The sequence below is a fragment of the Erythrolamprus reginae genome, chromosome 12, assembly GCF_031021105.1.
Source record: "Erythrolamprus reginae isolate rEryReg1 chromosome 12, rEryReg1.hap1, whole genome shotgun sequence".
Classification (NCBI taxonomy): domain Eukaryota; kingdom Metazoa; phylum Chordata; class Lepidosauria; order Squamata; family Dipsadidae; genus Erythrolamprus; species Erythrolamprus reginae.
This window is the reverse complement of record NC_091961.1, coordinates 19,471,132-19,759,489: the sequence shown is the minus strand read 5'-3', so window position 1 is coordinate 19,759,489 and position 288,358 is coordinate 19,471,132. Positions and strand designations below refer to the sequence as shown.

Here is a 288,358-nt window from a genome sequence, read left to right as displayed (position 1 = left end):
AGATTTAAATAGAAATACAACACATTGTAGCATGGTTTATGATTCTCGTTTATTTTTGATTTCTCAAATTCTCATTTATCTTTGAGCCATATTTTGAGCTAAGGGAGGACAAATTAAGATTCCTACTCTCTTTTGGGATGTCTGTCCTCCTTTTCAACCACACCTGGACTGGAAAAAAAGTAGGACATACTTTTGAATAAAGAATTACCTACTATTAAAAGTCCTAGCTGTGATGGTACTACTGATAATGTTTGCTCAGGGTTGAATTCTGGGGGTCAAATGTTTCATTACCAATGCACTGATGATGTTATCTACCATAGTTTAATATTGAAAGGCTTGCAAGAAAGCCACAAAGCTGAGAGAGCACCAAAAATTCCACTGTACTTGTTGTGGTTAGCTCTGGCCCAGCTCCTACTCCAAGGACTGTGGATGTGGGGGAGACATCCACATGCTGCAGGCCTGTTTTGCCCCTGGTGGAATCTGCTGATGAAGGCTCCTTTGACCAAGAAGACATGAGTGACAGGGAGGAGGAGAGTGTGGCAGACAGCTCAGAAGGAGATCAATTATCTAGCTCCTCCTTGGATTCAGAACAAGAGTTAATGATACAGCCACGCATGCGGAGAGCGATGCATAGGCAACAACAACTGAGAGATTATTATCAAAGAAAATGAGGCCACCTGTGGTTGGGTGGGGCTGTGGTAATTAGTGAGGCTGCTATAAAGAGCAGCCTGTGGGTTTGGCCATTGTGGAGGATTATCTGATCGTTGTGTTTCGTGACTGCTTTACTGACTTTGACCTTTTGTGTGCTGATTTTCCCCCGCTTTGAAACTAAACTAGAGCAAAGTGTGTTTCACTTTGTGAAAGAAGAAGGACTGTGAATTGCCTCATAGCTGCAGGCTAAGTATCACAGAACTGATAAGGGACTTGTACAAATTACCAGTTTGTTTGGAGACGAGTGCTCTTTGCTATACCAAAAGAGGGCTTAGTTTAAGTGACTTTTCATTATAAAGAACATTGTTTTGAATTTTCAAACGTGTGTGTGTCTGAAATTTGTACCTGTGAATTTTTGGGAGAAGTCTACCAGAGAGCCCGACAGAACAGTACTAGTTCTTATCTGACCTGTCTGATCTTGAAAATCTAAACAGGTTAGCACTTTGAAGTAAACCAGGAAGCCCGAGCCAACAAAGCTAGATAGAGCTGAAAAATACATCCCATAAGATGGCAATTATAATCCATGGAAAAAATGTACACGTAGGCACCAGATATTGAGTTAGATTAGAAGACTTTATCTCTGCAAAGAAGGGTAGGTGAGATTTTTAATTATCTGGAAGTCATAGCATCCAGCCTGTATAGTTAGTGTTGAGAGGTGCTGGAAGTTGTAGTTTAGCTCCATGAGAAGATCCAGAAGTGTTCCATCTTTGTATAAAGCCACAAAAGCAACAGAATTATGCCTGCAGAATAAGGCTGCTGAACGACACTGAACTTTCAAGAGGAGAACCCTTTTTCATAACAGATGTTGTGGGTCAAGAAAAAGAGAAGAGTGTTGGGAAGATAAACAAAGATTCCAAACATAAAATGACATCTAGTCTTCTGGGAAATTTGGGATAGTCCAGCAAACTTTTCTATGGATGTATATTAACTATGCATTGATTTATTTCCTGTTTTTTGAGCATTGGGCTGAAGAGCTACAATATGTACAAATAAACAGTGGCAAAAGGACACTGTTAGTTTTGTTGGAAGATGAAAACTGTGCTCTTTTATTACAGTCTCTTGGGCTTCCTTCAACCTAATATGACCTTGAGGTTTTTTCACTAAACAGAAAATACAGGGCAGGGGGAAATCTAGCTGTGAAAGAAGCTAGATATTAAGCAGTGAAGAATTTAGGAAACGTCCAAAACTGAATTGAGAGAGCATCTGTTTAAGATCAAATAGAAAAACACACTCCCTGGGGAGGATTATCAACAGAGTTTACAACACCCACTGAAAGAAAGACAAATCTCTCCTTTTTTTTTCTTTTTTGGTCGGGCTTCAAGCCACAGAAATGAAAGAGCCTTTATTTATAGAAACCAATTTTAATATGATTATTCTTGAAAACATTGTCAAGACAAAAATGTGGAGGGAAGAATAGCACTTGGAAGAGTTAGAATCATAACCTTTGCAACCTGTGAGCTGTTGACAATCAGGTTTTCAGAAAGGCTATAAAAACTCCTAATTTCAGAATCATGACTTGCTGGCTGAATAACCAAGAAGTAAACATCACAGCATGGACCTCTTTTTTGGGTGAAAAGTCTCTCTGTAAATTGGATGATTGGAGGTTCATACCGATGGGCATTGAGGGGCAGTTTGTTGTAGTGGTGAAAACATCAATCACTAGGTACAAATTCATGGTAAACCACTTCAAACTCAATTGCAGAAAATACGACTGCAACTACAGTGTTCCCTCAATTTTCGCGGGGGATGCGTTCCGAGACTGCCCGCGAAAGTCGAATTTCCGCGAAGTAGAGATGCGGAAGTAAATACACTATTTTTGGCTATGAACAGTATCACAAGCCTTCCCTTAACACTTTAAACCCCTAATGTGCAATTTCTCATGGAGTTAGATGTTCTCCATCACAAGGGGTTTTCAAAAGAAGGTTGAACCACCATTTGTCTGGGATGGTCTGACAATTATTACCCTGGACAGAGAGTTGGATTAGAAGACTTCCATGACAAAATGATAATTTTCATTTTTCAAATTTCTCTCTCTTTAGTCCGCTTTTCTGTCTCTGCTTCCTGGTCTACAAAAGCTTTATGGAACTCATAAAGTCCTACATGGCACTGGACGAGAGTATCTCCGGAAGCGCCTGCTACCACACGAATCCCAGCGGCCGATAAGGTCCTACAGATTTGGCCTTCTCCGGGTCCCGTCAACAAAACAATGTCATTTGGCGGGCCCCAGGGGAAGAGCCTTCTCTGTGGTGGCCCGAGCCCTCTGGGATCAACTACCCCCGGAAATCAGAACTGCTCTCACCCTCCTTGTCTTTCGTAAATTACTCAAGACCCACCTATATCGCCAGGCATGGGGGAACTGAGACTCCTCCCTAAGCTTTTATATTTTATGATTGGTATGTATGTGTTGTTTGGTTTTAAATGAGGGGTTTTATATGGGTTTCTTTTTAATATTAGATTTGTTCTTTGACATTGTTTTTACTATTGTTGTGAGCCGCCCCGAGTCTTCGGAGAGGGGCAGCATACAAATTTAATAAATAAATTAATAATAATAATAATAATAATAATAATAATAATAATAATAATAATAATATTGCATTTAATTCAGGAGTGAAATTCAATTTTTTTCCCTACCAATTCTGTGGGCGTGGCTTGGTGGGTGTGGCAGGGGGAGGATACAGCAAAATGCCCATTCCCTCCCCACTCCTGGGGACAACCAGAGGTGGTATTTGCCTGTTCTCTGAACTATTCAAAATTTCAGGGGTGCTGAATTTCACCCCTGATTTAACTAGAAAGTAGGAAACCAGGATAAGTCCCATTAGAAAGGACATTTGAAGACATAACGTTTTCATCCCCTTTGGCAGCCATGCTGATAACACAAGAAGCCAAACCATAAGAATTTCAGAGAAAGCATCTTCTTTGGAGCAAGTAGATTTAGAACATTTTGGTTTCATCACTTGAATGAGATTCATTTAATTTTTCTTTTAAATTAGGCACAATTCTTTTGCCTCAGCTGTTTGCTTTTCAGAATTTGGCTTGAAAGTATGAGGTGTAGTCTTGAATATCTGGAAGGAAATCTAATTGGGGAAAAACTGCTGTGGAATGGATCCAAACACTGATACAATGGTACCTCTTCTTAAGAACTTAATTCGTTCCGTGACCAGATTCTTAAGTAGAAAAGTTTGTAAGTAGAAGCCATTTTTCCCATAGGAACCAATGTAAAAGCAAATAATGCATGCAAACCCATTAGAAAAGAAATAAAAGCTCGGAATTTGGGTGGGAGGAGGAACAAGAAGAAGAGGAGGACAGTTGCTGCCGAAGGAAAAAGATAAGGTGATGGGAATAAAAAAAAATCCAAAACTTTAAGGCTTAAAAAAAAAAAAGACGGACTCTGAGACGGCGAGGAGGAGCATGTGCCTCCCATACACCCAGCACGAGGCTTCCTCCCACACACTGCACCAGAGAGAGAAACCCAGGGGGGCGAGAAGCGGGAACCTCCTGCTCCTTTGACTGAAAGGCTGCTGCTGCTGCTACCTGCTTCCTCTTCCTTCCCATGCTGAAGGGCTCCCCTTTCCTCTTGCTCGCTCACTTTGGTGCCTTTCCTTCACTGTGGTGACTCCTTGGGTTGGCTGAAGCTGAGTTGATTCAGCCGGGGTGAAGCACCCCCTTTTGCCTTTCTGCATCCAGATGCTCCAGGAGGCAACCTGATGCCAGGTGTATTGGAGGCAGCATGAGGGAGTCACCACAGTGAAGTAGTTTATTCCCTCTCCAAGTGCCCAGAGAAAGGAAAATGCTTCGTTCGCTCTGGACTGTCAAAGCCTCCTTAAGCACCACCGAAAGGCTCCTCTGGCAGCCCAGAAAAGCCTGAGATGACCGGGATTAAAGCGGAGATAATTAATAATAATAATAATTTATTATATTTGTATGCCGCCCCTCTCCAAAGACTCAGGGTGGCTCACAACAATAATAAAAACAATATTATAGTAGAACAAATCTAATATTAAAAAACATATAAAACCCTATCATATTTTTAAAAAACCAAACAACACATTCATACCAAACATAAAAACAAATTATTATTATTATTATTATTATTATTATTATTATTATTATTATTTGGATTTGTATGCCGCCCCTCTCTGGAGACTTGGGGCAGCTAACAGCAATAATAAGACAGCATATAATAATAATCCAATACTAAAAACAATTAAAAACCCATTAAAATAAAAACCATACAGACATACCATGCATAAAATATAAAAGAGTCTGGGGGAAAGGTGTCTCAACTCCCCCATGCCTGGCGGTATAAGTGAGTCTTGAGTAGTTTACGAAAGACATGGAGGGTGGGGGCAGTTCTAATCTCCGGGGGGAGTTGATTCCAGAGGGCCGGGGCCGCCACAGAGAAGGCTCTTCCCCTGGGCCAGGGGAAACTAGCCGGATCTTCGTGCCACTCTCAAATTTCCTGGGAAATTTTTCCGGGCTCGGGTTCTTAAGTAGAAAATGGTTCTTGAGAAGAGGCAAAAAAATATTGAACACCCGGTTCTTATCTAGAAAGGTTCACTAGAGCAGTGTTTTTCAACCAGTGTGCCGTGGCACACTAGTGTGCCGTGAGACATGGTCAGGTGTGCCGCGAAGCTCAGAGAGAGAAAGAAAGCAAAAGAGAGAGAAAGAAAGAGAGAAAGAAAGAAAGAGAGAGAGAAAGAAAACAAGAGAGAGAAAGAAAGCAAGAGAAAGAGAGAGAGAGAGAGAAAGCAAGAGAGAGAAAAAGAAAACGAGAGAAAAAGAAAGCAAGAAAGAGAGAGAGAGAAAGAGAACAAGAGAGAGAAAGAAAGCAACGGAGAGAGCAAGAGAGAGAGAGAGAGAGAGAGAGAGAAAGAGGGAGGGAAGGTGGGAGAGAGAAAGACATAGAGTGAGGGAGAAAGAGAGCAAAAAAGAGAGGAAGGAAGGAAGGAAGAGAGAAAGAAAGAGGGATGGAGAGAGAGAGAAAAGAAGGGAGAGAAAGAGGGAGGGAGAAATTGAGCGAAAGGGAGGAAGAGAGAGAAAAAACTTTTGTCCAAACTTTTTTTAGCCGCCCCCCCCCCGCCAACTCAATGTGCCCCAGGGTTTTGTAAATGTAAAAAATGTGCCATGGCTCAAAAAAGGTTGAAAATCACTGCACTAGAGGCATTCTTAGGTAGAGGTACCACTGTATCGGCTAGTCTAATCTCTTATAACCTTGGCTGATGCAGTAACTGTTCTTAGCAACCTCTCTCTTTATTGCGAACTGCTTGTCCTCGAAAAGTCAACACTTTGTCTTTAAACATCCTCACCACTGCAACACGCCATGCTGTTCAGCCTTACATAAATTCAACAAAACTTGACAAGTATTGTAATCAACATGACAGTAATTGCCCCGATGTTTAGAGTGGCTACAGGCCAACTACTTTTTCTTCCAAATAGAACTAGGACTAGAAAACTGTCTCAGCCATGTGCTACAACTGAACAACCGGCGTCTTTGCTCCGAAGGAACCACAGTTTTAATTGGGTCTTGATCTAGGAGCGGCTGATGAAATTGGATGCAAATAGATCACATCAAAATCAGAAGAAAATGAACTTGCAAAGGTGGAGGCTAAATTAATGGTAGACTGCAACAGTGGAGAATATATGCAACTTAGGGTTGCATTGTGGGATTCTTAGCACCCCACACGACCGATAAGGTCCCACAGAGTTGGCCTTCTCTGGGTCCCGTCGACCAAACAATGTCGTTTGGCGGGCCCCAGGGGGAGAGCCTTCTCTGTGGTGGCCCCAGCCCTCTGGAACCAACTCCCCCTGGAGATTAGAACTGCCCCCCCTGTCTTTCGTAAACTACTCAAGACTCATTTATACCGCCAGGCATGGGGGAGTTGAGATAGCTCTTCCCCCTAGGCCATTACAAGTTATGCATGGTATGTCTGTGTGTATGTTTGGTTTTATAATAAGGGTTTTTAGTTGTTTTTTATTATTGGATTGTACACGTTGTGTTTATTATTGTTGTTAGCCGCCCTGAGTCTGCGAAGAGGGGCGGCATACAAATCCAATAAATTATTATTATTATTATCCTCTGAGCTACTGTACTTTTTTCTTGCAGATATTTGATTATTGGGACAGATAACTACTGATAATCAATGCATGGGCTTCCCAAAGTATGCCCATGTTACACCAATACTCCGCAGTCTGCATTGGTTGCTGACCAATTTCCGATCACAATTCAAAGTGTTGGTTTTTACCTATAAAGCCCTTCATGGCATCGGAACAGAATATCTCTGGGACTGCCTTCTGCCGCACGAATCCCAGCAACCGGTTAGGTCCCACAGAGTTGGCCTTCTCTGGGTCCCGTCGACTAAACAATATTGTCTTGCGGGTCCCAGGGGAAGAGCCTTCTCTGTGGCGGCCCCAACCCTCTGGAACCAGCTCCCCCCTGAGATTAGAACTGCCCCCACCCTCCTTGCCTTTCGTAAACTCCTTAAAACCCACTTCTGCCATCAGGCATGGGGAAACTGAAATACTTCCCCAGGCCTATATTGTTTATGTATGGTGTGTTGTGTGCATGTTTTTAAATTATGGGTTTTTAGTTTAAATTATTAGATTTGTATTACATATTGTTTTGCTACTATTGTTGTGAGCCACCCCGAGTCTATAGAGAGGGGCGGCATACAAATTTAATTAATTAACAATAATAATCATAATAATAATAATAATAATAATAATAATAATAATAATGGCAAAGTTTACTCCCGCATTCACTGATGATGTTACCTAGTTTGGTGATGAAATGTCTGCAGGAAGAGAAGCAGGTCCTGAGAACTTAATAGATTGGGTTTATCTGAGTAGAAGCCATAAGAGAACATTAACCCTTTCCTTTGCTATTGGTTTCCTGATTTTAACATAGCCTTACCCTGCAAAACACTATATCTTCCTCCCTAATAGAACTAACAGGTTTTGATAAGGTTGCTCTGGATCAGCTAAACAGTGTAGGATGACAACTCATATCCTCCCAGCTTCATTATTTACTTGCCAGTAATCCAGTTCAAATTCATCTGTGGAGTCCTTGGTGCAGGGGTAAAATGCTCCTGGTTTGCTTGTGCCTGTTGGATGTCGGAGAGCTGATCACGAAGGCAGAGAGAGGCTCGGCCCACATACCTGGCAACAGCCATTTGGGTTCTTTTACCCTTTGCGCATGTGTTGGTTAACCATTCAAAGTGTTGGTTATGATCTATAAAGCCCTTCATGGCACCGGACCAGATTATCTCAGGGACCGCCTTCTGCTGCATGAATCCCAGCGACCAGTTAGGTCCCACAGAGTGGGTCTTCTCCGGTTCCCACCAACTAAACAATGTCGCTTGGCGAGACCCAGGGGAAGAGCCTTCTCTGTGGCGTCCCCAGCCCTCTTGAACCAACTCCCCCCAGAGATTAGAATTGCCCCCACCCTCCCCGCCTTTCGTAAGCTTCTTAAAACCCACCTCTGCCGTCAGGGATGGGGGAACTGAGATGTTCTTTCCCCCTAGGCCTTTACAATTTTATGCATCGTATATCTGTATGTACGTTTGGTTTTTATAATAATGGGTTTTTAACTGGTTTTGGTATTGGATTATTATTATATGCTGTTTTGTTACTGTTATTAGCCGCCCCAAGTCTGCGGAGAGGGGCGGCATACAAATCCAATAAATGAATGAATGAATGAATGAATGTGCAAAGTGTTCTGTGCATGCACAGAGGGTAAAAGAACCCAAATGGCAGCCTCTGGGTGGGTGAGCCTCGCATTGCCTTTGTGACTGTTCTGGTTGGCTCTGGACCAGCTCCTGCTCTGAGGACTGTGGGGGTTGGTTTGGGAGAATCCTCACATTATCAGAGACCGGTTTTACTGCCAACAGCTTTGGACAGTGAAGATTCTGTGTCAAGGGAAGATTCTGGGAGTGAAACAGGATTGGATGATGAGGTAGTTACAGGCAGCCCATTTTGCTAATGACCCCATTAGTGAATCATCATTAGATTCGGAGGAAGAGGGATTCATAGATGCTCGTAGGCGCGGGTTCATGACGAGAAGGGAAAAACTGCGCAAGTATTATGGAAGACAATGGAGAACACCTGTGGCTGGGGCAATTAGGCTAATGGGGCTCCTGATAAATTGCCAGCGTCGCTGAGAGCGTGTGTGGGAGATTATCCATTTGGTGAGAGACGAGTGCTGTTTGATTTTGGACTGCTCAAGGATTTACAAAGACTTTTTTGGACTATTTCACAGTTAAGTACTGTTTGTGGACTCTTGAAGGGGGGTGGCTGTGATGTCTTCACAGTTGCCTTTATCTGATCTGCTTTTGTTTTTGCTTTTCACAGCATTCCAGGCTTGTGGTTTGTGGGAGAGCACTTTGGCTGATTAAAGTGCGTGTGCACAATATTTTTCTTTTGATAAACCGACTCTTTGTTTACCTTACAACAGCGTGTGTGTTTGAATTTATACTTCAGACTTAATTGGGGCTTGTAACATGAAGCCCGACATAACAGTGATGGCTCTCCAACTGCAAGCATGAGTGAACCGGGAGCATTTTGCCCCTGCCTTGGTGCTGCCTGATTATGTTGCCTAGTTTGGTAATAAAACATCTGCAAGAAAAGCACCAAGCTCAGAGTGCCCCATGGACTTCACAATTGATGTAATTCATGATCACAAGAGTGAAAGAGCGGCTTTCGATGGAATTGGCAGAGAATTTCATGATAATAGATCTAGTAAGTTCTTTTTTTCCGGCATCTTGCTAGAAATTATTTCTTATGCCTATCAGTTTCTGGGGAAGCATTAAAATATAGCGCTCAAAAAAATAAAGGGAACACTCAAATAACACGGTTATGTCTTTGGAAATCCTTGAGCAGTCCAAAATCAAACAACACTTGCCTCTCACCAAATGGATAATCTTCCACACACGCTCTCAGCGACGCTGGCAAATTATTATTATTATTATTATTATTATTATTATTATTATTATTATTATTATTATTATTATTATTATTATACACGGTAGGAAAAGCAAGTAGGATGCTTGGCTGCATAGCTAGAGGTATAACAAGCAGGAAGAGGGAGATTGTGATCCCCTTATATAGAGGGCTGGTGAGACCACATTTGGAATACTGTGTTCAGTTCTGGAGACCTCACCTACAAAAAGATATTGACAAAATTGAATGGGTCCAAAGATGGGCTACAAGAGTGATGGAAGGTCTTAAGCATAAAACGTATCAGGAAAGACTTAATGAACTCAATCTGTATAGTCTGGAGGACAGAAGGAAAAGGGGGGACATGATCGAAACATTTAAATATGTTAAAGGGTTAAATAAGGTTCAGGAGGGAAGTGTTTTTAATAGGAAAGTGAACACAAGAACAAGGGGACACAATCTGAAGTTAGTTGGGGGAAAGATCAAAAGCAACGTGAGAAAATATTATTTTACTGAAAGAGTAGTAGATCCTTGGAACAAACTTCCAGCAGACGTGGTTGGTAAATCCACAGTAACTGAATTTAAACATGCCTGGGATAAACATATATCCATTGTAAGATAAAATACAGGAAATAGTATAAGGGCAGACTAGATGGACCATGAGGTCTTTTTCTGCCGTCAGACTTCTGTTTCTATGTTTCTATGTAACACATCCTAGATCTCAATGAATGAAATATTCTCATTGAATACTTTGTTCTGTACAAAGCTGAATGTGCACAACAGCATGTGAGATTGCTTGTCAATCAGTGTTGCTTCCTAAGTGGACAGTTTGATTTCACAGAAGTTTGATTTACTTGGAGTTATATTGTGTTGTTTAAGTGTTCCCTTTATTTTATTTTTTGAGCAGTGTATATTGCTTTCTTCATGCTAAGGCTTTCCTATAAACACAGGATTGACACTTTGGAAATCAGAATGTTGAAGAAACTGGATCCTAATTTAATTCCACAGGTCTCTTCTAAAAAATATAACAGCAATCTCTCCTCTGTTTCAGTGTAACCTAAAGTTTTGGATAACTAACGGCATGGGTACGTTCCAAAACATGATGGTCAGTTATTTGTGTGTATTTTTTTTTAAAAAAAAACTTTTTAAAGCCCTTGCTAATGAGTGCATGCATACACACAACACATTAAGACAAGCCAAGGACAAGTTGCAAGAGAGAGTGGGAGAATTCTAAGGTTGCATAGCAACATCCAATTGGTTCCATTATTTTATGGAAGCACGTTTTTTTTAATGTAGGCAGGCAGCTCAGATGGGAGAAAGAAAACACACAGCTGAGCCACGCTAATTCACACCCTCTCACTTTGCTCACACTCAGACAGAATTCCCCTCTTTCCTTAAAGTCTTGCACAATCTTAATGAGATTTTGGAGCGCTGAGGCATGCCATCTGATCCATACCTCATTTAAGTTAGGGAAAATGAATTAGTTAAATCTATCCACAGATTGGCTGTGAACTTTTGGTTTTTGTTTGATTATTATATTTATATCTCACTTTTCTCGAGATGACAAGTCTTCAAGACATTTAAGTGATTAATTATATATGCTATATATGAACTTGGGAGTTGCAAGAAATCATGTCATACATTCAACAGTGCAACTGGCAACAAATAAATAGTGAAAGTCCTCAAGGTGAAGCAAAATTTACTTCTCTTATCATAAAATAATGTGCAGTATTATCCTCTTGATAAGCTTATTAAACTGGCAGAATTCGGAAAGGATGGCTGAGTTGACACAGTATGAGAAGCCTGCTTAATAAGACATATTCCACTATCTTGGGATGAAGTCTTCAGATGAACTTTATGTGCCATCTGAATCCAGGATGGCCTCTATTTTACTTGTGCAGAAACTAAAATTTGAATCCAAAGCTTGTCCTTAGTTCTTGTAAACCAGAAACGGCTATTACTGCTTTGGATGATATCTTGAGCCTTGGATGAACCTGATTTAACTAGATGAGATGAGAAAGTGAGCCTGTAGATACAATGTAAGCTAGTATAAAAGGAAAGATATCACCTTGTTGACCAGGGTCCATATCAGGGGTGAAATCCAACAGGTTCTGACAGGTTTTGGAGAACCAGTAGTGGAAATTTTGAGTAGTTCGGAAAACTGACAAACACCACTTCTGACTGGCTCCAGAGTGGGATGGGAATGGAGATTTTGCAGTATCCTTCCCTTGCTACGCCCACCAAGCCCACCAAGCCACGCCTACAGAACTGGTAGTTTTTTAAAAAAATATTATTATTATTATTATTATTATTATTATTATTATTATTATTATAATTATATTTATTTTTTTAAAATTGGATTTGTATGCCGCCCCTCTCCGCAGACTAGGGCCGACTAACAACAATGATAAAAAACATGTAACAATCCAATTTAATAAAACAATTAAAAACCCTTATTATAAAAACCAAACATACACACAAACATAACTTGTAATGGCCTAGGGGGAGGAATATCCTAACTCCCCCATGCCTGGTGACAAAGGTGGGTCTTGAGTAATTTGCGAAAGACAAGGAGGGTGGGGGCCGTTCTAATCTCTGGGGGGAGTTGATTCCAGAGAGCCGGGGCCACCATAGAGAAGGCTCTTCCCCTGGGGCCTGCCAAACAACATTATTTGGTCGACGGGACCCGGAGAAGGCCAACTCTGTGGGACCTTATCGGCCGCTGGGATTCGTGCGGTAGAAGGCGGTTCCGGATGTATTCTGGCCCAATGCCATGTAGGGCTTTAAAGGTCATTACCAACACTTTGAATTGTGACCAGAAACCAATCGGCAGCCAGTGCAGGCCGCGGAGTGTTGCAGAAACGTGGGCGAATCTAGGAAGCCCCACGATGGCTCTTGTGGCCGCATTCTGCACGATCTGAAGTTTCCGAACACTTTTCAAAGGTAGCCCCATGTAGAGAGCGTTGCAGTAATCGAACCTCGAGGTGATGAGGGCATGAGTGACTGTGAGCAATGACTCCCTGTCCAAATAGGGCCACAACTGGTGTACCAGGCAAACCTGGGCAAACGCCCCCCTCGCCACAGCCGAAAGATGATGTTCCAATGTCGGCTGTGGATCGAGGAGGACGGCCAAGTTTCTGACCCTCTCTGAGGGGGTCAATAGTTCTCCCCCCAGGGTAATGGATGGACAGATGGAATTGTCCTTGGGAGGCAAAACCCACAGCCACTCCGTCTTGTCTGGGTTGAGTTTGAATTTGTTGACACCCATCCAGGCCCCAACAGCCTCCAGGCACCGGCACATCACTTCCACTGCTTCGTTGACTGGTTTCACCACTGGTCCATCTAGTCAAAGTTATGGTTTCCCCAGTAGTAATAGATGGTTGTGTGAGAATTGGACCATAAGGAAGGCTGAGCACCAAAGAATTAATGCATGCAAATTATGGTGCTGGGGAAGACTTTTGAGAGTCCCTTGGACTGCAAGGAGACCAAATCAATCAATCAATCCTAAAAAAAATCGACCCTGACTCTTCTTTGAAAGGGCAGATACCGAAGGTGAAATATTTTGTCATCGAATTAGAAGAGAGGACTCAATTGGAAAAGACCCTCGTGTTGGGGAAGACTGAAGACAAAAGGAGAAAGGGACAGCAAAGGTGGCTTAGATACTGCCAATCACACAATGAACATTAATTTGGGCCAATTCTGGGAGACAATGGAGGATGTGTGGGAGGGAGAACTGACAGATGCCTCACCGTCCATCATGAAGGGCCAGATTGACCAACATCTGCAGATCCCTTTTCACCCATGTTTGTAACATACCATGTTGCAACCAAGCTGCTTAATTGTGTGCATTCACACCACATCTCTGTTAAGGTCTAAGACCAATAAATACATAACGAATGAGGTTTGGTAGGGAATAAACCAGCCATAAATGGGTCTCAATGCACTAATAAAAGTGACCTGCTTGAGATAGCCCTAAAATGTTGGGTGTGGGTTTTGCCCCACTGCCTTGTTTCTATGGCAAAGAGCTCTTGATGCTAGACTGCCTGTCTCTTTAAGTATTTACGGGTGTTAGTTGGAAGCAAGGGGAGTTGCTGTAAAATAAGCTAGAGAGAGAGAGGGAGAAAGAGAGAGAGAAATTAAAAAGCAGAAGAATCAGAGCTGCCTGGTTAGACTTGAGAAAGCTGTCCTGAGTGCTACAGGCAGGAAGCCCTAGTCAACTTAAGCGCCTGCCCAAGAGTAGATCCAAAGGCAACCAGGGGAGAAAATAAAGCAAGCTTTTCTTTCTTCGAAGTGGAGCAGAAAGCGGATCACAGACTTCCCAGCACCTATCAATCTCCCAGGATGGATTGCTGTAATGTATGTACAAATTATATTATACTTTTAAAAAAAGAAGAAAAATCTCTACCACCAAATTTTGCACTGATAAAGATGATAAAGTTGATGAAGGGGACAAAATTAAATTAAAGTCGAGGGACAAAAGCCAGGATTTTCCAGGGCTGCTGTTGTCATTGACAAAAGATGAATGGAAACAGTCTTTGGATTTCCAGCAAAATTGTAGGGGGTGTTAAGGGCTGAATCTCTTTTCTTAACATTGCTAAAAAGGAGACTTTCTCCACCTTGGTTGAGGGTCTAGGATGCCCCTTTGTGTAGAGAGTGGGAGCCATAGGTGTTCTTTTATTGCATTTACTTGAGTTTGCTGACATTTTGGAGAATGAATGAAAGATGTGTATCCATGAAAAAGTAGGTGATAGATAGATAGATAGATAGATAGACAGACAGACAGACAGACAGACAGACAGACAGACAGACAGAGATTGTTTTTAGAACTGTTGGATTCAACCAGCTTTTTTTTTCATTTCTAGTATTTCTAAATTAATGTAGGTTGACTGTTTTGCTTTAAACTGTTGCAGCCCCTTCCTCGACCCTCTTGGCATCTCGAGAGTCGGCGTCTCTGCCTGGCACAAACATTTCTAATTACTGGAGCGCTAAACATGAAATAAAGACAGGGCCAGCAGAACTCTTAGTTTATGTGTGGGAGTTGTTGCTGATTGCTGTTCCTGTGCTATAGAGGGAGGGTGGGGAGAGAGAGCGAGAAACAGGAGGAAAAAGCAGCAACGTTCTTTTGCAAAGGGGCGTTGAGATGGGAGCGTATCCTAGCCCCTGTTAATTAGAGGATTAAGAATCCTTTTACAAAAGGGGAAAGAAATTAAAACATTTTATATTAGATGAGTGGGATATATTCTTTTAGAATAGAATAGAATTTTATTGGCCAAATGTGATTGGACACACAAGGAATTTGTCTTGGTGCATATGCTCTCAGCGTACATAAAAGAAAAATATACATTTGTCAAGAATCATGTGGTGCAACACTTAATGATTGTCATAGGGATCAAATAAGCAATGAAGAAGCAATATTAATAAAAATCTTAGGATATAAGCAACAAGTTACAGTCATACAGTCAAATGGGTGATAGGAATGATGAGAAAAACTAGTAGAATAGAAGTGCAGATTTAGTAGAAAGTCTGACAGTGTTGAGGGAATTATTTGTTTAGTAGAGTGATGGTGTTCGGAAAAAAACCTGTTCTTGTGTCTAGTTGTCTTGGTGTGCAGTGCTCTGTAGCGACGTTTTGAGGGTAGGAGTTGAAACAGTTTGTGTCCAGGATGTGAGGGGTCAGTAAATATTTTCCCCGCCCTCTTTTTGAGAAAAGAAGGACTGGGGGGAAAGGGACATGATAGCAGTATTCAATATTTGAGGGGCTGCCACAAAGAAGGGGTGCGTGTGTCAACTTATTTCCCCAAAGCACCAGAAGGCAAGGCAAGAATCAATGGGTGAAAATTAATTAAAGAGAGGGAAGCAACCTAGAAATATGGAGAAACTTCCTAACAGTGAGCCCAACTTACCAGTGGAACAACTTGCTTTCAGGAGTTGTAGAGGTATCATCACTGATGTTTTCTTTTTTAAAGACTGGACAGCCACCTATCTGAAATGGTATAGGATCTGCTGCTTGAGCAGAGGGTTGGACTAGAAGACCTCAAAGTTCCCTTCCATCTCTGATTGATTGAATGATTGACTTTTCTTTTCTTTTTTTGTAAATTATTATATTGATTGTCAAAAGAAAGACACACATAACAAACACCACATGTAACATTTAGTGGAGCTACAGTTGCTCCGCTCAAAATAGAAGTCATCATTGTAATAAGAGAAAAAAAAAGAATATTAAGATCATTTTGTTATACTACATCATCTATATGGTATGCATAACTGTCAATTTTGATATAATGAATATAGACATAAGTAAAAATTTATAAACATCTATGTAAAAATTTTCAAGAGACAATAGAGAAAGAAAAGGAAAAAAAATGATATTTATGTTATATATAATATATATTGTAAATAGTCACTAACTATTACGGTTTATCTACCAACTTCAGATATTCAAAATAATACCTTTATTTCTTTTTCTTTATTTCCCACCAAATATAAACCTTCTGCCAGACATCATAAAATTCTGATTCTTCTTAATTGTTTAACTTTTCAATGTGTGGGTTTGCATTTTGGAAGACCTCCAGATCAGGTGCAAATGATTGGCCCTTTCCAGATGTTTCATCCTTCACCTCTCTTCCTTCCCAGTTGGGAGAGGAAGAAATAAGCTCATCCCTTTTGGTGAAGTAGAAGGCTAAAGGGATGCTAACTATTCTTGAGATGCCAACCATGCCCGTTTCCCACTTCTCCAGATCATCTTTGCTTTGAAGAATGTTGGGTTAAAGTTTCACACATCCGAATTGCCAGGCCAGATCCGATTTGGCGCTCATTCAAATCTCTGCTTAACTAGACAGATTCCTTTCAGCCATCATATAGATATAAATTCATGCATGTAAGTGCTAGCTTACTGTGTAAAACATCCGGCAGCTGCTGTCATAAGTTTTAAATAGTGGATCAAGTACAGTACTCTGGGATACGGAGGCTTCAGTATTGCAGTTTCCTAGGGTATCTTTAACAAGGAGGGAACAAATATTTTAAAAGCAACATGCAATAAATGGCTAGGATGTAACCAGAAACCAACATCCTAGCATTGAGCACACATGAAGAAACTGAACAGTAGGATTCTACTTGTGCAAAGATCCTTGGCATGCCCTACCTACTTAAACATAGAAACATAGAAGATTGACAGCAGAAAAAGACCTCATGTCCATCTAGTCTGCCCTTATACTATTTCCTGTATTTTATCTTACAATGGATATATGTTTGTCCCAGGCATGTTTAAATTCAGTTACTGTGGATTTGCCAACCACGTCTGCTGGAGGTTTGTTCCAAGCATCTACTACTCTTTCAGTAAAATAATATTTTCTCACCTGCTTCTGATCTTTCCCCCAACTAATCTCAGATTGTGCCCCCTTGTTCTTGTGTTCACTTTCCTATTAAAAACACTTCTCTCCTGGACCTTATTTAACCCTTTAACATATTTAAATGTTTCGATCATGTCCCCCCTTTCCCTTCTGTCCTCCAGACTATACAGATTGAGTTCATTAAGTCTTTCCTGATATGTTTTATGCTTAAGACTTTCCACCATTCTTGTAGCCTGTCTTTGGACCCGTTCAATTTTATCAACTTTCCCTGTTGCAATTGTGATGGTTTCTTTTATGCCCCAATCTTCACTAAGATGGCTTCTGAAATTGTCAACCTAATCTACAAAGCACCTGAAGGCAGGATAAGAAGCAATCTTGTGGCCCCTCTCCGAGGGGGGTCAATAATTCCCCCCCCCCGGGTAATGGATGGACAGATGGAATTGTCCTTGGGAGGCAAAACCCACAGCCACTACATCTTATCAGGGCTGAGTTTGAGTCTGTTGACACCCAGTCTGCATTAGTTGCTGATCAGTTTCCGGTCACAATTCAAAGTGTTGGTCATCACCTATAAAGCCCTTCATGGCACCGGACCAGGGTATCTATGAGACTGCCTTCTGCCGCATGAATCCCAGCGACCGGTTAGGTCCCACAGAGTTGGTCTCCTCCAGGTCCCATCAACTAAACAATGTTGTTTGGCGGGACCCAGAGGAAGAGCCTTCTCTGTGGTGGCCCCGACCCTCTGGAATCAGCTCCCTCCAGAGATTAGAACTGCCCCCACCCTCCTTGCCTTTCGTAAACCCACCTCTGTCATCAGGTGTAGGGGAACTGAAACATCTCCCCCTGCCTATGTAGTTCTTTGTGTATGATATGATTGTATGTATGTTTATATATATATATATATATATATGGGTTTCTTGTTTTTTAGACTTTTTAAATGTATTATTGTTATTTTAGATTCTAACTATTAGATTTGTCATCATTTGTTTTTATCATTGCTGTAAGCCGCCCCGAGTCTAAGGAGAGGGGCGGCATACAAATCTGATAAATAATAATAATAATCAATGGAGGCTAATCAAGGAGAGGAGGAACCTACAAGTAAGGAAGAATTTCCTTACAGTGAGAACAATTAAACAGTGGAATGACTTGCCTCCAGAAATTGTAGGTGCGATGCAATCCTGGAGATGTTTAAGAAGAGATTGGAGAGCCATTTGTTTGAGCATGGGGTTGGATAAGAAGACCTCCAAGGTCCCTTCCAACTCTGTTTTTTCTGTTCTGTGCAATGTTAGGGGATTGGAGGCTACAACTTATAGTGAATAATTGCTAGAATTGGGTATGTTGAGCTTAATGAAAAGAAGGATTTGGAGTGACATGATAGCAGTGTTTCAGCATCTCAGGTGAGGGGGTAATCTGGATGGAAAATAATCAAGGTGAGAACCAACTTAAAACTAAGAAGGAATTTCTTGACAGTTAGCAATTAATTAGTGGAACAATTTGCAAAGTTGTGAGTGGAAGTTTTCAAAAAGAAATTGGACAACCATTGGTTTGAGCAGGGGGCTGGACGAGATCTCCAATGTCTCTTTTAACTTTGTTATCTATCCTATCCCCATTCCCATTCCCACTTATTCTATTCCCTACTTCACACACAGAATACTTAGAGAATTTTATCACTGGTGGTTCCTTCCTCGTATTGCTCCAGTGATTTTCCAGCACTACTTCTGTCCTTTCCCTGTTGGTCTGTGGCCATAAACAAATAAACGTTCATTCAGGAAGAATAATTGGGCATCTCTGTACCACTGGCCTTTGCTCAAGAGCATCCAAGAGAGAGAGAACAGGGAAACATGCAAAGGTTGTTTGCTCCTTGGAGATGATAGTGGAACAAGCAGCAGTTGGAAGGAAGGACAATGAGCTAAACTAGAAAGTTGAAAAATGAACCCATTGCAAGAAGGCAAAGAGAAACCATTTTGATATTACTTGAATATGTTCTTGAAGATCAAGGAGTCAAATGCCAGTTAAGCCATTATTTTTAACAGGAGTTCTCTGTGCTCATATTAGAAGAAATATGCCAAAGCACAGAGGATACCTAGAAGTTATACAGCTGCTTAAAAGTATGGGAAACTTCACGTTTCAAAAAGAAAAGAGAAATATTTGCAAGTCCTCCCATTCTAATTAGTACCAGTTAGCGTATTTCTAATGGAATGCCATGAATCCGTACTCATCAATTAAAATCCTAGTCATTAAGAGAAAGCTCACCTCTCTACTAATGTCTTGACCCAGAAATTCTTCCAAGTCCCTGAAGTTATCAGAAAGCAGAAGTTAGCTTTCTAAGCCTGATGAAGCTGCACATCTGTTTCAGCTGCAAGAAGTTTGGAAGTATTTCAGCTGGAAGATGGCAGAGCTCCTGTCATCATTCATTCATTCATTCATTCATTCATTCATTCATTCATTCATTCATTCATTCATTCATTCATTCATTCAATTTTTATGCCGACCTTCTCCTTAGACTCAGGGCGGCTTACAACATGTTAGCAATAGCACTTTTTTTAGCAGAGCTAGGCTATTGCCCCCACAATCCGGGTCCTCATTTTACCCACCTCGGAAGGATGGAAGGCTGAGTCAACCTTGAGCCGGTGATGAGATTTGAACCGCTGACCTTCAGATCTACAAGTCAGCTTCAGTGGCCTGCAGTACAGCACTCTACCTGCTGCGCCACCCCGGCTCATATTATATTCAGATTAAACTGGCGCACATGTTTGCGGAGTTCAGAACTCAGTGCGGTCTTGATGTACCTTTAGGCCTTTGTAAAGTTGGAATGGCATTCAAGAGTGAAAGTTGGTTAGGGATGTCTAGGTCTTGAACTACCCTACCTTCCCTAGCTTCCTATCAGGAGCACAAGCGCAAAGCCTATCCCAGCCCTTCTTGTCAGCTGCTGCCAGCTCTTGGTGAGTTAAAAATAAACTTGATAAGTGAAAGACCTGATATGCTAAAGACCTGATCAATCAGAGAGAAGAGGGAAAAGGGTTAAGAAACCCTACTTTCTAATGTGGACATGCCCTCTTCTGTTTTCACGACACCCGTATTTCTTTCTGCAACCAGTTATTGGAACAGAATGAATAAGGTGAGCTGTCCATCTTCATTTAATTATTAATTATTTATTAATTGGACTTTCATGCCGCCCCTCTCCGAGGACTCGGGGCGGCTTACAACTAGTGATGGGCGAACCCAACGGTGTTCGGGTTTGGCAAGTTTGGATGAACTTTACACAAAATTCAGCTGAACCCGAACTGAAACCCGAACCCGAACGGGGAATCCCACCAAGAGATTCCAGGGGCGGAGCTTTGACGTCACATATACCGGCAGGTTGCTAAGGACGCCAAGGTGATCACTTCCTGGATTTCATGGAATCCAGGAAGTGATCACCTTGGCGTCCTTAGCAACCTGCTGGTGACGTCAATGCTCTGCCCCCGGAATCTCTTTGTGGGAGGGATTCCCCAGCTCCTTCAAAGGAAGGTCTTCACATAAAAATAAACATTGTTATTTTTACGAAAAAGGACGCTGCAGCGGCACTGCAAGCAAAGGGCGGTCCTTTCAGTTCGCCCATCACTACTTACAATATATAATAAAACAACGTAAAACAAAGCCGCCCCGAGTCTACGGAGAGGGGCGGCATACAAATCTAATAAATAAATAAATAAATAAATAAATAAATAAATAAATAAATAAATAAATAAATAAATAAATAAATAAATAAATAAATAAATAAATAAATAAATAAATAATAAATAAATAAATAAATAAATAAATAAATAAATAAATAAATAAATAAATAAATAAATAAATAAACAAACAAACAAACAAACAAACAAACAAACAAACAAATATCTTAAATCTAAATAAAATCTAAAAAATCTAAAAAAACCCAAAACTATAAAAAACAGTCATTCCCAGCTTTCTATCAACAGATTCATCAGCCAGCGGGCAAGAATCTAATGTCCCCAAGCCTGGTGGCATAAATGAGTCTTAAGACTCTTGTGGAAGGCAAGGAGGGTAGGGTGCAGTATGAATTTCCAGGGGGAGCTGATTCCAGAGGATTGGGGCCCCCACAGAGAAGGCTCTTCCCCTAGGCCCCACCAGCTCTGGAGAAGGCCAGCTCTGTGGGACCTGACCTCTGGGACCACTGTGTGGCAGAAGGCGGTCCCAGAGGTACTCTGGCTCGATGCCCCCAGAACATATTCAGACTCGATGGAACCAAAATTTTTGGCTTCCTATTTCCATGTGTGGTGTAAGTTGAGAGATTGTATAAGGATTCTGATAGATATGTAACTGTCCATTTCTCCCTTGAAACTCCTAGAAACCCCACCACAAATGGTTTTTTCCAGGGGTGGGCTACTGCCTGGACGGGGGGGGGGGATGCAGTGGGTTAGCGAAAATGGAGCTCCACCCCAGAGCACCCAATTTGCACTGAAAGATGTTGAAAGAAAATATAAAAGCCACACCCACAGTGTGGTAGTAAAAATTTTGGTAGCCCTTCACTGGTTGTTTCCCAAGCCAAAGACCTGCCATACGAAGCCCTCAACCAGCTGAAGCTGGTGTCCTGCTTTTCAGAGCTCAGCACTGGTTCTTCCAAAGGGAAGGAGATGTGTGTTGGTTGGAGAATGTTCCCATTAGCAGCGGCTGACAGCTATTTTCCCTTTTGAATAATGTGTGCCATTCCCAAGCAATGCATTCCCAGCAAACCACAGTGGGTGAAAGTTAATAGTGGGTGAAACTTAATATTAACCGCTCCAAACTTGACTGTAAAAAATATGAGTTCAGTAACCGAGTTGTCGAAGCGTGGAACTCATTACCGGACTCCATAGTGTCATCCCCAAACCCCCAACACTTTACCCTTATCCACAGTTGACCTATCCAGACTCCTAAGAGGTCAGTAAGGGGCGAGTACAAGTGCACTAGAGTGCCTTCCATCCCCTGTCCTATTGCTCTCCTATATCTCCTATACCTTTCTTCTATTCCTATATCTCTTCTTCTATTCTTTCATTGATATGTTCTATTACTATACCTTCTTTTCTATTCTTTCTTAGATATATTTTACTATGAGTATCTCCTCTATAACCTTCATTATGTATTTTACTATGTGTATATAGATATATACCCACTAAAACCCTCATTGTGTATTGGACTAAATAAACAAACAAACAAACAAACAAATAAATAAATAAAAGTGACGTTTGGATTATTGGAAGAGTCGTTCTGTTTGCTTGCTAGTAGTGATGAAAGGTGAGAAGTCCTAGGCCCTAAGGTTTGTTGCTAAAAGCCTTTCCCCCCAAGGTAGATGCCATTCACAGCAGAAGTGAGAAAGCAAAGTTGCAATCCCAGTTTACCTGAAGTTCAAAAAATCAGCATTTTTGGTTCAAAGTGCAAGACAAATCCAATACATACATGCTTTCATACATACAGACATAAATTTGGGAAATGTTGGGGAGTTCTAGGCAGACTGAAGTGACTTGGAGAGACAGGCTGAGTTGACATAAAAGTTTTTATTTATTTATTTATTTTGTCCAATACACAATGAGGGTTTTAGTGGGTATATATCTATATACACATAGTAAAATACATGATGAAGGTTATAGAGGAGATACTCATAGTAAAATATATCTAAGAAATAATAGAAAAGAAGATATAGGAATAGAATGTATCAATGAAAGAATAGAAGAAGAGATATAGGAATAGAAGAAAGGTATAGGAGATATAGGAGTTGCTTTGTTTCACCTGAACCTTAGTAGAACTAGGAGTGGGTTCCAACTTACCTAGCTGCTAGTTTGATTCTTCACATGCCACATACCCTGTTTCCCCGATAGTAAGACACCCCCGATTGTAAGACGTATCGGGGGTTTCAGGGGGGTCGGCTAATATAAGCCGTACCCCGAAAGTAAGACATATGTCTTACTTTCGGGGAAACATGGGGGTATTGCCGGGGGGGGGGAGTCCGATGACGTCGCTTCCAAGCTCCCCGCGCGCCCCTTGCCTTCGCCTCGCCGCGGCGCCACCGCCTCTTCCCTGGCTTGGCAAAGCGAAGGACGGCGCTGGTCCGAAGCGAGCCGAGCGGGCGGCGGCTTGCAGCGAAGGTGCTCGTCCCAGCAACCGAGACCTGCCGAGGCTCGGCTGTAAGCGGACAGCGAGGCCGACCAGCTCCGAGGTGAGCGGCCGGAGCTGCGCCCTCCTTCACCCGCCTCCTTTCCGGCAGGCAGGTGGGGCTGCCCAACTGCGCAGAGCGGCTCCTCCCCTCCAGACACACGCTTCCCCGACACGCGTCTGTGGCTCCATGCGTGCACGCCGCTTGGAGCCCTGAGGTTGAACTTGGAAAAGGGCTCACGAGGCTCCTGTCCCGCGGCTGCCCTTCTGGACTCTGGGGAGATGCCTTCGGGAACGCGACCCTTTCAATTTTTTTCCAATGTAAGACATACCCCGAAAGTAAGACGTAGTGGGGCTTTTGGGGGTAAAAAGAAAGTAAGACACTGTCTTACTTTCGGGGAAACACGGTAGACACGCCTCTTGGAAGCACGCATGCACAATGTTGAAATATCCTCCCCCCAAAAATTCCCCCCTAAAGGGCAGAAAACAAGATGGCAACACATGCGCAGTGCCAGAAACTCGGCTTCTGAGCATGAACAAAAGAAAAATCTCAGAATATTTTTAAAAATCCAAAAAGGATGGGGGGTGGAGATAGCAGTGTCCATGGAGCAGCACTGACTCAACCGGTCAGTGACATCACCAGTGGGTTGCTATCGGTTCGGGCAGTGAAGGGCTGCAAAACCTTTTACTAGTACACTGTGGGCGTGGTTTATTTTGTGGGTGTGGCTTGCCAGCCATGAGACCAGATGGGAGTGGCTTGATAATCATGTGACTGGGGGTGGCTTAAAGGTCATGTGACTGGCTTAAAGGTGGCCAACTTGATGTCACTCACGTCAAGGGTTGGGGTTAGGGTGCCTGGCCTCTCCTTGCCTCAAAGAGATACAATTTCCCTATCTATTTACTATTACTGCACATCCAAAATATACGATTTAATTCTATGTATTTATGCCATATATGTACATACATATTACACACAGGCACTCAAATATATTGTTGTTGTTGTTGTTGTTGTTGTTGTTATTATTATTATTATTATTATTATTATTATTATTATTATCATTATTAGTTGTGATTGGCTCTGCCCCAGCTCCTGCCCCAAGGAATGTGGAGGTGGATGCAGGGGAAACATCAACATGTCATAGGCCTGTTTTATTGCCGACAGAGTCAGGTAGTGCAGTTTCCTTGGGCAAAGAAGAAGGTGGGGATGACTTGGAAGAGGGGGGCTTGGCACACACCCCAGAAAGCCAATCTCCATTATCTTCGGTTGATTCGGATGAGGAAGTGTTAGACCCACGCATGCGCAGAATTATGCATCGAAGAGACCAATTGAAGAAATATTACAGGAGATAAGAGAGGCCACCTGTGTTTGGGTGGGGCTCCAGTAATTAGAGCTGCTGATATAAATAGCAGCGTGCTGGCTTTGCCGTTGTGGAAGATTATCTGATCGTTGTTTCTTCAGGACTGTGCCTTGTTGTTTCTAGACTTTGTTTGTTGATTTTTCACGACTTTGAAACCAAAGCAGAGCAAAGTGTGGGGGTCTCACTTCGTGGAAGAAGGAGGGCTGTGACGTTCCTTCACAGCTGCTAGCTAAGTACTTAAGGACTGATTAAGGGGATTGTACAGACTACCAGGTTGTTTGGGGACGAGTGCTCTTTGCAATACAAAAAGGGTGCTTTGTTTCTTGAATTTTTGTGATAAAGAACATTGTTTTTGAACTTTCAAGTTTGTGTGTGTGTGTCTGAAATTTGTACCCTTGAATTTTCAGGAGACTCATACCATAGAGCCCGGCAGAACAATTATTATTATTATTATTATTATTATTATTATTATTATTATTATTATTATTATACACAGGTAAACAAAAATATAAATTATCTACTATATAAACTGTATGTGTATGTACACTCACACACAAGCACAGTTCTTCTAAAATTATACACATTCAACCTCATTTACTGTGATAGGAAAAATGTAGCCAGAGGCCAGAAGGGAAAAAAAGAAAAAAATTCAAAATGTTTCTACTGGTTCTGCGTACCTGACCATACCTGTAGGAGCCATCACTGGCTTTGGGTGAACCGGTCCAAATCAGAACGAACCCACCCATGTGTATAACAAGTGAAAATCTTCACTGAGACACAATTGATATCAGTAAATCCTGATTACAGGAGTTAAATTGCTTAGGAACAGTCTACTCTTAAGCAAGTCATCCTATCTAAAGTGGCTTTTTACACAACCTGGTGCTTCCTTGCCTCAATTTCCCAACATTGTCCACAGTAATGGCCACATTCCCATGGACTCAATATTTCCAGAGGCAGAATCTTTCAGTTAACAACAGTAACAGAATTGGAAGGGATCTTGGAGGTCATCCAGTCCAACCCCCTGCTCATGCAGGAGACCTATGCTAGGGATTCGAACCGCCGAACTGCCAACCTTTCTGATCGACAAGCTCATTGTCTTAGCCACTGAGCCATTTAGTCAGGTATGCCTAGAACTGTCCAGGATCTTGTTCTATCCCCTTCCTTCCTCAGAAACATGGCAGATTGTAATGTGATAGAGACCGATGAAAATATGTTACCTAGGGAATGGTCAGATAAGAGAAAACATAGCACATAGCATTATTATTATTATTATTGTTGTTGTTGTTGTTGTTGTTGTTGTTGTTGTTATTATTATTATTATTATTATTAATTAGATTTGTATGCCGCCCCTCTCTGAGGACTCAGAGCAGCTCACAACAACATTACACAATGTACAAATCTAATGTTAAAAGAACAATTTAAATCCCTTATTATAAATAAAACAAACACACAACCTAACAGACCATACATAAAAAAACCATAGAAGGGACCAGGTGTGGGTACTGGTACCTGGTGACATCACTGGCCCTGGGTGGTCTGTACTGTCCCTGGGCGCCACAATTTCCCCCCAATTTTTTTTTGCATATTTTTCAATTGGGAGGGGGGATTTCTTTTCTTTTTAGGGGAAGGTTTGATAGGGAAGGTTTGCCTATTTGCCGATGACTCTAAAGTGTGCAATAGGGTTGATATTCCTGGAGGCGTCTGTAACATGGTAAATGATTTAGCTTTACTAGATAAATGGTCAAAGCAATGGAAACTGCAGTTTAATGTTTCTAAATGTAAAATAATGCACTTGGGGAAAAGGAATCTTCAATCTGAGTATTGTATTCGCAGTTCTGTGTTAGCAAAAACTTCAGAAGAAAAGGATTTAGGGGTAGTGATTTCTGACAGTCTCAAAATGGGTGAACAGTGCAGTCAGGCGGTAGGGAAAGCAAGTAGGATGCTTGGCTGCATAGCTAGAGATATAACAAGCAGGAAGAGTGAGATTATGATTCTGCTATATAGACTGCTGGTGAGACCACATTTGGAATACTGTGTTCAGTTCTGGAGACCTCACCTACAAAAAGATATTGACAAAATTGAACGGGTCCAAAGACGGGCTACAAGAATGGTGGAAGGTCTTAAGCATAAAACGTATCAGGAAAGACTTAATGAACTCAATCTGTATATTCTGTTGGACAGAAGGAAAAGGGGGTACATAATTGAAACATTTAAATATGTTAAAGGGTTAAATAAGGTCCAGGAGGGAAGTGTTTTTAATAGGAAAGTGAACACAAGAACAAGGTTGGGGGAAAGATCAAAAGTACCATGAGAAAATATTATTTTACTGAAAGAGTAGTAGATACTTGGAACAAACTTCCAGCAGACGTGGTAGATAAATCCACAGTAGCTGAATTTAAACATGCCTGGGATAAACATAGATCCATCCTAAGATAAAATACAGAAAATAGTATAAGGGCAGACTGGATGGACCATGAGGTCTTTTTCTGCCGTCAGACTTCTATGTTTCTTCTTCTGAGCATGTGCAGAAGCCGAATTTTCAGCACTGTGCATGCGCCTCCTTTTGTTTGGGGCAGGGTTTTTTTTTTTAAAAAATTAATATTTGTTTTCCTTCTGAGCATGCACAGAAGCCGAGTTCCGGCCAGCATTTGCATTTTGGCTGTGTGTGTGTGTGGGGGGGGGGGGGTTGCCACATGGTGCAGGAGGAAGCAAACTGGTAGTGAGATAAATCACAATCCACCCTTGGAATGGACCCTGTGGGAGCAGGACAATTGGGACTCGCAAGATTCTGTTACTGTACAATAGCTTTAAAATAAAATAGAATTAGCTTATCTGATGAGTGTTTCCTGACTGGCCCACCTGGTAAGGCTGACACCAAGGAAGAACCACTTTACAACTTGCCCAAGGACTTTCAAATATCTAGAACTAGCACTGCATAGGTGCCACCATAGAGAAAGATTGCCAACCAGTGAGATTTGTAAGGGGGAAAAAATCAACCAAGTGAAGCTTGAGTAAAAAATGGCCTTTAGCTGTTCTGTCGGGCTCTCTGGTAGAATCCTCCCGAAAATTCAAAGGTACAAATTTCAGACACACACATGTTGGAAAATTCAAAACAATGTTCTTTATAACAGAAATTCAAATAAACTAAGCACTCTTTTTGTATAGCAAAGAGCACTCGTCTCCAAACAAACTGGTAATTTGTACAAGTCCCTTATCAGTTCTGTGATACTTACCTTGCAACTGTGAGGTAATTCACAGTCCTTCTTCTTTCACAAAGTGAAACACACTTTGCTCTGGTTTAGTTTCAAAGCGGGGAAAAATCAGCACACAAAAGGCCAAAGTCAGTAAAGCAGTCACGAAACACAACGATCAGATAATCCTCCACAATGGCCAAACCCACACGCTGCTCTTTACAACATCCCCACCCAACCACAGGTGGCCTCATTTTCTTTGATAATAATCTCTCAGTTGTTGCTTCCTATGCATCGCTCTCCACATGCGTGGCTGTATCATTAACTCTTGTTCTGAATCCAAGGAGGAGACAGATAATTGATCTCCTTCTGAGCTGTCTGCTACACTCTCCTCCTCCCTGTCACTCATGTCTTCTTGGTCAGAGGAGCCTTCATCAGCAGATTCCACTGAGGGCCAAACAGGCCTGCGGCATGTGGATGTCTCCCCCACATCCACAGTCCTTGGGGAAGGAGCTGGGACAGAGCTAACCACAACATTAGCTAACAACAGTTGAAACTTGGGGCTTGTTGAAAGCTTTGCTACCAAGTGAGAATGGAGTAAAAGTACCTACAGAGGACTGAGGCAGCTGAGCCAAGGAAAAGGCAACAAGAAACTAGAGACGGCCTTCCTTTAGCTCCATTGAGGGGTGAAGCCCTGTCTGTTATCATCAAATAGACTGACACATTTGCAGATCCCATCTCGGGTATCTACATCTTAATTATTCAATAGTTAGGCAGAAAAAAAATGGGTCACTGATGCTGGTACTCATTATATCTCCTTAAAAGCCTGGAAGGTTTATGTGACACCTAAAAACTGAGCAGGGACACTGTGGCATCAATTTTCAAAGCCAAAGACCCATTTCTGAAAATTAGTGGGGCCTTATACTTAGTTGAATAATCTGGGTGTCTCTTTCAAAACCCATATTCTCCTCTATGACTTTTAAAATATTATCCCTTTTCGTCTTTGGCCTTTGGTTTTTTTCTATTTCCTATCTGGTAGATGGCTGCACTTTCTTTTTTGGCAAGCATATACAATATTTAGAATACATATTCTAATATACCAAAGTTAGGCAAAATTATGGATAACATATGTACATAGGGAAAAGCAGTATAGCAAAATGTGGAAGGGAGGGAGGGAAGAAAGGGAGGAAGAAAAAAAGGAAAGAAAGAAAGAAAGAAAGAAGGAACGAAGGAAGGAAAGGAAGAAAGAAAGAAGGAAGGAAGGAAGGAAGGAAAGAAAGAACGAAAGAAAGAAAAAGAAAGAGAAAGAGGGAGGGAAATTATACAAAATAGGATATAATGGTTGAAATATAAGCAGAATATGCAAAACACGCATATTTAAAAGTTTTAAAACAACACAGAACGTTAAGACAAATATCAGATTAGAAATTGGTACAATTAATCAAAGCCAACAGTGACAAATTACACAAGCACAAAAGTTCTACTAGGGATGAAGAACAGGGTATGTGAACTGAGAATCTTCCTCTTAAATACGGGTACTTAGCCCCACAAATGTAATTAACTAGTGGAAGGAAAACAATTTATCAGGCAACTCCCTTTTTGGCTTGCTGGTCAGAAAAGTCTGGAGGTTTTTATTTGAATTGCAACTTCCTTAAAAACAAAAGAGTTTTTCCAAGAAGGAAGAAAAAGGCCAGTTGGTTAGTTTTCATGGTTATTGTGAATTTGGGAGACCTGAAGGAAATGATCTTGGATAAAGAGCAGAGAAAAGTTTAAGCATGATGATTGCCCGGAGAAAGTTGACTTTTATTTGGAAGCTTTGAGTAGCAAATACACAGAGAAGGCTGACCGTTTGCAAGTACAGATCCCTGTTGAACTGTATTCATCACTATATTCCTCACCCATGATACTTCTCACAGCAAAGCATTAATTCAAATGAGTTCCCATTGCTTCCTTTATAAATCCATCCTTTTTCTATAAGCTATAAGTGGGATATGTTGCCTGTTCAGACATTATACTAATTTAGAGCTAAACCAAGGTTGCTTTAAAAAGAGAATAAATTATTGCTTACAAATCCTGATTGCTAAGCCTCGATATGCACATAGTGAGTTTTGATTTAGAATGCTGGGTGGACGAAACCTCTAGTTAAATATGTATTTGTGATGGTATATAGAATGTGAAAGAATCTTGTGGGATGGGGAGAAGACATGCTGCCTAGGAAATGATCCAATAAAAGTGAGAAAAATCCAACAGCTGCTTAACAGTTATCACAGGGCTGTCAAACTCCCAACCCACGAGCTGGATGCATTAGGAGTAGTGTTGGGCAAACCGAACTTGCATAGTTCAGGTCCGTGCAGAACTTTGCGGTGTTCAGCATACCGAACCTGAACCTGGACTTTTTAAAAAGTCCATGTTCAGGTTCGGCGTTTGCTTGAACACCGCGGTGGGCGGGAGTTGGAGGTGGGGAGGGCTCTGACTCAGCAAAGCTGGCTGAGGAACTCTGGGAGTTGAAGTCCACAAAGTCTTAAAGTGGCCAAGGTTGACTGGCTGAGGATAAAGATGCTCGAAGATGCCGGCTGGGATCCTGTAGTGCTGGGGGGAGAGGTGTCTGGCTCCATCAAGCGGGTGATGGCCGGGAGGGGGAGGCGGGGAGGGCTCTGGCCGGCCAGTCGTCCCTTCAGCGCACAAGATGGCCACGACTCCCCCACCATCGCCGTTGCTCCCTCCAGGTGACCCCAGCAGTGAAATGATAAGTTAAAGTTTAAGAATTTGGGTGGTAAAACTATAATAAGGTATTATACAATTTATATAAGGCAATTAAATTATTGTTTGTAATCACAGAATGCTAAAATTACTGATCTCACATATATAGAACCACTTTAATAGTAAAAGCCATGGAAAAGTCATAATTATTTTTATATCTAAAGAAAATACAGTGATGTAAAGTGTATGGAAAAATAATACATAATGAGTGATTATGGTTTCCAAACCGAAAAGAGTTTAAGGATAGTGACTATCTATGTTGTTAAAGTGATTAAAAATAAGCTAATGAAAATTAAGACAAAAACAAAGTTCAATTGACAATAAGATATTGCTATAAAGACAATAAGACACTACTAAATGAACAACTGCAACAATCATAGTTATATAATAAGGCCCGTCGGCGACTTACCCAGACGACGGTCTTTGCGGCGTGGCCGGGGGAAGGAGGCCGCCATTGTGGGGCGGAGCCTGTGGCCCCACGTCAGCACCGGGGGCCGCAGTGACGTCTGCGGGGTGCGCTGGGCACCGATTGGCTACCAGGCGTGAGGGAGGCAGCCCTATATAAGGGGTTGCCTCGTGGTGCCATTCCTCTTCGCCCGGCTTCGTTGGACACCCGCCCACCCTCCCTCTGTTACAGGGTGCATATGATGGGTTGCCCCTCGGGGGGCCGAGTAGGAATTTTTGGCAGTCACAGTAAATTGGCTAAACTGTGATTGTTTTTTCGCCTACTCCACTCTGTGCGTGGGAGTGTGGTTAGGGGGTGGACTCACCAACTAGTGCCCCCCCAAGGTCACGGGGGGGGGGGGAAGGCCGATAGGGGGCGGAAATGGGCGTAAGCAGCAACTGTGTGATCTCCTTTAGGGGCACCTCTAGTGAGGTGAGGGGCGATCTCCTTCTCGGATTACAGGGCTCGACCGGCTTGGGTTCAGGGAGGGGGTCGCTCCTGGGGCTCGCTGGCTGGGGCTTACCAGAGACCAGTGGTGAGCCATCCCACACGCCATGGGGGCGTGGCAAGGGGCAGGGGGCAGGTGTAAGTTTACCAATCCCCTGCACCCAGGCAAGGAGCTTTCGCCCGAGAGTTGCTCAGATGAGGTTGTTGAAAGTTAACTCCTCCCCTATTTGATTTATGCACCCCTGCAGGTCATGTGGTTTAATTGGTTAAGTAGTTAATTTAGATTTTGGTTTAATAAAGTGACCCCATTATACCCATACCTTTGTGTCCGGCTGTTACTCCGCCTGCGCCGCAATATAATAATAGAGTTGGAAGGGACTTTGGAGGTCTTCTAGTGCAACCTCCTGCTCAGACAGGAAACCCTACACTTCTCCAGACATAAAGACATTAATTTAACTTTTATTGGTTGAACCCTGAGACTTTAATTCCTGTCTCATTTCCTTTGCATATTTGTTGTGTGATCCCTTCAACAACCAAATGGACTCATTTTTCCCAACATAAAGGGAAACATTCATTGATTCATTTATTAATCATATTTGTAGGCAACCCACTCAGAAAAACTCTGAGTAGCAGACAAAAAAAGATAGGATTTTTTTTTCTTTTAAGTCAAGTCTCTCCAAAGGATTTCTGAATTTATCTCAAGGAATTGTGGCATTACTCTTGATAATAAAAGAGCATGGTTCACGTGAGGAAGGGGAAATAATCCAAATAAACCAGAATATTGTAAAAAGTTGCATGTGGAAATGTAGACATGTCTTCATGATTGTTTCTGCGATCAATTTTCCAGAATATTTGCAACTTCGATGAATTTAAGATTGGAGGTTAGAAACCGAATGTGAAACTTGACTAATTCCTGTCTATGGAGATTCTTAACCAACTGGACGATGCTTCTCCAAAAGGCATTTGGACTTCCTGGGGTTTTTTCCATTGAAAATGTTGCGCATCAGATCCTATAACCTTCTTCAGTTGTTCAGTCCTGTAGCTCCTTGGCTGAGAACCAAAATGTATTCAAGGGAGGAAAAAAAACAGGAAAGTCCAGACGCCTTTTGGAAAAGTACCTTTGGGCTGACTAATTTATGCAGGATCTTCTATTAGGTTCAGTTTAAAGATCATATACTTTATAAATTAATGATGTGTTGCATGAAGACATTTTTGTACCATGTGGCTTATTGTCTGTCCTAGATTAGCTACTGATCAGCAAGTAGAACCTTCAGCCCTAGCATTTATTTATTTATTTATTTATTTATTTATTTATTTATTTATTTATTTATTTATTTATTTATTTATTTATCTATCTATCTATTTAGATATTTATCTATTTATCTATTTATCTATTTATTTACTTACTTACTTGCTTGCTTGCTTGCTTGCTTGCTTGCTTGCTTGCTTGCTTGCTTGCTTGCTTATTTATTTATTTATTTATTTATTTATTTATTTATTTATTTATTTTTTTTTTTTAGTCCAATACACAATGAGGGTTTTAGTGGGTATATATCTATATACACATAGTAAAATACATGATGAAGGTTATAGAGGAGATACTCATAGTAAAATATGTCTAAGAAATAATAGAAAAGAAGATATAGTAATAGAATATATCAATGAAAGAATAGAAGAAGAGATATAGGAATAGAAGAAAGGTATAGGAGATATAGGAAAGCAATAGGACAGGGGACGGTGCACTTGTACTCGCCAACATCAGGAAAGCTTAGACTACTTACAAAATCTTGAATAAAATATAGAAACATAGAAACATAGAAGACTGACGGCAGAAAAAGACCTCATGGTCCATCTAGTCTGCCCTTATACTATTTCCTGTATTTTATCTTACAATTGATATATGTTTATCCCAGGCATTTTTAAATTCAGTTACTGTGGATTTACCAACCACGTCTGCTGGAAGTTTGTTCCAAGGATCTACTACTCTTTCAGTGAAATAATATTTTCTCACATTGCTTTTGATCTTTCCCCCAACTAACTTCAGATTGTGTCCCCTTGTTCTTGTGTTCACTTTCCTATTAAAAACACTTCCCTCCTGAACCTTATTTAACCCTTTGACATATTTAAATGTTTCGATCATGTCCCCCCTTTTCCTTCCGCCTCCAGACTATACAGATTGAGTTCATTAAGTCTTTCCTGATACGTTTTATGCTTAAGACCTTCCACTATTTTTGTAGCCCGTCTTTGGACCCGTTCAATTTTGTGAATCTCTTTTTGTAGGTGAGGTCTCCAGAACTGAACACAGTATTCCAAATGTGGTCTCACCAGCCCTCTATATAGTGGGATCACAATCTCCCTCTTCCTGCTTGTTATACCTCTAGCTATGCAGCCAAGCATCCTACTTGCTTTTCCTGCTGCCCAACCACACTGGTAACTTTTATATCTGCCCTCTTCCTTCTCTATCAAAAGAAAGGGGGGTTATCCATTAAATTGTATAAGCTGCTCTCAGCTTTAAGAAATCACAAAGTTTTGCCCACACAGGAGGTTAAAAAAAGGGAACTGCAAATAACAGGGAGTTTACCCACCCCAAGATGGACTTATATAACCATTCCCCAGCTGTGCAATGTTAATGTGCGGAACATACACACACACACACACACACACACACACACACACACACACATGGAAAATGCAATGCAGTGCAACCAGTGTGGCATTTTTCAACGTCTAAACACAACACATATCAAAATAGCTTGCAGGGGAGGAATGTAAGCATTCCAGAGTTCCTTTAATGTATAGTGAAATATATTTTAGAAGGCGAGCACATTTTTCATGTGGCTAGAAAGAGACATTTAAGCTTTGCCGGTCATTTGTAAAAGTCTAGTAATGTCACAAAGATCTTTTTTCCAAACTACAGTGCTAGAGAGAGAGTTAAATATGGTTTACAGTATTCCTGTTAACCTCATGCCATGTTCCAAAGGCCAGTCTCTTCAAAAGGAGTCAGCACACTGTAAAAAAAGATGTTGAGACTCTAGAAAAAGTGCAGAGAAGAGCAACCAGGATAATTAGGGAACTGGAAGCTAAAACATTGGATGATTGGTTACAGGAACTGAGCATGGCTATCTAGTGAAGAGGAGGACCAGGGGAGACAGGATAGCAGTGTCATAATATTTGAGGGGTTGCCACAGAGAGGAGGAAGCGGTCAAGCTGTTTTCCAAAGAACCTGAAGGCCAGAAAAGTAATAATGGATGGAAACTGAACTGAAATTCAATCTGGAAATGAAGATAAATTTTCTGACAGTGAGAGCAATCAACAGATGGAACAGAAGTCATGGGACCTTCATCACTGGAAGCTTTCAAGAAGAGATTGGATGGCCATCTGTCAGAAATGGTGTAGGGCAGTGATGGTGAACCTATGGCACGGGTGCCATAGATGGCACATGGAGCCATATCTGCTGGCATGCAAGCTGTTGCCGTAAGTCAGCTCTGACATTCATGTGTGTGCCGACCAACTGATTTTTGGCTCACACAGAGGCTTTGGGAGGGCATTTTTGGCTTCCAGAGAGCCTCCGGGGGGAGGCATTTTTACCCTCCCTTGGCTCCAGAGAAGCCTTTGGAGCCAAGGGAGGACGAAACATGAGCCTACTGGACCCATCAGAAGTTGAAAAACAGGCCATTTCCTGCCTCCAGAGGGCCTCCGGAGCTGGGAAATGCTGTTTTTGCCCTCCCCAGGCGTTGAATTATGGGTGTGGGCATTCACGCATTCATGATAGCACAAGCACATTTTTTCAGCAGGGGGTTCACCATCACTGGGGGTTGGACTAGATGACCTACAAGTTCCCTTTCAACTCTGTTAATCTGTTAGAGAGTCTACCAAGTTAAAAAAAGGGGGGAAATCAAATGTAGAAAGCAGAGAAAGTGGGGATTTGCCTTCCATGTTCTCTAAGAGAGGGAAGGAGGGATGGAGGGAAGGAGAGTTGTAGCTTGATGATATTGCTATACATTCTTAATATATACAGTATATCTCACAGCTGGCCCCATTACTTCCAAATTATTCCAAGTTATTTTGCATTTAGGTTGATGGTTCAATTATTGTGCAAACTGGGGGTTAGTAACCAAGGATGGATGACTGAGGGGATTTGACAATTAAACGATGGTTTTGTTGTAGCCATCAGGAAGGACAGGAGCTTAGGAACCTATTCAACAAATGAGTTGGAGTCTTTCCAAACCCAGAAAAGCTGTCCTGTGGCATAGAAAGAACTAAGCACAAGTCTACCTACCGCCATCTAAAGAACTCAGTCCCCATAAGATTTAGTTATGTAACTGCCCTATTTGAGTTCAGAACATGTGTTTGAATGACACACTCGTCAACACTCGGGGAAACAACACCTCTCCTCAGCTAAATTGAGCAGCAAGAGAGGTAGAACAGCAAAATCCCTTTTGAAAGTGGCAAAGACAGAAACCCGCCCTGGGGCACTTGTATCTGACACGTGTAGTACATTTTTGTAGGAATCCTTCCTTGCACCCTTTGAATAAAATCCTAATTAATGTAGAGAAGAATTACTGATGATTTCATTGATACAGACACAGCATTTTCTTGAAAAGAATACATAAAAGATAGATAAGTGTTGTGGTTAGCTCTGCCCCAGCTCCTGCCCCAAGGACTGTGGATGTGGGGGAGACATCCACATGCTGTAGGCCAGTTTTGCCCCCGGTGGAATCTGATGATGAAGGCTCCTCTGGCCAAGAAGACATGAGTGACAGGGAGGAGGAGAGTGTGGCAGACAGCTCAGAAGGAGATCAATTATCTAGGTCCTCCTTGGATTCAGAACAAGAGTTAATGATACAGCCACGCATGCGGAGAGCGATGCAGAGGCAACAACAACTGAGAGATTATTATCAAAGAAAATGAGGCCACCTGTGGTTGGGTGGGGCTGTGGTAATTAGTGAGGCTGCTATAAATAGCAGCCTGTGGGTTTGGCCATTGTGGAGGATTATCTGATCGCTGTGTTTCATGCCTGCTTTGCTGACTTTGACCTTTTGTGTGCTGATTTTTCCCGGCTTTGAAACTAAGCCAGAGCAAAGTGTGTTTCACTTTGTGAAAGAAGAAGGACTGTGAATTGCCTCACAGCTGCAAGCTAAGTATCACAGAACTGATAAGGGACTTGTACAAATTACCAATTTGTTTGGAGACAAGTGCTCTTTGCTATACAAAAAGAGTGCTTCGTTTATTTGCATTTTTCGGTATAAAGAACATTGTTTTGAATTTTCAAACATGTGTGTGTCTGAAATTGTATCTGGGCATTTTTGGGAGGATTCTACCAGAGAGTTCGACAGAACAGATAAGGTAGGGTTGAAATGTCAGGATCTTCTTCTGCATACTGATGAGCTCCAAATCTGTTGGCGGTGTCCATTTTGCTCTCCAAATTCATGGAGACCTAACCCTAACCCTAAGTGGATTTTACCCCCATTGGGATTTTCCTAAGAATTTTACCAGGAAGTGTAGGCAAGGCAGGATCAAAAAGTCAGCACCCTCCTAAGCATACCAACGTACCATGAATCTGTTGGTGAAGTTCATTCTGCTCTCTGAATCCCCAATGGGATTTCCAAATCTACAGTGTTTTTCAGACTACAAGATGCACTTTCCTGCACCCCAAAACTGGGTGGAAATGTCTGGACTTCTTATACAGCAAATATTTATTTATTTATTTATTGTTAGAGTTGAAAGGGACCATGAAGGCCATCAAGTTCAACCCCCTGCCCAAGCAGAAACCCTATAGCACACCAGTCAAGTGGCAGTTCAATCTTCTCTTAAAAATGTCCAGTGTTTTGGAGTTCACAACGTCCGCTGGTAGGTTGTTCTATTGGTTGATCGCTCTGACCGTCAGGAAGTTCCTCCTTATCTCCATGTTGAATCTTTCCTTGGTCAGTTTCCAGCTATTGTTCCTCGTCCGGCCCTCTGGTGCCCTGGAGAATAAAGTGATCCCCTCCTCTCTGTGACATCCCCTCGTATACTTGTAGACTGCTATCATGTCTGCTCTGGTCCTACTTTTCTCTAGGCTATGCATGCCCAGTTCCCTAAGTCTCTCTTCGTTAGTCTTGGTTTCCAGTCCCTTAATCATCTTGGTTGCTCTTTTTTGCACCTTCTCCAGAGTTTCAATGTCTCTTTTGAAGTGTGGTGACCAGAACTGAATACAGCACTCCAGGTGTGGTCGGACCAGCGCGTAGTAGAGTGGTATTAAGACTTCCCTGGTCTTGGAGTGTATTCCCCTGTTGATTGTGGTGGGGAGGGGTGTTGGTGCAGTGTCAATCAGTGGTTCTAAGCAGCGGGGATCACCATTGCCACCTATTGCAGTCACCGCTACCCATTCATGGCGTTTGGTGGCAAACAGGCCATGGCAAATGGGCCACGGCGGTTAATAGGCCATGGTGGTGAACAGGCCATGGCGACAAAAGGCCAGGACGAATGGGCTGTGGTGGCAGTGAATGGGCCATGACAAATCGGCTGCATTAAACAGCTGGTGGCAAATGGCCGTGGTGAAGGCGCCACAGCAAAGGGGCCACAGTGGTGGCAAATGGCCAGCAGAGGCAGGGGTTTTTTTCCTTGTTTTCCTCCTCTAAAGCTAATGTATGTCTTATAGTCTGGAGCATATTATAGTCTGAAAAATACCGTATTTTCCCAGGAAATGTAGAAAAGATGAAATAAAAAGTCAGTGCCATCCTAAGCATATGGACATACTCCAAATACGTTGGCGATATCCATTTTGCTCTCCAAATTCAAACCTAACCCTAAATGGATTTTTCCCATGGCTTTTCTCAAGTAACATTGATAAAGCCATACCAAAAAGTCATTACCATCCTAAACATACACACCCCCATGGAATTGTAGGTAAGGTAAGCTCGTTAACTCAATGCCTTTTTAAACATACCCATGGGTTCCAAATCCATTGCAAAATCAATTTTGCTCTTTGAATTAATAGACTTAACCCTAACCCTAAGTGGACTTGTCCCCTATGTATTTCCCCAGGAAATGTAGGTAAGCCAGGACCCAAAAGTCATTGTCCTTTTAAGAATACCTATGCACAATGTATCTGTTGCTCATATCCATTTCCTCTCTAAATTCATGGAGATCTAACCCTAAGTAGATTTGCTCCTGATGAGATTTCTCAGCTCCTAGTCAGCCATCTCAAGACCAATGAACAATATAGAGCAGTGATGGTGAACCTATGGCACGGTAACAGGCGGAGCCATATCTACTGGCATGTGAGCAGCTCCAATGTGCATGCGTGTGCTGGCCAGCTGATTTTTTTTGCTTGCACAGAAGCTCTGGGGGGCATTTTTGGCATCTAGAGAGCCTCCAGGTGGATGGGGAAAGGCATTTTTACCCTCTCCTGGCTCCAGGGAAGCCTTTAGGCCTGAGGAGGGTGAAACATGAGCCTACCGGGCCTACCAGAAGTTGGGAAACAGGTTGTTTCCAGCCTCCAGAGGGCCTCCATGGGGCGTGGGAAGCTGTTTTTGCCCTCCCCAGGCATTGAATTGTGGGTGTGGGTATTTGTGTATGCCTGATAGCCTGTGTGGACACTCTTTTGGCACCCGAGGAAAAACAGCTTCGCCATCATTGATATAGAGCTTCTCAATTTTTCCTGCCACTGTCTATCCCAAAGCAGTTCTGTAAAAAAAAAATCTCCTCTGTAACCCCATGACAGGGGTCTTCAAACTTGGGCAACGTGAAGACTTGTGGACTTCAACTCCCAGAATTCTCCAGCCAGCTATGCTGGCTGGAGAATTCTGGGAGTTGAAGTCCACAAGTCTTCAAGTTGCCCAAATTTGGGGATCCCTGTCCCATGAGATAGGTATGGTAACCATTCCTCCACCATCCCCTTTTGGCCTTTCCTGGTTATGTTTTTTTTTAAACATAGCAATTGGTCTTCCTTCATGGCGTTGCCCAGAACCACACCTGTGGAGGTAAGTTGGCACAAAGAGCAGGCAGAATTTCACTGGGGCTGCTTTTGTCTTCTCATCAGGAAGGAGCTTGCACCAAACTGGATGAAGACATCTTGGATATTCCATTAGATGATCCAGATGCCAATGCCGCCGCTGCCAAGATTCAGGCCAGTTTCCGTGGCCACATGACCAGGAAGAAGATTAAAGGGGGTGAAATTGAACGCAAAAGCAAGGATCCCGGGTGTACAAGCAGCACTCGGACTGGAGACCTGCGCAATGGAGATTAAAGCAGCCTGGTAAGGATTTTCCTCATCTCTTCCTGATAACATATAATTTCAATCTATTGGGAGATGGATTTTCCTAAGTAACTACAGTAGTACCTTGGTTCTCGAATGCCCTGGTTTTAGTACATTTTGGATACCGAACAAAATTTTCGGCAAAAATTTGCTTCGGTATCTGAACAAAAATTCGGATACCGAACAGCCACAGAAAATTTTGTTTGTTATCCGAAATGTTACTGCCCGTTTAACAGCCTCCCAGTCTCTATAGTCTAAGCTCTCCAAGCTGCAGGAAGGGTGGGGGCGGCTGCAATACCGGCAGCTTCGGGGGGCTCCTTTCCTCAGTGCTTCGTCTTGTGCACCAACTTTATCCTTCCCGGCGGCAGCAGTGGTGACAGCAGCGGCTTCCCTTCGAGGAGCAGCAGCGCCGGGAACGTCACGTAATGAAGGAAAGCCGGTGGAGCCATCTCAGCAGTTGCCGCCGCTCCACCAGCTTCCCTTCATTACGTGATGTTCCCGGCGCTGCTGCTCCTCGAAGGGAAGCCGCTGCTGTCGCCACTGCTGCTGCCACTGCTGCCGCCTGGAAGGAGAAAGTTGGTGCCCCCCGAAGCTGCTGGTATTGCAGCTGCCCCCACCCTTCCTGCAGCTTGGAGAGGTTAGACTATAGAGCTCCTCAGATTTTTATCCCATAGGAAATAAAGAAAATAGATTTAATTGGTTCCCAGCGAGTCAACAGGGGCTGGGAATCAATTAAATCCATTTCCATTATTTCCTCTGGGATAAATTAATTCGGTACTCGACCAAATCGGTTCTCGACCACACTTCTGGAACGAATTGTGATCGAGAACCGAGGTACCACTGTACTATATCCTACTCAGTGGTGCATGTCCGCGCATGATTTCACTACCTGCCCAGGTGCAGTAGCAGAATTGCTCTGGACTCCGCTAGCACTCAGAGCCACGGGAGCGAGCACAGGTCACTGTTCCACCTTAGCAGCCCACCTCTGGCTGGTTCCATTATGACTGTAAGTTGAGGACTGCCTGTGTTCAGTTGGGGGCAAAAAGTTCTGCTGGTTTATTGGAAAGGTTTCTGGGAGAGCAAATTCTTGCCTCTTTCCCCCCTGCTCTCGACTGAGGTGGCCAATGCAATTTGTGCCTTCAGCTGTTCTTTGTCTGCTGGTTTTAAATTCACAATACCTCACAAGCTGTGACAATGATGGATTAATGATAAGGCTGCCTGCATCTCTCTGGGAGAAATTGATGCCTTTGAAAGCAGTCAAATAATAAGAAGGTCTACTATTTTTAAAAAGCAAAACAGACTTCTAATCTTTGAGGGCATGTGGCAGCAGGGGGTTCCTCCCGGTTTAGACCAGTTTGCCCGAACTGGAAGTGACCCGCTGGTGATGTCACAATGGCATCAGCCAGGGCCGCCATCAAGAATTTTGGGGCCCCATACAGCCTAAGTGTCTGGGGCCCCCCTCCCTTCTTCCTTCTTTCCTTCCTTCCTTCCCTTTTTCTTTCTTTTTTCTCTTTTTGTTTTTCTTTTCCTTCCTTCCTTCCTTCCTTCCTCTTCCCTCTCTCTCTCTCTCTTTTTTCTTTCTTTCTCTTTCTTCCTTTTTTCTTTCTTTCCTTTTTTCTCTTCTTTTTCTTTTCCTCCTTCCTTCCTTCCTTCCCTTTTAAATTTTCAAACTGTCTTCTCCATATTCCTGGCTGAGGAATTCTGAAAGCTGCAGTCAACTGTCTTCAGCCATTGTCCAGCCCTGCGCTACGGACCCCTCCCTCCACCCACTGAAGAGGCTGGGGGCTTCTTTCCAAAGCCAGTGGCAGTGAGGCCAGAACCCCCTTCCCTGGGGATGGGAGCGGGGGGGGGGCTGGTCTCCCTCGACAAGACCTTCAGCAACACATCAGCCCTCTTAGCCCCGCCAAAGAAATGGGGGTTAAGGAAGACCCCCACCCCTCACCTTGCCCCAAACACTGGCACTCTGCATAACCCATGCGGGGGCTTTGGCTTCCCCTCTGCAGAACAGAAGCTGGGGACCTCTCCCTCCACATACACCGGATTCCTATGGCCCATCCGAGGGCTGTCAAAATAGGTGTGCCCCCCCTCCACCTGCTTTTCTCTCTCTCTTTCTCTTTTTATCTCTCTCTCTCCTTTTCTCTTTCTTTTTCTCTTTTTCTCTCCCTTTCTCTCTCTTTTTCTCTCTTTCTCTCCCTCTCTTTCTCTTTTTGTCTCCCTTTCTCTCTCTCTTTCTCTTTATATCTCTTTCTCTCTTTTTTCTCTCTCCCAACCTCTCTCTTTCTCTCTTTCTATCTCTTTCTCTCCCTCCCTCTCTCTTTCATGTTCTCTATCTCTTTCTCTCCCTCTCTCCCCTTCTCTCTTTCTTTCTCTTTCTCTCTCTTTCTCTCCCTCCCCCTCTTTCTTTCTCTTCCTCTTTTTATCTCTCTTTCTCTCTCTCTTTTCTCTTTTTATCTCCCTTTCTCTCTCTTTCTATCTCTTTCTCTCCCTCCCTCTCTCTTTTTCTTTTTATCTCTCTCTTTCTCTCTCTCCCCCCCCTCCCTCTTCCTTTCTTTCTATCCCTTTCTCTCTCTCTCTCTTTCGCCCCCCCTCTTTCTGAAGTGGGGAGGGCCGGGTTGGCACCAACGGAGCTCGAGACGGGTGCAAAAGCAAACTACTCTGCTGGCCCGAGCCCGGATCGGAAGGAAGGAAGGAAGGAAGGAAGGAATTGTAAAAGGGGCAATCAAGAGAGGAATGGGTGAATGAATGGACGGAGGGTGGGAAGGAAGGAAGGAAAGATGGAAGGGACAGGAACAGAGGAAGGGTGCAAAGAAAGCAAGGAAAGGTGTGAAAGGGGAGAGTAAGAGAGGAAGGAGTGAAAGAAGGGAGGGAGGGAGGAAAGAAGGGAGGAAGGAGGAGGAAAGCAAGAAATGGAGGGAGGGAAGGAAAGAAAGAAAGAAAGAAAGAAAGGGGGAAGGGACAGGAACAGAGGAAGGAAGCAAGGAAACTTATGAAAGGGGAGATTAAGAGAGGAAGGACTGAAGGGAGGGAGGGAGGGAAGAAGGTAGGAAGGAGAAAGAAAAGAAGAAATAGAGGAAGGGAAGGTAAAAGAGAGAAAGAAAAAGAGCAAGAAAGAAAGCAAGAAAGAGAAAGAAAGAAGGAAAGAGAATGAAAGAGAAATAAAAAGAGAGAGGGGGAATGAAAGAAATGGAAGGAGGGAAGGAAGGAGAGAAAAAAAGAGAAAGAAAGAAAGCAAGAGAAAGAAAAAAGAATGAAAGAGCAAGAGAGAAAGAGAGAAAGAAAGAAGGAAAGAAGGAAAGAAAGAAAGAAGGAAAGAAAGAAAGAAAGAAGGAAAGAAAGAAAGAAGGAAGGAAAGAAAGAAAGAAGGAAGGAAAGAAAGAAGGAAAGAAAGAAGGAAAGAAAGAAAGAAAGAAGGAAAGAAAGAAGGAAGGAAGGAAGGAAAGAAAGAAGGAAGGAAAGAAAGAAAGAAAGAAAGAAAGAAAGAAAAAGAGAAACGAAAGAAAGAAAGAAAGAAAGAAAGAAAGGCAACTCCAAAGAAAGGCTCACTGAGTGGATGCATGAAAAGAGGGACCGGGATCTCCACTTGCCTCCCCCTCACGCCTCGCCCTTCCCACCTGGCCTCCCACGCGCGCTTACCTGCTCCCAGCGCCAGCAGCAGGAAGGCGAGAGAGTAAGCCGGCACACGCCAAAAAGAAGCCATTGGCTCCGGGCGGCGGGTGGTGTTCACGCCCCCCCAAACCTCCGGCCCAGCACCTTCGGAAACCGAAAGGCGTGGCTCTCTTGCCCTCGCAATCCTCGGGGGAACACAAGGCCGTCGGAGAAGCCGGCCGGGCTCAGCCCTCTCCCCATTTTTCAATTTGGCCGGGCCCCTGACGCCAGTCCCAGTAGTACCGGCCTATCGGCGGCCCTGGCATCAGCAACCCAGTTTGGTTGGTGCTGGTCCATGTGTGCTGCCATCATTTTTAAAAAATCAACTTTTTAAAATTATTATTATTTATTAGATTTATATGCCGCCCCTCTCCGTAGACTGCTGAGTTTCCAGCACTGCGCATATGGTTGCCATCTTGTTTTCAGCACTTTTGGGGGAGGGGGTTCTTTTTATTTTTTGGCACTGCGCATGCACGCACCCATGCGTGGGAGGAAATGAACCAGTAGCGAGGTAAGATAGAACCCACCCTTGGCCTGTGGGGCTAGTGCAGGGGTATTTAAAAAAACCCGTCATTTAAAAAACATACAACACAAGCATACCATACATATTAAGTAAGTAATGCAGTTGCTGAATATTCTATTTTTCTAGGACAATGGGGCTGAATGACAAAATCAGGAGAATTATAGAATTACCGTTTGTTGTTGGTTTCATTATAATGACAAATGGAATGGTCAGGTGTCTCACCAGAACAGTTCGTAAGACAGGTGAGACACAACAGACGTATCACCTGTCCTTTGGGGGCCTGCAGGCAACTTTATACTAACCAAGGAGAGAAGCAACCTAGAACTAAGCAGAAGTTTCCTAACAGTTAGAACATTTAATCGGTGGAACGTCTTGCCTCTAGAAGTTGTAGATGCTTTAACCCTGGAGGTTTTAAAGAAGAGACTGGATAGCCATTTGTCTGAAATGGTAAAGGGTCTCCTACTTGAGAGGAGGTTAGACTAGAAGACTTTAAAGTCCCTTCTAACTCTGTAATTCCATTATTGTCAATGCATGAAGAAAAGATTAAGGGCTTATATCAAGGCACTAGAAGACTGCTTTCATCAGTTTTGTCCCTATGTTGAAAGGTTCCAACCTTCTCAAACAGAGGTGGGTTTCAGCAGGTTCTGACAACTTCTGGAGAATCAATAACAGAAATTTTGAGTAGTTCAGAGAACCGTTAAATACCACCTCCGACTACCCCCCCCCCCAGCTGATTGGGGGGAAATGGGGATTTTGCAGTAACCTTCCCCTGGAGTGGGGTGGGAATGGAGATTTTTACAGTATTCTTCCCCTGCCATTCCCACCCAGCCATGCCCACCAAGCCATGTCTAAAGAACCAGTAGTAAAAAAAAATTGAATCCCAACACTGTTCTCAAAGGCATTGTCAAAACTGCACAGATAAAAGAGGCCTCCAGATGTGGACAATATGGAGCTTTAGCTAGTATGGATGAGGAAGAGAAGGGGACATTGGAAAGGAAAGAGGTATACAAACCGACATACAATATTGCCTTAGGATGTAATAAATATAAACATTCCTTGACTTGGAGGCTATTTTGTCCCAAAACATTAATGGGACAATTCTCATATTCCAAACAAATGTTCAGTCATCAATACACAATAATGAAAGGTTGGGTTTTTGTAAATTAGTGTGATCTCAGCTACTTAGGTCATTAAGCATGGTTTTAAAGGAATCCTACACCATGTGTAAATCAAGCTGTATGTTTTTGTATAGATGGGAATGATGCCTGTCCAGTTTGAAATTTTTGGCTCTCTCAGAACTAATTCTGGAATCAGATGGCCATACTTTTTTTGCATTTTTTTCAAATTTTATCTGAAATGGTACACATTAGAAAGGCAGCACAGAGGAAAGTATAGGTTGTATTGGAAAATAAGAGCATCTCTGAAAAGAACTAATATATTGTATCAAGCACCAGCCTAGAAACCAGGAGACAGTGAGTTCTAGTCTTATTTTGGCCACCAAACCAGGTGGGTGACCTTGGACCAGTCATTCTCTTTCAGCCCTAGGAAAGAGGCAATGGCAAACCTTTTCCAAAATAGAATAGAATAGGATTCTTTATTGGCCAAGTGTGATTAGACGCACAAGGAATTTGTCTTGGTGCATATGCTCTCAGTGTACATAAAAGAAAATATAGATTTGTCAAGAATCATGTGGTACAACACTTAATTATTGTCATGGGGTCAAATAAGTAATGAAGAAACAATCAATATTAATACAAATCTTAGAATACAAGCAACAAGTTACAGTCCTAAGTGGGAGGAAATAGGTGATAGAAAATGATGAGAAAAAACTAGTAGAAATAGAAGTGCAGACTTAGTAAATAGTTTGACAGTGTTGAGACAATTATTTGTTTAGCAGAGCGATGGCATTCAGGGGAAAAACTGTTCTCGTGTCTAGTTGTCTTGGTGTGCAGTGCTCTGTAGCAACATTTTGAGGATAAGAGTTGAAACAGTTTATGTCTGGGATCCGAGGGGTCAGTAAATATTTTCACAGCCCTCTTTTCAACTCGCACAGTATACAGGTCCTCAGGGGAAGGCAAGTTGGCAGCAATTATTTTTTCTGCAGTTCTGATGATCCTCTGAAGTCTGTGTCGGTCTTGTTGGGTTGCAGAACCAAACCAGACAGTTATAGAGGTGCAGATGGCAGACTCAACGATTCCTCTGTAGAACTGTAAAAAACTTGCCTATTAGCAATAGCACTTAGACGTATATACCGCTTCATCAGGGTTGGGTTCCTCTTGGTTTGGCCTGAACTGGTAGTGATCCGCTGGTGACATTACTTAACTGAATTATCTTTTGCTGGTCTGTGCATGCTGCCATCTTTTTTTGTTGCTGTTGTTCAGCTGCTTGAAAAAGGGTCCTGCAGCCTGCGCCCAGGTTAATACTAACCTTTATTTCTTTGCCCGAAGCACAACTGATCAACTCCTCAGCTGTGTTTCAGGATGATTTCAGCTATTGAACATGCACAGAAGCCAAATTGCAGAAGGGGACACATGCGCATGTGATGCAAACTGGTGGGGAAGGTAAATAGAACCCACACCTGCACTTCACAGTTCTTTACAACCCTCTCTAAGTGGTTTACAGAGCCAGCATATTGCCCCCAACAAACTGGATCCTCATTTTATCCATCTTGGAAGGATAGAAAGCTGACTCAATCTTGAGCATGGGGAGACTGACAAACTGCAGCTAGCAGTCGGCAGAAGTAGCCTGCAGTACTGATTCTAACCACTGCACCACCTCGACTCATGCTTCCCTTCCTTGGCAACCCCACTCCACCAAAAACCTTATCCATTATTCTCTGTGTTGAAATGATTACAAATTTGCATGCTATCTAGTGATGGGCGAACCCAACGGTGCTCGGGTTTGGCAAGTTCGGACGAACTTTACGCAAAATTCGGCCGAACCCAAACCGAACTTGAACCTGAATGGGGAATCCCTCCCATGAAGAGATTCCGGGGGCAGAGCTTTGACGTCACCGGCAGGTTGCTAAGGACGCCAAGGTGATCACTTCCTGGATTCCATGGAATCCAGGAAGTGATTACCTTGGCGTCCTTAGCAACCTGCCGGTGATATCAAAGCTCCGAACGCCAAACACGACCCCGAACTTTGCCCGAAGTTTGAAAAAAATTCGTGTTCGTGTTCGGCATACTGAACACTGCAAAATTCGGTATGGACCCAAATTGTGCGGGTTAGGTTCGCCCATCACTAATCCTATCCCATCTTCAGAGAAAATGGGCTAAAATGGATTTGGTTTTTCTTTTTGTTTGAGGAAGAAAATGTTTTGCTTCTCCTTCAAGAAACTTCATCCATTTTTTAATTATTATTTTTTATTTCTTTATAATACAAAATGCAAAAATGCAAAAGAAAATAGTAGGAGAGATAGGGAAGGGAAAAGGAAAAGTTTAGGAAACAGGAGAAAAAGTAAGAAAAGCCATTGACATCCAACTCCCTTTGGTATAGTAGAATAAGATAATAAACCTCCACTTTTTAATTTTATCTCATAGTATAAACTAGATGTTTCTCTATCAACAAGCCTATCTAATCAGTAAAACCCAAAATCAAAGTTTTATTTTTGTCCACCTTGAGCACAAAGTCCAGAAATGGTTTCCAAACAGAAACAAAAGTAATTGTGTTTATTTCTTTAATCAAAACAGTTAAGCTTCATCAGTTCTGATGGCGGAGAGAAAAAGAAGGATAGATTTTCTTCCTCCTCCTTCTCAAAGTAAATAACAGTCCAGTTGCCTTTTGAAACAATTACGGCTGAGAGTCTTCACAGACATCAAGCAAAGTAAAAGATTGCACAATAATCATTTAAAAATACCCTTGGGTTGCTTCAATTATGGAAGGAAAAATACATCCAAGTCACATGGTTTTGTCCCCCCTGTTTTATAAAATATGCCAGTTCATAGAAACATAGAAACATAGAAGACTGACGGCAGAAAAAGACCTCATGGTCCATCTAGTCTGCCCTTATACTATTTTCTGTATTTTATCTTAGGATGGATATATGTTTATCCCAGGCATGTTTAAATTCAGTTACTGTGGATTTATCTACCACGTCTGCTGGAAGTTTGTTCCAAGGATCTACTACTCTTTCAGTAAAATAATATTTTCTCATGTTGCTTTTGATCTTTCCCACAAGTAACTTCAGATTGTGTCCCCTTGTTCTTATGTTCACTTTCCTATTAAAAACACTTCCCTCCTGGACCTTATTTAACCCTTTAACATATTTAAATGTTTCAATCATGTCCCCCCTTTCCCTTCTGTCCTCCAGACTATACAAATTGAGTTCATGAAGTCTTTCCTTCCATATATCAATGGCTTACACATTCGCTATAGGTTTTAAGCTTCTTATAAAACCATTGTACTCCAAATTACAGGTGCCATTTTGCAGGGGTGGAGAAACATTTGAAGAAAACAAACCCCTTGGTCGGTAGACCAATTAAGATCTTATTCAATGGAAAGGGGCAAAAAAGCAACTGCCCCTGTGCCCCTGCCCTCTTTGAAAAAATCTGGAGAGAAATTTGCTAATAAGATGCTATATACTGTACATGCTGAAAAATCCAAGTAAAGATAGATTGAAAGTATCTGGTGTGGGTTGTTGATAGGTGGAAATGCATTTATGAGAGGGAAGCGAAGAAACTATTGATATGGGCACATTTTTCAACTTGGGGGCAAGAAATGCTTTGTAGAGGTGATGGAGTGGGCAAAATTCCCCCACCCCTTTCCCCCAGTTACCAAGGATTCCAAAGGATGGAAAAGTTGAAATTATGGGTTGACACTTAGAGCTGTTTGAGTTTTGGTAGCTGGGCTGGTGGTAGTTATATTTTGCAGCTTATTGCAAACTTTCTGACTCGTCTGTCTGTCTGTCTGTCTGTCTGTCTGTCTGTCTGTCTCTCTCTCTCTCTCTCTCTATCTATCTATCTATCTACTCTATCTATCTATCTATCTATCTATCTAATCTATCTATCTATCTATCTATCTATCTATCTATCTATCTAATCTATCTATCTATCTATCTAATCTATCTATCTATCTATCTATCTAATCTATCTATCTATCTATCTATCTATCTATCTATCTATCTATCTATCTATCTATCTAATCTATCTATCTATCTATCTATCTATCTATCTATCTATCTATCTATCTATCTATCTATCTATCTATCTATCTATCTATCTATCTATCATCTATCTAATCTATCTATCTATCTAATCTATCTATCTATCTATCTATCTATCTATCTATCTATCTATCTATCTATCTATCTATCTAATCTATCTATCTATCTATCTATCATCTATCATCTATCTATCTATCTATCTATCTAATCTATCTATCTATCTATCTATCTATCTATCTATCTATCTATCTATCTATCTATCTATCTAATCTATCTATCTATCTATCTATCTATCTATCTATCTATCTATCTAATCTATCTATCTATCTATCTATCTATCTATCTATCTATCTATCTATCTATCTATCTATCTATCTATCTATATCTATCTATCTATCTATCTACCTACCCACCCACCCACCCACCCACCCACCCACCCACCCACCCACCCATCTATCTATCTATCTATCTATCTATCTATCTATCTATCTATCTATCTAGTCTCTTTCTCTCTGCTCTCTCTCATCTTCATCTCTCTCTCTCTCTCACACACACACACACGCACGCACAGTGTTGCTCCTTGCTCTATGATCTTTTTGCAGATTATCAAATAAATCACTAGTCTGGAAACTCTCTCTGTCCTAGTTTTCATGTGGAAGACAAATCCTACACACTGGTAGTTAACATGGAAACCAATAGTAACTCCCCAAGAGAGACGAAGGGACTGGATTACAATTTGAATTCTTCCATAGCAACACCAGCTCAAATTCTTCTCATCAGCAGAGTCTATTTTTAAAGGCTGGCAAGAATAAAGTACATAAAGGAGTAAATCAACATTATAGGTAGAGCAAGAAACTCCAAACACAGCAAAAAAATATGCTTCCATTATTCTAAAGGAACTACATTTTAAAGAGCATGTTTGTTGTGTAAAAAAGTCAAAAAAAATTCCCTCTTTCCTCTCCATTCTTTTTTCTTTTTGTGGTCTGTTCAATTTTAAATTCAGAAGAAAGGATTTCATTTACTTGAATTTATTTTCCCATAACAAGCTAACCCACCTCCAAGCAGGGACAGTAGGGTTTACTTTAGTGCAATGCATGAATTCAGTCCCAATTGCTCAATTATTGTGATGACCCGAGGTGTGACATGAAGACAACACATCCAAAGAACCGGTATGAGTCCCTTTATTGGCACCAACTTTGCCCCCAATGTCCCATTTACTTTCCAGCCTGGAGAAAAGCTCTCCCACAAACCCGCAGCAGTTTCCAACTGCAGATACTGTAGTCCAAACACTGGAAGCAGAATGACTGCAATCAATCACTCCAGCAGGGCAACATACTGACAGCAATAATTCCAGCAGGGCAAGATAAAGACACAGAAACACAACAATAATTCAGGAATGTCAGGCATTCAGGCCACAATGCTCAACACCAGATGAATTCATCATTTGTTCCTGACAAACGTCCCTCTCAGGTGCCTCTCCTTTAAACTCCATCCCCAGGTGTGCCTAGTGAAGGGAATCAGGGTCCTTTCTTTCCTTGTAAGAGACACAACCCATGTTGTTCTTTTCTGCATTCTTCCCTGTGCGCCCTAGGATGAGGAGTGAGTGAAGCTTGGTCTTCATCTGAACCCCTTCTCCCTTGTTCTACCTGTCCCCTATTCTGCCCAACCTGACTTTACCCTTCTCAAGTTTCCTCCACAGCCAATGGAGCCACTGTCCTGCTTCCATCAGCTGTTCATCTTCCTCAAATTCAGACTCCAATGGGGAGAAGGGGGACATTTATTTATTCGTTTTTTATGCCGCCCTTCTTCTTAGACTCAGGGCGGCTTACAACATGTTAGAAATAGCACTTTTTAAAAACAGAGCTAGGCTATTGCCCCCACAATCCGGGTCCTCATTTTACCCACCTCGGAAGGATGGAAGGCTGAGTCAACCTTGAGCCGGTGATGAGATTTGAACCACTGACCTCAGATCTACAGTCAGCTTCAGTGGCCTGCAGTACAGCACTCTACCTGCTGCGCCACCCTGGCTCATAACATTGCCCTGTATGAGTTGCTATTTTCAGCCTAATGTTTTACATAAAGTAGACAGCTGGCATCACAGGAGCGAGACGTATGGATCAATTACTATCTGGGGATAGTAAGAGTTTTTAATGCTAGCGGGGAGAGTAGGCAAGAATAGATCAGCAATAAAACATTTAAACATTTGGAAGGGAAACCAAAACCAAAACCAGCAAGACCAAAACATCCAATTTAATTTTATCCCATCTGGGAGGTTTTAAACTTTGGATAATTTCTGCAATAACTTATGTGTTTCATTATTAATATTTTAACAAATATTTAATAGCACAACTGTGAAGAAAGATAAAAAAAGAAATAAAGAACAATTTATATACTGGGCATTTGAACAAAAATTTTCAAAATGACAGTAGGTTAATACAGGGTGCATTCCAAAAGTAATGCAATTATTTTTTTAAGCAATTTATTGAACAGATTTACACAAACACTTACAATTCTTCAAAGTACTGTCCTTGGGCCTCTACACATTTTTTTCCAGCGATTCTGCCATGACCGGTTCGTGCCCTGGAAGGCATCTTCGGGAACCTCTCACAAGATCTTTGTCACAGTTGATTGGATCTCTTCTATGGACGAAAACGGGTTCCTTTCAGGGCTGGGAACAAAAAGAAGTCTGCTGGGGCAACGTCAGGACTGTAGGGATGGGGTGGGGCAGCGTTGGCACCTGGTGTTTGGCCAGGAACTCGTGGACTCTTAGCGTGTTGTGGCAAGGCATGTGTTTTGTCCATAGAAGAGATCCAAGCAGCCGCGATGAAGACCTTGCAAGATGTCCCCAAAGACATCTTCCAGGACGCGTACTGGTCATGGCAGAGTTGCTGGAAAAAATGTGTAGAAGCCCAAGGACAGTACTTTGAAGAATTTTAAGTGTTTGTGCAAATGTGTTCCATTTTTTTAAAAAGTTGCATTACTTTTGGAACGCACCCTGTACTTCCTATAAAATAACCATAACTATAAGCTATTGGAATTAAATCAATGATCAATCATTGGCAGAAGTAACTAATATGTAAGATTTATCAGACTAAACAATTAAAATGTCTATCATGTTTCAGAGATTCCCTCCTTAGTATTAGTGGTGGGATTCAAAAACTTTTACTACAGTTCTGTAGGAGTGGCTTGATTTTGTAGGTGTGGGAGGGGAAGGATACTGTAAAATCTCCGTTCCCACCCCACTCCAGGCTAAAGTTATCACTGCTGTGTGTGTTTTCTCACCCTCTGCACATGCGCAGAAGACTTTGTGCATGCATAGAGTGTTAAAAACAAGAAAATGGTGATGTCTGGGTGGGTGGGTGGAGCCTCGTGCTCTTGCCACTACCAGTTCTCATCACCACTAGCGGCAGCTGCTACCGGTTTGCCCGAATCAGGTCGAATTGGTAGCGCTTCACCCCTGAACTTAACCCACCTCACAGGATTGTTACTGAGGGGAAAATAGGAGGAGTAAGATGGGCGGAAGACGCAGCAGGTAGAGTGCAGCACTGCAGGCCACTGAAGTTGACTGTAGATCTGTAGATCAGCGGTTCAAATCTCATTACCAGTTCAATGTTGACTCAGCCTTCCATCCTTCTGAGGTGGTTAAATGAGGACCCGTATTGTGGGGGCAATATGCTGGCTCTGTTCAAAAGTGCAGTTACTAACATGTTGTAAGCTGCCCTGAGTCTAAGGAGAAGGGCGTCATAAAAATCTAATAAACAAATAAGTAAATAAGTAAATAAGTAAATAAGTAAATAAGTAAATAAGTAAATAAGTAAATAAGTAAATAAGTAAATAAGTAAATAAGTAAATAAGTAAATAAGTAAATAAGTAAATAAGTAAATAAGTAAATAAGTAAATAAGTAAATAAGTAAATAAGTAAATAAGTAAATAAGTAAATAAATATTCACCACCTTGAGTTATTTTTAAAAATAATATAAATAATATACATTTAAATATAAAAAATAAATATCTCTTCAATCATTACTGAAGCTGAGAAGCTTACAGTCCTATAACTCAAATAATTAATTGATATTAACACGAGCACATTAAAGAGTCAAATATTTTTGCGCCAAGGAACTCTAAATGCTAATATAATTAGCACTTATACACAGGAGGCCTCTCCTTTCATTTATCTCTCTCTCAGATTTTGATTGCTTTCATAAGTGCCAGTAACATTTGGGAAAGTTGGCTCTCCAGATGTTTGCTGTTCCAGAGGAAAGGGGGCAGCCATCGAGACTCTGGATAGGGCTGGGATTAAGGGAACAGTTTCGTGGTTTTTTTCTATGAGATAACTATTTTATGGCTTACTCTATAGTTTTCATGTCTTTCCCAAAGAAAAAAGACAAGAAACTATGCAATTTGTTTTCAACAATCACATTCAAAGAGCCTATTGCTATTTCTGGTCTGGATGATCACTGGGAATAACAAGAAGGTACCTCTAATTTTCTGAGTATACTTATTGATCACGTGAACTTTTACAAGTCCAGGTGTCCCAACCTTCTTGGAAGGTGTTGGAAAACGTTTACAAAATCAAAGATTCTCCTGGGTTGGGACAATGTGGAGGAAATGTATTTTGGATATAGAGCACCCTGATGATGCTTCTCTACTCAAACAGTTTAAGGTACAGGAGAACTTAATAGTTTTCTCCTGCTGTACTGAGATGGGGTTTATGTCCAGGTTTAGCTTGTTTAATGCAAAGGCTGTTTGTCTTGTCTGGAATTGTTTCTCTATATTTTCCATCAGAATCTGTTCTCTGCTTGAGTTTTGTTTGCTACGTGACAGGCAAAACACTTGGTATATGCACAAACACATTCTTCCATCTTCCCTATCAACCTTGATGTCCAGGGATGCAAAAGGAGAAAAACATAATTCAGAATGTAAAATTTTACAAATAACACTTGCTTGTTGTGGTTAGCTCTGGCCCAGCTCCTGCCCCAAGGACTGTGGATGTGGGGGAGACATCCACATGCTGCAGGCCTGTTTTGCCCCCTGGTGGAATCTGCTGATGAAGGCTCCTTTGACCAAGAAGACATGAGTGACAGGGAGGAGGAGAGTGTGGCAGACAGCTCAGAAGGAGATCAATTATCTAGCTCCTTCTTGGATTCAGAACAAGAGTTAATGATACAGCCACGCATGCGGAGAGCGATGCATAGGCAACAACAACTGAGAGATTATTATCAAAGAAAATGAGGCCACCTGTGGTTGGGTGGGGCTGTGGTAATTAGAGAGGCTGCTATAAATAGCAGCCTGTGGGTTTGGCCATTGTGGAGGATTATCTGATCGTTGTGTTTCGTGACTGCTTTACTGACTTTGACCTTTTGTGTGCTGATTTTCCCCCGCTTTGAAACTAAACCAGAGCAAAGTGGGTTTCACTTTGTGAAAGAAGAAGGACTATGAATTGCCTCACAGCTGCAGAACCTTATTTTTCCTGAGTGAACACAGGCATGGCCTTTTCGCAAATAGATTACTTTTGATGACTTTCCTGTTGAATGGGAAAAATTGGAAAAGCCATTTCCTGTTCTAGCTCAAAGCACAAACCTCTGTTGGATTATTTTTTATTTCACCCTTTATTCATATTCCCAGGACAATTCCCTCCATCCCCAATAAACAAATAAATAAACCCAAATAAAATAATTAAATTGTTAGTGATATCATAGTAAATGTAGAAAAATGATGTTTAAAATGCTATCTCAATGTTTTGGGACATCTTTTCCCATTCATCCATTTAAAAACATGCTTGTTCATTGATCAGTGATTTGGGTGCACCCAAATGTGGCAGTTGGGTGCACCCAAAGTGTACATAAAAGGATACAATTGTCAAGAATCATGAGGCACAACACGTAATGATTGTCATAGGGTACAAACAATTTTAATATAAATCGTAAGGATGGAAGCAGCGGTGGGCTATGAGCCGGAACGCTAATTGCTTGCTGCCGCAGCTTGTAAGTACTTGCGGGGCCAGGGCGATTTTGCTTCTCCACCTGTGGAGGTAGCAAAATCGTGCACGGAACTGCAGGTGCACCCATGTTGCAGTGAGGTTTTTTTGCTTCCATGCATGCCAAAACAGGTGGAGAAGCAAAATCGCGCTGGCCCCGCAAGCACTTATGAGCCGCCGCGGCGAGCACAATTTAGCGTTCTGGCTCGTAGCCACCACTGGATACAAGCAATAAGCTACAGTCATACAGTCATTAGTGGAAGGAGATGGGTGGTAGGAATGATGAGAAGATTAATATCCTAAGTGCAGACTTAGTAAATAGTTTGACAGTGTTGAGGGAATTATTTGTTTAGCAGAGTGATGGCATTCGGGGAAAAACCTGTTCTTGTATCTAGTTGTTCTGGTATGCAGTGCTCTATAGTGTCGCTTGGAGGGTAGGAGTTAAAATCAGGATGCGAGGGGTCTGTAATTATTTTCATAGGTCCTCAATGGAAGGTAGGCTGGCAGTAATTGTTTTTTTTCCTTCAGCTCTGATTATCCTCTGAAGTCTTTGTCTGTCTTGTTGGGTTGCAGAACCAAATCAGACAGTTATAGAGGTGCAGAATGCAGATAACTAACTAACTAACTTCAGTAGTTTAACAGATGGACCGTTTGAGATGCAGTCATTGGTATATAGAGAGAAGAGAAGTGATGAGAGCACACAGCCTTGGGGGACCCCTGTGCTAATTGTACAGGTATCTGATGTGATTTTGCCTAGCTTCACCTGCTGCTTCCTGTCTTTCTTGAGTCCCATCAGATCATCATGCATCCCTGAAAACATGACCAATGACCTTGCATTAAAGCTGCCAGGGCTTCCTGGGGTATTTGGCAAGCCAAAAAAAAGCAAGGTCTTGAAAACAAGGCAGAGCAGAGCAGTAGCCATCTGCTAGATGGTGACAAGAGCCAAACATCCTTCAAGCCTACACTTCCTCTGCAAATGTTACATCCCAAACCAGCTTCCACATCCTTCTTCCCTCCCCTCCCTTCCCCGAGTCAAACGGAGACACCCAGTTCTTCAGCGGATGCTTCCTGCAATCTCCATCTTTTCCCCCTGCCCTTCTCCAAAACTAACTGTTCTTTTCAAACGACATGAACACCAAACCCTCATCGGGAGCATTTGGTACAGTCAGTCCAAGCTTGGAGAGACAAATGGTTCTTGGCCAGAAGACAGAGTCCTTCTTGAGTGCCCAGATTGCTATCCAAGTTGTTGTTGTTGTTATCTCAAATACCAGATTCTAGTAATCTGTTTTTCTCTCCTTCTACAGGGACTAGAGAAGAAGTGGAAGGAACCGTGGCATCCAGACAGGTTCCTGCTGGTCCCCTTGAATTCACCCTCTGCTTCCAGAAGAACCATCCTCTTGTCTGAGCACAGGACAGACACAATCTTTTCTTTTGGACTGATTTTGCTTTCAGAACCTTTGCCACTGCCCTTTCTCTTAAGAACACCCTGCCTTTCCTTCCTGTACAGATCCCAGGATTCCTATTGGTGCCCACCTATGTCCGTCAAAATATCCACACGCCCCAAAGAGAGAGACTATATGGTGCAATATATAAAAGCTACACCTTTACTTCTTGGTTGAATCCATTGCCCCTTAGGATCTCTTGGTCTTTCATACCTGCTCTTCATTTCTTGGCTATTTCCCATCCGCCCAACAGTCCCCGTGAGGCAGTGGGCCTTTATGGCAGAGTCCCGGATTCTAATCAAGAGGGGCAGTGGAGAAAGGTTTTTTTAAATAGATGTGATTGTGGGCTTTTAGGTTTATTTTCATGACTGGTCAATAGAACTTGAGACAGATGATAAGGTAGTTTAGAAGCATTGTTGCCTTGGCTAATGGGCCCGAAGACAGACATAATTCTATTCTAGGCCACAAAGCAAGATTTCCAATTTCACTAAATTATAGATTATTTTTTACCAAAGTGTAATAGCAGAGAGAAAAATAGATTGGCAATATTATAGGCACTAGCCAAGATGGCACTTTTCTCCCCTTTTCTTCTATACATCCTGGGAGAGATCATAACTGACATTCTGCCATCCCATCCCTTAATTTGCAAATAAATATACATCCATCCCTCTTCGCCCCATTTAAAACATTATGTCTGCCTTCACCATTGATGGTAGTGAGTTTTGCAAATGCCACTGAACCCTTCAGATTAAGCCTGTTTCTCAGAAATCTCTTTCCCTGCTGCCTTCATCTGTCTGAATGAAAGAAAGAGAAAAAGCAAATTGTGGTCCACCTCCAGCCAGAAGAAGAATGCCGTTCCTTGTGTAGTGCAGACTTGTGTTCTCTCAACCTCCCACTTGCATGTTGCATGCTAGTTTATTCCATTGTACTCAACACTTCTATGCCTCCTTTTAGAGATGTTGTGCAGATGATCCATACAGTCATTGTAGAAATATTCCCTTTCATCGGTGATTTGAAACGGAGATATTATTAATCCTTTGGGTTCCTTTGGTTGTTTTCCTAGTGCCGTGACTTCTTTTCTCAAACCAACAGTAGCTGTAAAATGGTCACTGCTTCCCAGAATCTTTGAGCCAGGGGAACATGATGACCTCTCTACTCGCTCACTTTTACTATTTGCAATTGGTCCTCAGGCTCCCGATTTTCATGGATCCGAATGAACAATTGGTGGCTAAGATCTTTCCCCCCAGTGCAAACCACTTCTGACAGCTCTAGGTTGGAGAGATGCTCTTTATAGTCAAACATTTTGCCTGCCTGTTTTGCTGATAATATGTTCAGTCTCCCCCACAATCGCTCAAAGCCTCCAGGATCTTGTTTTGATAATTGCACCGCAGCTTCAAATGATCCGTTTGGGCTTTGTAGATGAGAGGGCTCTACTCTAGCAACCCAAAGAACAGCCCAGGTTCCCTTGGCTAGCAGCTGAAGAAAGAGAGACCACCTCAACTTTTTCTTCAGTGTCTCCAAGAGTGCATGCGCATCCATGTTACCCCTAGGTATAGACAGTCACTTTGTTGCCAGTGGTGGTGGAACTGGAAATGGAGAAAGAGTAAGGTAGAAGCATCCATGCCAACATTCTCTTTTGGGATCTCCACACCATAAGGAAGAATGGCAAACTCCATTTAGTCAAGTCACTATAAGACGCAACTAAGGCCATGTAGAAAATGGCCTTTTCTCATTTGGCTTCACTGGACTCACACCTCTCCTCTCCTCTCCCTTGTGAACACTCTCCTGCTTGTCTTCCCTTTTTCCCTTAGATCTTCTCTCTCACCCACCGACAGTGTGGCAGAATCTGCTGCCCTTGCCTTTTTTTAGTATTTCTCTCTCTCTCTCTCTTTCTCTTTTTGCACGTGATGTCTTCTACTAAGATGGAATGTCAATAAAGAATGTTGTTATGTAAAACAAGAGTACTGAGGTCTTTAGTAACAAGTACTGTATATATTTTTAATTAAACTCTTCCAGGCAGATGTAAAAGGGTGAAGCTAGGTAGACATCCCATTTGAGGTGGGAAGAAAAAATGGGGACATTACAGCAAAAATCAGAATCCAGCAAAGTTCAACCTCTAGAGTTTTTATTTTTGTGGAATTCATGGCAATTCCTGCTTTAGTAGAAGTTGGAACAAGAGATTCGGCAGCTACTTGTACCAACTTTTAGCTAAAAACTGGGCTTTTAATCTCCCATTGAACATTTAAGAATTTTTCATCTTCATTTCCTAGAAATACCTCTGAAGACATCATTGATGTCTAATTCCCCAAGAAGCCTCTTTTAATTGCATATATATTTTCCCCATGGCAACCAAGAAGCATAAGGGGCTCTAAGACAATTTAAGATGTGAGATGCAGAAAAACATGGACCTAGAATACACAATGGGAGATACCTTTTCTGTTCCCCCTATTAAGACTCTTTTATTAGGGTCACGATACAGGTGAAACTCGAAAAATTATAATACCGTGCAAAAGTTCTTTTTTTCTGAAATGCAACTTAAGGGATGAAAGTAATATATGAGAGAGACCCATTACATGCAAAGCATGATAGTTCAAGCTGTGATTTGTCATAATTGTGATGATTATGGGGTACAGCTCATGAAAACCCAAATCCACCAGCTCAGAAAATTAGAATATTTTGAAACGTGCACTATTCCAGGCTCAAAGTGTCCCACTCTATTCAGCTAATTAAACCATAACACCTGCAAAGGTTCCTGAGCCTTTAAATGATCTCTCCATCTGGTTCAGCAGGCATCACAAACATGGGAAAGACTGCTGACCTGACAGTAACCTGGTCCTAAGCCATGTAGGGCTTTATAGGTCATCACCTACATTTTAAATTACGTCCGGACGGAAGACCAACTGGCAATCAATGCAGTTTGCGGAGTGATGGCGAGATGTGCGTATGCCTAGGAAGGCCTGCTATTGCTCGCATGACTGCGTTCTTTAAAGAGTTCTTTAAAGGTAGCCCCTTAAAAAGAGTCCAGTTGGAGCCAGAGACACAGATCAAAGCAAACTCTCTAGAAATGAAAGTTAAAACAGTAACTTCCATTCTGTTGGGAGCAGAAAAATCTACAGTACTTCTTCTGTTGAACCACATTCTTATGAGACAGAGACTTTTTACACACAGTCTAGCTAAGAAATAACAAATAAAGTTGAAATGAGGTTTTTTTTTCTCAGACAGATGGTTACATTTTCTTGACCTAACTTGTCCAAGGGCACATGCCAGAAGCCAACAGTACCAAGCAAGCATCAGAAACAAATAAAACTTAACCTGCAGGAAAGTGACTTAACAGATACCAATTCAACAAAAGGATTAAGAGTGGTAGATAAAGGCCATGCAACACAGATGGGATGAGTTTCTCAGATGAACCCTAGTTTCACTGCAGTAAAAAAAAAAGCTGGCCTTTTAAGGGGAAAAATAGAATTGCAAATTCAGACTACGAAGTTCTTTAGTTGGGATTTGGTTGTACTGACTGATTCAGGTCTAGAGGAGACATCTTCCAGGAGATGGCTTTCTGATTTACTGTCCCTTCTCTCCTTGGGGTCGAAGATTCCAGGAGCAGTGGCATCCTCCCTAGAGAGAAAGAAAAAGAAAGAGACATACAGATGGAAGGAGGAAGGCAGGGAGGAAGAAAGGAAGGGAGGGAGGGAGGGAGGGAGGAAAAAAGGAAGGAAGGAAGGAAGGAAAAAAGATTAAATTAGTTGACATCCACTACTTAAGTTTTAATCTTTTAAGAAGCTCTGATTTTCAACCATTTAAAGAGATATGGTTAGTTTTAAATATTGGTAGGCTTCCAAATCTTTGTGATCCATAGTTCATCTGAAGCTATAGAGTATTCTCCATACTTCCTACTGATCTGCTGATATCAATGTTCTTCACAGGTGCTACCACCACATCTTGCCTGAAGAAACAGGCATATATACATATATACTGTATATATTCAGAGGCGAGTCCAAACTTTATTGTTGCCTAAAGAAAGCATAAGCGTGATTTTTCATCCCATGTACCAAAGATAAACTTACCACTCATCATAATCATCAAATACAGTATTAGGAAGATGTATGATCCCAACTCTGGTTTCCCTCATTCAGATTTATCTAAAGTTCAGCTGATTTTAGATTTTCAAGACCTAATTGTTGTTGTTTTTTCCCTTTTAACTAGTTAGCTCCACCCATTGAAGGCTAGCACAAGATAGTCACCCAGGAAAGCAGACATGGCAGGATAGAATGATCTGAGTAACAGTACATGAACAGATGGGAGGTTATTTTTCATGCCTGCCTCTTCTCACAAATTGAAGGAATTGCCAAATGATGGGTTTCCATAGCGTCTAAATTAAACCTATCATGCAAGAGCTTCATCCTTTCTCCCCTCCCTCTTTGCAGACTTACTGGAGGGGGGATAATGGAGGAAGTGATAAGAATAGACAGGTGAATTTCTGGCAGTTTTTGCAAAAAAGCCTCAAGTGAAACAGGTTTTATTTATTGTCTTATCAAAACATCATTTGATTCTCCCTAGGCAACTCAAAGTGCCTAAGTGGGCATCTGTCAAATTAGGAAGTTGAAGAAATAATAATAATAATAATTTATTGGATTGTATGCCGCCCCTCTCCGTAGACTCGGGGCGGCTAACAACAATGACAAAAATAACATGTAACAATCCAATAATAAAAACAACTAAAAACCCTTATTATAAAACCAAACATACACACAAACATACCATGCATAACTTGTAATGGCCTAGGGGGAAGGAATATCTCTACTCTCCCATGCCTGGCAGTATAAATGAGTCTTGAGTAGTTTACGAAAGACAGGGAGGGTGGGGCCAGTTCTAATCTCCGGGGGAAGGCTCTTCCCCTGGGGCCCGCCAAACGACATTGTTTAGTCGACGGGACCTGGAGAAGGCCAACTCTGTGGGACCTTATCGGTTGCTGGGATTCGTGCAGTAGCAGGCGGTTCCGGAGGTAATCTGGTCCAATGCCATGTAGGGCTTTAAAGGTCATGACCAACACTTTGAATTGTGACCAGAAACTGATCGGCAGCCAATGCAAGCCACGGAGTGTTGAGGAAACGTGGGCGAATCTTGGAAGCCCCACGATGGCTCTCGCGGCTGCGTTCTGCACAATCTGAAGTTTCCAAACACTTTTCAAAGGTAGCCCCATGTAGAGAGTGTTGCAGTAATCAAACCTCGAGGAAACCTTTTGTAGCCACAACAAGCAAATCCACTTCCAAACTATTCCTAACGAAAGGTCCATGGGCATTCCATGGAGTCACCAAGAGTTGAAGGGGGCTCAAAAGTCATATTGTGTTTAAGATTAATTATGCAACCACTAATAGGCTAAATACCACTAAGAGATGTATGTCAGATCCAGAACTACCTACTGTCAGCTCCACGGCTCATTTATTGAAAATCCCAATCAAAATGCTTAATAAAAAAGCTTTTAGAGGTGTGAAGAACTAAGGTGAAAGGGATAACTAATTGCCTTGCTTACAGGCAGTTAATCAATTTTGCTTTCCTGTAGGAATCAACAAACGAAGTGGCTGCATTTAAAAATTGCAAAAGAAAGACTTCCTTTCAATCATTTCGCTGATGAATTCCATTAAAAGGTACCAAAGCTGGTCTTGAATTAAAGCTTGAACTTTTTGGTGGAATAAGAAGAAAGAAAAATCTATTCTTTTGTCTTTTGGAACTCACATATTTCAACTCAGTGACCACATTTTCCCAGCAGCCCTGGGGATTCTGTGGATCGAAAGTAGAGCATGCATAATAAAAACTGATAAATAGAAAGGCGCAAAGCCAAGATGACTTGGACAGCAATTCTCACCTTATTTCATTTCCGCTGTACTCAGACTGAGGCTTCTTCTTAGCCATCTTGTTTCTCCTGTAGCGCAAGACGTAGAGGACAATGGCTCCAAGCAGGAATAGGGCTAAGATGGCTCCAATAAGGGCACCTGCCACTGCCCCAGCTTTTGAAATTCCTACTTATACAAACACAGGAGACAAATCATCTGTTAAGGTTAGATTCTGAAGCTCCAACTATGAAATGAAAAGGTCTTAGGTTGTAGAATATGCAAAAAAGTTGGAGTTTTACAATGCTTTTTAAAATGCAGTTGCATAAAAGTGGAAATTCAAAGATTAAATAACTTTCCATAACCCATATTCTATTTCCTATGAGGAAGAGACGGGCGAGGAAAGGAGGAAGTTTTATTGGCATGCTGAAAGCTTCTTACATGGAGATGCCCAAAAAACAATAGCTGAATAAACAAATAAAGATATTTCAATGCATCAAAAGCAACTGTTTTTGCTCTGATGTGGTTTGGAGTTAAGCTACCATTTTTAAAGAAATCCATGGAATAAGCAATATTGGATACTCCTATCTTATTTCAGTCCATCTAATGTTTTGTTGTATTCATGCAGTGATGGTGAACCTTTTTTCCCTAGGTTGCCAAAAGAACATGGGTGTGCGCTATCGTGCAAATGTGATTGCCCACACCCATAATTCAATGCCTGGGGAGGGTGAACACAGCTCCCCCTGCCCGCCCTAGAGACTGGAAATGTCTTCTTTCCCAACTTCTGGTGAGCCCAGTAGGCTCATGTTTCACCCTCCCAAGTCTCCAAAGGCTTCCCTGGAGCCTGGGGAGCCGCATCCCTCCCAGAGGCTCTCTGGAAGCCAAAAACGACCTCCCAGAGCCTCTGTGTGAGCTAAAAATCAGCTGGCTGGCACACACATGCATGTTGGAGCTGATCTAGGGCAACAGCTTGCGTGCCAGCAGATATGGCTCTGCGTGCCACCTGTGGCACCCATGACATAGGTTTGCCATCACTGTATTCATGTGTTATTGTTGTTATTGTTGTTGTCCTTCTTCTTCTTCTTCTTCTTCTTCTTCTTCTTCTTCTTCTTCTTCTTCTTCTTCTTCTTCTTCTTCTTCTCCTCCTTCTCCTTCTCCTTCTCCTCCTCCTCCTCCTCCTCCTCTCCACTTCTCCTCCTCCTCAGTTTTACATGGCAATTTCAACCTCCACTATTGATTTTTAAATTCCCTGAAGGCTCATAAATGTGATCATAGACCTCAATCATGCAGAGAAATCTGAATTTTTAAATGTTCTCACATAGTAAGTTTTGTCTGTGTCTATTTTGGGGGCTGTTCTCTATTTTTCCCACTTCTACTAGAACTCTCTTTCTTATATACTCCCCACCATATGATAGCAGCATAGATGCTTAAAATATTGCTTCACACCATATGGCGTTTCCAAACTGCTTTGCTTTTATAAACCATTCATCTCCAATGATGTATTTGGAACATGAGCAAAATAAAGAGTTCACTTTCTCAACCTCTCTTAGCTTTCCCCCTGCCATATTCTAACAGAAATGAAATTCATTTTTATTAAGAAAATGTACACCTCGCTTTTCTGCTAATGTTCAAGGTAGTTTCCAAGAATCACACAGCATGCAATTTTAAAAACATGCCAGGGAACAGAATAACAGTCAGAAGAGATGGCATAGCATTTAGCATTTAGACTTATATACCGCTTCACAATGCTTTAGAGCCCTCTCTAAGTGGTTTACAGAGAGTAAGCATATTGCCCCAAACTATCTGAATCTTCATACACGAATTAATATAAGGGCAGACTAGATGGCCCACGAGGTCTTTATCTGCCATCAGTCTTCTATGTTTCAATGTTTCTATCTTGCCTGCATGCACATATGGTCCATTTTTTTGGGGGAAAACAGGATGCACAGAGGGGTTGGAAGGCTTGCAGAATGCTCCTGGGGATGGGGAGAACAAAAACTTCTTGTTCTTACTTACCACTTTGAAATCTTGGTGCGTCTTATAGTCTGAAAAATAGGGTACTTGCAGATAAATGAATAAATACAGTGGTACCTCTACTTAAGAACTTAATTTGTTCCGTGACCAGGTTCTTAAGTAGAGATGTTCTTAAGTAGAAGCCATTTTTCCCATAGGAATCAATGTAAAAGCAAAAAATGTGTGCAAACCCACTAGGAAAGAAATAAAAGCTCAGAATTTGGGTGGGAGGAGGAGGAGGAAGAAGAGGAGGAGGAGGAGAGTCACTACAGAAGGAAGAAGGTGAAGTGAGGGGAATAAAAAAACCTCCCAAACTTTAAGGCTTAAAAAAAAGAGGGACTCTGAGGCAGTGAGGAGAAGCACGCGCCTCCCATACACCTGGTGCAAGGCTGCCTCCCATACACTGTGCCAGAGAGAAAAATAGCAGGAAACTGGCCGGGCCTTTGTGCCACTCTCAAATTTCCTGGGAAATTTTTCCAGGCTCGGGTTTTAAAGTAGAAAATGATTCTTGAGAAGAGCCAAAAAAATCTTGAGCGCCTGGTTCTTATCTAGAAAGCTTCTTAAGTAGAGGTACCACTGTATCTCCAAACCATGATTTAAGTCAAGACTGAAGAGGTTAAAATCCATTTGGTGTGTTTAAGGGGTGTGTGTGTGTGTCTATGTGAATCAGGCGGGGGTTGCTGCTCTTGCTGCTCCTCGCACACCATGAGCGCAGCTCTGTATCTTCGGAGCGTGCGCATGCGCGTCCAAGGGAGATTTTACTTCTGCACATGTGCAGGAAATGAAATCTCGCGAGGGGATGTGCGCCCACACGGGATTTCGGTGTTTTTTTGCTTCTGTCCATGCGCATACGTGGAAGCAAAAAACCCCCGCTGAAATCTCGCACATATGCGCATCCCTCACGAGATGTTGCTTCCTGCACATGCGCTGCTCAATTTTCACTACTGGTTATGATGGTGTCAACCATACTGGTAGGAACCCACTGCTGGTGTGAATACATTCTAAACCAGTGTTTCCCAACCTTGGCAACTTGAAGATATCTGGACTTCAACTCCCAGAAGTCCCCAGCCAGCGAATGCTGGCTGGGGACTTCTGGGAGTTAAAGTCCAGATATCTTCAAGTTGCCAAGGTTGGGAAACACTGTTCTAAACCTTGAGATACTAGCAGAAGGCAGGTTTGCATTGAATGTGTGTGTGTGTCTGTGTCTCTCTATGTGTGAACATGTGCAGACATGTGTCTTCATCCTTTCCCTATGCTCGTTCCCAATTTAAGCTACCTCCCACCAGAGTTGTCATTACTCTACAAGCTTGAAATCGTGTTGTCAGGAGCCAAGGTGAAAGCCTTCTTTTCTCTCCCGGAGAAGAAAAGCTATAATTATAGGCTTCTAATTTAACTTTATTCCCCCATATCATTCGAGAGTTTTTAATCCCTTGAGATTCTCCCAAGTCCTAAAACACACCTTTGAAAAAACATACTGCAACACAGACCTCTGCTCGAAACGACTGCTGGGTCTTCCTAGCTTTGCTTTCTCCTTCACCTCTCCCTCCCTCTCTCCCTGCTCCGAGTTGCAGCCTTCCACACCCCTGGCACTTAGCACTGCTTCTAATTCCTCCTCCCAGTTTCTGTTCAGCGAAGAAGCGAAGCCTGCAAAGGGGGGGGGGGCTGTCCATGGAAATGAGAGCTAATTAATGAAAGGAACTGACCTGAGTGGGAGGCGAGTGAGAAGGAAAAAAAGGGGGATGTGAGTTGTTCAGGCAGAATCGGAAGATTGAAATAGTTCGCCAATTACTTAACGGAGATCAAGGAACGGAACTTGGATGGACAATAATTTAATTCCAGAATATTTTTGGCACTCGAAAAGATCCAAATCAATAATAGTTCTTCTCTTTCTCTTCCTCCCTCTCTCCCTCTACTCCACCTCCTCTCCTCCTCCTTCTCCTCCTCCTCTCTCTCCTTCTCCCTCTCCTTCCTCTTCCCCTTCCCTCTCCTTCTCCCTCTCCTCCACCTCCTCTCCTCCACCTCTCCTCCTCCTCCTTCCTCTTCCCCTTCCCTTTCCCTTCTCCTTTCTCTCTCTCTTCCTATCTTTCCTTTTCCTTCCTCTTCCCCTTCACAGTGCTTTACAGCCCTCTCTAAGCAGTTTACAGGGAGTAAGCATATTGCCCCCAACTATCTGTGTCCTCATTATACTGTCCTTGGAAGGATGGAAGGCTAAATCAACCAACCAACCAACCAACCAACCAATCAATCAATCAATCAATCAATCAATCAATCATAAGAATAATGTCCCTGTCTTATTACCCTTTCTATTACTACGTTCTACTTATGTTATGTTAATATGTACTATAATACTATACTTGTTTGACTATACTTGTTTGACAAACGAACAAACAAATAAATAAATAAATAAATAAATCCCCTAAAAAAATTAGAGAAAGTGCTGAAGAGAGCAACCAAGATGCTAAGAGGACTGGAGACTATAACATACGAAGAGAGGTTGCAGGAACTGGGCATGGTCAGTTTGGCAAAGAGAAGGACCAGGGGAGACATGATAATAGTGTTCCAATACTTGAGGGGCTGCCACACAGAAGAAGGGGTCAGACTGTTTTCCAAGGCACCAGAAGGCCAGACAAGGGACAATGGAGGGAAACTGACCAAGGAGAGATTCAACCTGGCAATAAAGGAGAAACTTTCTGAAAGTGAGAGCAACCAACCAATGGAACATCTTGCCTGTGGAAGTTGTGAGGGCTCCAACACTTGAGACTTTCAAGAGGGGATTGGACAACCATTTGTCTAAAATGGTGTAGGGACTCCTGCTTCAGCAGGGGGTTGGACTAGATGACCTACAAGATCCCTTCCAACTCTAGTAATCTAATCTAATCTCATCCTCTCATCTAAATAAAATCTTATTCTTGCTGGGTTCTCTCCTCTTGGAATATTTAAACATGTCGCCATCTTTTTCCCAGCCTTTTCCAGCAACCTGCCTGGCTTCGGTGCATGAAAAGTTTCACCTTTTATCTCTTTTGCTAGAAGGTCTAAATGAGGGTGAGAAAAACTGGGGCAGGAGGGAGAGGCTCAGGTCAGATGGTGCCCTGGAGTCAGTGAAGGACTACCAAACTTTTTACTGCCACACTGTGGGCGAGGCTTATGCAGGACGCCCTGCATTTTCTTTCAACATCTTTCAGTGCAAATTGGATGCTCTGGGGTGGAGCTCCATTTTCACTACCCCACTGTGTTTCCCCCCACCCCGTCTGGGCGGCAGCCCACCCCTGCCTGGAGTATTCCAAAAACCATGGGTGCTGCCATAAAACCCCACTCTGATCTCTTTCCCACCTGACTTCATTTGATTTTTCAAGGTTCTTTCCCCTGAAAATAACAACAACAACAACAACCTAGGATGAAGCAAGGACAATTTCCAGTTTTTTAGCATTCATAAGGATGTCTCTGGACCCACTCGAATTTCTCAAGAAGATCCTTAGAAAATCAAAACAGTGAATAATGGTCGCTCAGCAGGCGATTGGCACCCTGTCCATCTGCCCAGAAAGTCTGAGCAAAAAAGCATTTAAAGAGTGCGTCACTAGATGGCAATATAAACACATAGAGATTTGGCTGGGACAATGGAAATCTCTGTGCAGACTGAGTAATCTACTCAAGGTTTAATGGATAGGATCCAAGAATGGGAAGTGGCAATCTTTAACAGATTAATAGAATTGAAAGGGACCTTATAGATCAGTGATGGCAAACCTTTTTTCCCTCGGGTGCCGAAAGAGTGTAGACGAAATGCCCATGCCCATAGTTCAATGACTGGGGAGGGCGAAAACAGCTTTCCCCCACACCCAGAGGCCCTCTGAAGGCTGGAAACAATCTGTTTTCCAACTGCTAGTGGGTCCAGTAGGCTTATGTTTCACCCTCCCCAGGCTACAAAGCAGGGGTGGGCAGCAGGCAGGATGGGGTGGAACGCAGTTCCACCAGCGGAAATGAAGATATGTGCGCAGCTCCAGGTAATTGGTGGCTGTCACTTCCTGGGTTATTGGTCTCGGCTCGGCTCTCCTATTTTTCCCTGCTGCTGCGTCTGCGCTCCTTGCTTTTTTCCTTTTTCCTCCTTCCTGGCCTTGGATGAGCTTCCCTCTCTCTTGCCTGGCTCCCCTCCAGCCTCGTGTGGCCATCTCTCGTCTGAGGTGAAAGCAGAAGGCGTGGGGTGGAAGCGGTGCTGCCAGCCCTTATGCTTCTGGCAGCTCCCGTTCGCCTAGCTACCCAGCCTGAGGTGGGGGGCAACCCAGGTAGGAGAGCGCGGGAAACGCGAAGCAAATTGTCACCCTAGAGAGTGACACTGTTGAGGTTGTAAGTCGAGGACTTAACAGTTCACTTGAATGACGATGATTGTTCAAGCCACTCCCACCTGGTCATATGGCTGGCAAGCCACTCCTACCCAGTCACATGGCCACCAAGCCACGCCCATAAAATAAGCCACACCCACAGTGTGGCAGTAAAAACATTGGCTGCCCATTACTGCGGCTATCTCATATTTAGCTCTCACAGTTACTGCTATTCACCTAGTTTGTATGTGTAGTTTTTCTTATCTAAGTGTAGAACTTTACTTTTCTCTACATTGAATTTCATTTTGTTAACTAAGTCCCAGTGTTCCAATCTGTCAAGATCCATCTGAATAGCTAACACCCTAGAAGAAAGACTCAAGATCCATCTGGATCTTGAGTCTTTCTTCTAGGGTGTTAGTTATTCCTGCCAGCTTAGTATCATCTGCAAAATTGGTAAGTTCCCCTTCTATTCCCTCATCCTTATGAAGATATTGAAGAGTACTGGGCCTAAAACGGAAGCTTGTGGTAGCCCATTGCTTACTTTCCTTCATGTAGAGAAGGATTATTCATTTCTAAATCTATCAGGCCCAAGACTCAGTGAAACACATTTGGATCGATACTTTAAGAAGCTTAAAAATCTAATAGACAGAATGGCATCAATATCCGAAATCTAGGGGGGCAAATCCAAATCTTTTATGACAAGCTGATGTCAGCTATTTATTTGTTACTTCCATTCACACAATTTTCCTAACCTAGTTCCTAAATTAACCCTTTTGTAATATTCAGTGGACCATTCACAAAACACACCTGGTAAGCCACAGAAACAAAGCCAAAGTTAAAACTATTCAGACTTAATAAGATACGCAAATGCCTGCTGTTAAATTTCCAAACGCTCTGGTTAAAAGTCTTGCGTGAAAAGATCCTTACCGTTATCAAGTCGTCCTAAAGATTAAGAAAAAGAGTTCCTTGCTGTGCTGACAAGACCTCACCTGTCACGTGGAGGGAGATTTGACAACTCTGGTGTCCAAACTCATTGGTGGCAGTGCAGCGGTAGGTACCAGACAGCTGAAGTGTGAGGTTGGTCAACATGAGAGTTCCCTTTTGTTGGTCTGGGGAATAAGAAAATAGAATAAGAAAATAATTTCCAATTGAATACCTGTAGCTCAGGATTGAATTATGGAGTCTTTGGTGCTCTTGAACTTATTTATTTATTTATTTATTTATCCATCCATTCATTCATTCATTCATTCATTCATTCATTTATTTATTTATTAGATTTGTATGCCGCCCCTTTCCGTAGACTTGGGGCGGCTCATAACACAATAAAAACAGTTTATAACAAATCTAATAATTTACAATATAAAATATTTTAAAAACCCATTATTAAACAGACATACACACAAGCATACCATGCATAAATTGTATAGGCCTGGGGGAGATATCTCAGTTCCCCCATGCCTGACGACAAAGGTGGGTTTTAAGGAGTTTGCGAAAGGCGAGGACGGTAGGGGCAGTTCTAATCTCTGGGGAGAGCTGGTTCCAGAGAGTTGGGGCTGCCACAGAGAAGGCTCTTCCCCTGGGGCCCGCCAACCAACATTGTTTAGTTGATGGGACCCGGAGAAAGCCCACTCTGTGGGACCTAATTGGTCGCTGGGATTCGTGCGGCAGAAGGCGGTCTCGGAGATATTCTGGTCCGATGCCATGAAGGGCAAGAACTTGGTGTTCTTGAGCTTAGTTGTTTGCTTGGGACGTTTCATTACCTGACTAGGTAACATCATCAGTGCTAGTGAGTGTGGGGTGTGCTGTCTGTTCAGTAGTTTGCCCCATGAGAAGTGAATGGAGTGCCAAGCTGCGAAGAATTCCCTAGTGTTCTTGGGTTCTTTGGATTAGTTTAGGAAAGTCAGGTTTCTACGTTGGAAAAAAGAGCCAAGGTGGCATAGTGGGTATAGTGCAGTACTGCAGGCCACTAAAGCTGACTATTAGATCTGCAGGTCAGCAGTTCAAATCTCATCACCAGCTCAAGGCCGACTCAGCCTTCCATCCTTCCGAGGTGGGTAAAATGAGGACCCGGATTATGGGGGCAATACGCTGGCTCTGTTAAAAAGTGCTATTGCTAACATGTTGTAAGCCGGCCTGAGTCCAAGGAGAAGAGCAGCATTTAAAAAAAAAATCAATCAATCAATCAATCAATCAATCAATCAATAAAACAAACTATGGTTGAGTCTGTCCATGTGTTATGAGTATTATAAGTTTTCATTGGAGTTATTTGGTCTTTTGGTTTATTTAAGATGTTTACCTAAGATGTACTTAACCAAAGACCTAGGAGCCCTAGAAGGAGAAAAACACACACACCATGCGGACTGTAACATTAGGTAAGACAGATGGGCAAAAGAATAGCAGAGCACTTCCATGAACACCCACTTTGAGTTAGAAGACATGATAAAAATAAGGAGGGAAAGTTGTTATTCCAATCCAGCCTTCGTTGAGAATATCTTTCAATATCTTGAGTAGACCAATTTGAAAATATAACTTTAAGAACATCTTTATGTTGGAATAACAGACCCAGAGACCACTACATTCTGAAAGAATTATTGTTCCTTAATTGACTTTTCTTTTGCGGAATAATTTCCCCCTAAATTACAGTATGGGGAAGATCACTGTTAATAGAGTTATTATGGGGCATAGTATTCCATAAAGTTCTTCCATAATTGAACATATCTACCTCCTTGTCTTCTACTTGTTTTGATCAAACACCTGGAACTTTCAAATCCATTTCCTTTAAAGGGTTATCCCCAGCCACGTGGTCTCCAGATGTGTGGAGCTACGTAGTAACTGAGATCTACTCAGAAGAGTATTTATACTCATAGAGCAGGTCCATCCACCTCCTGTTTGCAATTACACCAATGTTTACAATCATCCACCCACCCAGCCACCCTACTTTCTGCTACGGCATGACCTTTATCAAGGAAGACTGCCCTTCACCTACTTTGCACCATGTTGGAAGTCGGAAGTGGCTGTTTGGAATCCAGCAGAGTCCAGGAATAAATTGGAGTAGGCACACCTTCAGAAGAATTGCAGGAAAAGGTGACATCTGATCCAATAGGTGAAGAGGTGGAGCCTTTACAGACCGGTGTGGATGGTGGCACTGATGAGAAAGGATGGATTCAATACCAGGAACCCAAGGAAGTCAAAGTATGTGGCTGGTATAGAACTTTTGCCTCCAAGACTGAGAAGCTTCACTCAGACATCTCTTTAATTCTGGCACCCTCTAGAACAGGGATGGCAAACCTTTTGGGCATCGAGTGCTGAAAAGGTCACATGGAAATGTTGCGTGTACATGCACTCAGTGGGGCCGTGCTCCAGAAAAGCCAAACTTATAGTGTGCATGCACACCTTACCATCAGCTGGCCAGCACGCACGGGCACGCTGATTTTCATGTATGCGCCAGAAATCTGGAAGACAAACAGGCAAGGTTGCGCATGTTGGATGATATGGCTTTGCGTGTCACTTTGAGCATGAGTGCCATAGATTTGCCATCACGGCTCTAGAACATGGGCGTCAAACTCAAGGCCTTTGGGCTGTATCCGGCTCATGGGATGCATGGGCCCGCCCTGGAAACAGCAAAGGACTGGCCCTTGGTGCCTCTGCCAGTGAAAACGGGGCTCATAAACAGGGGTGGACAGCAGGCAGGACTTTTCCTTTTTTCACTGATGGATACACAATTAGAAAAGATTGATGGAAGATTATTTCAATATAGAATTGGCATGGCAAGATTATTATATGTAGGAAGATAGAAAGATATGACACTACCCATCAGGGAGGAATGGTGGGTGAAATTGACAGAACTTGCTGAAATCGCCAAACTGATTTCTTTAATTCAAAGAAGGGTATTATTCGCATTCATCGATGACTAGAAAGTCTTTATAGACTTTCACATTAAAAAGAAAACAGTTTGTGATTTGTACTTTTAATGGTTTTAAATAATAGATTATAGAAATATGGGAAATATGATGCAATCTCAGAGACAGAGGGATTTTTGAAATTATATAGATAGGTAGGTAGGTAGGTAGGTAGGTAGGTAGATAGATAGATGGATGGATAGATAGATAGATAGACAGATAGTAGATAGGTAGATAGATAGATAGATAGATAGAGAGAGAGAGAGAGAGAGAGAGATAGATAGATAGATAGATAGATAGATAGATAGATAGATAGATAGATTTCAAATATGTGTGTAACATGTTTTTGCTGAAAATTAAGAGAGGCTAGGATAGATCTGGCCCCATCAGTAGCCATACCCTCACTGGGATTTGAACTAGCAACCTTTGCCTTGTAAGGCAGAGAATTAACCTCTAGGCTACAGTATGCAATCCCTTCAGCTTTGCGTATATGTGTGTGTGTGTGTGTGTGTATGTATATCTATGTTTGTCTTTTTTCCTTCTCTTTTCTTTCTTTTTTGGTTTCACATTTACTATTTTTTCTTTGAATCTATTTCTTATTGCATCTGTAAACTCTTTAAATTAAAAACAACTTCTTAAAAATAGAACTACTGCCTACCATCAACCTTTGATCAGCAGGCTTGTTCAGTCTTGCTTGATCTGGTGGCCTTGTCTGAGCCATGGCTGACATCTCTCTCCTCAGTTGCTATGGATATTCAACGTTCCCTAATAAGCTGACTTCCACATCTATTAGAAGACCATAGTCATCATAGCCCCTAACAAACAAAACCATAGAGAATTGTGTGTTCCAGAACTTTCCAGGCCTGTTGGACTCTAATTGCCATCCCCCTCAGCTGGCATGTGAGGATGTCTATGTCCCAGAATTGAATGCATTTGTTAAAAAAACTTTTGACAGGTGCATTTATTTATGACATTCAGGATAAAACATTTTGGGTAATGATCACGACAATTTTACCTGCTTGCAGCTCAGGCCCATGAGCCCTAATTTACTTATTTATTTTATTTATTCATTTGTCCAATACACAATACATATGGAAGAGAATAGACATGAAGTAATATATATAAAGATAATATGTAAAAATGGAGGAGAAGATATATGAAAGGAAGAAAATATATATGATATATGAGATAAAGGAAAGACAATTGGACAGGGGACGAAAGGCACACTAGTGCACTTATGTACGCCCCTTATTGACCTCTTAGGAACCTGGAGAGGTCAATCGTGGATAGTCTAAGGGAGAAATGTTGGGGGTTAGGGGTTGACACTATTGAGTCCGGTAATGAGTTCCACGCTTCGACAACTCGATTGTTAAAGTCATATTTTTTACAGTCAAGTTTGGAGCGGTTACTATTAAGTTTGAATCTGTTGCGTGCTCTTGTGTTGTTGCGGTTGAAGGTGAAGTAGTCATTGACCTGTAATCTTGGTCCATTTCATGCAATGAATAAAAAAGCTACAGTTGTGTGTCTGCCAACCAACCCAATATTTTTTTAAAATGGGACTTACTTAAAACGACGAGCTTCACAAGCCCAACACCAGTGCCATAGAAATCTGGTGGGTTATTCACTTCGCAGATGTAAGTGCCAGCATCCGATGCACGGATGTTATTCAACCGGATGGAAGCATCTCCCACCGTGGGAGGTTCATGAAGGAGGCTTAGCCGGTCAGCCTGCTCACTTGGCTTGTAGAGCATATTATTTGCAAAATACAGAATCTGTAATGAGATGGAAGGTTTGCCTTTGTATCAGGATTACCTATTCCAAGACTCGGTAGAGGTAGTCCTGGACTTACAACAGTTCATTTAGTGACTGTTCAAAGCTGCAACGGCCCAGAAAAAAGTGACTGTTGACTGTTTTTCTTTTTTTTCAAAACCCCCCCCCTTTATTTAGTTTCCACATATAAAAATAGAGAGAAATGCAAAATAATTTAAACAAACAGAACATACAAAGAAAAAAAAGAGAGAAAGAAAGAAAGAAAGAAAGAAAGAAAGAAAAAAGAAAAACAATTATTATTATTATTATTATTATTATTATTATTATTATATAATCTAATATATTATTATTATTATTATTATTATTATTAATAATAATAATAATAATAATAATAATAATAATAATAATAATAAATAAAAATATATTAGATTTGTATGCTGCCCCTCTCCGAGGACTCGGAGTGGCATAACATAAAACATATTCAGTTTCAGTGGTGTTCTATATATGCACATAGATAGTTTGACTGTTTTTCACTGTTATGGCCTTTCCAGCATACTCACAATCCTGAAAATTCAGCAATTCGTATTTATGACTGTCACTGTGTCCCAAGGTCAAGGGACCACCTTTTGCAAACTTCTATAAGCAAACTCAACATAGAAGCCAGATTCACTTAACAACCAGGTTATTAACTTAGCAACTGCAATGATTCATTTAAGGAAGGTCATAAAATGGGGCAGAATTCATATAACAAATGTCTCACTTAACAACAGAAATTTGGGGCTCGATTATGGTTGTAAGTTGAGGAATATCTGTAATTTGAAAGACTCTCTGCATTCCTTAAAATACTGTGTATATGTATACTATGCCAACACCAATTGTTCTCTTTTCATACAATTTCTTCCACTGCAGAAGAGGATGAAAGAGTATTTGTACCTTATCTGTAAAATGTCCTGAGTATTTTTTTAAAATGTATGATGTATCAGAACAGATTTCATAATTGCAGATCTGGGGCAGTTGTTTTATTCCATTTCCCCCCATCACTCTGAAGCCATCCTAGTTATCCATATTTCCCAACCTGAAAAATTCCCAGAACATTCAAGGTAGACTTGGGGGAATTTTAGATTAATTTTTTTGTTTTTGGCAGGAGGCTTCTATAAGATAAAAATGGGAGTAATCTACTTTCCCGCATTGGCAGTTTTTTCCTCTTGAATTTCCATGGCATAATTTTGTTCCATTTTCCAAAAAAACAGGGAAGGGTTATGGGTGGGAACAAGAGTGTTTCCACTCCCATCCCTTCCTTTTTTAAAATTCCCAAATCCCACTGCTGAAATTTTATCATTTTGCCACCTAATTTTGGCAGCCCAATCTGGAGATGCCTTGGAAGCTCCAAAGAAGGCAATAGAGCTGATGATGAAGTGGCTGAGGGGTAGCCCACTCCATCTTTAGCATGTTCTCACCCTAGTTTACTATGGAAAGAAACTCATGATCTTCAAGAAATCTAGAACATTTAAACTAATTAATTGATTGGGAGTAAGGACCAGGGATGGGCCATGCCTTGGAACACTGGGAATGCCCTTCCGGTGGTGGAAACATAGCATGTAGCCTCGCTCCATTACCGCCAGGCATGGACGCGCTGCGAACGTGCAACTGGTGTGATTCCGGTTAAAAATACTGGGGGTTTTGCGCATGGCCTACTTTCTGCTTTCCTGTGCCACAGGCATCCCTTGGCGCAGTGATGGCACCTGAGCAAGTCATGTCCTTTGGGAGCAGCAGCACTGTGCTACCGAAGGCCACAACTCACTCAGGGCCCCATTGCCACAGCGAGAAATGCCTGTGGCACAGGAGAAAATAGAAGAGGCTGCGTGGCTGGAGCCCAGGCCCGGTGCATTGGCCCATGTTCTTGGCAGGAGAGCATTCAAAGTAAGGTCCGGCAGCCGGGTGGCGGCGTGGTGGAGTGGGCAGACCACTTGTGGTGGAGCCGCTACGAGCAGAGCGGGCAAGAAGCTGGAGCTGCCGCTCGTGGCGAAGCCACCACAAGCGGTGAGGGGAAGCAGGTGAGCAGATGGGAGTGTGAACGGGAACGTGCGAGTGGATGGAGCTGCGACTCGTGGCAGAGCCGCCACAAGCGGCAAGGCAAAGCAGGTGAGTGGATGGGAAGAGGCGAAGGGATGAGCTGCTCATGTCAGAGATGCTGTGAGCAGCGCAGTGGGGCAAGCAGTGGCTGTCATCTAACTTGCCGGTTTCTGGGCAACCCTGGAAATCTCGTGCGCGTGCTTCCTCGCCGGAGATTTGGCTTCTGCGCATAGGCATGCACACACTCACGAGCTCCCAGCCTGTTTTAGTAGCAGTATTGCAAATAAACTCTGCCCACTGTCAGGAGTTCAATCCTGACCAGCTCAAGGTTGACTCAGCCTTCCATCCTTCCAAGGTCAGTAAAATGAGGACCCAAATTATTGGGAGACAATAGGCTGACTCTGTAAATTGCCCAGAGAGGACTGTAAAGCATTATGGAATGGTATAGTAAGTCTAAGTGCTATTGCTATTTCTGCTTCTCTGTTTTGCACCTTTTCTTATCTCCAATTATTTGGAGGCCACATGGAATCTTCTTCTTGCTAACCTTCCCTATATACTTTCTTCACCCTCTGATTTCTGTGCAAGTTGCCCTTGCTCTCTTTCACCTGTGTTCCAGCATCAGGGGCTTTTGAACCGCCGGCGAACCTCCATTCCAAAACAAAGTTTTTGCCAACAGATGTTTTATAGCGACAAGGAATGTCCACATGTGAACCCTTCTGCTGCATCACAGGATCGAGTGGCACAGTCACCTCCACACACACCACACAATCTGTGAGGGGAATGGAAAAGAAATGTTTAGAATATCAAACAATAGGTTGGAAGGGATCTTGGGAGTCTCCAACCTAGGCAACTTTAAGACTTTTGGACTTCAACTCCCAGAATTCCCAAGCTGGCTAAGGGATTCTGGGAGTTGAAGTCCACAAGTCTTAAAGTTGCCTAGGTTGGAGACTCCTGTTCTATTCCAACCCTTTGCTCAAACAGGAGATCTTACACCATTGTAGACAAATGGCTGTCCGGTCTCTTTTTAGAAACCTCCACTGATGAATCACCCATAACTTCTGGAAGCAATTTAATTAATTACATTTATAAGTCACCCAACTCCTTACAGACTTGGGTGACATACAATAATAATAAGAATGTAATACTACAATCTGGCTAAATAGTGTTGATTTAACACTATTGTATGTTTGGTTGGTTGGATTGTTGTGGGGGATTTTATTGTTTTTATTATTTTAATGTTTTAGTATTAGTTTTGACTTTTATTATTATTATTATTATTATTATTATTATTATTATTATTATTATTATTATTATTATTTATTAGATTTGTATGCCGCTCCGAGTCTTTGGAGAAGGGCAGCATACAAATCTAAATAATAATAATAATAATAATAATAATAATAATAATTTATTATTATTATTATTAATTAGATTTGTATGCCGACCCTCTCCGCAGACTCCGCAGACTAATAATAATAATAATAATAATAATAATAATAATAATAATCATAATCATAATCATAATCATAATCATAATCATAATCATAATCATAATCATAATCATAATCATAATCATAATCATAATCATAATCATAATCATAATCATAATCATAATCATAATCATAATCATAATCATAATCATAATCATAATCATAATCATAATGTATTATATTGCTGTAAGCCGCCCTGCGTCCTATGGGATTGGGAGGCATAGAAGTCAAATAAATTTAATTTAATGCAATTAATAATATAACAATAGCAACATAGCCATTCCATTGATGGAATGGAATGTTCTCATTGACAGGAAATTTCTTCTTAGTTCTAGGTTAGATCTCTCTTTAACAAGCTTCCCCAATTCCTGCCCTGCTCTCAGGAGCTTTGGAGAATAAATGGACCCCCTTTTCTCTGTGACAGCTGCTCAAGACTGCCCTCATGTCACCCCTTAGTCCAGTGAACGGCGAATCTTTTTTCCATCGGGTGCCAAAAAAGTGTGCATGTGTGAGTGCCCACACCCATAATGCCCGGGGAGGGCAAAAACAGCTTCCCTCTTCTACGGAGGCCCTCTGGAGGCCAGAAACCACCTGTTTCCCTTCTTCTAGTGGGCTCATGTTTCGCCCTCCCCAGGCTCCAAAAAACTTCCCTGGAGCCGGGGGAGGTTAAAAAAAAAAACCTCCATCAACCCCCCAGAGGCTCTCTGGAAACAAAAATGCCCTCCCGGAGCTTCTGTGCAAGCCAAAAATCAGCTGGCTGGCACACACAAGCACGTTGGAGCTGAGCTAGGGCAATGGCTTCGGTGCCAGCAGAAATGGCTCCAAGTGCCACCTATGGCCCCCGTGCCATAGGTTCGCCATCACTGCCCTAGTCCTTCTTTTTGTTTAGACCATACATATGCTTGTGTGAGCCTTGAATTAGTGGCTCTTTTTTCCCTTAATGTACCAGTTTCAGGAAGTACTCTGTGGAGATTGCTAATGGCTTGGTCTTATACCCCTGCAATTTCCTTTCTTAACATTCCCACTGCAATTAATAGCAGAGTTCTGGTTCTGAGCCATTCTGATAACAACATTTCCTTTTGGGGAATCAAATGGACCCAATTCAACATTTTGCTTTAATTTGATTTTTAAATCAATTTGTAGAAAACCATCTAACCCACCAGGATTTGTACCTACCCCCAAAATAATTGAAATCATCAAATCTATTCAGGGACATTCAGTTTAATTCAACACTGTTATTCTTTTTTCTGACTCAGATCCAGGATTTTGATAAACCACCACATGAATGTGGCTGTAAAATCAAGTCAGGCCATGTGGTGACCCACTTAGTGACCATAATAGAAGCATAGAAACATAGAAGATAGACGGCAGAAAAAGACTTCATGGTCCATCTAGTCTGCCCTTATACTATTTCCTGTATTTTATCTTAGGATGGATTTATGTTTATCCCAGGCATGTTTAAATTCAGTTACTGTGGATTTACCAACCACGTCTGCTGGGACTTTGTTCCAAGCATCTACTAATCTTTCAGTAAAATAATATTTTCTCACATTGCTTCTGATCTTTCCCCAATTCACCTCAGATTGTGTCGCCTTGTTCTTGTGTTCACTTTCCTATTAAAAACACTTCCCTCCTGAACGTTATTTAACTCTTTAACATATTTAAATGTTTCGATGACGTCTCCCCTTTCCCTTCTGTCCTCCAGACTATACAGTGTTCTGTCTGGGTTCCCCCAGACCTCAACACCAACTGGAAAAAACAGCCAGACACTCTGGTAAAAGCCAAAAGTATTTTATAACTGGAAAAAATAAGCACAGAGGAAAACCTGTTCTTCCCAACAGACAGGATATAATACGGTACAGCAGGGTCCTGATGTCCAGTCAATACAGCAAGCTTCTTGCTGCCCCCCCCCCAAGGTTTCAATAGTCAAAGGCACAAACCAGGATTCCAAGACGCCAAAGTTCACAGTCAGGTCCCACGACTCTCAAAGATAAAACTCCACAAGCCAGGAAGGGTGGGTCTGCCTTTTAGCCTTTCCCAAGAGCACCACACCCAAACCCAGCTGTTGCCACTTTAATGCTGAAAGTATTTAGCCAATTGATTCCATCTCTGAGTAGCTCTTCGTTGTCGCAGATCAATTATGGCTTGTGCACTTTCCTCTAAGGAATCCAGGCTGCTTGCTGGGGAGAGCTCCCCCTGGTGGGACTCTGGCTGTCCTCCCTCTTCTTCAGCCTGGGATTCCTCCTCCTCGTCTGTCTGCACCTCCTGTTCCTCAGCCTCTCCCTCTGAGCTGGAAACCGACAGAAGGTCAGCCGTTCCCGGAGGGGCCTCAGACGGAACCACAACAATACAGATTGAGTTCATTAAGTATTTCCTGATAAGTTTAATGCTTAAGACCTTCCACCATTGGAATTCCACCTTCCACCATAATAGCTTATGATAGAAATTCCAGGCTCAATTGTGGTCATTAAGTGAGGACTGCCAGTATCAAGTATTTGTCTGCAACTACAATTAATATCAATCAAAGTAGAATGATGGTTGCTTTCCTATTTCATTGCAATGTTTGATGCACTTTATAAGTCAGCAAATAAGGGTTTTAATTCCAGGTGAAAAACATAAATATCAGGCTATGTTTGCCTGCAAAAGTGAAGAAAAACCCTTTCAGCTTCTATTACTGGGCCTTATCAAGTGGTACATGAAGATTGTACAGCCAACTTCACAAGGGGAAAATTATTGTGTGTGTGTGGTTCTAGGAAATAAACGATATTATCTTTTCACGTTGAATTGCACATAAAATAAAGCACATTATAACATAATTACGGTACGTTTAAAGCAGAATTAAAATAAACTCTAATTGTAAATCTAAGGTACTTACTAGAAGACCAAATGAAGAGCAGGAAGCAGGAAAGTCGACATTTCCAAAAGACCACGTGGGGGTCCATTTTCAGGAAAAATAACAGGCGATGACTTTTCCTAGGAGAACTGAAACTCAACTGAGGCCAGGTGGAACTGTTCTTTATCTTGTAGGTAAGTAAGAGCAAACAATTATGGCCAGGCTGAATCACGCTGCAATACAAAACTTGTGATACAAAAGGCTAACCCAGTGTGCCTTCTCAGACCTTGCACTCACTGCTGATCAGAACTGCTTTTCATAATTAGCGTTTTTTTCTCTCATTCCTTCCTTATTCAGTCTCGATATTCAAAACTCAACTGCATGTAATGTTGGTTTTTGTCCTGGGGTTTTTCCAATGCTGGATGATAAGGTGTTTGCTGCTTTTTTCCTCCCTTGTATGTCAAATTTTGAAGTACGCTTTTGCTGTTGCAACCCTTATCGCTTCTCAGCTTGCCAACAAACCAGGGAAGAGGGAAAGGAGTGACTGGACACTCCTTCTTCAGACATCAAGAAGAAAGCCATAAGAACCAAGGACACTTCAGCAGGTGTTTGCCAGAGCCAAAAGACTTTCTCATAACAATTCGATGAGATTCAACTGGACAGTGTGACCTGGTCTAATAGGGGAGGGAAAATCTATACTTTGATTATGTGGGGTCGCATGGAAAATAGCCAAATCTGGTTTTGCTCTCATCTATGCCAAAATGATGTACTCAATAGAGTTTTGCATTAAGAGATTAGATTGTCTCGGCCATGCTTGCTTTGGTTGGGTTCATCAGTCAGAACATTGACGTTGTATTTGCATTTATGCATTTAACGTCCTATATGGCTAAGTTATCTCAGTGGTGCAGTGGTTAGAGCACAATACTGCAAGCTACTTCTGCTGCTCACCGGCTGCCAGAGGTTTGGCAGGTTGAATCTCAATAGACTCAAGGTTGACCCAGTCTTCAATCCTTCCAAGGTCAGTAAAATGAGGACCCATATTGTTGCGGACAATATGCTTACTCTCTGTAAACCATTTAGAGAGTGCTGTAAAGTATATAAGTCAAAATGCTATTGCTATCTGCAAGACAGTCTTTCCCTAAAGAACATCTACCTGTCCTATATGGCCTGATAGGATGGGCATACACGTCTAGCTCCTTCTGCTAAATATTGCCATCGGCTGGGGGCTAAGAAGCATGCTCTTTCTGTGGCCTCTTCTGTGGCAGCCCCTGCCCTATGGAACATTCAGCCAACCTCCACCCTTTTAACCTTCCATGGGGCTTTGAAGATCTGACTCCCCTCCACCCCAAGAACCTGGAGACTAGATATTTGCACATTAGGACTTTGATTGGCACCATGTTGTTTTATGTGTTTGAATTTAATAGTTCTAATATATTTTTATATTTAATTTTTTAATTGAGATCCACCCAGAGTTTGTTATAAAACGTCCAGCTAAATCTGTATAAAGTGCAGTAAAAAAACAACAACAGCAACCTCATGCTGTATTGAATTATCATCCATTTCCATGGATCTGAAAATATTTATTTATTTATTTGTTTGTTTGTTTGTTTATTTATTGGATTTGTATGCCGCCCCTCTCCGCAGAATCAGGGTGGCTAACAACAACAATTAAAAAAAATGTAAATCCAATACTAAAACAACTAAAAAACCCTTATTGTAAAACTAATCATACATACAAGCAAACATACCATGCATAAATTGTAAAGGTCTAGGGGGAAAGAGTATCTCAGTTCCGCCATGCCTGACGGCAGAGGTGGGTTTTAAGGAGCTTACAAAAGGCGAGGAGGGTGGGGGCAATTCTAATCTCTGGGGGGAGTTGGTTCTAGAGGGCCGGGGCCACCACAGAGAAGGCTCTTCCCCTGGGCCCTGCCAAATGACATTGTTTAGTTGACGGGATCCGGAGAAGGCCCACTCTGTGGGACTTAACTGGTCGCTGGGATTCGTACAGCAGAAGGCGGTCCCTGAGATAATCTGGTCCGGTGCCATGAAGGGCTTTATAGGTCATAACCAACACTTTGAATTGTGACCGGAAACTGATCGGCAACCAATGCTGACTGCGGAGTGTTGGTGTTATATGGGCATTTTTGGGAAAGCCCATGATTGCTCTTGCAGCTGCATTCTGAAGTTTCCGAACACTTTTCAAAGGCAGCCCCATGTAGTATTCGAGTCTCGAGGTGATGGGGGCATGAGTGACTGTGAGCAGTGACTCCCGGTCCAAATAGGGCCGCAACCTGGTGCACCAGTTGCGTCTTTGTATACTGATTGATTTCAGAAGGGCCTCAGGCTGATATCGCTGGGCTTTAAATACAGTCGTGTGTTTATACATGTATGCCAACATATTGAAAACACAGAGTCAATGACATGGTTTCCTTCTAGAAAAGAAATACAAATAATTACTCTAGGAAATCATTAACAGGTACTGGATGAAAGAAACACCAGGAAAACAATTTTCCAGATAAGTTCATTAGAAAACTGCAACCACCTTTGTCAAATAACTTTAGCCCATCTATTATCCTGCATTAAATGAGTGCCTTAAGTTAGCTGTACTGAATTTTATAATGCATGGAATCCACCAATAGCAAATTTTGTTTTGAGAATGCAGCTTTTCCCCCTCTCATTTAACAGAATAACAAGAGTTGGAAGTTCCTGTATTGTTTTTAGTCCCAATTGTAAAAATAAAAAAATTGAGAGACCTGGAGTTTTAGTTCAGGAAAGTTTGGATAAGTGCATTTCAATGCCTTCCACGCACACATTGACAAGTTCCATGCAAACTGCCTTATTGTTAAGATATTCATAAACTGGGAGAGCCAATGGTAACAAGGTCAACCAATGGATGTAGGTGTAGCAACTAAGTCAGCCAATAGGAGTTAACCACTTCTGAGTCTGCGCAGAGAATCAAAATTGAAAACTTAAGCTTAAGGCTGGATGGGCTCTACTCTCTTGTCCACTCTATGCTTTCGGAACTAGAAGCTGCTTGTGTTTTACTTTTAACTGTTGAGACTAATGGTATTGTAAATATATATATATTCGACACAAAAATATGTAACCCTTCCCTGGTGCAGAGCTGAAGGGATTAGATACTGTAGCCTAGAGGTTAATTCTCTGCCTTGCAAGGCAAAGGTTGCAGGTTCAAATCCCAGTGAAGGTATGGCTAGCTGATGAGGCCAAATTAAGGCTGAAATAGATCTATCCTAGTCTCCCTTAATTTTCAAATTCAGCAAAAAAACACGTGACACATACAGATAGAATTGTCGGTTATCAATAAAATTAACTGCCTTGGAAATGGCCCTGAGTTGGGTCGAGAGGCAAAAATAGGAGCTGTGATGTTCCTTCAATACACCAGGATGATTGGACACAAAAATATGTAACCCTTCCCTGGTGCAGTGCTGAAGGGATTGGATACTGTAGCCTAGAGGTTAATTCTCTGCCTTACAAGGCAAAGGTTGCAGGTTCAAGTCCCAGTGAGAGTATGGCTAGCTGATGAGGCCAAAATAAGGCCGAAATAGATCTATCCTAGTCTCCCTTAATTTTCAAAAAACACATGACATTATACATACGTATGTATGTATGTATGTATGTATGTATGTATGTATGTCTCAAATGTTTTTAGCTTGGAGCATGGGGCTTGGATTTACTTAATGATTTAATTATGTAGTTCTTATTTGAGGTTTAGGCTTCCTTTCTCAGGTGACTGATTAAATTACTATTACCAATCATGAACCATTCACTGATTTATTGATAAATAGTAAGGATATATATTAATTTTATTAATTATATTTGATTGACAATGGGATTTAATTAATTAGTCTTCTATTTACAATGGGAGGATCAATTTAGTAATTTATGTACTGCTAATCATGAACTTTCCTGATCTATCCCCAAATTATTCCTGCATATATATATATAGAAGTAATTCATTTATCACTCATGCACTTTAATTCATGGTTTATTATTCAATTAAATTAGGAATAATAAATAATTGCGGGAATACTTAACCCTTCCAGTTAACACCATTATTTAATATGCTATTGGATGAGGCCTCCCTTCATAGGGACAGAGGCCTACATCTTATGTGGCTCATGACCATTGTATCAGTTACAGATTGCAGGTAACATGAGTCATGCAATAATGATGTATATTAATTCTGGGCGTGTAACAGGCTGGGTGGAGGGAGTAACCAATTTCATGGCTTGGTTGAAGCCCATGTATTCAACCGACTGAAGCATCAATCCTTGCTTTAATCTGGTGTGATTTAATTATTATTTACAAACTGATTTCTATTCTCTTTCATACAGTTTTAATTTTCATTAGGCCTCTTTATCTTGGGGCCAAAGGTATACAGCTTCTTTATAGGACCAACTGTAACCCATCTGACTAATTAATCAATATTTGTATATTTGTATATCTATATACACATAGTAAAATACATGATGAAGGTTATAGAGGAGATACTCATAGTAAAATATATCTAAGAAAGAATAGAAAAGAAGGAATAGTAATAGAACATATCAATGAAAGAATAGAAGAAGAGATATAGGAATAGAAGAAAGGTATAGGAGATATAGGAGAGCAATAAGACAGGGGACGGAAGGCACTCTAGTGCACTTGTACTCGCCCCTTACTGACCTCTTAGGAATCTGAATAGGTCAACCATAGATAATCTAAGGGTAAAGTGTTGGGGGTTTGGGCACTATGGAGTCCGGTAATGAGTTCCACGCTTCGACAACTCGGTTACTGAAGTCATATTTTTTACAGTCAAGTTTGGAGCGGTTAATATTAAGTTTAAATCTGTTGTGTGGTCTTGTGTTGTTGTGGTTGAAGCTGAAGTAGTCGCCGACAGGCAGGACATTGCAGCATATGATCTTGTGGGCAATACTTAGATCTTGTTTAAGGCGTCTTAGTTCTAAACTTTCTAGGCCCAGGATTGAAAGTCTAGTCTCATAGGGTATACTATTTCGAGTGGAGGAGTGAAGGGCTCTTCTGGTGAAGTATCTTTGGACATTTTCAAGGGTGTTAATGTCTGAGATGCGATATGGGTTCCAAACAGATGAGCAATATTCGAGGATGGGTCTGGCAAAAGTTTTGTAAGCTCTGGAAAGTTGTGTGAGATTGCCAGAGCAGAAGCTACGTAGGATTAGGTTTACAACTCTTGAAGCCTTCTTGGCTATATTGTTGCAGTGTATTTGTATTTGTGGTATACGTGTATACGTATATATAAGTGCAAGCAGGTATGTGCATACACTTGCATACTGGTATGGGTACATAAGTGCATATAGCATAGAATCAACGGTTGGAAGCGGTGTTGATTACCCATTCTGGCCTATATGTTATATTTGAAGTTCTGCAGTTGGCTTTATAGCCACCTGCCAGATGAATGAGATATGCCTTGATTAAAGAATCTAGCTAAATCAATCATCTCTGTGTCTTTCTGGTTTTGATTTTTGCAACAAACTTTAATACTTACTACAGTTGGCTTTAGTTGATATAAAAACAAATACTTTTAATGATTGTTTATGAAAAATAATACATTTCAAAACTGTACATAAAAATACTTCAGTGTATCCCTACCTTCCCACACAACAGAAGGATCTTATTGCCATTGAAAAATAAAAATAGCTAGCATGAAAATGGTTAGAAGACTCCAGTCCAGATTCACAGACCTGTTAATACCTAGAAGTATAAATTATTTACTCCGTCTACATTTATAAAAAAAAAGAAGAGAAAAGGAAATATAGGAATTTGTCCATTGAATAAACATAATTGCACAATATATATTAAGATGCAAAAGGTGTCCTTTAAGCAGTCCGTTTAAGAGGCCTGGTAGAAAGTTCTTCTATAATATTACAAGACATGTTCTCAAGAGTTATGGAAGATGTAGTGTTTTGAAAGACCTGAGGCAGTATTTGGCCTTCACCACAAGACAGAACTACTAGAGCTGTGTTTTTGCACTGACATGTTGACGATTCTGAGAGTTGAAGTCCACACGTTTTAAAGTTGTGAAGTTTAAAAAACAAACAAACCCCAAACCCTAATGCAGAATGAGTTAGAGTTCCTATGTGGTTTTACTAAGGAACAGTAGGACACAAATCAGAAAAAAGAGCATATTTTCCAGAATCAACCCTGCAGGTGTGAGGGTCCTAACCTTGTCATTAAACCATTTATTTGAAGACACTTAAAAAAAAAAATCTAATAGGTTTGGGAACCAAAATATTTTTTTACCCTGACTCATTTCAGCAGGGATGTCCAACCTTGGTTACTTTAATGACGGGTTGGAGAATTCTGGGACCTGAAGTCCGCAAGTCTTATAGTTGCCAAGGTTGGATGCCTCTGATTTAGAGCAACTGGCTGTTTTGGTGAGGGAGGCCTCCCGAGAATGCAAGATAGAGTTGCAGAGAAAACCACAGCTCTATCTTAGACCAGGGGTGTCAAATTCAAGGCCTGGGGGTTGCATCCAGACATGAGGTACTTAAAATTGGCCCATGGGGCCACTCTGGAAACAGCAATGCTTTTGCCAGCAAAAACGGGCTCCCAAGCTCTGCTTTCACTGGCAGAGGGTTGCAAGAAGCTGTGGCAACCGAAAACGGAGCTTAGGAGCCTGTTTTTTGATGGCAGAGTGCTCAGGCCACCACAGGCACTCCTGACATGAGTGACATTGAGCTGGCCATGCCCACCCCAACGTGGACCTCAATGAAATAGAGTTTGTCACTCCTGCTGTCCTAGACCAACCACCATCCTAAACCAAAGCGGTTGCAAATCAATGTTGCATTGCTGGTAATAAAGCTGCATGGATGACTGCAAGTAGTCCTTGATTTGCAACTTTTGGGGGGCAACTATTTAAAGTTACAATGGCCTTGAAAAGTGTGCCTTGCAACTGACGTTCACAACCATTGAAGAATCCCTGTGGTCAGGTGATCAAAATTGGGGTGCTTGGCAAACCGCATGTACAGGGGATGGACAAAAAAATGGAAACACATTGCAGCTCTTCTGTGGAATCCAGATTTGTGAAGCTCCCTTCGAACAGTTTTTGTGGAAACTGGGTTCTGTACGTGTCTATTGAGCTCTGCAGTGATTTTAGGAGCTGCAGTCTTGCGATCCGCTCTAACAATTCGCTTTAGTGGTCTCTCTCAGACCACTTCGACTTTCGACCAGACCTGTGCTTGGCTGAGGACATTTTCCCTTCTCTTTCAAAAGCCTGACTTTTGAGACATGACCTTTTGAAATGCCAAACATTCGGGCACTTTCTGTGACACTAGCGCCTGCCATTCGAGCACCAACAATTTGGCCTCTTTGAAAATCTCAGAGGTCTGCCATTTCTAGAAGGTTATAACCAATTTCCTTAAATTTCTGTTAAAAAAAAAAGGTAGTTTAAAAAAACATATCAAATAACAGAATTTAAAAAACCCATTAAAATATGTCAAGTTCTAATTGATTTGAGCATGTTCAAACATTATGATGCCAAAAAGTTGTTTCCATTTTTTTGTCAACCCCCTGTATCTATGACAGCTGCCAAATCGCAGGGCCATGTGATCTGCATTTGTGACTTTCCCAGGTGCCTTCCAACAAATAAATCAATGGGGAAAACCAGATTCTCTCAATGATTGCAGGATGTATTTAATAATCAAGTGACTCACCTAAACAACCATGGCATAAAAGTCATTAAATTGGGTGAGGTTCACTTAGCAAATCCCCAGTTAGCAACAGATGTTCCAATCCCAACTGTGGTTATAAATCAAGGATTACCTGTACACAACTTGCCTTGCCTTCTAGCCTTCCTTAGGTGTGGGAGCATTTCCTGAAAATCATAGTCTACATCTGTATTTCTGTGGATTATATCCTACATGAACTGAAAGAGGGCCACTACTTCAAAAAGTGGTCTTGTAGGGATGGTACAAAACAAAAGAAAACCACCCACCCACCCCAAATATTCAGCAGAAGAGTGGTGGGAAAGAAAGTCCTAGTCTAGAACCTCTACAGATCTGTGTGTCACCAGCTTCATAAGGACTATGCCACCTGACAGTGCTGAAGTATACGATTAGCTTGGATTAATATGAAATGTTGCCTTAGGAAAGCATATTATGGTCCTATAAAAATGAATATCTGTTGCAATGCTATTGTTTAGCTTTATATCTTGAAAGTCGTGTCCACCTTTCAGTTGCAAAACTACCAAGTGCAAAAACTTGATCACCCACCAAATTATTATGTGTTTCATATATTCCATTAAACCTAGGACAATAGGACAGTAGAACAGGGACAGTAGGCATAGTGATGTACTTATGCACGCCCCTTACAGACCTCTTAGAAACAGGGAGAGGTCAACTGTAGACAATCTAAGGTTAAAGATTTTGGAGTTTGGGGAAGAAACCTATTCCAGAAACCACTTCCAAGTATCTTCAGGTGAACACCAATACAGTGGTACCTCATCTTACGAACGCCTCTTCTAACGAACCTTTCAAGATACGAACCCGGTGTTTAAGATTTTTTTGCCTCTTCTTCCGAACTATTTTCACCTTATGAACCCAAGCCGCTGCTGCTGGGATGAAGGGGTTTCTTCCCCCCCTTTTTTTGAAGAAAGAAAAGGGAGGGGTGGCTTGGAGGGGGAAAGACTTTGCATTAACAAAAGTAGGAGAACAGCGTGCTTGCACAGGCACTGAAAGGGTGCCTTTTGAAGAAAGAAAAGGGAGGGGCGCCCCCCTTGCCTTTCTTCCTTCCCACTCACCCTTTAGCCTAGCCTTGCTTCTTCCACCCACCCCCTTTAGCTGCTCCTCCCTGCCCTCTGTTCGCCTCCCTTCTAAAGTTTGGGATTTTCCTGAAGGATTTGCACGCATTATTTGCTTTTACATTGATTCCTATGGGAAACATTGTTTCGTCTTACAAACTTTTCACCTTACGAACCTCCTCCTGGAACCAATTAAGTTCGTATCATGAGGTACCACTGTACTTTGATTTCTTTTTGTATTTATGATTCAGCTTTGGCAACTTCATGGCACTTGGGTCCCCAAATAGTTCCATCCTGAGCTAAATTCATCTTGTCCATAAGGCTGCCAAATTAAATAATCAAAGATACTATTTAAGGAAAAATGAATATTACACAGCTACATGTATCCATTGTACAAGATCACCTCTTGAATAGGGCTGCATTTATTGCGTACCAAAATTATTTCAGGCAGCATAGACGCTATCTAATTTAGTGCCCAACAAGTGCAGGTGAATCTCCAAAGTCTTGGATGAGCCCTCATAAATGGCAAACTTTAAAGTTGCCATTTTAAGGATTATTACAGAAATCTGGAATAATTGCATTAATTCATTCCTCACACCATTGATATTTCAGAAATTCGATCAAAATGGCATTTTCTTCAAATGTAATATATGGTGGTTTCTTTATGCATTTGGATGCTTGGGTCTTCAAAACATTGTGCACTTTTAAGATATTGTGGAGGTCTAAAATCAGGTGTCTTCAAGAGGCCAGCTTATGACTTAATTACCTTTGAACTGGCTTCAAGGATGGCTTGTATGCCATCAACCCAACCAACAGTGAGACTGAACTGTCCTTTAGGGGTTTTTTTTCTGGGGAGATGGATGAAAGAGACAGGAATGACAAGAAAGGAGATAACACCTCTATCTTGGCTGCAACTCTACCTATTGCTGGAAAACATTGTCTACCTGGAGGGGATGAAAGGTGGCAGCTGAAATTCTATCACATTTTTTAAACTTTATGCAGATTTCTCTAATGTGTAGACTTTTGACCCGGAGGCAGGCAGGTTTCAATTATCTTTACCTTCCCTTCCTAAGTGTGTGAAGGGTTTCCCATTGTGTGAGCTACTTCTCGAAAAGTATTGGGGAAGGTAAGAATGACTCACTTTGCTTACAGACTTCATAGAAACATAGAAGACTGACGGCAGAAAAAGACCTCATGATCCATCTAGTCTGCCCTTATACTATTTTCTGTATTTTAGCTTAGGATGGATATATGTTTATCCCAGGCATGTTTAAATTCAGTTACTGTGGATTTACCAACCACGTCTGCTGGAAGTTTGTTCCAAGGATCTACTGCTCTTTCAGTGAAATAATATTTTCTCATGTTGCTTTTGATCTTTCCCCCAACTAACTTCAGATTGTGTCCCCTTGTTCTTGTGTTCACTTTACTATTAAAAACACTTCCCTCCTGAACCTTATTTAACCCTTTAACATATTTAAATGTTTCGATCATGTCCCCCCTTTTCCTTCTGTCCTCCAGACTCTACAGATTGAGTTCATTAAGTCTTTCCTGATAACTTTTATGCTTAAGACCATTCTTGTAGCTCTCCTTTAGACCTCCTTCTCTTATGCTAAGCCAAGATAGTAAACCACAGCTTGCTTCTCTTCCTCAACATTAAGTCATGTTAGAGGATATTTTGATCCAGTTAAACCTAGTCTCTGTTAGGTAGACTCCCAGAGGAGATGGAATGGGAGCGGTGCACCAAGAAGAATAAGACCGGGCAGGTAAACAGAAGCTCTTCTGGTTACCAAAAATGATAAGAAAAAAAAGAGTCATTTTCAGAAGTCCCGATAAGGTCTCACTTATGGCAAAGTCTTGACATTTGGTCACTTGAAGAACAAATCCATACCCCCCCACACACAGACCCTGGACTGCTGAGGACAGGCTGGGGAAGCAGCGCAATGCGCACCCATCTCTCGACAGTGCTTGCGATGAGTCAAACCGATAGCCACATGGAGAGCTGTGGAATTGCAGCGCATTTACACCAAAGACCCTGCCTGGCTTTGGGCAGGCACCATGACAGGCACGGCTCCCATGCGATTCAGAGAGGAGGCCGTTAAGCCTTGAGCAGTGGGGGCAGGGGGCTCCGGTTGGTGGGGGGCCTGTGGCTGAGCCCTGTTTGTCCGGTGGAGGTTATTCCTGTGAATGGGCACGTTGGCATGATGGGCCTGGACCCCGTTGATCACAGGTGGGAAATAGAGGGGCAGCGATTGGCTGGAAAGGCTGGGCGTCGGGGTGAGGGTCCCATTTCTGGGGTCGGAGAAAGGGCCCTTGAAGCCCACCATGCTTCCTGCAGCAGTGGTGATGGAGGCCGTGTCCGAGGGGGGCCGGATGGGGTAGGATTTGTGATCCCGGATTGTGTTCATGGATGACAGTGTTCCATTTTTGGAGAGTCCGTCAGTGCAGGAATTTTTCACCCAGGAGAGCGTCTTGGGAGCTACAGCATCTTCCCTGCGGTGGAAGAATAAATGGAAGGAAAAATAGGGATCAATGAAGTTATTGTCCAATATTCCATTTCCATACTGATCTATGATTTTAATAATGATAACAATAACAACAACAGAGGTCTTCTAATCCCACCCTCTGCTCAGGCAGGAAACCCTACACTACTTCAGACAAATGGTTATCCAACACCTTCTTAAAAACTTCCAGGGTTGGAGTATTCACAACTTCTGGAGGCAAGCTGTTCCACTGATTAATTGTTCTAACTGTCAGGAAATTTCTCCTTAGTTCTAGGCTACTTCTCTCCTTGTTTAGTTTCCACCCATTGCTTCTTGTTCTACCCTTGGGCGCTTGGCGCTTGACTCCCTCTTCTTTGTGGCAACACCAGAGATATTGGAATACTCCTATCATGTCCTTCTTTTCATTAAACTAGACATACCCAGTTCCCGCAACCATTCTTCATATGTTTTAGTCTCCAGTCCCCTAATCATCTTTGTTCTTCTTCTCTGTACTCTTTCTAAAGTCTCAATATTTGAAGTCTTTTCAAAATCTTCAAAATTCAAATTTTTAAACTCTGTTTTCCATCAAATAGAATATCTACTTTACCTGTTTACTAAAAACCTAATTCAATCATCCATGATAGGGCCTCCTCAGAGAAAAGGACCCAAACAACCACTGTAGATTAACCTTTCCACCGTTGTATTCTGGTCTTGCCAACACAAACTGTTTTCTAGTTGAAATTAATCAGAAAGAACCAACAGTTGGGAATATTTGTAGCTCAGGTTGAACACTGAGGTCCTTTGTGCTCTATGAGCTTGGCTGTTTTCTTGCAGACATTTCATCACCCAAGTGGGTACCATTATCAGTGGTAGCACAGCACTGATGTTATCCAGCTGGCCAATGAAACATGTGGAAGAGAACAACTTGCATTGCTTAGTCCAGTGTTTCCCAACCTTGGCAACTTGAAGATATTTGGACTTAAACTCCCAGAATTCCCCAGCCAGCGAATGCTGGGAGTTAAAGTCCAAATATCTTCAAGTTGCCAAGGTTGGGAAACACTGGCTTAGTCGACGGGGCCCAGAGGAGGCCAACTCTGTGTGCTCTTAATAATAATAATAATAATAATAATAATAATAATAATAATAATAATAATAATAATAATAATAATTTATTAGATTTGTATGCCGCCCCTCTCCGAAGAGGTATGTGGCAAGAGACAGTCCCGTAAACAGCCTGGCCCCAGGCAATGTAGGGCTTTATAGGTAATAACCAATACCTTGAATTGTTCCCAGAGACTAATGGGAAGCTTGTGGAGCATAGATGTTATATGCATGTACCGAGATACACCCATGACAGCTTGCGTGGCTGCATTCAGGACAATTTGGAATTTCTGAACAGTCTTCAAGGATAGCCCCATGTAAAGCGCATTGTAATAATCAAGACAGGAGGTGATGAGGGCCTGAGTGACTGTGCGTAGAGCCTCCTGGTCCAAATAGGGCCGCAACTGGCAAATCAGGAGAACCTGGGCAAAGACTTACAAAGAGAGACTGAGGGAACTGGGCATTGATAGCCTAGAGAAAAGGAGGGCCAGAGCGGACATGATAGCAGTCTACAAGTATACGAGGGGATGTCACAGAGAGGAGGGGATCACTTTATTCTCCAGGGCACCAGAGGGCCCGACGAGGAACAATGGCTGGAAGCTGACCAAGGAGAGATTCAACATGGAGATAAGGAGGAACTTCCTGATGGTCAGAGCGATCAACCAATGGAACAACCTACCAGCGGACGTTGTGAACTCCAACACTCTGGACATTTTTAAGAGAAGATTGAACTGCCACTTGACTGGTGTGCTATAGGGTTCCTGCTTGGGCAAGGGGGTTGAACTTGATGGCCTTCATGGTCCCTTTCAACTCTAACAATAAATAAATAAATAAAGATCCCACTGGCCACAGCCGAAAGGTGGTGATCAAGGCTCAGCTGTGAATGCAAGAGGACACCCAAGTTGCAAACCCTATTTGAGGGGGTCAATGTTCCCCGCCCCCAGAACAATGGATGGACAGATCAAATAGTCCTTAGGAGGAAATGCCCACAGCCACTCGGTCATGTCTGGGTTGACCTTGAGCCTGTTACTTACTTGATTTCATTGGCTATCTCCTCTTGGGCTTCCTTCTTTTTCCTTCGGTAGATAAACATCTGAAGTGTAAAAAATATGATCAGGCCAAGTCCAAGGAGGGTTCCCACGACTGCACCAGCCACCACTGCGGTATTGAACGCTGCAGAAAAGGAGCCACAACAATGAAGATGCTTTGGGTTTCTTTTCATTGAGGTGAGAAAAAGATTTCACCCACCTATCTCAGCCTTTCCCCATCTCCTGCCTCTCTCGACATTTGGGTCTACTTAATCGTAATAAAAATCCCTTTAACCTTTCCACACCAAACACAACTGGTTTGGGATCCAACCTCTGTGTGAACATTTAGGGTGATTTATATATCATTCATATCAATCTTACTTCCCAAAAGGCTACACAGGACTATTCTTCCCATGGTTATCATGAACAACTGAGAAATAACATATTTTTGTGCCTATAAGACACAGTGTATAAGATGCACCAAGATTTCAAAGAGGAAAGTAAGAAAAAAATATTTGTCTTTCCTGGCTTCAGGAACACTCTGTAAGTTCCCAAAGCCTCTGCACATCCTATTTTTTGCGAAAAATGGGGACATTTTTGCCTTCCTTCTGCCCCCAGGAGACCTCTGCAGGCTTCCCAAACCCTGCAAAGATTGAGTGGGCAGAGGGTTTGGGAGGCCTGCAGAGAGCTCCTGGGGGCTGGGGAAATGCAGAAACGCCCTCGTTTTTGTGAAAAACAACCAATTTTTCACCCGCATTTTTGCAAAAATGGGTGTTCTTGCTTCTCCCAGCTCCCCAGAGTACACTGTAGGCTTCCCAAACCCCCTGTATACCCCATTTTTGTGAAAAATGGTCCCATTATTTGCCAAAATGGGATGCAGGGGTGGGGTTTTGGGAGGCCAAAAATGGCTGTACAGTGATCCCTCGAGTTTCGCGATCTCGTTCTTCGCGAAATGCTATATCGTGATTTTTCCACCCGATGACGTCACTCTCTTCCTTCCTTTCTCATCTTTCTTTCTCTCTCTCTTTCTCTCTCTTGCTTCTTCCTCTCTCACACTCTCTTCCTCCCTCTCTCATCTCTTTCTTTCCTTCTCTCTCTTTCTCTATCTCTCCCCCTCTTGCTGGCGGGCGGCGGGCGGCGGGCGGGCGGGCGCATCAGCGAGGAGCCGGGGTTTCCCCTTTGCGTGGGCGGCAGGGAAACCCTGATCTTCGTCTGCTCGCTGCTGCTGCAGGCAGGCAGGCGGCGGACAAGCAGCGGGCGGACAAGCGAGGCGGCGGACAAGCGGCGGGCGGACAAGCGGCGGGCAGGCAAGCGGCAGACAAGCGGCAGGCGGACAAGCGGCGGGCGGACAAGCGGCGGGCGGACAAGCGGCGGGCGCGGCAGCAGCGAGGAGCCAAAGATCAGGGTTTCCCCTTTGCGTGGGCGGCGGGGAAACCCGGATCTTTGGCTCCTCGCTGCTGCGGCGCTGCCGAGCAGATCAGCTGCTGGGCGGCGGAAGGAACCTTCCCTGGGTCTTCCCAGGTGCGGAAGTAAAAACACCATCTGCGCATGCGCGGCCATGGAAAAAAGGGCGCGCATGCGCAGATGGTGTTTTTACTTCCGCACCACTATATTGCGAAAAATCGAGTATCGCGAGGGGTCTTGGAACGTAACCCTCGCGATACTCGAGGGATCACTGTATTCAGTGTATAAGATCCACCAACATTTCCACCCTCTTTTTGTGGGGGAAAAGGTACATCTTATACTCCAAAAAATATAGTAGATTAGACTGGGAAATACTGATGGCTCAAATCATTTCAGGAACAAATGATGGGTCTCCTTGGTTTCCCCCTGTCCTAAATACTCTCTGTGGACCAACACCAACAATTCTTAGCAATACTGGCTGGGAAATTCTGGCAGTGGAAGCCCATATTTCTTTTGGAGAAACCTGGAGAGCAGGCAGGTTGAGGAAGGATGCCCAGATCATTACTTGGCTGCTGATGCATGAAGAGATGAATGGGACGAGGGACGTTTCTACTGGGAATATGGAACAGTCATCACTAGCTAGGTGGACACCTTCAATACAGTAGCCAAGGAAACACCAATTTTCCTCCAATTTGATACCAAAGCTGTTTATTTCAAATGGAAATGGGAGATTGTTTTTAAGGGTTCAACTGATTGCAATGGTGATATTTTATTTAGTTTGTCCTCTTAAGCAGGGGTGGGTTCTCCTTACCTTCCCCACTGGTTCGCATCGCAACGGAAGTGCACATCACTTCCAAGAAATGACCCTTTGTGCATGTGCAGAAACCTTTGCACAGAGGGGCCTTTTTGCAATCTGCCGTGGCTGGAGGACTCATTTGGGAGCATGGACCACTGGTCATTGCTGCTCGTTCAGCAAGCGGCACCAAATTTTCACTACTGGCTCTAAGGAACTGGTCCAAACTGGCAGCAACCCACCACTGCTCCTAAGAGTCCCCATCAGTATTGGGTTCCTACCAGGACTGTTGGGGGGGGGGTCACCCAGAGCTGTATGTGCAGCCACTCCAGTAGCAGAAGTAAGTAGGAAACCCTGCCTGGTTCCCATGTAAATGGAGGCAGAGTAGAGGGAGACCGAGGGTTGTCGAGAAGAGACTCACGTGGATGTACTTCCAGACTGAGTGTGCAGTTGGAATGGCCAGATATGCTGGAGGCGTTGCAGAGATACACCCCAGACATGTCGATAGTAAGATTGGTGAGCGTCAGCATCCCCTTCTTGGTATCTGGGGAAAAAAATGCCAAGAAAGCTTCAAACCGACAGAACTGAAGATGACCCATAAAAACATAAGAAGAGCCATGCTGAATCAGGCCAAAGCCCATTGAGTCCAGCATTCTGTGTCACACAGTGGCCCACCAATTGTCCATGGGGATCTTGAGCAGAAAGAGAAGGCAAGACCCTCCCTTTCCCCTGACCCCCAACAAATGGTACTCAAGGGAACCCTGCCTGCCTCAACCAACATAGAGGCGGCACATGGACATCTGTTTCAATAACCACCGATACACTTGGCATCCATGAATCTGTCTAATCCTGCCTTGAAGCTATCAAGGCTGTCAGCTGTCATGACCTCTTCTGGAAGTGAATTCCATTGAAGTGACCCCATTAATTTTCTCTCAATGACAGGGCTCAGCACCTGGCAATAGCACTAATGCTTAGACCAGGGGTCTCCAAACTTGGCAACTTTAAGACTTGTGAACTTCAACTTCCAGAATTCCAAAGGTGGCTAAGGGATTCTGGGAGTTGAAGTCCACAAGTCTTATAGTTGCTAAGGTTGGGGACTCCTGTTCTATCTTACACCATTGAAGACAAACGGTTGTCCAGTTTCTTCTTAAAAACCTGCAATGATGGACCATCCATAACATTTGGAAGCCAAGTTTGAAGACTCCTGACTTAGACCTACACACCACAGTGCTGCTTTAAAAGAACTACATATTTACAAATCAAGAATTCACTAATTGCATAAATGTATTTAAGAACAGGTTGCTTAAATACATGAGTCAATGGAAATAGTTGACCAATAGAATCCTTTTCTTTTTCCTTCCTTTTTCTTTCTTTATCTTTATCTTTTTTCTTTCCTTTTCCCCCTTTTCTTTTTTTTCTTCTCTCTCTTTTCTTTCTTTTCCCCCTTATCGTGCATAAATACAGTTTAGGCTTATGTGATAAGACAACTGTGTAACTAAATAAGAACAAACCAGTACTTAATATATATAAAATATATAAAGAAGAAAGAATGGTAAACTGCTGAAATGTAAGCCTAGAAACCTCAACCAATGTCAAACATGTTTAATTATATTTATTTTAATTGTTCAATAAAGTTTCTTTTAAAGCCTTCTCTAAATGGTTTTACAGAGTCAGCATATTGCCCCCAACAATCTGGATCCTCATTTTTACCCACCTCCGAAGTCCTGAAGGCAGGTGAGCCTGGTGAGATTGGAATTGCCAAATTGCAGGTAGCCAGCAGCCAATCAGCAGACGTCCCCTGGAGTACTGCACTCTTAACCACTGAGCCACCTTGGCTCTCAGTCATGTTTTCCCATTTCCCAGGGTGTAGAACAGTGTTTCTCAACTTTGCCAACCTAAAGACATGTGGACTTCAACTCCCAGAGTCCCATGCTGGCTGGGGAACGCTGGGAGTTGAAGTCCACACCTCTTCAGGTTGCCAAGCTTGAGAACCCCTGATAGAATTTGAGTTTAAAATTGCAGGGGTCCCCCAAGTTGACAACTTTAAGACGTGTGGACATCAACTCCCAGAATTCTCCAGCCAGCTATGCTGGCTGGAGAATTCTGGGAGTTGAAGTCCACACGTCTTAAAGTTGCCAAGTTTGAAGACCACTGGTTTAAAGTGTCACTACAAAAGCTTGCTTCTTCCCCTGGAGCTCATTCAGAAGTTTTTAGCAAATGGTAATTCTAAAGGTGAATGAAGAAGAATATGAAATATTCAGAGCGTGATCAAACCTACAATTCTGGATTAAATTCAATGGACATTGAATTGGATCAAAATGCCGTTCTCAACTGTTGTGGTTAGCTCTGGCCCAGCTCTTGCCCCAAGGACTGTGGATGTGGGGGAGACATCCACATGCTGCAGGCCTGTTGTGCTCCCAGTGGAATCTGCTGATGAAGGCTCCTCTGACCAAGAAGACATGAGTGACAGGGAGGAGGAGAGTGGGGCAGACAGCTCAGAAGGAGATCAATTATCTAGCTCCTCCTTGGATTCAGAACAAGAGTTAATGATACAGCCACGCATGAGGAGAGCGATGCATAGGCAACAACAACTGAGAGATTATTATCAAAGAAAATGAGGCCACCTGTGGTTGGGTGGGGCTGTGGTAATTAGTGAGGCTGCTATAAAGAGCAGCCTGTGGGTTTGGCCATTGTGGAGGATTACCTGATCATTGTATTTCGTGACTGCTTTACAGACTTTGACCTTTTGTGTGCTGATTTTTCCCCGCTTTGAAACTAAACCAGAGCAAAGTGTGTTTCACTTTGTGAAAGAAGAAGGACTGTGAATTGCCTCACAGCTGCAAGCTAAGTATCACAGAACTGATAAGGGACTTGTACAAATTACCAGTTTGTTTGGAGACAAGTGCTCTTTGCTATACCAAAAGAGGGCTTAGCTTAAGTGAATTTTCATTATAAAGAACATTATTTTGAATTTTCAAACGTGTGTGTGTCTGAAATTTGTACCTGTGAATTTTTGGGAGGAGTCTACCAGAGAGCTCAACAGAACATCAACTAATTTCAAAGTGCTAAAGTGTTTTGGAAAGCAAAGCCAAAAGATACATGAAGGTGTCTCCCCTCATACCCTAAACCACAGCCATGTCCAACCTGCCCTGGACTACAAACGGCCAGAGTAAAACTCTTACCTTGTGTGGGCGCAAAGAAAAACTGGGAACTGGGTTCGGTTCGCTGCCAACGGTAAACTGGGACTGGTTTTCCAAAAGCAGATTTGCAGGACATGGTAACGTTACCTCCAACCTGTGCACTGCCTTGAATCTGACACTTTGGTGGGGAGGGTGGAACTGCAAAGCAATGAGATCTCTTTTTTTAATTAAAGAAATACAAAAACCTTTCAATGCTTTAAAAGATAGTAAATGGCACCATCTACTGGCTATAAAAAACATTGGTGTCGCACTTAGAAACAGAGAAACGTAGAAGACTGACGGCAGAAAAAGACCTCATGGTCCATCTAGTCTGCCCTTATACTATTTCCTGTATTTTATCTTAGGATGGATCTATGTTTATCCCAGGCATGTTTAAATTCAGTTACTGTAGATTTACCAACCACATCTGCTGGAAGTTTGTTCCAAGCATCTACTACTCTTTCAGTCAAATATTTTCTCACGTTGCTTCTGATCTTTCCCCCAACTAACTTCAGATTGTGTCCCCTTGTTCTTGTGTTCACTTTCCTATTAAAAACACTTTCCTCCTGAAGCTTATTTAACCCTTTAACATATTTAAATGTTTCAATCATGTCCCCCCTTTCCCTTCTGTTCTCTAGAGCAGTGTTTCCCAACCTTGACAACTTGAAGATATCTGGACTTCAACTCCCAGAATTCCCCAGCCAGCGAACGCTGGCTGGGGGATTCTGGGAGTTGAAGTCCAGATATCTTCAAGTTGTCAAGGTTGGGAAACACTGCTCTAGACCAGCGTTTCCCAACCGGTGTGCCGCGGCACACTAGTGTGCCCCAAGACACGGCCAGGTGTGCCGCGAAGGCTAGGGAAGCTCCAGCTGGGCGGGGCGCTGCCGGTGCCGGACCGCTGGTGCCTCGGACCTGGAGCTCCCACTCGCAGCTGTCCCCCGGCTACTGCCCGATGCAGCTGTTTCCGGCGCTCTCCTGCTGGGCCCCAAAGAAGGAAGGCAGGAAAAAGGAGAGCTTCATTATTCGCGCCTCCTTTTTTCCCACCTTCCTTCTTTGGGGCCCAGCAGGAAAGCGCTGGAAACAGCGGCATCTGGCAGTAGCCGGGGGACAGCTGCGAGCACCGTTCCCCGTAAGCTGCCCCCTCTCCTCCGCCGCCGCCTTCTGCCTTGGGGCGCGATTCGCCCCCTCTCCTCCTCCTCCTCCGCCGCCGCCTCCTGTCTTGGGGCACGATCTGCCCCCTCTCCTCCGCCGCCACTTCCTGCCTTGGGGCGAGCAATCCAGGAGTCCGGGACTGTGTGGCTTTGCGCCATGAGGAGAAAATGGCCGACTTTTCCCTGCTGTCCGAGCCGTTTTCTCTTCATGGCGCAAAGCCACACAGTCCCGGACTCCCGGATCGCTCGCTTCTCCGGTCAGCAAAGCCATCTGCCCAGGAAAGCGCCGCGCATTGAAAAAGTGTGATGCTTTTCCGGGCAGCCGGCTTGCTGGCTGGAGAAGCGAGCGATCCGGGAGTCCAGGACTGTGGCTTTGCACCATGAAGAGAAAACGGCAGCAGGGAAAAGTCAGCCGGGCTAATGGGAGGCGGCGCGTGGCTGGGCGCTGGGGACGTCTGGGAGGGCGAGGGGGCTGATGGCTGCTGCCTCTTAGCTGCAGAGCCGGCGGGCGGAGGCGAAGACAACGGCCGCCGGCTCTCTCCCTCCACTCTCTCTCCGGCTCTCTGTCTTTCTTTTTCTCTCTGTTGCCGGCGTGGTGAACAAGAGAGAAAGAGAGAGAGGGAAAAAGGAGGGGAGAGAGAATGAGAGAAAGAAAGCAAGAGAGAGGGAAAGAAAGCAAGAGAGAGAGAGAAAGAGAGGGGGGAAGGAGGGAGAGGGAAAGACATAGAGGGAGGGAAGGAGGGAGAGAGAAAGAGAGCAAAAAAGAGAGGAAGAAAGAAAGAAAGAAAGAAAGAAAGAAAGAGGGATGGAGAGAGAGAAAGAAGGGAAGGAAGGAAGAGAGAGAAAGAGGGAGGGAGAAATAGAGTGAAATGGAGGAAGAGATATTTTTTTTGTCCAAATTTTTGGAAATTGTGTTCTGGGCAAGTGATGGAGAACCAGCCACTAGCCAGAAGGAGGTGTGTGCATGTGCTAGCACACCCATTCCCTCCCCCCATGCATGTGCACCACCCATCATTGCCCCTGCGCATGCGCACAATCCCCATTCCTGCACATATACACAGGCCTCGCTGACACTTGGGACAGTGAAAAAAATGGGCAAACCAGATGTTCAGAAAAAAGGACTTCCAATTGGCCTATTGTGCTGTTTTTGACACTCCAGTTTCAGAGAAGCTTCCTGAAGCCCCAGAATGTGAAAACCAGCACAGCGGGTAAACCAGAAGTCCATTTCCCCAAACTTCCGGTTTGCCCATTGGGCAGTTTTTCATACTCCGGGGCTTCAGGAAAGCTTTCCTGAAGCCTCTGGAGGGCGAAACAGCCTTCCTCACGAATCCCAGCGACCAGTTAGGTCCCACAGAGTGGGTCTTCTCCGGGTCCCATCAACTAAACAATGTCGTTTGGCGGGACCCAAGGGAAGAGTCTTCTCTGTGGTGGCCCCGGCCCTTTGGAACCAGCTGTATGTATGTTTGGTTTTATAATAAGGTTTTTTTTAGTTGTTTAGTATTGAATTGTTACATGCTGTTTTTTATCACTGTTGTTAGCCGCCCCGAGTCTGTGGAGAGGGGTGGCATACAAATCCAATAAATAAAATAAATAATAAAATAAAATAAAATAAAATAAAATAAAATAAAATAAAATAAAATAAAATAAAATAAAATAAAATAAAATAAAATAAAATAAAATAAAATAAAATAAAATAAAATAAAATAAAATAAAATAAAATAAAATAAAATAAAATAAAATAAAATAAAATAAAATAAAATAAAATAAAATAAAATAAAATAAAATAAAATAAAATAATAAAATAAATAAAATAAAATAAATAAAATATAAAATAAAATAATAAAATAAAATAAAATAAAATAAAATAAAATAAATAAAATAAAATAAAATAAAATAAAATAAAATAAAATAAAATAAAATAATAAAATAAAATAAAATAAAATAAATAAAATAATAAAATAAAATAAAATAAAATAAAATAATAAAATAAAATAAAATAAAATAAATAAAATAAAATAAATTAAAATAAAATAAAATAAAATAAAATAAAATAAAATAATAAAATAAAATAAAATAAAATAAATAAAATATAAAATAATAAAATAAAATAAAATAAAATAAATAAAATAAAATAATAAAATAAAATAAAATAAAATAAAATAAAATAAAATAATAAAATAAAATAAAATAAAATAAAATAAAATAAAATAATAAAATAAAATAAAATAAAATAAAATAAAATAAATAAAATAATAAAATAAAATAAAATAAAATAAAATAAAATAAAATAAAATAAAATAATAAAATAAAATAAAATAAAATAAAATAAAATAAAATAAAATAATAAAATAATAAAATAATAAAATAATAAAATAATAAAATAAAATAAAATAAATAAAAAATAAAATAAAATAAAATAAAATAAAATAAAATAAAATAAAATAAAATAAAATAAAATAAAATAAAATAAAATAAAATAAAATAAAATAAAATAAAAATCCACTGGAAAGTTCACCATCCATGCTGGAACTGACATAGGGCCATGCCTCACGTACCCTCTGATATGGCTCCGTGTGCCACCCGTGTAATGTGTGCCATTGGTTCGCCATCATGGTTCTAGGCAACCTAAAATCACATCTCCCCACCTCACCTCTGCAAAGCAGAAGAAAATCGAAGTTGATTTACCTAGAACGGTGAGGTTGACAAGTCCAATGTTTCTTCCATTCACCGTACTGTCATCCGGAACATTCACTGTGCACATATATTGGCCGGAATCCATTTCTTTGGTATTATTAATGACCAGGGAGACATTGTGAAAAGGCATACGGAATAAAAACCCCAGTCGCTGCTTGAGATCGGGGTCTTCCACTTTGGTTGTCTCATACATAAAGGCCAGGATCTGAAACACAGATCAAACGAGTCAGTGCTTTGGATGAAACATCAGCTTGCTGCTATGAAACACAGCATGCAAATATGAAAAGTTGTCTGAATGCACCTATGAACAGGGGCAGGTCCCAGTTACATTTTGCTATTGGTGGGCACCTGTGCTTCTCAACTGTGCTTTGGATGAAGAATAAAGGTTGGCATTAACACGAGGGTGGGTGGTGTTGTGGTTGGCTCTGGCCCAGCTCCTGCCCCAGGGAATGTGGAGGTGGATGCAGAGGAAACTTCAACATGTCACAGGCCTGTGCTATTGCCAACAGAGTCAGTTCAGAGTTTAGTTTACTCGGACGAAGAAGAAGGTGGGAGTGACTCGGCAGAGGGGGGCTTGGCACACAGCCCAGGCAGTCAATCTCCCTTATCTTCCATTGATTCGGATGAAGACGTTTTGGACCCACGCAAGCACAGAATTATGCATAGAAGAGACCAAGTAAGGACATATTACAGGAAATAAGAGCGGCCACCTGTGGTTGGGTGGGGCTCCAGTAATTAGGGCTGCTGCTATAAATAGCAGCATGTGGGTTTGACCATTGTGGAAGAGTATCTGATCGCAGTTCATCAGGAATCCTGTGTTGCTGGTTTCTGGACTTGGTTGAATTTTCACGCCTTTGAAAACAAAGCAGAGCAACGTGTGTGTGTGTGTGTGTCTCACTTCGTTGGAAGAAGAAGGAGTGTGAAGTTTCTCCACAGCTGCTAGCTAAGTACTTAATGACTGCTTGGGGTTAATTGTACAGACTACCCAGTTGTTTTGGGATGAGTGCTCTTTGCAATACAAAAAGAGTGCTTAGTTTATTTTGAATTTTGTGATAAAGAACATTGTGTTGAATTTTCAAACGTGTGTGTGTCTGAAATTTGTACCCTTGAATTTTCGGGAGGCTCCTACCAGAGGGCCTGGCAGAACAGGCGGGAGAGCTTTTTTTGAAAGCACAGGATGTGGAAAAGCCATCTAAACTTGGAAAAAAATCACTGGGCTCCTACCAATGTTTCCTAGCCATATTTCACCATCACTCCACAGACTGCATTGGCTGCCGATTAGTTTCCAGACACAATTCAAAGTGTTGGTCATGACCTACAAAGCCCTACATGGCATAGAAACATAGAAACACAGAAGATTGACGGCAGAAAAAGACCTCATGGTCTATCTAGTCTGCCCTTATACTATTTCCTGTATTTTTTTCTTAAAATAGATATATGTTTATCCGAGGCATATTTAAATTCAGTTACTGTGGATTTACCAACCACGTTTGCTGGACGTTTGTTCCAAGGATCTACTATTCTTTCAGTAAAATAATATTTTACTCATGTTGCTTCTAACTACCTAACCTCAGATTGTGTCCCCTTGTTCTTGTGTTCACTTTCCTATTAAAAACACTTCCCTCTTGGACCTTATTTAACGCTTTAACACATTTAAATGTTTCGATCATGTCCCCCCTTCTCCTTCTGTCCTCCAGACTATACAGATTGAGTTTATTAAGTCTTTCCTGATAAGTTTTATGCTTAAAACTTTCCACCATTTTTGAGGCCCGTCTTTGGACCCGTTCAATTTGATCAATATCTTTTTATAGGTGAGGTCTCCAGATCAGAACACAGTACTCCAAATGTGGTCTCACCAGCGCTCTATATAGCGGCATCACAATCTCCCTATTCCTGCTTGTTATACCTCTAGCTATGCAGCCAAGCATTCTGGTTTTGATTTTACAACAGACTCTAATAAAAACTCACTTTCTATGCATGCACAGAGGCAAAAAAACAAAATGACGCCACCTATGACGCACTGACAGAGCAGGTTTGGGGGAATGGCAGTCCTGGGTCACTGCCGGTTCTAGTGACCCAGGCCTCCAAGTTACTACCGGTTCCATAGAATGGGTCCGAACCAGGAAGAACCCACCTCTGCTGGGGATGTTGTGTGAAGCCAGCCCAGGCTCGGCTTTTGGGTGCAACATCTTGCTGCAGCACCTGCCAGTGAAAATGGAGCTGCACCATCACCTCCCAGCTCAGTTTTCAGCCGGGAGAGTCTCTTACAGCCTTCTGCAAATTTATTTATTTATTCATTCATTCATTCATTCATTCATTCATTCATTCATTCATTCATTCATTCATTCGATTTCATTTCATTTCATTTCATTTGTATGCTGCCCCTCTTCATAGACTCGGGGCAGCTCACAACACAATAAAACAGTTCATGACAAATCTAATAAGTTACAATTTAAAATATTTTAAAAAACCCATTATTAAGCAGACATACATACAAACATACCATACATGAATTGTATAGGCCCGGGGGAGATATCTCAGTTCCCCCATTCCTGACGACAAAGGTGGGTTTTGAGGAGTTTACGAAAGGCAAGGAGGGTAGGGGCAGTTCTAATCTCTGGGGGGAGCTGGTTCCAAAGAGTCGGGGCCGCCACAGAGAAGGCTCTTCCCCTGGGGCCCGCCAACCGACATTGTTTAGTAGACGGGACCCGGAGAAGGCCCACTCTGTGGGACCTAATCAGTCGCTGGGATTTGTGCAGCAGAAGGTGGTCTCGGAGATGAAAACGGAGCTACATGCCCCCCCCCCCGGCTCCCTTTTCAGCCAGAATGCCCTCCTGCAGCTCTCTGCCAGTGAAGACGGAGCCTGGGAGGGTTGCAAACAGCCCTCCGGAGCTCCATTTTTGCTGGCAGAGGCACCGCAGGCTGCTCTTTCACTGTCAGTTTCCATGGAAGTGCCATGTACCAGATCTAAGCACCCTGTGTGCCAGAGCCCTGAACCAGAGCCACCCTAGGAAAACCTGCCTTCGATGCTCTAGCAGAGCTTGGTTGCTATAGTAACAAAAGATGCTTCTTTCCGCTTCGTCACCAGTAGGATTCCTTTCTTCATCTGAAAAACCAACAATTACAAAGATCTGACTGAGGGGACTGCGGATCCTTGACAGGAATTTGCAGCCAGATCCTAAACCTGTTGCCAAGAAATGTTAAATTCCAACCTGGGAATAAGCCAACTTTTTTTTTTCTTTTTAAAAGAGTGGAAAGGTTTTGCCAATAGCTCAGAAAGTTCTTCCCCTTGTCTATTTCAATCAATTGAGACCTGCTTATTGCAAAATCTTTACTCCAGGGACAGGCAATAGAATTCTACAAACATTTTGAACAGCAATGGCTAATGAAATTGTTGTAGAACCTCTGCTGCACGTTTGCCCCCTTTGCAGAAGGAAACTAACGGGTGTTAATCAAAAGCTGAAATGAGGTGCATGTGTGAAAAGCCAGAGGTTTCCCAAGATTCTTAAAATACCCTTTCTAATTGCTTGGGTTAATTTGGAGGTGGAGAAAAAACATGGCTTGATAGACTGAATTAGCCCCGTGCATATACTTCTGTCCTTCCAGAAAGCAGGGGGGGAATGGTTTACATTTGTAAGTGGAGGAGAATGCAGAGTCGGCAGATGCCAGTGAAGATCACACAACATGCCAAAACATGTTGTCTGGCAGGGCCAAGGGGAAGAGCCTTCTCTGTGGCGGCCCCAGTCCTCTGGAATCAGCTCCCTCCAGAGATTCGAACCACCCCCACCCTCCTTGCCTTTCGCAAGAGCCTTAAGATCCATCTATGTCGCCAGGCATGGGGCAACTAGTACATGCCCCCCCCTTCTGACCATTATGTGTGGATATGATTGTGATATAGTGATTGGTTTTTAAGATGATGGGTTTTTAGTTATAGTTTTAATTATTAGATTTGTACTTATATTGTTTATATTGTTGTTGTGAGCCATCCCGGGTCTCCGAAGAGGGGGTGGCAGACAAGTCTAATAAATTAAATAAATAATAATAAATAATAATAAATAATAAATAATAATAAATAATAAATAATAAATAATAAATAATAAATAATAAATAATAAATAATAAATAATAAATAATAAATAATAAATAATAAATAATAAATAATAAATAATAAATAATAAATAATAAATAATAAATAATAAATAATAAATAATAAATAATAAATAATAAATAATAAATAATAAATAAATAATAAATAAATAATAAATAAATAATAATAAATAATAAATAATAAATAATAAATAATAAATAATAAATAATAAATAATAAATAATGAATAATGAATAATAAATAATGAATAATGAATAATGAATAATGAATAATGAATAATGAATAATGAATAATGAATAATGAATAATGAATAATGAATAATGAATAATAAATAATAAATAATAAATAATAAATAATAAATAATAAATAATAAATAATAATAAATAATAAATAATAAATAATAAATAATAAATAATAAATAATAAATAATAAATAATAAATAATAAATAATAAATAATAAATAATAAATAATAAATAATAAATAATAAATAATAAATAATAAATAATAAATAATAAATAATAAATAATAAATAATAAATAATAAATAATAAATAATAAATAATAAATAATAAATAATAAATAATAAATAATAAATAATAAATAATAAATAATAAATAATAAATAATAAATAATAAATAATAAATAATAAATAATAAATAATAAATAATAAATAATAAATAATAAATAAATGTTACAGGTAGAATTGCTCAGGTCCTCAAGTCTCTAAATAGGAAAACTTCAAAACAATAGTAGTACCAGGGATGGGCTACTGCCCAGATGGGGGGGAACACAGTGGGGTAGCAAAAATGGAGCTCCACCCCAGAGCAAACAATTTGCACTGAAAGATGTTGAAAGAAAATGCAGGGTGCCCGCAGTGTGGTAGTGAAAATTTTGGTAGCCCTTCACTGTGTAGTACCCAATTTATTGTCCATTCACTGCCCCCACCTTTCAGGACAATTGAATGCTATATCAAATTCCAAGCAATCTCCTGCACAGTATTTCTGATGAGCGGCCTTCAACTCCCAGAATTCCAGCAATGCTATCAGGGGAATTCTGGAAGTCTACACATCTTGAAGTTGAGAGAAAAACATGCTGTAGCACAGGGGTCTGTAACCTCGGCAACTTTAAGACTTGTGGACTTTAAGACCCCTGTTTTAGCATATTCCTGAGCCTCTCCATATTTATTTATTTATTTATTTATTCATTCATTCATTCATTCATTCATTCATTCATTCATTTATTTATTTATTGTTAGAGTTGAAAGGGACCATGAAGGCCATCAAGTTCAACCCCCTGCCCAAGCAGGAACCCTATAGCACACCAGTCAAGTGGCAGTTCAATCTTCTCTTTAAAATGTCCAGAGTGTTGGAGTTCACAACGTCCGCTGGTGGGTGGTTCCATTGGTTGATCGCTCTGACCGTCAGGAAGTTCCTCCTTATCTCCATGTTGAATCTCTCCTTGGTCAGCTTCCAGCCGTTGTTCCTCGTCCAGCCCTCTGGTGCCCTGGAGAATAAAGTGATCCCCTCCTCTCTGTGACATCCCCTCGTATACTTGTAGACTGCTATCATGTCCGCTCTGGCCCTCCCTCAGTCTCTCTTCGTAAGTCTTGGTTTCCAGTCCCTTAATCATCTTGGTTGCTCTTTTCTGCACCTTCTCCAGAGTTTCAATGTCTCTTTTGAACTGTGGTGACCAGAACTGAACACAACTGAAGTGTGGTCGGACCAGGGCGTAGTAGAGTGGTATTAAGACTTCTCTGGTCTTGGAGTGTATTCCCCTGTTGATGCAGCTTAGGATTGTGTTGGCTTTTTTAGCTGCTGCTGCACATTGTTGGCTCATGTTTAGTTGATTATCCACCATGACTCCAAGGTCTCTTTCGCAGTGGCGGGAATTGAAGTCCACATGTCTTAAAAGTTGCCCCCCGTTAAAGAACTCCACTCCAACATCTTCCTGAAGAAGCAATCTGGTTTCTGAAGAGGCTTGGTTCTCTACCCCAGTGTTTCCCAGCCTTGGCAACTTGAAGGTATTTGGACTTCAACTCCCAGAATTCCCCAGCCAGCATTCGCTGGCTGGGGAATTCTGGGAGTTGAAGTCCAAATATCTTCAAGTTGCCAAGGTTGGGAAACACTGCTCTAGCCTGTCTCTCAGCCCTCTTTTCCGCCTTCCTATCTCTTTCAAAGAGACACAAAGGTGTCAGTGCTACTTAGCACCTCTTCCGCCTGCATTTCTCATTCCCCGCACAAAGCAGTGATAAGTCTAGCACATCAAACAGATGACGCTCGGTAGGCATAGCAACGGCACCAAACAGTTCAAGATTACAGCACGATACAAGAAACCTCTGCCTAGTACGCACAAGTGCATATGAACATCACATATGGTGGGCAAGACATCTGTAGCCTCCCTAACCTCTTTTCTATGCTCCCTGGAGACTCTTAGCTTAAGCAGCCCAAACCTCCTGGCAAAAATTGTGAATTTTGTCTGTGTGATTTCTCCTTTCTGTAATTTGGGGTAAAATACACATAATCCTCAACTTACAACTATTCGCTTAGTGACTGTTCAAAGTTTACAACAACACTGGAAAAAAGAGACTTACAACTGTTTTTCACACTTACGACTGTTTGCAGCCTCTCCATAGTCGCGCGGTCAAAATCCAGGCACCTGGTCGCAGTGTCGTGTGATCACCTTTTACAACCTTCTGACAACAAAGTCAAAGGGGGGGGGGCAGATTCATTTAGCAACGGTGATTTGCTTAATGACAGGAGTAATAAAATGGGGCAAAATCCACTCTGAACAACTTTGAACAACCTAGCAATGAAAATTTTGGTTGTAAGCCAAGGACTGCCTGTATGCAGTATTCCTTTATCTCACATAATAATAATAATAATTAATAATAATTTATTAGATTTGTATGCCGCCCCTCTCCGAAGACTCGGGGCGGTTCACAACAATGATAAAAACAATATTATAATGGCACAAATCTAATATTAAAAAACTAAAAACCCTATCATAATTAAAAACCAAACAGCACATACATACCAAACATAAATTATAATAAGCCTGGGGGAAAGATTTCTCAAATCCCCCATACCTGGCAGTATAGGTGGGTCTTAAGTAGTTTATGGAAGACAAGGAGGGTGGGAGCAGTTCTAATCTCCGGGGGGAATTGATTCCAGAGGGTCGAGGCTGCCACAGAGAAGGCTCTTCCCCTGGGGCCCGCCAGACAACATTGTTTAGTCGACGGGAGCCGGAGAAGGCCAACTCTGTGGGATCTTTTTAGCCACTGGGATTCGTACGGTAACAGCCGGTTCCGGAGGTACTCTGGTCCAATGCCATGTAGGGCTTTAAAGGTCATGACCAACACTTTGAATTGTGACCAGAGACTGATTGGCAGCCAATGCATAAATAAAATTGAATGCATTTATTTTGCCCCTTAAATTGACAGGCTGACCGCTCTAGGCAGGCTGACATTTGCGGTGGGGCCGGAACCACTTGGCCACCGCTGCCAAAGGCAGGGATGGGGATGGTCGTGCAAGAATGCAATGGACCAAAGGGCGGGGCAGCGAGTCCCTATATAAAAGGGGATGGCTCACCATCCCCCATCCTCTTTGGAATTGATTGTCGGCCCTGGGCGGTATGGGGCGGAAAATGGGGCTAACAGCAACTGTGTGATCTCTTTTGGGCACCTTTTGGAAGGTGATGGGCTGCCCCTCTCCAGAAACTCAAGGTTGACCAGGCCAGGATGATGGAGGGGGGGGGGCCCTTTGGGGCTCACCTACTGCAAGCCTACAGGAGACAAGCTGGAGGTGAGCCTTCCTACATGCTTTCAGCCGGACATCAGGCCAAGGAAATATTTAAACAAAGAGTTTTAGATGTTAATGCACAAACTGATATTGAGGCACTTTCTAAGTGCAGGTCACTGAAATGGTTAGCCAAGAACAAAACAGCCTTTCAACTAGAAAAATACCTGACAATGGGCCTGACCCAATACCATAGAACAGCCCTCACTAGAGCAAGATTTGAGCAGTTAGATTCTATGGTCAAATATGGACGATTCCACCAAGTACCATATTTTGAGAGAACATGCATTTGCGGTGCACCAGAAATTGCACATGTGCCACTCAATTGTAAACTATATTCCTCAGTAAGACCTCAGTATTTACAGCCCCTACTTGACAAAATCATACACTGGGACTGTAATAAACAATTATCATATTTTCTTCAGGGTACAAATAAATATGTAGTTTCTAGAACCGCTAAGTTTATAGTCAGGGCTGTTCAGATGAGAATACGTTTTATAGAACATATTGGGGTGGCATGCAAAGGAGATGAACTCACTTAAGAATATTTTATATCAGTATCTTAGATTTGTTTAATATAATCCTTTGCACGAGTTATATTCTCATGTTTTACTACTCAATTTTAGCATATTATACTGCATTTTAACTTATTTATTCAAATTCCCTCTATTTTAGCCAATTTTGTTGTATTTTAACCAGTCACAGTTTTATGACGACCGATGTGGTCCTTTTTCTCGCTTTGATATGATCGATTGACTAATCAAATAAAGTTGATATTGAATACATGCCTTGGGCGTGGCAGAGAGCAAGGGAAGGTCAAGTTCAAGGGCAAGGGCAACCTTCCCTTGCTCAGCAATGGAGCTTCGCCCATAGTTGCCCAAGAATGTTTGGAATGGAAGTCCCACCCCTTTTGGTTTCCTCTGCAGGTCCAGGTTTGAATTAATAAAGTGACCCATAAATCCCAGCTCTGTGGTCCATGTGTTTATTCCGCATCCATCGCAAAACGAGCCTTCTCTCTTGCCCACCAAATGCCCAGACTTTGCCAAAGCAGGGCTACCATCCCTTCCATGCCCCTGACCGCCCTCCTATTCCCCCAAAATATTCTTAAGATGATTGCACAACTCCCACTTGCAATGGAGAGGCTTTTAATTTCTGAATCTGTTGGCAGCAGGCTTCCATTTTAAGTCAACTCACCTAGCTGTATAACATCGGAAAGGGGTGGTGGTGGATAATGCTCACTTTCTCTGCCTTCATCAGTCTTTGGGGTCCAAATGTGTTACAGGCTGCAAAGTGCTCTGAGAAGCACTCAAGGGTCACAGGCAAGCCAAGCACGCAAAAATGGGGATACTCTCCTATCCCGAAAAAGCCCACCCAGATTTCAGGGGAAACATATTCATTCTCAAGCAATGAGCTTCAAATCATAGTGGCACTGAGTTCCTTAATTCATCCTCCCCACATACAGACCATAAACAGAAAATGTTGGTTTCTGAAGTGTCCCCAGCTGCCTAAGTCTATATCCTTCTAAAAAGAAGACATATAAATTAGGAGAAGATGCTTGAGCATGCTTTTTAGCTCTCATACATACTGTATATATATTTTAAGATACTTTAAGCTTCTTGGGGTTTTTTTTTATGTTGATTTTGTTTGATGCAAAGTCTGGAAGGTTGACAGAATTGGGATGCATCCCAACTGGGGATAAAAAGTAGGGGGGGAAAAGAAATTTAAAAAAATTAAACAATCTTAACATTAGATTGAGTGAAATGGTCACTGAATAACTCTAAGGAATTCAGTGAACCAAACCTAAATGTGAGGAAGTCTTAAGCAGACAGACATTTTTCTATATATGTGGCCTGTACTGACATCTCTGATAATTCTGTTTTATTTATCTTGGCATGGCATTAATCAATGATTGAAGAAGAGATATGTTTATGGCCATCTACTTTTACATTAAAAAAAAACAGCCCGTCTTAAAGAGTTTCCTTCAATTTTACATGTGTCCATCTCAAGTTTGTTATGTGATCCAGTTCTGACGTTGTTTGACTCAAAAGAGTTTTTGACACAGGAGGACAAGTTGGGCTAAGACAACTAGGCTACAAAAAAGACCAAATACTGGTGAGGGGTCCTCCATTTATGACCACAATTAAGACCAAAATTTCTGTTGCTAAGTGAAACATTATTAAGTATGTCTGTCGCATTTTACGACCTTTCTTGCCTCAGTTGTTAGATAAATTTATTTATTTATTTATTTATTTATTTGTTTGTTTGTTTGTTTGTTTGTTTGTTTGTTTGATTGATTGATTGATATGCCCCAAGTCTCTCCGGAGACTCGGGGCAGCTAACAGCAATAATATAACAGCATATAATAATAATCCAATACTAAAAACAATTAAAAACCCATTATTATAAAAAACCAAACAGACATACAGACATACCATGCATAAAATTGTAAAGGCCTAGGGGGAAAGAGTATCTCAATTCCCCCATGCCTAGCAGCAGAGGTGGGTTTTAAGTAGGTTACGAAAGGCAAGGAGGGTGGGGGCAATTCTAATCTCCGGGGGGAGTTGGTTCGAGAGGGCCGGGGCTGCCACAGAGAAGGCTCTTCCCCTGGGTCCCGCCAAGCAGCATTGTTTAGTTGATGGGACCTGGAGAAGACCCACTCTGTGGGACCTAACCGGTCGCTGGGATTCGTGCAGCAGAAGGTGGTCCCTGAGATAATCTGGTCCGGTGCCATGAAGGACTTTATAGGTCATAACCAACACTTTGAATTGTGACCGGAAACTGATCGGCAGTTGTTCAATGAGTCCAACTGTTGTTAAGTGAATCTGGGTTTCCCATTGACTTGGCTTGTCAGCAGGTTACAAAAGGGGATCACATAAATCATAAATGTGAGACAGTTGCTAAGAATCTGGATTTTGATCCCATGACCATGGGGATGCTGCAAGAGTCGTAAGTGTAAAAACCTTTCGTAAGTCGCTTTTTTCAGGGCTGTTGTAACTTTGAACGGTCACTAAACAAACTGCTGTAAATTGAGGACTACATGTAACTACTAGAAAGCAGCAAAGAGATACAGAAATCCAGGGGGGCTCGTAGCTGGGACAGAACAAACCTCATCATAGAATTCATTCCTATGACCATTAGCAATGGGAGACCGTATGGAAAGGAGGAGGTCATTTAAATGCTTATTCTGGATTATTATATATAACTCAAGAAATCTACAGATGTCTCTTTTGATCAGATGGAGCCTTCAAGTCTGGGATCTCCAAACTTGGCAACTTTAAGATTTGTGGACTTCAACTCCCAGAATTCCTCAGCCAGATGAGGAATTCTGGGAGTTGAAGTCCACAAGTCTTAAAGTTGCCAAGGTTGGAGACCTCTGCTTCAACTCACTCCCTTTACTTCTTATCTGTGGTGTTGGGCCATTGATCAGTTGACTGCGTTGCTAAACTCCGCTCAAGGTTCAAACTTCCACTTTTAAAAGCCTATCGGTTGCCAGTTTCTAGAAACAAGAGCAGACATTAGATTTTTTTCCCCCAGTCTTGGCAAAGTGAGACAATACCTGAAAACGCTCCCCGGGCCTTTCCCTGTGCCAAGTGACAAAGGGTACGCTGACACTGGTGGACGTATACCAGACGGGAAGTATAGCCTGCTGTCCTTGGATCACAGTCACTGACGTTTGTCCAACTTCCACTTCCAAGACAGCAGAAGACAATCCTGCAAGGACAAAAGAAATACAAGCATTGGTTACAGGCTTATAACCATTCGTTTAGCAACTATTTCGAAGTTATAATAGCCCTGAAAAAGGTGACTTTAAGACCATTTTTCACACAACCATTGCAGCATCTCTAGGGTCATTTATTGACATTTGGATGCTTGACAACTGGTTCAAGTTTAGGATGGTTGCATTGTCCCAGGGTCACATGATCACCTTTTGTGAACTTCTGGCAAGCAAAGTCAATGGAAAAACCAGATTCCCTTAACAATGGTAACACTAATTTAACAACTGCAGTCAGTATTGGGTTGCTACCAGAAAGGGTGGGGAGACGCCATCCCAGTAGCAACAATGAAGCTGCGCGTGCAGCTCCAGCTGACGGTGGGCAGGCGTGCACGTTGGAGTGAGATTCACTTTCTGTGCATGTGCCGTGTTCTGCCGGTGAATCTCAACCGCCCGTAATTACAGGGTAATTAGTCCAGGAAGACACACACCACACAATAAAAGGAAAACCCAAAAGTTTTTATAAACAGAAAAACAGAAACAGCTCCCTTTTTAAATGTCAAAGGGATTTTCTGGTACACACAAGGCACAGGTTAAATGCAGTCCAATTGCTCACCCAATAACTGGGAAACTGAGTCCAATTCTAAAGTCCAGAGAGTCCACACACACAATCCTGAACAGCAAAAACCACGATCTTGACGAAACAATGAATCAGATAAACTGCCATGAGGCTAAAACACCAGGCTGCACTTTTATCTGTAGCACTAATTACAGCAGCCCCACCCAACCACAGGTGGCCTCATTTTCTCTTGTAATAATTCTTCAGTTGTTGTCTCCTATGCATCACTCTACGCATGCGTGGATGTGTCATTAATTCTTGTTCAGAATCCAGGGATGATGCAGATGATTGATCTCCTCCTCGGCTGTCTGCCAAACTCCCCTCTTCCCTGTCACTCACGCTTCCTTGGTCAGAGGAGACTTTGTCGGCAGATTCTACTGGGAGCAAAACAGGCCTGCGGCATGTGGATGTCTCCCCCACATCCACCTCCACATTCCTTGGGGCAGGAGCTGGGCCAGAGCTAACCACAACATGTCGGAAGCTAAATCTCATATGAAGATGCACAATCCTGAGTGAGATTTTGGCAATTTTTGGCATTTTTTTGCTTTTGCGCTTGCGTGCAATAAAGAAAATGCAAATAATTTTTCTGGATCTTTTTGGTTTTCCTCAGTGTTATTTATAGAATGATATCTCTTTCTTGGAGTCTATTCCAGACTTGACCATCTCAGGATCTTACCATTTCCATATATTAAGCACTAGGGCAGTGATGGCGAACTTTTTTCCCCTCGGGTACTGAAAGAGTGTGTGCGTTTGCTATCATGCATGTGCGAGTGCCCAAATTCATAATTCAATGCCTGGGGATGGCAAAAACAGCTTCCCCCACCCCTTGAAGGCCCTCTGGAGACCGGAAATGGCCTGTTTCCCAAATTCTGGTGAGCCCAGTAGGCTTGTGTTTCACCCTTCCCAGACTTCAAAGGCTTCCCTGGAGCCAGGGGAGGGTAAAAATGGCACCCTATTCCTCTGGAGGCTCTCTGGAAGCCAAGAACACCCTTCCAGAGCCTCTGTGCAAGCCAAAAATCAGTTGGCTGGCACACATGTGCACTTTGGAGCTGAGCTAGAAGAATGGCTCGTGTGCCAGCAGATATGGCTCCATGTGCCACCTGTGGCACCTGTGCCATAGGTTCAGAATCATTGCACTTGGGCTTAGAGGAGTCATTGCGAGATGCTGGCTACTAATTTCAAATGACATCGAACATTAAGGTGAAAGATGGAGTCTGAATTGTGAAAGTAAGCCAGTGAGAGGGAGATGAGTCTAAGAATATTTCTTCAGAATATTTAACAACAACAACAATTTTAAAAAAAAACTCCACTCCAGGAACCACACGAGGATAGGTTTTACCTCACAATCTGGTTGCTAAGGATTTTGACACTAGCTGCACCGTGTTGCTTTATTTGAAGTGACCTCTGAACTTCCAATCATTATTTCCATCAATTCTCCCAGCTCCCTCAGCCAGAGATTTTTCCCTTTGAAGAGGTGGAGACTTTTAGTATTATATCCAGCATTTTTCCCTCCGTGGAATTTTTCCTCTTTCTGACGGAAATGCACTAAATCTGGATCATTCTCTACACCTCTGATTTATTAGCTAGGTTTTGTGGGAACCCATTCCCAAAAGCAACGGTTAAAAACAATTAACCAATGAATGGTTGCCATCTTCCAATGCCCACCAGGAGAGTCTGGCTTTTTTAAAAATAAAAAAATTAACTTAATCACACTTGAAAAAGCTGCTAGCCTCCCTCATTAGTATTTCTATTTTGGGAACACAGGTTGTTTTTTTAAAAGAAATGTATGCTAGAAGAGGGCAATTTCTCTCTTAATTCAGAGCACTGAAAACTTGAATTGTAAAAGCATTTTAGATCACCGTTTTCTATGGTACAAATATCTGATACCCATCCCATCCCCATGGCAGGTTATTCTGAACAGGTAATCTTGGACTTTTAACCACAACTGAGCTTAGAGTTTTTGTGGCTTAAGTGAGACAGTTGTTTAGGGGGTGCTGTGATGGTCGTAAGGGTGAAAAATGATCAGAAGTCATTTTTTTCAGTGCTAGTGCAAGTTCGAACCATCACTAAATATATGGTCATTAAGTCGAGGACTATCTGTAGAAAGGGGGAAAGGGAAAAAAAGGACAGGTTAAAATCCAAAATTTTAAGTACAGTATTAGATCTGCTCGTGGTCCTTCACATTGTGGATTCGCACTTCCTATGAAAAAGCTTCCAAATCAATCACAATATATAGAGTGCTGGTGAGACCACATTTGGAATACAGTACTGTGTTCAGTTCTGGAGACCTCACCTACAAAAAGATATTGTCAAAATTGAACGGGTCCAAAGACGGGCTACAAGAATGGTGGAAGGTCTTAAGCATAAAACGTATCAGGAAAGACTTCATGAACTCAATCTGTATAGTCTGGAGGACAGAAGGAAAAGGGGGGACATGATCGAAACATTTAAATATGTCAAAGGGTTAAATAAGGTCCAAGAGGGAAGTGTTTTTAATAGGAAAGTGAACACAAGAACAAGGGGACACAATCTGAAGTTAGTTGGGGGAAAGATCAAAAGCAACATAAGAAAATATTATTTTACTGAAAGAGTAGTAGATCCTTGGAACAAACTTCCAGCAGACGTGGTAGATAAATCCACAGTAACTGAATTTAAACATGCCTGGGATAAACATATATCCATCCTAAGATAAAATACAGAAAATAGTATAAGGGCAGACTAGATGGACCATGAGATCTTTTTCTGCCATCAGACTTCTATGTTTCTATGTTTCTACAATAGAATGTTATGAATTAGGATTAGAATCAGTCAGGGAAGGGTCAAGAAGGAGAAAGAAGAAGTAGAAAAGGAAGGGAGGAGACAAGGAGAGGAGGAAAGTAGGAAGTGGGAGAGAAGGTGAAAGAAGGTAGAAGGAGGAGAGGGAGATAGAGGGAGGGGAGTGTAAAGAAATGAGGAAAAACAGACTGATTAAAATAGGTGCAAACATAGGATATTTATTCATGATATATTAGATAAAAATGTATAATTATGTATATTTTGATATATCTTATGATATATGCATAGATGTGTATATAGAAACTGTAGAGAAAAAATAAATAAAGATGTCTTTGTTGCAGCTGAACCAGCTCACCAGTTTTGAGAATGAAGACCACAAGGAGATGGAGCAACACAGGTTTATTTCTACATGCATTTTCAGAGTATTCATATGACAAAGTCTGAACCCCGGGTTGTGACCAAGGTAAGATTCTTACACCTTACATGACGCGCAGATGACCAAGGTGTGTTATCCATCTGCCAATAACAACTTAGGGATGATATTATGTCCTTATATAGAAAAAGGAGAAGTTAACAGATCACATAAATGGAAAAATATGGGTTCAATCAGGCCACTTGTAACTGTACCTTACACCATCTGGTACTTTCTGTCTTGTGACACTGTTCCTTGTGTGTTTTAGTAAGCAAAAGGGGGTTCTGGAGGTTAGTGAGGGGTAAAAGGGGGAAAGGTCTTTGAAATGTTGAAATAATGACATATGTGAAATAATGATTAATGTGCATCTTCCTAATTTTTAGATTCCTCTTTTTCGGTTCCTTAAAAATATATGCATGCAGAAACACAAAAGGATTACATGCTTCTGGAGTGGCATAGATTTCCAGGTATGGGATGTAGGATTGGCCCACTGAATTGAGGAGATAAAGGAAGGTCTTAAGCATAAAACCTATCAGGAAAGAATGAACTCAATCTGTATAGTCTGGAGGACAGAAGGGAAAGGGGGGACATGATCAAAACATTTAAATATGTTAAAGGGTTAAATAAGGTTCAGGAGTGTTTTTAATAGGAAAGTGAACAGTGAACTGACCCCTCGCATCCTGGACACGAACTGTTTCAACTCCCACCCTCAAATCATCGCTACAGAGCACTGCACACCAAGACAACTAGACACAAGGACAGGTTTTTCCCGAACGCCATCACTCTACTAAACAAATAATTCCCTTTTTACTAAATCCGCACTTCTATTTCTACTAGTTTTTTCTCATCCTTCCTATCATCCTTTTCCTCCCACTTAGGACTGTATGACTGTAACTTGTTGCTTGTATCCTAAGATTTTTATTAATATTGATTGTTTCTTCATTGCTTATTTGACCCCTATGACAATCATTAAGTGTTGTACCACATGATTCTTGACAAATGTATCTTTTTCTTTTATGTACGCTGAGAGCATGTGCACTAAGATAAATTCCTTCTGTGTCCAATCATACTTGGCCAATAAAATTCCATTCCATTCTATTCTATTCTATTCTAACACAAAAACAAGGGGGCACAATCTGAGGTTAGTTGAGGGAAAGATTAGAAGTAACGTGAGAAAATATTATTTTACTGAAAGAGTAGTAGTAGATGCTTGGAGCAAACTTCCAGCAGACATGGTTGGTAAATCCACAGTAACTGAATTTAAACATGCCTGGGATAAACATATGTCCATCCTAAAATGAAATCCAGGAAATAGTATAAGGGTAGACTAGATGGACCATGAGGTCTTTTTCTGCCGTCAATCTTCTATGTCTCTATGTTTCTAAAGCCTGAGAGGATCTTGTTATCCTTTGTTTGATGATGAAATGCCTGATGGTTTTCAACCTCTCTGGTTCATCAGGGAATGCCATAGGGAGGATGATCGGAAATTATTTTACATTGCTATAGAAACCAGTATTCAAAATAATGAAGCTACCTAGATTCCATTTAAATATACACTGTATTAAAACACACACACATACACACACCTCCAGATGACAATATTTATATATCAGTGGAATGGTTAACATTATGTGTCTATAAAGATTCTCAATTATCCAGATCATGGTTGTCTCGATGGTGCTTTCCCAAAAGGAAACTGGACTTTTTGTTTTTGTTTATATGTTTCACTTTTCAGCCAAGAAGCTTCTTCAGTTCTTCAGTGGATTGAGAAGTGAAATGGTTTATTTCCCCTTTGGAAAAAAAGAAACTGAAGAAGCCCCCGACCTAAAAGAAATTCCAAAGGGCCTTGGGACTGGACGACAGAGAGGAAAATGGGGGAATTGGATACAAATTAGCTTTACTCGCCTTCCGGCTAAGAAGGGTTTGGATCTCCTTCTTTGAAGTTCCTTAATTATTGAGCATCTCTGCCCCAAACAGCATTTCAGAGGAAAGCTAACAGCTCTTGAAAAGTGATGGGGTTGATTCCGACTGGTCCAAGGAGGATGCCTCAGCTGCAGGGCAAGAACATCAAATGGAATCAGACGCTCTGAAAATGCTCTGAATTTTCCTGACACCGTAACACCCAAGATGCCAAAATTGCCCGCGAGGTCCAGAGAATCATCATACCCCCTTAAGACTTTGCCTGTGACTTGCTGCTTGCCCAAATACTAGGACGGCAACCCTGATTAGCATCAGAAATGTAGCCTGTTCAGTGAGAAGCATCACATTCAAGCACAAAGGACCAGAAACTGATTTCTGAATGGATCTTAATGCGCCGGCTTCCTCGGAATTTCTTCCCAAAGGATGGGCCATTTATTTGCATCGTGGCTTTGCATCACCGCTAAATGAAACAGGATGAAATTTCTTTGCAAACAGGATAGAAGGTATTTAAATACTTTTTTTCCCCTACAAAAACGCAGATGCACGCACACATATGCACCCACACTTTTGTGTGGTTATATGTTGCTAACAGCCAAATTGTATTTTTTTTTTTTGCCCCCTTCAGGCTCCTTAAAGGATGCACCACCTGCCATTCAGGAGGAAGAGATTTCCTGTCTTCCAAGGCCTGACTTCAAGATGCCGGAAGCTAGAACGCTGGTGATAATGGAGTCCAGCCCCCAGCGCCTCCCGGTTACAGGAACTGCTCTTTGGCAACAGGTCCCGTCATTTCCACCAAAGGCTTTGGGGAAACAAAGCCTAGGAAACCGCCTGGGATAAAAACAGGAAGCTGCCCCTTCTGCCTCGCCCGATAAGGTGCCAGGATTTTTCCCAGGGGCCTCCCTCTTTGCTATCGGTTCTCCGCAGTTGCAATCACAGAGTTTTCGTTGGCCATGGAAGTTACTTTAACCCTCTACAGAGTTAGTCGTCTCTCTGGATGGAGACTACTAATTCTCCAGGGCCAACATAGCAATAGATTAGATTAGATTAGATTAGATTAGATTTATTGGATTTATATGCCTCCCCTCTCCGTAGACTCGGGGCGGCTCACAACAATGGTAAAAGAAACAATACATAGTAACAAATCTAATATTTAGCAATCTAAATTACAGTTTTAGGTTAAAAAATCCAAAAGAAACCCCAATATATATTAAAAAACAAGCACACAATCGAATCATACCCAGAAACTACACGGGCAAGGGGGAGATGTTTCAATTCTCCCATGCCTGACGGCAGAGGTGGGTTTTAAGGAGTTTCCGAAAGGCAAGGAGGGTGGGAGCAATCCTAATCTCTGGGGGGAGCTGGTTCCAGAGGGTTGGAGCCACCACAGAGAAACAATGTCCCGCCATACAACATTGTTTAGTCGACTTAGCACTTAGACTCAGAGATGGGCCGCTACCAGAACAGACAGGTGCTATGCTCTGGTAGCAATTTTCAGGATGCGCAGGCAGCTGCACATCCTTGCATACCCCCATGTCAGATTTGGCTTCTGCGCATGTACATCAAGCAATATCTTGTGTAAAGATGCTCACATGAGTGAGTTTTTGGCCATTTTTGCCAATTTATTGCTTCTGTGCATGTATGGAAGCAAAAATACCGGCAAAATTTGCCAAAATCCCGCTCATGTGAGATTTTGGTTGTTGCGCAAGCGCAGAACCCAAATCTTGTGCCGATGGGTGCATGCACACCTCCCGGATGCACACACGCGCGCGACAGTCTCAATGCACACTGGTTGCGCCGAAGACGGCAGTCCTTAGCTGCTTAGACTTATATACCATTTCACAGTTCTTTCTAAGAGGTTTACAAAGTCAGCATATTTACTCCCAACAATTGGGTCCTTGTTTTACCCATCTCAGAAGGATTGAAGGGTGAGTCAACCTTGAGCCTGGTGAGTCTTGAACTGCAAAATTGCAGGCAGCCAGCAGTCAATAGCCTGCAGTACTGCACTCTAACCACTGCACCACCGTGGCTCATCCTGAGTGCTTCGGTGCCAGAGGTCAAGGGACAAGAGCAAACACTAGCCCAAAGAGCAATCTGCTATTCCTATTTGGTTCTCTCTGAAATTGATGGTGTTTATTTGTGCAGTATTTTTTCCAGGCAACACAAGTGGGTAGGTAGGAGGGTTCCTTCCTTCCTTCCTTCCTTCCTTCCTTCCTTCCTTCCTTCCTTCCTTCCTTCCTTCCTTCCTTCCTTCCTTCCTTCCTTCCTTCCTTCCTTCTTTCCTTCCTTCCTTCTTTCCTTCCTTCCTTCTTTCCTTCCTTCCTTCCTTCCGTCTCTCCTCCCTCACTCCATCTCTGAATTTTAAAATCTTATTTTAGCATAAATAAAGATCTCCTACTTGTTTCCTTGGAGATAGGGCCTAACATAAAGGCCATCTGTCAATGTGATGTGCCTAGCAAGCAACAGAAAGCAAGCATTGCTCCTAGCAAATCTGATGTCATAAGCCAGAAGGCAACTCTCAGGGAATACTAACAGGTCAGAATTTGTTGGAGGAGTTCCAAGGATGGAGACCTGAGTAGGAGAGTCCTTTCAGATCAGCAGAGTAAAAGCTACCTGGATCTACCTGGACTATTTAGTGGCAATGCAGGAGGAGGACCAGCAGAAAGGAAGAATGTTATTCTGAAGAGAGAGCAACAGGTCATGCCTGAAAGCAGCAGGAAGAGAGTTACTAATATTAAAATCATTCCCTCCACTCCCCCACTCCCCCAACATAACAATCCCTAGTTTGAGATGGGGTCCTTGCATTTTTTTCTTTTAAGGGCAAGATGCAACTGGAAGCAAAGGAAGAAACCTGTGGTTCTGGAACAGCCATGGCCACACTCATTTCATACCCTACACCAGTGTTTCCCAACCTTGCCAACTTGAAGATATCTGGACTTCAACTCCCAGAATTCCCCAGCCAGCGAATGCTGGCTGGGGAATTCTGGGAGTTGAAGTCCAAATATCTTCAGGTTGCCAATTTGGGAAACACTGCCCTACATGGAGTCTTCTTGGCTAACCACAGTTGGAAAGAGAAAAATGGGTGAGAAAAATAAATAAACAGACAGACTCTGGAAAGAGAAGAGTGACAAAGATGATTGGTGTGCTGGAGGCTAAACTCAACTGAAGGAAATATGACTTTAGTAACCGAGTAGTTGATGCATGGAACTCAATGCCAGACTCTGTAGTATCATCATAGCACCTACAAAGAGAATCTAGTTATCTACAGGGGTCCCCAACCTTTCAGACCTCAGGGACCCCAAATTCTTAATTTACATTCTGTGGACCACTAATATAATCTGTTGGATGGGCATGACTAAGTGCTTATGTGACTGAGTGGGCGTGGCTGACTCGATGTCACTCACGCTGATGGACGCCTCGCTGGCCTCTACTCACCCCTCCCCTTCCAGACATTTCTCACTTCCCCGCATGGACTCCTTAGGGCCCCAACAGGAAGCAATTGTTGGAGCTAAGCAGCCACCATGAGAAAGAATTGGCAAAACAGCTGGCTCAGTTCAAATTGGATCTGACCGAGAAGCAGGGCCCCTGATTAAGTGCAATATTAAAAATTATTATTATTATTATTATTATTATTATTATTATTATTATTATTAATTGGATTTGTATGCCGCCCCTCTCCGCAGACTCCGGGCGGCTAACAACAGCAGTAAAACAGTATAACAAAATCCAATACTAAAAAGCAGTTAAAAACCCATTATATAAAAACCAATCATACATACAAACATACCATACATAAAATTGTAAAGGCCTAGGGGGAAAGTGTATCTTAGTTCCCCTATGCCTGGCGACAGAGGTGGGTTTTAAGCAGCTTACGAAAGGCAAGGAGGGTGGGGGCAATTCTAATCTCTGGGGGGAGTTGGTTCCAGAGGGTCGGGGCCGCCACAGAGAAGGCTCTTCCTCTGGGTCCCGCCAAGCGACATTGTTTGGTTGACGGGACCTGGAGAAGACCCACTCTGTGGGACCTAACTGGTCGCTGGGATTCGTGGAGCAGAAGGCGGTCCCTGAGATAGTCTGGTCCGGTGCCATGAAGGGCTTTATAGGTCATAACCAACACTTTGAATTGTCACCGGAAACTGATCGGCAACCAATGCAGACTGCAAATAATTTTTCTGCAGACCACCAAAATTTTCTCGTGGACCCCCAGTGGTCTATAGAACCCAAAATGGTAACCATTGATCTACACTTCTGGTGTAAATAAAACTGTATTGCTCAATACAAGTAAACGTTCAATAGAGAGAGAGAGAAAAATAGCGAATTTTTGTATTATTTATCTTCGGAGAAAGGAACAATCCATTAAAAGCACAGGCATTCAAAATCAACAAGCCAGGCTCATTAATAACATTTCACAAATATGTTTATCTGGCATGGTTTCCACCCACTGCACTGGCCTCCTCGGCACCTCCACAGCACTGACTGCTTGAGTTGGAGCTTTTTCTCTTTTTTCTTTTAAAGATCTTCTGTTAGCTGACACGTTTAGCTTTTAATAAGACATGTGCTTAGTATCACAGAGGAGATGGTATCCTGGTAAAACATCTGACACAAACTGTCTTAAAATCAGTGGGGCAAAAGAATCAGAACGAGGCCACAAGAGGAATTATACTTTGAAGTGGATGTAGGGCAGATCTTCCAGAAACTGAGTTTTATTGATTGATAGATAAATAGATAGGTAGGTAGGTAGGTAGGTAGGTAGATAGATAGATAGATAGATAGATAGATAGATAGATAGATAAGATAAGATAGATAGATAAGATAAGATAGATAGATAGATAGATGATAGATAGATAGACAGACAAATAGATAGATAGATAGATAGATAGATAGATAGATAGATAGATAGATAGATAGATGATTGATAGATAGATAGATAGTTAGATATAGATAGATAGATAGTTAGATATAGATAGATAGTTAGATATAGATAGATAGATAGATAGATAGAGATATATAGTTAGATATAGACAGATACATAGATAGATAGATAGATAGATAGATAGATAGATATAGATAGATAGATAGATATAGATAAGATGAGATAGATAAGATAGTTAGATAGAGATAGAGATAGAGATAGAGAGAGAGAGAGAGAGAGAGAGAGAGAGAGAGAGAGAGAGAGAGATGACTTTTATGCTGCTCCTCTCTGAGGACTCGGGGCAGCTTACAACATATAACGGAACAATATATAAATCCAATTAATTTAAATTTATAATCTAAAAAAACCAGAAAACCATAAAAAGACAGTCATTCCTATTCGGTCAACTTACTTTCAACACATTCATTGGCCAGGGGGCTAGAGTCTAGTGACCCCAAACCTGGTGGCATAGATGAGTCTTAAGACTCTTGCGGAAGGCAAGGAGGGTGGGGGCAGTACGAATCTCTGGGGGGAGCTGATTCCAGAGGGCTGGGGCCTCCACAGAGAAGGCTCTTCCCCTGGGCCCCACCAAGTGACATTGTCTCGTTGATGGGACCTGGAGAAGGCCAACTCCATGGGACCTAATCGGTCGCTGGGACTCATGCAGCAGAAGGCGGTCCTGTAAATCAGTGTTTCCCAACCTTGGCCACTTGAAGATATTTGGACTTCAACTCCCAGAATTCCCCAGCCAGCGAATGCTGGGAAACACTGCTGTAAGTATTCTGACCGAATGCCATGTAGGGCTTTAGAAGTCATAACCAGAAACCAAACGGCAGCCAATGCAGTCTGCGGAATGCTGGAGAGATATGCGCATGTCTGGGCAAACCCATGACTGCTTGCGTGGCTGCGTTCTGCACAATTTGCAGTTTCCGAACACTCTTTGAAGGTAGCCCCATGTAGAGAGCATTGCAATTTTCCATGGAAGAGTCCTGCACACCGGGATTTTATGCAACTAACATAAACGGCCTTCATGCTGGACATTAATTACCTATGTAGGAACCCTTTTGCATTCATGTATCCATCTGAATGAGTGTTCCAAAGATACTTTTTCCAAAGGAAACTGGGACAGACTTTCCTTGTTTTTGCTTTATTATTGTTCTAGACAACAAAATGAGGAAGCTTTTAAAAATAAATGCTTGATATGAAAAGCCCTGGTACTTTTATATCTCCTTTTAAATAGCAGAGAATAAGTATACTTCCAGAAAGGCACATTAATTTTATCAGCATCTATACAAGTATAGTCTGAAATATAACAGTGTCCTGTTTTAGTATTAAGATAAGGCAGCTGAGTTAAACCCTGACTTAGTCCTGTTTGGAGTAGATCTATTTAAATAATTGGGAGAAGTTAGTGTGACTACATTTAAGAAAACTTTCTGACATTAATATATTGCCATAATGTACATTTTTCCAATTCTTTGCTATTTCTATGGGTCAGGCACACATGCATAGAAATACCCAGCAAACAGTGTATATTATCTGTACTGTTTGCTGGGAGGCAGAAATTTTCTCCTTGTTTTCCTCCCCCAAAAGTAAGGGGTGTCTTATACTACAGTGTGTTTTCTATTCTGAAAAATACAGTATTTCCTTTTGGCAGATGATCCCAGAATCATGAAAGAGGCCGTTCAGGTGCATCTTGGGTGGGCCATATAGAACTGCTGTTAATCTCCACTTTGATTTCCACTTCTCTCAAACTGCTGAGAGCCTGAGAGTTTTCTTTGCCTGTAGAACAGCTCTGGAACAAATGGAATTTCACATTTCTTCTTATCTGAAGGCAATGGCTCAGCTTATTCAAATGAAACGGTTGCTGGAGTTACAATTTTTGTCCAGTCAACGAAGCAGTGGAAGTGATGTGCCGGTGCCTGGAGGCTGTTGGGGTCTGGATGGGTGTCAACAGACTCAAACTCAACCCAGATAAGACGGAGTGGCTGTGGGTTCTGCCTCCCAAGGACAATCCCATCTGTCCGTCCATCACCCTGGGGGCGGAATTATTGACCCCCTCAGAGAGGGTCCGCAACTTGGGCATCCTCCTCGATCCACAGCTCACATTAGAGAAATATCTTTCAGCTGTGACGAGGGGGGCATTTGCCCAGGTTCACCTGGTGTACCAGTTGCAGCCCTCTCTGGACCGGGACTCACTGCTCACAGTCACTCATGCCCTCATCATCTCGAGGTTCGACTACTATAATGCTCTCTACATGGGGCTACCTTTCGGAAACTTCAGATCGTGCAGAATGCAGCTGCGAGAGCAATCATGGGCTTCCCAAGGTATGCCCATGTTACACCAACACTCCACAGTCTGCATTGGTTGCCGATCAATTTCCGGTCACAATTCAAAGTGTTGGTTATGACCTATAAAGCCCTTCATGGCATCAGACCAGAATATCTCCGGGACCGCCTTCTACCGCACGAATCCCAGCGACCGATTAGGTCCCACAGAGTGGGTCTTCTCCGGGTCCCGTCAACTAAACAATGTCCTGGACCCTCCTTGCCTTTCGTAAAGTTCTTAAGACCCATCTCTGCCGTCAGGCATGGGGGAACTGAGACATCTCCCCCGGGCCTATACAGTTTATACATGGTATGTTTGTGTGTATGCTAGCTTTTAATAATGGGGTTTTTAGTGTTTTTTAAATTATTAGATTTGTTCTTACATTGTCTTTATTATTGTTGTGAGCCGCCCCGAGTCTACGGAGAGGGGCGGCATACAAATCTAATAAATAATAATAATAATAAATAAAATAATAATAATAATAATAATAAATAAAATAATAATAATAATTTTTTACCATCCTTGTCAGGTTTGGCTTCATGGCTACACAAATGTGTGGCAGCAACTTTAAAAACAGCTATTGCAATTGCTACTTTTCCCATCAGCTAGAAATCCAGAGCTTTTCAGATGCATGGACCATCACTGAATAGCCAAGTTGATATTTCATATAGCAGAAATTCATATCAGGAAAATACCGAGGAGATTATATACAGTGGAAAAGAAGAAATTTTTGTGTTAACTACATTACCGACTAACTGCAAGAACAATCCAGCCTATTTACCAGTAAGTGTTGAATTCCCCAGCACTGAGATATAGTATTTACTTTATTGAAGATGGGGAAGAGAGAGGAATTCTCAGTCAAGGGCTGGTCCTGAGATCAATGGTTGGTTCTGAGATCAAGGGTCGTCCAATTAACTAAGATTTAGAATCAGAAAAGAGCTGGGAGGGATCTTGGGGGTCTTCTAATCCAGACCCTTGCTCAAGCAGGAGATCCTATATCACGGGTAGACAAAGTTGGCTCTTCTATGACTTGTGGACTTCAACTCCCAGAATTCCTGAGGGAATCATGCTAGCTTACACTTACACTACACTTACAGACAAGTGACTGTCCTGTCTCTTCTCAAAAACCTCCTGTGATGAAGCACCCACAACTTCTGAAGGCCATACTTTCCCTAAATCTTCATTACACAATAGTTGGGTATGAGTTTAACTTCTTCAAGAATAACTGGACTGCAGATAAGAGGTTGTACCAAAATATAGTGACCTTGATCACCAGTCCTTATCCTACCTTCTGCCACCAACAGGCAGTTAGCCTACTTCCCCGCCCCCTCATTCCTGATCCCGTAAAGGATAGGCATCCCAGTTATCGAAGAATTACCACATGAACCACTATAGTAGGAGAAATATTGTGTAAGGAGAAGTTGTCCAAATCCACATGGATGTTTGAAAGACCATAGTCTGTTACACCAACATGTTGGAGGAGTAATACCTCATTAAAAAACCTTGGCCCAGCTGGCCCATTTGGTAGCACCTATGATGATGATGATGATGATGATGATGATGATGATGATTTATATGCCACCCCTCTCCGAGGACTCAGTGCGGCTTACAATATGTAAAGAATAGTGTATATTGAAATCCAATTAATTAAAGTTAATAATCTAAAAAAACTGAAAAACCAATTAAAATGCACTCATACCCATTCAGTCAGCAAACTCACAATACATTTGTCGGCCAGGGGGATGAAGTTGAATGACCCGAGGCCTGGCGACATAGATGAGTTTCAGACTCTTACAAAAGACGAGGAGGGTGGGGGCAGTACGAATATCTGGAGGGAGCTGATTCCAGAGGGCCGGGGCCCCCATAGAGAAGGCTCTTCCCCTAGGTCCCGCCAAATGACATGAGCCCCTTTCCAGGTTTACAGGAGAAGACTGTTAACAGTTTTGAAGGTGGAAGAGGGTCTATACCCCAACAGAGGTAAAATGGCAAAACCACACTAGATGCTGTTCCAGGAACTCTTTCCAGAGCACGATACCATAGTCTTTCAAGACTGAAGGTTGCCAATGTAATGATCACCAGTAGGGAATGCCCCAAACCAAAGAAAATTAAAACCAATCCTGAAATATGGTAGCGATAGTTTCTAGAGAAACACAGAAACAAAATTGCAAAATAGCTCCAAGATTCTTTAGCTACTCAAATTCCAAACTTGGATATCTTTAGATACGAGCAAGAGGATGTGACAATATTGGTTCTCTTCCAACTGTGAAATTCCATTATTTCTGAACTGCCATAAACTTCACTGGGCCTTGTCCTATTCAATATCTTAGAATGGGTGGAATCTTGAGAATCAGCCATTAGAACCACAACCTGGGGGTGGGAGGCATGGCTGCTCTCCTACCAAAGGAGGTATAACCCGAAAAAGCAAGTGGATGGACCCTGGATCAAAACTGCATTGGTTTTAATTTGCATTTTCCTTGAACTATTATTAAAACCAGTTAAATATTTATATGATTGCATTATACAGTAGTTTAATAAACGTGTTAATTCATAAACGTAAAGGGTGGCGATTTCTGGAGGAATTCTGGGAGCTACAACCAAAACCTTTGAGGGCTTCATGCAAACTAGGCTCAAAGTTGTGCACTCTTGAGCTAGATGAATCATCTCAACTTTCTAGACTTTGTGTTTTCCACACATATTGGGCTATAACTTTTATTTTCCAAGATAACATCCTAATTACTTGCACGTAACTTTTAACTGAGTATCCTAAAATTTAGTCTGGGACCTTCTGTACAGAAAGCATATGACTTCCTGCTGAATCCTGGCTCCTCCTAGCATGTACAAAAGAACAGGGATTAAATAAATGCTAAATCAGACATCAATGCTTAAGACAACAAAAGGGCCACCTTTCCAAATCTTTATTCGTCATTGTGTAACTTTGCATCCTGCAACAATAGTATTCTTACAAAGCAAGATCTCTTAGGGCAATGACCTTTCATGGAGACGTAGATATTTTTAAATTCCTTGTAAGCTGCTTGGATATGCATCCTTCCAACCACCAGATGTTCTATCCGATTTCCTGACCATGTCTTGTAACGTTTGGGCAGGAAGCTCTGTGGAAAAGCGATAAGTTGGCTTCTCAGGAAAGCACCAGATTCCAAGCGCCTCGAGAGGCAAATAAAACAAAGGTGGGGATTAGCCCTACCACAACGGCTCATAGAACTTAGATGTTGAAGCACATACTCAAAACTCACAATGCTTTTCCTCCATTGAACAGCTGTGGTACAATTCATCGCATGGCTACAAGGTAGTAGATTATCTGAGACTGTTGGACACTAAGAATAGCTAACTCCATTTTAAGAATATAAGAACTTAAGAAATCCTGGCTGGAGGAGAAATCCAGTGGGTTAACCACCCCGAGATTTGAGATGGCTGAGGAAATAAGACAGATGGGTGAGAAAGCAAAGGATCCCTATGAAAAACCATGCACAGTATATGAAGTGGATTTATTTTCACCAGCAAGGGAAGGTGTCAGTTCTCCAACTTCATTGTTTTGGTCAACCCTTCTGTCTAAGGATCAATATATCTTTCTAAGGATAATATCTAAGGATATTATTTAAGGATAATAGATCTGTCTAAGGATCAATAGATCTCCTGGAGGAAAATAAGCCTGTTTTTAGGTACTACCCCTTCAGAATATAGGAGCAGTTCTCATTGTCCAATGTTGGTGGTCTATAAATATCATAATCCAGTAACATTCAACATCAGCTATTTTCAGGGAAACTGAGTTCTTACTTTGCCTTCTTCCTGACTTATTTTCTATAAATTGTAGATGTTACATCACAGAGCATTATAACTGCAACTTGAGTTTGTAGTCAAGTCACAGGTTGACCAAGTACACAAGGTCTAACCTTGGCCACTTTAGGACTTGTGGACTTCAACTCCCAAAGCCTCCCAACCAGCATGCCAGCAGGTCTTAAAATGATCAAGGTTGGACACCTTTGAGAACTTCCTTCTCTTTATTCTATCAGTGCCACCAATTTATCCCTACTAGGGCATTCCTACCCTATGAGAAACTTAAAATGTGAGCTTCCCACACAACCTGGGAGGAATTATTCTAGACCCTTGCCTAAGATTACCCAAGAGGCAGGGAGGGGTGGGAGAGATTTGTGAATAAGGATTTGGTTGCTGGGTGGCAATCATCCTACTTCCAAAAACAGAAAATGCTGTGCAAAAATCTAACCTTTAATTTTCTGTTAAGTCTCCCCCCCCCCCTTTGCAATTTTTCTTCTTCTTTATTCTCAGGATGCTTTCAAATGTGAAAACTTCATTGTTGTTGATTGCTGATCAATTAGAAAGATAAATGAATTCAAACTTAGTTTTGGAATGTGCTCGTCCCCTATATTTTTCAGAGTAAAGATTCTGTCACACCACTCAGCAAAATTTGCATTCCACTTCTGTAAATGTGCACACGTGCACACGCATGTGTGCATACGCACACACATTCCAGTGCACATTTTTCTCAGGCACTAGTCCTTCACAAATTAGTTCCCATCAGTTCCGCGTGTCGCCTGTATCCACAGCTGCAGTTTGAGCGCAAGAGGAAAAAATACTCCAAGAGAACTACCCTCTTAAGAAAGTATTTTTGTAAATAAAGAATCAGCACAGGATCAGCAGCCTGGGAAGAGAATCTTCTCCCGTTGAAGAGAATCTTCTCTGGTTGTTGTTCCCAGCTTCTTTTATATTTGTGCATTTCTATTTATCCCTTCGGGAATCGAAGAATAACTGTTTCCAGTTTACTGGCTGGGATTCAAGTCAAATAACGATAGTCCTAGCGATCTGAATCGAAAGCAAGAGAGAGCAATATGCAGAGGAAGGCAGCAGAAGTCATCCAGGGTCTGGCAATAGCCTGTTTTAATAATAGCAACAACAAAAACAACAACAACAACAACAGAGTTGGAAGGGATATTGGAGATCTTCTAATCCAACCCCCTGCTTGTGCAGGAAACCCTAAACCACTTCAGACAGATGGTTTTCCAACATCTTCTTAAAAACTTCCAGTGTTGGAGCATTTACAATCTCTGGAGGCAAAATGTTCCATTGATTTTTGTTCTGTCAAGAAATTTCTTCTTAGTTCTAAGTTGCTTCTCTCCTTGTTTAGTTTCCACCTATTGCTTCTTGTCCTACTCTCAGGTGCTTTGGAGAAGAATTTGACTCCTTCTTCTTTGTGACAACCCCTGAGATACTGGAACACTGCTATCATCCCTCCCCTGGTTCTTCTTTTCATTAAACTAGACATACCTAGTTCCTTCAACCGTTCTTCATATGTTTTAGTTCCGGTCCCCTAATCATCTTTGTTTTCAGAGTGACCAGTCAAGCTGCATTTGTAAATATAGAATCGGCATAGAATCAGCAGCCTGGGAAGAACATATTTTCCTGTTGAAGAGAATCTTGTCTGGTTGTTGTTCCCAGTTTCTTTTATATCCTTCTGTGTCCAATCACACTTGGTCAATAAAATTCTATTCTTTTCTATTCTATTCTATTCTAGTCTATTCTAGTCTAGTCTAGTCTAGTCTAGTCTTCTATTCTGTGGGGGATTTCAAAAATTTTATTACCAGTTCTGTGGGTGTGGCATGGCGGGTGTGGCATGGCGGGCATGGCATAGTGGGTGTGGCAGGGGAAGGATGCTGTAAACTCTCCATTCCCTCCTGATCAGCTGGGACTTGGGAGTCAGAGAATAGACGGGTGTGGGCTCTGAACTACTCAAACTTTCCACTACCAGTTCTCCAGACAACTCCGAAATTCTACTAGATTACTATAAAATATGGGCAAAATTTTATGATTGGCTAAAGAAAAGAGCAACAAAGAAATAAATAAAAATCTACGCAAAGCAACACGTCGAATAAAAGAATTGAAAAATTAATACTATGTGAAAGAAGCAAAATTCTCTGAGCAAACACCTAAAAAGTGGGGAAACTTTCATTTCCCAAATGTTGTATGTATGTCTTTATGTATGTTTTTTCTTTTTTGTATGTTATATTTGAAAAAAACCAAATAAATAAATAATAATAAAAAAATAAATTCTACGACCAGTTCTCCAAAACTGGTCAGATCCTGCTAAAATCCACCTCTGATTCAGAACATATCAAGTTGGAGAGGGGGCACCCAAGTGAGTTCCTGACCTTTGAAAAGAGGTCAGTTGTTTTCATGCTATAGAAGGAAAAACGGAAAGAGCTGGGAACATACTACAAGCTTGCCAGTTTGACCCTGTTTGGCTCCACTGACTGCGTAGAATGGGCTGAATTCTCAAACTGGGCCTAGCACCATATTTGGCAGTAAACCAATGGTGCATAGCCACAGTTATGATAACATCTAGTACTGTAGAGAACCGGCTGGGAAGACTATGCCAGTTAACAGCTAGGATATAAATCCAATAAATAATAATAATAATAATAATAAGAAGAAGAACATTGCCAGAAGTCAGTACCCAAAGTTGGGACATTTGCACAATTAAAAGAGAATGAAGGCAAGAATGGTTTAAAAAGAAAGGACGGCAGAATGATTAAATTCAACATTTCCTCATTCCGTGTATTTTCTGAAGTTTAACAAGCTTGTTAATTTGTTTTGCAAACTGTTATAACTCCAGCTTCAATCTTTAAAGCCATAGATGGTAGTAAATGCTGTTTTTGTCAATGTTTTTCTTCCACAACGTGTGTGTGTGGGGGTGTATGTGTGTGCATGAGTTTAAGATTCCAGCCAAATTCTTTTTTCCATTTCCCTCTAGCGGTGCAAGACGATGGAATCTAATATTTTCCCACAACAAAACTCTGCCAGAAACAATGCTTCAAAAACTGGCCTGGAGGACCAAGGAAAGAGAGGCTCCAGGATCCAGCCTGGAAATGTTTTTGGAACATAGATAATGATTAGAACAGGCCTAGATAATAACAATTTCATATGACTGATTGATTGATTTGCCTCTCCTCTTTGGAACATACCGTATTTTTGGAGTATAAGACACACCTTAGTTTTTGAGGAGGAAATTAGGGAAAAGAATCTGCTTACCAGGTATTCATTTGGCTAAAGTCCTTAGCCAGCACATTATTTTATCCCCTGGTTAGAGCTTTAAAAAAACTTTATTTGGAGAGAGTAACAATGAAAGAGCTTGAATCCCAGCGACCAGTTAGGTCCCACAGAGTTGGCCTTCTCCGGGTCCCATCAACTAAACAATGTCGTTTGGCGGGACCCAGGGGAAGAGCCTTCTCTGTGGCGGCCCCGACCCTTTGGAATCAACTCCCCCCAGATATCAGAGTTGCCCCCACCCTCCTAGCCTTTCGTAAGCTCCTTAAAACCCACCTCTGTCGTCAGGCATGGGGGAATTAACATGTTCCTTCCCCCTAGGCTTACAAAATTTATGTATGGTATGCTAGTGTGTATGATTGGTTTTAACTTGTTTTAAAATTAATTTAAATATTGGATTTGTTTACATTGTATGGCGATTGCTGTGAGCCGCCCCGAGTCTGCGGAGAGGGGCGGCATACAAATCTGATTAATAAATAAATAAATTAATTAATAAGCCAGTAAGAGCTGGGAACATCATTAGCACCTGGAAAGAAACATTCGGAGCAAGTAGAGCAATGGAAAAAAACCCTGCAAAGACTTAGGACTTGGAAACCATTCTTCTTCGCAGAGAGTAACAAAGATAGAGTTTGCAAGCCAGTAACAGTTGAGAACATTGTTAGTACCTGGTTAGGGCTGGAAAGACACATTCAGAGCAATTAAAGCAACAACAACAAAAACCCTACAAAAACAGGGTTTGGAAAACATTCTTTGCAGAGAGTAACGATGAAAGAGCTTGCAAACAGGTAAAAGCTTGGAACATTGTTAGCACCTGGTTAGGGCTGGAAAGAAATGTATTTGGAGCAAGTTAGAGCAATGAAAAAAAAACCTGCAAAAACTTAGGGCTTGGAAACTTTCTTCACAGAAACAAACAATGAAAGAGTCTGCAAGGTAAGAACAGGGCTGAAAAAAACCCCCTGAGTATAAGACACACCCAAATTATCAACCTTTTAGAGATTAAAAAGGTTCGTCTTATACTCTGAAAAATATGGTATATCACCACATAGCTTGACTGACTGTCCACAGAAGTTAAGGGAACGAGTTAGGCCAGTCCCAAGTATTATTACAAGTTGTCTTCGACTTATAACCACAATGGAGCCCAAAATGTATGTTAAGTGAGGCATTTGTGAAATGAGTTTTGCTCCATTTTACAGCCACATGACAGCATCCCAATAAACATCTGAGAAATGAATCAGAGTCCAAACCTTGGCCTTCTTCCAAGTTCCAATTGATTTACAGAGCCATGTGGGATACAAACTGTAGCCAAACCGATACTAACTTTTCCTACAGTTCTCCACCCAGGTAAAGGTTCAGCCCTCATCCCCACACGCACAAGTTCATCACATGGACCACTTCGGTTTGTCTGAAGATCCGTACTTCCGGCTGGTGCTGAACAAAGGATGACCTTGAAATCTGGAAAGAATTTGTTGTGGCTAGTATCTTTCCCCCATGCAACCACCCCTTCCCAATTCTCACAGAACTACTCTAATTGTGACAGGCCAAAGTCTCTCCTCAAATGATGGCTTGGGCTTGACCACCACAGTTGTTAAGTGAATCCCTGAAGTTCATAAGTTAGTAACTGGTTGTTAAGTGAATCTGGCTTCCCCATTGATCTTGCTTGTTAGAAGTTCACAAAAGGGATCATGTCACCCCAGGACGCTGCAACCATCATAAATATGAACCAGTAGTCAAGCGTTTGAGTTGGGGGTCAAATGACAGTGGCTGCAAAGGTCATAACTGCGAGAAACAGTTAGATTTATTTATTAGATTTGTATGCCGCCCCTCTCCGTAGACTCGGGGCGGCTAACAACAATAATAAAACAGCATATGACAAATCTAATATTTAAAATAACTAAAAACCCTTATTAAAAACCAAACATACACACAAACATACCATGCATAAATTGTATAGGCCTGGGGGGAAAGAATATCTCAATTCCCCCATGCCTGACGACAGAGGTGGGTTTTAAGGAGCTTACGAAAGGCGAGGAGAATGGGGGCAATTCTGATCGCTGGGGGGAGCTGGTTCCAGATGGCTGGGGCCGCTACAGAGAAGGCTCTTCCCCTGGGTCCCGCCAGACGACATTGTTTAGTTGACGGGACCCGGAGAAGGCCAACTCTGTGGGACCTAACTGGTCTCTGGGATTCGTGTCCCTTTTTAAAAGTGCCATTATAACGTTGAACAGTCACTAAATGAATTGTTGTCTAGAACAAAGAAGCTGTCATTTCTCTCTCTCGCATAATCACCCTTGCATGAAATTTCTTGGCTTGAAAATTGCTTCTTGCTACAGATTACCTGGCAGTGGATCAGTGAACGGCTACCAAATTTTTTACTACCACACTGTGGGCATGGCTTATACAGGATGCCCTGTATTTTCTTTCAACTTCTTTCGGTGTAAATTGGGTGTTCCGCTACCCCACTGCGTTCCAACCCATCCGGGCAGCAGCCCACCCCTGTAGTGGATGCAACTGGTTAGTTAGATTATCACACCCGCCACGACTCTTTTGCAATCACTCAGAATAAAATTCACCTCTATTTAAATTAATTATAAATTTAAAACCATTATTTTAATTAAATAAATCTTAACAGTTGTAGTGATTAAATTGCTGGCATTACAATTTCTTGGCTTGGTGGCTGAGAGTAAGGCAATATATTTTATCAGTATATTAGCACTCATTATAATAAATTATAATGTAGGGATGAATTAGCACTAATTGCAAAAAGATCTGGATAAAGTAGCAACAATTATCATAATATATTGATTTATTAGTTATAATTAATTAATTGAATATCATTGCCTAATTGTTGATTTTGCTTCTGCTGATCCTAAGAGAGATGATAAGCAATGGTTATAAAGCTATGGTTGTTTCATTCTATCATTTGGACTCCGTTCAGCTGTAGATGTTTGGCTATTCAGTCACACAGTGGCGAGCTGATCTTTGCTGCTGTGAGGATTAGCAACTTGCTTTTTTCCTTTAAAGAACAAGGTAAGTGTGACAGGGATATCACATTCGAATGATGTGCTGAAGATTCTGCCCCTTGAAATTCCTACTGGATTAGTCATGCGGTCAAAAGAACCACCATAAGTTTATAAGACAAAAGTTCAGCCTTTTGCTGAAAATAAACTGCATGAGAGAATCTCATAGATAGTTCTCTGTGTTTGTGCACTGGCATTATGCCAAGGGATGTAGCTGGAGGATTCTCTTTTCTCTTGCACTGGATAATTGTCATAAGAAATAATATCCATTACTATTAGAATTAGAACAGGTGGCAGTCTTGGCTAGCAGGGCCTTTGCTCATGTTTGCCAGTTACGTTCTTTCCTGGATAGAGAGGCTTTCTGCTTGGTTACTCATTGCCTGGGGATTCCCCCCCCTTCTAGACTATTGCAATGTGCTGTGCATGGGGCTCCCCTTGAAAAATATCCAGGATGTAGTTGCACAAGCAACTTTGGGCTCCCCAAGGACAGTGCATGTAACACCTCTGCTGTCCATGCTGCATTGGGTGTCAGTTTGCTTCCAGGTCCAATTCAAGGTGTTGGTTATGACCTTTAAAGCTGTGCATCACATGAGGCCAGGCTACCTACAGAATCGCCTTTGTCAGCCCATCTCACTTGGTCATGCAGGGAGGGTATGTTACGGACCCCGTTAAAGAATTTCACCTGGTGAGATGCAGGAAGAAAGCCCCCTCTGGTGTCACCCCCCCAACTCTCTGGAGTATTTCTACCCTCACCCCCAGGAAAGACCCCAACTCTCCTGACCTTTCGGAAGAGTCTGAAAATCTAGTCTCTGACGACTTGCAGGGGGGAGAGGATCACAGAGCAGCACACAACCTTGGGGCTAGTTAGCCCCTTGAATTTTATTTTGCCTTTGTTTTATCTGCCTTCTGCCAGAATAGCTAGATTGTTTTTATGCTTTAATTGTACACCACCCAAAGTTGACCTGGATGAGCCTTGGTGGTGCAGTGGTTAGAGTGCAGTATTGCAAGCTGCTTCTGCTGACTGCTGGCTGCAGTTCACCAGTTCAAATCTCACCAGGCTCAAGGTTGACTCAACCTTCCATCCTTCAGAGGTAGGTAAAATAAGGACCTAGATTGTTGGGGGCGTATATGCTGATCCTGTAAACCATTTAGAGAGGGCTGTAAAGCACCGTGAATTGGTATATAAGTCTAAGAGCTATTGCTATCTCTGAAGGAGATGGGTGGTCTCCAAATTTTATATATCCATCCATCCATCCATCCATCCATCCATCCATACATACATACATACATACATACATACATACATACATACATACATACATAAGATAGAGAGATATAAATGGATAGATGGACTACAGATACAAATATAAATGGATAGAGAGAGGGAGAGGGGATGGATAGATAATATAGATCCATCCATCCATCCATCCATAAGATAGAGAGATATAAATGGATAGATGGACTACAGATACAGATATAAATGGATAGAGAGAGGGAGAGGGGATGGATAGATAATATAGATGAACCTTTTTGGCACTGAATGCCAAAATGGGAGCACATGTGTGCATGCCAGAAACTGGAAGAGTAACTGCCTGGTGCATATGTGGGTGCCAGGAAGATGATTTTCCGGTTTCCAGTATGCATATGTGTTCTGGCCACCTGGTCTTCTTATTTCCAGCATGTATGCACATGCCAAGACCATCTTCCTGGTGCGCATGCGAGGATCGGGAAGATGATCTTCTGGTTTCCAGTGCACATATGTACACCAGCCACCTGGTCGTCTGGTTTATAGCGTGCATGCGCATGCGAAGACCAGCTGTCTGGTGTGCATACACATGCTTGAAACTGGAAGATCATCTTTCCAGTATGTGCATGGGCACCGGGTGGCTGCTCTTTCGATTTCCAGTGCTTCTGTGCAGGTAAAGACCAGCTGGTCAGTGCGCCAGAACCCAGAAGAGCAGCGGGCAATGGCTCTGTATCTCTGTGTGCCACTTCTGGCAGGCATGCCATAGATTCACCATTAGGGATATAAATGGACAGACAGATAAACATAATGCCAGCCTGTTTTGAGCATTTCCTTCACTCCAGTTTGGATATAAAACATCATAACGTGGATTTCTAATTACTTGGGAACCTAAAGAGAAAATGAATCACCAGCTGCTTGGCAGGGAGATGTTACTAGGAAGAAAGGAACTATTCACTAAGTCTGCACTACTATGACTATTAGTCTTCTCATCATATCACCCATCTCCTCCCACTAATAACTGTATGACCATAACTTGTTGCTTGTATCCTTACAATTTATATTAATGTTGATTATTTCCTGATGGCTTATTATACCCTGTGACAATCATTGTGTTGTGCCTCATGATTCTTGACAAATGTATCTTTTCTTTTATGTACACTGAGAGCATAAAAGTTGATAGCTAATAACTAATAGTACTATTAGTCTTCTCATCGTTTGATCACTCATCTTCTCCCACTTAGGACAGTATTATCCCAGGGACCGCCTTCTGCTGCACGAATCCCAGTGACCAGTTAGGTCCCACAGTGGGTCTTCTCCGGGTCCCGTCAACTAAACAATGTCGCTTGGCGGGACCCAGGGGAAGAGCCTTCTCTGTGGTGGCCCCGGCCCTCTGGAACCAACTCCCCCCAGAGATTAGAATTGCCCTCACCCTCCTTGCCTTTTGTAAGCTGCTTAAAACCCACCTCTGCCGCCAGGCATGGGGGTATTGAGATACTCTTTCCCCCTAGGCCTTTACAATTTTATGCATGGTATGTCTGTATGCATGTTTGGTTTTTATAATAATGGGTTTTTAACTGTTTTTAGTATTGTATTATTATTATATGCTGTTTTATTAATGCTGTTAGCCGCCCCGAGTCTCCGGAGAGGGGCGGCATACAAATCCAATCAATCAATACAAATCCAATCAATCAATTATGAGAATATTTCATACATTTTGAGCATCACTGTTATTTTTGCACTGAAATTTATGTCAGAAAGAATCTGAAATATTTTAAGAGCAAAAAATATTCCTGCTTTCAGGAATCCCTAACTGTTGGAATCAGGAGTTAGCAGATATAAAAACCAGGTACAGGGCTGTATTGTAGCTTTCATAACAGAGTTCTTTTTATAATAATAACACTTATATTTCCATAAACAGGAAATGCCATTTGAGGAATACGCCCCTATTTCTGGCAACTCTTGATGCAGTATTAAAGATGTAAGCACTTTTGCAAAAGGGCAAAGCTGACACTTAATTCAAAGATGTCTTTTCAAATTTCTAAGTGTTTAATCAGCCGTTTCCTGATGCTTACACAGCCAGGAAATTCAAACCTTTTTTTATTATTTAAAAAAAATGTAGGAAAAGGTTAAGGAGGAGAGGACTTAATCAGTACCTCCAAAATCATGGAGCAGGATGGGTGGACAGGGCAGGGGCGCTAAATTAAAACACTTCAAATAATTGCAAAGACAACTCATTTGAGAAGACAGAAGCTGACAGGAGGCCAACCTTACACCCCCCCCCCCCAAAATAAAATAAATCCAGAACTGGAAAGTTAGCCAGGAACACCCTTCTCTAACCTGATGCCCTTCAATGTTGGATTACAACTCTGCCAATCTTCTAGGGCAGTGTTTCCCAACCTTGGCAACTTGAAGATATTTGGACTTCAACTCCCAGAATTCCCCAGCCAGCATTCGCTGGCTGGGGAATTCTGGGAGTTGAAGTCCAAATATCTTCAAGTTGCCAAGGTTGGGAAACACTGTTCTAGGGTACTGTAAAGCTGTAGGGGTTTTTTTTTCACTCCCACATTCTTCCAATTTTTCATCTTACCCCATTTCTTTTATTTTATTTATTTATTTATTTTGTCCAATACACAATGAGGGTTTTAATGGGTATATATCTATATACACATAGTAAAATACATGATGAAGGTTATAGAGGAGATACTCATAGTAAAATATATCTAAGAAATGATAGAAAAGAAGATATAGGAATAGAATATATCAATGAAAGAATAGAAGAAGAGATATAGGAATAGAAGAAAGGTACAGGAGATATAGCACAGCAATAGGACAGGGGACGGAAGGCACTCTAGTGCACTTGTACTCGCCCCTTACTGACCTCTTAGGAATCTGGAGAGGTCAACTGTAGATAATCTAAGGGTAAAGTGTTGGGGGTTTGGGGATGACACTATGGAGTCCGGTAATGAGTTCCACACTTCAACAACTCGGTTACTGAAGTCATATTTTTTACAGTCAAGTTTAGAGCGGTTAATATTAAGTTTAAATCTGTTGTGTGCTCTTGTGTTGTTGTGGTTGAAACTGAAGTAGTCACTGACAGGCAGGACGTTGCAGCATATGATCTTGTGGGCAATACTTAGATCTTGTTTAAGGCGTCTTAGTTCTAAACTTTCTAGGCCCAGGATTGAAAGTCTAGTCTCGTAGGGTATTCTATTTCGAGTGGAGGAGTGAAGGGCTCTTCTGGTGAAGTATCTTTGGACATTTTCAAGGGTGTTAATGTCTGAGATGCGATATGGGTTCCAAACAGATGAGCTGTATTCGAGGATTGGTCTGGCAAAAGTTTTGTAAGCTCTGGTAAGTAGCGTGAGATTGCCAGAGCAGAAGCTACGTAGGATTAGGTTTACAACTCTTGAAGCCTTCTTGGCTATATTATTGCAGTGGGCTTTGGCACTTAAATCTTTTGTTATTAGTATACCAAGGTCTTTAACCGAGTGGGGATTATCTGTGATAATTTGATTATTCAGTTCGTATTTGGAGTTCAGATTCTTCTTCCCAATGTGTGGGACAGAGCATTTGCTAGTTGAGATTCGGAGTTTCTTCCTTGCTCTACTTCCAGCACAAGATAATTTTAAGGGATATTTGCTTCTCTGAATTCTAATTTTCAGTGACCCCCTCTCCTGATTCAGTTCTCTAAGATTCAGTAATTTGCAGGACGCTTTTAGTTCCAGGCAGACTGGTAGCAGCTCCTCTTTCAATCGGCTCTGAGTTTAAGAAGCCCCTGGAAAGAAGCCGAAGAGGGCAAATCTGCACCGTCATCGGAGAAACGGTGCTGAGCCCCAAGGAGCAGGCAACGCATGTTTCAAAAGCATCCTTCACGTCAAGAGCATTAAAGGGTCAGCTAGGGTTCTCAATTCAGTTAAGGTCAGCCATCTGTTGAGCTTTGCCTGCCCAAGGTAAACCGTATAAATAGAGGGCAATTTTGCTTCTGATACTCATCTTGGAGACAGTCCATGTCTCTTTTGAAAGCAAACATACAGTTTTTGAGCTCAGTTCCAGTGAAATTTTAGCTAACATGGATTTCAAGTTTTAGAGATGTTTTTGGCAAAATCTTCTGGGTCTCAGATCCTAATTGGTTCCAGGATGAGGTTATTAAGTTGAAAAGTTTGTAAGACGAAACAATGTTTCCCATAGGAATCAATGGAAAAGCGATTAATGCGTGCAAGCCCAAAATTCACCCCTTTTGCCAGCCAAAGCGCCTGTTTTTGTGCTGATGGGATTCCCCTGAAGCTCCCCTCCATGGGAAATCCCACCTCCGGACTTCTGTGTTTTTGTGATGCTGCAGGGGAATCCCAGCGTTGCAAAAACGAGCGCTTCGCTGGCAACGGAAGTCCGGAGGTGGGGTTTCCCAGCAAAGGGAGCATCAGTAAAATTGCAGCATTGCAAAAACACCGAAGTCCTCGAAACCCCACCTCCAGACCTCTGTGTTTTTGCGATGCTGGGAACATGGAAGTCTGGAGGTGGGGTTTCCCATGAAGGGGAACCTCAGGGGAATCCCAGCAGCGCAAAAACAGGTGCTTCACCAGTAACGGAAGTCTGGAGGCGGGGCATCCCAGTGGCAGTGGTGGGTTTGTAAGGTGAAAATAGTTTGTAAGAAGAGGCAAAAAAATCTTAAACCCTGGGTTTGCATCTTGAAAAGTTTGTATGATGAGGCGTTTGTAAGATGTGGTATTACTGTACTTTGCTCACTTGCAAAGTTGTTTAATAATGCTATGGTAAGATTAGGTGCTTATAGATGCCATGTTGTTATTTATTTATTTATTTATTTATTTATCTATTTATCTATTTGTTTGTTTGTCAAACATGTAGAGGATAGTAGTAGTTTGCATAAACATGAGTAAAAAGTAATGATAAAGAGGACAATAGAACAGGGACAGTAGAAACGGGGAGAGGTCGACTGCAGACAGTCTAAGGTTAAAGTTTTTGGGGTTTGGGGAAGAAACCACAGAGTCAGGTAGTGCATCCCATGCATTGTTCACTCTGAAGTCGTATTTTCTGCAGTCGAGTTTGGAGCACTTTACATTTAGCTTGAATCTATTACGTGCTCGTGTGTTGCTGCGGTTGAAGGTAAAGTAGTCATTAACAGTAAGGACATTTTGGTATATAGTTGTATGAACTACAAGATTGGAGTAGACGTAGTTGTAAATTGTCTAATCCCAGTATTTCAAGTGTGGTGGGATAAGGTATTTTATTGTGATAGGAGGAGTGAAGGACTCTTCTTGTGAAATATTTCTGGACTCTCTCAACTGTATTAATGTCTGAAATGCAATGCAGGTTCCAGACAGCTGAGCTGTATTCCAGAATTGGTCTAACAAATGTATTGTAAACTCTGGTTAGCAGTGTAATATTGCTAGAGAAGAAGTTACTTAAGATTAGATTAACAATTCTTAGTGCCTTTTTGGCAATGTTGTTACAGAGGGCTCTGGCACTTAGGTCATTGGATATGAGTACTCCAAGGTCTTTGAAAGAGTCAGGGTCATGTGCAAGTTCATTTCCTCCAGGTTTGTATTTTGTCTTTGTTCAAAAGGGACAGAGAATAATCAGTTTTATGGCAGAAACTATATTTGCAGCTGTGGTATTGTACAAATGGGGGTGCTTGCTTGTTTCGAGTTTCCCAAAACATTCCTGGTTTGTTTTGGGATCCAACTGAAATATTCAATGGTCCACTTAGGCATAAGGCAAAAAGGAACCAAGCATATCATGGTTATATTAGTCACTGGCAAGTATAGCTTTGTTTGTCCAATAAACATAGTTAAGCCAAACCATGGATAGGATCCCTATGACTTTGCTAGGTTTTGGAATTTCAGAAACTCCCACTTTTCAAGTCCTTTGTCTTTATAACTCAATAGTATTTCTTTGGGGAGACAGGTTCATGTAGTGATTAAAGGCATTAGGCTAACATCAAGAGATCCTGAGTTTTAATCCTGGTTTAGGCGTGACGCCAGCCAGGTTGGTGACTTTGGGCTACCATTTCCAAAACTGTATTGTCAGGAAAAGTGCTTGGATTTGTCTAGGGCTAGGCAGTAACCAGGAATCAAGATGGGAGGAAGGAAGGAAGGAAGGAAGGAAGGAAGGAAGGAAGGAAGGAAAGGAAAGGAAACAGACAAGAAGAAGAAGGGAGAAAGAAGAGGAATCTTAACAGTAGAACTTTGCTCTACTTGGTACATTATTGCACCAAGTCAGTAAAAATTCACCTTACTACAGCTTACCTGTATTACTCTCTTTGTTTATGTTTGGGATGGATGAACCTAGTAAAACACAATGCAACTGGATAGAAATTGTACCCCACCACAGCATCTCCAGCAGCTTCCCTCTTAGCTCCTGCCTGCTGATATGGACAGCTGCTCCCATTGGAGACTTCGTGCTCCTCTCCAGGGAGGAGGCTGTGTTGAGCATTACCTAATAGTTTTAACGTGCCACTTAATTCAGTGTGATTAACGCCAGCCCTCGCTAATGTGTTCTGTGAATAAACAAGCATCCAGAACGAGGCTCCTTCAATGGCTGCACCCGCTAGACTAACACAAGAGGATTTAATCACTCAGCAGCATGAAACGGCTTCTTTCCGCTGCAGCTCCTAAAGCTTGTTTTCACTTAAGGTGGGGTGGGGAGGGAGCAGTCCTTCTGCTCAGCTTCCTCTTGGGAGGTTGTCATTGTAAGACAAGGACGATCAGTATGTGCTAGTTGTCAAGCGCTCACAATTTGATCGTGTGACCATAGATTCACTGCTATGGTGAGAGGATCGATTACCACTTTCTTCAATAGTGCTGTAATTTCAAATGATTGTTGTTGTGGTTCAGCCTGAGGCTGCTCAGGGACCGGCTGTGTCTCTGCTGGCTCCATGCCCAGAGGAGGATGACAGCGAAGAGGAGGGGGCTGAACAGTCGGACGGGGGAGAGGAAAGTCAGGAATGGGACGAAGGAGAACAGCATGAGAGCCCCCGGGGGGGGGGGCTCTCCCCAGCCAGTAGCTTGGAGTCATTAGGTGATGAAGCACAAGCCATCATTGACATGCGACAGAGACGTTCAGATCAAAGAAAGGAGCAATTAAAGAAGTATTATCAGCACTGAATTAGGAACAGCTGGGCTTGGGTGTGGTCCTCCTTAGCAGGGTTTAAAAGGCAGGCAAGCCCTTGAAGCCATGTGGAGTGTTATCAGTTGGAGTTACGGTGTCCTGCTTTGTTCTCGGCGTCTCTGTTCCTGGCTTGTGGCCCAGCAGTTTGGAAGACCTGTGGGAGGTGTAGGTCTGCTATCTACAGCCTCATCTTGGCAGCAAGAATCCTGTATTGCTGCATGGACTTTTGCCTTCATGGATATATTTGAAGATACAGCATTTCCCTGTTTGTAAGGACATTTTCTGTTACCTGTGTTTTTCTTGAATTTTATAAAACTGCCTTTGTCTTTTACCGGTGTGTCTGGCTTCTCTTTTTGGGTTGGTATTGGCTTCCGGAGTGACCCAGACAGAACAGTTGTAAGCCGAGAACTACCTATAAACACCATAATCTTTGGAGAGGGGCGGCATACAAATCTAAGTAATAAATAAAATAAATAAATAAATAAATAAAATCCAAGTCCCCCCCTTTTGTAAGGCTGCGTGTGGCAATGTCCCATGTACCAAAGGGCCAATACTTGTGGCATGATGCTGCGATGCTGCCCTCCACATTCTGACAAAAGACGCCATCTCTACAGGTACCAAGACTTCTCCTAGATCAGGGATGGCAAGTGTAATGTCGGGATGACTGCTAGGGGGCAGCAAAAAAAGGGTTAGAGCGTCCATTCCTATTGGTGGAATGCCTTGGAGACTGTGTTCTATTGGTTAGCTGTCACATGTCTGAGGGTATAAAAGGGTCGTTTTACCTCAGGGTTTTGTGCAGGTTGTTTTCCTTCTTCAATAAAGAGTTGCAGTTCTGAGCTACTGTGGTGGTCTCTGAATACACAACAGTGAACCTATGGCTCCGCGTGCCACAGGTGACACATGGAGCCATATCTGCCAGCACCTGAGTTGTTGCCCTAGCTTTGCTCCAGCCTGCATGTCTTGCATCAGCCAGCTGATTTTTGGCCCACCCGGTGGCTCTAGGAGGGAATTTTTGGCCTCCAGAGGGCTTACAGGGGATGGGGGAGGACATTTTCACTCTCCTCAGAATCTAGGGAAGTGTCTGGAGCCCGGGGAGGGAAAAAATGGGCCTACTGGGCCCACCGGAAGTTAGGAAATGGGTCATTTCCGGCCTCCAGAGTGCCGCGGGGGGCGGGGAAGCCATTTTTACCCTCCCCAGACATTGAATTATGGGTGTGGGCACTCGCACATGTGCAATACCACACATGTGCACGCTTTCGGCACCTGAGGGAAAAAAAGGTTTGCTATCACTGTCCTGGAATACATTCTGTGATTTCCCACCTAGGCTTGCTTTTCTATCTCCAAATTATTATGTTTTGAAACAGAGTAGCACTGATCACAAAATGATTTCAGGGTTGCCCTCTCTTTCATCCCAAATGCTTCTGGCCCATTCCTGTTCAATGCACCTTGTTGAAGAACAATTTGCTTTCTAATTACTCAACTCATATGTTTAGTCTCAGGATATGAAGTATCCGCAATTCATCATACTGGAAGATATTTTTGCCTTTGCGATGCTGCATTGCCCTAATATGGAAGCTTCCAAAAATGGATGCTTCTTTATCTAAGGATGTGCAGAGAAACATATATACCCATCAATGCAACTATGATCACAGCATATGGAGTCATCCTTGGCTGATCTCCAAAAGAGCAGACGTCAGGAGTTTTGCCCTCTGCCTGTACTAAAATAGCTCTTCTCTAAGCAGGAATCTCCTGGAATCTTTTGTGCAAGATTTGTAGAGAAGAAAATGATGCTAGCCACAGATTATTTCCCAATCTAAATTTCCCCATCTAAAACTCAAAGTATCTGAAACGATATTGTGATGAAATTTTCTTCTTGCAAATCAGCAAAATTCTGCACTAAGGCCACAGAGACTGCCATTGTTTGCTTCCTAAATATTTTTCATCTGAGAACTAACTCCCCACCAGCAACCAACACCAAGATGAGCATAGATTTATTATTATTATTATTATTATTATTATTATTATTATTTATTAGATTTGTATGCCGCCCCTCGCCGAAGACTCGGGGCGGCTAACAACAATATAAAAAGACAATGTAAACAAATCTAATATTAAAAACAATCTAAAAAACCCCAATTTAAAAAACCACTCATACATACAAGCATACCATGTATAAATTCTATAAGCCTAGGAGGAAGGGAAATTTCAATTCCCCCATGCCTGACGACAGAGGTGGGTTTTAAGGAGCTTGCGAAAGGCAAGGAGGGTGGGGGCAACTCTGATATCTGGGGTGAGCTGGTTCCAGAGGGTCGGGGTTGCCACAAAGAAGGCTCTTCTCCTGGGTCCTGCCAAATGATATTGCTTAGTCGACAGGACCTGGAGAAGGCCAACTCTGTGGGATGTAACCGGTCGCTGGGATTCGTGCGGCAGAAGGCGGTCCCGGAGATATTCTGGTCCGATGCCATGAAGGGCTTTATAGGTCATAACCAACACTTTGAATTGTGACCGGAAATTGATCGGCAACCAATACTGGGGTGACAACACAATCAAGACATAAACAGTACCCCAACTGAAGAACTGCCAAACCAGCTACAGTATGTCACAGAATAAAGTGACTAGATTTTAACATTGGTAAAGAGGGACACCATTGACTGGGGTAGGGGTTGGGGATGGGAGAGGTTCTTGATTAAAAATTTGGTCCCTATGGAGCAAAAAAAAAATTCTCTTCCTTTTTCTCTCTATCTCTCTTCCTCCCTCCCTCCCTTTCTCTCTATTTCTCTCTCTCTCCCTCCCTCTTTCTCTCTCTTCCACCGGAAGAGAAAGAAAAGGGGAAGTGAGCAAATTAAAAAATGAGAATCATTTTTTTAAAAATTTGCTTGCTTCCCCTTTTCTTTCTCTGATACGGTGCCATGTGCTTCCATCCGCCGTTTTGTACGGCAAGTACAAAAGAATCCCATTCACTGAAAGATTTTGCCCTTGTGGCTCAGGAGAGGTGGAGGCTGAGGGACACATGCTCCTGAGATACAGACATTAGGAAAAAACATATTTTGCCACTAACTGCAAGGTATCCTGGCCATTCAGACACTACCAATCTCCAGTGGCTGCTAAAAGATGAACAGGCCATAATTACAGCACTGGTGGCCAGATTCTGCGCAGCAGCAGTGGGGATTCGTTGCAAATGTGTGCCTTCATCATAGCGAGATATGTACATCTTTTGTATATTTACAATGGGTCAATTTTGGTTGGTCAGCCAAAAGTCATGAATTTTGTAAGTCATTTGTCTCCAGATGTCCAAGAACCTCAACACTTAACATGTCTTTGTTGACTTGGGTGACGACCAACTTTGGATGGTCAACAAACTGCTGTAAGTCAAGGACTACATTTACCACCCAAGAATCTGCTACTAGGATCAAAGAGATACTAAAATGTCTAGATTCTAAGAATCTGAAACGGTTCTTGGCTGTTGTTTTCTGTTTTTTTTTATTTTATTTATCTATTTATCTATTTATCTGTTTATCTATCTATCTATCTATCTATCTATCTATCTATCTATCTATCTATCTATCTATCCATCCATCTATCTATCTATCTATTTATTGGATTTGTATGCCGCCCCTCTCTGCAGACTCGGGGCGGCTAACAACAGTGATAAAAAACAGCATGTAACAATCCAATACTAAACAACTAAAAAAAAACCCCTTATTATAAAACCAAACATACATACAAACATATAATGCATAAGTTGTAAGGCCTAGGGGGAAAGAATATCTCAGTTCCCCCATGCCTGACGGCAGAGGTGGCTTTTAAGAAGCTTACGAAAGGCAAGGAGGGTGGGGGCAATTCTAATTTTTGGGGGGAGTTGGTTCCAGAGGGCCGGGGCCGCCACAGAGAAGGCTCTTCCCCTGGGTCCCGCCAAGCAGCATTGTTTAGTTCACGGGACCCGGAGGAGACCCACTCTGTGGGACCTAACTGGTCGCTGGGATTCGTGCGGCAGAAGGCGGTCCCTGAGATAATCTGGTCCGGTGCCATGGAGGGCTTTATAGGTCATAACCAACACTTTGAATTGTGACCGGAAACAACTGATGATGATGATGATGATGATGATGATGATGATGATGATTATTATTATTATTATTATTATTATTATTATATTGATGATCTTTGACTGTAATAAAGGTCTATTTATTATTTTAAAAATAAAAAAATAAAGAAAAATAAAAGAGGGGGGGAGAAAGGCGGGAAGGGGCGACAGTTGTGGGAGGCTGAGTGAGCGAAGAGCAAAAAGTTGTGAGGCCGGGTGAAGGCGGCCACAGATGACGGGGTGGGTCTTGCTGGTGAGCAGAGCCGAGCTAGGGACAGAATGGGCTGTACAAGTCCAACACTTCGGCCATGCTGCCTGGGCCGAAGGAAACTTCGCTCTGTGCACTGCAACTCAGTTTGCCCTTCTTCACGGCTTCCAAGTTTTTTCCCGGCACAGACGAGTAGAATCTGCCAGGAAAAAACTTGGATGCTCAGCTTCTGCGCTGCCCAGAAGAAGGAAGCTCAGCTTCCATGCTGCCCCAAATCGGCCGATGCGCAGGTCCAGCAACTTCCACCTGGCGGCTTCTTTCAAAAATTGGAACTTTTAAAAAATGCCCTGGGACACAGGACAAATTGCTAAAAAGCATAACTATCCCGGGGAAAACGGGATCTCTGGTCACCTTATCACAGAAGTGAGTACACCCTGTCACATTTTGTAAATATTTGTATATCCATTCATGTGACAACACTGATGAAACGACACTTGGCTACAATGTAAAATAATGAATATACAGCTTGTATCAGGAGTCAACCTTAGCAACTTTATGGACTTCAACTCCCAGAATTTCTCAGCTAGCTTTGCTGGCTGAGGAATTCTGGGAGTTGAAGTCCACAATTCAATTTCAATTCAATTCAATTTATTGGATTTATATGCCGCCTAGGGGGAGAAGAAGTCTTAATTCCCCCATGCCTGGCGGCAGAGGTGGGTTTTGAGTAGCTTACGAAAGGCAAGGAGGGTAGGGGCAGTTCTAATCTCTGGGGGGAGTTGGTTCCAGAGGGCCGGGGCCGCCACAGAGAAGGCTCTTCTCCTGGGTCCCGCCAAGTGGCATTGTTTCGTTGACGGGACCCGGAGAAGACCCACTCTGTGGGACCTAACTGGCCGCTGGGATTCGTGCGGCAGAAGGCGGTCTCGGACAAGTCTTAAATATGTCAAGGTTGGGAACCCCTGGATTGTATAACAGTGTAAATGTGCTGTCCCCCCCAAAATAATGTAACACACAGCCATTAAGGTCTAAACTGCTGGCAACAACAGTTAGTACACCCTTAAGTGTGTGTTGTCACATGAAAAGATGTACTTAAATATTTACAAAATGTGATGGGCTGTACTCACTGTAACAGCGTACAGCCGAACCAAAGTGCCTCCAAGACCACTAGAATACAAACTGAAGACTAAACCCAGGGGTGGGCTACTGCCCAGATGGGGGGGGGGAGAACGCAGGGGGTAGCAAAAATGGATCTCTACCCCAGAGCACCCAATTTGCACTGAAAGATGTTGAAAGAAAATGCAGGACGTCCTGCATAAGTCATACCCACAGTGTGGTAGTAAAAATTTTGATAGCCCTTCACTAACTAAACCCCACTCCTTACTAGCAGTGATGGTTTTACCTAGTTTGGATAATGAACATCTACAAGAAAGCTAACAAGCTCAGAGAACACCAAGGATTTTATTTATTTTATTTATTTATTTTGTCCAATACAAAATGAGGGTTTTAGTGGGTATATATACACTCAAAATATTACACAGGGCAAAACCCGAACTCAGAACAATCTACACACACACACACACACACACACACACACACACACATATATACACATACATACACACACACATAGTAAAATACATGATGAAGGTTATAGAGGAGATTCTCATAGTAAAATATATCTATCAAAGAATAGAAAAGAAGATATAGTAATAGAACATATCAATGAAAGAATAGAAGAAAAGATATAGGAATAGAAGAAAGGTATAGGAGATATAGGAGAGCAATAGGACAGGGGACGGAAGGCACTCTAGTGCACTTGTACTCGCCCCTTACTGACCTCTTAGGAATCTGGATAGGTCAACCGTAGATAATCTAAGGGTAAAGTGTTGGGGGTTTGGGGATGACACTACGGAGTTCCATCCTTCGACAACTCGGTTACTGAAGTCATATTTTTTACAGTCAAGTTTGAAGTGGTTAATATTAAGTTTTAATATTTAATATTAAGTTAATATTTAAGTTAAGTTTCCATGAGGATCCATGATTATGACAACTATTAGAATTGGACCTTGTTAATACTTGAAGACTACAGAACTTCCAGGGCTACGGGACAGATCACTAAGTTGCAGGTGGGTGTGGGGAGGAACTGTTTAAAAGATAATGGCAAGAAATCTACACAAGGGGGCTGAAGGCAGGTAGTTTTTTAAACACTTTTAAATTATGGTATATGTCAGAATATACAAAACTACTGTGTAATATATTCAAGGGTGGCAATAGGGAACAGTAGCATAATTGCGCTGGACTCTGCTAGCACTCAGAGCCTCGGGGCGAGCACATATCACCGTCCCACCTTTGCAGCCCACCTCTCTCTCTCTCTCTCTCTCTCTTTCTCTGTTTATGTATCTGTGTGCATTGGTTTAACCTCCCAGGAGAGGCCTTACACAGAGAATTACCGTTTCAATTTTCAACTGTGATATATTGCAGGTGATTAGGTATTTTCTTTTATTTTGCTAAAGAACCATATTGCCATAACTTACTTCTAAGCCAAAACGTAACTAGGGAACCTTCTCCTCTTATGCAACCTGAAGCAAGCAAACTCTTTTATGTGCCCATCAAGCAGGCCTTTGACCATGCAGACAAAACTTGACAGCATAGCTCCCTACCAGAAAGGACAACAACAACAACAAAAACCCCACAATGCAAACATGAAAGAGGCTTAACCAGCTAAAAATAACAAACGAGATCTCCACCATACCTCTAGATATAAAACACAAGCTGAAAGTGCCATGGGTGCAACCCAGCCACACCCATCTTGCATTACGTTTCCCCCAGCTCCAGTTTAATGAGAAGGTTGCCTGTCCCTTCTAAAATGATGGGTGTGTTTTATTAAGACTTTGTTTTATTAATAATATATTTTATTAAGACATTATTATTTATTAAGACTTAAATCCAAATTCTTTAAATCCTGCAGCTGTGATGGCAAACCTATGCCACGCGCCCTCACTAGCTGCTTTTCTGGCTTTTGGACTGGTCTTCACGGGCACTGGAGTGCCAGAAAATGGCCTGAAAACAGCCAAAAAACAGCTATTTTCTCAGCTGTTTGGGGGCTTTTGGGGGGCTGTTTTCAGGCAATTTTAGCCATTTTCAAGGTTGTTTCTGGGCCTTTTTTGGGGCCATTTCCTGGCAGTTTTTCGGCCTGGAAAGCAGCTTAAAAACAGCCCCAAAAAGGCCTGGAAATGCCCCCAAAACAGCCAAAAAACAGGCATGTGCTTGCCAGCCAGCTGGTCTTTAGGTGTGCGGTGCTCTGGCACAAACACATGCACACACGTTCTGGTTTGGCCAAATCGGTGCTGAAAAGATTCACCATCACTTCCATACAGCCACATTTCTTATCACCCCTCACTTCTCTCCACACTCCCATTAGTGATGGAGGTGGGAGAAGAGAAATCCAGGTAAAAAGAAAACTTAGAAACAATTATGCAAAATGAGAGGACCTTGGTGCTCTCTGGGCTTGCTTGTTTCCTTGCAGACATTTCATTACCAAACTAGGTAACATCATCAGTGCTGTCAGATTATATTCTGGTGACTTGCTTGTCTGTGTGGATGGTGATGGTGTTAGAGATTCTTTGGGCTGTTTACTGAGGCCAAAGAACTATCAGTAAACGGCCCAACCAAAGAATCTGTAAACCCACTCCCACAAATCAGCAGAATATAAGCTGACAGCAAAACAGCACTGATGATGTTAGCTAGTTAGGTTATGAAACGTCTGCAAGAAAGCTCAGAGGGCACCAAGGACCCCTCATGTCAACCCTGAGCTACAAATATTCTCCTTTATTAATTATGCAAAATTTCAAAAATCACAAGAAATTTAATCGGTTGCATTTATTCAGGACTCGGCTCACATCTATGCAAACGTGTGCCATGCCCACAAAGACAAAATTCATGCTCCCTTCCTGATACAAAAGTACAATGGTACCTCTACCTAAGAACGCCTCTACTTATGAACTTTTCTAGATAAGAAACGGGTGTTCAAGATTTTTTTGCCTGTTCTCAAGAACCATTTTTTACTTACAAACTCGAGCCTCTGAAACTGTAACCGGAAAAGGCAGGGAGAAGCCTCCATGGGGCCTCTCTAGGAATCTCCTGGGAGGAAACAGGGCCGGAAAAGACTGGGAGAAGCCTCCGTGGGGCCTCTCTAGGAATCTCCTGGGAGGAAACAGGGCCAGAAAAGGCAGGGAGAAGCCTCCATGAGGCCTCTCTAGGAATCTCCTGGGAGGAAACAGGGCCGGAAAAGACTGGGAGAAGCCTCCATGGGGCCTCTCTAGGAATCTCCTGGGAGGAAACAGGGCCGGAAAAGGCAGGGAGAAGCCTCCATGGGGCCTCTCTAGGAATCTCCTGGGAGGAAACAGGGCTGGAAAAGGCAGGGAGAAGCCTCCGTGGGGCCTCTCTAGGAATCTCCTGGGAGGAAACAGGGTCTCCACCCTCCCTGTGGTTTCTCCAATCGCACACATTATTTGCTTTTACATTGATTTCTATGGGAAAAATTGCTTCTTCTTACAAACCTTTCTACTTAAGAACCTGGTCACGGAACAAATTAAGTTTGTAAGTAGAGATACCACTGTAATTGATTTTTCCAGTCTTCCACATGAAGGAAACTCATATCAGTTTCTAAACTTGAACAAACCATCAAGTTAGGAATAATAAAATAAAATATTGTTTGCCTTTGATGCTGAATCTTTGATACCTGGCATGACATGAATATCTTGTTCTAATGTCAGCTGAGGTTTATGGATCTGGTCTTCAAGGAGGAAGTGAAAATGATTCATACTGAAGCACTTTGTTCAGGGTTGGGTATAATGAAATTTCTTGTCATCTTCATAAGGGAGGGGACGAAATCTGAATCTCCCTTTTCTATTATATTCTGGCGCTTGGGCGTCAAAATTACATGCACTTCCATAAATATCCACCGCCTTAAGATTGTTGTATCTTACAGATTTATTTCCTGTATTTTTATATCATCACAGTCTGCTAATATATGGCAAGGTACTGCTGAAACCAACCATCAGCAACACAATAACAACACAACATCTACATGAAACTGCTGGGTGAGATCATCCAAGCACATGGGGTGAGGTATCATCAATACGCCGATGATACCCAGCTTTACATCTCCACCCCATGCCCAGTCAACGAAGCGGTGGAAGTGATGTGCCAGTGCCTGGAGGCTGTTGGGGCCTGGATGGGTGTCAACAGACTCAGGCTCAACCCGGATAAGATGGAGTGGCTGTGGGTTATGCCTCCCAAGGACAATCCCATCTGTCCGTCCATCACCCTGGGGGGGGGAATCATTGCCCCCCTCAGAGAGGGTCCGCAACTTGGGCGTCCTCCTCGATCCACAGCTCACATTAGAAAACCATCTCTCAGCTGTGGCGAGGGGGGCGTTTGCCCAGGTTCGCCTGGTGCACCAGTTGCGGCCCTATCTGGACCGGGACTCATTGCTCACAGTCACTCATGCCCTCATCACCTCGAGGTTCGACTACTGTAATGCTCTCTACATGGGGCTACCTCTGAAAAGTGTTCGGAAACTTCAGATCGTGCAGAATGCAGCTGCGAGAGCAGTCATGGGCTTACCTAGGTATGCCCATGTTTCACCATCACTCCACAGTCTGCATTGGCTGCTGATCAATTTCCGGTCACAATTCAAAGTGTTGGTTATGACCTTTAAAGCCCTTCATGGCATCAGACCAGAATACCTCCGAGACTGCCTCCTGCCGCACGAATCCCAGCGACCGATTAGGTCCCACAGAGTGGGCCTTCTCCGGGTCCCGTCAACTAAACAGTGTTGGTTGGCGGGCCCCAGGGGAAGAGCCTTCTCTGTGGCGGCACCGGCTCTCTGGAACCAACTCCCCCCCGGAGATTAGAACTGCCCCTACTCTTCCTGCCTTCCGTAAACTCCTTAAAACCCACCTTTGCCGTCAGGCATGGGGGAATTAAGACATCTCCCCCTGGGCATGTTTAAATTGTGTATGGTATGCTTGTGAGTGTGTCTGTTAGTATATGGGGTTTTCTTTTAAATCTTAAATGTTTTAAACTTGCTCGGATTATTTATGATTTGTTTTCTCTGCTGTGAGCCGCCCCGAGTCCTCGGAGAGGGGCGGCATACAAATCTAAATAAAAAATAAATAAAATAAATAAATCAAAAACGTAATATAAAAACTCCAATCCTTACACTTGTCCATTTTATAAAATCATTTTAACCATCATCAATAGTCATAAGACATCCAATATATGGTGTAGACCCAGGTGACAAAATTAGATTTTGAGGAGGCAGCACTAGATTAACAGCATATGCCTATAATAAAGAGTTACATGTATAGAAATGATATTAAAAATGATGATTTTAGAAAAGACAGAAGACAGAAGTTTAAAGATGTATGGGAGTATGTTATCAGTCTGTTGGATATAAGGTGAATCAGGATTGGAATCACTGGGAAAGGTGACGGGAGGGAGAAAGAGGAAGTAGAAAGGGAAGGGGGAAGAGAAGGAGTGGATGAAAGTAGGAAGGGGCAGAAAAGGGGTAAGAAGATAGAGGGAGGAGATGGTGCTAGAGCAGTGTTTCTCAACCTTGGTTGTTTGAAGATGTGTGGACTTCAACTCCCAGAATTCTCCAGCCAGCATTGCTGGCTGGGGAATTCTGGGAATTGAAGTCCACCCATCTTCAAACGGCCAAGGTCGAGAAACACTGTGCTAGAGGGAGAGCAGTGCAAAGAAAAGAAGAAAAATAGACTGGTAAATTGTTCTGCCAGCTTATGACACAAGCCTTCAATTAAAGGTAAAAGTAGCCAAAACAGACACACACACCGGAAAATGCAACAATAGTTTCTTTATCCAAATAAAATAGAAGCAAAACTCCCTTTTTAAATTCAAAGGGATTTCTTGTAAAAACAAAACACACTTGAATGCAGTGAGATAACAAAGACAATAAAACTCCAGTCAATTAACCAGTAACTGTGAAATTCGTCACAGCCACTACTCTTCAGATGTTGTAAAACTCACTATGATTGATGATCAAAGTCCTGAAATCCAAACAGAGTCCTGAGAACAATCCTGAACCACAAGTCAAGGTCCACAAGTATGATCAGATAATCTTCCACACTGCGAGGCCGGCACGCTGCCCATTTATCAGCAGCCCTAATTACTTGAACCCCACCTGACCACAGGTGGACTCTCTTATCGCCTGTAATACTTTTGAAGCTGTTCTCTCCTATGCATAACTCTACGCATGTGTGGGTCTATCATTGTTTCCTCATCAGAGTCTATCGAAGATAATGAGGACTGGCTTCTTCCTGGGCCCCCCTCTTCCATCTCACAGACACTTCCTTCTTCAGATGATAATTCACTGGCCGAATCTGCCACCACCCTCCTCACCTTCCGCAAGAATCCCAAGACTCACTTATGTCGCCAGGCATTGGGCCATTAGATTCTTGTCCCCTGGCCGATGAAAGGACTGAGAGAAAGTGATTGAATGGGAATGACTGATTTTTTAGGGTTTTTAGTTTTAGATTACATATATCTCCTATACCTTTCTTCTATTCCTATATCTCTTCTTCTATTCTTTCATTGATATGTTCTATTCCTATACCTTCTTTTCTATTATTTCTTAGATATGTTTTACTATGAGTATCTCTTCTATAACCTTCATCATGTATTTTACTATGTGTATATAGATATATACCCACTAAAACCCTCATTGTGTATTGGACAAAATAAATAAATAAATAAAATAAAATAAATATTTAATTAATTGGACCCAAAAGGTTATGTACTGTTTTATTATCGGTTGTGAGCTGCCTCGAGTCCTCGGAGAGGGGCGGCATAAAAGTCCAATTAATATATAAAAAATAAATAAATAATACAGAATACAAATAAGCTTCAGCTTATGACAATCAGGACCAGTGTCTCCATTGTAAGTTGGTCTGATCATAAACTGTGACCAGACCTGATTTTATAATCATTTTAACCACGGTTGTTAGATCACGGCATCATCAAGTGAATCTGGCTTCATAACGGCTTGTTAGAAGTGAACTGGGAAGGTCATAAATCATGATTACGTCCATGGCACATTTGCAACAACCATCACAAATGCAGTTGTCAAATGACAGACTTGCGATCATGTAACTGCAGTGGTCCTATCTTCAAGATAACTTCAAACTGTTGTAACGGCAAACATTAATTAAACAAATGGTCATAAGTTGAGAACTACCTATATTTTCAGTTCAGCGTTCCCTAATAGGATTTCAAAAATGTTTCCAAACGCTTCCCCTAACTGCTGGAAATGTAAGAAAGAAATTGGTTCATACTACCATCAGTGGTGGACTTGCCAGAAAGCCAAAGTGTATTGGAACAAAATAGAAAAATGGCTAAAATAAATTACATATCAGGAAATTAGTAAAACTCCAGAATTCTTCTTACTAGGTATTGCAACACTCAAATATAAAAAAGACATACAATACTTGATAACTCATATTTTAGCAGCTACCAGAATTGTTTTTGCGCAAAGATGGAAAGAAGCAGAAGTCCCAAAAGATGATGAGATAATTAGAAAAATTATTGAATGTGCAGAGCTGGACATGATGACAAGGCGGTTGAAGAACCAAGAAGAGTCGGAAATTTATAAAATCTGGGATAGGGTCTATATTTGGTTGAATAGAAGAAATTCTCAATGAATTCAAGGTTATACAAATTTATTATTTTGAAATGTATATAAATAGAGATATGAAGTAGGTATCCTTTTTTTCCCTCTGAAATGATCTAATCAATAAAAGTTTTCCTTTTTTTACCATGGAGATTTCTATTCTTAGCGGAACGATTGTAGCTCCTTTCTTTGTTATGTGTTTTGTTCTGTATGTGTGTTGTGTTTTGTTTTTTAAAATAATAAAATTTATTTTTTTTAAAAAGAGAGAAAATTCTTTCCTGATCACTCACAGTGGCCACTGAGTCTTGTATGAGTTTAGAGGTCAATGAAGGCGAGCATGGTCACTAAGGATGGTATAACTTTGGGTTCTCTAGTGTAATGTGTTTTATAACTGGTGTCCTGTTCATCCATTGTGGGTTTTTAATTCTATTTTATGGGATTTATTTTACTTTTAAGTCCGTAAAATGGTTTTCTTATAAATTGCCTTAATATCCTGGACTCTTATTATGGGGGTCTATAATGCAAGCTAGGAAATGTATACAAGCATAAATAAAATCCCAGCTGCATTGGCCCCCTGTGCAAGGATTGATTACAACCTATCCATATACAACCTTTGGCCTTCTCCGGGTCCCGTCGACTAAACAATGTCATTTGGCAGGACCCAGGGGAAGAGCCTTCTCTGTGGTTCCAACCCTCTGGAACCAACTCCCCCCAGATATCAGAGTTGCTCCCACCCTCCTTGCCTTTCATAAGCTCTTTAAAACCCACCTCTGTCATCAGGCATGGGGGAATTGAGATATTCCCTTCCCCCTAGGCTTATAGAGTTTATGCATGGTATGTCTTAAATTGGAGTTTTTACATTATTTTTAATATTAGATTTGTACATATTGTCTTTTTACTGTTGTTAACCGCCCCGAGTCTACAGAGAGGGGCGGCATACAAATCTAATAGATAGATAGATAGATAGATAGATAGATAGATAGATAGATAGATAGATAGATAGATTAGATAGATTAGATAGATTAGATAGATAGATAGATAGATAGATAGATAGATAGATAGATAGATAGATAGATAGATACTCAAAAAGAGGATAAATCAGCATCTAAAAAACAATAACTTATTGGACCCAAATCAGCATGGCTTTACTGAAGGCAAATCGTGTCGGACTAATCTCATTGAGTTCTTTGACTATGTCACAAAGGTGTTGGATCAAGGTGGTGCCGTGGATATTGCCTATCTGGACTTCAGCAAAGCCTTTGATACGGTTCCACATAAAGAGCTGATAGATAAATTAGTGAAGATTGGACTTAATCCCTGGATAGTTCAGTGGATTTCAAGCTGGCTGAAGCATAGACATCAGAGAGTTATTGTTAATGGCGAGTATTCTGAGCAGAGACAGGTTACAAGCGGTGTGCCACAAGGGTCTGTTCTGGGTCCTATTCTTTTTAATATGTTTGTGAGTGACATAGGGGAAGGTTTGGTAGGGAAGGTTTGCCTATTTGCTGATAACTCTAAAGTGTGCAATTGGGTTGATATTCCTGGAGGGGTCTGTAATATGGTAAATGATTTAGCGTTACTAGATAAATGGTCAAAGCAATGGAAACTGCAGTTTAATGTTTCCAAATGTAAAATAATGCACTTGGGGAAAAGGAATCCTCAATCTGAGTATTGCATTGGCAGTTCTGTGTTAGCAAAAACTTCAGAAGAGAAGGATTTAGGGGTAGTGATTTCTGACAGTCTCAAAATGGGTGAGCAGTGTGGTCGGGCAGTAGGAAAGGCAAGTAGGATGCTTGGCTGCATAGCTAGAGGTATAACAAGCAGGAAGAGGGAGATTGTGATCCCCTTATATAGAGCGCTGGTGAGACCACATTTGGAATACTGTGTTCAGTTCTGGAGACCTCACCTACAAAAAGATATTGACAAAATTGAACGGGTCCAAAGACGGGCTACAAGAATGGTGGAAGGTCTTAAGCATAAAACGTATCAGGAAAGACTTAATGAACTCAATCTGTATAGTCTGGAGGACAGAAGGAAAAGGGGGGGGGGACATGATTGAAACATTTAAATATGTCAAAGGGTTAAATAAGGTCCAGGAGGAAAGTGTTTTTAACAGGAAAGTGAACACAAGAACAAGGGGACACAATCTGAAGTTAGTTGGGGGAAAGATCAAAGGCAACATGAGAAAATATTATTTTACTGAAAGAGTAGTAGATCCTTGGAACAAACTTCCAGCAGACGTGGTTGGGAAATCCACAGTAACTGAATTTAAACATGCCTGGGATAAACATATATCCATTGTAAGATAAAATACAGGAAATAGTAAAAGGGCAGACTAGATGGACCATGAGGTCTTTTTCTGCCGTCAGTCTTCTATGTTTCTATGTTTCTAGATAGATTAGATAGATAGATAGATAGATAGATAGATAGATAGATAGATAGATAGATAGATAGATAGATAGATAGATAGATTAGATAGATAGACGGACAGACAGACAGACAGACAGACAAACAAACAAACAAACAAACAAACAAACCTAGTGTACCACAACAATTCTGCATTTGTCTACAGGAGACTTGGCCATCATCAAAAGCAGTAACTATGGTATTTCAAATCTGATAACTGCTACATATATCTTTACTCCTCATAATATATATTTCTTTTTCCAGTTCCTTTCCCTGGCATTACACATCAGATGTTACATTTTAGATTTTTTTTTAAAAGACAAAATCAAGTGCAAACATCCTGGGCTTAACATTATTCTGTTGTAGATGTTACTCTTACATGGTCATTTTACACAGGCCTTCAAGGAAAATGTCCAAGAAAATTCATCATAGGTTTGGTAGGCATTTTCATGCACATTTTGTGGAAGTAAAGCAATAAATCTCTCCAACTTGTAGCTGGTCCAGTCTCTGCATATTCTTAGGCATAGAGTAGTTGTAATTCCTCTCCAGATATTAAACTTTACTTTGCATTCAGAACAACCCAAATAAAAATAAAAATGAAACAAAGGTAATATTAGTAAGAGAAAAGTTCAGTCAATCAAATCTGGACTTTATTAGGTCCAAAATAACTTCAGGGAACAGCATGAAACAGAGCGCATATTAGCTCCGTTTTATTTTGTTTTGAGATTCTGCCAGAAAATTAAACAGCAACACCAGTTCATTTTTCATCCTGCCCATAAGGATCCTTGCCTTAATTGTCTAATAATTTTAAAAAGAGCTTTCTAAACTAAAATAAAAAGAAAGAAACAAGAACTCAACATACGGCATTACTGAAGGCTTCACAAACACTCTTAAAAGATAAAAATGGTTAGGGTTTGAAACCCAGTAACTTTATTTAGAAGTACAGTGGTACTTACGAACTTAATTTGTTCCGTGACCAGGTTCTTAAGTAGAAAAGTTTGTAAGAAGAAGCAATTTTTCCCATAGGAATCAATGTAAAAGCAAACAATGCGTGCAAACCCATTAGGAAAGAAATAAAAGCTCGGAATTTGGGTGGGAGGAGGAGGAAGAGGAGGAGGAGGACAGTTGCTGTCGAAGGAAGAAGGTGAGGTGAGGGGAATCAAAAAAATCCAAAACTTTAAGGCTTAAAAAAAAAAAGAGGGACTCTGAGGCAGCGAGGAGGAGCACGCGCCTCCCATACATCTGGAATGAGGCTGCCTTCCATACACTGCTCCAGAGAGAAAAAAGCAAGCGGATGAGAGGGAGAGCACCACCAAAAGGCTCCTCTGGCATCCCAAAAAAGCCTGAGATGGCTGGAATTAAACAGGGAATGGTAGGAAACTGGCCGGGCCTTTGTGCTGCTCTCAAATTTCCTGAGAAATTTTTCCGGGCTTGGAAAATCGTTCTTAAGAAGAGGCAAAAAAATCTTGAACACCCGGTTCTTATCTAGAAAAGTTCTTAAGTAGAGGCGTTCTTAAGTAGAAGTACAGTGATCCCCCGCTCGTTGCGAGGGTTCCGTTCCAGGACCCCCCGCAACGAGCGGGTTTTCGCGAAGTAGCGCTGCGGAAGTAAAAACACCATCTGCGCATGTGCAGATGGTGTTTTTAACTTCCGCAGCGCTAGCGAGGAGCCGAAGATTGGGGGCGGCGCAGCTGTTTTAAAATGTCGCCGGTGGCATGGGGGGCTTCCTAGCAGCCCCCCAAACCCGGGTTGGGGGTCCGGGGGGTGCTGGCAAGCCCCCCATGCCGGTGGCGACGTTTTAAAACAGCCGCGCCGCCCCCAATCTTCGGCTCCTCGCTAGCGGGCAGGCAGGCGGCTCCTCGCTAGCGGGCAGGCAGGCGAGAGCTAGCGCCAGCGAACGGCTTGTCCGCGCTCGCTCTCGTCGCTTTGGAGCTGAGTCCTGAAGCGAATTCGCTTCAGGACTCAGCTCCAAAGCGGCGAGAGCTAGCGCCAGCGAACGGCTTGTCCGCGCTCGCTCTCGTCGCTTTGGAGCTGAGTCCTGAAGCGAATTCGCTTCAGGACTCAGCTCCAAAGCGGCGAGAGCTAGCGCTAGCGAACGGCTTGTCCGCGCTCGCTCTCGCAGCTTTCGAGCTGAGTCCTGAAGCGAATTCGCTTCAGGACTCAGCTCCAAAGCGGCGAGAATGAACGGTGTGGGCGGGCGAAGGGTGGGCGGCAGCGAGGAGTTTGCGTGGGCGGTGGGGAAACTCCTTGCTGATGCCCGCTGCTCGCCCTCCCGCCAGCAAGAGGGGGAAGACCCAGGGAAGCCGCCCAGCAGCTGATCTGCCGGGCGCCATCTACGCATGCGTGCCCATAGAAAAAAGGGCACGCATGCGCAGATGGTGTTTTGACTTCCGGGTTGAAAAATCGCGAATTACCCTGTTCGCAATGGTCGGGGACGCAATAACCGGGGGATCACTGTACCACTGTACTCGCAAATGAAAGCAAATAAATGTGTCCCAGGATAATAAGAGCTGGGGTGGCGCAGCAGGTAGAATGTTGTACTGCAGGCCACTGAAGCTGACTGTAGATCTAAAGGTCAGCGGTTCAAATCTCATCACCGGCTCAAGGTTGACTCAGCCTTCCATCCTTCCGAGGTGGGTAAAATGAGGACCCGGATTGTGGGGGCAATAGCCTAGCTCTGTTAAAAAGTGCTATTGCTAACATGTTGTAAGCCGCCCTGAGTCTAAGGAGAAGGGCGGCATAAAAATCGAATGAATGAATGAATGAATGAATGAATGAATGAATGAATGAATGAATAAATAAATAAATAATGCTGTGAAATCAAATTTGGGTTGGTCACAGGGACCAGAAATTTACTCTTCTGAGCTTTTGCATTCATGCTGGAACGAGTCTTCGGAGAGGGGCGGCATACAAATCTAATAAATTGAATTGAATTGAAATTGAATTGAACCCATCTGTATTACTCTTAATCATGTAATACTCCTTCCTCCTCCTCTTTTTCCTATAACAACCACCTTGAATGCAAAAGCATGGTCATCTTTGGCTTAGTTTGCCCCTTCACAATATGAGTGACATGTTTCGCCAGTTTGGTGTTAAAGTTAAGGTGCTGACAGGAAATCATGAGATTGTGAGTTCTAGTCCTGCCTTAGGCATGAAAAACGGCTGGGTGACCTTGAGACAATCAACAAGGAGACTGTGAGTTCTGGCCCAGCCAGCTGGGTGAATTTGGGCCAGTCAAAGCCCAAGCTTTTACAGGGTTACCTTCCCCTGATGCAGACGGCTACTTCGATTTTGAAAACAAAAAGAATAAGCTGAACCCAAATTTATTTTCCTTCCTTTTCCCCAAAGATAAAAGTTTTACGTAAATTGCCCTTTTTTGTTATCGAAGAAACTGGAAGGTAGGAAGGAACTGCTATTAGGAAAGTTTAGCTCAATACAATTAGTTGTGGGCATCTCAGTGGGGAGGATTAGAATATATTTCAGTCAAATTTGGGAGATCCGTTTAATAACCTGGTCTAATGAGATGCTGTTGGTATTTGTCCATTTAATCACCAAGACCCATTAGTGGAATTAAAGGTACTCACCCAGGGATGAATTCAACTGCCTCTGAAATAATCCTGTTTTAGCAATCTAATAATAATTAATAATAATAACAACAGCGTAGGAAGGGACCTTCGAGGTCTTCTAGTCCAACCCCCTGCTTAGGCAGGAAACCTTACACTATTTCTGACAGATGTTTATCCAACATCTGCTTAAAAACTTCCAGTGTTGGAACGCCCATAACTTCTGGAGGCAAGGTGTTCTGACTGTCAGGAAATTTCTCCTTGTTTAGTTTCCACCATTGCTTCTTGTACTACCCTCAGGTGCTTTGGAGAATAGGTTGACTCCTTCTTCTTTGTGGCAACCCCTGAGATATTGGAAGACTGCTATCATGTCTCCCCTGGTTCTTCTTTTCATCAAACTAGCCATGCCCAGTTCCTGCAATTGTTCTTCATATTTTTTATCCTCCAATCCCCTAATCATCTTGGTCGCTCTTCTCTGCACTTTTTCTAGAGTCTCAATATTCTTTTTGCATCGTGGCAACCAAAACTAAATGCAGTATCCCAACCTATCTTAAAAGACATCCAAACTGATGCCAATCTGACCTCCAGAAGAGAGGCTGTTCTAGATCATGAAAATAATTGGTTTCATATTGTAAATCATTGAATCTCACCTCTTAGAGGCTGAGCACACTCACCCATCTCAGGTGAGACCACAAAAAAACTAAACAAACTGGTTTGACTTGGAAAAAATGGCCCCTTAAGTACTTCAGGAGCCAAGCCCATTAGGTTTTTTAAGGTCAAACTCAATACGCTGTATTAAACCAGGAAACTTAGAAGGAGCCAATGCAGGGCTGCAGTGGAGGTTCCACATGGGTGCAGCAATTCTCACCACCTATTATGTGTACACAATGAGCTTACATTGTGATGATCAGCAACAGGTTGATAAAATAGAGTAGAGTGGAGTGGAGCGGAGTGGAGCGGAGTGGAGCGGAGTGGAGCGGAGTGGAGCGGAGTGGAGCGGAGTGGAGCGGAGTGGAGTGGAGTGGAGCGGAGTGGAATGGAACGGAACAGAACAGAACATTTTATTGGGCAAGAATAATTGGACACACAAGGAATTTGTCTTGGTGCATACGCTCTCGGTGTACAGAAAAGATAAATTTGTCAAGAATCCAAAAGTACAACAACACTTAATGATAGTCCAGATACAAATAAGTAATCAAATCATATTAGGAACCAGTCAATATAAATCATAATGATACAAGCAACAAAGTTACAGTCACATAGTCATTTGTGGGAGGAGATGGGTGATGGGAGTGATGAGAAGATTAATAGTAATGCAGACTTAGTAAATAGTTTTAATTATAAATAAAATAAAATAATTATAAATACTTAATACAACTCCAAAGGTATTGGTTCTAGTTCGCTATCCTGTAAATAGCACTTGTATACCGCTTCACAGTACTTTACAGCCCTCTCTCTAAGCCAGGGGTGTGAAACTCAAGGCCTAGGGACTGGATTTGGCCCATGGGGTACTTAGATCTGGTCCATGAGGCTGCCCTAGAAGCAGCAAAGGACTGGCCCACATTGCCTCTGCCAGCAAAAACGGAGCTCAGGAGAGCCACTCACGGCCCTCCCAAGCTCCATTTTTGCTGGCAGAGGTTTGCAGGAAGCTGTTGCAGCTGAAAATGGAGCTCAGGAGCTGTTTTTTGCTAGCAAGGTCCTACCACTGGGACCCCTGACATGAGTGACATAGAGCTGGCCTCGCTCATTCTGCCCCCCCCCAGGTCAAACACAACACTGATGTGGTCCTCAATGAACTTGAGTTTGACACTGCTCTAAGCAATTTACAAAGCCAGCATGTTGCCCCCAATAATTTGGGTCCTCATTTACCATACTAACCTACCCAGGCTTCATGCTCTGAGGAATCTAGAGCATGATACCATGGTCTTTCAAAACTGAAGGATGCCAATGCATTTATCAACCTCAGGAGGATGGAAGGCTGAGTTAACTTTGGGTCAAGACAGGATTGAACTTCTGGCAGTCAGCAGTGTTAGCCTACAATGCTGCATTCTTATCATTGTGCTACAATGGTTCCTAAATGGTATTTATTAAAGGGTGCCTTGCAATAATACATGTCCCAAGGAACTGGGAACAATAAAATCACTACTGTAACTTTCTCAAACTACAGAAAGAGTAAAGGATACCAAGAAAGCTAGTTTGGAGAAGGGGCCAAATCACCAACCTGGTGTACTAATCTTGCCTTAGGCATAAAACCACCTGAATGACTTTGGGCCAGTCATTTTCTCCCAACCTTAGGAAAAAGGAGACAAGGACTAACCACTTCTAAATTTTTAGCCAGGACAATTGCAGCTGTCAGAAGTTGTCAGGAGTCAACACTGACTCAAAAGCACAAAAGCCACCTTCATTTAATCAGAACCTCCTTCAAATGAAATGCAAAACACAGAGACCATCAACATCAGGAAGATGTTGAATTGCACTGAGCTACAACGGTGATCCTTGATTTACAACCATTCATTTAATGACATTGAAGTTATAAGAGTATTAAAAAAGGGACTTATGACCATTTTTCATATTTATGACCATTGCGGTCACCTGAACAAAATTTGGGCGCTTGGCCACTGGCATGTCTTTACGGCAATTACAGTGTCTTAGGACAGGGGTCTCCAACCTTGGCAACTTTAAGACTTGTGGATTTCAATTCCCAGAATTCCTTGGCTGGCTGAGGAATTCTGGGAGTTGAAGTCCACAAGTCTTAAAGTTGCCAAGGTTGGAGACCTCTATTCCAGGGTCATGTGATCATCATTTGCAACTTTTACAGCTGGTATCCTCCAAGCAAAGTCAATGGAGAAAGCAAGGCAAAACTCAACAACTTCCTTGCTTAGCAACCAACATCAACTATCTTGATCCGGCCGTGAGTGATTGAGGGAGAGGCATGGTTTTATTAAGGGCTATTCATGTATTCTTAACTGTCTTTTAATTGTTGTTTTTATTGTAAGCTGCCCAGAGTCCATGGGGTTTTGGGCAGCATATAAATTAAATCAATAAAAAACATAAATACATTTTGGAACCAGTTCTGGTTGTAGAATGAGGATATGAAAGGAGTTTAGGACAATCTTATGCAAAATAAAAACTGCAACCTTCGCTCAGTTCTCAATCAGCGCAGTGTATTCCTCCACTCTAGTTTAAAAGTAAAATTTGGAAAGAAAAAATGTATTTCCTTCAGTTAAAGACTTGTTATTTCTTCACTTGAATTGATGGTGGGGAGGAGCTGTCAGTTCTCTATTATTTTATTTATCCTTATATGTAATAAAAGTGCCCTGGGCTTTTTAGGGCTCTCATTTAGTATATCTTCAAGTTTGTCTCGAGGTTCCCACCAGTTTGCACCAAAAAAAAAAAAAAAAACCAGACTCCTTACACAATTTATTATATTAACTACATGAAATGTTCAAAATGCTTGCCATTTTCTTCTAAACATTTCCTCACTCGCTTGACCTTTAAACATTCCTAAGTGCAGTAAAATGGTCTTTTTTGGGGGGGAAATAACCAATAAAACTGCCTCACGTATCCCAGCGGCTGGTTAGAGCCCATGGAGTTGGCCTTCTCCAGCTCCCGTCAGCCAAGCCTAGAGGAAGGGCCTTCTTTTCTCAACAGCTGATCAGCACCTGTTCACCTAGCTACCCAGCCTGAGGCAGGAAGAGAGCCAGGAATGAGAGTGCGGGAAACGCGAAGCAAATTGTCACTACAAAGAGCGACCCTGGTGAGGTTGCAAGTCGAGGACTTAACAGTTCACTTGAACGAATATGATCGTTCAAGCCACTCCCACCTGGTCACATGGCCAGCAAGCCACTCTTACCCAGTCACATGACCATCAAGCCACACCCACAAAATAAGCCACACCCACAGTGTGGCAGTAAAAATTTTGACTGCCCATTACTGGGTACGTGTGCACATGCTAGCACATGCACATGCACCCTCTTTTGGCACACAAACCCAAAAAAGGTTCACCATCCCTGCTCTATACCAATCCATGCAAATGGCTGTCCAATCTCTTCTTTAAAATCTCCAGTGATGGAGCACCCACAACTTCTGGAGACGAGCCAGACGAAGGCATGAGGATGATGAATGTATATCTGCTGGGTGTAACCCATGTTATGTATCATAAAATTAGAGGGCGGTGAAACCACCCAGGGAGTAAAAACTCACATTCTTCAGAATTGACAATTGGTTACTGTATTTAACTAGAAAAGCTTTAGGAAGTTCCATGCATTTGAGTGTATACAACAGGAAGTCTGAGCTGGCAATGCAAAATCAACACTATGTCTGATGGGTGTCAAAGTTTTCAGCATGGATTGTGATCTGGATGTGTCATTTCATACACATCAGCATCTCCTGATGTTGCCCTGGGTGAACAAGGATACAGCCAGTGTCCATCTATTAGTGTTATAAACCTTTAGCCAAAAAACTTTTCTGAAACTTATGGTTATTGATCAATTGCTCTTTTATTAGAAGGGTTGATAGTTTATATTTCAAAATACTCTTGTTGTGGTCTGCAGGCGGCCTGTGGACTTGGCAATAGAGTCAGACAGTGAGGAGACTGGAAAGAAACATGGACCAGTCCTGGAGTCTGGGGGAAGCTCTGCATCAGAGGCAGAGATGGAGCCAGGGCCATCTAGGAGCTCTATACTGACTCTGGAGCCTCCAGAGCAGTATTAGGTTCCTGGGGAGACGGATGGCATTTCAGTAGGGAAAATAGAGCTGCGCACACAGCTCCATGTCCCTGACATGTGTGTGCATGAGATTTTACTTCTGCACATGCACAGGGAGCCAAATCTCACACAAGAACATGCACGAGATAGTGATTTTGTTTATTTTTGGTGGGTTTTTTGGCGGCAAAGAAATGACCAAAACTCAGCAAACTGTCACACGCATGCACAGAAGCTGAATCTCACGTTGACACAGGTGCACCTACGCTGGTCACTGGGAGCGCACTGGGAAACCACTGCCTGCTCCAGAGGTTGACATCAGCGAGGCAGAGGGACAGGGTGAGCCTGTTCCCAGTGTGGGCATGTACAGAACTGCAAGAAAATTAAGACAAAAGGGGCGACTCAAGAGCAAGGCTTGGAGATGATTGGCCCCTCCCATAAGACATAAAGGAGGAGCAAAGGGACATGAGATTTTAGATTTGATTTAGATTTAATTGGATTTGTATGCTGCCCCTCTCTGAAGACTCGGGGCGGCTCACAGCATATACAGAAAACAGTAACAAACAATCCAATTAATAATTCATTAAAACAATCCTTAAGATTCTGATTTAAAAAGACTATCATAGAAACATAGAAGACTGACTATCATTTACGATTCATTCGACAATCCTACTAAAAACATTCATTGGTCAGAGGGGAAGATCTAAAAACCCCAGGCCTGGCAGCAAAGATGAGTTTTTAAACTCTTACGGAAGGCGAGGAGAGTGGGGGTAGTGCGAATATCCGGGGGGAACTGATTCCAGAGGGCCGGGCCCCCCACAGAGAAGGCTCTTCCCCTAGGTCCCACTAGCCGCCATTGTTTGGTCGACGGGACCCTAAGGAGATCAACTCTGTGGGACCTTACCGGACGCTGGGATTTGTGCAGAAGAAAGTGGTCTCGGAGGTAGTCTGGTCCTATGCCATGCAGGGCTTTATAGGTCATAACCAACACTTTGAATTGTGTCCAGAAACAGATCGGTAGCCAACGCCGTCCATGGAGTGATAACGAGATATGGGCATGTCTTGGAAGGCCCAATACCACTCGCGCAGCTGCATTTTGGACAATCTGAATTTTCCAAACACTCTTCAAAGGTAGCCCCATGTTCAGAGCATTGCAGTAGTTGAGCATTGCAGTGAGCTTGTGCAGGAAGCAACTTTGTTCATTCTGGTTGATTTAAACTCTGAAGCTCCATCTTGACTTTGTTCTCCGTTTGGTCTTGCCAAAATAAATGGCAATTAAGTCTTTGGCAGCATATCAAGGAAGATAAAGGTGGGTGCGTATCAGCCTTACCCTGAAAGATGGTGGCAGACTTCTGTCTGATTAATTACAAACTTTTTGGGATTCATTACCAGCTGTGAATGAATATAAATCACAGCCATTGAAATAAAAAGAGGGCTTTTTGAACTAAGTATGTGATTGGTACTGTCTCAGGAAGCCTTGGTCAGAACAACTGTGTTGATAATTCATCCATGAGAAATAAAAACTAAGAAATGGATCTCTGACTTCTTATTTTGCAATGAGATGCCCACAAAAACTTGATCATCTTATTTTATTCAAAGCATCCTGGAGGAGGCAAAAGAATGTATCATTGTGTAGAAGAATCATATTGTGAACTTACTGTCAGCCAGCGATGAACATCGCTGAAAAGATGACAATATAAATAAAAACACTTCATGATCTGCAACCACCTTGAAACAGAAGTTAGTACAAGCCCAGTATTCTTTTCATGAATTTCACTGAAATGTTGGGAAGAAAAAAAAGTGAAAGTCATCTTCTCCCATCAAACTGAATTAGAATAGATTTTAAAAATGCGGAAGAAAATTTCAGCCCAGCAGGCTCTAGTATTAGCAGGAACAAAAGTAAATGTAGCACACAGCAGATAATGGGTTTCCTACCGCTGGCGATCCAGACAGCAGCAACTAGACTGAAATTGGTTTCTTCGAAGAGCTATGGAAGGACATGGATCAAAATTGGATGCAGTAGCTCTCATGGGGAAAGTTTGCGGGGGAAGTTGGTGTTACTATCATGTAGCAGGAAGCCAGTGGAAGAGAACGAGCAGTGCCAGTGGTCAGTAGATCATTGACTGGCATTGTGGTGAAGGTTAGAAATGAGCGTCCTCATTCTGTTTCCCCCCAAGTGTGAAATGCGCGCTGTAATATGCTACCTGAATGCTTACCGCATGAACGCTGCTGTGATGGGTGTCCAAGGTTTTTCTCACCGATTGCTGAGTTTTGAATTTTTTAGCTGAAGGAAAATGGGTATGGCGCCACTGCATTGATTGATGTTTGTTCTCCGGAGTATGGTGATAAGCCCAAGTTTCGTCTCCGGTCACTATACAGTTGAGAAAAGCCTCACCTTCAATCTTGAAACGATCAAGCAATTCTTGGGCGGCACTGACCCTGCCAATTTTGTGCACTTCAGTAAGCATCTTGGGCACCTATCAGAGCATCAATCAATCCCTAACATTCAAGTAGCATATTAGAGTGCACACTTTGTACTTGGAGGGAAACGGAATGAGGATGCTCATCTCTAACCTGCACCACAAAGCCAATGGATGATCTACTGACCACTGGTACTGCTCGTTCACTTCTGCTGGCTTCCCGCTACACGATAGTCATACCAACTTCCCCCACAAACGTTCCCCACGAGAGCTACGTGCCTTGTAACCTTACTTTCTAGATAACCCTCACAGGCTGGATCTCCTATTGATAAGCTTCTGTACATTATTTCCTCTTAGATTAGATTAGATTAATTGGATTTATATGCCGCCCCTCTCCGCAGACTCGGGGCGGCTCACAACAATGGCAAAAACAGTACAGAGTAACAAATCTAATATTTAACAATCTAATTTACAGTTTTAAGTTAAAAAGTCCATAAAAGCAACCCCAATATATATATAAAAAACAAGCACACAATCAATCATAGATCAAAACTACATGGGCAAGGGGGAGATGTTTCAATTTCCCCATGCCTGACGGCAGAGGTGGGTTTTAAGGAGTTTACAAAAGGCAAGGAGGGTGGGGGCAATCCTAATCTCTGGGGGGAGCTGGTTCCAGAGGGTCAGAGCCACCACAGAGAAGGCTCTTCCCCTGGGTCCCACCAGATGACATTGTTTAGTCGACGGAACCCAGAGAAGGCCAACTCTGTGGGACCTAACCAGTCACTGGGATTCACGCGGCAGAAGGCAGTCCCGGAGATATTCTGGTCCAGTGCCATGAAGAGCTTTATAGGTTATAACCAACACTTTGAATTGTGACCAGAAACTGATCGGCAACCAATGCAGACTGCGGAGTGTTGGAGTAACATGGGCATACTTAGAGAAGCCCATGATTGCTCTCGCAGCTGCATTCTGCACGATCTGGAGTTTCCGAACATTCTTCAAAGGTAGCCCTATGTGGAGAGCATTACAGTAGTCGAGCCTTGAGGTGATGAGGTCTTGAGTGACTGTGAGCAATGACTCCCGATCAAATAGGGTCACAACTGGTGCACCAGGCGAACCTGGGCAAACGCCCCCCTCGCCACAGCCGAAAGATGGTTCTCTAATGTTAGCTGTGGATCGAGGAGGACGCCCAAGCTGCGGACCCTCTCTGAGGGGGTCAATACTTTCCCCCCAGGGTAATGGACGGACAGGTGGAGTTGTGCTTGGGAGGCAAAACCCACAGCCACTCCGTCTTATCTGGGTTCTTCTTCTGTCCTCTGGCATTCTTATCCTCCTTGAAGACAGGAGGTTCTCAGAACCTAGGCAAACTGGTAGGCAGGTCAATGGCTACTAAAACAATACACAGCAAAAATTATAATGATAATACCTGATTCCTTACATCAATTACTGTCTCAGTGGATTCTCCTTTTGTGCCACGTATGTAATTAAAAGCTTGTTATGGCACCATCTTATGTTTATTGCTCTGTTGTCCTGGACACATGCCATGTTTTTAGATAAACCCATCCACAGAAGATTAATTTTTATAGCCAATTAAGGCATTAGCCACCTAACTATTTAAAAGCCATTAAATCTTTACTCTGTGCTAAGGCATGGAAGCTGTCATAAGGCCTACCAGAAGATGGGTAAAGAAACCAGCACAGTGGGAAAGACAAGAGACTGTAAACAACATTCTGTACAAGAGTCAGAGGATCATTGGCACATGATACAAAGGGGGGAAAATCCTGAATTTTAGCAGAATATTATTTTTGGTGAAGATAAGTGGTATTTACTTCTGGTGGGACTGATTCACCTCCCTATCTTATTTTCCAAAATGTAATTATAACGGGAGTATCAAGTCTGAGACAGGAACTAAGAATTTTGAAGAAGGGGAAAAGTTGCGTCTATTCTATCCATTAACATGCAGTAAACAGCATATTTTAAAGGACATACATTAACCCCATCAGACGGTAACAGATTGCTTGCAGACAAATGAAAAGGACCCATTACCCATCCATTACCATGCAGTTCTATGCTTACAGTGCATGTTCACTCAAAAGGCATTTAAAACGAAGTCACTGCAATCAGGAACGATATTGACCTCCGTGATCAAAATCAGCATTTTCCCAGAAATAGCCTAGCGGTGCTTATCTTCAGTTTCTCTCTACAAGAAAGGTGAACGATGCTTTATGAAATACGGTCAGAAGTGACAGTGAGCAAATCTCACAAGAGACTAAAATTTAATCTTACTGAACAAATCAAACCCGTTATTGCATGTAGTTGTTGGGTAGTAGGAGGTGGGGGTGGGGGTGGAATACAAATCCCTGGATTTAGGTCATTGAATCCAGCCTGCAGAGGGAACCAGGATTTGCAAAGCTGTCATCTACAAAGGTGACAGTGCAGTTTAGCCTCCGTGCCAAAGACTCAGCTGGTGGGCCAAAGGACCTTAGGCTTCACCCAAATGATTAGAATCTGGGCTCCAAATATTTCCGATAAAGTTTTTAAACATCTCACACCAACGAAGCTTTCTTTGTATCAGGAACACTTGAGTTTCTAACCAGAGGTAGGCTGCTAAGGTGGAACGGTGACATGTGCTCACCCACGTGGCTCTGAGTGCTAGTGGAGTCCAGCACAATTATTCCACTGCACCTGGGCAGGTAGTGAAATCACATGCGGACACGCAGGTACCTGCCCAGGTGCAGTAGCATAATTGCGCTGGACTCTACTAGCACTCAGAGCCATGGGGACAAGCACAAGTCACTGTTCTACCTTAGCAGCCCATCTCTGTTTTCAACTCTAGAGCAGGGGTCTCCAACCTTGGGAACTTTAAGCCTGGTGGACTTCAACTCCCAGAATTCCCCAGCCAGCTGGAGAGATGCACCCAAGAAGGGGAACAACTTATATGCATGTTCTGATGTCCAGGCCTTGAATACCTGGATGACTTTATCTCTAATTTCGGGAGGCAACTTACTCAACATCTCAATGTCTAAATATGACATAAGAAAAAATGGTCCTCCTTCCATTGAGCCTTAAAAGGAAACCCACCACATGTTACCAGGGACTCTCTCACTGCATAGCCCCAGTTGCATCCAGATGTTTGACTATAAGCATCTCATGTAAATAGAAGTCTCTGTACAGTATTGGCCATTGGTCTCCTGAACAGGTACATGCCGTTGTTTTTCAGTTTTTATCTCATTTAAAGGCAGGGCAAGGATTCAGAATTAAAAGCTGCTTGCCTTTAGTAACTTGCTTGGCACATCCATTTCAGGGGGAACCAGATCCTGGAGAATAGCAGGCGTGCTGTCAATCAAACATGAAGCAAGTGCCTTCCATTTCCAAAGTCACACCTGGTTTCTTTTTTTAGTTTTGGAGGTTCTAAAACAGAAATACAGCACCTTTTCTTTACCAAGACCACACACTGCTTTTAATTGCATTATCACACTCCAGCAAATATACCCCTGAAGAAATGCCAGATTGCATCACATTAACCATCACAGAATTATCCTTCGATAATAATTTATTACCTCGGCCACTAATAAAGCTGCTACCTAGTGTTGTGCCTGACTCTCTGGTAGGAGCCTCCCGAAAATTCAAGGATACAAATTTCAGACACACACACGTTTGAAAATTCAAAACAATGTTCTTTATCACAAAATTCAAAATAAATTGAGCACTCTTTTTGTATTGCAAAGAGCACTCGTCACAAAACAACCAGGTAGTCTGTACAATTTCCCTTAATCAGTCTTTAAGTACTTAGCTAGCAGCTGTGAAGAAACTTCACACCCCTTCTTCTTCCACGAAGTGAAACACCCACACACTTTGCTCTGCGTTGGTTTCAAAGACGTGAAAAATCAACAAACAAAGTCAAGGCACGATTCCTGAAGAAATGTGATCAGATACTCTTCCACAAGGGCCAAACCCACATGCTGCTATTTATAGCAGCAGCCCTGATTACTGGAGCCCCACCCTAACACAGGTGGTCTCTCTTATCTCCTGTAATATGTCCTTACTTGGTCTCTTCTACGCATAATTCTGCGCTTGCGTGGGTCCAAGACGTCTTCATCCGAATCAATGGAAGATAATGGAGATTGACTGCCTGGGCTGGGTGCCAAGCCCCCCTCTTCCAAGTCACTCCCACCTTCTTCTTCGTTCGAGGAAACTAAACTCTGAACTGACTCTGTCGGCAATAACACAGGCCTGTGACATGTTGAAGTTTCACCTGCATCCACCTCCACATTCCTTGGGGCAGGAGCTGGACCAGAGCCAACCACAACACCTAGGATTAGGGGTTTGGGCACAATCTTGGCAAATCAACATAGAAATACAGTGTTACCTCTACCTTAGAACGCCTCTACTTAAGAACTTTTCTAGATAAGAACCGGGTGTTCAAGATTTTTTTTGCCTCTTCTTAAGAACCATTTTCTACTTAAGAACTCAAGTCCGGAAAAATTCCCCAGGAAAGTTGAGAGCGGCACGAAGGCCCCGCCAGTTTCCTGCCATTCCCCCTTTAATCCCGGCCATCTTGGGCTTTTCTGGGCTGCCAGAGGAGCCTTTCAGTGGCGCTTAAGGAGGCTTTGGCAGCCCAAAGTCAATGAAGGGAGGCGCATGCTCCTTCTCGCCACCCCAGAGTCCCTTTTTTTTTTCTTTTAAGCCTTAAAGTTTTGGATTTTTTTTATTCCCCTCACTTCACCTTCTTCCTTTGGCAGTGACTGTCTTCCTCCTCTTCTTCCTCCTCCGCCTCCCACCCAAATTCCGAGCTTTAAATTCTTTCCTAATGGGTTTGCATGCATTATTTGCTTTTACATTGATTCCTATGGGGAAAATTGCTTTTACTTACATTATTTTGTGTTGTGGCTCTGAATTCTGGTGGGCCACCTGTGATCCAGTTTTTCTCTGGCCCCTTTCTTGGCTAATTTCAGAGGAATGCTGAATTCTTGTTGTTGTTGTTGTTGTTGCTTTTCAGGAGTTGACACATTGGAAGCTTTCCCTCCTCCCCCCCGTCTATTTATTGCATCTCATTTTTGTTTAATATTATCTTGTTTTTAAATGCTATGATGCAATTTGGCTGCTTGGGGCTTTTGCCTTGGAAACACTAGATAATCAGGAATGTAGTTAGAAAACCTCATTAAAAAACTAAAGGAGATCTGTGCAGCCCTGTGCCCATCAAGAGGTGAATTCCAATTTACAGAGATTTAATACACCGTGTACATTTGGAATAAGCTCTAATTCCTTCTTTTTCCATCCCAGTTTAAAATGTGGGATAAATCTTCCGAAGGGCACAAAATCTTCAGTCTTCGCTGCATAGGACAAAGGCAGTGGGAAGCATAGAAGTCTGACGGCAGAAAAAGACCTCATGATCCATCTAGTCTGCCCTTACAGTATTTTCTGTATTTTATCTTAGGATAGATATATGTTTATCCCAGGCATGTTTAAATTCAGTTATTGTGGATTTATCTACCACGTCTGCTGGAAGTTTGTTCCAAGGATCTACTACTCTTTCAGTAAAATAATATTTTCTCACGTTGCTTTTGATCTTTCCCCCAACTAACTTCAGATTGTGTCCCCTTGTTCTTGTGTTCACTTTCCTATGAAAAACACTTCCCTCCTGAACCTTATTTAACCCTTTGACATATTTAAATGTTTCAATCATGTCCCCCCCTTTTCCTTCTGTCCTCCAGACTATACACATTGAGTTCATTAAGTCTTTCCTGATACCTTTTATGCTTAAGACCTTCCACCATTCTTGTAGCCCGTCTTTGGACCCGTTCAATTTTGTCAATATCTTTTTGTAGGTGAGGTCTCCAGAACTGAACACAGTATTCCAAATGTGGTCTCACCAGCACTCTATATAGCGGGATCATAATCTCCCTCTTCCTGCTTGTTATACCTCTAGCTATGCAGCCAAGCATCCTACTTGCTTTCCCTACCGCCTGACTGCACTGTTCACCCATTTTGAGACTGCCTGAAATCACTACCCCTAAATCCTTTTCTTCTGAAGTTTTTGCTAACACAGAACTGCCAATACAATACTCGGATCGATGATTCCTTTTCCCCAAGTGCATTATTTTACATTTGGAAACATTAAACTGCAGTTTCCATTGCTTTGACCATTTATCTAGTAAAGCTAATTCATTTACCATATTATAGACCCCTCCAGGAATATCAACCCTATTGCACACTTTAGAGTCATCGGCAAATAGGCAAACCTTCCCTACCAAACCTTCCCCTATGTCACTCACAAACATATTAAAAAGAATAGGACCCAGAACAGACCCTTGTGGCACACCGCTTGTAACCTGTCTCTGCTCAGAATACTCGCCATTAACAATAACTCTCTGATGTCTACGCTTCAGCCAGCTGCAAATCCACTGAACTATCCAGGGATTAAGTCCAATCTTCACTAATTTATCTATCAGCTCTTTATGTGGAACCGTATCAAAGGCTTTGCTGAAGTCCAGGTAGGCAATATCCACAGCACCTTTGATCCAACACCTTTGTGACATAGTCAAAGAAATCAATGAGATTAATCTGACATGATTTGCCTTCATTAAAGCCATGCTGATTTGGGTCCAATAAGTTATTGTTTTTTAGGTACAAAAAGACGGAAAGGGAGAAGTAGAAAGGACACTTTCAAAATCAAAGGCAGCTTTGTCAATTATGCATCATCAACATTCAAGCACATACAAGGTCTCCAAATGCTAATTCAGCACCTGTGCCCTGGAGCAATTGCTATGGGCATCCCTGGGGCAAAAAAACCCCACCTGATCAGTCACAGCTCTTTCTTATCTCCTTGACCTTGAGCTAGGCACTAGAGAGGAATGGAAATAGAGAAATAGAATTGGAACCGGGTGCTATCTTTCATCTGATCTTCCTCCTAGAAAACCTCCTAGAGATTGAGGAATGTCCCCCCTGAGATCCTGGAGGAAAAGGTTGAAAAATGCAAAGCCTCCCATGTTTTGAGGTCAGTTTCAGAGGACTTCCTGTCAATTATTCAGAATTGATTTCTTGATTCGTCCCAGGATAAAAGAATAACAGAGTTGGAAGGGACCTTGGAGGTCTTCTAGTCCAAGCCCCTGTTCAAGCAGGAAACCTCATACCATTTCTGACCAAAGGTTGCCCATTCTCTTCTTAAAGATCTCCAAGGTTGGGGCACCCACAATTTCTGGAGGCAACAATTAATCCACTGATTAGTTGTTCAAGATGTCAGGAAATTTCTCCTTTTCAAACTTCGTTGAAAAGAAGCTTTTCAAACTTCTTATTCCAGTCTATTGCCCTGGGATTTCTTACTGATTACCATCTACTAGGGTTATCTGGAAAGTAAGGTTACAAGGCACGTAGCTCTCATTTATTTTATTTACTTATTTATTTTGTCCAATACACAATGAGAGTTTTAGTGGGTATATATGTATATACACATAATAAAATACATGATGAAAGTTATAGAGGAGATACTCATAGTAAAATATATCTATGAAAGAATAGAAAAGAAGATATAGTAATAAAACATATCAATGAAAGAATAGAAGAAGAGATATAGGGATAAAAGAAAGGAATAGGAGATATAGGAGAGCAATAGGACAGGGGACGGAAGGCACTCTAGTGCACTTGTACTCGCCCCTTACTGACCTCTTAGGAATCTGGATAGGTCAACCGTAGATAATCTAAGGGTAAAGTGTTGGGGGTTTGGGGATGACACTATGGAGTCCGGTAATGAGTTCCACGCTTTGACAACTCGGTTACTGAAGTCATATTTTTTACAGTCAAGTTTGGAGCGCTTAATATTAGGGGGAAAGTTGGTATTACTGTCGTGTAGCGGGAAGCCAACGGAAGAGAATGAGCAGTGCCAGTGGTCAGTAGATCATCTACTGGCATTGTGGTGAAGGTCAGAGATGACCATCTTCATTACGTTTTCCTCCAAGTGCGAAGGGTGCGCTGTAATATGCTACCTGAATGCGAAGGGCATGAATGCGGCTGTGATTCATCACAAAATCGTTTCAGTTTTTGAAGAGGACGTAATGTCAAGACAGAATGTGGCAGAATTGGAATTTCAATATCGAAAGGATGGAAATTCACCATGAAGACAGAAGTGGACGGCCATCTGATGTGACTGCTGATGTGGTGCAGAAAATTGAAGAAACTCTATCTGGTCGCCATTCAACAATTGACGGCCTTCATGAACTTTTGTACTGCACTGCTCATTCACTTCCGCTGGTTTCCTGCTACACAATAGTAATACCAACTTCCCCAGCAAAACATTCCCCATGAGAGCTATGTGCCTTGTAACTTTACTTTCTGGATAACCCTTGTACACACCGACTAGATCCAACCCTGGAATAGAAATGTACTAAATAAACAATTTATCATTTCATACAACCTGGAAGACAGGAGCAATTTAAGGACCCCTCCTGATGATACAGGCCTAGTTCTCACATCAATTGCATGTGTTGGGTCTCCCCTGAACCCTTAAAAAAGCTTATGGGAAATATATGTTGTATTCTACCTCCCACTCCCACTAATGTAAGAAGAAAACAGACCAAGCTAGTAATCAAATGGGATTCTTCACCGTTCTCTCTTCTCCTACACATTCTTTTTATTTTAAAATATATACACTGCCCTTCACACTTTAGTTTAAAGTAAAAAAAATTCTAGTTCTGAAAAAAAAATGAAATTAGTAAATTTAGAAGAAAGGCAGAGAAACATCAGCAGGAATTAAAGCCCCACTGTGTAAGAACATTTTAGACCTTCCTTTTAAAAAAAAAGATAATTAAACAACAGCAGCCACTAGACATTAATCATTTAAACATATGAAAATCTGAAACACAAATCTCAAGAATAGGATTTGGGGCATTTCACGTAATTCCTGAGCATAGGTCTCCAATCAGATGTCCCCTCTCCCCCACCTAAGCTATTAAACGTTTTGGAATTAAAGGATGAAGATGGATTTCATTTGGTGCTCTCAACTCTGTGAAAGTAAGATGCTTATACAATATGAAACCAAGACAAAATTAAAGCGAGAGTCCTGCGGGCTTCCCCCTTGGCTGTGACATCCACTTGATGGATTTCTGCTGGTACATGGACATTAATAAGTTGCAAATTTCACTGGTCAGGGTAAGAAGCCATCCAAGCAGCAAATTATAACTCCCCCCCCTTCCCATCCTTCTAAGCTGATAAATCTGTTATTAGCTCTCCTAGGCCGAAATAGGAATTTCCTATTCTGCTTCAATACAAAGTGGGTGGGTGGGGAGAACAGAAGCAAGAACATTTGTTTGTGAGTAGTGACTATTTATAAAATTAACAGATATGAGTTGGCCTTAAGCAGAACGCTTGTTGAGAAAGTCCCTCGTTATATTTCTCACGACCCCAGGGCAGGAGGAACTTTTAAAACTCAAGAGAATTTTTTGAAAAAAGTGACTTCTCCGTTCATACCCAGAACAAGGCTTTTAACTCTCACTATGCCAAAAGGGAGAACACATTGGCTTTAATAGGATATAAGAAGATGGCTCACAGGGATATTGGGAAGACCTCATTTTCTTGCCTCTTCAGCTAATAGCCAATGTTTCTCTCCAGATGACTCCTGAAGGTCCAAAAACTATACAAGAGTAGAGGAGCACAAAGCAGTCCAGATGGTTATCTACTCCTAAAGTTTTGTTAACATGGACCTTTTTTGTTGTTCATAATGAAGATTTCAGGTCCGTTCTTCTTCATCTCCAGGTTAGCAAAACTTTGGGATCAGCAAAGCATTTAGACAAGATCGCCCTGCATTGTGATCAATCAAAATTGAGCATGTAAAACAAGACAATTCCAAATAAGTCAGTTACCTATCTGATTTCCAGGATGATGTCTGGCAATAGTTGACTTCACTAATCATCACTTTTAGTTTGCTGAGTTAAAGATGATGGGTTCATACATCACACTAAACCAGTGGATCTCAATTATTTTCTGTTATGTTTCCCAAGGAAGAAATAAAAGTTTTGCACACACACACACCCAATTATTATTATCTAATTATTATCTAATTATTATGAATTAGATTTGTATGCCACCACTCTCCGCAGACTTGGGGCAGCTCACAGCAGCAATAAAACAATATACAATAACAAATCTAATATTAAAAGCCTAAAAAACCCATTATTTAAAAAGCATACATACAAACATACCATACATAAAACTACATAGGCCAAGGGGAGATGTCTCAGTTCCCCCATGCCTGACGGCAGAGGTGGGTTTTAAGGAGTTCACGAAAGGCAAGGAGGGTGGGGGCAATCCTAATCTCCGGGGGGAGCTGGTTCCAGAAGGTCAGGGCCACCACAGAGAAGGCTCTTCCCCTGGGTCCTGCCAGCCGACATTGTTTAGTCGACAGGACCCGGAGAAGGCCAACTCTGTAGGACCTAACCAGTCGCTGGGATTCGTGCAGCAGAAGGCGGTCCCAGAGTTATTCTGATCCGGTGCCATGAAGGGCTCTTCTGGGCTCAAAGCAGCGTGCAACTGGAAAAACACTTCCCATCCAGGGGAATCAATCAAGAAGGACCACGCGTGTTTCCCAGGGTCACACACATGCACACACACGCACGGAATTGCTCCGCAGCCCCCCAGGGGGGCACATCCCACTATTTGAGAAGCACTGCACTAAACCATCAACCGCTGACTTCTAGCCAAGTGGGAAAGTGATTTCTATAACAACCAAATCCCATCGTGTCGTTTCCTGAGTACGTGAACTCATCCTCTTGATTAGCGTGGCACAAGATATTACCAGTGCAGCATGCATTAATCAGGACCTAAAAGATTGAAGGGCAAGTGGGAATGCCATCAAATGATTATCAAGGGCTGAGATAGATCCCCACACCGTTCTGAAGCTAATCAGCATCTGATTGCAGAAAAGACGACTTCAGCAGCAGAGTGGTCACTGCCTGGAATGCTCCACCCGACTCCTATTGCTCTCCTATATCTCCTATACCTTTCTTCTATTCCTATATCTCTTCTTCTATTCTTTCATCGATATGTTCTATTACTATACCTTCTTTTCTATTATTCCTTAGATATATTTTACTATGAGTATCTCCTCTATAACCTTCATCATGTATTTTACTATGTGTATATAGATATACAGTGTTTCCTCGATTTTCGCGGGTTCAAACTTCGTGAAAAGTCTATACCACGGTTTTTCAAAAATCTTAATTAAAAAATACTTTGCAGGTTTTTTCCCTATACTGTACCACGGTTTTTCCCACCCGATGACGTCATATGTCCGCCAAACTTTCGTCTGCCTTTAATAAATATTTTTTAAACTAAACTTTAATAAATAAACATGGTGAGTAATCATCTGAATGGTTGCTAAGGGAATGGAAAATTGCAATTTAGGGGTTTAAAGTGTTAAGGGAAGGCTTGTGATACCGTTCAGAGCCAAAAATAGTGTATTTACTTCCGCATCTCTACTTCGCGGAAATTCGACTTTCGCGGACGGTCTCGGAACGCATCCCCCGCGAAAAGCAAGGGAACACTGTATACCCACTAAAACCCTCATTGTGTATTGGACTAACTAACTAACTAAATTAATTAATTAATAAATACCGTGGATCTCACCCCATTCCTAAGAGGTCCATAAAGGGGCTGTGCATAAGCCCAGCAGCGTGCCTACCATGCCTGTATTACTGTCCCCGTTTATCTGTATTTACGTTCTTTGTTCATGATTATGGTCCTATCTAAATACTTGTTATCTTGTACAAGTTTGACAAACAAACAAACAAACAAGATTATTATAGTTTTGGACAGACAGCAGCTATTGGAAACTTTTCCTTCTTCCATTGCAGTGTTACACGATGAAATGGGATGTGGGAAAGAAATGAGGCCAAATGGTCACAAAGAAAGGAGCAGTCGGATAAAAGGCATCTTAGCCCAGAGCCAGAATGTGGATGGGGCAAAAGACACAGAAGAAGGAACTCTCTCCGGGTTTGGGGATTATAAAGGGAATAGGGCAGTGAGGGCAAACCTTTTTTTCCTTGGGTGCCGAAAGTGCGTACACATGCTTTTGTGCGCATGTGAGTGCCCACACCAATAATTCAATGCCCCCCATGCATGCGCACATGATCCCACCTCTCCCCATTTCCTGACTTCTTTTTTTCGCTCTCTCCAGGCTCCAGGTTTTCTTGGAGCCCTGGGAAGGGCAAAAACAGCTCCCCCCACACTCTGGAGGCCCCCCAGGGCCCATTTCCTGACTTCCAGTGGGCCTGGTAGGCCTGTTGTTTGCCCTCCCCAGGCTTCAGAGGCTTCCCTGGAGCCTGGAGAGGGCAAAAATGTCCTCCAGAGGCCTCCTAAAGGCCCTCCTGAGGCCGAAAACACCCTCCCAGAGCCACCACAAGAGCCAAAAATCAGCTGGCCAGCTCACACAATGCATGCTGGAGCTGAGCTAAGTCAACGGCTTGTGTGCTGGCAAATATGGCTCCACTTGCCATAGGTTTGCCATCATTGGGATAAGGGAAGGAAAGTACTTTCAGACTTACAAGATTCCATTAATGTACCTTTACAACAAAGTAGGATTATCTGAGAAAATATTATTTTACTGAAAGAGTAGTAGATGCTTGTAACAAACTTCCAGCAAACGTGGTAGATAAATCCACAGTAACTGAATTTAAACATGCCGGGGATAAACATATATCCATTGTAAGATAAAATACAGGAAATAGTATAAGGGCAGACTAGATGGACCATGAGGTCTTTTTCTGCCATCAGTCTTCTATGTTTCTATATTTCTATCTCATCTGGTTGTTAAAAAAAGATAATATGTGTAGCTCAGGGTTAAAATGATGGGCTTTGGTGTTCTCTGAGCTTGCTTGTTTTCATCATTACCAAAGTAGGTAGCCACATAACTAGTTACCGAATGAAATGTCAGCAAGAAACCAACCAAGCCCAGAGAACCTCAAAGACTTTTTACCTGGTTCTTTTCTCCTTCTGCTCTACTTTGCAAGGCTGCAATCTGCACCTGAGTCTTTTAGAGCCAAAATGTTTTATTCTGAGTTGACACTTCCACAAGCGACAGGTGGAATCTTCCTCATTCCCAGAAAACACTCTGGGTAGAACAGAAGTGACACGAAACTGTTCCATCCAGGCCAGTGGCTAAGGAGACACTTCAAATGTCATTCTAAAAGAAGCCAGTGCAGCATTTCCATGTATTTATTGTGTTAAGACTTTATAGACGTTTTCAATTGTGGTCTGACTCTTCTCTTTATGTCCTTTTATCATTTTTAAGGGACTCTTGTTCCTGCCCTGCCCTCTCCACAGGCATCTGATTAGCATTAATTGTTATTATTATTATTATTATTATTATTATTATTATTATTATTATTATTTATTAGATTTGTATGCTGCCCCTCTCCGTAGACTTGGGGCGACTCACAACAATGATAAAAACAATACAGGGTAACAAATCTAATACCGTGTTTCCCCGATAGTAAGACCCCCCCGATTGTAAGACATATGGGGGGTTTCAGGGGGGTCGGCTTATATAAGCCATACCCCGAAAGTAAGACATATGTCTTACTTTCGGGGAAACACGGTACTAAAAGCGAGGGAGCAGTTCGCAGCGCCCTGGCGGCGGTTCCCTCCGCTTTGACGGCGCTGGTCCGCTCGCTCGTCCCCGCAACCGACCCGTTTCCCCGACACGCATCTGGAGGGGAGGAGCCGCTCTGCGCAGTTGGGCAGCCCCACCTGCCTGCCGGAAAGGAGGCGGGCGAAGGAGGGCGCAGCTCCGCCCGCCCGCTCGCTTCTACAACTTCGGACCAGCGCCGTCCTTCGCCTCGCATTTCCGGGTTGGCGAGCCTGGATTGTTTTTCCTGAGAGCGCTGGTCCCCGCTAAGCCTTCTGCGCCTGACTCTGCGAGGCGAGAGGGAAGAAGGAGAAGCGCTTCTCCTTCTTCCCTCTCGCCTCGCCGAGTGAGGCTTCGGACCAGCGCCGTCCTTCGCCTCGCATTTCCGGGTTGGCGAGCCTGGATTGTTTTTCCTGAGAGCGCTGGTCCCCGCTAAGCCTTCTGCGCCTGACTCTGCGAGGCGAGAGGGAAGAAGGAGAAGCGCTTCTCCTTCTTCCCTCTCGCCTCGCCGAGTGAGGCTTCGGACCAGCGCCGTCCTTCGCCTCGCATTTCCGGGTTGGCGAGCCTGGATTGTTTTTCCTGAGAGCGCTGGTCCCCGCTAAGCCTTCTGCGCCTGACTCTGCGAGGCGAGAGGGAAGAAGGAGAAGCGCTTCTCCTTCTTCCCTCTCGCCTCGCCGAGTGAGGCTTCGGACCAGCGCCGTCCTTCGCCTCGCATTTCCGGGTTGGCGAGCCTGGATTGTTTTTCCTGAGAGCGCTGGTCCCCGCTAAGCCTTCTGCGCCTGACTCTGCGAGGCGAGAGGGAAGAAGGAGAAGCGCTTCTCCTTCTTCCCTCTCGCCTCGCCGAGTGAGGTTTCGGACCAGCGCCGTCCTTCGCCTCGCATTTCCGGGTTGGCGAGCCTGGATTGTTTTTCCTGCGAGCGCTGGTCCCCGCTAAGCCTTCTGCGGGTATCCTGGTCCGATGCCATGAAGGGCTTTATAGGTCATAACCAACACTTTGAATTGTGACTGGAAACTGATCGGCAACCAATGCAGACTGCGGAGTGTTGATGTGACATGGGCATACTTAGGAAAGCCCATGATTGCTCTCGCAGCTGCATTCTGCACGATCTGAAGTTTCCGAACACTCTTCAAAGGTAGCCCCATGTAGACAGCGTTACAGTAGTCAAGCCTCGAGGTGATGAGGGCGTGAGTCACTGTGAGCAGTGACTCCCGGTCCAAGTAGGGCCGCAACTGGTGCACCAGGAGGATCTGGACAAACGCCCCCCTCACCACAGCTGAAAGATGGTTCTCTAATGTGAGCTGTGGATCGAGGAGGGCGCCCAAGTTGCAGACCCTCTCTGAGGGGGTCAATAAGTCCCCCCCCCGGGTAATGGCTCTCCCTGGCTATAATAGCCACTCCTCCCCCACTTCCCTGGGGTCGGGGCTGATGCCATATCCGAAACCCAGCTGGGCAAATTTCAGAGAGAGGAACTCCTCCCTCCAGGCCCATGTTCTTTTAGATACACATGAAATGAGAAAAAGAATAGAACTTTTGGATCAGAAAATTATCATTATACAATTTCGGTTACTTGATTAACCATTATGTCAAGAATTTTGCTTTTACAAAGAAACCTAATACGCAACTGCATTTATCACTTATGAATTATATTTCCTTGATGCTGCTTCTTATTCTTCCTTCTGCCCGCTTAAGAATATTACTGTAGGATCCTGGGTACTCAAGGCAGAAGTGAAAATATGGGCCCACCCGGTCTATTCTCAAGGGAGAAACAGAACATGTTCCCAGCCTAGTGTCTGAGCGTCACAGCATTCATTTCCTTTCAAGCGATCACAAAAGATGGACTTCCTTTTCAGGGAAGCAGTTAGACCAAGTCTCAGAACTCTGACTTGTAATATCCTTGATCACGTAGGACTTGGGGAGTGGGAAAGAGAGAGAAGTAAAGATGTTAGGATGTTATAAGCAGCAAGTAAAGGAAGATGACTTCATTCAAATTACTTAGGAACACTCGTAACAAAAATAGTGTACATATGTTACCATTCTCTTTTTTATTATTATTATTCTTTTTCTCACTTATAGATTTACATGTATATACATTCTGTAAATGTTGTTTTGTTGTTTTGTCTTTTTATGTTTTTTTTAATGTATATAATCAATAAAGTATTTTTCAATTAAAACAAAAAAAAAAACAAATTACTTAGGAACATGCCCAAGGTCCTTCTAGATTTAATATTTATAAGAACAGGGTTCTGGGCAGGGATGGGTTCGAATTTATCTCGCTGGTAGTTCACTTCCTCCCATACTGCATGGGTGCATGAAAAATAAAATAAAAAATCTCCCCCCAAAAAAGACCAAAACAAGTTGGTGACTGCATGCACAGTGCCAGAAACTTGACTTCTGCACATGCTTTGAAGGGGGAAAAAAATCAATTTTTATTTTTATTTAAATTAAATTAAAAAATCCAATTTTTTTTTTTAAAAAGATGGTGGCATCCATGGACCGGCATCGACCGAACCGGTTCTGTGATATCATCGTGACATTGTCACTACCTGTTTGGGCAAACTGGTCTGAAACCGGAAGGTACCCACCATAGTTCCAAGCTGAGCAGTGAGCAATCGTCATCAACTCAGAGTTTTCCAAACCTGCCCAGAAGCTGAGAGGGAAAGAGTGAGAGGGAAGGAGAGAGAGAGGAAGAAAGGAAGAGAGAGAAACAGATAGAAAAAAGAGAGGAAGGAAAAGAAAGAAAAAGAATGGGAGTAAGGAAGAGAGAAAGAAAATCAAAATCTAGTTTGAAACTAGCTCAACTATTTAAGTGGCATTTTGATATTGATAGAGTTGCCCTATTATGAGCTCACTGTTATAGACACACAGTACAGTATTTTATTTTGAAATTCTCTGAGGCAAAACAGGGTGGGTTTTTTATTTGCTTGCTTGCTTGCTTGTTTGTTTGTTTGTTTGTTTGTTTGTTTGTTTATTTATTTATTTATTATTTCTGTGCCGCCCAGTCCCGAAGGGACTGCCGCTCAGACACTATACTTTTCCGCCCACCCCCCCAAAAAATTAGAGGGAACACTGGTACCCACCTCTGGTTCTGGGACTCAAATAACCCCCTGCCCATTAAGTCATCTTTTCTATCCCAGTTATTCTTCTTCAGATCTTAACAGACCTTTTGTCAAGCTACAGGTCTGTTTTTTATCAGTTGAAGCCTTAGATGCAAGTCCACCTCACTTTTCACATGTCTCTTCATCAAAGCATCACTGGCACATTCAGAAAGACAAGTGAGAAAATATTAGCAGCAAACTGGTTAGGATCAGCACTCTAGCAGGTTAGAAATTGTCATTCTGTACAGAGGGGGACTCCATAGGGCCCAAGCTGAATTCTCACACTGGGGACTGAGTTGAAACACTGTGGTTAAACATATTAACTCCCGTGAGGTTAAAAAAACAAACCAAAAGCAGTAGAGCAACTTTGATCTTTTCTAGTCTAAAGTCTTAGAGAGATTATTTGGATATAAACAGTAAAAATGAACTCTCACCTGGGAGCTTGAAAGATTTTTTTTCCATTTCCAATTCAAGACTTTTTTTTTGTAAAAATATGTTTATTGGTTTTTTTTAATGAAGTGCCAGGTGTTAATTAAGGTTTTTCGGATGTAGTGTGATCTGAAATATGTTGGTATTTTATCTATGTCTGTCATCAGAAACTTGTGCCACCCGGATTGAAGGTCATAGCCTTCAAGTGTTAATATTCTAGAATTTTTAAGTATTATCCATTCTTTCAGTAGGTTTACAATTGAGGTATGGTAGTATACCAGAACAAGTTACTTCTCAGACTATCCATGCGAAACCCGAACTATTTCTACTAGGAATCACAAGACAAAATTTTAGTAAAGAAAACAGATACATTATAATCCATATTATTACAGCCGCACGGATTTTATATGCACAATTTTGGAAGCAAGAAAAAAACCCAACTACTCTATCACTCTTGATTAAAATAATGGAATGCGCAGAAATGTCCAAACTAACAATGGAACTGCAAAACAAGGATGAGACAGATTTCTACAAAGCTTGGGATAAATGGTACCTCTGGTTAAAAAAAAGGAATTATCTAAAAATTACTCATCAAGAAAAATATCCAACAAAAACAACTTGAAAAAATAGCAATTTACATCACAAATCATAACATCAAACTGAAACAACAAACTGTAAACATCGATCGACACGAACTCCAACTTTACAAAGAAAATAAACCCCTAAATGAATTATATATATTGGCACTAAAAACTACATTCAAAACATATCGATAAAGCCTTAGGGTAAAACACACCAACTACGAGCTCAAACTACAGGCCGCAAATCATGAAAGACCCAGCTCTAACGCTGGTTTTCGCTTCTCTATCCCCCCCTCCTTCTTCTCCCTATCCTCCTTCCTTCTATATCTACTTCCCTCCCTTCACAACCCCCTTCTCCCACTCCCCAATTACTACATAAGTAGAGTGTAAAAAATGTACAATATGCATATCTCTTTTGTCTTTCTGTATTTGGTTTTTATTGTATATATTTAATAAATTTATTTTCAAAAAAATTTTTTTTATTGGTTATATACATTAAAAACAGGGTACAGAAAAGTAAAGGGAATATATATAATGTACATTCTAGCAATTATAGTTTACTTATATAGCATGTGTGATTGGGGAAGGAGAGGGAAAGAAAGGGGAAAGGATTTAGAAAGAAGGGAAAGAAATACAAGAGGAGGACGAATAGAAGAATAGAGCCAGAAAAGAGGAGTAAGAAGAGTGTGGGGGACCAGCGTTAGAGCTGGGGCTTCTATGTTTTGCGGCCTGTGGTTTAAGCATATAGGTGGTATAGATTTTCCTGAAGTTTTATCCATATGTATTTGACGTAGTTGCTAGTGCCATCATTTATCAGTGATTTATGAGTTTATTTTATTTATTTATTTTATTTATTTATTAGATTTGTATGCCGCCCCTCTCCGTAGACTTGGGGCGGCTCACAACAATAACAATAACAATGTAAAAAACAAATCTAATAATTTAAAAAATACTAAAAAACCCATTATTAAAAGCAAACACACACACAAACATTCCATGTATAAACTGTATAGGCCCGGGGGAAATGTGTCAATTCCCCCATGCCTGACGGCAGAGATAGGTCTTAAGAACTTTACGAAAGGCAAGGAGGGTGGGGGCAGTTCTAATCTCTGGGGGGAGCTGGTTCCAGAGGGTCGGGGCCGCCACAGAGAAGGCTCTTCTCCTGGGTCCCGCTAAACAACATTGTTTCATCGACGGGACCCGGAGAAGGCCAACTCTGTGGGCCCTAACCGGTCGCTGGGATTCATTGTTCATTCAGTTTCTTTGTAGTTCAAAATTTGTGTCGATCGATGTTTACATTTTATCGTTTCAATTTGGTATTATGATTCACATTATTACAGCCGCAAGGATTCTATACGCACAATACTGGAAACAGGAAAAAAAACCCAACCGTTTTATCTCTTTTAATTAAAATAATGGAATGTGCAGAAATGTCCAAGCTAACAATGGAACTGCAAAACAAAGATGAGACAGATTTCTACAAAGCATGGGACAAATGGTACCATGGGTTAAAAAAAAGAAATTACTTAAAAATTATACATCAAGAAAAATGTCCAACTAAAAGAACGTGTAAAACCAGTAATCAACAGACTTTTTAAAAGTGATGATGGATCACTTTACCAGGCTCTGCTGTTCTACAAAAAGCTCACTATCAACAACGAAAAACCAACCAGGGAAGACAGGGAACAGAATTCATCTTGGTTTGAATTCTGTTTCTCCAAGAGCTTCTGACCTTTGTAGGACCCTTCACCAGTGATGGTCTCCTGCAAGTACAGTCAGGTATGCAGAACCGGTAGAAAAAAATTGATTTTTTTTCTTTTTCCCCCTTCTGGGCTCTGGGTATGTTTTTCCTATCGCAGTAAATGAGGTTGAATGTGTATAATTTTAAAAGAGCTGTGCATGCGTTTGTGTGTGTGTACATGCACATACAGTTTATATAGTAGATAATGTATATTTTTGCAATATGTTTGTAATATGTATGTACACATATTTAAGATTTTAAGACTTAATTGGATTTGTACGCCGTCCCTCTCCGAGGACTCTGGGCGGCTCACAGCAATAATGTACATATGGCATATATACATAGAATTAAATAGTATATTTTGGATGTTCAGTAATAGTAAACAGATAGGGAAATTGTATCTCTTTGAGGCGAGGAGAGGCCAGAAACCCTAACCCTAACACAAACCTTTGACGTGAGTGATGTCAAGTTGATCACCTTTAAGCCAATCACATGACCTTTAAACCATCCCGTCACATGATCATCAAGCCGCTCCCACCTGGTCACATGGCCAGCAAGCCACACTCACAAAATAATCCACGCCCACAGTGTGGTACCAAAAATTTTTGCAGCCCATCATGATGCTTTCTCTTCTAAAGCTCCACCGATAGACACAGATCAGGGTCCTCAGCATGTTACCTGTGTCCCTATGAAGACCTCCTTAGGTGACCATCAATTGTCACCATTTTATTTTTAAAATATTGTATTTTTGTTACTAAAAATAATAGTAGGATGCTAGAATGCAAGAGCATCCCTAACATCCCAAATGAGTCCAGAATTCGACAAACTCCAGGGCCATGCAGTGCATCAAATATATCTCTTTCCCTTCTCGCCATTATGCACAAGCTATGAAACCACCATCTCTATGTTATAACGTATGGGTGAAGTTTTATGATTGGATAGAAAATGAATATGTATATAAATTAAGTTAGAATGATTAAAGGGGAAGAAAGTGGAGAATAAAAGGTGGTAGACCCAGGTGACAAAATTAGAGTTTGAGGAGGCAAAATTAGAATACAGTATATATCTAAAATAAAGAAGATGTATGTATAGATATTATATAGAAAGGACACCAATAATTTAAAAATGTATAGACAAATAATAATAATGGAACTTGTGCTGGAACTACCATTTACCAGTGGCAAAGAACTGGTGGGATCATAAGCCAAAAAAAGTGGTTGAAAATGAGCAAGCAAAACTACTGTGGGACTTCCGACTTCAGACTGACCAAATTCTGAAGCATAACACACCAGACATCCTGATTGTGGAGAAAAAGAAAGTATGGATCATCGACATCGCAATCCCAGGAGACAGCAGAATTGAGGAGAAGCAGCTAGAGAAATTAGTGAAATACGAAGATCTAAAAATTGAGCCGCAACGACTCCGGCATAAGCCAGTGAAAGTGGTCCCAGTGGTACTTGGCACGCTGGGCGCAGTGCCAAAGGATCTCAGCGGACATTTGAAAACCATCGGAATTGACAAAATCTCCATCTGTCAATTGCAAAAGGCCGCTTTACTGGGATCCGCACACATAATTTGCTGCTACATCACGCAAGCCTAGGTGCTTGGGAAGCACCCGACTGGTGATGAAATACGAAACCCAGCATAGTGATCTCATTTGCTGAGTTGTATAGACATAATAATAATAATAATAATATTAACAATAATAACAATAATAATAATATTAACAACAACAACAAGAAGAACAATAACAACAATAATAATAATAATAATAATAATAATAATAATAATAATAATAATAATAATTTATTAGATTTGTATGCCGCCCCTCTCCGAGAACTCTGAGAATATGTTATTAGTCTGTTAAATATAAGATGAATTACAATTAAAGTCACTCAGAGAAAGGTCAAGAGGGAGAAAGAGAAATTAGAAAGGGAAGGGAGGAGAGAAGGAGTAGAGTGAAGTAGGAAAGGGGAGAAAGAAGAAAGAGAAAGAAGGTAGGAGGAGGAGATGAGATAGGGGGAGAGGAGTGTAAAGAAATAGGAAAAACAGCCTGCTAAATAGTATAAATAGATGCAAAAATAGGATATTGATTTATGATAGATTGGATAAAAATATATAATTATGTATGTTTTGATATGATATATGCATAGATGTGTACATGGGAATTGTGGAGAAAAAAAATAAAAATAAAAACACCATCTCTTCCCATTCCTTCGCTTTTCTCAGAAAACCAGGATTGGTGGGACAATTAAAAAGTTAGTCCTAAAATCTGACTACAGGAATATCTTGTTTCAGAAGAAATCCTGGTTTCGCAGAAAGTATTCGTGATACTTTTGGCTCCAGGATTTCTGGCATTTAAACAATGTTTGACAGAGATTATCAGTTGTGCCGGAATGAAGAGTTTACAGTCCAAGTTCTAACAGAACAAACAAACAAAGGAGCAGGCAAGAGCCGTGAATTCACAAAGGCAAAAAGCCAAGCCGTTTTCAAAGTGGGTACCCTGGTTTTCACTTTCTAAAATGAGGAATCTTGTAAAGAGTTGAATTCAGGAGTAAGCCGTATCTGTAAGTCAGATACTCTGGACCAGGGGTCTCCAAACTTGGCAACTTTAAGACTTGTAGACATCAACTCCCAGAATTCCTCAGCCAGCAATAAGGGGTCAACTGGATTTTCAGTGGGGGGGTGGGGGTGGGGGTTAGAATAGAATATAATTCTTTATTGGCCAAGTGTAATTGGACACACAAGGAATTTGTCTTGGGTGCAGATGCTCTCAGTGTACATAAAAGAAAAATATAAATTTGTCAAGAATCATGAGGTACAGCACCTCATAGGGTTCAAATAAGCAACGAGGAAACAATATTAATATTGTAGTTAATGCATGGAACTCACTACCTGATTCTGTAGTATCATCACCTAACCCCCCCAAACATTACCTGGACAATAAATTATAAGATGACCACAGCAATGTCTTACAAAGAAAAGCAATTAAAAATGTTTTACCGATGGCACCTCCCCCCAGCAAGACTATCTAAAATGTTTCCTAATTTCCCCCCTAATTGCTGGAAATGCAAAATAAAACCAGGAACGTACTACCAGGCATGGTGGACCTGCATATATGCTAAAAAAAATATTGGACAAATATTAAAAAGCTAATAGACCAAGTCATGTCAATTAACTTACTTCTTAAACCTGAAATATGCCTTTTGGGTATATTTAGGCAGAACCTTACCCAAACACAAAAATATCTTATTTTACAAATTTTTGAGCACAACAAGAATTTCATATGCCCTCTTTTGGAAACAAGAAAAAAACCCGTCAATATTAGTAGTCATTACCAAAATTATGGAGTGTGCGGAGATGTCCAAAATTACAATGGAGATGCAAAATAAAAAAGACTCAGAGTACTATAAAATGTGGGACAACTGTAATTGTAATTGGTACAATTGGTACAAATGGACCAAGCAAAAAATATCTATCTTTTACGTCTTAAAAGTAATAAACCTATCTCATCTTTGACCGTTCTAAATGGAAATAAAACCAACCTACAAAATAATTCCAAAACCGACTAATATGAAACTCAATTTGACAACGATTTTATATCATATCTCTCTTTATTCGTCTTTAAACCAAATAGAAATTTTTACTCACACCAAAAATCTTAAGGATACAAGGATACAAGTTACAGTCATACAGTCATAAGTGGGAGGAAAGGTATTTTCTTATGCTTCCTCCATGCTCTGGATGACTGAGAATCTCCATAGACCAGGGGTCCCAAACTTGGCAACTTGAGGAATTCAGCTGAAGAATTCTGGAAGTTGAAGTCCACAAGTCTTAAAGTTGCCAAGTCTGGGGACCCTTGCTCTGGACTACAGCTCCCATATCCTTCATCGCTTGGTCTTGCTAACTAAAAGTTAGGAAATTGGTAATCCAAGAATATGAATCAAGAGCAAGAGATTTTCAGAAGAATTTTGCCTCATTGTTGAGGACATTTCTTTTCTTATTATTTATTTATTATTTATTTTATTACTTAGATTTGTATGCCGCCCCTCTCCGAAGACTCCTATCCCCCTATCCTCACCAAACTGAAAACTTTGATGCTGGAATATGAGTTAAAAAGAATTCCCGGAAATTTGTGTGTAGTTTGCAACATCCTTTCTATTCAAAGGGCAGAATGAGCGCATCTGGGTGAACAACTATCACCTGTTGGAACGTCTTAAAGCAGCTATGGCTTGTCTGAGTTGTCCCCTCTAGGATGAGGGTTGGAGGTTTTGAAACTGATTAATTGTTACCTGTACATTTTGTTTTAAATTGACCCAAATCTTGCTGGGAAGAAGCACTATTTTTGTTTTTAAGAAAAGGAAAAACAAACCTCTAAAAAACACAACAATAAATTTAGCACCTGCAACTATGAGTATATTTAGCCACCTGTTTACTGAAATAAATAAATGAATGAGATCTCTTTAGATCAGGGCTCTCCAACCTTGGCAACTTTAAGCCTTGGACTTCAACTCTCAGAATCCCCCTTTATACAGATAGCCCTCAACTTATGACTGGTTGCTTACAACTTGATTCTGAAGTTTCAACAGCCATCATAGTCATTTTGGTTGCTTAGCAACTGCCCCATACCAATAGCCATTTGCAGCATCTTGCAGTCCTGTGACCATGATTATGACATTTTTGCCAAAACCTGATGTTTATTTCTGGTTTGGGGCAAAAACACCCCATAGTAAAGAATGGTTTCACTTAAAAGCTGCTGTGCTTGCTTAATGATTACAGAATTGCTTGACAACTACAGAAATGGTCATAAAATTGGATCGAACATGTGGGGGACCAGCTTTATAATCATCACAATTTATGACTATAATGAGCAAAGTGCATTAGAGTTGCAAAACTGAGCACTATCTGGAACCAAATGCATGCTCTCCCCCACCTTCATGCTCCTTTGCAGAGGTGGGCTGCTAAGGTGGAACAGTGACCTGTGCTCGCCCCCGTGGCTCTGAACGCTAGCGGAGTCCAGTGCAATGATGCTACTGCACCTGGGCAGGTAGCGAAATCGTGGGCGGGCATGCAGGTGCATCTGTGGCCTGAGCCCCAAACAAGCTCAGTATTTTTGAAACTTGTCAACTTTAAAATGTGTGGACTACCACTCCCAGAATTCCTGGCTGTGGAATTGTAGGAATTGAAGTCCACATGGCTTAATGTTGCCAAGGTTCAGAAAGATTGATCTATGGGTTGGGATCTGAACTTTAAAAGTTATTTAGCCATTCCAGTGGCACAGTGGTTAGATTCGATTTCAATTTTCATTTTTTTCTCTTTTTTTTCTTTTTTTAACTTGCAGTACTGCAAGCTACTTCTGCTGCCTGTCAGCTGCCTGCAATTTGGCAGTTCGATTCTCACCAGGCTCAAGGTTGACTCAGCCTGCGTGTCCGCGCACAATTTTACTACCTGTCCAGGTGCAGTAGCAGAATTGTGCTGGACTCCACTAGCATTCAGAACCACTGGTGTGAGCACACGTCAGGGTTCCACCATAGCAGCCCACCTCTGCTCTTTTGCAATAATACTTGGCTGGGGGATTCTGGGAGTTAAAGCCCTGCAGGCTTAGAGTTGCCAAGGTTGGAGACCCCTGCTTCAAATAATGGAAATCCTCACATCGGTTTGGCTACTCACAGAGCTCATTGATTTAATCACCTGCCGTTGCTTTAGGTGATAATGTGGTTGCCATTTACTTACACACACACACACACTGAATGGCCTTGCACACTTGCCCTGAGGTCCAACTTTAGAAGTGCGGGAGAAGTTGACATCTTCCTTATGAATCTTACTACCCCAGACACAGCTACGTTTCCAAAGCAGGCAATGTCAACTCCTTTGTTAAGGCTATTCCTAGCTGATGCGCTTACCAATAAACTCCTCCGCGAGTGCTGATGAAAAGCGAAAGAATAACCTATACGGGACTACGGGGGATCTAATTGGTTTCATCAAAGAAAATTGCCAAATTAGCCTTAGAAAGGGAGGGTCCGCCAAGTTAGCTTTCCTCTGCAAACCGTGTTGCCCATATTTAGGGACCGGGTGGGTGGGTGGGCTCCGACGCTGTGTGGTTATAGTGTGATACACGTACACACCCCACCCCAGGTAGGCAAAAGCTGCGCCCCTTAACTTAGGAATTGAAAAGGACCCGCGGCAGAGTCCCAGCGCAAACCTTAAAGCAATGAGCTAATCCGGAGTCCGCGCGTTTGCTAATCTGGAGTCCTTTGCCCGGGCTGACAGTCGCTAACCAGCATTCCGGGAGAGGGTGGATTTTCCTCAGTTCACCAGGTTAACTACCCCACTTATCTACCCACCCTTTTCCAGCAGCCCCCTCCTCCTCAATGGCCCCGATCCGATCATTCCTCCCTGGTTGAGCGGCAGCGCATTTCCCCGCGTCTGCCCTTCTCAGCTGCCTCCTCCTTCTCCTCTTCTCCCCAAAGGGGTCTTGGCAAGACTGACCCTAGGTTACTCTCAAGTTACTCCCGGCGGGGCTTGCTCCCAAGGCGGCGACGACCTGCAAAGTTTGCAACCTCAAGAAACTCCCGCGGGAGAAATCTCCGAGCATCGCAAGAGACACCCTCCCCTCCTCCTCCTCCTCCTTAGACTGAATATTCAGGATCGCAAGCCGCGACGAGTACAGGATCGGCGCTTTACTCCCCAACACGACCCCCCGCCTGCCTTCCCCCACCCTCGCAGCCCCTCACTCACCCAGCAGAGCCGCTACCCCGAGCGCCAACGCCAACGGCTCCATTGCGCCGGCTCCCCGCCCCCGGAGGAAGACCCGAGGCGTAGCGCTGGTCCCGCTCGCCCGGAGGAGAAAGCCGGAGTAGCAGGTGCAGCTGCCGGAGCCCGCCAGCGCGAGGGAAGGGGGAGGAGCTCTCCAGGTGGGGCGTGTCCAGCAGGTGGCGGAGGGGGAGGAGCCCCGGGTGAAGGCTGCGGGGGGGGAGCTATCAGGTGGAAAAGGGGCGGGGCGTGCCTACAGGTGAAAATAGAGGTTGGGGAGGGGAGAGAATGAGGAAGGACAGAGCGCAAAGTTGCTTTTGATTTTATATGGTTATTTACACCCAACAACTAACTCAGGGATGTCCAAACCTGGCAACATTAAGATTGTTTTTATTTTATTTTATTTTATTATTATTTTATTTTATTATTTTATTTTATTATTATTATTTTATTTTCTAATTATTTTATTTTATTATTTTATTTTGTTTAGTTTTATTTTATCTTTTTATTTTTTCGATTTTTATGCCGCCCTTCTCTTTAGACTCAGGGCGGCTCACAACATGTTAGCACTGCAGTAGCACTTTTTAGCAGAGCCAGCATATTGCCCCCACAATCTGGGTCCTCATTTTACCCACCTCAGAAGGATGGAAGGCTGAGTCAACCTTGAGCCGGTGGTGAGATTTGAACTGCTGACCTACAGATCTACAGTCAGCTTCAGTGGCTTGCAGTACTGCACTCTACCTGCTGCGCCACCCCGGCTTCTTGTAGTCTGGCCTTTTTATTATATTTTATATTTTATATTTTATATTTTATATTTTATATTTTATATTTTATATTTTATATTTTATATTTTATATTTTATATTTTATATTTTATATTTTATATTTTATATTTTATATTTTATATTTTATATAAAATATAATTTATTATTTCATATTGTTTCATATTGTATTATATTTTATATTTTATTTTATTTATTTATTTAATTTTTTAATTTTATTTTGTATGTCACCATCTCCCGAGGGACTCTAGGCAGCTCACAACCAAAATTAAAACATAAAAATAATATTAAAAACTCTAAAAACAATTTAAATCCAACAATTAAAAACCATACATACCATTTATGGCCAGATCAATGGCCCCAGGCCTGCTGAAAAAGCCAGGACCTTACAGCTTTCTGGAAGGCCAATAGGGTGGGGGCAATTTGGATCTCAGGAGGTAGATGGTTCCAGAGAGTTGGAGTAGTCACAGAGAAGGCCCTTCCCCCAGACCTGCCCACCAACACTGTTTAGCTGATGGGACCCAGAGAAGATCAGCTCTGTGGGCCCTTATCGGTCACTGGGAGCTATGTAGTAGAAGGTGGTCTTGAGGATAGTCTGACCCTAAGCCTTGTAGGGCTTTAAAGGTAATGACCAACACCTTGAATTGCGCCTGGAGATCTATTGGGAGCCAGTGCAGTCCGTGGAAGATTGGTGTAGCGTGGGTGCAGCTGCATAGACTTCTACTCCAGTGTGGCTGGTTGGGGAATTCTGGGAGTTGAAATCCACAGGTCTTCAAGAAACCCTTGATCTAACTCAACACAACAATCTAACTCTGCTGCAGGAGAAGCTGACTTGGGGACTGACAATGAAGCCCATAGAAGAGAAACAACACTGAACTGACATGCAGATCTGTTAAAAAGCTTTGCAGCTTCGTCAGAAGTCTTTAGCTGGCGAAAACAAACCCAAATGGATTACCCAAAAATGCATCGAAGAAGAGAAATGAGAGATTGGTAGTTTCATGGCTAAGTCACAGTTGGTGGGATTCTTAAAAAAACACATATGGCTTAGAAAACATGTTGGTTGGGTCATTCAACCAACTGAGCCACAAAGAAGCTCACTATTTTTGAAACTTATTTATTATTTATTATTTTATTAGATTTGTATGCCTCCCCTCTCCTTAAAATCGGGGCGGCTAACAACAATAATAAAAAACAGCATATAACAAATCTAATATTTAAATTACTAAAAACCCTTATTAAAAACCAAACACACACACCAACATACCATGCATAAATTGTATAGGCCTAGTGGAAAGGTATATCTGAATTCCCCCATGCCTGACGACAGAGGTGGGTTTTTACGAAAGGCGAGGAGGGTGGGGGCAATTCTGATCTCTGGGGGGAGTTGGTTCCAGAGGGCCAGGGCCATCACAGAGAAGGCTCTTCCCCCGGGCCCCGCCAAACGACATTGTTTAGTTGATGGGACCCAGAGAAGGCCCACTCTGTGTGACCTAACTGGTCGTTGGGATTCGTACGGCAGAAGGTGGTCCTGGAGATATTCTGGTCTGATGCCATGAAGGGCTTTATAGGTCATAACCAACACTTTGAATTGTGACCGGAAACTGATCGGCAACCAATGCAGACTGCGGAGTGTTGGTGTAACATGGGCATATTTAGGGAAGCCCATGATTGCTCTCGCAGCTGCATTCTGCACAATCTGAAGTTTCCGAACACTTTTCAAAGGTAGCCCCATGTAGAGAGCGTTACAGTAGTCAAGCCTCGAGGTGATGAGGGCATGAGTGACTGTGAGCAATGACTCCCTGTCCAAATAGGGCCGCAACTGGTGCACCAGTCGAACCTGGGCAAACGCCCCCCTCGCCACAGCTGAAAGATGTTTCTCTAATGTGAGCTGTGGATCTAGGAGGACACCCAAGTTGCGGACCCTCTCTGAGGCGGTCAATAATTCCCCCCCCCAGGGTTATGGATGGACAGATGGAATTGTCCTTGGGAGGCAGAACCCTCAGCCACTCCATCTTATCCGGGTTGAGTTTGAGTCTGTTGACTTATACTCTTGTATCACTGCATATAAGCCACTCAGAACTGTAACAAGTCAGGACAATTTGTAAATCTCATAAATAAATACACTTTGCAGAAAGGGCAGCTACTTCAGAATGATTCCAAAATCAATCATCCATGGTTCGGTTGCATGGACGACCTAAAGTTGAGTTCAACAATAAGAATGTTGTATTATCTATGTGAATCCAGCTTTTGAGAAGCCTGCATGGGATACAATGGAGAGGGGCGGCATACAAATCGAATGAATGAATGAATGAATGAATGAATGAATGAATCAATCAATCAATCAATCAATCAATCAATAAACTCGAGCTGGTACTTTCTATCCATTTTCTAGGATCAAGAATTCCTCTTGAGTTGGTTGTATTTTAAAGACTTTAATTTTTGAAACTGTTCTCACTAAATTCATCCAGCTCCATTCTAATTTTTTCAAATTGTCCGCAAGGAATTGGGTGGCTTATAAATTTAATCAATTTAATTTAATAAATTAAATTAATTTAATTTAATAAGTTTAATTAAATTTAATAAATTAAATTGCAGCTCCCATTGGCAGAGTCTTACAGCCCCTTTCCTTATGGACAGCCCAATGCCCATTGCCTTCTAATTGCTTGTTGTTCTTGGGTTTTGTAGTCCAAATCATCTGGAAAGAAGCATTAGAAAAACTAATCTCTTCATTTGGAATCATGATAAACCCACCAAGAAATGAACCAGAAGAAGAAACAAAACAAAAATTGGGGTTTATTTTGATGCCCGTATCTGTGAAAATCCTCATGTGACTTAATCTAACTCACCCCTCCCTATTACAGTACTTAGAACAGTAACAAATTTTAGTCCCCTTTCCCTGTTCTGCTGAGATAAGTAGTAGAGGCAGAAGTTAACCTCTGAATGAAAACAGCCAATGTCTGCTTCCAGCTTCCAGACTAATCAGATTTGGAGAGCAGAGTAACAAATTTAACATGTTCTTAAATCAGGATTTAACCAAATCTCCAAATATGGACAGATTAGAACTGCAGGGACCCAGCTCACATTAATCTGTCATTTTCAATCCTCGCTGTCAAGAGTTCTCCATCTTGAAGACCATGATTCAGAAGGAAAAGTGTGGGGCTGATGCCTGTTCGCATGCTGTGCTCCACACAGGCAGAAAAAGTGCCTTCAAATAAGCCGGGTCACTTGCAGCTTTTCTCTTGGGAGTGGGTGGTTTGGTTTTTTTGGTAGCTGGAATGGTGCTTTTTCTATATAGAGAGAGAAGCTACGCAGCCAGTGAGGCAGTGATGCTACTTGCAATGGATGGGATTTATGGGTTCAAACCTATTCTCTTTCAAGGGCATTATAGCTTAATTGCCCCATTGGCTGGGATAGGGAGGGAGGGAGAGAAAGAGAGAGAAAGAGAGGGAGAGGGAGGAGAGGGAGGGAGGAGAGGGAGGGAGGAAGAAAGAGAGGGAGAGGGATGGAGAGGTAGGAAAAGAGGGAGAGGGGGAGAGAGTGGGGAAGGGGGGAGAGAGAGGGGGGAGGGAGGGGAAGGGGGGAAGGAGGAAAGGGAGATGGAGAGAAGGAAAGGGAGAGAGTGGGGAGGGAGGGAGGGAGGAAAAAGAGGGAAAGGGAGGAGAAAGAGAGGGAAAGGGTTGGAGGGAGAGGGAAAGTGGGAGAGTGGAGAGAGGTGGAGAGAGGGGGAGAGAGGGAGGAGAGAGAGGGAGGGAGAAGGAGAGAGGGAGAAGGAGAGAGGGATGGAAGGAGAGAGAGGGAGAGGGAGAGAGAAGGAGGGAGAAAGAGGGAGGAGAGGGAGAGAGAGATGTCCCAGGCAGTGGGGCAGTGATATAATATACATTTACATGCTACATACACATCTTCATATATATTACATATATATGTTTATGCGATAAGATATTTACCATTTCTAATTGTTCTTCCAGCTCCAAATTTTTATATATACATACACACACACACACATACATTTATACAAGCATATAAAAGTTTGAAAACTGCTCATCTTACTTGCAAAGCAACTTGTTTAACAACGGTCCAAGGCCAATTATTAAAACAACAGTAAATAAACGAATACAATTACATGAAAATTTTGAAATGTTCACTTTTCACTATTGTGAAAAAAGGGTACCATACAATTGCTGATTGCTGATTGGTGTATCAGAGAAGGCACCTGGCTAGAAACTAAGAGGTTGTGAGTTTTGGTCCTGCATGAGGCATAAAACTAGCTGAGTGGCCTTTATCACAGTGGTTCTCAACCTGGGGGTCAGGGACCCTTTGGGTGTTGAATGACCATTTCAAAGGGGTCTCCTAAGACCATGGGAAAAGCCAATTTTCCATGGTGTTAGGAACTAAAGCTTCTATTCTGGCACTTTGGAACATATTTTTACAATCCAACCAATCAGGCATTTACAGTGGGGGTGTCCCTGCCAATCAGCTTAAAGCTCTGCTGGAAAATTGGCACTAGACTTATGGTTGGGGGTCACCATAACATGAGGAACTGTTATTAAGGAGTCATGACATTAGAAAGGTTGAGAACCACTGCTTTAGCCAGTCCTTCACTCTTAGCTTGAAAAGGAGACAATTCATTCATTCATTCATTCATTCATTCATTCATTCATTCATTCATTCATTCATTCATTCATTTATTTATTTATTATTTAGATTTGTATGCCGCCCCTCTCCGCAGACTCGGGGCGGCTCACAACAAGACACAGCACATCATGACAAATCCAAATAGATTTAAAATATTTAAAAAGATTTAAAAAGAACCCCATTTACTAACAAACACACACACAAACATACCATGTATAAATTGAACATGCCCGGGGGAGGTGTTTCAGTTCCCCCATGCCTGACGACAAAGGTGGGTTTTAAGGAGTTTACGGAAGGCAGGGAGAGTAGGGGCAGTCCTAATCTCTCTCTGGGGGGAGTTGGTTCCAGAGAGTCGGGGCCGCCACAGAGAAGGCTCTTGCCCTGGGGCCTGCCAACCGACATTGTTTAGTTGACGGGACCCGGAGAAGGCCCACTCTGTGGGACCTAATTGGTCAATGACTTCTGAAAAACCCTGCCAAGAAAAGTACAATTTGGGCTGTCACTTGGAGACAGAAGACTTGAAAGCACGCACACAATAAAAGCAATATTGATAGGATATTTTTGCAACATATTTAGGTTTCTGACAATTAGTCACATCAAAGGAGAGAGAAGAGGACACGTCACAAGTAGTGTTGGATGAACCGAACTTGCATAGTTCAGGCCCGTGCCGAACTTTGCGGGGTTCAGCATACCGAGCCCTTGACTTTTCAAGAGGTCTGTGTTCAGGTTCGGCATTCGCTCGAACACTGCGATGGGTAGGAGGGGGAGGTGGGGAGGGCTCTGAGTCTCAAGCCGCCGACTCGACTTGGGGGGGGGCAGGAGGGGCGACTCCAGACCCGGAGCCTGTCCTCCCCTCCAGCGCTTCGCCTCACTTGTAAGACCTTTCGCTTATCTTCCAAGAAGCTTTTTCAGATCAGCAAACTTCTTGGATGAGAAGCCAAATGTCTTACAAGTGAGGCAAAGCGCTGGGGGGGAGGACAGGTTCCGAGTCTGGAGTTGCCCCTCCTGCCCCCCCAAGCCGAGTCAGTGGCTTGAGACTCAGAGCCCTCCCCGCCTCCCCCTCCCACCCACCACGGTGTTCGAGCGAATGCCGAACCTGAACACAGACCTCTGGAAAAGTCAAGGGTTCGTGTTCAGTATGAGGTGTTGGGGTTCGGGTTTGGCGAACCTACCCGAACTCAGACGTCAAGTTCATCCGAACCCAAACTTCAAGGGGTTCCGCCAACACTAGTCACAAGCCATGGGTGCCCACTATTCTGTAGCTCCAAATTTTCTACGACTAACCTTCCAAGTGCTAACGACCAGATGACTGCAAAGAATATACACTCCTTTTGACCATTTGGTCAAAACTTGAAGAAGCTTCTTGAACGAGAAGCAAAACATTTTCAAAGAATATTCAAAGGGCAACTGGACTTTCTTGATTTGTTCCCCCACCTTTGGAACAAAGACAAAAGAAAACAAGAAAGACCAGATGACTTTTGAAAAGAAGTTTTGGGATAACCATGACCTGGACGGTTGAGAATCTCCATAGACATCCTGATTTGCTACTCTGACTGGGGTTGATCTCTGGCACAAATCTTGGGGCAGAAGCTTGCTGCCTCCTGAAAACCAGAGATCGGCTGTTAAGGTGGAACAGTGATGTGTGCAGGTAATGAAATCACACGTGGACCGTGTGCAATTTCTCTACCTGCCTAGGTGCAGTAGCAGAATTGCACTGGACTCCGCTAGCACTCAGAACCACAGGGGAGAGCACACTGTTCCCCCTCTGCCGAAAACACAGGAAAACACAACTGCCACAAATGGAGGCCGTATTCTCTCTTTTTTTTTTCAAAAATGGGGTGGGGGAGAATTTCACCAGCTTACTGTACAGTTTTGCCTGTTATATTACTTCGGAAGGAGGCTTCTGGGCCTCAACACATGGCCTACAAAGACATCACTTTCAAATCTGTGAAAAATGTTGCGACTGAGCATCAAGACAGTTGTTCAAAGTTTAACCAACCATGTTTTTTTTCTAGAACTCCATTCCACTCACTCCAACTTATTCTAGTCAGCGTCTTTAGTCTTCATCAGTGAAGGGCTGCAAAAATCTTTACTACCACACTGTGGGCATGGTTTATTTTGTGGGTGTGGCTGGCTAGTCATGTGACTAGGTGGGGGTGGCTTGACGATCATGTGACCGGGGTGACTTAAAGGTCAAGTGAGTGGCTTAAAGGTGACCAACTTGACGTCACTCACGTCAAGGGTTAGGGTTAGGGTGCCTGGCCTCTCCTCGCCTCAAAGAGATACAATTTCCTTATCTATTTACTATTACTGAACATCCAAAATATACTATTTAATTCTATGTATATATGCCATATGTATACATACATATTACATACAGGCACACAAAAATATTCATTATCTACTATATAAAACTGTGTATGTACACACACGCACACACACAGCTCTTCTAAAATTATACGCATTCAACCTCATTTACTGCAATAGGAAGAACATACCTAGAGCCCAGAAGGGGGGGGGGATTCTACTGGTTCTGCGTACCTGACCAAAATTTTACTACTGGTTCTGTGTGCCTGACTGTACCCATAGGAGCCCATCACTGATCTTCATGCTCTGGTCTTTCTTTCTTTCTTTCTTTCTTTCTTTCTTTCTTTCTTTATCCTTCCTTCCTTCTTTCCTTCCTCCCTTCTTTCCTTCCTCTCTCCCTCCTTCTTTCTTTCCTTCCTTCTTTCTTTTTCTTCCTTCTTTCTTTTTCTTCCTTCCTTCCTTCCTTTTTTGTGGGTTAGTAAATAAAATCTTGCAAATCTTGATCAATAATGATTATGTATTGTCTCTTAGCAACCACATAGATTTTTTCCCTAATCTGTTTTTTCATGTCTTCCAATAATACACCCAACCTTCTTCCCTTCTTCCCTTTTGCCAACTCTTAGTAAATTTGCAAATACCACCTTCGTATTTTCAACATTTTTCTTCTTTTAATTTCTTAAATTAATTAATTTGAATGTTTAAACTAATCTTTGGATCAGCTTAGGGAAAGTCCTGCCTTTTTCCTTCTCTGGAGACAGCCCCCATTTTGCTTTCCAGAGTGAAAGCTGTTCAGCTGTTAGAATTATTATTAAGGGAATAAGTACTGTATCCTAGTTTGGATTCTTTAAAAAGTTGGCATTTGGAAGGGATTTTGCATTCTTTGCTGCATGTCACCCCCTGCTGGCAGAAACTGAGAAGAGCTTTCTGTGAAGAGTTTGAAAGCTAAAATCTCAAATTGCCACCCTTCGTTTGCTGACTGCTCAGTTATGTCACCGAAAAAAAAAGTGAATTATAACCCTTTTTTACATTTACAACCATTGCATGATCCCGTGGTCACATTATTAAAATTTGGATGCTTGGCATGCATTTATGATTGTTGCTGTGTGCTGAGGTTGTATGATGTGACTTTCTAACAAGCAATATCAATGGGAAAACCAGTTTCACTTTAACAACTTCACTTTACTAACTTAATTGCAGTGATTCACTTGATAGCGGTGGCAAGAAAGGTTGTAAAATGGGCAAAACTCACTTAACTATCTCACTAAGCAACATAAATTGTGGGTTCAATTGTAGTTGGAAGGCAAGGATAACTTGCCAGTCAAACTGCAGGCCACTAAAGCTGACTGTAGATCTGTAGTTCAACGGTTCAAATCTTACCACTGGTTCATGGTTGGCTCAGCCTTCCATCCTTCCGTGGTGGATAAAATGAGGACCCGGATTGTGGGGGCAATATGCTGGCTCTGTTTTTAAAAAATGCTATTGCTAAGGAGAGGGGTGGAATAAACAAACAAACAAATAAACAAATCAATCTTTCTTGGGGAAGTCTTGCATTTGGAAGGAGGCAGGCAAGATAGAGGTGAGATTTTGGATATTCTCTTTGTGCATATTTATTATAATAGGGAATCCTGGCCCCTTCTGCACGAATCCCAGCGACCGATTAGGTCCCACAGAGTTGGCCTTCTCCGGGTCCCGTCGACTAAACAATGTCATTTGGCGGGACCCAGGAGAAGATCCTTCTCTGTGGCGGCCCCGACCCTCTGGAACCAGCTCCCCCCGGAGCTCAGAACTGCCCCCACCCTCCTTGCCTTTTGTAAAGCTCTTAAGACCCATCTCTGCCGTCAGGCATGGGGGAACTGAGACATCTCCCCCGGGCCTATATAGTTTATACATGGTATGTTTGTGTGTATGCTTGCTTTTAATAATGGGGTTTTTGGTGTTTTTTTAATTATTAGATTTGTTACATTGTCTTTGTTATTGTTGTGAGCCGCTCCGAGTCTACGGAGAGGGGCGGCATACAAATCTAATAAATAATAATAATAATTATTATTATTATTGGGTAGAAGCATAAAATAGAGACAAATCACAAAATGGGCTTTTATTTTCAGAGTGATTCTCTCCATCCAGGGGGGTTCAGGTATCACATACTTAGTAATGCAAAACCTGAGCATGCTAGACTGCACTGATGACATCCTGTTGGTGAAAAAATTGATGTAATTACATTCAAGCTCAGATTGTAACTCTTCAACCCCCGCAGAAACATACTTTCAGGCAAGCTGGGTGGAATTCTACAAAATACTATGTACACGTCTTTCGATATTTCATAAGGTTTTGGCAAATTCTCTTCTGACTTAAAAATACAGTACAGGGTGATTCTGAGCCAATGTCTGGTAGAGCCAAGTGACCTTTATTTTCATTGTCAAAGTATCGATCACCTGCCAAAGGGAAATACATTACCTCTTTTCAGTATGCAAGCACTTAATTTAGATAGTGACTTGCTTCCAACCCTTTAGGAGCACAAGCTGAAAGCTGGTCTTTATAAAAATAAATAGTGGAAAAGGAGCCAATTTCCTTGATGTGTTATTTTCTTCAGCTGGAATGTTATACAGACTTTCTTCCCCCACATTTCCTGAAAATCAGGTGCATCAGAATAAATAAAAAAGAATGTAATGTAATGTAATGTAATGTAATAGAATAGAATAGAATAGATCTCCCTTAATTTACATTTAAAGCAAAGATAACAATGTCTTCAAGCTGAGTTTGATTCTATGTGATTTATGGACATTTTCATCTAATTTTCCTGACAATAATATATAAACTATTTGCTATTCCTATTTAAGAGGGTCACCCAAAAAGTAATGCACCACATTTTTTTCCCAGCCTAATGGTACGAATGCGAAACTTTAGATATACATTATTTGAATTGTCAGGAGTGCGTGTGTAAATGTTGCGTTTCTTTAGACAGATAGAGTAGCTGCAGCAGTGTTTTGAAATGGTGTCTGTAAGTGATGTATGTTACAAGCAGTGGGTCGTCATTGAATTTCTCACTGCGGAGAAAGAAATTGTTGGGAACATTCACAAACATTTGTGTACAGTTTATGAAGAATCTGCAAGCGACAGAAGTACGGTTAGTTGCTGGGCACAGAGGGTGAGGCCATTACAGTGCAGAAATGGCTTCGTGACCAGGAGTGGTACCAACAGGGCATACACGCCCTTGTGTCTCACTGGAGGAAAGCCATAGAACGGGACAGAGATTGCGTGGAAAAATAGAGAGTGTACAAGAAACATTATTCTTTCTTGTGTGTAAGCTTTATTGTGTTCAATAAATAATTGTTGAAGAAAAAAATGTGGTGCATTACTTTCTGGGCGATCCTTATAGCATGTGTATTAAGTGTTAATATGGCTATTTCCCAAGAACAGGAAATTCTTGACTTACAACCACTACTGGGATACAGTTGTTAAATAGGACGGTTAAGTGAGTCAGACTCAATTTTGCAAACATTTTTTGCCTACAGTTAAGTGAATCCTTCCAGTTACTAAACGAATCATGTGGTCATTAAGAAAATCCAGCTTTTCCCATTGACTTTGCTTGTCCAAGGTCAGCGAGATCATGACTGGTGATCATGAGATCCGGGGACCTTTCAGCTCTCATAAACATGTCGGTTTCCAAGAACCTGAATTTTGATTATGGGGGTGCTATGAAGATTTAAGTGTGAGGATCAGTGGTCAGTCACATTTTTCAATGGTGTTGTAACTTTCAACAGTCACTAAACAAATATTTAATGTTGAGAATTCCTTGTGGTTCGTTATTCTGCTCTCCTATCACATTAAACATGACAATTGGATGCAAATATCTGGAATTAGAGGAACTTTTGGTGAGGCTGAAAATTATATACATCTCTTATTTAGTGCAGGGGTGTCCAACCTTGGCCATTTTAAGACCTATGGACTTCAACTCCCAGAATTCTCCATCCATGCTTGGGAATTATTATTATTATTACTACTACTACTATTATCATTACAACACAGCAAATGAGATCACTATGCTGGATTTCGTATTTCATCACCAGTCGGGCGCTTCCCAAGCACCTAGGACTGCGTGATGTAGCGGCGAATTATGTTTGCTGATCCCAGTAAAGCGGCCTTTTGCAATTGACAGGTGGAGATTTTGTCAATTCCGATGGTTTTCAAATGTCCGCTGAGATCCTTTGTTACTGCGCCCAGCGTGCCAAGTACCACTGGGATCATTTTCACTGGCTTATGCCAGAGTCGTTGCAGCTCGATTTTTAGATCTTCGTATTTCATTAATTTCTCTAGCTGCTTCTCCTCAATTCTGCTGTCTCCTGGGATGATGATGATGACTATTATTATTTATTAGATTTGTATGCTGCCCCTCTCTGAAGACTCGAAAGTTGAAATCCATAGGTCTTAAAGTGGTTAAGATCTACCCCTGGTGTATGTGATCAATCTGTCACTTGACTCTAAACTCCAGGTTGCAGTTACAGGTTGCCACGATGGAGCATCTATAGATGTGATGGCAAACCTGTGGCATGCGTGCCACAGGTGGCACATGGAGCCATATCAGAGGGCGCGTGTGGCATTGCCCTGTGGCAGCTCCAGTGCACATACATGCATAACCCAGCTGATTTTTGGCCTTGTGGCAGGCAGTTTTGACCCCAGAGTGCAAAAAACTGCCCAACAGGCAAACTAGAAGTTTGGAAGAATGGACTTCCAGTTTGCCTGTTATGCTGTTTTTCACACTTTGGGGCTTCAGGAAGGTTTCCTGAAGATTGCAGAGTATGAAAAACAGCACAATAGGCAAACCAGAACTCCATTTTTGTGTGGGGATGGGGAGTGAGGGGGATTGTGCGCATGTGTAGGGGCAGTGTGGAGGGATGCACATGCATGCGTGCTAGCACACTCTCACACAATCTTTTGGCACGTGAACCAAAAAAGGTTGGCCATCACTTATCTATAGTTTATAGTAAGTCAGGAAGAACGCTTCCCTAAAATGGCTGGCTGGGGAATTCTGGGAGTTGAAGTCCATAGTATTAAAGTTGCCATGGTTGGACACTCCTGCTATAGGGCATTTCCGCATTTGGCTCCTGTCAAACCCTCACCTTTGTCTTTATGTGGATCCTGCATTACTTTCCAATATCAGGTCCCTGATAACACTGGGGAACAATTTGTAACACAATTTCTGTTGAGTTTGATTTTTGAGCTTTTATATAGTTAATTAGGCATGCTGGTTTCAAAACTGCAGTTAGTTTTCTTCTACCACATCAAGTTTTCTTCTCTACACCTTATATGTGTATAATATAGTTAATTAGGCAACATGAACATCAAATTGCATTTTTACATAGCCAGCTTGCTAACTTCCCATAAAATCTTGGTGCAATCCGTGATGAGCAGGGTAAGCGATTCCACCAAGATTTGAAGGTCATGGAGGCACGGTATCAAGGTAGATGAGATGTACATATGATGGCTGAATATTGTTGTAGCATCAAGCAAGAATGTACAGAGATTAAACACTCCAGAAAAAACTATAAGCAAAAATATTTACCTTAATATGTATAATTTCTGTTCAATAAAAAAACAAACTATTTGTATGAACACAATTTAACTTGCAGTAACTATTATAGCCTTTGTATGAATAAAATTATTCATTGTAAACAGTATATTTAGCAAGTTTTTACTTTACTTTCTTTTATATGCACAATTTGTATGACTTTTGAGGGCATCCTGTAGCTTAAAAAGTTGACATGATAGACAAAAATTGTGTTTACTTTTGGATCCAGAGGCCAAAAGTTAGTTGAAAACAAGTCACAGATTTAAGACAGCAAAATTGCTGTTCCCCAGTGTAATTCTAGAACAGCCCTTCTCCACATCTTAATTCTTTCAAGAATGAGGACAAGTTTATAAAAAAAGGGCATTGCTTTGAAGGAAACATTTACTATAATTTTCAAAATGGGAATTCTAACTTTGAAATTAGGAGTCAGTTACAAGTTGACTGTATTGGCAGTCACCAAGCAAGAATCTGGTCCCGAGAGGAAGCTAAACTTTTTCCTGCAAGCAAAAGAACCAACTTGGTTACCTCCAACCATACTGAGAATGGACAATTTTGTTTGGAATTTGGGATTATCGTTTTGCACAAATCTGACCAGTTTGGGGAAGCTATAATAGCAGGCTCGAAGAGATCATACATTGATAATGGAGGTGTTTTTTAACAATGAGATTCAGAAAACGTGCAAAATTATGAAGATCCTTCAACAAGCAGATGGAAAATAATCTTTTATACAGAATGTTGCATTTTTATTAGGAAATGTTATATTTGCTATTATTTATTCATATAATACTGTATGGATTTTGCAAGATAAGCCATCCTTATCTTTCTTTTTCCTTCTGAAGACAGTGGTAACATATGAATATACAGACATTCAAAATAATTAAAAAATATGTATAATAAATAAAAAACATTTTTTTTAAAAAAATGCCAGTACACATCTTCATAAAGATACAATCAGGCAAGAAACACATTTCTGAAAATCCACATTTGTTTGTTTTTATTTGGACTGACACATTCATTGCATGTCACAACTTCCACTGATCAATGAGGTTTGTAAAAAACGAAATAATAATAATAATAAAAAAAACCTGGCACTTGCCAGCAGCGCAATGGGATTTATACGGAACATTATAATGAGGCATTAAAAATGCTTACTCCCCTGGTCCATAACTCCCCAGTTCCCACCCGAGCCCACCCCATCTCACAGCTTGATTGTAAAAGCATGATTTGATAAAATGCTTCCCAGCGGCCGAGTTGCTTTCGCTGCCACACAGAGGTTAACTAAATATGTCTTAATAGGCCCATGGATGATTTTAATGTAAACAAAACATAAACCAAAATAAAAAAGGTGATATGGCAACACTACTAGTAAAGTGGGGTACATCACAGAAAGAGAAGCTTTTGCAGGCAACACTGGTTGAAAATTGTAAGAACACTTGATGGGTGAAGAAACCGAAATGCTAAATTATATACAGGAGGTGCTAACGGTGGCACTGAAAAACAGTCTTGTGTGACTGGGTTTTAAACTCATTATCTATTGCTTATTTATTACATAACCGTAATCACACTTGAGACACATGTGTAAAAATGAGACATTGTGGAAAACAGCTTTTTCGTATGAAATTTAACATGTATGTTCATCCAACGTGGAATGTACCAATAGTCATCATATTTACAATGCTCCCTTTGAAAGTCATTTTCTTTATAAAACCAGCTGGCTGGCTCAAGGAAGTAAACAGCATATTTTACTGACTTGAGTTACACTTTTGTAAAATCCCCTCTAAGTGTCCTCCTCATTTCAGTTTGGTTAGAGCAGTTGATCGTGCCCAGTCTTGTACTAACCAGATGTCCCAAATGCCACAGGTGATACTTACAAAGATCCTTATGAAGGATGAGAATCAGTTGTTAAATTTCAAAGGGTATCCGATGGCTTTTTCCAGGCACTCTACCAAAGAGCCAGCAGAAAGGAAGTCCCTCTCCACTTCTACAAATTTAATGTAAATAGACTTGGGAGAAATCCCCGGGTCCACAATACAGTTTTGTGATAAAAATCCATTGATGCCAACCCACTCTTTGCTGAAGGTTTTGGTGTTGGCCTGAAAGTGTAAAAACAAGCACTGTTGGAGAGTCCTCACCTCAGCGATGCCGAGGTAACAATAGATTATTCTGGTGGGCTCTATCTCCACTTTGAGGGAAGCCTGTGACAACGACATTTCCGTTTCTCCCAGAGTCTCGTTTTCAGGTTCTTGGCTGATGCTCCTGTGATCAGGAGATGATGGCTTCTCGTGACAATCTTCATATCCAATGGCATACAAACCAGGGCTCTTTGGAATGCCTCCAGGTAACAAATACTGGACAATATTTCCACCTGTTGGCTTGGAGTGAGCAATAGGTATCCAGTCAATTTCCATGTGTAACTCTAGGCATCTGGCTTCACTGATAGTAATCTCTAAGAATTTGTAATAAACGTTCTTCCAGTTCATTTTCTGCACTCTGGTCATGATGATCCTGCCCTCGGGCTTCTCCGAGTTGAAATATTCCCGGAGTCGCTTGCCAAGGGGAACTTGGGAACTGATCTCAGCGTAATGGTAACGGATATCCTCCTTCCACCGTGTATTATAGCCAATCCCGAATATAGCCAGTTTGTTAGAAAGGTGTAGTCTAGAAAAGTCCGCCCAACTCTGAAAGAGTTCCCATTTTAACTGGACGGATTCCAAGATCTGTACAATATTCTGCATTAGGTCACGCTTCCTTTAAGTAATAAAAAAAGAGAGAACACAATAGGACTATGTTTTAAGGCAGACGATTAAGAAGAAAAAGGACGCAATCACAAAATGCCAATGGATGTAAACAGGCCTGTCATATGCTAAGGATAAATAGCTGCTAGAGAAATTCACAATAGTGTCTTAAACCCTTATAGTATGAAATAAAGGGTTTGCTTAATGACGATGGTGTTTGCTTAACAATCGCAGTGTTTGAGCCATGTGGGGCCCATAATTTGCTAGCAAAGTGGAACCAAGTCTATTTATGACCTCTCTAGTTTGGGGCAGGAAAGACTGCTGCCTGAAAACAGGAGATAAGCAAATTGTCCATATGGGCAATGCTGAGCAAACCGAATTAGTAGTCTGAATTTTTAAGTGGCAAATACAAGTAGTCCTTGAATTATGACCATAATGGAGCCTGCCTATTATGGTCATAAGTTTCAACCTGTCGATTCAATTGCACGACCTTTTTTGCGGTGGTTGTTAAGCAAACATTGTAGCTATGAAGCAAATACCACGGCCGTTAAGCAAACCCCACTGTTCACTATGGCACAGTTCTGCCACTGTAACATAACCAAGTGATAGAGAGATGCCACAAACGGCCATAAATATGCCCATGTTGCCAAGCACCATTAATGCAGTCATGTGACCACAAGGGGAGATACCACTGGAACTTCGGATCAGGGTTGTGGGGACCATTGAAATTGTGAATGATCCCTAAGCAACCAGTCATAAATTGAGGACTACCTATATTCTGAGAGGGTGAAGGGAATTTTTACATTTGTGTATCTAATGCAGCTACTGTATTTTTCCGACTATAAGATGCACAGGTGTATAAGATGCACCAAGATTTCAAAGAGGTAAGTAAGAATTTTTTTTGTCCACCCTGGCCCCTAGGAGCACTTTGCAAACCTTCCAAACCCTTTACACACCCCATTTTTTGCAAAGGGCTTGGGAGGCCTGCAGAATGCTCCTGGGAGCTGCAAGAAGACAAAAGTTCTTGCAAAAAACCCCAAACCCAGATTGTTTTTTGCAAAAACGGAGGCATTTTTGCCTTCCCCCCCAGCCTCCATGACCACTCTGCAGGCCCCCCAAGCCCTCTGCAGGCCTCCTAAGCCCTCTGTGCACCCCGTGTTTGGCAAAAAGTGACCTATTTTTTTACCCATTTTTGTACAAATTGGGTGTGCAGAGTGCCTATAGAGTGCCCCTAGGGGCTGGGGGAAGGCAAAAACGCCTCCATTTTTGCAAAAACAGCCCAGGGTGGAAATGTTGGTGTTGGATGGGGAATTCTGGGAGTTGGAGTCCATGGGTCTTTTGCCTTCTCCCAGCTCCCAGGAGCATTCTGCAGGCCTCCCAAACCTTCTGCAGACCCCATTTTTGAAAAAAAAAAACATGCAATGCAGGGCTGGGGCTTCAGGAGGCCCAAAATGGCTGTATTCAGTGTATAAGATGCACCGACATTTCCACCCTGTGTCTTATACTCTAAAATATACGGTACTAACAAAGCACAATCTAATAAAGAAAACAATTGTTATATATTGATTAAGGAGCTGAATTAAGACTAGGAAAACTCAGCTAGGGAAACTGGGAAACTTAAGTGTAAGCTCAACCTATTTCACACATCTGGGAAGGCTCTCCCTGACCTATTCTATCTATGTACTGAGACATCTAGATAAGCTTTCATTGAGTTTCTGCATTCCGAAAACTGCTGATATAAAACAGTCAACATTTGCATAGCCATTCATGAAGATACCAGGCACTGCAACTTTCTAAGGGTACTTCAACAGCACAAATTTGTATTTTATCTGGTTCATCTGGTAAAAAACTGAGACCGTTATTCTACCCCTGAAAAGTGCAGACACTTTCAGAATCTTAATTTCCAGATAAAATATTCAAGATACTTACTGAGAATCTTCTGAAGATTCCTGTTTTATCTTCAACGTTTTCTTCACTGCAGGCATTTCATCTAAAAGGTAAAACAGAGGTTAAAATAATTCGTAACAACTGAGCCTTGTTACTTTAAAATGCAATTATAACTGTCCAATTTCAGTATGAATGCAGGCCTCACTGTAGTTTATTTATTATTTATTTACGCATTAAACTTTATTGACTGGACAACTCCAGTGGGCTCTCTAAAACTCGGAAAAACTTAAAAAAAACACCCTACAAATATTGAATCACACAGACAGACCAAGATAAAATAGAAATAGCAATAGCATTTAGACTTATATACCACTTCACAGCACTCTCTAAGAGGTCTACAGAGTCAGCATATTTCGCTCCATAATTTGGGTTCTTATTTTACTCACTCCAGAAGGATGGAAGGCTGAGTCAACCTGAGTCAAAATAATCTAATATATGGCAAAATGACACAAATGTTGAACGTCAACCGTCATGCCTGCGACCAAAACCATGTTTTCAAAGTTTTCGAGAGCCCTAGGAGACAGGACTCGGGTGGTGGTGGTGCTGCTGTTCCGTGATGTTGGAGGGGGACAACAGAATAAGGAGGTTTCCTGGACCCCACAACATGGCAACATCTAGCATAGGGACCTAGAGCACGCCCACTCTGATGGAACATACTTGGGCAGGTAGAAACAGTTGGAGAAAAGCAATCTCTCAGATGCCAAGGCCCTATACCATACTGGGGTTTATAGGTAACTAAACATCCTGTGTCCTGGTAGATCATCATTTCAGAGATATTTCTTTATCTAAACAGAGAAATATAATGACCAAGGGTGAGCAAAAAAAAAAAGGCAGGGAAAAGAGGAGTGACTTCTAACTTCCTGCCAGCTTCCCCATTGAATTTCCTTGGGGAAAATTGACAGGGAGAATCAGAAATCTTCCTTCCTTTCCCAAGAGGCAGGCGAGTTGCTGCCGAAGGAGAAGGAAGGGAGAATAAGGCATTGCGAGACTGGCTGGGAAACTGTAGCTGAAAATAAAGATTACATGACTGCAGCAGCTCATCCGCAACCAACAGCCCTCAAGCGGCAACATTTCCCCAAATTTCATTCCCTCATTCTGTCAGTTGCCCCATTTGAGGTGCCTTGGTTCAAACATTATTGCCTTATGATGCACTTTTTCACCCAGTTAAAGGTCATGACGACAAGAGTTTTAGGTTATATATTGACAGATAACCAGCACCTTGAATTGCACTTGGAAGCCAACTGGCATCCAATGAAGTTGGTCTAGCAGTGGTGACAGACCTGAGCACATGGAGTGGTGCCTGTTATTGCTTATGCTGCTACATTTCCATGCAGCTATAGATTCTGGGTGGACTTCAAGGTCATCCCCATGCACAGCGCATGGCAGTAATGCATTTGTGAAGTGACCATGCCACGAGGGACTGTTTGAAGGGCCTCCTTATAGGATAGCAAGAAGCCAAAAGCCATTTTGACATCAAATATCACTTCACAATTTTCTAGCGTATACCAATTAATTAACACCAACTGATACTAAAGACGAAAAAGTAGGACTGAATATTCATATGGCAGCTGTTAATTGGAACAATAAAACATTGCATTATACTGGAAAGGACTTTGATATTATGGACAAGATTGCAATGGATAATTGCAATCTGTTTTTAATCACGATGCAAATGACAAATCTCTGTTAATGCCATGCTTTCTTTCAGTTCAAATAATGGAATCCCCTGCCCTCAATTAATGCATTAACTTGAGGTTTCAGTCTATTCAAGTAGCCCTCAACTTATCAGTGTCCGTTTAATGATGATTCAAAGCTACGATGGTCTCGGAAAAAGTGACTTACAACCCATCCTCCAAGTTATGACTATTGTACCACCCCTGCGGTCACATGATTGCAATTTGATGCTTGACAATTGGCTCAAATTGATAGCAGTGATAAGCATCTTCAATCATATTGTAGCCATCCTAGATGGCTCCTGAGAAACAAAGTCAATTGGGGAAACTGGATATATTTAATGACCCTAGTAAAAATGGTTGTAAAATCTGATCTGGTCACAGATGACTCGCTTATGGATCCCATTGCCTAGCAACTAAAAATTCTGGTCTCAACTGTGGTCGTAAGTCAGTGAATATCTGTAAAGCAAAACTCTCAATATTTAACTGCGTTTTCTGAAATCTGATTTGAAAGCAATGACCTTGAGAGCTTTTACTATATATCAAAATATGAATTGTGCTAATGATGTTGGGAATATATAAATAAAGTATACAAATAGAGTCCCATGCTGATTAATGCCTTGGGCCTGGATCTGTTTGAGTCCAATTCATCTCCTCCCTCAATTCTGGAAGCTGACTTGGATCAGTTGCTATTGTTCAGCCAATCTCACAGAATTGTCTATGTGAGTAAAAATTGGAGGAAAGAATATATGGCACGTAGAACTCCTGGATGAGAGATGCAATGAAATGAATGAATGAATAAATAAATATATGTATAAAGAGGTGGAGTGACAAATCGTCTACCAAAATAAGGAGTTGGCACTGCCCCATTTCCTTACTTAAAATGAGATATCTCAGCCCGAAGTTCAAGGCATGCAACGGGAAGATGCACAAAACAGAAATGCTAAGTCCATGGTTGCAACGAAAGTTGCAGTGGCACCAATTAAAGTATTAGCAATCACCGGTGTTTCGGTAAAGTTTGCCACATCTTACCTAACTCTTGCTCGCCTGGTTGGTAACAGTAAAGATCCTGACTATGGTTCCCCCATTCGTCCTGCGAATATTCCTCCATTGTGCTACCATCAGACTCCAGCTCTTGATACAAGCCACTGCTATTGATGAGCACCGGTTGGCAGAGTTGAGAATCCCATCCTCCTTGACCAAAGACCTGCTCCAACTGTTCAAATGTGTAACTGCTTTTCCTTTTGCCCACACCATGTTCCTTCACTCGGCTGTAACACCTGCGAAGGGTCTAAGACAGAAAACATGCCTGTTAGTTTATAGTGGCCCACCTTCTACACCTTTTGTGCCATTTTTATTCTTTAACTTTGTTCTAAACTCTGCCACATTTATTAGATTCTTTTAATCAAATAGGATTTTTACAAAGAAGTTTTAAAGCCAAGTTGAATCTTCACAGCCATTTAAACTTCACAGCAAAGAACACTTGTATTTTTATATTTGCCACAAGAGGACAACACATTTAATAATAATTTTAATACATCAGCTTCATTTATTTGTCCATTATTGCCAAAACTTTCCCTTCTTAATACCCAAGCTTGCTATATTATGCAGAACTAAAAACCCCAGTGAGATACCAACAAGCACGTAAGATATACACATTTATGAAGGAAAGAGAAAGAATAGCTACTGTGGTTCCCATAGTTTGAAACTTAAGGAAAAGTGAGGGGGAGTGGGGAAAAGAGAGAGATAGGGAGAAAGAAAGTGAAAGAGAGACAGAGAAAGAAAGAAGTCACCAAAAGCAGACAGCTGGATTGTCCCTTACTCCAAAAAGAAAACAATTAAGAAGTTAGTTTAAAAATGTTGGCCTAAACTCTTTAGCTAGTAAAATATATTACTTACATAGTTTGCATCCTTACTAACTCACTCTGTTTCTTGGGAAGCTGCTGAAATTTAAAAGAAGTGAAATCAATAATGCTCTGTATTCCCATGATCAAATATTAAACACACAATAAACTAAGATGGTCAGGTCTAATAATAAAACATTAAACCCAACACTAGATTTTTAGGCATCTTTTATACCCTATCTCAACCAGATATTACCCGCTTTCACTGCACCTTAAATCATTCACTTGTCAATAAGAAGCCAAATTATATATTAACGCAAGTGTGAATAAAACACTGCTGAAAATGCTTCTTATCTAGGTTTCCCCTCTTTCTAACTCCACCCCACTTCTGTTCTTAGGGAGAAATGCTTAAATTACAATTCTTAATGAAAAATAAAAATGAAAAAATAAAAATGAGCAAAGCTTTTCCATTTCAGACTGTTAGGAGTTCAAGACACTTCCAAAATGGTTGAAATAATCAATTTTGAGAGCAAAGCAGCATCACTAAGATTGACCCATGCAACATAACATGACAACTTATGGAGATTCCAATGCCTTGAGAATGGTGAGCCATTCACTGGGTACCGACACTTTCTTTCCCTCTCATGCAATCCTGCACAGATTTCCAAATTTATCCCAAGTCTCAAAGAAGCAGATTATGAAGCAAAGAGAAAGATCTGGTCAGTGTAAGACCACTTACAGTGATGGAACTATTTTAATGTGACTCTATCCCACCTGCTCTTTGATGAAGAACAAATATAATTTACTCATGGAAAAGGGATGAAATAACTTGGAAATGTTAAACAAGAATAAAGTAGAATAAGAATAGTCTTGGTTTTCAGTTTACACTTCTAAGAAAGTAAAGCAATCTGGTCATCTCAACACGATGAAATCTTACTATTTCCAGAAAGCTTACGGTATATATTGAGAATAGATTACTCTTATAACTCTGCTGCATCTTATCTTTTTACTTTGCAGTCAGGTAAAAGTTATTGCAATCAGCATTTTTCTTAAAAAATGAAATTCCCTGAAATTTGAATGAAAGTTATCAAGAATGAAATTGCTTTCAAATCCAGAAGAAGCAAAATACAAGTGGGGGATCATGGTAGGGGTGAAATGAAGAGGACCGAAAATCATTTGCTTCTGTAAAGTAACAGCGTGTTTTACCACTCCTGTAGTAGGCGCCTTCACCCTATTCCATCATAGGTATAACAAAGGGCTTTAGAATGCATGGCAAAGCCTTCCCAACGTTATTGTTTATTTGTAATAAAATGAGCATAAAATTGAGAGTGGAGAGCTGCAAGGCGAACCCCACAGTAAAGCGCTAATCTTATGGGACAGATCTTGAATTTCAAAGGTTGTCAATCCTTAAGTTTTTTAGACAGAATTTGGGGTTATAGACATAGAAACATAGAAGTCTGACGGCAGAAAAAGACCTCATGGTCCATCTAGTCTGCCCTTATACTATTTTCTGTATTTTATCTTAGGATGGATATATGTTTATCCCAGGCATGTTTAAATTCAGTGACTGTGGATTTATCTACCACGTCTGCTGGAAGTTTGTTCCAAGGATCTACTACTCTTTCAGTAAAATAACATTTTCTCATGTTGCTTTTGATCTTTCCCCCAACTAACTTCAGATTGTGTCCCCTTGTTCTTGTGTTCACTTTCCTATTAAAAACACTTCCCTCCTGGACCTTATTTAACCCTTTAATATATTTAAATGTTTCGATCATGTCCCCCCTTTTCCTTCTGTCCTCCAGACTATACAGATTGAGTTCATTAAGTCTTTCCTGATACGTTTTATGCTTAAGACCTTCCACCATTCTTGTAGCCCGTCTTTGGACCCGTTCAATTTTGTCAATATCTTTTTGTAGGTGAGGTCTCCAGAACTGAACACAGTATTCCAAATGGGGTCTCACCAGCATTCTATATAGCGGGATCATAACCTCCCTCTTCCTGCTTGTTATACCTCTAGCTATGCAGCCAAGCATCCTACTTGCTTTCCCTACCGCCTGACTGTACTGTTCACCCATTTTGAGACTGTCAGAAATCACTACCCCTAAATCCTTTTCTTCTGAAGTATTTGCTAACACAGAACTGCCAATACAATACTCAGATTGAGGATTCCTTTTCCCCAAGTGCATTATTTTACATTTGGAAACATTAAACTGCAGTTTCCATTGCTTTGACCATTTATCTAGTAAAGCTAAATCATTTACCATATTACAGACGCCTCCAGGAATATCAACCCTATTGCACACTTTAGAGTCATCGGCAAATAGGCAAACCTTCCCTACCAAACCTTCCCCTATGTCACTCACAAACATATTAAAAAGAATAGGACCCAGAACAGACCCTTGCGGCACACCGCTTGTAACCTGACTCTGCTCAGAATACTCGCCGTTAACAATAACTCTCTGATGTCTACGCTTCAGCCAGCTGCAAATCCATTGAACTATCCAGGGATTAAGTCCAATCTTCACTAATTTATCATCAGCTCTTTATGTGGAACCGTATCAAAGGCTTTGCTGAAGTCCAGGTAGGCAATATCCACGGCACCACCTTCATCCAACACCTTTGTGACATAGTCAAAGAAATCAATGAGATTAGTCTGACATGATTTGCCTTCAGTAAAGCCATGCTGATTTGGGTCCAATAAGTTATTGTTTTTTAGGTGCTGATTTAGGTTATGATACAGAGAACGTAATAAATTGGATTTTCCCAATTTATTTTTAAACCCCAAAGGTGGTTCAAAAACTTGCTTAATGACTTGCAGTGAGTCAACCTGAGAATGGAATGTGACTAGCCAAGTATTTTGCTATCACCCTCTGAAGCCTGTGCAGGTAAGGACATTGGCCAAAGCACCCCCATGTACTTTTCAATCTTATGGAGTCAAATTAGTCTTTCAAATCACCAATTTCTGACCAGTCGCTTCTTTTCTAACATTTGTTTTTTCAGCTTCCTATCATTTTGCTGGTATCACATAGGGCCTGATATTCATCCCTCTCTAAATCAGACCTGGGCAAGGGGCCGCATCCGGCCCACCCGCTGTCTGTGACCGGTTTCTTGGAGGAAAAAGCCATGGAGTGGGGGGGGGGGACAAGCGCCTTGAATGAACAGGACAAAACAGCACCCACCAACAAGGCTCTCTTAGAACCCCACCATCGCGGGACAAATCGGGGTCGCCCTTTTTAGTCCCATTTTGCTGCAGGAAAGCAACAATCCTTCCTTCCTCACGGCTCTCTCCTCTCTGCGGTGCCGGACAAAAGGCAACGGGTTGGGAGAGGGGGCAGTTGCTGAGGCTCAGGGCAGCAGCAGCAGCCCAACCACAGCGGGAACAGGCTGGGCAGCCCAGAAGGGGGGGGGGGGCAACAGGCCAGAGGATAGGATGCAAGGGTGGAGGGCTGCTGGGGGAGGTGGCGGCGGGCCGACACAGGGGGGAAAGGCAGGTGGGCGGCTTCTTGCCATGTTGGGTGTTATTGTGCCATAAGTGATCATTATTGTGATCATGTGGGGGCGGGGCCAACCGGGAGTGGGGGCCTGGGCTGCTGGGGAGGGGCAGCGCATGTGAAGAAGTCAAGGGAGGAGGGGGAGGAGAGCAGAGGGGCAAATAAATAAATAAGGAACAGTGTGGAGATTTGCGCTCTTTGTGTGTATTGGGGGGGAGGCGTAATTTGGGAGAAAGAAAACAAGAAAGAAGGTAGAACTTAGTTAATTATATTAGTCCGGCCCTCTAAAACCATCTCAATTTCTCATGCGGCCCCATGGCAAGATTAATTGCCCACCCCTGCTCTAAATCCTACTTAGCTTTATGTATTGTAATATTCTAACCTCAGGGAAAAAAATCCTAAAATAATTCTAAATACCTTCCCGAGAAATATGTACACATTTCTTACTCCTTAAATTCCTACACTATATTTAGACAGAAAAAATAACAAATACAGGTCAACCCTGGTTACTATTCAATATTTTCTAAATAAAAATTGGCATATCGTTTGTCCCTTTCCCCAACAGATGTTATGAATGCTATGTTTTTCTCTAAATTTGGGGGCAGGAAAGAGATAAATACATTAGAAATGTTGCTAGCTATCAATGTAAAATACATTCTAAGTCATTGCTTATGTTTTGACATTTTTCAGCAAGCTGCATAATCCATTTATGATAAACAATTTGACTTAGTTCTATCAAAAGGCAAAAGAATGTTGCCTAGAGTCATATCACATAAATAAAACTGAATCTACTGAACTCTAGACACTTTTGCTCAGCTATGTGACAAAGCTGATCATCTAACCAAGGTACAGTCTAAACAGAAGTCACTAATTAAAGCTTTTAAAATGTTTTTTTTATTAAGAACCAAGCTAAAATAAACCGTCCCTCCCAGAAAACTAACCGAGAAGTCTTCATGTGTTCTAATCAGATCGTCTGAAAACTCCACCATCCACACACAGACTGAAACTGCCAATTAAGCTCAACTGTGTTAAGAAAGTTCCTTTTATTGGCCCTCTTTTAATATGACAGAAGCAACCTGGCCCAGCAGTAATCTTATCCGGTATTCAGAATAATTGTACGAATCCAGATTTCGAATGAATTGCACAATCCTGCTCGCTGAGAAACAGAGTAGGAGCGTTAGAGACAAAGTAATAGAGAAATCCATGGATCTCGTTGTAATTCCGTGGTAAAAAAATATCTACTGTGACAGCTTCATTCAGCAAAACAAATCATCCATACTGTATTGCAAATGAACAAGGCTGTCAGATAGCCACTGGTAGGAAAAAAAATGCTGTATTTTATTGTTTATTTATTTTACAGTTACTGATATCTGTAATATAGAATATCCAGCTTGCGTTCTAACTTTATGCCATAATATGGCTCATTTCTCACCCATCCCCATTGGGTTATGTACAGATGTATTCCAAGGCAGAAAGCAGAATTTACACTAGCTAGGTTTCTACATCATGCTAAGCTAAACAAATTTAAAATAAAAACAAAAGCAGCAACACTAGCACAATGCTACCCACTTTACTTCCCAGCATTCAAGGAGTCGTTCATGGTGTCTCTTCCTACACTTTTCCCCACAATAGCCAAGTGGGAAAATGAGTTGAGACTATACGTTCCCCAACTTAACCTCGTGAACTTCCATGGCTGAGAGAGAACTCGGACCTTCCTAAAATTTCCTGATGAAAATAGCCATCAAATGCTTTAGATCAGGGGAGCCAAACTGAAGGCCCAGCGGCCAAATCTGGCCCGCAGAGTGCTTCAGATCTGGCCAGCAGGATCGCTCTGCAAACTATGAAGGACCAGCCTGTGGTACCTCTGCCAGAGAAAATGGAACTTGTGAGGGCCACAGGTGGCCCTCCGGGGCTCTATTTTCATTGGTAGAGGGTTTCAGGAGGCCGTTGTAGCCAAAAAGGGAGCTCAGGAGCCTGTTTTTGCTGGCAGACCACTGGGACCACCACAGGTACACCCGACATGAATGACATCGAGCTGGCCATGCCCATTCTGGCCACCCAAGGTCAAACACAACTCTGATGCGGCCCCCACTTAAATTGAGTTTGACACCCCTGATTTAGATGTTAAAATTATTTTTACTTTAATTAGTTAAGTATAAACAGATATGCACTTACATACTAAAATTTCAAACGGTTTTGCAGAATTAGCAGTTCTTAAATCTATCAATGGAAAATAAATATCAGCAAGCACGTAGGTAAACATGCACAGCCGAAGGATCTGATCCAATAAAAAAGGATCCCATATAACACAATGGGGAAAGAGCTTGGTTATACGGGAGCAATCAATCCTGACTGTTCTTTGGAATAACAGATACCAAAGCTGAAACTCAAATATTTGGCTGCTTAGTAAGAAGACAGGGACTCACTGGAAAATATCCTGATGGTGGGGAAAGATTGAAGGCAAAAGAAAGTAGGTGGTGGTGGGGGGGGGGGGGAGGATGAGAAAGCAAGATAGTGTCATCAATGCTATAAAGATAATTTTAGGCAAACTTGGGGAGACAATGGAGGACAAGAGGGTGTGGTGTGCTGTGATCCATGGGGTTGCAAAGAACTGAATACAACCTAGAGACTGAACAATGACAATATGAGACACAGATATCAAACCTGCGGCGTCACATTGCCATCATGTGATATTTTGTGACATTTTTCCCATTTGCGGAGCTGGGGTGGACATGGCTTGTGCGTGACATAACCGGTCCGTGGGCCACCAGTTTGACACCGATGTAGGAGGTTAGAAATTAGAAAACAAATCTGTGCTGAGAGGCCAGAAGTTTGGATATGTTAATTACGCAAGAGTGTATTTATGAATCTTCATGATATCTAAAGCGCATTATAGTAGATACAACAGATTATGAAAAATTATCTGTGTACGTGAGCAACTGCTGGCTTTTAAAAAAATAAGGTTGTTTTAGTTCTCTACAGAATGAGGGAAAAGCAAACTGTGTGCATTAAATAATTTTTGGTTCTAAAATAATGTTAAATAGATATACTGTATTATTATGTCACTTTGTCAAACAACCTAATTTCACATTTGTCATTTTCAAAATCCACACGAGGCCTGCTTTATTTGTGCTGAATATTTAATATACTGTATAATGTATGCAAAATTTCTCAGAATGCCAAAATTTCACTAGATGATATTGAATTTAAAAGTTACACAATGCTTGTGGTCTTCAAATTATATACATTACAAATTAAACTGCTGATGTGATTTGTTTGAAGCCTAGATCACCACAATGTCATTATTAGCATATTGCAGCTTTTTAAAATATGGAAATGGATGAAGAAAAAACATTAAGTTTAAATAGTTTAGAAAAGAAAGTCAATTTTTATTCATCATTATTAGTACTGCCGTAGGTATCTGTGATTTCTGTTCTAATTCATTTGGTGTATTAAAACAATATAGAACTTTTCTATTATTTTGTGGAACAGCTTAAATTAACAAGATGTTTATTCTCCATGGTTAAATCTAGCTTTATCACTCTTTGATTATGCCATATTTCAGTGTGGAAAAAACATATTTCAGAACACACAGCCTTGCTATACTTACAGATGCCATCCGGATACAAGGTTTATTTCATATTTGCAGTTTAAGTGACTTTTTTAGTTTAAAGCATTAATTTGTTTTTTGTTAAGACTCGTATTTTTTCATGGAAACCCCCGCCCCACCTCCGAATCACAGTATTACAGAATATGTAGATGTGAAATGGTTTTCCTAGGGGCTTGCTGTTTCAAAATGTTGGCCAACCTTTCAAGATTCTTTAGGAATGACTCTCTTATATAGCTGAAAACTAGATAACACTGATTAAACCCACACATATACTCAACACACAGAATCTTATGGATTTCTACCCAAAGATAGATTTCACACTGCTTATTCTCAACTAACTAAAACAAAGACCACTTTTCATTAAGCATGTGTAGTGAATATTCATTCATTCATTCATTCATTCAATCATTCATTCATTCATTTATTTATTTATTTATTGGATTTGTATGCCGCCCCTCTCCAGAGACTCGGGGCGGCTAACAGTGACAATAAAACAGTGTACAGTGATCCCTCGAGTTTCGCGATCTCGAGTTTCGCGAAACGCTATATCGCGAGTTTTCAACCCGGAAGTAAACTCCACCATCTGTGCATGCGTGCCCTTCCACGCATGCGTAGATGGTGGAGTTTCCCCGCCGGGCAGAGGCTTCCCTGGGTCTTCCCCCTCTTTCTCTATGTTGCTTCTTCCTCTCTCACACTCTCTTCCTCCCTCTCTCATCTCTTTCTTTCCTTCTCTCTCTTTCTCTATCTCTCCCCCTCTTGCTCTCGAGCGGCCGCCTAGCAGCTGATCTGCTCGGCAGCGCAGCAGCAGCGAGGAGCCGAAGATTGGAGTTTCCCAGCCGCCCACGCAAAGGGGAAACCCCATCTTCGGCTCCTTGCGCTACGGAGCAGATCAGCTGCTAGGCGGCCGAAGGAACCTTCCCTGGGTCTTCCCCGCGGCCTCGGATCCTCGCTGATGCCCGCCCGCCGTTTGCCGCTCGCCTCGTTGGCTCGCCTCGTTCCCCCGCCTTGTTCACCCCCCCCCGCTCCATTCGCCCGCCTCGTTCACCCCCCGCTCGCCTCGTTCGCCCCCCCGCTTGCCTCGTTCACCCCCCGCTCGCCTCGTTCGCCCCCCCGCTTGCCTCGTTCACCCCCCGCTCGCCTCGTTCGCCCCCCCGCTTGCCTCGTTCACCCCCCGCTCGCCTCGTTCGCCCCCCCGCTTGCCTCGTTCACCCCCCGCTCGCCTCGTTCGCCCCCCCGCTTGCCTCGTTCACCCGCCTCGTTCGCCCGCCTTGTTCACCCCCCGCTCGCCTCGTTCGCCCCCCCGCTTGCCTCGTTCACCCCCCGCTCACCTCGTTCGCCCCCCCGCTTGCCTCGTTCGCCCGCCTCGTTCGCCCGCCTCGTTCACCCCCCCCCCACTCCATTCGCCCGCCTCGTTCACCCCCCGCTTGCCTCGTTCGCCCCCCCCGCTTGCCTCGTTCACCCCCCGCTCACCTCGTTCGCCCCCCCGCTTGCCTCGTTCGCCCGCCTCGTTCACCCCCCCCGCTCCATTCGCCCGCCTCGTTCACCCCCCGCTCGCCTCGTTCGCTCGCCCCGTTCACCTGCCGCTGTCGGGACACCCCCCACCCCAGTACCTTTGAATCCCGCCGCTTCTGCTGGATACGGGCGATGGGGGGGGCGAGCTGCCACAGCCCTGGCTTCCGCGCCGCTGGTCCCACCCACCGCCCGTATCCAGCAGAAGCGGCGGGATTCAAAGTGCTGCGGTGGGGGGGGGCTGTCGGGACAAGGAGCGAGGGGGCTGCGAAGGGGCGCACGCGGCAGAGCTCCGGCGGAGGAGAGGTGGCGGGGAGAAGCTCTCTCTCCCTCCCCCCCTCCCCCGGAAAAAAGAAAGCAGCCCCAGCCAAAGACGCCCAGCGAGAAAGAGGCCTCCGAGCCGGACTTGTTGCTTCTGCCTGCCAAGAGAGCCGGGCGTGGACAGCAGCCGAGAAAAGTCGGCGAGGAGGTCTCTTTCTCGCTGGGCGTCTTTGGCTGGGGCTGCTTTCTTTTTTCCGGGGGGGGGAGGGAGAGAGAGCTTCTCCCCGCCACCTCTCCTCCGCCGGAGCTCTGCCGCGTGCGCCCCTTCGCAGCCCCCGTCTTCAATTCGCCGTCTCTGGCGGGGCGGAGCCTCCCACGCGCTCCCGAGGCCGGTGGTGAGATCCTTCATGCCCCTGCCGCCCGTCCCCGGCTTCTGGTATCTCTGTGGGGGGGGGGGGGAGGCGGCTGCTTGAAAACCCCTGACCTCCATCGCCTCCCCCCCACGGCACAAGGCGAGCACACAGGCGGCGGGGACACAGGCGGCGGGGACTGCCCTGTCCCCCTGTCCCCCTGCGCAAAACTACGCAGCCCCAGATCGCTCGCTTCTCCAGCCAGCAAAGCCGACTGCCCGGCTTTGCTGGCTGATGCAGGAAAGGAAAGCGTCACATTTAAAAAGCACGCCGGCCTCGGGAGCGCGTGGGAGGCTCCGCCCCGCCAGAGACGGCGAATTGAAGACGGGGGCTGCGAAGGGGCGCACGCGGCAGAGCTCCGGCGGAGGAGAGGTGGCGGGGAGAAGCTCTCTCTCCCTCCCCCCCCCGGAAAAAAGAAAGCAGCCCCAGCCAAAGACGCCCAGCGAGAAAGAGACCTCCTCGCCGACTTTTCTCGGCTGCTGTCCACGCCCGGCTCTCTTGGCAGGCAGAAGCAACAAGTCCGGCTCGGAGGCCTCTTTCTCGCTGGGCGTCTTTGGCTGGGGCTGCTTTCTTTTTTCCGGGGGAGGGGGGGAGGGAGAGAGAGCTTCTCCCCGCCACCTCTCCTCCGCCGGAGCTCTGCCGCGTGCGCCCCTTCGCAGCCCCCTCGCTCCTTGTCCCGACAGCCCCCCCCCACCGCAGCACTTTGAATCCCGCCGCTTCTGCTGGATACGGGCGGTGGGTGGGACCAGCGGCGCGGAAGCCAGGGCTGTGGCAGCTCGCCCCCCCCATCGCCCGTATCCAGCAGAAGCGGCGGGATTCAAAGGTACTGGGGTGGGGGGTGTCCCGACAGCGGCAGGTGAACGGGGCGAGCGAACGAGGCGAGCGGGGGGTGAACGAGGCGGGCGAATGGAGCGGGGGGGGGTGAACGAGGCGGGCGAACGAGGCAAGCGGGGGGGCGAACGAGGTGAGCGGGGGGTGAACGAGGCAAGCGGGGGGGCGAACGAGGCGAGCGGGGGGTGAACAAGGCGGGCGAACGAGGCGGGTGAACGAGGCAAGCGGGGGGGCGAACGAGGCGAGCGGGGGGTGAACGAGGCGGGCGAATGGAGCGGGGGGGGTGAACGAGGCGGGCGAACGAGGCGGGCGAACGAGGCAAGCGGGGGGGCGAACGAGGCGAGCGGGGGGTGAACGAGGCAAGCGGGGGGGTGAACGAGGCAAGCGGGGGGGCGAACGAGGCGAGCGGGGGGTGAACGAGGCAAGCGGGGGGGCGAACGAGGCGAGCGGGGGGTGAACGAGGCAAGCGGGGGGTGAACGAGGCGGGCGAATGGAGCGGGGGGGGGTGAACGAGGCGGGCGAACGAGGCAAGCGGGGGGGGCGAACGAGGCGAGCGGGGGGGGCGAACGAGGCGAGCGGGGGGTGAACAAGGCGGGCGAACGAGGCGGGTGAACGAGGCAAGCGGGGGGGCGAACGAGGCGAGCGGGGGGTGAACGAGGCGGGCGAATGGAGCGGGGGGGGTGAACGAGGCGGGCGAACGAGGCGGGCGAACGAGGCAAGCGGGGGGGGCGAACGAGGCGAGCGGGGGGTGAACGAGGCAAGCGGGGGGGGCGAACGAGGCGAGCGGGGGGGCGAACGAGGCGAGCGGGGGGCGAACGAGGCAAGCGGGGGGGCGAACGAGGCGAGCGGGGGGTGAACGAGGCAAGCGGGGGGGCGAACGAGGCGAGCGGGGGGGTGAACGAGGCAAGCGGGGGGGCGAACGAGGCGAGCGGGGGGTGAACGAGGCAAGCGGGGGGGCGAACGAGGCGAGCGGGGGGGGTGAACGAGGCAAGCGGGGGGGCGAACGAGGCGAGCGGGGGGGTGAACGAGGCGGGCGAATGGAGCGGGGGGGGGGGTGAACAAGGCGGGGGAACGAGGCGAGCCAACGAGGCGAGCGGCAAACGGCGGGCGGGCATCAGCGAGGATCCGAGGCCGCGGGGAAGACCCAGGGAAGGTTCCTTCGGCCGCCTAGCAGCTGATCTGCTCCGTAGCGCAAGGAGCCGAAGATGGGGTTTCCCCTTTGCGTGGGCGGCTGGGAAACTCCAATCTTCGGCTCCTCGCTGCTGCTGCGCTACCGAGCAGATCAGCTGCTAGGCGGCCGAAGGAACCTTCCCAGGGTCTTCCCCACCTCCCACACGCAAACCCCACCATCTGCATGAAAAAAAATGGCGCGCATGCGCAAATGATGTTTTTACTTCCGCGCCGCTACTTCGCGAAAAATCGATTATCGCGAGGGGTCCTGGAACGGAACCCTCGCGATAATCGAGGGACCACTGTACAATAGTAATTTGGTATTGATGATTAAAAATCAATTAATATAAAAACCAAACATACATACATACATACATACATACATACACACACACATACATACATACCATGCATAGAATTGTAAAGGCCTAGTGGGAAAGAGGATCTCAATTCCCCCATGCCTGGCGGCAGAGGTGGGTTTTAAGTTGTTTACGAAAGGCAAGGAGGGTGGGGGCAGTTCTAATCTCTGGGGGGAATTGGTTCCAGAGGGCTGGGGCCGCCACAGAGAATGTTATACAATGTTCATTACAGTTACATATTTTAAATACAATCTTTTAAATTGCCATTCTGTTAAAGTATCAAGCAAATATCAGAACTATAAATTCATAGTTAAGCAAGAGAGCTGCTGAGAGAAAAGATGCTGTTGTGGGAAGAGTGTACGTTTTATATTTTCCAGACACCAGAACCAATAACAGTTTTGTCTTCCCTACAAAAACACAGACTTCAGTTGTCAAATATTGTTATAATTTGACTCATAACTATGGCCAATAGCAAAAATCACACAAAATATCAGAATTCTAATCAGAACGTCTAATGATTGACAGACTAATAAAAAGCAGTGTCCGTGCATTAGGAAATCTATTTCTCAACTCATGAAGAAACCATGGAACGTCTTATTTAAAAGCACCATTTATTAAAATTAAAATGTAATGCAATCAACAAATTTCACAATCATAATAGATTAAGATATATTGTAGACCATATAGGCATCACGTCAGACATATTTAAAGCACCATCTTTATGGACTACACCTAGAAGTTTCACATTCTAGTGCACAAAATCAGAACAGTCTAAAAACAAATCTGAATTTTAAAAATTCATTTTTAGCAAAAGAATTTTACAAGGTACCTGGATCTACCATAAGAAGAAATTGATAGTTTCATGTATTACCCAAGGCACAGTTACTTTTTAAAGATTTAAGCATACGTTCAGCTCAAAAAGGTCCACCTTAATCAACTCACATGTGCATCCTTTTATAACTATTCCCATCCTTGTAGTCTGGCAGAAAATCAAAGCAGATTCTTTTGCATGAGCCTTTTCGGCATTAGATCTCTGTGAAGTTTACTGTATTTAAAGATATTTATATAGCAGGAAATGTAGCCTCATTCTACACGACTCTCCCCACTCATTTCCTAGAGTGCTTCCCATATAAATGCCAGCATGTCCCTTTCTCAATCTAACTTAATAACATTTAAGCTTATAGTGCCCTAACAGAATTAACCAAGTTATCATCACTTTTGGACTTTTTGGATGGATTGTTTTGCATTATACAGGGCTGAAACAATCTATTACAAGCTCAGCCCTTAAAAACTGTTTTTCATCATCGCGAGGACTTACAATTACAGGTAGTCCTCGACTTACAACAGTTCATTTGGTGGCCATTCAAAGTGGGAAAAGCAACTTACGACTGTTTTTCACACTTACAACCTTTGCAGCATCTCCATGGTGTGATTTAAATTTTGATGTTTGACAAGCAGTTCATATATTTTTTATGATTTTTGTAACTACTACCAGGGGTCACGTGGCCCCTTTTTTTTGTGATGTTCCAGGCAAGCAAATGCAACAGGGAAGCCAGATTCACTTAACAACCATGTGACTAACTGAACAGCTGCAGCGATTCACTTAACAACCACGGCAAGAAAAGTCGTAAAAACTCAGGCAATTTCTTCCTTTACAATCAATTCCAGGTTCGTTGTGGTGGTTAAGTCGAGGGACCACCTGTACTGACAAACCCCTCTCAACTGGGCCCAAAAGGAACTTCAAAACCAACCAACCAACCCAGAGATGGGCTGCTACGATGGAACGGTGACGTGTGGTCACCCCCCGTGGCTCTGAGTGCTAGCGGAGTCCAGCGCAATTCTTCTACTGCACCTAGGCAGATAGCAAAATCGTTTCCGGACACGCAGGTGCGCCATGGGTTGTGATTAGGGCACCTGCATGTCTGCACGCGATTTTGCTACCTGCCTAGGTGCAGTAGCAGAATTGCGCTGGACTCCACGGGGGCGACCACACATCACCTTAGCAGCCCACTTCCGTAACCACCTCAGAGCACCAATTTTACATCCTGACAAAACCCCAAGCCCTTGAGCCCTCACCTCTAACCTAATTCTCCCCCACCCATCCTATCGTTTTATATTTTTTGCTTTGAATTGTGGGGTTGTTTTTTCTTCTTCTTTCTTTAAAGCGCACTGGTCTCTGTTAAAACAGGCAGGAGTCGCCGTTCCCAATCTTAAACGACACCCTCGCTCCTTCAACCCCCTCCCCAACCCTAAATATAAAAATCTGAAATATAAGGGGAGAGAGAGCAGAGGGTTGTTCTGAGGGCCATGTGGTTTTTCCTTGTGGAAGCTATCGGGGCAACGTCAACAGGCGCAGACCGGCAGGCGTTCTCAACGGTGGCCCCAAGGGAAGAGATTCAAGGGGGCGAGGAAAAGGGGCGAGCTTCCTCTCAGAAAATCCCCCTGCATGGCCCGGCTGGAGGGAGGACGGCGGGGGCTCGGTTTCCCTGGAGAGCGCCGCGTCCTCACAGCATCCCGCGCTCGTCGGCGCTGCCTACCTTGATGCGCTCCCGGCACTGCGACGGGGTCCGTTCGTAGCCCAGCTCGGCCAGGGCTCGGGAGACGCGCTCGTACATGGCGGGCCCGGGGGCCTTGCTACCGAAGACGGTGCCGGCGCCCTCCAACTGCTGGTACCGCGCTTCCACCAGCCGCTCGTTGCCCCACACGGCGATCAGCGCGTTGGTCTCGGCCGGCGTCCACGACATGCCACGGCAAGCCGCCGCCGCCGCGGCGGCGCTGCTGCCCGGGGAGAAGGAGACGGAAGGAGAGGCCCCGACTCCGCCGACGCCTCCCCCCGCACCGGCCCCGGCTGAGGTAGCCGCCGTCAGCGACCCGACTCCGGCGGGGCCTAACGGGGAGGCGCCGCTGGGCGTGGAAGGGTCGGAGAGGCTGGGGTTGCCGTCGCTCAGCGCTCCGGGCGAGCCGGGAGACAGCACCTCCATCTTGGGGATCTTGAGCGGCGACTCGGCGGCGGAGAGCTGTGAGGAGCCACAGGGCGCCGCCATATTGGGACTGCGGGGCTCAGCGGGCGGAAGTGACGGAGAGAATCCAGGGGGCGGGGCTTCCGCCAGGCAGCGGCGACTGGAGGGGCCGAGCGCGGGGAATGCAAAGAGAAGGCGAGGGGAAGGTTGCCCGCGCGCCGGGAGGGGGGCGTGGCCGCACGTGGCGAGATGGGAGACTGCTGAGGTGCACATTATTCTTTATTATTCTTTATTAGATTTGTATGCTGCCCCTCTCCAAGATTAGATTAAGAGATTAGACTACATTAATCTAATTATTGGAAGGGACTTTATAGGTCACCTAGTCCAACACTTCCCTCCCCCATTCGGGCATGAGTCTCTACACCATTTCGGACAAATGGCAGTCCAATCTCCTTTAAAAGGTCTTTTTTTAAAAAAATTGTGAGGTACATATTGGTGGTATAACTGAGATTTCTATGTTATTTATGTTTTTCAAGTGATTTTCTTCCCTTTCTACAGCAGAGCCTGTTCATAGCAGAACCGTGCTACAATGTATATTTGAGTACAGATACAATGACTCTAATATAAAACTTACGCTTTTATTTCTTCTTTTATCATTGAACTGGTTTCATATTTACACAAGCAAACAGCTTAACATTTCTCTATACCAGTGTTTCCCAACCTTTTTTGAGCCGCGGCACATTATTCATGTTTTCAAAATTCTGGGGAACACTGAAGGGGGGGTGGGGGGGCTAAAGAAAAATTTGGACAAAAAAAATATCTCTTCCTCCATTTCACTCTATTTCTCCCTCCCTCTTTCTCTCTCTTCCTTCCTTCCCTTCTTTCTCTCCATCCCTCTTTCTTTCTTTCATCCTCTCTTTTTTGCTCTCTTTCTCTCTCCCTCCTTCCCTCCCTCTATGTCTTTCCCTCTCCCTCCTTCCCCCCTTTCTTTCTCTCTCTTGCTTTCTTTCCCTCTCTTTCTCTTGCTTTCTTTCTCTCATTCTCTCTCCCCTCCTTTTTCTCTCTCTCTCTTTCTCTCTCTTTCACCACGCCAGCAACAGAGAGAAAAAGAAAGAGCGAGAGAGAGCCGGAGAGAGAGTGGAGTGCGCAGCAGCCATCAGCCTCCTCGCCCTCCCAGACGTCCCCAGCGCCCGGCCTCACGCCGCCTCCCGTTAGCCCGGCCGAAAGCCACACAGTCCCGGACTCCCGGATTGCTCGCTTCTCCGGCCAGCGCGGCGCTTTCCTGGGCACATGGCTTTGCTGACCGGAGAAACGAGCGATCCGGGAGTCCGGGACTGTGTGGCTTTGCGCCATGAAGAGAAAACGGCAGCAGGGAAAAGTCGGCCGTTTTCTCTTCATGGCGCAAAGCCACACAGTCCCGGACTCCCGGATTCCTCGCCCCAAGGCAGGAGGTGGTGGCGGAGAAGAGTGGGCGGATCGGGCGGGCAATGGGGCAGGACGGAGAAGCCAGGGGCGCGTTTGGCCGGAGGCACCGTGGGGAGCAGGGGCAGGGTGGTGCGGCAATAGGAGTAAAGGGAGCCACGGCTGCCCCTGCCTCCCCACGGTGCCTCCGGCCAAACGCGCCCCTGGCTTCTCCACCCTGCCCCATTGCCCGCCCGATCCGCCCACTCTCCTCCGCCGCCTCTCGTCGCGGCACACCTGACAGTGTCTCGCGGCACACCAGTGTGCCGCGGCACACCGGTTGGGAAACGCTGCTCTATACATCTGCTGTCTACACCAACAGCATAGAATCCCAAGAATTCTATCTTTCAACTGCCAAAAACTGATTTATATACGAATATGCAAATTAGCTCTCTCTTAACATTCCGTTCCCTTTTTCCATGCTATATGCCAACATATTCCTGCTGAAATAATTCACATTCATTTCTTATTTCATTTGCAAGGAAAAACATTATTTATTTACATTTTCTTTACTGCTAGCAAATCCATCAAGTTTCTATGTCTTTCATTTGATAATGGCTTTGTAAATATATCAGCTAGCTGTTGCCTTCTCCATTATATTTGACATTAAACAGCCATTTGCAACCAATTGGCTTCTTTTCTTGGGGTAGCTTTACCAATTTCCAAGTTCCATTTCTCTTCAATGAATCAATTTCTTCTGATGCTGCCTTTTTTCCATCTTCTTCCCTCTTCATTTGGCATTTTGTTTACTTCTGCTCTCTATGATGTAGATTCACTAACAGTCAGCATAGGAATCTCAAAGAATTCTATCTTCCATCTGTCAAAAGCTGATTTACATACCAATATACAAATTAGCTCTCTCTTAACATCCCACCCCCTTTTCCATGCTATATGCTAACAATAACACTGTTTATACACATGATATTGGTACTAATAATAGAGAAACATTAGGACAGGTATGGTAGGTACGCTGGTACACTTATGCATGCCTCTTGTTGACCTCTTAGGAATCAGGTGAGGTCAACAGTGGATAGTCTAAGGGTAATGTTTGGAGGGTTAGGTGATGATACTACAGAATCAGGTAGTGAGTTCCATGCATTAACTACTTGGTTGCTAAAGTCATATTTCCTACAGTCGAATTAAGAGTGGTTTACTTTGAGTTTGTATCTGTTGTGTGCTCGTATGTTGTTGTGGTTCAAGCTGAAGTAGTCATTGACAGGAAGGACGTTGTAGCAGATGATGGGCTATGTTTAGGTCCTGTTTAAGGCGACGAAGCTCTAGGTTTTCTAAGCCAAGGATTTCAAGTCTGGTTGTGTAGGGTATTTTGTTGTGAGTGAAGGAGTGGAGGGCTCTTCCCATGAAGTACAGTGGTACCTCAAGATACGAACCCCTCATCTTACGAACAACTCAAGATACGAACCCGGGGTTCAGAAAAAATTTGCCTCTTCTTACGAACTTTTTTCGTGTTACGAACGCCAAACCCAAACTTCCGGGTTTGGCGTTCGGAGGCTGCTGGGAAGCCGCGCGGCTGTTTTAAAAGGTGACAGCCAGGCTGGGGGGCTTCCCAGCAACCCCCCCAGCCCGGCTGTCACCTTTTAAAACAGCCGCGCGGCTTCCCAGCCGTCTCCCGAAGCCAAACTTCCGTGTTTGGCGTTCGGAGGCTGCTGGGAAGCCCCGCCGCCAGGCTGTCACCTTTTAAAACAGCCTAGGGGCTTCTCGGCGGCCTCCTGAACGCCGAACCCGGAAGTTCGGGTTTGGCGTTCGGCGTTCGGGAGGTCGCTGAGAAGCCCCCAGGCTGTTTTAAAAGGTGACAGCCGGGCGGCAGCGTTTTTTTTTGCGGGTTTTTTTTTGGTTGCACGGATTAATTGACTTTACATTGTTTCCTATGGGAAACAATGTTTCGTCTTATGAACCATTCGTCTTACGAACCTCCCCCTGGAACCAATTAGGTTCGTAAAACGAGGTATGACTGTATTTCTGGACGTTTTCTAATGCATTTATGTCCAAAATGCAGTGTGGGTTCGAGACAGATGAGCTGTATTCAAGGATTGATCTGGCGAAAGTTTTATATGCTCTGGTTAGTAGTGTGAGATTACCGGAAAAGAAGCTATGTAGGATTAGGTTAACAACTCTTGAAGCCTTTTTGGCAATGTTGTTGCAGTGGCCTTTGGCACTTAGGTCATTTGATATGAGTACTCCAAGGTCTTTTATGGAGTGAGGGTTGTCTGTAAGGTGTAATTTATTCAGCTTGTGTTTAGTGTTCTGGTGTTATTTTTCCCCCAATGTGTAGGACAGAGTATTTTTGGTAGAGATTTGGAGTTGCCGATTTTTGACCATTCTGACACAAAGTGAGGGTCTTTTTAGAGGGTAGCTGTGCTATCTGTGTTGTTGTAAAGTTTTACATCATCTGCGAAGAGAACACAGTTGCTTTCAATGTGATCGCAAAGGTCATTTATATAGAGGGTAATAATATATACACTATATATTATAATAGAGTATAATATATATATCCTATATTATATAATATATATGTTATATACTATATTATATATATTTTATAATATATGGATTATTGTGTGTGTGTGTGTGTTTATGTGTGTGTGTGTATATAACAGATCTGTGCTGATAATGAAAAGGAAGGGAGACTACAATAGATCTATTTTGGACTTATTTGCCCTCATCAGGTAGCCACACCCTTACTGGTATTTGAACCTGGGGCTCTGCCTTGTAAGGCAGTGGCCTTAGCCTCTAAGTTACCGGGTCACCTCCTGTATCAACTTGTGTATATTTAGTATATAGTCTCAAGTGTTGGAGCTCTCACAATCTCCCCAGGCAAGCTGTTCCCTGGTTGATCTCTCTGACCATCAGAAAGTTCCTCCTTATTTCCAGGTTTATTCTCTCTTTGGTCAGCTTCCATTCCTCGTCTGGTATTCGGGTACCTTGGAAAACAGTCTCACCCCCTCCTCTCTGTGGCAGCGCCTCAAGTATTGGAACACTGTTATCATGTCTCTCATGGTCCTTCTCTTCACTAGACTGACCATGCTCAGTTCCTGCAACTGCTCTTCGTATGTTACAGTCTCCAGTCTCCTAATCATTCCGGTTGCTCTCTTCTGCACTTTCTCCAGAGTTTTAATGTCTTTTTTGTAGTGTGGTGACCAAAACTGAATGCAGCACTCTAGGTGTAGTCTAACTAAGGCTTTATAGAGCGGTATTAGCACCTCCTTAGTTCTAGATTGCATCCCTCTGTTAATGCAATTTAGAATTGCATTGGCTTTTTTGGCTGCCGCTGCAACCAAAGTAAAAAAAAAAGAAAAGATTGTGTCAATGAAATGAAATGGGACTGGTTGGCTTCCTTTAGAACAGTGATGGCAAACCTTTTTTCATTTGGGTGCCGAAAGAGCATGTGTGCAAGCTATCATGCACGTGCAAGTACCCACACCCATAATTCAATGGCTGTGGAGGGCAAAAACAGCTTCCCCTGCCCCCTGGAGGCCACCTGGAGGCCAAAAATGTTCTGTTTCCCAACTTCTGATGGGCCCAGTAGGGTCGTGTTTCACCCTCCCCGGGCACCAAAGGCTTCCCTGGAGCCGGGGGGGGGGGAGAGTAAAAACACCCTCCCCCACCCCCCCGGAGGCTTGCAGAAGCCAAAAACGCCCCCCTAGAGCCTCTGTCTGAGCCAAAAATCATGCATGTTGGAGCTGATATAGGGCAAGGGCTCATGTGCCAGCAGATATGGTTCCGCATGCCACCCGTGCCATAGGTTCACCATCACTGCTCTAGAATCTCTTTGCCCAGTTTTTTTTAAGTCTAGCAATATCTGTGCAAATGGTAGTCATACGTCAAGGACTCCTTATGTACCATGCTGCATGCACGTGGTTTTATATGTTCTGATAGGGGCTGGAAATCATGCTGCCCTGAAAGAGGGTCCATTTCCAGCTGTTCCAAAAATGCAGCATGCCTTGATCAGCGCATGTTGCATCTCTGCTGCACAAGCCACGTTGATTTGCCAGATTGTTTCCCGATGCAAATCAGGATTACCTCCGGAACCGCTTGCTACTGCACAAATCCCAGCGACCGATAAGGTCCCACAGAGTTGGCCTTCTCCGGGTCCCATCGACTAAACAATGTCATTTGGCGGGCCCCAGGGGAAGAGCCTTCTCTGTGGCGGCCCTGGCCCTCTGGAATCAACTCCCCCCGGAGATTAGAATTGCCCCCACCCTCCCTGTCTTTCGTAAACTACTCAAGACTCATTTATACCGCCAGGTATGGGGGAGTTGAGATATTCCTTCCCCCTAGGCCATTACAAGTTATGCATGGTATGTTTGTGTGTATGTTTGGTTTTATAATAAGGGTTTTTAGTTGTTTTATTATTGGATTGTCACATGCTGTTTTTATCATTGTTGTTAGCCGCCCCAAGTCTACGGAGAGGGGCGGCATTCAAATCAAATCAAATCAAATCAAATCAAATAAATAAATAAATAAATAAATAAATAAATAAAGAAAGAAAGAAAGAAAGAAAGAAAGAAAGAAAGAAAGAAAGAAAGAAAGAAAGAAAGAAAGCCCTATGAGGCCAGGCTACAGTAGCCTTCAACTTAGAACCACAATTGAGCCCCAAATTTCTGTTCTTAAGTGAGACATTTCAGTGAATGTTGCCCCATTTTATGACCTTTCTTGCCTCAGTTGTTAAGTGAATCACTGGAGTTGATAAGTTAGTAAACCAGTCATAAAGTGAATCTGGCTTCCCCATTGACTTTGTTAGAAAGTTGCAAAAGCATTTAGAGAAATAAAAGCAGCAGTGATAGAAAGTGCTCAGACGGTAATTGTCTTAGGTTGGAAGGATGATTTGCGGGAACTGATGGGACGATGGAATAAGATAAGAGGATATGTGGTCAGTAGAATTTGAGACCAAGCTACCAGAATACATTGGAATCACTTTATAATATGTAAATAGATAAATTGCTCTTGAGTTAAAATCACAAAATATGCCCCCATTTTGGTGGAGGGGTATGAATGTTGTCTGGTGGCGGGCACTAATCACTGAGCACTTGTTATATGTTGTGTGTGTGTTTTACATTATAAAATCAATAAAAATATACCGTATTTAAAAAAAGAAAGAAAGTTGCAAAAGCGGATCACATGATATTGAATAAAGCAGTGGTCAAATATGAACCAGTTGACAAGCATCTGAATTTTGATGATATGACTCGGAATGGGAAGGTAGTAACTGTGAAAAATGGTCTTAAGTCACTTTTTTTTCAGTGCCATGGTTACTTTGAATGGTCACTAAATGAACTGTTGTAAGTCCAGGAGTACCGGTATTTGTGGGACCTCCGCTCCTTACATCTACTTGTTCTAGCAGCGGGTGGGTTCCTCCTGGTTAGACCAGTTCTGTAGACCAGTAGTGACCTGCTGGTAACATCACGATGACGTCATGGAACCAGATCTGTCAGTGCTGGTCCATGAGCAGTAAGTGAGGTTGAATGTGTATAGTTTTAGAAGAGGGGTATGTGTGTATGTGTATACATATACATACAGTTTACATAGTAGATGTATATTTTTGTATGTCTGTGTGTATGTATGTATGTATACATATGGTATATATACATAGGATTAAATAAAGTGTACAGTGATACCTTGTCTTACGAACTTAATTGGTTCCAGAACGAGGTTCGTAAGGTGAAAAGTTTGTAAGATGAAACAGTGTTTCCCATAGGAATCAATGGGAAAGCGATTAATGTGTGCAAGTCCAAAATTCACCCCTTTTGCCAGCCGAAGCGCCCGTTTTCACGCTGGTGGGATTCCCCCGAGGCTCCCCTCCATGGAAACCCCACCTCCAGACTTCCGCATTTTTGCAATGCTGCAGGGGAATCCCAGAATCGCAAAACTGGGCACTTCACGGGCAACGGAAGTCCAGAGGTGGGGTTTCCCAGCAAGGGAAGCCTTGCTCTCTCTCTTTGACTTCTTTCAATCATCCACAAATATTTCAAAGATTTTTACGGGATTATTTTTTTTCTTTTTCTTTCCACTATTAGAATTCCAACTTCACTTCTTACAGAACTTTAATAACTGTACATTATTAGCTAAGGTTTTCACAGTTATGATTAGATCAGATTGCAAGTTGCGTTTGAGATTGGCTTTTCAGCAAGAGTGTGTTTGTTGTGTTTTCTGGGGCTTTTCAATCTTTTTGCAGCTGCTACCTCACCCGCCATCTGCCCAATATTACACATTTCCTAATTACGCTGACTTAAATTCTCCACTTTGTAAATATTCTGTAGGAGTTGTGATTGAAACTCTGTACATATGTTGGAGGTATATTCATTTACAGTATATGATCCACAGTTTGGGTTTATTTAGTTGGCAGTCTGAATTTTCTCAATTATTTAACCAGTGAGGGACTAAATGCAGTTCTGTTGAGGCCCAGCATCATATACATACAGTTGGACCTTGACTTCCAGACCTTGAGTCACAATATTGGGACCAGAATTTCCATTGCTGAGCAACATGGTTGTTAAAGGAGTACCTCCTGACTTTGGAACCTTTTTTATGCCATTGTCATTAAGCAATCTGCTATAGTCATTAAGTGAATCATGCAGTTGGTAAGCAACTCTTAGCTTCCTCCTTAGATTTTGTAGTCAGCAGAGTTGGTAAGGTCTTCAGTGGATGACCCCAAAATACGACAGCCTTTGAAAATTCATGCCAATTGCCAAGCCTCCAAATTTGATCCCATTCACTGTGGGAATGTTGCAACAGCCATAAATGTGAGGACTGTCAGTCATAAGTCACTTTTCCCAGCACTGTTGTAATTTCAAATGGTCACTCAACAAAGCATTTTAAATTGAAGACTACATGTTCTATATATTCCTGATGGTATTGCATTGGCATCCTTTGGTCTCAAAAGACCATGGTATCATGATCTGGGTAGGTTAGTATGGAGGATAGATGGTTACCCAAGCATCAGATCCCCCCTTTCAGTGTCTCTGAAATAATCCAATGGAATGGCAAAGCCAATACGATTGGTTCCAGCTACGTCGCAGGAGTTACAGAACGTGGCTGTACACAGTCATGAACTGCTTCTGGGTCTCGGAATGGGACTTTTCACCTCCTCTTGTTGACCGTGCCTGATTGTTTCTTTTGGGCTCTGCCTTTTCTCCTTCGCTGAAAGGGCCCTAGCTATTCTGCCAAGCCCTTCCATCACAGCACCTCCCGTCACAGCTGCTTAGTCATAGACCTTTCTCCGAACAGGCACAAAACCCCATTCACCCGGGCTTTTGGGAGCACAGGACACTTTGCCACCAGCCAGTCAAAGGAGCAAGCAATGCCTTTCCTTCCACACACACCCCACTCATTGTGTTCCATTCTCCTCCACTCATCTGTGAACGTGGTTCCATTCCCCTTCTCTCCCTCTCTTTTCATCAATTGCTCTTTATGAGTGTTTGCAGAAGCAATGCCTTCTCTTCCACCACCTCACCACCCCCAAAGGAGGGGTTAAAAGGCCTAGACTCTCCATGACTCCAGCTCTGGATTGTACCTCAAGGTTTACTCTTCCTGAAGCCTTTTCCAATGATGGATATAGCCAGAAAGCAGTGGAGATTTGCCGTCAGAGTTTCCCTTCTCCTAGTGGTTGACCAGTGCGTCTTTCATGTCTTGCCGTACTCTTAGCATACCACATCACTTGCAGAGACTGCCTTAGTGACCGTTTGACCTATTCTAGTAGGTTTCATCCGCTCAGTCAGCCAGAATCTGTCTTCACATGCTCGGGATAGCCAAGTCCCTATCTCTCCGAAGGTCAATGACCCATCGGCTACTCTCAGCCTGGTTTGGCCAGCCTGTTGAAGCTGTTGCCTGGGGTGTGGCCGTTATGCATGCTACAGCTACTAGGAACCACAAGTAAGAGCTGAGTGACAGGTAAGGACCAAAGGTGAATGAGCTGCCCTAAAAGCTGCCCTAAATGAGCTGCCGTAAAAGGACACGACATGCCCCTATACCAGGGGTGCTACCCCTCCCTAAACACCGGATATGCACAGCTGTGAAATAACACATTTAGGTTTAGAAAAAGCAAGTGTGGGTTTTCATACAATTTTGCTTGCATTTTTTCTCCCTGTTGCTGCTTTCATTGGGTACCCTTTGCTTCAAGTGTCATCCCATATCTGAACACTAGAGGGAGCTCTTATTCCCTATAAAAAGGAGCAGCTTTCTTACATGCTGGTATGGCCCTTTGGCATGGTATAATCCTTCAGAGTTGACTTGATTAATAATATCAGAACATTTTAACAAAATGCTTTCTGTTGAGACTCTGTCTTCCTTTGGTTCACCCTTCATTTATGTTTACATGCTCCCTCTGTGATGTAATCCTTGCATCTTCCTATTGTTTTCACACTGCATCAGAATTGATTATCCATGAGATGGGAAGCCTTCCAGATTTCTGTTGAACTGGATGCTATTAAATTGAACAGTTAAAACAATATGTAAAATAATAGTTTTTTAACCATGGATGAGATCACAAAGTTTGATTAAATATATAATTGTTTTTCAAGAAATATTTTTAAAGGGTGAAATAGAATTTTTTTCATATAAAAACCCATGCCAATCATCGATATATAGGGATATCTGATTAGACTGATGCTCCCATCCCCAAGCAATGCAGTTCTCAATGCAGTATGCAGAATAATTCACCTCTGCAACCAAGTACTGAATCGACTTCCTTCCTTCCTTCCTTCCTTTCTTGCTTCCTTCCTTGTTTCCTTCCTTGCTTCCTTCCTTCCTTCCTTTCTTGCTTCCTTCCTTCCTTGCTTCCTTGCTTCCTTGCTTCCTTCCTTGCTTCCTTCCTTGCTTCCTTGTTTCCTTCCTTCCTTCCTTCCATCCATCCATCATTAAGTATTGTACCTTATGATTCTTGACAAACTTTTCTTTTGTGTACATTGAGCATATGCACCAAGACAAATTCTTTGTGTGTCCAATCACACTTGTCCAATAAAATTCTATTCCTCTTCCCATTCTATTCTATTCTATTCTATTCTTCCCTCCCTCCTTCTTTCCCTCCTTCCTTTCTCTGTCTCTCCCTCTCTCCCTCCCACCTTTCCTTCCTTTCTATTTTTATATCCTACAACCAACTCACAATTATAATTGTTTTTCTTCGCTTTGGGGCACATAGGTGAGGGATTGTACCTCTGCACTGCAGTGCTTTGAATGATTTTATTGAAATGATAAGTTACTGGGTGGTCCCAGAGCTCAACCTTGCAGCATTTTAAAGTGCAGTCTTAGTGCCATAGGAACTGCAGGACACGGTGCATATACTATGCGTTTAATGTGTGCTGCATTTACAAGGTGCCCTGACTTCAGATTAAATTATGAGCTCCCAGGTCTGCTTTGTAAATTCTTTAATGTTATTTTTTTTCTCTTTGCAAAGAAAGCATTCTTGGTGTTGAAATGAAATGCCGTATGAAAACAGGGCAAGATTCCAATTTCTTTAGAGTCCTGTCTAGAACAGCGGTTTGGATTCCATGCCGTGCATAAATAAGTGGAGACTGGAGAGACTGTAAAAAATTTGGGAGAAGTCCAGATTAAAATAGAATCTGGCCTCTTAAAAAAAGGTAGATAGAAGATAGAATTCTTTATGGGCCGAGTGTGATTGGACACACAAGAAATCTGTCTTGGTGCATATGCTCTCAGTGTACATAAAAGAAAAGAGATTTGTCAAGAATCATGAGGCATAACACTTAATGATTTAATGATCAAAATTTAGGGAGTGATCTGAAAATATAAAACAGAAATAATGAATGTTTGAAAAGAGTAATTTCTTTATTTTACTTGACTGTTTCGGTCAAGGTTATTCTAGCAGCATATAATACTAACAGTAACTTACAATGGATGTATAATATAACATTATAGTAAATATTGATTTAGTTCTCTGTCTAGATTTCCCTGAAAGGAGTCAAAAGGATTGTAGTTTTGACTGATAGCTAAACTTTCTATTCACAGTGCCCTGGTTCACTTGCTATAATGCAGTTTGTTTGATTTGGGTGTATTAAATGGTGATCTGTGGAATATGGCCTTGTGTAATGTGTGAACCCAACCAATTTGGTTTTAAAGAGTGAAGCTAAAATAATACACTGTAGATGGACCATAACGCTCTAGTCCAGTGATGGCAAACCTATTACATGCATATTATAAGTGACATGCTACAATGTTTTGGGTGACATACCAGCATTTCCCAACACTCAACAACTATTCTCGAATAGATGACCCATTTTTGTGTGATTTTTTTGACTCTCATTTTTCATTATTTCATGAAAATGAGATGTACACTTGCTTAGTCTCCCGAAGTTGCTCAAGAGTGCTGTGCTCTTGGGTGACTTCAGAAACCTCTGAAAATGTAGGGGGGAAATGAGGTAGAGTTGGAGGACAGAGTTAAAGCCCTACGTGGCTGTTGTGGTTAGCTCTGGCCCAGCTCCTGCCCCAAGGAATGTGGAGGTGGAGGTGAGGGAGACATGTCGCAGGCCTGTTTTGCTCCCAGTAGAATCTGCCAACGAAGTCTCCTCTGACCAAGGAAGCGTGCGTGACAGGGAAGAGGGGAGTTTGGCAGACAGCCCAGGAGATCAGTCATCTGTATCATCCCTGGATTCTGAACAAGAATTAATGACACATCCACGCATGCGTAGAGTGATGCATAGGAGACAACAACTGAAGAATTATTACAAGAGAAAATGAGGCCACCTGTGGTTGGGTGGGGCTGCTGTAATTAGTGCTGCAGATCAAAGTGCAGCCCGGTATTTAAGCCTCATGGCAGTTTATCTCATTCATTGTTTCATCAAGATCATGGTTTTTGCTGTTCAGGATTGTGTGTGTGCACTCTCTGGACTTTATAATTGGACTCAATTTCCCAGTTATTGGGTGAGCAATTGGACTGCATTTAACCTGTGCCTTGTGTGTACCAGAAAATCCCTTTGACATTTAAAAAGGGAGCTGTTTCTGTTTTTCTGTTTATAAAAACCTTTGGGTTTTCCTTTTATCGTGTGGTGTGTGTCTTCCTGGACTAATTACCCTGTAATTACGGGCGGTTGAGACACACCGGCAGAACAGTGGCATGGGACCAGATTATTTATGGGACCGTCTTCTGTCTCACACATCCCAGCAGCTGGTCAGGTCCCACAGAGTCGGTCTTCTCCAGGTCCCATCAGCCAGAAAATGTCATCTGGTGGGGCCTAGGGGAAGAGCCTTCTCTGTGGCGGCCCTGGCCCTCTGGAATGAGCTCCCCTCAAAGATCTGTACTGCCCCCAGTCTCCCTGCCTTCTGTAAAGTTTTAAAGACCCACCTCTGCTGACAGGCCTGAGGCCATCAGAATTTTAATACCCAATGAATGAATGTGTGATGGATGATGGATGAATCTGTTGTTAACTTTTAATTATGGGGGTTTTAATTTGTAAAGTTTGTTTAGATTTCTACATGTTGTGAGCTGCTCTGAGTCTCATGAGAAGGGTGGCATAGAAATCAATCAATCAATCAACCAACCAATCAATCAATCAATCATCAGCCAAGAGTTATTTCATTCAAATGGTCTTAAGTCCAGCCCTTCTTGAATTCCATTGACCTTTATCTGGTGCCAATTTAATATTGAACTTCAATTGATTAGAATCTGATGTATAGGTGTGAGCAATAAATCTTCTGAACTGCAACTAAACACAGGGCTTTGATTCTTTGCACCTGACAGAAAGTCAGGTGAGAACGGAACAGGATTTTCTTCGGTTTTTGGAGGCTACAGAGGCTGTGGAAGAGCATTCTCTGAAGCTGCTTCAAGAATGAAGGCCTCGTGTGACCCAGAAGAGCCTCAGGTAGGCCACAGGAGCCTGTCAACAGAAAGACAACACCGCAGAAGGTAAGTGGCATGCGGCAAATCCTGGGGAGCCCTTTTTAAAATATTTTTTATTGTTTTTCAAAAGACGAACATTAAACATTTAAGGAGCTACCATTGCTCCGCTTGTCATAGAAGTCTAACTAATACAGGAAAACAACAACCCCTAACTATAGTCAGATCAATACAGAAATGTCACATGTGCACATTACATTCTTGTTAAGTTTAACTCTATATTCTTTATGTTAATTAAATTTCTTTATCTATAAAATATCAAATACTTATTCAAAAAATTTATCATACTATAAAGAAAAAAGAAAAAAGAGAACAAAAACTCTATGTCTATATTGTTTTTAAACTATTTCACTCTATCTTATAAACCTTCAAAATAATAAATTCAAATAGTTATAAATTCTTACTTATTTAATTTTTAATACTATTTTTAAAATTCCACCATTCATATACTTTATCCCATATTTTGTAAAATTCTGTTTCAACTTGATTATTCAAATGTTTTGCCATCATGTTTACCTCTGCACATTCCATAATTTTTTAAAATACCTCTACATCTTTTGGTATTTCCTTTTCTTTCCATTTCTGTGCAAATGCAATTCTTGCCGCAACCAATATATGTATTATTAAATAATAAATTTGTTTTTTATAGTTTGTATTTGAAATGCCCAATAGGAAGAATTCAGGAGATTTTTTTAATCTTCTCCTTTGTTATTTCATTTATCCATTTCTCTAATTTGTTCCAATATTTTTTAGCCTCAGAACATGTCCACCAAATCCGGGGGAGGCCTAAACTGACCATTCTGTCATTCTTCAAATCTTGCATTCCTTGGAGAATGGCAGGAGATGGGCTTTTTTGAGGCGCAACAGTGGCCTAAGGTGAAGTTGAAACTTGGATCCCTACTTCAGGTCCAGCCTCAGCATTGCCCCTAACTGCCACTCTTCACTAGTTCATCTGCTACAATGTCCTCCCCATCAACAACTACTTCAGCTTCACCCACAACAATACATGTTGGCACACAACAGATACCAACTCAAAGTAAACAGCTCCAAACTTGACTATAGAAAATACAACTTCAGCAACCGAGTAGTTAATGCCTGGAATTCACTACCTGGCTCTGTAGTTTCATCACCAACACCCCCCCCCCCAAACTTTACCCTTAGACTATCCACTGTTGACCTAAACCGATTCCTACGAGGTCAGTAAGGGCTGTGCATAAGTGCACCAACATGCCTACCGTCCCCTGTCCTAATATTTCCCTCTTATTAGTACCAATATCATGTATATAAACGGTGTTATATCTTTGTATACTACCAACATGCACTTGACAAAATAAATAAAATAAAGTTTGGGTGGAGGGAGATAAAGAGTTGTCTCTCTTTCGTTCAATGAGAAAAAAATAATGAAGAGCAGCAGCAGACTAAAGTTAGATGTTTTCCTAATTTTTGAGAGTAAAAGGTTTAGCATTACTGTTCTTTTCTGTATGATAGTGTATATTGGGTGGGCAACTATGCCTAGAGGTTTGTTTTAACTTACCTCACTGCCAGTTCACTTCCTCACATACAGTGGCAAAAAAACCATTTTTTTTAAAAAAAACCCAAAAACAAGATGGCGACCGCGCGCACAGTGCCGGAAATATTTTTTAAAAAAATATGACGGTACCCATTGACTTGCACCAACCGAACTGGATCTGTGACATCATCATGACGTCACCAGCAGGTCGCTACTGATTCGGCCGAACTGGTCTGAACCAGGAAGAACCCACCTCTGACTATGACCCTTTATGACCATTAGACTTCCAATTCCAAGAATTGTGTCAACCCCTAACCCCCAACATTTCTCCCTTAGACTCTCCACGATTGACCTCTCCATGTTCCTAAGAGGCCGTACATAAGTGCACTAATGTGCCTTTCGTCCCCTGTCCAATTGTCTTTCCTTTATCTCGCTTATCATATATATTTTCTTCCTTTCATATATCTTCTCTTCTATTTTCACTTTTATCCTTATATATATATTACTTCATGTTTATTTTCTTCCTATGTATTTGTGCATTGGATGAATGAATGAATGAATGAATGAATGAATAAATAAATAAATAAATAAATAAATAAATTCATGAGCCAGCATTATTGGCTCAGGTATTCTGGGAATTGAAGTCACAGGCCACAAAGGCACCATAAGTTTGCCCATCCACGGAATCTCCGAAACTTACACAGGAAGAAACCCAAATATGCCAAGACCTTCATACCTGTACCCATGAAAATCTACAAATATATATATATTATAATTACAGCAAAGCTCTGAATTTGGCCATATTTATTTCATTCTCATCAGCCTATTGGTTTTCTATGATTTTGGTGCTGATAGCCAAATTGGCTCGAAATCCTGCCTTGGCACAGCCTCTCCAATAAGCAAGTGAGTATTTATTTATACAATGTATTAGAGTACGGTACTTTGACAAAAAGGATCACTCTTCAAACCTCAGTCAAAGTCTCAATGTTTCCTTTATACTCAGAAGAGCAGAAAAAAAGTATAAAAGTGGACTGGATAGAAAAAGTCATCCTGCCCAGTTACATCAGAGATGGGCTAATTGTTAAACATTCCATAATATTAAATATGAACGTTTGATGAAGAATTGTATTAGAAGTAGAAAAATAAAAAATAAAAAGTAAGCATGGGGAAAGACGTCATAAAATCACATAGAGTTGCTGTGAAACAATACAGTAGCACATATAATTGAATAATCCTTTGTTATTCGGCCTCAGAAAGTCAAGAAATGGCATAAAATGGGGCAAAATTCACTTAGTAAGTGTCTTGCTCATAGAATGAAACTTTTATTTTTTTATTTTTTATATAAGATTTCATTGAAATATTTAACACACATATACAAACTTCACATATACATAATCATAATGTAAAAATGATAGAAGGAAAGTTAAAGAAAAACACAAAGAAAAAAAAATCCAAAAAATCCCCAAAACAAAAAACAGAAAGAAAAAAAAATGAAAAAAAAATCCCATAAGAAAAAAGAAAAAAAGGTTTTGTTAAAAATGAGAGAAATTTCCAAATCTTCAGCATAAATTCTTGATAATCTTATGTAGTTTTACGTATCGTTATTTAATTTATCCTTATACTATGTCTTGTTGCTTTATCCTAAAAATCGTCAGTCAGATTTAGCATATTAGTACTTATGATGTTAATCACATTGATATTTAATTTGCACTTATCTCTACTCTATTCACATTTATATCACATCTATACCACTAATCTCAATTTGTTTTATTTTTCTTATTCAACCATGCATCCCATTTGTCCCAAATTATGTAATTTTCTGGTTCAGTTGTAGTTGTAAGGACTATCTGTATTTATCCAGAAACGTAAATATCTTGGCTTGAATGTTCTGACAGTCTCAAAATGGGTGAGCAGTGTGGTCGGGCGGTAGGGAAAGCAAGTAGGATGCTTGGCTGCAGAGCTAGAGGTATAACAAGCAGGAAGAGGGAGATTGTGATCCCACTATATAGAGCGCTGATGAGACCACATTTGGAATACTGTGTTCAGTTCTGGAGACCTCACCTACAAAAAGATATTGACAAAATTGAACGGGTCCAAAGACGGGCTACAAGAATGGTGGAAGGTCTTAAGCATAAAACGTATCAGTAAAGACTTAATGAACTCAATCTGTATAGTCTGGAGGACAGAAGGAAAAGGGGGGACATGATCGAAACATTTAAATATGTCAAAGGGTTAAATAAGTTTCAGGAGGGAAGTGTTTTTAATAGGAAAGTGAACACAAGAACAAGGGAACACAATCTGAAGTTAGTTGGGGGAAAGATCAAAAGCAACATGAGAAAATATTATTTTACTGAAAGAGTAGCAGATCCTTGGAACAAACTTCCAGCAGACATGGTTGGCAAATCCACAGCAACTGAATTTAAACCTGCCTGGGATAAACAAAGATCCATCCTAAGATAAAATACAAAAAATAGTATAAGGGCAGACTAGATGGACCATGAGGTCTTTATCTGCCATCAGTCTTCTATGTTTCTATGTTTCTATGAATATGGTAAACTCCTATCAGACTTGGGGAGACATTCTCCTAGTGGGGGGCTAGGGGTCTCTTAGCAGCCACATTGTTGGCAGGCCGTTCATCAGGAGAGCATCTGTTCCAAATTTATCGGTCTCCGTTGCCCTGCTCGCCCGTCACACATTCCAGACCTTTCGGCTCTACTCTGTGTAGAGCTCTTTACCAACTGCAGCCCCAGCTGAGCCTTCTCCCAGAGGCCTGAGTAACACCTTAGGCCAGTCTGCCCCAACGGACGGAAGAGCAGGTGCTAAGCGAGGTCCAGATAGTGAAGTAATTCTCTTCCGCATCCCAGAACACACACACGGGCATGTAGGGTGCCACATTGCAGCTTTCCCATTACACAGCCCCTCATTAGTGTGATGTCTTTGAAGTAATTGTAATGAGGGGGCTTGTGTGGTGTCCACAACAAAAGATTGTTACTCTAATTGTATTAAGACTGACAGACTGTTGTGAGTCAGGCGGTGGCACTGCTAAGAGGGAGAACGCTTCCAAGGAACGGTTGGACTTCTCTGGGTTTTCTGAGATGGACTGTTTTCCTTTTCTGTTTTTCAACACTTTTGCTCTATTCTTTTTTTGTAAAACATCTTTTTTAAAAAAACAATTATAGATTTGATTGGATCTCCATTACATAATAAGGTATCTAAGAGAACAAACCCTTCCCATCTGGCTCAATAGCTATTAGCGTCTAATTGCTTTGGGTTTTCCTTTTGCTTTGCATTTAAGTGAGGTCTACAGATGTAATTTTTGGTAAGTAAAGATGAAATAATTGACTCGTCTCCCTGTCAGCCTGGGTCCTCCAGAGTTACAAGAAAGCATAAGTACTTGTCAAAAGAGCAGAGAAAAAATGAGGTCGCGGTGTCTATTTTACTCTGGCCAGGTCGCGACCCGAGCCTGTGTCCACTACGCTCAATCCCCATAAGGCAGGAGACTTGCATTGAGCCTGTGTGTGTGGAAGAAACCTTTCCCACTGAGAATCTAATTAAAGGAGCTCGAAGCCAGAGGGGCAAACTTGGCGTTCTCTGGGGCTCATTTTATGCTATCTTTGATTAATGAGGTTGGGTGGAGTTAATGAAACAGAGTTTAAAAGAGTGAGTGGCTCAAGCTGATACATCTTCTTTCTCCAGGGGGGGCTTGCTAAGGGGTGCAGGCAGCCATTGTGATCTGGGGGGGTGGGGATCAGGTGCTGCTTCTATCTTTTTAGCCCACTTATGCAGAGAATTATCTCCAATGGTATTTCCCCCCCGTTCCTCTGAGCAGACAGAACTAATCTCTCTAGGACAGGGATGGCCGAAAGTGTGCGCATGCCGGCACCCGTAATGCAATGTGCCCCCTGCACATACACCCACAATCCCCCACGCTCCCCCACAGCATGCGTATGTGACCCCCCCAATGCTCCCCCTTTCCCCATGCATGTGCACTGCACCCACCCACCCCTCCTCGTTTGGGCTTAGCCGGCCTCTCCGCAGCGTCCAGGGACCAAAAACAGCCCACGAGGAAGGCCACGCTGCATCCCACACCCCATTTTGGGCCTAGTACTACTGGTATGGTAGAGCAGTGATTTTCAACCTTTTTTGAGCTGCGGCACATTTTTTACATATACAAAATCATGGGGCACATTGAGCGGAGGGGAGTGGGGGGGCTAAAAAAAGTTTGGACAAAAAAATTCTCTCTCTCTCTCTCTCTTACTCCCTTTCACTCTATTTCTCTCCCTCTTTCTCTCTCTTCCTTCCTTCCTCTCTCTCTCCATCCCTCTTTCTTTCTCTCTTCCTTCCTCTCTTTTTTGCTCTCTTTCTATCTCTCCCTCCTTCCTTGCCTCTCTTTCTCTCTCTCTCTTGCTTTCTTTCTCTTTCTCTCTCTTGCTTTCTTTCTCTCTCTTTCTCTTTCTCTCTTGCTTTCTTTCTCTCTCTTTCTCTCTCTTGCTGAGCTTCGCGGCACACCTGACCATGTCATGGTTGAAAAACACTGTGCTAGAGGACAGCACATTGGTAGTGGACGGTGCGGTGTGCACACAGCTTTGGTTCTCTTGCATGCGCATGCGTGCGTCTCAGCATATTTTTGCTTCATGCACATGTGCAGAAGCAAAATCTTGTGAAGGGACATTTATGTGCATGAGACAAATTGTTTCAACTCCTACCCTCAAAACGTCGCTACAGAGCACTGCACACCAAGACAACTAGACACAAGAACAGTTTTTTCCCGAACGCCATCACTCTACTAAACAAATAATTCCCTCAACACTGTCAGACTTTCTACTAAATCTGCACTTCTATTCTACTAGTTTTCCTCATCATTCCTATCACCCATTTCCTCCCATGTTGACTGTATGACTGTAACTTGTTCCGTATATCCTAAGATTTTTATTAATATTGCTTCTTCATTGCTTATTTGACCCCTATGACAATCATTAAGTGTTGTACCACATGATTCTTGACAAATGTATATTTTATTTTATGTACGTTGAGAGCATATGCACCAAGACAAATTCCTTGTGTGTCCAATCACACTTGGCCAATAAAATTCTATTCTATTCTATTCTATTCTATTCTTATGTCCATGCGCGGAAGCAAAAAAATGCCCCAAAATCGCATATGGATGTGGTTTCAGCACATTTTTGCTTCCTGCGCATGCAGATCGGGGTGAAATGCTCTCGGTTTGCTTGTGTCTATCGGCCATCAGAGAGCCAGTTGCGAAGGGATTGCAAGGCTCTGCTCACCTGCCCAGATGCTGCCACTTGGATTCTTTTACCCTCTGCGCATGCTCAAATGCAGCGTCCAGATGGGTAGGCAGTGCCTTGCGCTGCCTTTGCGACAAGCTCTCCTTTGCAACCGACAGACAGGAGCATTCCACTCCTGCTACAGATAATTCTTATTTAATGACCACAACTGGAACCAGCTATTCAGTTAGATAGGTTAACAGAGTTGGAAGGAACCTTGTAGGTCATCTAGTTCAACCCCCTACCCAAGCAGGAGACCCTACACTATTTCTAACAAATGGCAGCAACGTCTTCCAGTGATGAAGCTCCAACCACTTCCAAAGGCAACTTCTGTTCCACTGGTTCATTGTTCTCACTGTCAGAAAATTTATCCTTATTTCTAGCTTGAATCTCTCCTTGATTACTGTTATTAAGTTACTGCTATTAAGCCTGGTTTCATCCAGTCTATATGTGTACTTTTAGTTTTTCTTGCCTAAGTGTAAAACTTTGTTTCGTTGTTAAGTGATTTGGCTACTAAGTGCTTATCTTCCTACAACTTTCCTTTGCTTTATAGAAATGCGAAGGCTGTAAATGTGATCTTTTATTGTATTTTTACGGTAACTGCCAATAGTTGCTAAACAATCAATAAATGAGGACTACTATCTGTAGTTCCAGCCTTAACGTCTCTAGTTTTGAAAATGGCAGGTAGTACTACCTTTGACATGGGAAAGCTTTTTCCAATCAAAGTGAATAATATTCAGTGAGAGGTACAAACAGATTTAACGTCCTAAAATATGCTTGTGCCATCAAAACAGGAAACTATTTTAAACTTCTTTTTGGAAGTCATCCATTAAATATTATTTAGCTTATAACGAGAACATAAGAGAAGTAAACATATACAGATAATCCATGTAATTGTATACAAAATACTTTCAGATTTGCTGAAAGTGAATGATTGGCTACCCTGCATTATATTGACAATTGAAAAACTAAGCACAATTCTTAGGTCTTTTAGGAGAATTATAGACATTCAAAGCCATTTCATTACGAAAACCAAAGCTCCTGAAATCCTTCTGATTATAAACACAGCTTCTCACAGTGAAGGGAGAATCAATAAAACCCCACACTTCATGATAAACCCTTTCAATTTTTAATTTCTGGCACTGGATGCAATAAGAAAAAACATTATATTAACTTTTTTAAAAAGGTTAATTTCTCAATTCCAAAGCTTTTAACTTTGTTTCTCATTAATGATGGCATCTAAAGCAGCAAACAAGGAACAAGTCTTAATACGAAAGCTTTGCAAATATATCTACAGTGGTATCTCTACCTACAAATGTTTCTACTTAAGAACTTTTCTAGATAAGAACCGGATGTTCAATATTTTCTTTTGCCTCTTCTCAAGAAAAGGCAGGGAGAAGCCTCTGTGGGGCCTCTCTAGGAATCTCCTGGAAGGAAACAGGACTGGAAAAGGCAGAGAGAAGCCTCCATAGGCCCTCTCTAGGAATCTCCTGGGAGAAAACAGGGCCAGAAAAGGCAGGGAGAAACCTCTGTGGGGCCTCTCTAGGAATCTCCTGGGAGAAAACAGGGCCAGAAAAGGCGGGAAGAAGCCTACATGGGGCCTCTCTAGGAATTTCCTGGGAGGAAACGGCCTCCACCCTCCCTATGGTTTCCCCAATCGCACATATTATTTGCTTTTACATTGATACCTGTGGGGAAAATTGCTTCTTACAAATTTTCTACTTAAGAACCTGGTCATGGAACGAATTAAGTTCGTAAGTAGAGGTACCACTGTATATATATTTGCACACGCAACATATTTTTTGCTGATAAGTGAAAAGAAAGGGAGACTCCATTTATATATACAGTGATCCCCCGTTTATTGCGTCCCCAACCATTGCGAACAGGGTACTTCGCTATTTTTCAACCCGGAAGTCAAAAATACCATCTACGCATGCGTGCCGGGCACGCATGCGTAGATGGCAGCGGCTTCCCTGGGTCTTCCCCCTCTTGCTGGCGTCAGCGAGGAGTTTCCCCACCGCCCACGCAAACTCCTCGCTGCCGCTCGCCCGCCCTTCGCCTGCCCACGCCGTTCGCTCCCCCCTCTTGCTGTCGGGAGGGCGAGAAGCCCTCCCCAGCACCCGCTCGCCCGCCCTTCGCCCTGGCGGAGAAATTCCAGCCCCCACCTGGTCCCGCCCGATCCTCCTCCCTGAGGCAGCTCGCCCTCCCATGGCCGCTTCCTCCACCCTCTATTGCAAGCCTCTCTCCTCCCATATTCTGCCCCCCTCCCAGCTTCCAAGCCGCATTCGCCTTCCTCCGCCACCACCAGCATCCAGCTCCCGGCCAAGCAGCCAGGAAAGCCGAGCCGGGCGTGGCGGGGAACATCGGCGCGGGAGGCAGGAGACGGCCGCCGTCACCGCCATACGCGGCTCGGCTTCCCTGGCTGCTGCTCCGGTCGCCCGATCGTCTCCTGCCTCCCGTGCCGATGTTCCCTGCCAAGCCTGGCTCGGATTCCCTGGCTGCTTGGCCGGGGGGGGGGGCTCGGCCGAAAGGAGCTGGAGACGCAGAGCTGAACACACCCCTTCATCCCCAAAGGCCGGCCTTTTTGTCTGGGAGGGAAGATGACGTGCCGGTGGCACAGGGGCGAGGGGCGGGAGGCAAATCGCTGCGTCTCCAGCCCCTTTTGGCCGAGCCCCCCCCCCCTCTGGCCAAGCAGCCAGGGAAGCCGAACTGGGCTTGGCGGGGAACATCGGCACGGGAGGCAGCTTCTGCCGGACATGGGCAATGGGCGGGACAGAGAAGCGGGGAGAATCAGGAGGCTCCTTTGGCAGCTGGGGGCTGCCTGGCTTTGTTGTTTTGGCTGCAGCGGGTGCCAGGCAGCCTCCAGCCGCCAAAGGAACCTCCTGATTCTTCCCGCTTCTCTGTCCCGCCCATTGCCCGTGTCCGGCAGAAGCTGCTGCCTTATTGCTCTTTGCCGGCGGGATGCAAAGTGCTGGGGTGGGAGGGTGTCCTGACAGCCCCCCCACCCATATGCTTCACCTCCCGCCGGGCAAGAGCGCTCGGGTGGCAACTTCTTCTAGATACGGGCGATGTCCACGCTCTCTCTCGGCGCTTTCGAGCCGAGTCCGTGAGCGAGTTCGCTCCCGGACTCGGCTCGAAGGCGCCGAGAGACAGCGCCAAGGAACGGGCCTGTCCACGCTGTCTCTCGGCGCTTTCGAGCCGAGTCCGTGAGCGAGTTCGCTCCCGGACTCGGCTCGAAGGCGGCGAGAGACAGCGCCAAGGAACGGGCCTGTCCACGCTCTCTCTCGGCGCTTTCGAGCCGAGTCCGTGAGCGAGTTCGCTCCCGGACTCGGCTCGAAGGCGGCGAGAGACAGCGCCAAGGAACGGGCCTGTCCACGCTCTCTCTCGGCGCTTTCGAGCCGAGTCCGTGAGCGAGTTCGCTCCCGGACTCGGCTCGAAGGCGGCGAGAGACAGCGCCAAGGAACGGGCCTGTCCACGCTCTCTCTCGGCGCTTTCGAGCCGAGTCCGTGAGCGAGTTCGCTCCCGGACTCGGCTCGAAGGCGGCGAGAGACAGCGCCAAGGAACGGGCCTGTCCACGCTCTCTCTCGGCGCTTTCGAGCCGAGTCCGTGAGCGAGTTCGCTCCCGGACTCGGCTCAAAGGCGGCGAGAGACAGCGCCAAGGAACGGGCCTGTCCACGCTCTCTCTCGGCGCTTTCGAGCCGAGTCCGTGAGCGAGTTCGCTCCCGGACTCGGCTCGAAAGCGCCGAGAGACAGCGCCCCCCGGACCCCCAACCCGGGTTTGGGGGGCTGCTAGGAAGCCCTCCATGCCGGCGGCAAACAGCCGCGCCGCCCCCAATCTTCGGCTCCTCGCTAGCGCTGTGGGAGTAAAAACACCATCTGCACATGCGCAGACGGTGTTTTTACTTCCGCATCGCTACTTCGCGAAAACCCGCTCGTTGCGGGGGCTCCTGGAACGGAACCCTCGCAACGAGCGGGGGATCACTGTATATATTATATTCAATATATAGCTGAAGAGGAAGTGAATTAAAAATAGGTATTTGGCAAGGGTCAATATAAAGGTTTTGCCTTCTTAAGAAACTAAGAACTTAACATGTATAATGTTACACACATATAGGTATGTGGGGATGTCTGCAGTTATTACTTATTTGTGTGTAGGGATTTTATTTCTTTCATTTATTGAGTTATTCAGATGTATTTTGTGTTTTGGTCGGGGCTGCACCAAGGGAGGCTCATTCAATTTCATTGTACACATGTTGTGCATTGACAATGAAAGTCTGATTTGATTTGAAGAGCTAGTCTCTGATTTCCAAATGTCTGCATCAAATCACAGCACTGTCTCATTTCTCATTTTCTCATCTTTCCTACTATCTTCTCCTATTGGTTTCTTATGATATATCAATTATTGTTTGTAACTTATAATTAATGTTTGTAACTATGATTATGACCTATGACTTATTACTTGTTCTTTTATATGTGCACTATGAGCTAATACATCGGAGACGAATTCCTTGTGTGTCTGATCACACTTGGCCAATAAAGAATTCTATTCTATTCTACTCTACTCTACAAAAATGCCTTTTGACATTTGAAATATACTTTTGACATTTGAAAGGAGGACAAAGAGAGGAGAATCTTTAGCAAAGTTGGTGGACTCAGTTGCAACAGCAATTGGGGTAACATTGGAAAATCTGAAGGATTTGGGAGAGAAAGACAAATTGTCCTAGAGAATATCTATGTGGTCATTAAGAAATGACACCTACTTGATATATATAATTACCATTGACATAATATTAATTAATTTAATTATTTTGGTTTAAAGAACCAAAATCTATGAATTTTAGTTATTAATTATTCTCTCTGTCTCTCTATGTGTTTGTGTGCATGTGTGTGTGAGAGAGAGTATGTGTGTAAGTGTAAGCCACTTTCTTGAACAGTTGGCTCAACATAAATGCATTTTTTAAGATTAATAGAATTGAAAAGGAACTTGGAGGTCTTTTTTGTCTCAAATGTTATAAGGTTTCCTATTTGAGCAAGAGATTGGACAAGAGAGAGGAGGGAAGGGAGGGAGAGGGAGAGAGAGAAACCTCAAAATTATTATCTGTTTGATGTCTTTTCTCCATGTACAATTATCTATTCTTTGGGACATTTTTATTTCTTGCATCAAGAAATAAAATTATTGTATGTTGAAACTGTAAATAAGTTCAACCTTTCATTCACTAATAAGCATGCTAAGTAAATCTGAGATCTTTTTTAATTCAGTTTTTTCATCAAATCTTACATATATCTACATTAAAATGCTAAAATATGCCTTCCAATTGCCATCTGCATGTTAATTTTGTATTATTTTAATTTCTTGTTACATCTTCTAATAGTACTTCTATGTATTTTATCTGAAAATTGGTTATTCCTTCAAAGCTTTTTGTGAGGAATAGGGTGACCAATTCCTAATAGAACCTTCTTATATTTGCAAACTATGCTATGGAATTGAAACTGTATTGTATTATAAATTCAGAGTTGTGTCTTATAAAGGAACAATTCAAATTATTAGCTCTTAAATGCTTTGCCGATTGTTCCACTTCATGGGAGAATTACAGCAGAATGGTATCATTGGAAGGCATTGATTTATTGGGATAGGAAAAGCTTATGCTAAACAGACCCTAGTCTCAACTGCTATTTAGCCTATGGTAATTGTGGCTTATGGGTGAGAAGGCTCTGTGTTTGTTCTTGACTGCTTAATTCCTGTTGCCTTTGTTATGGCTATTCCACTCTTCACATTAACCAAAATGCTTTAATTACAGAGCCATTTGTACCAATGTTGGTTAAACAAATCAGTGTTTGGAGAAAGCAGTATTCCTCCAGCAAAACTCAGCTGGGTGGGAAGAGCTTGAGGGGGGAAAAGTCCTCAAAAAATTGTGGAGGTCTATGGAATCACAGCTGTCAGGACTCCAGGATAGAAGCAATCAGATATGTAATTATACAATTCTAATTACAGGGATTACAGAGATCATGGCATTACAAATTGCATGAACTGCAGGCATTAGAATACATTAAATGCTTACTTGAAAACAAAGAAAAGCAGGTGACTAAACCAAAATGCCTTGCACTGAACAGAGGGATATGATCAGATAGCAGCTAGACAGAATTTTGTCTATAAAGCATAGGATTCCACATGGTCGTTCCGTAGACTAGACATCTGAGTGCATCCTTAAATCTCAGCAATCAAAAAAGGGTTTCCAGGGGATTTTAGCATCCAATAGAGATCCATCATTCTTACTGTTATGAAATAGTGATAGTTTTAAAACAATCGTGTAATTCTAGCTCAGGGGTCGACAAAGTTGTTCAGAATCTAGGAGCCAGCCAAAAAATTTAGGAGCCAGAATTTTTTTTAAGCAAACTTGGTTTTTTGCCGAGTCTCCACCTGACATCGCTTTCACCCCCTCCCCCCCGGCGCAGGCCTGGCTCCGCCGAGCCGGCTCTGCTGTACTCCCGTCGGGATCCGAGGGGAGACCGTTAGTCAGAAACCGAAACAGAGAAGAAGGAAAGGGAGACCGGGCCGGGGACGCGGGTGAGGGGGGGAGGGGGGAGGAGGGGTTACTGGTCGGAAGTCACCGCGCACGCGGCCGGAGGAGGAATGAACAAAACCTCACGCCGGGAGGGGAGGGGCTTCCGCTTCTCTCCGAAGGCGGGTGAGCGGCCAAGATCGGAGCGTCTGTGTGCGGTGGGGGGGAGTGAAGGGGTTCGAGTAGGAGGCGGAATGGAGGCAAGGGGGGGAGGGAGAGACGCACGCAAGCGCAGGGGACGCTGGGAAAGCAGCTCGCTCCGAGGTTGATGGGCGGAGCTACGGAAGCCAAGATGTACCATTTCTGGGCGTAAACACAAGGCGGGAAAAATATACTGTATACCAGTGATTTTCAACCTTTTTTGAGCCGCGGCACATTTTTTACATTTACAAAATCCTGGGGCACACCACCAACCAAAATGACACAAATCTAATAAATAAATAAATAATAAATAAATAAATACATACATACATACATACATACATACATACATACATACATACATACATACATAAATAACCCCCTCATATATACAATCCCATGTAACATCCCCTTATAAATACAGTCAATCATCAATCATCCCTCCTGAAATTTATACCACTGTCTCATTTCTGGGTACTTCTCCTGTCTTTCCCCCTTTTCTCTCTCGTGTTTCTCATTTCTCTCTCTTCCTCCCTTTTTCCCTCATTCCTTCTCCCTCTCACTTCTCCTCTTTTTCCATCCCTGTCTCTCTCCCCCCCTTATGTGTGTGTATGTATACACACTCCAACCATTTCCAAAACCAGTTGAGGGCTGGGTTTTTTTTCTCTTTTATCCTTTTCAAAAACAGGTGTGGGCTGGGGGGGGGTTCTTATTATTTGGGTGCTTTTTACCATATGCTTCAAGAATCACCTCTCTCTCTCTTTTGTTTCACTCTCCTCTCATTCTCTGCCTCAATCATTTTCTCATTTCTCCTTTTTTCTCCCCTTTTTGTTCTCATTTCTCTCACTCTCCTTTCCTCTCCCTATCTGTCTTGCTTTCTCTCTCTCTTGCTATCTTTTTCTCTCTCTTGTTCTCTTATTTTCTCTCTCTCTCTTGTTCTTTCTCTCTCTCATGCTTTCTCTCTCTTGTTCTTTCTCTCTCTGTTGCTCTCTCTCTCTTATTTTCTCTCTCTCTCTCTCTTTCCTTTCTCTCATTCCCTCTTTCTCTCTATCCTTTCTATCTCTCACTCTTTCCTTCTCTCCCTCCCTTTCTCTCTCTTTCCATTCCCTCTTTCTCTCTATCCTTTCTATCTCTCACTCTTTCCTTCTCCCCCTCTCTTTCTCTCTCTTTCCTTTCTCTCATTCCCTTTCTCTCTATCCTTTCTATCTCTCACTTTTTCTTTCTCTCCCTCCCTTTCTCTCTCTTTCCTTTCTCTCATTCCATCTTTGTCTCCTGGGGCTGACTGCGCCTGCCCTGCACCCCCCACCGCGGAGGGAAAGCATTTGGCATCGGCACCGCCAACCCCCCCCCCCCTCCACAAGCAGCAAAAGCCTCTGCGACTGAGCCGGTAGGCAAACGGCGCACCCCACCGCTTAGGCTTTTGCTGCTCCTGGGGGGGGGAGGATTTTCTCCTCCCCGCCCCCCCGGCAGCCAAACGTCGCTGGTGCAGGAAAGCAGCGTGTTAAAAGGCGCGCTGCTTTCACGGAAAACAAACCCGGCTTTCCTGGCAACGGAGGATGACAAGCAGGATGAAGCGGGGTGGAGCAACGCGAGGCTCAAGCAGGCAGCTTCCGCGCGTTTCTTTCAGCGGAAGAGGAGGAGAGGGAGCGGATCGGGCGGGCGGGGGCTGCGCCTTCTACTGCCGGCGCCTCCCCGCCCCCGCCCCCCCCCCCAGGCAGGCAGGGGAATGGGGACTGCGCGCCCATGGAAAAGGGCACGCAGGGGGGGTATTTTGGGGTGCGCGGGTAGCGGCGGCGGCGGGCAATAGCCGGAGGGCGGCTTCTGCAAGTGGGAGCTCCAGGGCTGAAACACTGCTGTATACATACAGTACAGCAGGCAACATTTTCTAGGCGCCAGACAACATTTTCTAGGCGCCACTGGCGACCAGGCGCCTGGGTTTGTCGATCCTTGTTCTAGCTTTTCTCGATATTCTTCTGAATCAAAATAACATGACAAAATGTGAAAGGAAACATAGAGATGGTTAGGATTATAAGTAAAAGAGCAATAAAATAAAATTGCAGCAAAAACTATATTACCAAATAAAATCAAAGACTTTGAGGAAATCTACACACTTGCTAGAGTTTCAGTATTTATGGAATACGTATATCCATGTCCTCAGATGTTTGATATGTTATGTAAGTATATTTGTGTGTGTGTGTGTGTGTGTGTGTGTGTGTGTGTTGACATCTAATCCACTCCATAATTTTTTAATTAAAATAAACACAATAAATTATAAACTATTATATTATAAAACTATTTTAAAATATAATAAACATAGAAACATAGAAGACTGATGGCAGAAAAAGACCTCATGATCCATCTAGTCTGCCCTTATACTATTTTTGTATTTTATCTTAGGATGGATATACTGTATATTTATCCCAGGCATGTTTACATTTAGTTACATTTAGTTATGTCTGCTGGAAGTTTGTTCCAAGGATCTACTGCTCTTTCAGTAAAATAATATTTTCTCATGTTGCTTCTGATCTTTCCCCAAACTAACTTCAGATTGTGTCCCCTTGTTCTTGTGTTCACTTTCCTATTAAAAACACTTTCCTCCTGAACCTTATTTAACCCTTTGACATATTTAAATGTTTTGATCATGTGCCCCCTTTTCCTTCTGTCCTCCAGACTATACAGATTGAGTTCATTAAGTCTTTCCTGATACGTTTTATGCTTTAGACCTTCCACCATTCTTGTAGCCCGTCTTTGGACCTGTTCAATTTTGTCAATATCTTTTTGTAGGTGAGGTCTCCAGAACTGAACACAGTATTCCAAATGTGGTCTCACCAGCACTCTATATAGTGGGATCATAATCTCCCTCTTCCTACTTGTTATACCTCTAGCTATGCAGTCAAGCATCCTACTTGCTTTCCCTACTGCCTGACTGCACTGCTCACCCATTTTGAGACTGTCAGAAATCACTGCCCCTAAATCCTTCTCTTCTGAAGTTTTTGCTAACACAGAACTGCCAATACAATAGTCCGATTGAGGATTCCTTTTCCCCAAGTGCATTATTTTACATTTGGAAACATTAAACTGCAGTTTCCATTGCTTTGACCATTTATCTAGTAAAGCTAAATCATTTACCATATTACAGACGCCTCCAGGAATATCAACCCTATTGCACACTTTAGAGTCATCGGCAAATAGGCAAACCTTCCATACCAAACCTTCCCCTATGTCACTCACTAACATATTAAAAAGAATAGGACCAAGAACAGACCCTTGTGGCACACCATTTGTAACCTGTCTCTGCTCAGAATACTCGCCATTAACAATAACTCTCTGATGTCTACGCTTCAGCCAGCTGCAAATCCATTGAACTTTGGGTGTATAAACATTTTATCCATTGCCTGGCACACTGTATTTCTTCAAGAAATTATTATTTTTTAAATAGTTTATTGAGTATAAATAGTTAAAAAGTATGGGGGGGGGAGGAAGATGGGAGGAGGGGAAAATTATTTTAGTTCCTCTACCGCAGTGTTTTTCAACCAGTGTGCCGTGGCACAGTAGTGTGCCGCGAGACATGGTCAGATGTGCCGCGAAGCTCAGAGAGAAAGAAAGCAAGAGAGAGAGAAAGCAAGAGAGAGAGAAGAAGAAAGCAAGAGAGAGAAAGAGAGAGAGAGAGAGAGAAAGAGAACAAGAGAGAGAGAAAACAAGAGAAAGAAAGAGAGAGAGAAAGAGAGAGAGAGCAAGAGAGAGAGAGGGAGGGAAGGAGAGAGAGAGAAAGACATAGAGGGAGGTAGGGAGGGAGAAAAAGAGCAAAAAAGAGAGGAAGGAAGGAAGAGAAACAAAGAAGGATGGAGAGAGAGAGAAAGAAAGAGGAAGGAAGGGAGAGAAAGAGGGAGGGAGAAAGAAATAGAGTGAAGGGGAGGAAGAGAGAGAGAGATAATTTTTTTGTCCAAACTTTTTTTAGCCGCCCCACTCCCCCCCCAATGTGCCCCAGGGTTTCGTAAATGTAAAAAATGTGCTGCGGCTCAAAAAAGGTTGAAAATCACTGCTCTACCGAACCATTAATGCACTGATATTAGTGATGGTGTTCCTGATGGTGCATATATACAGTACATGCTTCCAAATTCCATCCATAAAAGCAGCATCAATTCTATTGTCTACAATTAAAATTGACAAAGATATTCAACTTTTAGAATTAAACTAGGCATTCAGGAAGCTGAACTGTCCACCCTAAGCGATCCACAGACAAATCAATAGAACCAAATAAATTTCCAGGGAGCACCTATTTAAAGACACTCTGTAAAAATAGAACAACAGAACTTCCCTGATTGTCACCTCAAGCTTACAACTCAAGCCACTCAAATGCCTTACTATTAAATTACATCCCAAAATAGATGAAAGTCTTGTAACTGTTCAAGAACTAGATTGGAAGACCCATGCTTTCATATAACCAGTCAACCTGAAGCAAATTCTCACATGCAAAATTAAAAGAGCCAAATGCAGTAAATCCTAAAAGATTTGTGAAAGTCACCTCTCCTATTTATGATGAGTGTTTGTCTCTTGTCCTTGTCATTTCCCTGAGTAGCCCCACCAGTGATGAATAGCAAGCTCATTTTCCCCAAATAAAATTTGCAATTCTAATACCAATGTTTTCTAAAGCTGCCTATTGGGTTTTTATTGTAATCCACTTCAGGACACATTTGTTCCTTTGCACTGGATTTCTTTCCTCTTGCTGTATTAGAATTTATTTATTAGCTTTGATATACAGTATACTTATATAAGGAACATGGCTATAAAACACTAATTTGCAATATCTGCAGACTTCTATTATTTTTTAAATGTGAAAGTCTATGAAAGTATATCATCTTTTACCCAATTACATTTTAAAACCAAGAAAGCCCCTTATTTCTAATGGTTACTTAACAATCACCCGAGAAGCAAAATTAGCAATGAAATTCTATAATTTGCTTTCTTGTAAAATTATCAAAACTCACTGTAGCAAAACATAGCTATGATTGAATTTTCGGAATGTATTGTGTAAGCTTCAGTATGCCGTTGTCTTATAAACTAATTTTTTCTAATCTTGGAAAGAACTATAACTCGTGTAAATAATAGATAACCATTGCAATTTTGGTAATACAGTAATAAATGGAGCCAGAGAAGTTTATCAAGTCAAACAGTTCATAAATGTTAAAATGTAGTAGGAAAATGCAGCAAAGATGATTTTCTGTCTCAAAATTGCTGTGGAATATATTCATCAATCTGTCCTTGGTTATCAGTTTCGAGAAACGCATTTTAGAAGCTAAAGATCTTGCTGCTCACAAATAAGTCCTGATATGTGAGTTGTAGTCCATAATAGATGTGTTTAACTGTTTATTCACAAACCATGGTTCAGAAAAAGGAGAAAATGCAAAACTTGCCGTATTTTTTGGAGTATAAGACACACCGGAATATAAGGTGCACCTTAGTTTTTGGGGAGGAAAATAAGGGAAAAAATCTGCTTACCAGGTATTCATCTGGCTAGCATCCTTAGTCTGGTCAATTTCAGCACACTATTTTATCCCCTGATAAGAGCTTTAAAAAAATCTTCTTTGGAGAGAGTAACAATGAAAGAGCTGGGGACAACGTTAGCACCTGGAAAGAAACAGTCTGAGCAAGTAGAGCAATGGAAAAAACCCTGCAAAGACTTAGGGCTTGGAAAACATTCTTCACAGAGAGAAACAATGAAAGAGCCGGCAAGGTAAAAGCTGGAAAGATTGCTAGCAATTAGTTAGGGCTGGGGGGTGTTCTGTCTGGGTTTTCCCAGACCTCAACACCAACTGAAAAAACAGCCAGACACTCTGGTAAAAGCCAAAAGTATTTTATAGCTGGAAAAAATAAGCACAAAGGAAAACCTGTCTTCACAACAGACAGGCTATAATACGTTACAGCAGGGTCTTGATGTCCAGTCAATCCCACAAGCTTCTTGCTGGCACCCCCCCCCCCAAGGTTTCAATAGTCCAAGGCACAAACCAGGATTGTAAGCCACCAAAGTTCACAGACAGGTCTCACGAATCTCCAAGATAAAACTCCACAAGCCAGGAAGGGTGGGTCCGCCTTTTAACCATTCCCAAGAGCACCACACCCAAACCCAGCTGTGACCTCTAATGCTGGAAATACTTAGCCAATTGAGTCCGTCTCTGATTAGCTCTCCTTTGTCACATATCTATGATGTCTTGAGCATTTTCCCCTAAGGAATCCAGGCTGCTTGCTGGGGAGAGCTCCCCCTGGTGGGACTCTGGCTGTCCTTCTTCTTCAGCCTGGGATTCCTCTTCCTCGTCAGTCTGCACCTCCTGTTCCTCAGCCTCTCCCTCTGAGCTGGAAACCGACAGAAGGTCAGCCATTCCCGGAGGGGTCCCAGACTGAACCACAACAGGGGGGGAGAGCTATATTCGGAGTATAAGACACACCCTAATTACCAGGCTCTTTTAGAGAGGAAAAAGGTTGCCTTGCAAGCCAGTAAGAGCTGGGAACATTGTTAGAATCTGGTTAAAGCTGGAAAGAAAAATTCTGAGCAAATAGAGCAATGAAAAAAAAAACCTGCAAAGGTTTGGTATTCTTAGCAGAGAGTAACAATGAAAGATCTTGCAAGCGGTAAGAGCTGGGAACATTGTTAGCACCTAGAAAGAAAGTTAGAATAATGAAAAAAACTCTGCAAAGACTTAGAGCTTGGAAAACATTCTTTGCAGACAGTAACAATGAAAGAACCTGGAAGGGAAGAGCTGGGAAGATCGTTAGCACCTAGTTAGGGCTGGGGGGGGGGAAGCTTGGGGGGGGAGCTACATTCAGAGTATAAGACGAATTTTCAGCCTCTTTTAAGGGAGGAAATAGGTGGGTCTTATTCTAAAAAAACCCAGTATTTAATATCCATGAATGGAGAGTGTGGCATTTATGTTGCCAGCCTTGGTGCATCTTCTTGCATTTTGCTTCAATCTGTTCACCCACATGATCCTGATCTCACAAGCAATCAGTCATCAAATAGAATAAGCTTATTAGTTGATATGGTATCATGAGAGTTTTGTAAAAAAAAAAGAGAGAAAAGAATCTAAACTAGATATTAACATGAAGGGAATCAGAACTGTAGATGAAATACATCATTAAACCACATAAAATTCCCCACAATTGAATGATGAGAAAAGGAAGAGGAAACTGCTACTTTGATTTTTTGAAAGCACAAAATTGTTTTGGAAATGTGACCTGTATAAATTATGAATTAGTTGAAAATGTATATATATTTATGTTAGCGAATTGAAAAAAAATGGATTTAGTATTGTATATAAAGTTTGGGTATACAGTATAGAGATAAAGAATTGTATGTAGGAGGAGAAGCAACGATGGAAATGTTTAAACTGGGATGTAACGTCATGTCCAATGTTTTTCTTTTTTAATTGTAATATAAATTTATTTATTTTTTAAAAAAAAATATAGATTGCAATAGCCCACTTAGCTTCCATTGACTTAAACAGAATAATAGAGTTGGAAGGGACCTGGATGTCTTCTAATCCAAACCCTTGCTCAAACAGAAGACCCTATTCCAATGATGACAAACCTTTTTCGCACAAGTGCATGGGTGTGCCAGCTGGTCTTTGGGTTCCCAGTGCCCTGGCGTGCACAAAAACAGCAAGAAAAACAGCCAGAAAATAACGTGAAAAACAGCTGGGAAATGGCCCAGAAACAGCTGGGGAAATGGTCTGGTTTTGACTGTTTTCAGGTCATTTTCCGGTGCTCTAGCACCCATAAAGACTACCTGGCTGGCACGCTTGAAATCGGAAAATGACACGTGTGAGCACAGAGAAGGCTCCGCATGTCACCTTTGGCACCCATGCTACAGGTTCACCATCACGACCCTATACCATTCCAGATAAGTAGGTGTCCAGTCTGTCCTTAAAAGCCTCCAGCACCCACAATTTCTGAAGGCAAGCCGTTCCACTAATTAATTGTTCTCACCTTCAAAGAAATTTCTCCTTAGCTCTAGGTTGCTTCTTTCCTTGATTAGTTTCCATCAGAGGTGGGCTACTGCCCAGACGGGGAAGAACACAGGGGGGTAGCAAAAATGGAGCTCCATCCCAGAGCATCCAATTTGCACTGTTGAAAGAAAATGCAGGGCGTCCTGCATAAGCCACACCCACAATGTGGTAGTAAAAATTTTGGTAGCCCTTCACTGGTTTCTATCACTGTTTCTTGCCTTGCCTTCTGGTGCTTGGGAGACATTTAAAAACTACACTTCTACTCCTTGAGCTTCAGATTCTAACATCTAAAATAAATTTCCATTCAATTCATGATTCAATGTGGTCACGCCTTCTTCCATTTCTGCTTGTCTCACACTTTCTTTAGAGGGAATCCTTCGAATTGTCTCACTTCAATTTTTTCATTCCCTGCAAATAAAAATAAAAATCTCACCAGTTGCTGAACAAGGGTGGATAATCTCTGCAAAATATGGAATACTTTTTGTTGTGGGTAGCTCTGGCCCTGCTCCTGCCCCAAGGACTGTGGATGTGGGGGAGACATCCACATGCTGCAGGCCTGTTTTGCCCCCGGTGGAATCTGCTGATGAAGGCTCCTCTGACCAAGAAGACATGAGTGACAGGGAGGAGGAGAGTGGGGCAGACAGCTCAGAAGGAGATCAATTATCTAGATCCTCCTTGGATTCGGAACAAGAGTTAATGATACAGCCACGCATGCGGAGAGCGATGCATAGGCAACAACAACTGAGAGATTATTATCAAAGAAAATGAGGCCACCTGTGGTTGGGTGGGGCTGTGGTCATTAGTGAGGCTGCGGAGAGGGGCGGCATACAAATCTAAATAATAAATAAATAAATAAATAAATAAATAAAAAATAAATAAATAAATAAATAAATAAATAAATAAATAAATAGCAGCTTATGGGTTTGGCCATTGTGGAGGATTATCTGATCCTTGTGTTTCGTGACTGCTTTACTGACTTTGACCTTTTCTGGACTGATTTTTCCCCGTTTTGAAACTAAACCAGAGCAAAGTCTGTTTCACTTTGTGAAAGAAGAAGGACTGTGAATTACCTCACAGCTGCAAGCTAAGTATCACAGAACTGATAAGGGACTTGTACAAATTACCAGTTTGTTTGGAGACGAGTGCTCTTTGCTATACCAAAAGAGGGCTTGGTTTAAGTGAATTTTCATTATAAAGAACATTGTTTTGAATTTTCAAACGTGTGTGTCTGCAATTTGTACCTGTGAATTTTTGGGAGGATTCTACTAGAGAGCCCGACAGAACAACTTTTTTGTTGCAGATTTTCCATCTGATGGTTCCTTGTTACTATTTCTATGAACCACAGACTCTGAACCGAATTAAACTTTTAAAAATGCCATTCTAATCTTATCTTGATTTATCTGGTCTAAAAATGTAAAGCTATCTGTACTATATATTATGTTATAACTTTCTCATTGTGCTTTAAAAATTCAGCAACTAAGATGCTTCTTTCTGTCCTAGAGGACTGCAGAGGAAAAACATCATGAAATTTATTTTTTCCTGTTTTCTGGAATCAAAAAATTGATTTTCCCCCCAAAGTAAAAGTATGTCTTCATTTCCTCCAAAATCTACGTGTATCAAAACATAATTTCATCTTGTCTGTAGCTAGGAATGGTAGTTCTAAGGACCCTTCACACCAGGCAAAAATCTCTACTTGCCATATGGCAATCTTCTATAAGGCACATAATAAGAACAAAATTAGAAGGACTCTTGATAACCCAAGTGGCCCAAAGTGAACGAGCAATGCAAATCAAGTGAATGGTTAATTATTTTTTTTGAAAAATTCATCATTTGTCTAGAGCAGCTGATTGAAAAGCAACCCTGCAATTTAAATTAAGATTATTTGTTCATTTTCAGACCGAAACAGTGTAATTTGATTTATAATCTGCAACAATTTGGACGAGTAACAGTGATCCGAGCAGCTTTGGCCCATTGAAAAAGAAAGGATTCTGATGAAGGCAGCTAGAGGTGAAATAAGGGATCTTTTCTAATTCCACACAAACACATGCACGCACACATATACGCAGCAGACACAATCACACAAGCAAGCAAGCAATTAATTGATGCCACTGTCTGAGACATCCTAATGCTTTCAACCTTAACTCACTGACATTTGCATATCATGTATCATTCTTCTTGTTGTCCTAAGACATTGTCTTGGTTGGATAAAACACAATGATTCATTGTGCAACTCCAGCAGTCACTTTCCTTTTAATGAAGTTGCACATTTTGCATATGGATGTGTTAGTTTTCTGGTGTTCTTTTGCACACGCACACATACACGGATGCAGTCTCTTTTCTTAAAATATGGGTAGGTATCTCCCATGCAGCCTTCAGGGTAAAATTATATAGCTTGTATGATCAACTTGCTAGTACAGTGATGATGAACCTTTTTTTGCTCAGGTGCCCAAAGGCCCTGTGTGAATGCAGTAGTGCACACACATGTGCCTACAACCAGGGGTGGGCAGCAAGTAGGATGGAGTGGAACGCAGTTCCACCGGTGGAAATGAAGCTGTGTGTACAGCTCCAGCTGATCGGTGACAGTCATTTCCTGGATTATTGGTCTCGGCTGGGCTCTCTTTTTCCCCCCTGCTGCTGCTGCTGTGTGCTCCTTGCTTTTTCCCTCTTTCCTCCTTCCTGGCCTCCGATGAGCTTCCCTCTCTCCTGCCTGGCTCCCTTCCATCCTCACACGGCTACCTCCCGAGGCCAGGAAGGAGGAAAGAGGAAAAAAGCGGGAAACACGAAGCAAATTGTCACCCCTGCAAGCGACATTGGTGAGGTTGTAAATTGAGGACTTAACAGTTTACTTGAATGATGATGATCATTCAAGCCACTCCCACCTGGTCACATGGCCAGCAAGCCACTCCTACCCAGGCACATGACCATCAAGCCACACCCACAAAATAAGCCACACCCACAGTGTGGCATTAAAAATTTTGGCTGCCCATTACTATCTACATCCATAATTCAATGCTTTCTTCCCACGCATGTGCGCACAACCCACCGCGTTGCCCCTCATGCATGCGCGCAAAACTCATTGAAGCCTCTGGACTTCTGGTTGTCCGTTGGGCCATTGGGTCCATTTTTCACCATCCGCAGGCTCCGGAGGCTTTCCTGAAGCTTGAGGAGGGCAAATTTCCGGAATACTAAAAATCAGTTGTGCATTGTCTGAAGCAAAAGCATGCTAGAATGTGCGCACATGTGCAAGAGAACAGAAGTTGCACATGCAGTGCCCCAGTAGTGGCGCAAATGGGAATCCGCCCTTGCTTCCCACCACCATCAAAGACTGAAACCTTACAGGCCATTAGCCAGCTGTCCAGTGGCAAAGCCCCAGGATCTGATGGAATCCCAGTGGAGGTCTACAAGGATGGCGGTGCAGTGCTTGTCTACGAACTCACTCAGCTGTTCCAGTCTTTCTGGAATCAAGGATTCCTTCCTCAGGAACTGAAAGATGCATCCATCGTACACCTCTACAAGAGGGAAGGGAATCAACAAGTCTGTGATAATCGTAGAGGAGTATCACTGCTTTCCATCGCAGGTAAGATACTTGCACAGGTGTTGCTGAACTGCCTGCCTGACCACTTGGAACGGGGTTTATTACCTGAGGCACAGTGCAGTTTCCACAAAGAGTGGAACATGCGGACATGATCTTCACAGCCCGACAGCTCCAAGAGAAGAGTCATCTTCTGTTTTCGAGCCTGGTATCTTCACCACTACACCAAACTTGCTCTTACATCCCAATATTGGAACAGGGCAAAAAAAGGGCCTTTGATTTTCCAAGAAGGATGTCTAGACCAGTGTTTCCCAACCTTGGCAACTTGAAGATATCTGGACTTCAACTCCCAGAATTCCCCAGCCAGCATTCGCTGGCTGGGGAATTCTGGGAGTTGAAGTCCAGATATCTTCAAGTTGCCAAGGTTGGGAAACACTGGTCTAGACTGTTGGGTGAATGGATGTGGGATATAATAAATAGTATGCATGAATTGTGGTACATGTGGTTGTTGAAAGGAACAGAGCATTCTCAAGTCATGTGGAAGGAAAAGGTTAGAAAATTCTATACCTTTATGACTTCAAGTGGAAAACTGAGGTTGGGAGTAACTTGTTTACAATATTTACAATGGTCCTTTGCTTGTCTATGGTTAAGAAGCAACAGGGAAGGTGCTACTGCTTGCCTTCAGGTTAAGCAAAATGCTGACCTTCCTCTACTTCATCAATTTTACCTGTTCAGGGAATTATTTTCTTATCTTAATCCCAAAGATGACACAAAGAAATAAAACTAGGCCTTTTGTTTGCTTACATTTTATTCATTCATTCATTCATTCATTCATTTTGTCCAATACAGTACACAATAATACACAATGAAGGTTATAGTGGATATACAAGAAGTAAAATACAGTATATCAAGGAAAGAATAGGAGAAAATATAGGGAAAATATATCAAGGAAAGAATAGAGGAGAAAATATAGGAATAAAATATATCAATGAGAGACTAGAGAGATATGAGATAGGGGAGAGACAATAGGACAGGGGACAGGAGACAGAATCTTGCCTGACTAAAGCTACAACCTGCTATCTTAAGAATATAAAGAAAGAGAGGTTGGGTGCGGTTACCCTGAGCCTCTTCCTCCTTCCCCCATCCAATTATTTTCTTATACTTATTAGACCAGGGGTAGGGAACGTTGGCTCTTCTATGACTTGTGGACTTCAACTCCCAGGATTCCTGAGCCAATCATTCTAGTTCAGAGAATTGTGGACTTTAACTCCCAGGATTCCTGAGCCAATCATTCTAGTTCAGAGAATTCTGGGAGTTGAGCCAATCATTCTAGTTCAGAGAATTGTGGACTTCAACTCCCAGGATTCCTGAGCCAATCATTCTAGTTCAGAGAATTCTGGGAGTTGAAGTCCACAAGTCATAGAAGAGCCAACGTTCCCTACCCCTGTATTAGACAGAATCTTGCCATCTCTTATTTTGGACTTAATATCTGAAATATAAATTGCAGTACTCCTGGTCACAATTCTACCCCACTCCTCCTCCAGGTACACATTCCACCATATCATTTTTGGAATTACCCCACAGTTAAGTTGGGTATATAATTTTGCTTTTGAAGAATGATATTTTATATGCCCCTTTTTAATATTATGGATAGAAATTTGAAAAAAAATTGATTGCACTTAAGAGTAAAGATGACAATTGCATTCCAATCTCTCTCAAATTGATTTCATTATTTGAATCTCTTCCAAGTTATTATCTATTGCAAAGAAACCAAGTCAATACATTTCTATCTGGAGGAGAAAATTCCTTTAGGTTGCCATGGAAAATATTTATATTGCTAATGAGCAGCCCCTAGTGATGCTCCTACACATGCCATGTTTGTATTGAGAGGCTGTTTCAGCTTCCAATTCTATTCCTGTTTTCCTTCTAAATACAATAATAAACTAAAGATACTTTATAAAAAAAATAGAGAATTTCAATTCTTGTCTCAGGTTGCTCCATTCGAGCAAGTAGGAGCACAACGTTACAGATTAAAATGGATAATCAGTTTTGTCCAATGCCTTCTACATAACAGCAATAAAGTTGACCAAAATCATTTTAATCACAATTGCTGCATATTGGATTTATGTGAATACAATTCCCTCTGTATAAAAATAATGATTTATAAATGTTCTCTTTATTTAGAATTGTGCATACTGTATGTATAAAAGTTCATTCCCAAAGCCCAGGAAAACTTTGCATGAAGTAATTGATAATATTATATTAATAAGATACTTTCTGATAACAAAATTTATATTATGACCAGTCTACTAATTTTGGGGGAGCAACTTGAATGGATAGTGAATTGGTTGCTTTATCATGATTTTATAATAATACTGAATTAAATTTAATGAGAAAATGTTTCACACAGGAGGAATATAAGTTGGACAACAAAAATTGTGGTATTCTGCTTTTGAATTGCATGATGTTCTTTCCCATCATAAATATTGTGACCTACAGGTGTTACTAAAGTGATTTTATTTGAAACATACAGTAGCTAAATGAGCTGGAAAAAAATCTTGCTGATTAAGGAAATTTTCAGATTTGTTTTTGTTACATTGCCTAGAACTTTCATTAATTCATCCAATTTTATTATGACAGGAATGTTCTCAGCTATATAAAATATAGATAGTCTTTTGCTAGCAAAGGGCTGAATTTTACTCTTGCTGTCCTGAGATGCAAAGATATATCGCATAGTATATGTTATCATATTTGGATGTGTAAAAAAAGCAACCCAAAATCCACTGAATTTATAAATGTTTTGCTAGAATAGAATGGCATTTTGCCCAAGAGTTTGAAAGCTCCAATTCTTTCATAGATAGATGAGTGTTCTCAAATCTTTTATTTAATTAAGGTTTATGATAAATTCCCCCTAATGTATCCTTTAATATATACATTTGTGACTTTATTTTAAAAATAATAGCTGTTTAGGAAACGTGCAATGCATACTGTATGTCTTACCAAATAGAAGAAGGGTAGAAATGTGTATTATTTTGAGTTTGGAATGAGAAGGTGATGTGGCTTTAGAATTTGAAAGCTGGCCAGCCTGCTCTAGGGGAATAGAATCTTTTGTGGTGGCATGGCTCATTTCAAAGATGGCTTTTCATGCAGCTGGCAGGAGGCACAGACCCAGCTGCTTCACAAAGGACAGCAGGAAGTGACAGCCTCCTTGTTTCCACTTGTGGGTGAGGCTTGGTGAAAAATTCCACCTTTGAAAGCAGAAAGATCCTTTGCAGACAAGGATCTAACGTGGTTTCTTTGGAGCTATCAGCATGGGATGTGCTGGTTTTCTGTTGGGTGTAGGGTGTACGTAGAAACCTCGGCCACATGTAGAATGCTAACTGAAAATTCAAATTAAATAAGGATAATTAACAATTAACAAAAAGCTAAGCAGACAAGTAATTATATATTCCCTGACTACTATTTACTGTAATTTCATGACCCATTCATAATTAACCTCAGACTGTAAAGTATATTGATGAGAAGGAGAGGTATGAACTTGTATTAACAGTGACAGAATAATCTGCCAATTAAATTGCATTTCATTCAGGCTTAGAGAAGCAAAAACTGTAATGGATTTTTATTATCTTCCCATACTTTCCTATGCTTGGCACGTGCCACAAGCAAGATTAGGAGTTGATGAAAGGAATAACGATAAAAAAAACCCTGCCTGGTATCTGTAGCAAGGGGGTGGAGAGTAATATTAAAGGTTTAAAGAAAAACAATAAAAATGTTAAACAGATTTATGCTGCATTGTATTGGTAACACATCCAGAATAGGTTCAATGCACATGTCCTAAATTTTAACTTTTTCTCAATATTAAGTACATAGCTGAGCTTCTAGTGCAGAGTTTCAGCAAAAATCTAAAAGCTAACGTAGAAGATGTTATTAATATATTTTGAATTTTATGGACCATAATATGAAAACTCAATAGGATCTCAGTGCTGTTAAAGTGCAGCATTCCAAAATGGTAATACCAAGATAATTTCTTATTTTTTCTATTTGTGATTCTTCGTTTATATTCCCCCCTTCATTTCATTCTTTAGAGAAATAAAATAACATGCAAAATATTTTAAAAGTTCTTCCTTTCCAGGAAGCCACATTGTCCAAGCAAAAGATGGATTAAATAGTATTTTCCAGCCAGGTTCCTAGATATGGTCCTTCCTCTTTTTTTTGTAGATGTTCAGATTATATATTCTGACTTTCACTTTCTCCATTGTGTATTCTATGTAGCAATTGAAGACAAATTCTGCCCTGCTACATATGATACCCTTTATTTTCTTTTTATCAACTGGAATATTAAATCTATATGCTGCTTTTTCCATTATTAGATTCTCAAGGCAGCTTATACAGTAGCAATATTTACTTGTTACCACTGTAAGATTTCTCTTTATTACAGGTTAGAGTTGCTGTACCATCTGTTTCTTCCAATAGTTTCATTACTAACTGGCATTAATTAGAGAAGCCTGTATAATTATGTTGTGACCTCCAAAACAGTTTCCATAACTGTATGTCCTACAAACAGCTGCTTTCTTCAAGCATTGTCCTATCACAGCAGTCTACAGAATAAGCCAAAGTATCTTTGTTCAGATAAAACTTTCACAATTATTTACTTCTATATAAATATGCTTTGGGCTTCATTGGTGTGATTGAGGGTAAATGCTAGTGAAGTCAATGGTCATTGATTTTCAATATACAGTACCGTACTTCTACATGCAGTTCAAGGAACTGGTATTTACCTATAAAGCTCTTTATATCATAGTATCCAGTTCTTTGTAGAACTGCCTGGTTGATCTACCAATCCCACTCGACCCAGCAGGATAAACATGTTATGGGCAGTGATGGGCTCCTACGGGTATGGTCAGGTACGCAGAACCGGTAGAAAAAGTTTGAATTTTTTTTTCTTTTTTCCCTTCTGGGCTCTGGGTATGTTTTACAGTAAATGAGGTTGAATGTGTATAATTTTAGAACAGCTGTGCATGTGTGTGTACGTGTGTGTGCACACGCACATAGTTTATATAGTAGATAATGTATATTTTTGTGTGCCTGTTTGTAATATGTATGTAAGCATATGGCATATATACATAGAATTAAATAGTATCTTTTGGATGTTCAGTAATAGTAAATAGATAGGGAAATTGTATCTCTTTGAGGCAAGGAGAGACCAGGCACCCTAACCCCAACCCTTGACGTGAGTGATGTCAAGTTGGCCACCTTTAAGCCAGTCGCGTGATCTTTAAGCCACCTCCGGTCACATGATTGTCAAGTCATTCCCACCTGGTCACATGGCTGGCAAACCTCACCCACAAAATAAGCCACACCCACAGTGTGGTAGTAAATTTTTTTGCAGCCCTTCACTGGTTATGGGTCACATAATTTAAAGAATGTCGTCTTGCAGGACTCAGGAAGTAATTAAGATTAGGTTAGTCAAGAGACTCTGCTGACTTTTTGGAAAACTTTTAAGACATGAATGCCAAGTATGGGCCTTGCAATTTTGGTGCATTGTGATTAATATTTGTTTGGCTCTTGTTGTGAGTGCTCCTTGTCCACCTCTGGTAATGTTAGATTCTGAGGAGGATGAACCAGGCCCCTCTGTATACCCTGGACCAGTGGGGTTGTCAGCTGATGCAGAGAGCAAGAGTGAGGGAGAAATAGACCTGGATAAAGCAGAGGAACCACTAGAGGGGTCTGATATAACAATGGGAGATTGATTCAATTCAGATGATGATGAAGACATTAGGGTGGATGAGCCACTATTAGATGCTAGATTCAGAAGGTTACAAAGCAGACAACAACACTTGTAAAAAGGAAATATGTTTGCGGCTTTAACTCTAGGCGGTTTGATGACACTCCCAGCAAGTATAAAAACAAAGGATTTGGGGAAATTCTGGGTGGGATTTCAACGTTGCTTCATGGACGCTGTGTTAGAGTTGGGGTGTTCGAAAATGCCCCCTAAAAACCTGATTTCTGCCTTGCTAAGAACTCTTTGCCAGATGCTGCATGACTGTTAGAAATTGGGGAGCTGAATTTTATCCTCTATGTTTCATTCCCTGTCTTATCTCTGGAATGCAATTAAGTCAAAGTTGGAGCCTTTTCCGGAAGCTAATCTGATCTCTTTGCAGCAGAGAAAAATCCTCCCTGAACTTTTTAAAACTTGCTTTCTGTCTGTAGTTTTTTTTCCAAATAGAGTGTGATTTAAGGCTGAAATACTGGGTTTTAGCCTTTGTTTCAATCTGAAAGCCCGGGAACAGATAACAGCTTTTCAGTTGTTGTACATGTTTCAGTTGATGGTGTTTTCTTTAACCATTTGAAGCCTCTCAGAGTCACTATGGTGAGATGGATTCAGAGGTGGGCTGCTAAGGTGGAACGGTGACATGTGCTCGCCCCTGTGGCTCTGAGTGCTAGCGGAGTCCAGCGCAATTATGCTACTGCACCTGGGCAGGTAGCAAAATCGCACGTAGACACGCAGGCGCACCACAGATCCGCACATGATTCCGCTACCTGCCCAGGTACAGTAGTATAATTGCGCTGGACTCCACTAGCACTCAGAGCCATGGGGGCAAGCACACGTCACTGTTCCACCTTAGCAGCCCACCTCTGGATGGATTGACCGCTTACATAAATGGACAAAGTATGCGCTGAGTGAAATTAAGCCTCACATATTGGAAACCAAAGATAAGCCTAGGAAAGGGTCTTCTCCTCCTTGACTGTTTTTGGAAACTGCCAAATGCCTCCTGTCCTTGGAAGCCTCGGTTGTCTCATTATGGACATCAGAACCTTCTTCTCTCCCTCGTTCTGAATGTTGGATGCCCTCACATTGCTCTGTCTTTGCCATGTGGTCACTGCTGTTATTTCCTTTCCAAGTCATAGGAGTCATAAAATGATACACCAAAGGGAAAACAGTGCAGCAGATGTCACCTCCCTAATTCCCACGGGTTTCAAGCTTGGCGGTGATCAGTGGCATAAACATACACATCACTGTTCTCCTATCAGCTATGAACAGAGACGCACGGTTGTCATTAAGGTGCCACTCTAAAACCATCTAAAACCTTCACTGGCTTGCAGACACCACATGCAGACACATGGAGAGGTACAAAGAAATCATGATTGAGATAATAATTGAGACAGACGGAGAGAGAGAGAGACAGATGAAGATAAATATAGAAATGGGATAGAGATACTGAATAAAATATAGATATAGATATAGATATAAAAGTAGAGAGATAGAGATAGATAGATAGATAGATAGATAGATAGATAGATGATAGATAGATAGATAGATAGATAGATAAATAGATGATAGATAGATAGATAGATAGATGATAGATAGATAGATAGATAGATAGATAGATAGATAGATAGATGATAGATAGACTGATTGATTGATTGATTGATGGATGATAGATAGATAGATATTACATTTGTTATATACCAGAATAAAATACCATTTACAATATTGACATTTATTAGATATTAGTCAGCTCAAGGATTTATTATTTGAAGAAGAAAAATGCTGAGAAGTCTCATTATCCCCTAAACATACACTTTATTTATTATTATTATCTCAGCCAGCCTGGCCATAAGTTAGCAGCTGTTATGAAGTTTACAAAAGTGAAGTAAGATGCATCAATGAGTTATTATTTTAAAGGGCCCTTTATTGAGTGTTGAGTGAGAACCTGAAAGTTGACTCTTCCAGCAATAGTTGAAGAAATGTGAATTTAGCCAGTGATGTCTTGATTGATGGGCACCATTTATAGAGGACCTTTGATGAGGAAGGAGTGATTGTCCTAATAGGCTAATTATCTTCAGAGAATAATGCCTATCCCATTTGTGTGGCAAAATGACAAGGTAGATTGAGTTCTTGCCATTTTTACAGATGATAGATAACATCTCTATCTTGTGAAAACAACAAAATAAGAGCAAAAGAGTTGAGTTGGACAGGAACATCTGCTTTCTCTATATAGTAACTTAAGGAATAAATCCCACTTGCAATCTTCTTAATTTCTGAATTGTATCACTTTAGTCTTCTGCATGCCTAATATTCTCTTTGTTGGGTCTGTTTGCAGGGCTAATTTAATTGTAAGTTTTCCAAATCCCAAAGCTGTCTTTCCTGCTAGATTTCCAAGGGCAGCACCTGGGGGAGGAGACCATCCTATGCACTTTGGAGAATACATTTTTTAAACAAATAAACAAAGATATAGTTAACCACAACTCCAGCAAGGGAAGAATCTCCATCCCAGGGCCCAAGATTACTGAGTGAGCCCATAGTCCCTTGGCACTTAACATTCCAGCTGCCCTCAGTATGAATTGCTTATCTTTGGACAATAGGACACAGACACTATAATTTGGTGTGTGATCATTGACACGCCCCCTCCTTTGTCTTCCTTTCAAAGCCAATATACTAGGCCCAGATGGGTTAATACATAATGCAAACGTGCAAGTAATTGGTTGCCTTTGTGTAGCAGTCAGTCATAGCTCACTGTCCCTCTGATCCACTATTAGTGGTCATGCAAACACTCCTTCCACCTAATTAAGCACAGCTTTGAAATCACCCTTCCCAATGATGTTTCTCTCCCAAGCTAGAGATTCACACATGAGCCCCTACCTGTTAAACCTACTATCTCATACTCTTCTGGGACAAAACATCCCTACAGCCTTACCCAGGTGACCAGGCTGCTGGGGATGTTAGGATCTAAAGGGAGGGTGGAGTGATGAATGATCTTCAGCAAAGTCTAGATTAAAGAGCTGAAAATGGGATGTTAATAAACCCCAAGTCACTAATTTAGAAAACACATGCTCTCCCAGTGCTTGAAACAATGGGAAGGGGTAGACAAGGCATTAGGTAGCCTTGACTCTTTTCAAAGTCAGCTTTTGTTGTTGTTGTTCTGGAAATGTGCAGGACATTCAAGATGTTGTGGTATGTTAACTAATTCACCTGACCATTTCATTCATGATTCCATTTCTAGGAACTTCTAGACAAACTATCAGCCATTCACTTAGATATTAAGCTTTCCTTTCTACTTGGAAGAATCTGAATTGCAAAAAGGATAAAGACAGTGGGTGACAGCTGAAGGCAAGCTGTCTTGAAACATTCCTTAAAGTTTATATTGAAGACAATTGGTTGTAAACTAAAGGACACATTTTGAAGCACCACTTGCATTTTTGTAAGCAATGCATGACAGTATTTCAAGCAGGGATGAAGTGAATGAAAATTGGGATTTCGTGACAGATCCCAGGGTGATTTGTAGAAGAGTTGAACAAAGGCAATAGTTTAAAAGTGCTTTTTCTACAGTGAAAGAGTTTGGAAGTGGTGAAGGAATGAAGCAGTAAAAGAATATTGACATTTTAAAAATGCATTTGGATTTAAAACAAGAAATCTCATGAATCTTTATAAACAGAATACTTTATAGGAAAAGTGCCACCTTTGAAAAGCTCAGTTTGAGTAATTCTGATCCTCACGTAATGGTAGAACCATTCTGACGTTGGCTTATCTGAAGGGCAAAATAAATATTTTCTTCGCTTCTGTACTGTTTCCATTAATTCAAGCCGTAGATTCTGGCTGGCAGAAAGTTTTATCCCTATGAGAAACTGTGTGCACTGTGTTCATTCCCAATCATTAATCAGAAAACAAACAACAAAAGATATTGCGAACCAGGGCGAGTTCCAGTTACATTTCCCTACCGGTGCACATTCACGCACTTGCATGGGTCCTACTATGCGATTTCACTTCCGTGCATGCTCAGGATGACATTACAAAATGACACACAGCTGAATAGCTTCTCAGCTGTGCTTCAGACAAAGAATAAAGGTCGGCATTAAAGTGAGGGCGGGTGGGCGGACTTTTTTCAACGCAGAGAAGCTATCTAAACCCGTTAAAAATCGGTGAAAATTATGTCATCACTGGGCTCCTACCAGTGCTCACACTGGTAGCAGCCCACCACTGCCGCTAACCCATTGGATTGCAGTGTGATGCAAACAGAGGGAATGAATGAGCAAAATGTGACAAGGGATCTAAACTCTTAGGTTTCTCATTGGATCTTAGAATGAATATGGGACATTTACAGATGATGCCCTACTGTCCTATCAACAAACTTCAGGTGTTTTCTGAAGGCAATGGTAGGAAGGGAGGATTCTGCTTCTGTATTACAATATTTTTCAGAGTGCAAGACGTACCTTGGTTTTTGGGGAGGAAAATAAGGAAAAGAATCTGCTTACCATGTATTCATCTAGCTAGCGTCCTTAGCCTGGTCAGCTTCAGCACATTATTTTTATCCCCTGTTAAGGGCTTAAAAATTTATTTTCTGAGAGAGTAACAATGAAACAGCTGGGAACATCATTAGCACCTGGAAAAAAACAGTCTGAGCAAGTAGAGCAATGGAAAAAACCCTGCAAAGACTTAGGGCTTGGAAAACCTTCTTTGCAGAGAGTAACAATGAAAGAGCTTGCAAGCGGGTAAGAGCTGATCGTTATCAACTAGTTAGGGCTGGGTGGGTGGGTTGGGAAGCTAAATTCAGTGTATAAGACACACCCTAATTATCAGGCTCTTTTAGGGGGGGGGGGGAAAGGTCATCTTATACACCAAAAAATACGGTATACAGGCAGTCCTCGACTTAATCACCACAAGTGAACCCAGAATTTATATTGCTAAGTGAGAAATTTTTAAAGTGAGTTTTGTCTCATTTTATGACTTTTCTTGCCACATTTGTTAACTTTCTGTTCCATCTTTAACTGGACTCTTTTGTCTCCCGAATCTTTCTCATTTTACAGTTTGGGCTATGCTGTAGCATGCTATGGTATCTTATGCTTATCTTTAAGGAGAGTGACCCTTCACTGGACAAACCAGCTATATCGTTGCTATTAAGCGCCACATCCAGTACGTACAAATAGGCAGCTGAGTGAGGAAGGAGCTATATAGTCTTTTCAAAGGGTGTGTTAAATATTTAGGTCTGTCAAGGATTTATATTCTAAACATTATCCCTTCAAGTTCATAGTTTTTATAGATATTTGTTTGTCTGTGCATATTTTTGTCATTTGCCATTATCCTTGCCTTAACCAATATCTTCTTCCTTTTATCATTTCCAATTATTATTGTCTGTGGTAAATGGGAAAAAAAATACTTTTTGATGACTAGCAGTGTTGGATCCATGATAATCAACCAATGGAACAACCTACCAGCGGACGTTGTGAACTCCAACACTCTGGACATTTTTAAGAGAAGATTGAACTGCCACTTGACTGGTGTGCTATAGGGTTCCTGCTTGGGCAGGGGGTTGAACTTGATGGCCTTCATGGTCCCTTTCAACTCTAACAATCAATCAATAAATAAATAAACAATCAATCAATCAATCAAACAAACAAACAAAATAAAATAAAAATAGAATAGAATAGAATAAAATAAAATAAATAAAATCATATGACGAAATCTAAGCTCCAGCTTAACATTAATCCAAGTTTTACTTTATATTTCATTCTGCTTCTGATTTTTTCCCCCATAAAGAACAACCCTTTACACATCTGAATATATGCAGGACAGCCCTACAGGACTTACGCCAATGTGAGACTGATTAGGAAGACAGCCTTAGTTTCTTAAGTGTTCATTTCCATTGCTATGTATTATGCACAACATTATGGCAATAAATTTTGTAAGCACGGTAGCATAAGATGTTCAGATGCTCATTAACTTTACATGCTTTAAAGGGGAATATGCAAGTACATGGGCCCATACATCAACTGTTAGCCACAATAGCTAATTGAGCTTCAGGGTTTAAAGTGATGTGCCATATGATGCCACTTGCAACAGCAGGCCTTCCTTGGGAGTGTGCTAGCAGTATCTAACTGACTATTGTGAGAAACAAAACTTTGGTCCAGTGGAATATTTTGGCAGATTTTAACCTTTATTATTTAAATTACACAGCGAAGCCGTGGAAGTGATGTGCCGGTGCCTGAAGGCTGTTAGGGTCTGGATGGGTGTCAACAGACTCAAACTCAACCCTGATAAGACGGAGTGGCTGTGGGCTCTGCCTCCCAAAGACAATTCCATCTGTCCGTCCATTACCCTGGGGAGGGAATTACTGACCCCCTCAGAGAGGGTCCGCAACTTGGGCGTCCTCCTCGATTCACAGCTCACATTAGAGAAATATCTTTCAGCTGTGGCGAGGGGGGCATTTTCCCAAGTTCACCCGGTGCACCAGTTGCGGCCCTATCTGGACCGGGACTCACTGCTCACAGTCACTCATGCGCTCATCACCTCGAGGCTCGACTACTGTAACGGTCTCTACATGGGGCTACCTTTGAAGAGTGTTCGGAAACTTCAGATCGTGCAGAATGTAGCTGCGAGAGCAATCAAAGGCTTCCCCAGGTATGCCCATGTCACACCAACACTCCGCAGTCTGCATTGGTTGCCGATCAATTTCTGGTCAAAATTCAAAGTGTTGGTTATGACCTATAAAGTCCTTCATGGCATCGGACCAGATTATCTCCGGGACCGCCTTCTGCCGCACGAATCCCAGCGACCGGATAGGTCCCACAGAGTTGGCCTTCTCCGGGTCCCATCGACTAAACAATGTCATTTGGCGGGACCCAGGGAAAGAGCCTTCTCTGTGGCGGCCCCGGCCCCCTGGAACCAACTCCCCCCAGAGATCAGAATTGCCCCCACCCTCCTTGCCTTTCGTAAACTTTTCAAAACCCACCTCTGCCGTCAGGCATGGGGGAATTGAAATAACTTCCCCAGGCCTATATAATGTATGTATGGTGTGTTGTGTGCATGTTTTTTAAATTATGGGTTTTTAACTTCGTATTATTAGATTTGTATTGTACATTGTTTCTATCACTGCTGTGAGCCGCCCCGAGTCTATGGAGAAGGGCGGCATACAAATTTAATAAATAAATAAATAAATACATACATACATACATACATACATACATACATACATACATACATACATACATACATACTCAATCTTGGAACTGTTGAGCACAGGGTGGCCACACCGAGCATAGAAATCTTTCTGCGATGACCAATGGCAAAGCCCTGATATTCTCTAAGACAAATTGTCTCTTCTTCTTCATTGTCTGGAATATTTCCTACCATTTTATTTTTCATTTTCCGGGGATGTTGTCATATTTGTAGAAACTCTGCAGCAACTAGTCATATTTCTATGGGGACCTGTGTCTGCTTACAGGCATGATTGAAAATTATAATGTTCCTAGGTTTGGAGAACTCTGTTTTGCAACTATATGAATGGAACCTGCTAAGATTTATTCATGTGGTTACATAATCTTGGTTTAGCATAATGTAAACGCAACCATGCATTGCTAACATTTTTATCAAAATGTTTTATCAGATTTGTTTACTTCTTTCAATACCAGCATCGTTTAGTATAATTGCTCCTTGAGTTTTGGTAAATCTCCTGAGCAGTTTCAGTATTGTACAGAATATCTACCTCCTGTGCTAACCCTGATGCCAGATTGCAGAATCATGGTTAATATTCTAAGCCAGGGGTCCCCAAACTTTTTACACAGGGGGCCAGTTCATTGTCCCTCGGACTGTTGGAGGGCCGGACTATAAAAAAACCCTATGAACAAATCCCTATGCACACTGCACATACCTTATTTTAAAGTAAAAAACAAAATGGGAACGTACTATTTAGCGTGGGGGGGGAAAGAAGTCTGAAATTCATATATGTTTATGTTTTGTTTTTAATTTTCTTTTGTTAACATCTGATTGGCTATACAAGTTTTTCTTGGCTTATAGAAAAATGTATAAAGAAAGAAGGAAGCACTTTGGCATTATGGTTAACAAGTTAGAAATGTAATTGGTGTTGTACTTTTTAAAGGAGGGAATTTAATTAAAAGAAAATGAATGTAACTGGATGACAAAATTAGAAAAAAAAACTTTTGCAACTTTTTTGATGATTGATATTAGTTACTAAAAAAAATACCGCATTTTATTCATGGAAAATTAGATGTGCTCCTGTTATTCACTTGCGGGCCGGATCAATGGCCTCAGCGGGCCGCATGCGGCCCACGGGCCGTAGTTTGGGGACCGCTGTTCTAAGCTGACTATTTCTCTATTTTCCAATGTAAGGATGCTGAGTGTCCATAGGGATAATTAACCATCCAGATAGAGGATTTTATCCCATTGGTTTTCCCTACCTAGTGTTCTGTCGAGCTCTCTGGTAGAATCCTCCCAAAAATGCACAGATACAATTTCAGACACACACACGTTTGAAAATTCAAAACAATGTTCTTTATACCGAAAATGCAAATAAACAAAGCACTCTTTTTGTATAGCAAAGAGCACTTGTCTCTAAACAAATTGGTAATTTGTACAAGTCCCTTATCAGTTCTGAGATACTTAGCTTGCAGCTGTGAGGCAATTCACAGCCCTTCTTTCACAAAGTGAAACACACTTTGCTTTAGTTTCAAAGCAGGGAAAAATCAGCACACAAAGATCAAAGTCAGCAAAGCAGGCATGAAACACAATGATCAGATAATCCTCCACAATAGCCAAACCCACAGGCTGCTATTTATAGCAGCCTCACTAATTACCACAGCCCCACCCAACCACAGGTGGCCTCATTTTCTTTGATAATAATCTCTCAGTTGTTGTTGCCTATGCATCGCTCTCCGCATGCGTGGCTGTATCATTAACTCTTGTTCTGAATCCAAGGAGGAGCTGGATAATTGATCTCCTTCTGAGCTGTCTGCCCCACTCTCCTCCTCCCTGTCACTCATGTCTTCTTGGTCAGAGGAGCCTTCATCAGCAGATTCCACCGGGGGCAAAACAGGCCTGCAGCATGTGGATGTCTCACCCACATCCACAGTCCTTGGGGCAGGAGCTGGGCCAGAGCTAACCACAACACCTAGTAAGATTTTATATCTGGGCAACATCTCAAGAAGAAAACCGATCCATCCTCCCACTACAATAATCACAATTCTGGGCATCGTCTCAAGAAATAATTCTCCCAACATATGTGTGCAAGCATGTAAGGGTAGATCAGTGACAAGGGGAGGGAGTGGCCATTCTGAAACTGAAGTCAGTAGAATGGTAGATGTTGTAAAAAAAAACACCCTACCTTTTTTCCCTTTTTCGTTTTTTGTTTATGAAGGTCATCTGAATTTGGAAAGTAAATTGGCAAAACTATTATTTTCCTGCTGATCTAAGTATGTTGTGCTTTATTTATTTATTTTGTTTACTAAGTTTTTATTCACAAATAGAAAAACAATACAATTCAAAAAGAATAGTAACCACTATCACAAACATGTAATTAAGAGAAAGAAAAGGAAGGGTAGGGAGAAGGAAAAAAAGGGGAAAAACCTAACAAAAAAAGAAAGAGAAACAAGAAAGATGGAGAGAGAGAGAAAAAGAGAGAAAATAAAATAGAAGGGAAAAAAGAGAATAGAAAAAGAAAGGAAAATGGTTACATA

The 288,358-nt window shown here is 42.4% G+C and overlaps 3 protein-coding genes across 6 annotated transcripts; all 3 read right to left on the bottom strand.

Moving 5' to 3' along the window:
* Positions 1–59,472: 59,472 nt before the first annotated feature.
* On the bottom strand, positions 59,473–80,649 carry VSIG2 (V-set and immunoglobulin domain containing 2). Its single transcript, XM_070765321.1, has 7 exons — positions 80,572–80,649; positions 76,812–76,975; positions 73,928–74,135; positions 71,451–71,609; positions 69,454–69,573; positions 62,174–62,327; positions 59,473–59,925 (listed from the first exon to the last, which is right to left on the bottom strand). The coding sequence occupies exons 1-7, from the start codon at positions 80,636–80,638 to the stop codon at positions 59,784–59,786; spliced, it is 1,014 nt and encodes a 337-aa protein (XP_070621422.1). The 5' UTR covers positions 80,639–80,649; the 3' UTR covers positions 59,473–59,783.
* Positions 80,650–86,063: 5,414 nt separating this feature from the next.
* Positions 86,064–198,537, bottom strand: ESAM (endothelial cell adhesion molecule). Its single transcript, XM_070765065.1, has 7 exons — positions 198,438–198,537; positions 114,592–114,746; positions 103,127–103,340; positions 99,294–99,449; positions 96,533–96,655; positions 93,921–94,059; positions 86,064–91,795 (listed from the first exon to the last, which is right to left on the bottom strand). Exons 1-7 carry the CDS (start codon positions 198,478–198,480, stop codon positions 91,324–91,326), a joined length of 1,302 nt encoding a protein of 433 aa, XP_070621166.1. The 5' UTR covers positions 198,481–198,537; the 3' UTR covers positions 86,064–91,323.
* A 13,922-nt stretch (positions 198,538–212,459) lies between these two features.
* Positions 212,460–234,631, bottom strand: MSANTD2 (Myb/SANT DNA binding domain containing 2). Of its 4 annotated transcripts, XR_011560466.1 has the most exons (5): positions 234,116–234,631; positions 219,993–220,036; positions 219,126–219,384; positions 216,403–216,463; positions 213,028–214,486 (listed from the first exon to the last, which is right to left on the bottom strand). XR_011560466.1 is itself a non-coding variant. In XM_070765932.1 (4 exons), the coding sequence occupies exons 1-4, from the start codon at positions 234,620–234,622 to the stop codon at positions 213,634–213,636; spliced, it is 1,680 nt and encodes a 559-aa protein (XP_070622033.1). In that variant the 5' UTR covers positions 234,623–234,631; the 3' UTR covers positions 212,460–213,633. The 4 variants fall into 4 exon arrangements, 3 of the variants coding, with proteins under 3 accessions (XP_070622033.1, XP_070622035.1, XP_070622034.1); XM_070765932.1 differs by lacking the exon at positions 219,993–220,036 and having other exon boundaries at positions 212,460–214,486; XM_070765934.1 differs by lacking the exons at positions 219,126–219,384; positions 219,993–220,036 and having other exon boundaries at positions 214,400–214,486.
* Between the last annotated feature and the right edge of the window lie 53,727 nt (positions 234,632–288,358).

Bases quoted from the DNA above. Each gene is read 5' to 3' on its own strand.
- VSIG2 (XM_070765321.1), bottom strand. From the start codon at position 80,638: ATGGACCCCCACGTGGTCTTTTGGAAATGTCGACTTTCCTGCTTCCTG. The intron at 69,574-71,450 runs GTAGGTGAAGGG...CTTATTCCCCAG, and splicing joins GACTTCCAACATGGTGCAAA to ACCAACAAAAGGGAACTCTC. The intron at 59,926-62,173 runs GTGAGAATTGCT...CTTTCTCTCTAG, and splicing joins TACAGCGGAAATGAAATAAG to GGAGGATGCCACTGCTCCTG.
- ESAM (XM_070765065.1), bottom strand. From the start codon at position 198,480: ATGGAGCCGTTGGCGTTGGCGCTCGGGGTAGCGGCTCTGCTGG. The intron at 99,450-103,126 runs GTAAATCAACTT...ATTGCTTTGCAG, and splicing joins TGTCAACCTCACCGTTCTAG to TTCCACCCTCCCCACCAAAG. The intron at 91,796-93,920 runs GTAAGTAACAGG...CTTCCACCGCAG, and splicing joins GAGATAGCCAATGAAATCAA to GGAAGATGCTGTAGCTCCCA.
- MSANTD2 (XM_070765932.1), bottom strand. From the start codon at position 234,622: ATGGCGGCGCCCTGTGGCTCCTCACAGCTCTCCGCCGCCGAGTCGCCG. The intron at 219,385-234,115 runs GTAGGCAGCGCC...TTTCTGTCTTAG, and splicing joins AGTGCCGGGAGCGCATCAAG to ACCCTTCGCAGGTGTTACAG. The intron at 214,487-216,402 runs GTAAGTATCTTG...TATTACTTAAAG, and splicing joins GAATCTTCAGAAGATTCTCA to GAAGCGTGACCTAATGCAGA.